A 288358-nucleotide genomic window follows, 5' to 3' on the forward strand; every position below is an offset into this window, starting at 1 on the left:
CGAGTGGTTCTAGATCTCTATTGTATCCCTTATTGTAACTCGTGTTGTAATCTTTCATAATAATGGAGAGCCAACGCCAAATGTCTGGATATCCTCTTTTCTTTGGAGAGCCTGGCGGAGAGGATGCAGAATTATTTTTAGCAAATTTCAAGATGTCTTGCCGTATCAAGAGGATAGTAACCGATCAAGAACGTGTAGAAATGTTTGAGGTGGTCCTTAGGAAAGATGCTAGTACTTGGTTTGACTCTTTGCCTGAGGAAGTTAAGGGGAATTACACAGAAGTTTAAATCGTTTTAAAGAGATACTTCTTTGATCCCCAAAACACTCAGAAACTATGGCAAGACATTGTTTCTCATAAGCAAAAAGACTTAGATGACTACTACTTGTACAAGCAAGAGTTTCTACGTCTTTGGCTCTATGGATACGAAATGTTGCTAACCCTGGTGATGGTGCAGAATTTTAAAGAAGGAGAGGTTCATAGCCGGACTCTTTCCTGACCTTAAGGTAAAAGTTGAGGCGGGAGCACCTGCTACTTTTGATGCAGCTGAAACTAGGGCTGATGAGAAGTATAGGAAACTCAAGTGCTTAAGGGGAGAGGTTCCAATAGAAGGTCTTAGACCCAAAGGTAAGTCACAAGCATCAACATCGAGGAGCTTCCTGAGGTAACGGCGGAAGTAATTGAGAAGTTAAACGAATCTTTAAGCAGCCTGTCAATTCACCTTGCACAAGCTGTAGGTCCAAAGGGACAAGCAAAGATGTCTGAAGAGCGAGATCCACGACCTAGGAGAGTCTTGCAATGTTGGAATTGCGGAGAGTCTGGACATGGGATGTATAATTGTCCTTGGCCCCGTGGGGAGCCAGGGAGGCCTAACTTGAATTACCCAGTGATGAATGCAGGTGAAGGAACTGGTCAACAACCAAGGCTTCTACAAAGGCCAAATGGACCAAGACCACCTCCACAAGGGGTAGAAGGAGTTCCACTTTGCCAGATCCAAATGTGCATGTGGTAGAGGTGACAAATTCAAATGAGGTTGACATGGAAGCCAATGGAATTAAGCGTGGCCGAGGAAAAGGTAAAGAGAAAGAAGGAGTCACATCACAGAGTGACCATGGACAAGGCAAGAAAGAAGGCAAGGGAACCAAGGAAACCAAGAGGACTCGACGTCGTATCAACCTCCAAGACTTCCCTCTTGGACATGGTATGGCTCCGTACAACTTGTTGGAAGACATGAGAGGTAAGGGTCCTGATATTTCATGGCCTCAATTTCTTGCATTATGTCCACAAGTTAGGAGGGATTTAACAAGGGCAGTTAGCACTAGGAGAAAGGTAAAAGAGAGTGTGCCTGTTGTAAAAATTGCACAAGCTGAAATGAATGAGGACATCACACCGGTGCTAGACTGTTACATCAAAGGGAGATTGGTTAGGAAAGGTCTAGTGGATGGGGGTGCACAAATTTGCATCATGACAGAGGGACTCATGCAAAAACTAGGCATGCACATCCATGAGACACCTGAAATTAGGGTTAAGATGGCAAACAATTAGCAAGGCTAGGTGCGTAGGCATTTGTAAAAATGTTTTTGTGGAGGCCTTTGGCATTAAGAAGGCAGTGGATTTCTATGTCATGTCTACCAAGGGAAATGGTTACCCATTTATCCTAGGAAGACCATGGCTAATGAAAATGCGAGCTTTGCAGGATTGGGAGAGTGGAAAGCTAATTTGCAGGAATGACAATCACAAGAAGGTTGTCTTTGACATGAAGGAGCAACGCCAAGAGGAGCTCCATGAAGAATCATCTCAAAGTGAGACGGAAGAAGGTTGGACCGATAGCACTTGAGAAGAAGAAAGTAGCGGCAGCATTACTGAAGAGGAGTCTTCCATCAAAGTCATGGGGGTAAGGTTTAAGCCAAGCAACCAAGAGACCTCTTGTCAAGGCTTGGAGGAGGTAGGTCCTCAAGAGAACAAAGGTGATCAAGATGAAGGGATGCTATCAACAACACTTACAAAGAATGAAAGAGAGGAGTTCAAATGTGTGCTAAGGAAGTTTCCTAGGCTTTTTGCTAAAGACTACACCGATGTGCGTGGAGTAGATGCTGTTCAACACAAAATTGAGTTGAAGCCAGAGGCCACACCTAAGGCTCAGAAGCTACGAAGGCTAGGAGTCATCAAGGAGCAGGCTTTACTCAAGGAGGTAAGAAAGCTTCTAGCAGCAGGGTTCATTTATCCAGTGGAGAATTCAGAGTGGGTCTCTCCTGTTGTTGTCACTCCTAAGAAGAACGGCAAGTGGAGGGTGTGTATGGATTACCGTCCCCTCAATGAGGCAACAAAGAGAGATCACTTTCCCCTCCCATTCCAGGATGAGATACTAAATGAGGTAGCTGGTCATGAGAAGTACACTGTGTGCGATGGTTACTCAGGTTACTTTCAAATAGGGATTGCACTGGAGGATCAATTGAAAACAACTTTTATCACTCCTTGGGGTTTATGCTTTTAGAGTCATGCCATTTGGTCTGACAAATGCTCCTGCAACATTCCAACGTTTCATGAATATGGTGTTTCAAGCATTCTTTGGAAAGTCAATTAGGGTGTTCATTGATGATTTCTGTATTTATAGCTCAAAATCATTGCATCTACAAAGGGTAGAAGAAGGTTTAAAGAAGCTCTACGACATGGGAGGTCAACTCAACTCAACCGACAAGTGCCATATAGGTGAGGATGAAGTAATCTTGCTTGGTCATAAAGTTTCTTACAAAGGCATTGAAGTGGATCCTTCGAAGGCAAAGGCTCTTATTGAGCTACCATCACCCAAGAGTCTTAAGGAGGTCATCTCATTCATTCAAAAGGTGAAGTATATGTCACGCTTCATTCACTTAGCCTCGGAGTTACTTCACCCTTTGCAAAAGTTGACACAACAAGTAGAATTTGCATGGTCTGATGAGCTTGAAGAGTACTTTTGTAACATTAAAGTCATTTTCAGAGCTACCAACACTCATGCCTCCTTTTTGGGAGTACACATTCTTTGTTAGCTCTAGTGCTGGGAAAGAAACAATTGGTGCTGTGTTGCTACAACAAGATCCCCACAGTACAAGGATGCGACCCATCTACTTTGCTAGTAGGGTCATGAATGCTTTGGAGAGAGACTACACAGAAGCAGAACTCATGATGCTTTCTCTCATGTTTGCGGTGAGAAAGTTTAGATCCTACCTGCTACCAAAACCTTTTGTAATTCTCACTGCAGAAAATTTGTTCCCTTGGGTGTCATCTCAAATGAATCTTAGTACTAGGATCTCAAAGTGGATTATGGAGTTGCAAGAGTTTCAATACTCTTTCAAGGTAGAAGATAGTGTGCGTGCACAATTGGCAGGGATTCTCACTTATAGGGTGCACGAAAAGGAGATTAAGGTGCCTGAAGTAAAGACCCTACCATTGCCACCACCAAAAAGTATTCCTAATGCTTTTACTTTGTTCTTTGATGGAGCTTTTCGTCGAGCCACAGGAAAAGCAGGGGGAGGGCTAGTGTTGCTCAACCCAAGTGGAGAGGTGGTCATGAAAGAGAAGTTCAATCTACCAAGTTCAGCTAGCAACAATGAAGCAGAATATGACACTCTACTTCATGGTTTGAAGATGTGCATTGGCCAAGGGATACAACGCCTCATGGTAAAGGGAGATGCACTTCTCATTGTTAAACAGATTTTAGGCATTTGGGCATGCAAGAATGAGAGCTTACGGACAAAAGTTCATGCCATTCGTAGATTGTTTAATCAATTTGAAGAAGTGCAACTATATCATATTCCTAGGAAACAGAATGAAGATGCTGATTTACTTGCACAACAAGCCGTTGCATGTGTAAAGAAAGAAGTGCAGGTCATCATGGTGGCGGCTGCTGTGAAGCAACCGAGGTACCAGGGATTGGAGTCATTGGCTCCCATCATTGGCTACATTTTGGAGGGTGAGTTTCCACCAGACTTCACAAAAGCTCAGAAGAGGAGACTGATGAAGAAGGCAAGCGTATATCTCTTCCTAGAAGGCTCCCTCTATCAAAGAGTGAAGGATCAAGTGTGCAGACGAGTACCAACTATTAAGGAAATTCCAGCCATTCTAAAGGTTTGCATGAAGAGGCATGTGGTGGTCATTTTGCCCAAGAATTAACTGTGAAGAAGATTTTGCTTTCGGGGTATGTTTGGCCAAGTTTGCATGTGGATGTTCAACATTGGTGTAAAAGCTGTCACACTTGTCAGATAAATGGAAATAGAAGGTTGGTGCATGGCCCGAGGCAAATAGTGCTTGCAAATGGACCCTTTGAAAAGTGGGGCATTGATGCTATGGGTCCTCTGCCTAGGACAAAAAATGGTAAACTCTACATTCTAGTGGCTGTAGACTATATGACTAGGTGGGTGGAAGCACAAAGTGTGGCAAAGGTAAATGAGAAGACAGTAAGCAAATTCGTCTACACTCACATTTGTTGTAGATTTGGCACACCTTTGGAGATTGTTTCTGATAATGGTCCAGGGTTTAGAAAAGGATTGCTCACAGAAGTTTGTGAAGAGCTTCACATTCTACATCGTCATAGCACACCATACTACCCACAGTCAAATGGTTTGGTGGAGAAGGCTAATGGTGTCATTGCAGGAATCATTAGAAAGATGGTGCAAAACAAGACAAAATTATGGGAGGACTTCTTGGATGGTGCCTTGTGGGCGTATCGAACCACATATAGAGAAGCCACAGAGTTCACACCATTTCACTTGGTCTATGGTCAAGAGGCTTTACAGCCAATTGAGCTAAACATTCCAACAATGCGACTTCATGGCAAATCAGCACAAGATGATCAAGAGGTATGGATGTATCGACTTCTTACGTTAGTGGAGCTTGAGTGGAAAAGAGAAGCAGCATACGAGTGCTACAAGAGGAAAGCCACACAAGCGAAAGAAACGCACGACAAGAAACTGAAGGACAAAGGCATCAAGGAAGGAGAGCTTGTGCTAAGGTATGACAATCGACTTGACAATCGTTTGGATGCCAAGTTTGAAACTAGATGGCAAGGGCCATACATAGTCAAGAAGGCTTTCAATTCTAGCTACTATCAGCTTATGGACTTGAATGGTAAAGAGCTCTCCAGGAAGGTAAACGGGTATCGCTTGAAGCCCTATTTGAGTCGCCTTCTACCAAAGGATCTACCAAAGATCTGTCCAAAGGCCGCTGTCTCATGTAAGTATTGTTACATGAAGCATGAGTGTAACTCCAGCCAAAATTCTGAGGGGCCAAACAATGAAGATCTCGTCAAGGACTCTGAAGCACTCTCTTTGGAAAAGATGCTCTATGATGGTACATGAATATACCATCATCCAGGGGGAGGGCTAATGATAGCCGTTTTTTCAGCTCTTTGTAATTGCCACAGTGAGTTACCTCACCCTACAAAAATCACCCAAACACTGTGGCTATCCCTACCATTTCACTGTACATAGGCGTGCGTGAGTCACGGGACTTTTCCCATATCTTCTTAAAAAACCCTCAGCTAGCTAGTCACTGGGCTAGGTGAGCCAAAAAAAAAAAAAAAAAGTATATTATGGCCTCTTTGTGTGTAAATATTTCATTGTATATATGGCCTAAATATAGGGATTTTTAATAATTATTTTGGTATTTTATTTAAATATTTCTACTTAGGTGTGTGTTTTATTAAACCTATGTACACCTTCTTTCATCCTCTTACACCATAATTATATATATATATATATATTTTTGCCAATATGTACATACTCTAACCTCATATTTTTCCTTTATACAAATCACTCCCACATTTTCACCCTCACCCTCGTGAAAACAAAAAATTGATTTCTACTCATTGGTTACTTTTATTATATTATTTACTTGCATACCTTTTCCTCTTTCACCCAAAATAATTCAAGGAGGGACCATATCATATGATTCCAATATCTTTCCATATCCATAACTCCTCCATATTTTTATTATTATTTTTACTCATTATTCTAACACCATGTGCTCATTGAGCTAAAGTCCATGAATAGTCCATACACTAGTCCCACCATGTATATATTTCTTATTTCACCAATAATCCTCCTCCATGCATGGGTCAAGGGCAACTTGAATGCTTTGTATTATAATATGACAAAGGAGGGGCTCACTCTTGGATGCATTGTACAAATTCAACAAAGGAGGGGACCACTAAAAGACTTTTGCAGGCATAAAAAACAGGCTTTTTGGTGAGAATTTTGGCACCTATCTCCACTCCGAATTTGGAGCGGTAGTCAAAAGAGAAAATGTAGCCCACGCTTTGAATAATCACCCCAAATGTTTTCATGATTTTTGGAGCTACCAGCTGTGAGCTATGGTTTTTTTAGTGGACCCCAGTTTTCCCATGCTATGCAGCCACACTCTCTCTTCCACTTTATCATTTTCCTCTTTCACACACACTTCTCCACTCATCATCCCCATCTCTCTCACCACTCCTCTCTGCACACTACTCACCTTCTCCTCAACCTTGAAGAATAAGAGAAACCATGGTGAACTCATACCTCCCACACACAATTCCATTCCAAAATTGACCACCTAGTCTCATTTTTCCTCCTCCAAATTACCCATATCTATCAAAAAACCACAAAATTCAGCCTCTTCTCTTAAAAGATAGCATCATGGTGGTTGATTACTCAGCTTCAATTACCTTGTCTCTCAAGGAAGGTCAAGAGTGGAGAAGAAATGTACCGTCAAAGCTAGTAGAACGTCAACAAGCGTCAAAATTGGCCCTACTCAAGACACTTGGAGCATCAACCTTGTAAGAAATCCACCTTTTCTTACCTCTTAAGAGTTTTTCTTCCTTATTTGTATCCTACATGGATACTCCCATTGTAAATATTCAATTCCATTTGTAAATTAATACTAACTCTACTAACACTAACCCACTATGAAAAGTCCTATCACCTCCATTTCTCTCCTCTCTCTTTCCCCACTAACTTCTTGATAATTCCAAGCAAAAGAAATTAGATAAATTGCTGAAAATCTTACTCAACCATGGTTAGAGGAGTAACCCTAGCCTTCAAAATTTCTATAAAAGGAGGGTGTAGCTAGCATAAAAGGGGGAAGCCATAAGCAAGAGCACTATGCTATAGCTTGAGAAGCCAAGCTCAACCTCTCTAGAAGGAGCTCTTGAGTGGAAGCTCATTGTCTTATGCATGTGCATGTGTTGTAATAGGGGATTAGCAAGGGAAATCTATGCCATTGTAAGAGAGAGAGTGATCATTCAATTGAGAGTAGGAAATCTATCATTTCTCCTACTAGTGTAAGCCCAACATTTGCTGAATCAAGGAGGGTGGATTTGGACTAAGCTTGGATATTTTGTCTCCCTTCCAACGTGAAGTGATGGAAAACAATGATGCGTAAGTGTCTTGGTGTTTTTTGTTAAGTTCTTGATAGCTTGTTCTCTGGTGTTGTCATCAACCTAGCCATAAATCCCACATACTGTAAGAGGGCGACAGGGTGGAGAGGACTCCCCTGGCTTTAAGACAATGATTGGGGTGGCTTTTCTTGTGATGTGTTGTGGTGAAATTTATGCAAGCTATGTTGAACAAGTACTAATCTCACTTTGATTTGTCATGACAGATTTGTAAGAAGGTATTAATGCAACAAGCACCCCCTCCCCCTTTCTCTCTCTTTCTTAAATATATAGTTGTGTTTGCTTGATCATTGCCGATACGTTTCAAAGCAGCCCGAGCACTATCTCTCTCTCTCTCTCTCTCGTGTTTTAGTGTGTGAGAGTATTCCATTGGTGTTAGGGTTAGTGTAAATTCCTTGCTTGTTTGTGGGTTGCTCTAACGATTCTCCTCTTTTGCGTCCTAGTTCGCTCTTAAACTAGGTGGTGCCCCTTGTGTAGTTGGGATTTGGCGGTGGGTTTGTTGTTTTGGTTTGTGTTGTGTTGTGCCCCAGCCCCATTGAGCAGCACGGGAGCCTTGAAGGGTGTCTAGAGGCCACTCTTCTTGTTGCCCGCCCCGGACCGCCTCACTATATAAGAGGTTCTTTTGCACATGGATTTTAATCTGATAATTTCAAGCACTCTTCTCATAAAATGAATGGTTTTCTTGTCTATCCTTTGTAGACTTACAAGTGGGAGCGGAGAGTTGTTGTGAGACTTATCATCACCGTCATTACTAGTATTGTCATATTTTTTTCTTTTCGTTTTCTTTTGGGATTTTGCAAGATTTTTGCATTGAATAACTCACAAATAAGCTGCTAGCTACAAAATAAGATCACTTAACAAAAAGAGTGACAAGTGGAGAAAAGACTTAAAATCATTTCCCGGCGGAGGACACATAAAAGTGAAGACAAAGTGCATAACTGGAGCCCAACAACTCATGCCCTTTTTCACGCTTAAGGCATGCACATACCAATCCTACCACAATGCACCATTCTAAATCATGTGCAATCAGCTCATCGATCATCCCAGTCCTACCACAACTCCCCATTCTAAAGCCTATGCAATCAGCTCATCAAGCATCCCAATCCTACCACAGCTCGCCTGCGCAATCAGCTCATTAGTTCAAAAATTTCACCATTAGCTTGCATCTCGTGGATATTGCTCTCATAAGCACTCACAAATAGCTTTTCATTAGCTTGCAGCTTTTCCCCGCATGCGCTATCACCTACAACCCTTTTTGGCCTTGCAAAAGATACCCTACAATAAGGTTGTTGCCATAACTCACATGAGGTAGCCGATATAGTTGTTGCGCACTCTAAGTCCCTAGCAACAAGTTCATACTCACATAGTCTCACAAGTTGCACCATCAGCTCAAGAGATTTTGAAGAGTCTTTCCCCATGGATAGTCTCCTCAGTCATAGACACTCAAGAATGCTAGACAATTTGGGTCTCTACTACACAATCATGCAGGTTTTGGATCTCCAAAAATAGCAACAGTAACCACACATTGAAGTGTATGATTTTCCTTTCTTTTAATACTCCTCTTTGTTCACACACACACTTAACCTTGTGTTCCCAGGTTGACAATATAACCTATTTTAACCACTCTACTAGCTTGCTCACAATGTTCCATTCTTGCACCACCACAAAAGAGTGATGAAATTTCACTTATGGATAGCAGTTACAACTCAACAAATCAAACTATCTATTTGAGTTCTAACACACCAAGGATTACTAGAAAGAGATTATCAGGATTTTTGGTGAGACAAAAGATAGATTCACAACGGGGTGCATCACAAGTAGAAGAGGTTGCGGAAAATAACATCAAGAAGGCATACCAAATTTATTCTCAAAAATTGGTAAACAAGGTCCTTACCTTTTGAATCTCTTGTAATTTGGAGGTTGGAAACTACTTGAAATAGTCTTTCAAGTAAGACCACTCTGTCATCATGAGCCACAAAAACATAGACAGATTTAATGTCCAAAATTTTCATACATGGCAAGTGAAGGTTAAGGGGTATCTCATGAAGAAGAACCTATGGGATGTTCTAAAGCCAGTTGGGGAAGGAGAGAGAGTTATAGCACGAGGATCAAAAGCACAATTTGCATCAAAATATGAGCAAGGCCTAGGCATTATAATAAGTGCGCTAGATGATAACTACATTCATTACATAGACGATTGTAACACTTCACTACAAGCATGGGAAAATTTGTCACAAATGTTTGGTGCAAAGGCTAAACACTCCAAGGTCAGCCTAAAAATACACCTTTATGGACTCATGATGGATGCCACTAAAGATTTAGCAATCCTCAATAATAGGCTTCAACCCATTTGCACTCAATTAGCATCTCTATATGCTAAAGTAGATAATGAGAACAAAATTACAATTTTACTCAAAGTTTTTCCACTCGACTATGATCACATAGTCACGGTAATAAAAGAAAAATAACTTATACCTAAGCTCAAATATGCCTGCTCCCAGCATTAGATATAGCCAGATAGTTCACTTGGGGCTCGGCAGCATGGTCTACCCTCACGTGCCCAACACTCCAGTACGAGACAAAGTCAGCCATCATGGTAATTGAGATCCAACATGGTCAATTTTGACTACGCCCAGCCTTGGAGGTGACCCCCAGGCAGAAGGAAGGCAGCCAATGGGCCCACAGTAGTAGCTTGACACTATGGGTCATATGGTGGATATGTTGCTTTTTCATTTTTGAGCTTAGATCAATTACACCTGCAAAGATAGTATAAGACATTTGGCTGGAGCTCATACACACCTTGAGAGGCCACTTTGACCAGCTTCAGGGTGGTTTTAATAGCATGAGGGAGCGTCGACAGGCCTTCCTACAATATGGAGTTTGGGTTCCTTCTTAGGGTCCCCTCGTTGGCATTACCACCCACCAGCATGGCTATTCCCACCCCCTATCTCCTAATTTATCCTACATTTGTACATACTTTTTCCAATTTGGAGAGTCTCCCCTCATGTATCTTTCCCTTTGGGGGTGTTGTAGCCCAATGGGCAATTTTTAACTAATAGAAGGATCTCGTTTTTGCAAGAAAAAAAAAACTCCCTTGCACTATGAATGCCGGATTGTCTCATAGTCCTTTCTCTGGGAAGGGTACTCCTGAGAGTTGCACTTCTAAAGGAAGAACATGGGTACCTTGCAATTTTTAGCCTTGCACCCAAGTGTGCCTACTAGTAACTATATTGCTACTCATCTCCACAAGGGATCTATGGTTCATATTAGGTATCCTGAAGTGGCCAAAGATCTTGGACGTCCATCTAATTGTGAACTATATTGTTAGCTCGCTGTGAGCTTTAATGTGAACTGTGTAGGCTGAGAACATAAAAATACACATTATGAACTATAGACTTGTAATACCCATCAAACGATTGGACTAGCATGATGGAACAACCATGCTCTTGGAACTAGGGGGTGGTGAGTTTGAACTCTCAAGTATCCATGTTTTTTCTCCCCAAGGAATCGAACAGCTGACATTTGTTGGCAATCTTGAACCATCGATCCCTCATGGAGGTGGGGATGCCATTTAGTCACAAAGCTAGCATGCAACAATTTCTATTGACTATTGGAGGCGGAGCCTTGGATCATAACTTAAATGAGTTTTTTCTGCCGTAGAACAACATGGAACTAGTATTTTAAGAGGGGCATCAACTAAGTATCCTTTTATCCGTATGTACGCCACTCTGAGAGAGAATTGATATTTTTTTCCCCTATTTCTATAAAGAGGAGCATTGAGTAGTTGGCCACCCACTCTTTCTCATCCTCTTGTGTAGGCCATTGTGAATTCTTATCTTGTTTTTTCAAGGGCTCACCTCTTGGGTTCCCATAGGAATTTTGTTTGCATTATAAATGTCCATTCAAAACTCGAGCACCACCTTTGTAGATACCTCATTCTTGTAACTTGTTCATAGACTTCTCCCAAAGGCTATTGGAAACCTTGAACAACCCACTTGTGTTTGCATTGACAATAATATCCTACGATTGATGGAGGACAAGGTGTTATATGTATTCCATCTAAATAGATATTACAAATAATGGGACTAACTACATGCTTGGTCATTTGCCCAACAACCAGCTTCAAATAGGATGACAAAAGAGTTAATGTGATCGTGGATTAAGTTTGGTTATATGCCTTGGATGTGATGACAGTATAATAAAATCCGTATCAGAATCATCTCATGGCTAGCTTCAAGTTCCTTTGAGAATTATGGGATCTCATGCTTCCTTAGTGTCTAGACCATGTTTTTGGAAACGGGCATTGCCTTTAAACAATCTCCACAATCTATACTGTACATGGAAATATGTGGAGCATGAACAACTTGCTTTTTGTGTTCACCTTAAAATGGTAGCTTAAACCAAGATGTAGACAAGTCACTCGGGGTGTTTAGGTGCGTGCATAAAGAGCATGCCTTGATTCAAAGTTGTGCTCAAAATCAATGCACAAACTTATCTCTTTTGATAGTACTCGACCTAAATAAACACCAACGACCTGGACCCCTCATACCACCACACACTTCACACATGATCTCTCTGACATGTACTCATAGCATGTATATCGAGGGGTATGTTAGCTAGACCAAGAATCCATGCTTGATACACTCGGTTCTCTTCCAAACTACACATCTTATTCGCTTTCCACACCCCCCCAACACACATGCACTACTCTACACTTTGGAACTACGCTTTAGAAAATACTCTACACACAAACCACATAAGCATGTAGAGTGAGCACCTCATCTGTGTTCCAGACACCCTAAATCCCTTCAGCGGGAAGCTCTTTAATAGAGAAATAGTCAAGGGACTACCAACAAAGTGGACTATGCACTATACTATGCTTATTCCCAAGGTACTACATGTCCTCGATCAAGGAAACTACACAAATATGGTGGAAAGCCATCTATCATATGTAGCATGGATGCTCCGCAAACCACACATGGATGCAGAGTGAGCACCTCATCTATGCTACAAACACACTATCGAGAACTTTTGTTGATGATTGTCTACTTGCAAAATTCAAAACAAAGATGCAATTGTTGTATTAAGAATCTAATACAATGGTCACATGCAAACTACAAAAATGTTGAAGTATTTTTAAATTGTGGGTGTTTGATACCCAAGTGTGAGTTCTTCATGGCGACGAGAGAAAATGCATAATTCTTTCTGATTGCTTTGATGAATCATGATAAAATGTATAGCCTAAGCATTCCATTTATAGGAATCAAAGTCTTTTGCTCAACCTGATTTGGGTAAATTCAAGCAAAACAACTTGAATAAGGTTTTAGCTTAAAAATTGAATATGGTTGAACTTGCTCGTCCGAACTCAAAATTGAGTTCCAAAACTTGTGTCTCATTGTTATTGATGATACATAGCTTAATTAGAGACTGTGCAGAGCTTGATCTCAATGAGATGCTTGAGAGACCGTGGTTCCTAGGTACTTCTTGGAGAGCATCATTTGCATGCAATTAGGTTGCCTAGTCATTCCGCGATGTCAGGGGATATGTTTTCACTACGTGAGCCGGGCAGGCGCCGAGCCTCTTGCTGTGGGAGGTGTGAAAGAGAGAGAACAAGAGCAGCTGATAACTGTGGCAATCACCCTAATCATCAATTAATTGGTTAATATGTTTGAGTACAACTTAATCTTTAGCTAAGGCGGGCTGTTAATAGCACCGTCACTTGGATCACCTGCTTACTAGGAGTTTAGGCTCCCTTTTACAGGATCAATCGGGCCGTTAACGACACCGGGGCTTAAGAAGTATTTAATCAATCTCTAGTCGATGACGATGATGGTAATTTCCTCATGTCGCTTCATCTGCTTTGATTGTCCGTGGATTCCGCAGTCTTCAATTTAGTACACTGCCTCGATCATCAAGTCTCAATTATTATCAATTATCCTGCAATTTCTTGCTTTGTGCGCTTTGCACTGCCTTATCTGTCATTCACGACCTCAACTTCTCCTTTAATCAACTTGATTTTTTATTGCCTTAAAGCTCCAACTCCCTTTCCAAGCCGCTTCAATCTTCCTTTCTTGATTACCTTCTTCTGCTCAAATCCTTTCACTCGTTAGATTTTCTCTTCTTAGTTGAATGTCGAGAGCAAGAGAGAAAGAGTCTTCTTGCTTGTGCACAAGAACAAGTCCTTTTGCTTATCCAAGAGAGAGAGAGAGAGAGAGAGAGAGAGAGAAACCTCGCCTTGGCTCCCTTTACCTCCTCGCTTCTCCTCTTCTTGCTTCGTTGATAGCCTCCTTCCTTCCTTGCCGAGCATGAGAGCGAGAGAGAGGGAGCTTGCTCCTTGCTCCGAGCCCCCCCCCCCCCGTCTTGCTTTTCAGCCTTTGCTATTCCTCCTTGCTTGATTCCGAGATATCCGAGAGAGAGAGCGGGAAAGAGCCCTCGCTTTGCTTCTCCAACACAAGAGCGAGAGAGAGCGGGAGAAGCCCTTCATTAGCTAACTTCTTCCTCCCTCCTCTCTCCCTTGCTTGCAATCCCCTCCTCCCCTCGTCTGCTTTTCTCCTCTTCTTCACTCGTTGAAACCTCCAATAATAGCTCTCTGTTAGTTTTTTGCCCCACCACGCAGTCACGGCGTCATGACTGCCGTGGCGTGGAAGAAATCTTGATGACGTGGTAGGCCAAGATTTCAGAGGCGTGAAAACTTGAGGGAGCAGGGATGAAAACCATCGCCAGGAGATCCTGAGGAAAACTCGTTTCTGCAGGAGGTCGGCCGAGCTCCACACAGCCCGGCACGAGTGCTTCTTCTCCTTCTCGCTGCCTACGCCCCTGGCTGCACCCCATACGTTTTCTTCACTTCACACTTACCTTAGGTTTTTTTTTATAAAAAAAAACCTTCTTGTTTTACCCATTGGGCGGCCATATTCTGGGCGGCCATTGTCTTAGATCCTTGGTCGGCCGACCTTCCTTTATAAGGGTACAACACTTTGTTTACGTCTTGAGCCCCGACCATTGCATACACATTAGGCATACATGTCAGCCACAACATTCCCAAGCTCGGCAACTTCCTCCAGCAGTCTTTGTTGCAATCGGAAAAAAAACTAGCTCCTTGCTGCAGCCATGTCAGCATTCCTTGCAATCATTGCATTCCAAAAGAGGACATTTCGGACATGATACTCCTCAAGCACTTACTGCACCTACATCAGCCCACATTTGGCATACACATCGGCACCGCACTGCATTAAGCCAGATAAATGTATTTGAACAGGGCGACCAAGTGCAGTTCAGACCCGCCCCCTGTGATACTTTAACGACCAATAACTTGGCAACCATAAATCCGATCACCGATCTGAAAAGACCCACGGGCTCTAGGAATTGAGCACTTCAGGCCCGTGCATTCATTTCAATTATGTCATCTGAGCTGTTGTTACCGAATCCGGTATGGATCTGCAATCGACTTAAACTTCAAACTGCCATAACTTCTACATCGTAGCTCCAATCGACGAGCCGTAATGACAGGCCGCTAGAGCACTTTAAGCACTACAGCTCTAGATCATAATAACCCATTTGTGTTCACTCCAAGCACAATCATTTTTGGCATCATTGAGGCATCTGTTGGCTCTTTTAAGCCGTATCTGGCATACATTAATCATTAAACTTGGCATGTTATCAAGCCTTGATCACTACTCACTAAAGGTGTAGGCTTTAAAGAAGATTATCTTGCATTTCTCTACTCTTTTTCTCATCATGGCAGCGGAGCTGCACGACATCTACCCCCTTTGAACCTGCACAGCCTCCTGTCTGTGCCAATTGCACTTCAATCCGCATCTGCTACTACAGGTACCTTAAGCTCCTTGCATCATCAGACTCACGCACTAGTAATCACATGAAAGAAAAATGAAAGAAGTCTTATACACTATCATCAATTGTCTAGCTTAATCATTAGGTAGCTATCCATCAAAATTCTATGAACTGTATCTGCCGTATCTTCAAAGCATTGAATTATGGATAACATGTTTAGTGAACCCCGCCAGAGTCAAGTGCTCCAGTTAATGATGCACACGGCTTGACCATTAAGCTCTCTCTTAAGGAACCCTGTCAAGCCCAAGTATGCCTTAGTCTGTCTGCACAAGGAATGGTCGTCAAGTCCTTTACTTCAAGTTCTGTTAGCAGAACCAACTCAAAAAATGTGAAGATACTTCATCAATTGTCCAAAGAAGTCCACTGGAAGCCATCCATGTAATCTTATTGAACTCATAACCAAAAACTTTGACTCAACGTAAATCTAGAAAACAAAACTTTGTACCATGAAACCTGCTACAACAGATAACTGGTACTCTTCAAATTGGCAACTTTGGACTTTAGTAGTCCCCCAGGATCAAATGGGAAACTAATCATTTGCCCAATTGTGAGCAGTCCTTTAAAAAAATTGCACCATCCTCCAGGATCATAGGGAAAATACAAGAACTTCCAATCATTACAACATAAACATACATTAACCCACAAATCTTCATACAAACCGCTTGGATCATATGGCATATAAAGTAACTGACAGCAATCATAGCTGGCATGAAACCTCCTGGGTCATAAGGTAGTGGATGATCATATTTCAAGTATATTGCATCTCCACAAAATTTCTCATAGCATAGGAACAAAAAGTCCCAAATTCCCATCATAGCAGAACCTAGAGGCAAAATGAATGCAATCACTATGGTTTCCAAAATATCAATCTGCATTTGTGAGTCATTGAATGCCATCACTTCATTTGATAACACAAATGCTGCATGGCTGCCTTCCCTAGTAGGCACAAACTCCTCTAGAGCCTCATCCAGAAGAAACATAACCTCTTCATCATATGTTGCAGGATGTTCTTCACTACTCTTTTCACAAGGAACCCGAAATTCCTCTAGCGCATCATCAAGCAGATACATAAGCTCCATATCTTCCTCCTTGGAAGAACCACCTAGTTTGTGAGAATTATCATAGGAAACCTCATCGCTTGTTTCACACATAGGCACGAATTGTTCTGGCAGCTCCACACTTCCATTCAAATATCTTTCTACTTCAATAGCACAAGTCTCAGCATGCATTACAAAGATAGCATTAATTTCTTTTTCCATAGCATCATCATAGCAAACCCTGTAACTTGTAGCAGTCATAGACTGATCATCATCCATCACCCCCTCTGAATATGCATCTCCATAATCATAATCTTTGTCTTGGTTCACATCAAATACATATGGTTGAGCATCAAATACATCTACATCATCACCAGTGTCCTGAAATGCAGCCATAGACATGAAACTCTCTTGTATAGCATCATCCAAAACAATTGCTTTTGCATGTAATGCTGCATAAGCATTCTCTTCATGTTCTACACCCAAAGAGCACTCCAAAAGGGCATCCACATCACATATTGACTCTAACAAACATGTTTCTTGATCACTGCTAGCAACTATGCTTGTATGCAAACCATGTACTGGATCTGAGAAACCTGCTTCCTTATTTATGTCACTTTGAGAGGATATGATTGCATGCTTAGTATCCATAGAGTCACATCTGCTTTGGAATAAAGAAGACAATCCCAATCGAGCATAAACATTATCTACTATGAAATCATCATCTGCATGCAATAATGTCTGGTCTTCCAGAAGACATGCATCGATAACAGCTTCTAGCTTAGCATTTTCTTTGGCTTTAATTCTTGCAGAAATATGCTCCCAGAATTCATCATAGTTGAGGATCTGCATCTGATACCCTTCACCTTTACAGAAGACAACCTTACTTCCTTCAGTAGTTTCCTTTATTTCTTGATCTAGAATCCTTGATCACTTTCGTAAATAAATTCCTGTGCAAAATACTCCCAATGTGTGGGATATTCTTTTGCCAGTTCTTGAACCTGCGTTTTAAAATCCAAGTTTACAACCTCCTCAAAAGCTGCAATCATCCGATCTTCCGGAACATTTTGGCTCTTCATCTCAGCTTCGTAACATGCAATAAAAACTTCTGGATCATATCCCTAAAAATTATAATACTGCTCCCGAACAGCATCAAGTGCTAGCTCTATAGCATCATCAGTCTCCTTTTTTATCTGCATGGCTTTTGCTTCCTGTAGATACCCCCGAACCAATTCCATCATTTTTGGCAAATCTGTAACTGTCAGATTTGTATCAAATCCATTTGCACTGAAATCTTCAATAAACTACTTTAACTGTTTTGGCATCTCCATCTTTACCTCCCACCCCAGCTCGTTTCGCGTCGGGTTCACCAAAGTTGTCACGGGCTCTGTTTTCGCTACGTGAGTCGGGCAGGCGCCAGACCCCTAGTTGTGGGAGGTGTGAAAGACACAGAACAAGAACAACTGATAACTCTGGCAATCACCGTAATCATCAATTAATTGATTAATATGTTTGAGTACAACTTAATCTTTAGCCAAGGTGGGTTGTTAACAGCACCGTCACTTGGATCATCTGCTTACTAGGAGTTTACGCTCCCGTTTACAGGATTAACCGGGCCGTTAACGACAATGGAGCTTAACATTTATTTAATCAATCTCTAGTCAATGATGATGATGGTAATTTCCTCATGTCGCTTCATCTGCTTTGATTGTCTGTGGATTCCGCAGTCTTCAATTCAGTTCACTGCCTCGATCATCAAGTCTCAATTATTTTTAATTATCCTACAGTTTCCTGCTTTGTGCGCTTTGCACTGCCTTATCTGTCGTTCACGACCTCAACTTCTCCTTTAATCAACTTGATTTTTTATTGCCTAGCTTCAAGCTCCAACTCCCTTTCCAAGCTGCTTCAATCTTCCTTTCTTGATTACCTTCTTCTGCTCGAATCCTTTCACTCGTTAGATTCTCTTCTTAGTTGAATGTCGAGAGCAAGAGAGAAAGAATCTTCTTGCTTGTGCACGAGAACAAGTCCTTTTGCTTATCCAAGAGAGAGAGAGAGAGAGAGAGAGAGAGAAACCTCTCCTCGCTTCTCCTCTTCTTGCTTCGTTGATAGCCTCCTTCCTTCCTTGCCGAGCATGAGAGTGAGAGAGAGGGAGCTTGCTCCTTGCTCCGAGCCCCCCCCCCGGTCTTGCTTTTCAGCCTTCGTTATTCCTCCATGCTTGATTCCTAGATATCCGAGAGAGAGAGAGCAAGAAAGACCCCTCTCTTTGCTTCTCCAACACAAGAGCGAGAGAGAGCGGGAGAAGCCCTTCCTTAGCTAACTTCTTCCTCCCTCCTCTCTCCCTTGCTTGCAATCCCCTCCTCCCCTCGTCTGCTTTTCTTCTCTTCTTCACTCGTTGAAACCTCCAATAATAGCTCTCTCTTAGTTTTTTGCCCCACCACGCAGTCACAGCGCCGTGACTGACGTGGCGTGGGAGCAATCTTGATGACGTGGTAGGCCGAGATTTTAGAGGTGCGAAAACTTGCGGGAGCACAGCCGAAAACCATCGCCAGGAGATCCTGAGGAAAATTCGTTTCTGCAGCAAGGTCGGCCGAGCTCCACACAGCCCGGCGCGAGTGCTTCTTCTACTTCTCGCTGCCTGCGCCCCTGCGTGCACGCCATAAGTTTTCTTCACTTCACACTTACCTTAGTTTTTGTTTTATAAAGAAAATCCTTTTTGTTTTACCCATTGGGCAGCCATATTCTGGGTGGCCATTGACTTAGATCCTTGGGCGGCCGACCTTCCTTCATAAGGGTACCACACTTTGTTTACGTCTCGAGCCCCGGCCATTGCATACACATTAGGCATACATGTCAGCCACAACATTCCCAAGCTCGACAACTTCCTCCAGCAGTGTTTGTTGCAATCGGAAAAAAAAACTAGCTCCTTGCTGCAGCCGTGTCAGCATTCCCTGCAATCATTGCATTCCAAAAGACGACATTTCGGACATGATACTCCTCAAGCACTTACTGCACCTACATCGGCCCACATTTGGCATACACATCCGCACCGCATTGCATTAAGCTAGATAAATGTGATTGAACAGGGCGACCAGGGCAGTTCAAACCCGACCCCCAGTGATACTTTAACGGCCAATAACTTGGCAATCGTAAACCCGATCACCGATCTGAAAAGACCCATGGGCTCCAGGAATTGACCACTTCAAGCCCGTGCATTCATCTTAATTATTTCATCTCAGCTGCAGTTGCCAAATCCGATACGGATCTGCAATGGACTTAAACTTCAAGCTGCCATAACTTCTTCATCGTAGCTCCAATCCACGAGCCCTAATGACAGGCCGCTAGATCATTTTAAGCGCTGTAGTTCTAGATCATAATATCCCATTTTTGTTCACTCCAAGCACAATCATTTTTGGCATCATTGAGGCATCTGTTGGCTCTTTTAAGCCGCATCTAGCATACATTAATCATTAAACTTTGCCTGTTATCAAGCCCTGATCACTACTCACTAAAGGTGTAGGCTTTAAAGAACCTTATCTTGCATTTCTCTGCGCTTTTTCTCATCATGGCAGCGGAGCTACATGACAACGAGGAGCTAGATCCTACATTGTTTACCCAGTTCACGTTTTTCAAGTACAAGATGATATAGTCTCAGTTGTGACACTAACATATGATGAGCAAGAGATGAGACATGTCTCCTTCGTAGATGAGCTCTAGTATGCTCAAGTGACAGATTATTTACCTATATAGTACATCTTAGTGCACTTTGCAAAGGTAGAGGTAGCAAAGGATTGCTCCAGGGTGTTGTCAGAGTCTTGGCAGATAGAGGTAGAGGATGTCTGCTCCCTAGAGACATAGGCAGAGATGAGTTATATGGAGTTCTTTGTATTATCATGCTAGGTGATGATTAGGTGTGATGCTAAGACACATGGTTCATCTATGGATGATAGGGACATAGCCATCCAAATTTCTAAACTAGTGGTAGTACAAAGTATAGGGGATGTCAAACATACGAATCACATCTTGGCTAGGTGGCATAAAATTGTGCAATTATGGGTAGATAAGGCTCATATTTTGGAAAGCATTTGAAGTTAGCAGAAGACGCTTTGTTGATGTGGATTACAAATTTCGTTTTGCATAAGGTTATATTAATTTTAGTGTAGCACCTTCTATCAAAGAAATTATTTCAAAGGAGGGGACAGAATGTACTCTTAATATGATTGGAGCAAAAGTTGCAGTTGCACATGAGCTTTTTGAATTTAGTCGCAAGGTTGCAATTGTTGAGGGGAGGAATAAGCCTGGCAAATGCGCCTACACAAGGAAAGGAAGGAGGGGAATCTCCTTGAGTCAAACATTGGAAACTTTGAGAGAATATTTTGTTTCTTTGTTCTTTTTTGCCAAAAGCATATTGAAGAGTAGAAATTAAGAATAGGGAGCCAAAGCTAAATAACTATCACAACCATTTCATAAACATGGAGCAAGACTAGAGCCATTGTGCAACACCAAAAAAGAATATGAGGAGCTAAGGCTGAGAATGTTGAGGGCTGAACATGAAGACAAAGGGCATGCTAGATGCAACAAAGAGGCTCATTGGCTCAATTAGAAAACAAAAAATGCTCCATATACATGCTCACCTACAACAACACTTTCCACTATGAGTTAGTGGAAAAAAGACGGAATGTGCCTAAAAGATTCAACGCAAAGGTCAACCTACCGTAGAGCATGCAAAAGATAGTAGAATGTGAGAAGGAGTTGAAAACAAAGGAGGCATATGGCACCAAGGTGTAGGGCTTGTGGCAATTCTAAATGATTTCACGGATGTCAACCCACATAGATGTCAATCACAAGAAAAGTTGAAGGCCAACATTTATACAACATGTCATTTATGGCTATAAGAAGCTTGCTAGGCTACATACCACTAAGGGTATATAGCTCTTTCTTGTGCACTTTGAATATTTTGTGAATAAGTCCCTCCAGCACTAGAGGAGAAGAATGTCCTAACCCTCTAACAATAAAGGATATACCAAGTGTACATGGGAAGGGCACGTTCCCTACAATGATATATCATGGTGAAGATGGTGCCACCACACTATCATACTATATGTATGTTTTTTCCTTTCTTTGAGGGCACAAGCATGTGTGCACATAATGCATATTTGGCACCTTACACACTTGCAGTGGGAATGGTCTTTTCCTTAATGCACCTGCTAAATCCAAATTAACTAATGTGATGAGGTTTGGGATGTTTGGGGACAATGCTACAAAGCCTTGGCACAATTCTATGGCAACATGCAAAAGCTACACTCTCATTTACCTAATCTTGACATCCATGCCATGCCATACTAATGCTTGAACTTTGAGAATGTAAGTAAAGGTGACTTTGATGAGGGTTGGACCCTCTTCTTGATTTTTTTTGTAGCAACTCAGGGTCTCATCATTAAGTCTGTGTTGTACATATTTAGCTATAAATGCATTCCACACATCTAGGTGCATAAGTATGGGGCCATCCCATCTTCTCCATTTCAATCAGTATGTGTATTGTACCAACCATGGCCTCGCTTTTCAAATTTTCTAGTCTCAATTAATATGGCTAGAAGTCGCATTCTAATGAAAGGTGTTGCTATAGCCAAGTATTAGTGGAATGGAGTTTGGGATCTTGGCCTCCAAAAAAGGAATTATGTGATTATAATTGGAAAGATATTTTTGCAAGAAAGCATAGAAAATTCCTAGAGTACTAATGGCCACTAGATTCCCCTAGAGTATCAATGGCCTGCATTGGACCATGTTCAAGGCTGTCATTTATATGCTACCGCACTCACTTATAGGCCTTCACTTAGTAGCTACAAAAAACAGCCCTAAGCTTCTTGGCCCTGCCCTTGTTCTCAATATCAATGCACTCCAAGGGAAAACAAATTGGACAAAATGCTCCTCAAGAACTTCTTGTGCTTTTTGAAATACATCATATTTTTCATACATGTTGATAGCCGTTTTTTGGCTCTCTGTAATTGCCATAGTGAGTTACCTCACCCTACCAAAATCACCCAAACACTGTGGCTATCCCTACCATTTCACTATATATAGGCGTGTGTGAGTTAGGGAACTTTCCCCATATTTTCTTAAAAACCCTCAGCTAGCTAGTCACTGGGCTAGGTGAGCCAAAAAAAAATAAAAATAAAAAATAAAAAAATAAAAGTATATTATGGCCTCTTTGTGTGTAAATATTTCATTGTATATATGGCCTAAATATAGGGATTTTTTATAATTATTTTGGTATTTTATTTAAATATTTCTACTTAGGTGTGTGTTTTATTAAACCTATGTACACCTTCTTTCATCCTCTTACACCATAATTATATTTTTTGCCAATATGTACATACTCTAACCTCATATTTTTCTTTTATACAAATCACTCCCACATTTTCACCCTCACCCTCGTGAAAACAAAAAATTGATTTCTACTCATTGGTTACTTTTATTATATTATTTACTTGCATACCTTTTCCTCTTTCACCCAAAATAATTCAAGGAGGGACCATATCATATGATTCCAATATCTTTCCATATCCATAACTCCTCCATATTTTTATTATTATTTTTACTCATTATTCTAACACCATGTGCTCCTTGAGCTAAAGTCCATGAATAGTCCATACACTAGTCCCACCATGTATATATTTCTTATTTCACCAATAATCCTCCTCCATGCATGGGTCAAGGGTAACTTGAATGCTTTGTTTTATAATATGACAAAGGAGGGGCTCACTCTTGGATGCATTGTACAAATTCAACAAAGGAGGGGGCCACTAAAAGACTTTTGCAGGCATAAAAAACAGGCTTTTTGGTGAGAATTTTGGCACCTATCGCCACTCCGAATTTGGAGCGGTGGTCAAAAGAGAAAATGTAGCCCACGCTCTGAATAATCACCTCAAATTTTTTCATGATTTTTGGAGCTACCAGCGGTGAGCTATGATTTTTTGAGTGGACCCCAGTCTGCCCACTTTTCTCACAAGTAGCCCTTAGTCTTCTCTCACCCTTCCACACACCTACTCACTCTTACACATCCCTCCCTCTCCTTCCCTCACTCAAACCTGCAATTTCCATGGCTTCTCCCACCCTCTTCACCATTACCCTTCTCTCTCATCCCTATAGTTCTTTTATGAACCTCTACATACATACACCCTCTCCATGTCTCTCTCTATTACTTCTATGTTACAATTTCATTTACCTCTCCTAAAATATCTAAAATTTAGCATCTTAACCATGATAACTTCTGCAAATTGAGGATTTTTCATCAACAAATCCTCTTTTCATCGTGGTGGTCAACCGTGGCGGCGGCGTAAAGAAGCGAAGAAGAAGAAGATTCAGACCAGCGGTCATTTTTTCCACAATCTACACAAGGGTGAGTTCAAGCTTCTTCAAAGCTTCACCATCTCAATGATTCTCTTTTAATTCACCCCTCTTCCTTCATCAAATCAACTCACTCTACCCATTGTAAATGTAACATTAACTTTCTAGTGATTACTAACGACTTACATACTAACACAAAATAGCATTGACCTAACCATAAAAGACACCTCACCTCAAGACATGTATAGTAACTCTCTCTCTCTCTCTCTCTCTCTCTCTCTCTCTCTCTCTCTCTCCCCTTCTTTAAAACTTACTTTCACCTTATCTACCATCAATAATGCTTTCTTTTGAGCCCACACCCATGACTCAAGCAGACAAAGAAGGCCCGCAATGTTTTGATATTCAAAAAAATCATAATCCTGATTTGTTAGCTTGTAAATTAGGATTTCCAATAATCTTAATGAGGGGTCTCCAACCTATAAATAGGCCCCTCTCCTTCTTGTAAAACAACCTCCAACATCTCACACAGCACCCCAACACTCTATGCGTGAGGAGAGACTTAGGTGTAGCAACCACTTGTGAGCTTCACTCTTGGTGTGAGAGAAGCCTTCGAGATACACATTGCAAGTGAGAGAGCGTGAGTTCCACAAATCTCAAAACCACTATTGTACATGCTCTTTCATCATCAATAAATTGAGGTTTGGTGCATCAAAGGCGTGATTCGACGTTTAAATCTTCGTCCTTCCATTTGTGCAATACGGTTTGGTGAATTCAAGGTGACTTGTGTATTTTGAGTTTTATCGGTTGATCTTGATTTTAGAAAGTGTTTTAGTGTGTTTTTCATTGCCAGTTTTGTGTCCATTGTAAGAGGGTATTGTGGTGAGAGGTCTCCCACACCCTAAGACAGTGTGTGTGTGTTTTGGAAATGATTAGCAATCACTAAGCATTGCGTGATTTTTGTACAAGTTCTACGATAGCATCATAACGAACCATCTCCATTTGCAAGTCACAAATAAGGTATTACGCAAGATCCTTTCCTCTCTCTCTTCCCTTTGCTCTAGCTCTCTCTAGTCCATTTCATGTGTGTCTTGGTGTGAGGTTGCTTGTGTGTGTTGTGTGGTGCATCTTCTTGGTTGTGCCAAAATCTCACTTGCGTCCTAGTTCGCATACCATAACTAGGTGGTGCCCCTATCTTGTTTGGGTTTGGCTGTGGGTTTGTTGTTGTGTTGTGCTTGTGGTTGCCCCAGCCCCAATTGAGCAGCACGGGAGCCTTGAGGGGTGTTTAGAGGTCGCCTCTCTTGTTGCCCGCCCCGGACCGCCTCCAATTTTGGTGCCCCCACGGAGGAACAGGCTTGTGTATGTTTTGTGTATGCTCAACCTTTAGCATAATCAAGTAGCTTGCATGAATCACGAGAATTTGTATGATCCCTTCATTACCATTGCAAGGCAAAAGGTACACATAATTGTTAGTACTAAGTTGCAATTTCAACGTGTAATTCGTAGAATTTTAGGTCCTCTTAGGTTGGCAGAGATAAACGCATCAGTAAATCCTTTTATTTTGCCTCTCATTAGGTACGACCTTAGTTTGGACGTCTATATTTTTGTTTTGTTTTAAGCATAAGGTCATGCATAGACAATGGATAATGGCCCAAGAATAGAGGTTTTCCCTTTTCATTTCACTCCACACATTAGAATAAACATTGCAATTAGTAGAAAAATCCATTTTCAACAACGTATGGTGTTCATGTTTGGTGCCCAAAGAGTAGGAGAAATTCTCGCATCACCAAATCCTGTCATCCTACCTCTCATTGATTATCATAGGTCATTTGATGTGAATATTTTTATTTTGTTGTAGAATAGATTGCAATTTAGAGAATATTATTGTGTAGATCTTTTAAAGAAAGAAAAAACAAAACGCGTCACTTTGAAATCAATTCAATGGAGAACCAACGCCAAATGTCTGGATATCCTCTTTTCTCTGGAGAGCCTGGAGAGGATGCAGAATTATTTTTGGCAAATTTCAAGATGTCTTGTCGTATCGAGAGGATAGTAACTGATCAAGAACGTGTAGAAATGTTTGAGGTAGTCCTTAGGAAAGATGCTAGCACTTGGTTTGACTCTTTGCCTGAGGAAGTTAAAGAAAATTACATGGAAGTTGTCAATCATTTCAAGAGATACTTCTTTGATCCCCAAAACACTCAAAAGCTATGGCAAGACATTGTTTCTCATAAGCAAAAAGACTTAGATGACTACTACTTGTACAAGCAAGAGTTCCTACGTCTTTGGGCTCTATGGATACGAAATGTTGCTAACCCTGGTGATGGTGCAGAATTTCTAAAGAAGGAGAGGTTCATAGCCGGACTCTTTCCTGACCTTAAGGTAAAAGTTGAGGCGGGTGCACCTGCTACCTTTGATGCAGCTGAAACTAGGGCTGCTGAGAAATATAGGAAACTCAAGTGCTTAAGGGGGGAGGTTCCAATAGAAGGTCTTAGACCCAAAGGTAAGTCACAAGCATCAACATCTAAGGAGCTTCCTGAGGTAACGGTTGAAGTGATTGAGAAGTTAAATGAATCCTTAAGCAGCCTGTCAATTCACCTTGCACAAGCCGTAGGTCCAAAGGGACAAGCAAAGAAGTCTGAAGAGCGAGACCCACGACCTAGGAGAGTCTTGCAATGTTGGAATTGCGGAGAGTCTGGACATGGGATGTATAATTGTCCTTGGCCCCGTGGAGAGCCAGGGAGACCTAACTTGAATTACCCAGTGATGAATGCAGGAGAAGGAGTTGGTCAACAACCAAGGCTTCTACAAAGGCCAAATGGACCAAGAGCACCTCCACAAGGGGTAGAAGGAGTTCCACCTTTGCCAGATCCAAATGTGCATGTGGTAGAGGTGACAAATTCAAATGAGGTTGACATGGAAGCCAATGGCATTAAGCGTGGCCGACGAAAAGGTAAAGAGAAAGGAGTCACATCACAGAGTGACCATGGACAAGGCAAGAAGGCAAAGGAAACCAAGGAAACCAAGAGCACTCGACGTCGTATCAACCTCCAAGACTTCCCTCTTGGACATGGTATGGCTCCGTACAACTTGTTGGAAGACATGAGAGGTAAGGGTCCTGATATTTCATGGCCTCAATTTCTTGCATTATGTCCACAAGTTAGGAGGGATTTAACAAGGGCAGTTAGCACTAGGAGAAAGGTAAAAGAGAGTGTGCCTGTTGTAAAAATTGCACAAGCTGAAATGAATGAGGACATTACACCGGTGCTAGACTGTTACATCAAAGGGAGATTGGTTAGGAAAGGTCTAGTGGATGGGGGTGCACAAATTTGCATCATGACAGAGGGACTCATGCAAAGACTAGGCATGCACATCCATGAGACACCTGAAATCAAAGTGAAAATGGCAAACAATAGCAAGGCTAGGTGTATAGGAATTTGTAAAAATGTTTTTGTGGAGGCCTTTGGCATTAAGAAGGCAGTGGATTTTTATGTTATGTCGACCAAGGGAAGTGGTTATCCATTTATCCTAGGAAGACCATGGCTAATGAAAATGCGAGCTTTGCAGGATTGGGAGAGTGGGAAATTAATTTGCAGAAATGACAATCATAAGAAGGTTGTCTTTGACATGAAGGAGCAACGCCAAGAGGAGCTCCATGAAGAATCATCTCAAAGTGAGACGGAAGAAGGTTGGACCGATAGCACTTCAGAAGAAGAAAGTAGCAGCAGCATTACTGAAGAGGAGTCTTCCATCGAAGTCATGGGGGTAAGGTTTAAGCCAAGCAACCAAGAGACCTCTTGTCAAGGCTTGGAGGAGGTAGGTCCTCAAGAGAACGAAGGTGTTCAAGATGAAGGGATGCTGGAAGGTATGCTATCAACAACACTTACAAAGGATGAAAGAGAGGAGTTCAAATGTGTGCTAAGGAAGTTTCCTAGGCTTTTCGCTAAAGACTACACCGATGTGCGTGGAGTAGATGCTGTTCAACACAAGATTGAGTTAAAGCCTAAGGCCACACCTAAAGCTCAGAAGCTACGAAGGCTAGGAGTTATAAAGGAGCAGGCTCTACTCAAGGAGGTAAGAAAGCTTCTAGCAGCAGGTTTCATTTATCCAGTGGAGAATTCAGAGTGGTTCTCTCCTGTTGTTGTCACTCCTAAGAAAAACGGAAAGTGGAGGGTGTGTGTGGATTACCGTCCACTCAATGAGGCAACAAAAAGAGATCACTTTCCCCTCCCATTTCAGGATGAGATACTAAATGAGGTAGCTGGTCATGAGAAGTACACTGTGTGTGATGGCTACTCAGGCTACTTTCAAATAGGTATCGCATTGGAAGATCAATTGAAAACCACCTTTATCACTCCTTGGGGTTGTTATGGTTTTAGAGTCATGCCATTTGGTCTGACAAATGCTCCTGCAACATTCCAACGTTTCATGAACATGGTGTTTCAAGCATTCTTTGGAAAATCAATTAGGGTGTTCATTGATGATTTCTGCATTTATAGCTCAAAATCATTGCATCTACAAAGGGTAGAAGAAGGTTTAAAGAAGCTCTACGACATGGGAGGTCAGCTCAACCCCGACAAGTGCCACATAGGTGAGGATGAAGTGCTCTTGCTCGGTCACAAGGTTTCCTATAAAGGCATTGAGGTGGATCCTTCAAAGGCAAAGGCTCTTATTGAGCTACCATCACCCAAGAGTCTTAAGGAGGTCATCTCTTTCATTCAGAAGGTGAAGTATATGTCACGCTTCATTCACTTAGCCTCGGAGTTGCTTCATCCTTTGCAAAAGTTGACACAACAAGTAGAATTTGCATGGTCTGATGAGCTTGAAGAGTATTTTTGTAACATTAAAGTCATTTTGTCAGAGCTACCAACACTCATGCCTCCTTGTTGGGAGTACACATTCTTTGTTAGCTCTAGTGTTGGAAGGGAAACAATTGGTGTTGTGTTGCTACAACAAGATCCCCACAGTACAAGGATGCGACCCATCTACTTTGCTAGTAGGGTCATGAATGCTTTGGAGAGGGACTACACAGAAGCAGAACTCATGATGCTTTCTCTCATGTTTGCGGTGAGAAATTTAGATCCTACCTACTACCAAAACCTTTTGTAATTCTCACTGCAGAAAATTTGTTCCCTTGGGTGTCATCTCAAATGAATCTTAGTACTAGGATCTCAAAGTGGATTATGGAGTTGCAAGAGTTCCAATACTCTTTCAAGGTAGAAGATAGTGTGCCTGCACAATTGGCAGGGATTCTCACTTATAGGGTACATGAGAAGGAAATTAAGGTGCCTCAAGTAAAGACCCTACCATTGCCACCACCAAAAAGTATTCCCAATGCTTTTACCTTGTTCTTTGATGGAGCTTTTCGTCGAGACACAGGGAAAGCAGGGGGAGGGCTAGTGTTGCTCAACCCAAGTGGAGAGGTGGTCATGAAAGAGAAGGTCAATCTACCAGGTTCAACTAGCAACAATGAAGCAGAATACGACACACTACTTCATGGTTTGAAGATGTGCATTGGCCAAGGGATAAAACGTCTCATGGTAAAAGGAGATGCACTTCTCATTGTTAAACAGATTTTAGGCATTTGGGCATGCAAGAATGAAAGCTTAAGGACAAAAGTTCATGCCATTCGTAGGATGTTTAATCAGTTTGAAGAAGTGCAACTATATCATATTCCGAGGAAACAAAATGAAGATGCCGATTTACTTGCACAACAAGCAGTTACATGTGTTGAGAGAGAAGTGCAGGTCATCATGGTGGCAGAAGCTGTCAAGCAACCGAGATACCAGGGATTGGAGTCATTGGCTCCCATTATCGGCTACATTTTGGAGGGTGAGTTTCCACAAGACTTCACGAAGGCTCAGAAGAGGAGACTCATGAAGAAGGCAAGCATGTATCTCTTCCTAGAAGGCTCCCTCTATCAAAAAGGGAAGGATCAAGTATGCAGAAGAGTACCAACTATTGAGGAAATTCCAGCCATTCTAAAAGGTTTGCATGAAGAGGCATGTGGTGGTCATTTTGCCCAAGAATCAACTGTGAAGAAGATTTTGCTTGCGGGGTATGTTTGGCCAAGTCTGCATGTGGATGTCCAACATTGGTGTAAAAGTTGTCACAATTGTGAGGTAAATGGGAATAGAAGATTGGTTTATGGTCCAAGGCAAATCGTGCTTGCAAATGGACCGTTTGAAAAGTGGGGCATTGATGCTATGGGTCCTCTGCCTAGGACAAAAAATGGTAAACTCTACATTCTAGTGGCTGTAGACTATATGACTAGGTGGGTGGAAGCACAAAGTGTGGCAAAGGTGAATGAGAGGACAGTGAGCAAATTCGTCTACACTCACATTTGTTGTAGATTTGGCACACCTTTGGAGATTGTTTCTGATAATGGTCCAGGGTTTAGAAAGGGATTGCTCACAAAAGTCTGTGAAGAACTTCACATTCTACATCGTCACAGTACACCCTACTATCCCCAATCAAATGGTTTGGTAGAAAAAGCTAATGGTGTCATTGCAGGCATCATTAGAAAGATGGTGAAAAACAAGACAAAGTTGTGGGATGACTTCTTGGATGGTTCCTTGTGGGCGTATCGAACCACATATAGGGAAGCCACGGAGTTCACACCATTTCACTTGGTCTATGGTCAAGAGGCTTTGCAGCCTATCGAGCTCAACATTCCAACAATGCGACTTCATGGCAAAGGAGCACAAGATGATCAAGAGGTATGGATGGATCGACTTCTTACGTTAGTGGAGCTTGAGTGGAAAAGAGAAGCAGCATACGAGTGCTACAAGAGGAAAGCCACACAAGCGAAAGAAACGCACGACAAGAAACTGAAGGACAAAGGCATCAATGAAGGAGATCTTGTGCTAAGGTATGACAATCGACTTGACAATCGTTTTGATGCCAAATTTGAAACTAGATGGCAAGGGCCATACATAGTTAAGAAGGCTTTCAATTCTAGTTACTATCAGCTTATGGACTTGAATGGTAAAGAGCACTCCAGGAAGGTAAACGGGTATCGCTTGAAGCCCTATTTGAGTCGCCTTCTACCAAAGGATCTACCAAAGATCTGTCCAAAGGCCGCTGTCTCATGTAAGTATTGTTACATGAAGCATGAGTGTAACTCTAGCCAAAATTCTAAGGGGCCAATCAATGAAAATCTCGTCAAGGACTCTGAAGCACTCTCTTTGGAAAAGATGCTCTATGATGGTACATGAATATACCATCATCCTGGGGGAGGGCTAATGATAGCCGTTTTTTGGCTCTCTGTAATTGCCATAGTGAGTTACCTCACCCTACCAAAATCACCCAAACACTGTGGCTATCCCTACCATTTCACTATATATAGGCGTGTGTGAGTTAGGGAACTTTCCCCATATTTTCTTAAAAACCCTCAGCTAGCTAGTCACTGGGCTAGGTGAGCCAAAAAAAAATAAAAATAAAAAATAAAAAAATAAAAGTATATTATGGCCTCTTTGTGTGTAAATATTTCATTGTATATATGGCCTAAATATAGGGATTTTTTATAATTATTTTGGTATTTTATTTAAATATTTCTACTTAGGTGTGTGTTTTATTAAACCTATGTACACCTTCTTTCATCCTCTTACACCATAATTATATTTTTTGCCAATATGTACATACTCTAACCTCATATTTTTCTTTTATACAAATCACTCCCACATTTTCACCCTCACCCTCGTGAAAACAAAAAATTGATTTCTACTCATTGGTTACTTTTATTATATTATTTACTTGCATACCTTTTCCTCTTTCACCCAAAATAATTCAAGGAGGGACCATATCATATGATTCCAATATCTTTCCATATCCATAACTCCTCCATATTTTTATTATTATTTTTACTCATTATTCTAACACCATGTGCTCATTGAGCTAAAGTCCATGAATAGTCCATACACTAGTCCCACCATGTATATATTTCTTATTTCACCAATAATCCTCCTCCATGCATGGGTCAAGGGCAACTTGAATGCTTTGTATTATAATATGACAAAGGAGGGGCTCACTCTTGGATGCATTGTACAAATTCAACAAAGGAGGGGGCCACTAAAAGACTTTTGCAGGCATAAAAAACAGGCTTTTTGGTGAGAATTTTGGCACCTATCTCCACTCCGAATTTGGAGCGGTGGTCAAAAGAGAAAATGTAGCCCACGCTCTGAATAATCACCTCAAATGTTTTCATGATTTTTGGAGCTACCAGCGGTGAGCTATGATTTTTTGAGTGGACCCCAGTCTGCCCACTTTTCTCACAAGTAGCCCTTAGTCTTCTCTCACCCTTCCACACACCTACTCACTCTTACACATCCCTCCCTCTCCTTCCCTCACTCAAACCTGCAATTTCCATGGCTTCTCCCACCCTCTTCACCATTACCCTTCTCTCTCATCCCTATAGTTCTTTTATGAACCTCTACATACATACACCCTCTCCATGTCTCTCTCTATTACTTCTATGTTACAATTTCATTTACCTCTCCTAAAATATCTAAAATTCAGCATCTTAACCATGATAACTTCTGCAAATTGAGGATTTTTCATCAACAAATCCTCTTTTCATCGTGGTGGTCAACCGTGGCGGCGGCGTAAAGAAGCGAAGAAGAAGAAGAAGACCAGCGGTCATTTTTTCCACAATCTACACAAGGGTGAGTTCAAGCTTCTTCAAAGCTTCACCATCTCAATGATTCTCTTTTAATTCACCCCTCTTCCTTCATCAAATCAACTCACTTTACCCATTGTAAATGTAACATTAACTTTCTAGTGATTACTAACGACTTACATACTAACACAAAATAGCATTGACCTAACCATAAAAGACACCTCACCTCAAGACATGTATAGTAACTCTCTCTCTCTCTCTCTCTCTCTCTCTCTCTCTCTCTCTCTCTCTCTCTCTCTCCCTTCTTTAAAACTTACTTTCACCTTATCTACCATCAATAATGCTTTCTTTTGAGCCCACACCCATGACTCAAGCACACAAAGAAGGCCCGCAATGTTTTGATATTCAAAAAAATCATAATCCTGATTTGTTAGCTTGTAGATTAGGATTTCCAATAATATTAATGAGGGGTCTCCAACCTATAAATAGGCCCCTCTCCTTCTTGTAAAACAACCTCCAACATCTCACACAGCACCCCAACACTCTATGCGTGAGGAGAGACTTAGGTGTAGCAACCACTTGTGAGCTTCACTCTTGGTGTGAGAGAAGCCTTCGAGCTACACATTGCAAGTGAGAGAGCGTGAGTTGCACAAATCTCAAAACCACTATTGTACATGCTCCTTCATCATCAATAAATTGAGGTTTGGTGCATCAAAGGCGTGATTCGACGTTTAAATCTTCGTCCTTCCATTTGTGCAATACGGTTTGGTGAATTCAAGGTGACTTGTGTATTTTGAGTTTTATCGGTTGATCTTGATTTTAGAAAGTGTTTTAGTGTGTTTTTCATTGCCAGTTTTGTGTCCATTGTAAGAGGGTATTGTGGTGAGAGGTCTCCCACACCCTAAGACAGTGTGTGTGTGTTTTGGAAATGATTAGCAATCACTAAGCATTGCGTGATTTTTGTACAAGTTCTACGATAGCATCATAACGAACCATCTCCATTTGCAAGTCACAAATAAGGTATTACGCAAGATCCTTTCCTCTCTCTCTTCCCTTTGCTCTAGCTCTCTCTAGTCCATTTCATGTGTGTCTTGGTGTGAGGTTGCTTGTGTGTGTTGTGTGGTGCATCTTCTTGGTTGTGCCAAAATCTCACTTGCGTCCTAGTTCGCATACCATAACTAGGTGGTGCCCCTATCTTGTTTGGGTTTGGCTGTGGGTTTGTTGTTGTGTTGTGCTTGTGGTTGCCCCAGCCCCAATTGAGCAGCACGGGAGCCTTGAGGGGTGTTTAGAGGTCGCCTCTCTTGTTGCCCGCCCCGGACCGCCTCCAATGTCAATCAAGGCATTGCCATGCCCAACATTTTCTTTCAAGAGCCCTTGACTAGCAATATCATGATGAATTCTTTTGACTATATAAGTGTCTTACGTAGTGCCACATTCCTTCTAGATTCACGTATAGGTGATTGCATCTAGAGAGACACTCTTTCTTTGCACCCCCTAAAAATAACACTAAGCTTCTTGGCACTACCCCTATTAGGCATATGTTGCAATCAATGCATTCCAAGAGTAAACACTTAGGACAAGAATCTCCTTAAGAACTTTTTGTGCTTTCTTAAATACACCCCATTTGGCATACATGTTGACCAAGTCAATTCCAATAATAACTTATTTTTTCAACGTGATATTATTTTCCTATATCAGCATCTTAAGTAGTGCCACATGCTTTCAAGGTGCAAGCATAGGTGATTAGTGATGTCATCGCGAAAGAAACGTAGAGCTTCATTTGCATTTTTCTCTACATTTTCTCTACTATTAAATCCCCACAAGAATCACAACAAAGCCATTTTAAAGAAGAAGAGGCTAGCTAGCCTACAAAGGGCTTTTCACTAGTTAGTTTGAGGGTGAGGACATCAATATGCATAGCATGAACAAGCTCTATAGCAACAAAGATATTGTCATGGTTGTAAATCAAGACTCTAATGAGTACCATCTCAAAAATGCAAATGATAGTTTTGAGAAGGAAACCTTGGATAACTTCATGGGCCCTAAACACTGGATAAGGCTCAGATCTTGGAATGCATACGAAGTCAACACAAGGCTCTTTTTGATGCACATTATATATTTCTTTTTGCATATGGTTATATCAGTTTTAGTGTAGCACATTCTATCAAAGCAATTATCATAGAGGAGGTAAAAAATATAAAGTTATTAGTAATGGAGTAGGAGTTGCAACTACACATCAAATTTTGGCTTTTTTTCACAAGGTTGCAATTGTAGAGGCACAACCTTAGTAGCATCTGATTGGCACAAAATTGATGTTTCATGTACACAAAAACACATAGAGGCTTACTACCACTTCATTAGATCTTGGAGAGGGTCTTAGATGGTGACATTGATCTTCTCTATGTCCACAAAGAGGATCAGGTGGACAACCTTTTCACCAAGGCCTTGGGTATGAAGAAGCTATTTTGATTTCGAGGGATTCTCAAAGTATGATATATGGAATTGAGCTTGAGGGGGAGTGTTGAGATATCAATCTATATTCCCGCTTCACCACTATTGACTATCATTCATCACTAGAACATGTGAGCTATTACAAGGATCTTTGCTAGTGGTACAACAACTAGACTATATTGACTTTGTCTATAAATCAAGAGTGATGACATACCTATCTACCACTCACTTGCTAGTGGCTCTACAGTCTACTACTATGACCACTTGTACATAGTCTATTTCTCATGTTATTTTCACTTATGTTTTGTAGACCTTATCTTTGATTGTGAAGAAGAAGAAGAATCTTGATAGCCTCCATCTCTTTGTGTCCTCTCTTGTCTTAGTGTTTGTGTGCTTGCAAGAGCTCGAGCTCTCTTCTCTCATGTTTCTCTTCAATAGTCACATGCACCACACCATCCTAATCAACAAGGTAGGACACCCTCACCAATTCTAACTTGCAAAATCATCATCCTCCTTTGCTATATAAGGAGGCACTTGGTAGAGTGTTTCTACATACACTCACTCATAGGGAGACACATTGAAGACTCACAAGCAACACTAGCAAGTGCCATGTACTAGAGTAGAAATATCACCACCACATCCTCTTGATGAGGATATTTTCATTGTTATCCACATACAGGCCCACCATATCATTGCACCATGACTACCATCAAGTCAAGCACCTTAGAGTTATGTTAGTAGCAAGCTAGATCATGAGCTAGTAGGCCTCAATTTTTCCATTTCTTACCCAACCATCAATCAAAGAGATCTTGTTACCTCCAATATATTCTTTGTAATGATTATTATTTTGGAATTTGTAAAGCTGAAGAATGGGGCCAAGGGCTTCAAAATTGTAATTATCGTTGATTAAGCCACAGCCTTAGCCTCATACCATCATTTTAAGTGAGTTAGGGCTACATTTCAAAACCTTTGGCTAAGGTATAAAAGCCAAATTTTGTACGAGTGACCTAAGTTTTGGATAATGAAAGTAAGTATACGACTGTTCTCTCTACAAATTGCTCGTATGTTCTCTTCGTTCTCCCTTGTGTGACATGGCATTGCAATTCCGTGAAGTGCTTTGGACTTGCATGTGAAAGCTCTTCGATTCAATGTAAGTTTCTCGCATTATATATTTGTTCTTAGATGTGTTTTTCTACGAGCTCGTTTGGCTTATATTGCACGAATCATCATTCTAAATCAATTTCAAGCGTAGGAGTAGAACAAGTACAGTCTAAAGATGATATGGGGTGAATAGGAGATCAAAATTGTCACTCTATTTTTTGCTATATATAATCGATTCGATTTTGGCCAGGTGTTGAAACCAACATTTTTGAGCTTGACCACATGTGTTATTACCTATTGTATCAATTTTGAGCCCATTTGGACACTCCTAGCTATCCCAAAGAGATGCAATAGACTTGTGGGTGCATTGGTTAGTTTTCAGTGTTTGACACACACTTGAGAAGGATAAGACAGAAAACACACAGGATAGGGATATTTGAGGGATTGGCAAACTCTGAAAGCCTCCATGCACTAGTTGGGTTAGCTATGTCCCACGGATTGACAAATTAGTGTCTATGGTTCTCATTTTTCTACCAATGATATGGTGAGGCTTGGTACTGACCGACATTTTGGCACCATTGTCGGGGAGGAGGCAGCCTAGACTAGAGAAAAACCCAAAGCTATTTACTAAAAAAAAATCAATCACTTCCTCTAGGTTACCTAGAGTACTTGACCTTCTAAATTCTACATTATTGAAAGGTACCGAGAGTGGCAAAACTCAATGAGGACCTTGGTAGCACAACAATTAGTGAGATTTAGTTGGCAAGGTACCCTTGAGACTGGAAACACAAGTGCTTAGTCAGGAAGGAGTGTACCAAGGAAAGAAAGGGGGGATTTTAGAGTAGAGTGGTGGTCCTTACGACAATAACTACCCTCCCCCCCTTTCTTTTGTCACATCATCAACAAGGGCATCCATATCCTCAACCAAAAAAAAACACTTAAAAAAAAAAACAAACAAAAAAACCTCACTTTTACTCAAAACTTCTCCCTAACCTATGTTGAGATGTAGAGAGAAAGAGAGAGAGACGAGACAAGAGACACACCATATACGCTCCCAAAGACTGATTCATATTGAGGACAAGAAACAAATATATAGGTGAGACCAAGTTGAGTAGACTGAGCCATATATAGCTCCAACACCCCCACTCAAACAAAGGTCTCTAGCTTTGGATGAAAAAACCCTTGGGGAGTTCAAGGGAAAAACCCAAGCCCCTATACAATGTGAAAATATGAACCAGTGATGATGATGTGAAAGTGAATTGTGCATCTATGTACAAATATTCAAGTGACTTAGAGATCACAATGTGAAAATGTGGACTGTGCATAGTGCATGGTACCTCAAAGATTACAATGTCATATGTACAAAGCTATTACAATAGCAAAGAAGCTAATCTAGAAAGAGTGAGGTTGAAGCAACTCCAAGCTTCGAGCGCAAAAGGATGAAACGTGACTCGTTGAGGCCTTTGGTCAAAATGTCTGCAATCATCTGGTCACTTGGACAGTGTTCAACCATAATGGTTCCTTTGCGTACATCATACCTGACATAATGATAATGGACAGCAATGTGCTTTGACTTATTATGTTGAACATAGTCTTTTGCAAGACTAATAGCACTTTGGTTGTCACACCGCAAGGGTGTGCTAGAAAGAGGAGAGTGACCAATATCAACCAGCATTTGTCGAAGCCAAATCAACTCACGAGCTGCAAGTGATGCCGCAACATATTCTGACTCAGTTGTAGAAATTGCAACACAACGTTGTTTCTTGCTAGTCCAAGGAACAAGACAACCATTTATAAAGAAGAAATTTCCACTAGTAGATCGCATAAATAAATGTGAGCTTGCCCAGTCTGCATCTGTGTAACCCAAAAGAGAAAGAGATTGCATAGAATCCGATGTGAGTTGTCGTCGATAGACTAAACCAAAATCTGTAGTGCCTTTCAAGTATTTCAACACACGCTTTGCAGCAGACCAATGCTTAAGAGAAGGACATGCAAGATGTTGTCAAAGATAATTAGCAGCAAACAGAATATCAGGACGAGTGTTTATGCCAACAAACTGAAGACATCCAATCAAGTTAGCATAAGGTTGATTTGTGACAAGTTGACCGCCATTGTCAGAAGTGTTCTTCGTAGAGCTCGCAAGACAAGGTGTGTTGGCTGAATGTGCAGATTCCATACCAAATTTTTGAATAGTATCTGCAATAAACTTTGACTGTCGAAGGAATAAAATACCTTTTGTACGGTTCCGTTGGATTTGAATGCCAAGACACGAGTGAATCTCTCCAAGATCGACCATATCAAATGCAGAAGACAATAACTTTTTCACTTGCTGAAGAAATCCCAAATCATTGGAAACAAGGATGGTATTATCCACATAAAGAGCAAGAATCACAAAACTGTTACCTTGGCGTTTTATGTATAAGTTGGGGTCTAACGAGCAAGAGATGAATCCTTTAGAGGTGAGAGAAAGATCAAATTTTGTATACCAGGCTCGCGAAGCTTGTTTGAGACCATATAGTGCCTTATGGAGTTGAGCAACAAGGTCTTCTTTACCTGGAATAACAAACCCTTCTGGTTGTTCCATATAAATTTCCTCTTCCAAGTCACCATTAAGAAAAGCAGTTCGCACATCCATTTGATGAGCTTCTAAATCAAATTGAACAGCAAATGCCAATAAAACTCGAACACTTGTAATGCGAACAACTGGTGAAAAAGTCTCTTGATAATCAACACCAGCTACTTGGGAGTAACCTTTTGCAACTAAACGCGCCTTGAACTTGTCAAAAGATCCATCTGCTTTTACTTTTGTCTTATACACCCACTTACATGTAATAGCTGTACGACCAGGAGGTAATTCAGTTAGTATCCATGTACCTTTAGAGATAAGAGAATCGTACTCTGCTTCCATAGCCTCTTGCCATTGATCCTTTTGTGGTTAAGAGATAGCTTCATCATAAGTAATGGGATCTTCGAAAGTAGAAAAAGCATTATCAGCAATATCGTCATCATAAACATGACATGAGCCATGTTGAAAATCAATAGGCAGATCAACAAAAATATCAATATCATCATTGGCAACATTCGGAATGGATGGTTTTGAAGAGGAAAGTTGCTCTATAGGAAGAGTTTCATCTTTTGAAAGAAATGGAAAAGCTTGAAGCAATGATTTAGTATCATCAGAATCATCCATGGACCATGAGCCTCCCATAAGCTGTTCATTAAAAGTAGCATCACGATTCACAATTACTTTCTTGGAGGAAGGGTCATAAAATTTGTAACCTTTGGAAGTGTTAGAATATTCAATAAAAATAACTTTAAGACCAGGAGCATCAAGCTTTGTTCGTGTTTCTTTGGGAACATGAATATAAGCAATACATGCAAAGGTTCGAAAATGAGATACAGAAGGAATGTCACCTGTCCATGCTGTGATGGGTATCTTACCAGAGGGTGCAGTAGTAGGAAGATGATTCTGAATAAATACTGCTGTCAAAGTAGCTTCAGCCCAAAAAAACACGAGATAAGCCAGAATGAATCAGCATACATCTTACAACATTGAGAATAGTGCGATTCTTTCGTTTAGCAACACCGTTCTGTTGAGGCGAATATGGAATAGTGTGTTCATGATGAATTCCAGTCAGCACAGTCACTACAAGAGGTTGTGTGCTCTTGTGACGCTGTTAGCGACGGAAATACACTGGGTTTTTATAACCCCCGGCGTCGCTAAAACCGTCGCTAAAACCGTCGCTACGAGCGTCGCTACGAGAGTGTCGCTATATGCGTCGCTATAAGCGTCGCAATATAGAGACACTCATAGCGACGGTTATAGCGACGTTTACATAGAAGAATATAGCGACGCTTATAGCAACGCTACAGAGCCATAAATAGCGACGGTTATAGCGACGCCCGAGAGAATTTTTTTTTGGTGACAGGGCATTGAATGCCCTGCCACCCATCAACCATATTGTACTTGATTCACTTTTTTAAAAAAGTGCAAGGGTAGATAATAGACCCAAAATAGTCACCCACAAGACGCATTGTTTGCAAAATTGACAATTGTACACATCATAGGCAAAATGAATTGATTGACAAATGTAATAATGACAATTGTACAACATCATAGGCATAAAGAATTGATTGGAAAAAGGAATTGCGGTGACAAATGTAATAATATACATGGTTCAAAAAGACGTATAAAATCCGTCTCATGATACATAAGCTATGAGAAACCCTAAACTAATGCTATCTAGCTACGGCTAAACTGACGTCGTCTAGTCAGACGTCTCATTGCGTCCAAGCGGCGTATCTGTCGGATTCTACAAAAAAAGATAATAAGACAACTTTCAGTAAGTATAAACATATAACGACATTTATAAAACAATAGAAAAAATAGAAAAGAGTAAACCCTAATACTAACCATGCCGCCGCGAGAACTAAGAATGTCCATCAGAGCGTTTAAGCCCTTCCTTCCTGCGTACTCGCGCTCGTATGGTGTGGGATTGTTGAGATGTAGAGAGAAAGAGAGAGAGACGAGACAAGAGACACACCATATACGCTCCCAAAGACTGATTCATATTGAGGACAAGATACAAATATATAGGTGATACCAAGTTCAGTAGAGTGAGCCATATATAGCTCCAACACCCCCACTCAAACAAAGGTCTCTAGCTTTGGATGAAAAAACCCTTGGGGAGTTCAAGGGAAAAACCCAAGCCCCTATACAATGTGAAATATGAACCAGTGGTGATGATGTGAAAGTGAATTGTGCATCTATGTACAAATATTCAAGTGACTTAGATATCACAAGGTGCAAATGTGGGGTGTGCATAGTGCATGGTACCTAAAAGATTACAATGTCATATGTACAAAGCTATTACAATAGAAAAGAAGCTAATCTAGAAAGAGTGAGGCCGAAGCAACTCCAAGCTCCGAGCGCAAGAGGATGAAACGTGACTCATTGAGGCCTTTGGTCAAAATGTCTGCAATCATCTGGTCACTTGGACAGTGTTCAACCATAATGGTTCCCTTGCGTACTTCATACCTGACATAATGATAATGGACAGCAATGTGCTTTGACTTATTATGTTGAACATAGTCTTTTGCAAGACTAATAGCACTTTGGTTGTCACACCGCAAGGGTGTGCTAGAAAGAGGAGAGTGACCAATATCAACCAGCATTTGTCGAAGCCAAATCAACTCACGAGCTGCAAGTGATGCCACAACATATTCTGACTCAGTCATAGAAACTGCAACACAACGTTGTTTCTTGCTGGTCCAAGAAACAAGACAACCATTTATAAAGAAGCAATTTCCACTAGTAGATCGCATAGATAAATGTGAGCTTTCCCAGTCTGCATCTGTGTAACCCAAAAGAGAAAGAGATTGCATAGAATCCGATGTGAGTTGTTGTCGATAGACTAAACCAAAATCTGTAGTGCCTTTCAAGTATTTCAATACACGCTTTGCAGCAGACCAATGCTTAAGAGAAGGACATGCAAGATGTTGTCCAAGATAGTTAGCAGCGAACAGAATATCAAGACGAGTGTTCATGCCAACAAACTGAAGACATCCAATCAAGTTAGCATAAGGTTGATTTGTGACAAGTTGACCGCCATTGTCAGAAGTATGCTTCGTAGAGCTCGCAAGACAAGGTGTGTTGGCTGAATGTGCAGATTCCATACCAAATTTTTGAATAGTATCTGCAATAAACTTTGACTGTCGAAGGAATAAAATGCCTTTTGTACGGTTCCGTTGGATTTGAATGCCAAGACAAGAGTGAATCTCTCCAAGATCCACCATATCGAATGCAGAAGACAATAACTTTTTCACTTGCTGAAGAAATCCCAAATCATTGGAAACAAGGATGGTATCACCCACATAAAGAGCAAGAATCACAAAACTGCTACCTTGGCGTTTTATGTATAAGTTGGGGTCTGACGAGCAAGAGATGAATCCTTTAGAGGTGAGAAAAAGATCAAATTTTGTATACCAGGATCGCGAAGCTTGTTTGAGACCATATAGTGCCTTATGGAGTTGAGCAACAAGGTCTTCTTTACCTGGAATAACAAACCCTTCTGGTTGTTCCATATAAATTTCCTCTTCCAAGTCACCATTAAGAAAAGCAGTTCGCACATCCATTTGATGAGCTTCTAAATCAAATTGAACAGCAAATGCCAATAAAACTCGAACACTTGTAATGCGAACAACTGGTGAAAAAGTCTCTTGATAATCAACACCAGCTACTTGGGAGTAACCTTTTGCAACTAAACGCGCCTTGAGCTTGTCAAAAGATCCATCTGCTTTTACTTTTGTTTTATACACCCACTTACATTTAATAGCTGTACGACCAGGAGGTAATTCAGTTAGTGTCCATGTACCTATAGAGATAAGAGAATCGTACTCTGCTTCCATAGCCTCTTGCCATTGATCCTTTTGTGGTGAAGAGATAGCTTCATCATAAGTAATGGGATCTTCAGAAGTAGAAAAAGCATTATCAGCAATATCGTCATCATAAACATGACATGAGCCATGTTCAAAATCAATAGGCAGATCAACAAAAATATCAATATCATCATTGGCAACATTTGGAATGGATGGTTGTGAGAAGGAAAGTTGCTCTATAGGAAGTGTTTCATCTTCTGAAAGAAATGGAAAAGCCTGAAGCAATGATTTAGTATCATCAGAATCATCCATGGACCATGAGCCTCCCATAAGCTGTTCGTTAAAAGTAGCATCACGATTCACAGTTACTTTCTTGGAGGAAGGGTCATAGAATTTGTAGCCTTTGGAAGTGTCAGAATATCCAATAAAAATAACTTTAAGACCAGGAGCATCAAGCTTTGTTCGTGTTTCTTTGGGAACATGAATATAAGCAATACATCCAAAGGTTCGAAAATGAGATACAGAAGGAATGTCACCTGTCCATGCTGTGATGGGTATCTTACCAGAGGGTGCAGTAGTAGGAAGATGATTCTGAATAAATGTTGCTGTCAAAGTAGCTTCAGCCCAGAAAACACGAGATAAGCCAGAATGAATCAGCATACATCTTACAGCATTGAGAATAGTGCGATTCTTTCGTTCAGCAACACCATTCTATTGAGGCGAATATGGAATAGTGTGTTCATGATGAATTCCAGTGTCAGCACAGTAACTCACAAACTCTCGAGAAACATATTCGCCTCCATTGTCACTACGAAGCTTCTTAAGGCGACGACCAGTTTGAAGTTCCCCAGCCTTGTGGAATTGTTTGAAAACAGATAAGGCTTCAGATTTTTGTCTAAGTAGAAATACAGTCGTATACCTTGAGAAATCATCAATGAAAGTAATGAAGTAGCGATATTGTGATCTCGAAGAAGGTAGAGGTCCACATATATCAGTATGAACAAGATCCAAGATGTCATGAGAATGAGTTGTATTTGAAAGAGGAAAGGGTTTACGATTGTGTTTCCCAAGAGAAAAAAATTCACAAATTCCCATATGGGGATGGGCTTTAAGATCCATGCCATGAACAAGATCACGACGTTGAAGATCAAGGAGTTTTGAGAAATCAGCATGAACAAAACGGTGATGCCATACTTTGCAATCATGATCACCTGGAGCAGTGACAATATTTGCTACAACATCGTTGAGAGAGAGTTCAAATAAATTACCGTTTCGAGGAGTAGTGGCTATAGTCTGTCCATCTTTCTCAATTCGGCATTTGGTATAATCAAATCCAACAAACAAACCATGATCAACAAGTCTAGCAACTGAAAGAAGATTATGTTGAAGATCTGGTACATGTAATACTCCTCGCAAAATTCGAGTGGAAGAAGATAAGGTACCAAGATATAAGTCTCCAATACCTTTTACTTGACATGTAGTATCATCAGCAAGATAAACAACACGTTGAACTGGCAGTGGATGATAGTTATGGAGCCACTGAGACTCATATGTCATATTTCCTGTATCACCAGAATCGACAATAAAAAGTGATCCATCATGTACATGAAGTATTCTGTCTGGAGCAACTGAACATAGGACGCAGCTTGTTTCTGGTACAATGTTGTTTTGATGTTCAGTAGCATATGCTCTATTCCGATCTGTGTCGAATCGACGCTTATAGCACATATGAGTGGGATGATTAGATCGTCCGCAATATTCACAAGAAGAAGAAGAAGAGTCTCTAGATAAACGTGGTTTTTTTGTGGTAATATTGTGTTCTTCATCATATTTACGTGCCCAACAATCATCTTCAGTATGGCCATTTCTGTTGCAGTAAGAACATTGCTTATTAGGAAATTTGAGACGAGAGAAAATATTACCGCGACGGTCACCTCTGCGGTTTCCTCGTTGAAATGGACGCCTTCGAGCATAAAAAGCCCGTTCCATCTGTTGTGACTCAGTCTCCTCTTGTGAAATCATAGCTGTATCGTGACCAACATTCCGACGTTCTTGACGTTGAGAGTATTCAATTAGAGACATGCAAGCTTGGTCGAAATCAAGACCATCTTTATTAGAGAGAATAGTAACAATGTTATCATAAGAAGAGTCCTTCACCGTATCAAGGAGAAGTGTAATCAGTTGCTTTTGTGGAACAGGATCACCGGGAGCAGCAAGTTGATTAATAATAGATTTGAAAGATTCAATATGTCCCATCATGGCAGTACCAACTTCATATTGTAACTTGTTAAGCAACCCTCTCAATCAAGTATTTCTGTAATAGATTTCTTCTTAAAGTTTGCAATAAGGTACTTCCATACGTCGTGGGAAGTAGGTAGTTCATACATATCAACCAAAAGGGAATCAGTAAGAGCAGAAAGAATATACTGACGAGCTGCTTTATCACGTCGTTGCCGATCCGTGTAGGCAACATTCCAATCTTCAAATATAGGTCCTTCAGTGATAAGCACGTTATCATTATCCGTATCAACAGGCTAAGGCGGACAAACACGATTTCCAAGAACAACATCGGAGAGTTCATCGCCTTCAAGAATTAAAAACATCTTTGCTTTCCAGATTGGAAATCCTTGACCTTGGAAAGGAGGAACAGAACGCTGGCTAGAAGGAAAGCCGTAGACGAGAATATTCATAGCCATATCTTGTTGCGAGAAGACGTATTAGATAAGATCGCAGAATTTGCACACCATATATGGTGATGGCCGCAATTGAGAATGAGAGAGATATGAGTATTGCGTTCTGTCAACGATAAACGTAAGAAGGATGCTCAAGGAACGTCCCAAGATGTGAGAGACGTCACCCAAAAAAGGCAGGGTAAAGGAGACGTTAATAATAAAAGAGTCCTCAAAATAGAGTGGCGTGAGACGCAAGATTGACGGCCACAATATGAATAGAAAAAAGCTAAATCTTCTTGAAAAAGTTAACGCCAAAATAAAAAAAACGATCGCGGACGCTTCACGAAGAAGTAGGACGAAGAAAGCTGCGTCAAGCTCTATTACAGTAAAAACAGCATAACTTTCTGTTGCGAACTCCGATTGACGCAAACCTAGAACTCAAATCGAAGAGCTCGAGGAGACGAACAAGTTTTGGATGAAAAGTGCCACTTCATTGCGCTTTTTCCGTTTCTCCAAATTTTGAGCAGAACAGCAAGAAAAATTGAGATGAAGTTCAGGGTGTCATTAACAAGAAAACGTAATCAACAATTAGATTGATTATAATTAAATGCCACATAAAACACTAATCATATTCTTCTTAACACAAAACAACCACAGTTAAAAAGAATCAACGCTCAAAAATAAAATTTGTAACAATTTTGAATCTTACATGCGAATCGCATACACATACTGTTGTCACCATGAATTGAATCGGCGCGTGATCATTACCGCTCTCATACCATGTTGAGATGTAGAGAGAAAGAGAGAGAGACGAGACAAGAGACACACCATATACGCTCCCAAAGACTGATTCATATTGAGGACAAGATACAAATATATAGGTGAGACCAAGTTCAGTAGAGTGAGCCATATATAGCTCCAACAAGGATCATGTCCTGTCATCGACCACTGTCAAAACATACAAAGATTTCATTATGTTAGAATTAAAAAACTCATAAACCCTAAACTATCAAACATAAAGAGCAATGCGAAAACAGTTACAAAATCGGCCTCAAATGATGCCCATCCACCGCTCCCCAAGTGGTGCGAGCTCCCTGCCTCCACTCGCGCTCTGGTTGCATCCTTTTGTTGCTTCCACTTGTCGGGATTCTCGCGCGCTGCTTTCTTCGTATTCTTCCAATCTTCTTTGGCCAGCCAATCTGGCATGTTCACGCATTCGAATCTTCATCAGGTCTTCATTGAAGCGCTGATCCCGTGTTGGAACGGGAAACTCATCATGAAGTATGCTGATGACTCTGTTTTTTAAATCACTTGGTACTTCACTCCATTTGTTTAGTATGTAGTGTCTGAACAGCTGAGAGCAAAGACCACGCATGCGCGAGATCACCTTCTTGTCGTCATCATCCATGATGATGCCGCCGCTGAAGTCGACGGAGTAAGACAAACCCTCTGGCCGGTGACGCGTGAACCTGGGTGTCCCGGCACGGGTCTCTAGCGGCCTGTCGATGGGGGTATGGACGTCAGGTGTCTCCACCGGCGTCTGGGCCCCGAAGCGAGGAGTGTCGAGTGGGGTGGCTCCTGGCGAAGTAGGTAGAGGTGTGTAGCTTCTACGAACAGTCAGCCCTGCAAAACCTGGCATAGATGGCGATGCTGTGGCTGGTGTGGGGGCGGGCAAAGAAGGGGAGGATAAAGAGCCTCGTGGAACACGAGGCGGTGTGGAGGCATCGGTGGAGGAATCCCCACAACAACCGCCACCGCCACCACTAGAGCGCCGGTGTCTAGACGAGTGTGAAGCTCGTCTCGTCGACACCGAAGCTTCGGAGCGCGCCAAATGATCCGAAAGAGAGGGAGATGCGGATGGAGTAGGAACACGCGATGATGCGCCAGAGCGATGACACTCCACGTACCACTGTCTCTGTTGCGGTGACAAAGAAGAAAGAAACTCCTCATCATCCATACGTGCATTAAACACACCAATATTTAAACTTAATATTGAATGAATAGAGTAGACAATGACGCAAAGACCATTAAATACAATGACGTAATGACGCATATAAATACAATGACGCAATGAATTGAGTGATAGAAGAGGCAAGTCGAAAACTCAGAATTTTCAATCAAAAGATGTGACCGCGAGTAGAAAAGAGCGTTATACACCATGGAAGGTACTTAGAGAGCCAGAGCTTTTACAACACGGAGCAAAATTGTTCAAATACAATATTTGTGGCTTTAAGAGATCTCTCTCTCATCCTCGCATAACTCAGCATAACTTCCTATATCTATATAGAGCTCTCCGTTTAAACACATATCCTCTGTTTCATTTTGTAGCTCCTCTGCATGCACCCCATATAGAGTAGTAGCATCTTGATGCTCGTCTGGCACCACCGCAGTGGCTTCTGATTGAGCATCTTCTCTGATCTCCTCCATTGATGCCGTTGTGATTGGCACATGATAGCCTTCATACGTCCTTGCACTACGAGGGGCTACCTCTATGACGTACCACTAGTTTGATGTAGACTTTGTAGGATGAAATATTACCTGCCAGAGCCACATAACTTACATGAGAGCTTTCAAGCACATAACTTGTAAAAGGGGGATGTTAACTATTTACATACTTACTTGTTCACAATGCTCGGGTAGTACGAAAGTGTCTCTTAGGTCAGTCCATTTCTTAGTAGAATCCACCTCAAGAAAGCCAGACTCTCCTCTACGCACAGTAGCGTTGCGACCCTCCATGATTATCTTGAACCATTGCACGTCGAACAAGTCGACAAAAAATCCTCTGTAATCGATCCTCAAAATCTCTTGCAGCGTGCCGAAGTAAGTGAGTTCCGCCACCACAGGATCTGCATCAGAGGAACGTCGTCCACTAGACTGTTCAAATTTTGCCATGATTCCACAATCTTGAGTAAAACGCTTTTTGTCGATTCGTTCCACCCTAAAATGTCGACCTTTACACCATGCTGCTGTGTATGACTTATACTACAACGAACAAAGATTATGAGTGGCCGTTCAAACGTTTATAAATAAAGTCACTTGCTAGTCGTACATTGCAAACTTACCTTGGTCGTGCAACCCCGAGAGTACTCCCACTCTTCCTCAGTCACTTCGTCACCGCATTGTTGTGCGCTTTTCAATTGGTTGTGCAACCATCTTAAGCTCACGAAGGTTGGTAGGATCTCCAGAACCGTCGGATAGTGCATCGGTGGTCGTCTTCCCCGTCTCCACTCGATTCGTGCCCTTTGTCGCTCTTGCTTTGCATCCTCATATTGTGAAATCCACTTTTGCATCACTGGATTATGAAGCATGCAAAATCGGTTGATTTTAGCCTCTAGATCTTCCGTCATCTTCTTCTCAACACCGAGATTGCACATGACAATCCCAGATATGCGCTCATCATCTATGGTTTGCCATAGCGTGTCCCGGGCTTTATCAAATCCGTCTAGCCACTCTCCAATGTACACTAGGGACTCTGATACCAACCAACCTTCTGCCATGCTACCCTCCAGACGTGCCTTTTGACGCACATATCCCTTAAGCGTTTTCATGAAATGTTCTAAGAAGAACATCCATCTGGAATGAACTGTGCCAGCTATTTCCACCTCATCAACTATGTGAACAAGAAGATGCACCTGAATGGTTAGCATGGTAGTAGGAAAATGTTTCTCAAGCATGCACACAAGCTCCGCAGCATTTAGTTTGGCGAATGGTATGGAGTCTACGTTGATCTCCTTTTGTGAGATCCATTGCACCAGCTTTGCAAGCTTGTAGATTGTGTTACGGATGTCGAGAGACAAACATCCCTCAATGGCAACCGGTAAAATAAACTGTAAAGTATGTGCAGCAATGATATTAAATTCCACATTTTATGCAATGATATTAAAGTCCACTATGAACGTACCTGACACATTTTATGCCAATCGTGTGACTTCAAACCGGTAAGCTTTCCTTCTTTAGTAAAACACGTTCGGAGCGAGTGCATTACGCCAGTGGGGGTCCACAAAGATCGAATGGTCTCTTTTACTTTGCGTTCTTGGGCTCCTGTGAAAATCCATGGTGCTTTAGGGAGTTTTATCGATCCATCAAACGCTGTTTGCGGCCAATATTGCTCCATACGATCCACATTTCTAAGGTCAACTCTGGCTCCCAAAGTATATTTCTTGCCGGTCAGATGGTCCCATAGTAGATTACCCACATTCTTGAATATGTGCATTGGATCGAGCAAGTGATTGATCATGAGTCGGGGCCAGTATGGTAACTTGTACCATAGAGATAGTCTCTTCATCCCTGGAGGCAATCCGTCATCGCACATCTCCTTCTGCTCTAACCATGCTTGTGCAGACATCCTTGGTGGCTCTCTTCCCAAAAAGTCGTTGCGTAACACATGATTCTCTGGAAGATACACTTGATGACCTTCGCAGATTTGCTTCTTCAGTGAGGGTGCCCTACGTGCATTCAGTCTAGGTCCACATGTGACACATGCTCTGTATCCGCTTGTTTGAAGCCCTGCATGTATACACATGATTATAGATCAACTATGGGAAAAAACAAGATTTACAGTGTCTGAGTGAGGAGTGTCAATAGATCACCTGAGCATTCTGTTAGCCCGGGATAGTCATGCATGGTCCACATTAGAATGCCTCTAATCAAAGCATTCCGTCGTCCCGTGTGTTGGCTCATATCCACCACCTCTATGCCAATCCACAATTGTTGTAGCTCTTCCAATAGTGGACGGAGATACACATCCATATTCCCCACTTTATATCGCCCTGGCACAATCAAGCTTAGCCATAGGTGCCCCTTCTTCGTAGTCAACCATCTTTGAATGTTGTAGTTGACGATGACAACGGGCCATACACTGTAAGATGTTGATCTTTGACCAAATGGATTTACGCCATCCATAGCCAGGCCTAAGCGCAAATTTCGAGCTTCCCTGGCAAAATCCGACCATGTTCCATCTATATGTTTCCAGGCTGCGCAATCTGCAGGAATTGGTAGCACACCATCCGAAGATTTATTCTCTTCATGCCATGATGCTAGGGCGGCCATGGACTTACATTCGAAGAAAGGCTTGATGCGAGGAAGCAGAGGAAAATGTCGCAAAACCTTTTGTGGAATTTTTGTCCCGTGGAGATCTACTCGATATCTTTCGGAATCACATTTCGGACACTTCTCCATGTCTATGTATTCCCCTCTGAAAAGAATGCAGTCATTAGGACAAGCGTGGATAGAATTGTAATCCATCCCCAAGTTTCGCAAAATCTTTCTTGCTTCATCTCGGGAATCTGGCATCACATTGTCAGCTGGTAGTATGTGCTCTTTAAGCAATCTACACAACATAAAAATACGATACAGTCGTGTAAAAATCTATCAGATCATAATACATTTAGAGTTTTATTAAAGTAAACTAATTGTAATAGATCACCTGAAAAGCGCTGTGACTCTAGTGTCACTCCATCCAAACTTTTCCTGCATGTTGAGAAGAACCAGGAGTGCTTTCAATCTAGACATACGTGCTCCATTATACAATGGCGTATCGGCTTCACTTTTCATATCATCATAGATAAGCCTTTCTGAATCCATGATCGTCTCGATCATTTCATCAATCTCGGGCTCAAACATTGCCTCGTTGGGAATGTGCTCTGCATGATCATCCCCCGAGCTGTCAGAGGCTACATCTTGTGGCCTCACATATGCTGCTTGACCAAAGCGCCTGCAAACACGTCTATTGGATTGCAAGATTGCTGCTTGTTGGCCAGCGTCAGAGTCCGACGAGTTATAATTAGCAACAACTTGATCTATAATAGATGGATCGAACTCGCCAAATTTGCGAACGTGCTGCAAAGAAACACGTCTTGTCCGTCGCACAGCATGCTTGCATTGATTACAAGGACATAAGACCCTCGTTGAGAGATAGGTGTTTCGGTTGGACGGTCCCACATCCTTGTCACTACTCATAATGAGGATAAAATTCTTATAACCTGGACAACAAATTTAATATTCTATTGGCATTCTTCATCTTATCTCTCTCTCTCTCTCTCTCTCTCTCTCTCTCTCTCTCTCTCTCTCTCTCTCTCTCTCTCTCTCTCTCTCTTTACCTCACATTCTCTAGTCATGTACAATCCCCGCACACCTCGGTCTAGAGGTGCACGGAGATCAGAACCACCGGGTTATAATCTCGTCTTTATTGGTCAATACCTATATTTGTGGGTACAAGAAATCTACACACCCACGTCTACATGATACTGCATGTAGTGGACAAAACCCCTTTGCCTCTTCTCTAGCTGTAGCACTTCACAGCATCTTAACATCTTTTCACTGTTCGTCTAACTCGAAACCCTAAACCGTAAGTAATTCTTGCGTGGACTCGATCTAACGTAAATAAGCGTAAATCTAAATAAACGTAAATCTAACTAAAAATAAACCTAAATCTAATTTAACGTAAGTCTACATCTAACCTAATCTTTAACGTCTTTTGGAATAGTTTCCTACGACGTTAAAACTCTCTTCTTCTTGTGTGTGTGTGTGTGTGTGTGTGTGTGTGTGTGTGTGGGTAAACCTAAATAAACCTAAGTCTAATCTAATATAACATAAATCTAAATCTAACGTAAATTATGTTATATTAAAAACAAAGAACTAAACTAACAGGGATTATAAGAACCTTAAAACTGATTTAACACATAATTTTTCACATAACTCGGCAAGAGTTGGCATTCTCATCACTAAAGATGTGAGAGTTACCTTCCGGTGGTGACGCTGCCTCATCTCCATCCACATCTGATGACAGCAATTGGCCCTTTAGACCGTTCTTGCTCTTGTTACTAACTTTGAAGTTGCTGTTGAATGACTAGAGGTTGTCTAGATGGTCATTGTGTCGAAGATGTAGTGACTCTTGCCGCCCTGAAGATCCACCTTCTTCCCTATCTTCTGAAGACATTTCACCAGTACTTTTGGATCGACGGATCCCACCATGAGTTAAGGCAGCAATACCCTATATTCCATTGAGGGCTTTCTTCACCCGCTTCATGTAGGCATCGCAGTCTATGGAGACCTAAATCTAATCTAATATAACGTAAATCTAAATCTAGCGTAAATAAACGTAAATCTAGTTAAAAATAAACCTAAATCTAATCTAATTTAACTTAAATAAACCTAAATCTAATTTAACGTAAGTCTACATCTAACCTAATCTTTAACGTCTTTTAGGATAGTTTCCTACGACGTTATAACTCTCTTCTTCTTGTGTGTGTGCGCGTGTGTGGATGTGTGTGCCAATAAAAAGAGATAAATGGTATAACCTTTCTATCACCCATGCCAAGTATGATAGATTGATTATGCCATTTCCCTCTTGAATAATAGGTCTTGAGTTCAACTCCTCGTCGGCGTTGAATTAGTTTCTCTCTCTTTCTCTCTCAATGTGTGTGCGTTTTTTTGGATCGTATGCATGTTTTCTCTCTCTTTTCCTCTCTCAATGTGTGCGTTTTTTGTTTATGCATGTTCTCTCTCTCTTTTCCTCTCTCAATGCGTGCGTTTTTTGTTTATGCATGCTCTCTCTCTCTTTTCCTCTCTCAATGTGTGTGCATTCTTTGTTTATGTATGTGTGTGTGCGTTTTTGTTTATGTTTGTACTCTCTCTCTCTCTCTCTCTCTCTCTCTCTCTCTCTCTCTCTCAAAAACACTATGTGTGTGTGTGTATGTGTGTGTGTGAGAGAGAGAGAGATAGGGAGAGAGAAAGAGGGGAAGGGAACATGAGAATGAGGAGAGGGAAGGAGCATACCTGGCTCTCCTTCCTCTCCTCGTGTGTGTGTGTGTGTGTGTGTGGAGAAGAAAAAGAGAGAGAGAGAGAGAGAGAGAGAGAGAGAGAGAGGGAGAGCGTTACCTGCTCCTTGCTTGAGGACGCCGAAAAACTTAGATCTGAGATATGAGTTTTTGGGCACGCTCGGTTATGTTTTTAGCCCAGCCGGCGTCTCTATGAGCATCGCAAATTACAAAGAAATTTGGGACGCTCATAGCGACGCCGGGAATTTTTTTTTTGAGCATCGCTGTGTGAGCGTCGCTAATATGAATAGCCTCTTGTAGTGAGTAACTCACAAAATCTCGAGAAACATATTCGCCTCCATTGTCACTACGAAGCTTCTTAAGGCGACGACAAATTTGAAGTTCCGCAGCCTTGTGGAATTGTTTGAAAATAGATAAGGCTTCAGATTTTTGTCTAAGTAGAAATACAGTCGTATACCTTGAGAAATCATCAATAAAAGTAATGAAGTAGCGATATTGTGATCTCGAAGAAGGTAGAGGTCCACATATATCAGTATGAACAAGATCCAATATGTCATGAGCATGAGTTGTATTTGAAAGAGGAAAGGGTTTGCGATTGTGTTTCCCAAGAGCACAAAATTCACAAATTCCCATATGAGGATGGGCTTTAAGATCCATGCCATGAACAAGATCACGACGTTGAAGATCAAGGAGTTTGGAGAAATCAGCATGAACAAAACGGTGATGCCATACTTTGCAATCATGATCACCTGGAGCAGTGACAACATTTTCTACAGCATCGTTGAGAGAGAGTTCAAACAAATTACCATTTCGAGGAGCAGTGGCTATAGTCTGTCCATCTTTCTCAATTCGGTATTTGGTATGATCAAATCCAACAAACAGACCAAGATCAACAAGTTTAGCAACTGAAAGAAGATTACGTTGAAGATCTGGTACATGTAATACTCCTCGCAAAATTCGAGTGGAAGAAGATAAGGTACCAAGATATAAGTCTCCAATACCTTTTACTTGACATGTAGTATCATCAGCAAGATAAACAACACGTTGAACTGGCAGTGGATGATAGTTATGGAGCCACTTAGACTCATATGTCATATTTCCTGTATCACCAGAATCGACAATAAAAAGTGATCCATCATGTACATGAAGTATTCTGTCTGGAGCAACTGAACATAGGACGCAACTTGTTTCTGGTACAATGTTGTTTTGATGTTCAGTAGCATATGCTCTATTCCGATCTGTGTCGAATCGACGCTTATAGCACATATGAGTGGGATGATTAGATCGTCCGCAATATTCACAAGAAGAAGAAGAAGAGTCTCTAGATAAACGTGGTTTTTTTGTGGTAATATTGTGTTCTTCATCATATTTACGTGCCCAACAATCATCTTCAGTATGGCCATTTCTGTTGCAGTAAGAACATTGCTTATTAGGAAATTTGAGACGAGAGAAAATATTACCGCGACGGTCACCTCTGCGGTTTCCTCGTTGAAATGGACGCCTTCGAGCATAAAAAGCCCGTTCCATCTGTTGTGACTCAGTCTCCTCTTGTGAAATCATAGCTGTATCGTGACCAGCATTCCGACGTTCTTGACGTTGAGAGTATTCAATTAGAGACATGCAAGCTTGGTCGAAATCAAGACCATCTTTATTAGAGAGAATAGTAACAATGTTATCATAAGAAGAGTCCTTCACCGTATCAAGGAGAATTGTAATCAGTTGCTTTTGTGGAACAGGATCACCGGCAGTAGCAAGTTGATTAATAATAGATTTGAAAGATTCAATATGTCCCGTCATGGCAGTACCAACTTCATATTGTAACTTGTTAAGCAACCCTCTCAAATAAAGTATTTCTGTGATAGATTTCTTCTGAAAGTTTGCAATAAGGTACTTCCATACGTCGTGGGAAGTAGGCAGTTCGTACATATCAAGCAAAAGGGAATCAGTAAGAGTAGAAATAATATACCGACGAGCTGCTTTATCACGTCGTTGCCAATCCGTATAGGCAACATTCCAATCTTCAAATATAGGTCCTTCAGTGATAAGCACGTTATCATTATCCGTATCAACAGGCTGAGGCGGACAAACACGATTTCCAAGAACAACATCGGAGAGTTCATCGCCTTCAATAATTAACAACATCTTTGCTTTCCAACCTAGAACACCTTGACCTTGGGAAGGAGGAACAGAACGTTGGCCAGAAGGAAAGCCGTTGATGAGAATATTCATAGCCATATCTTGTTGCGAGAAGACGTTGAGGCGGTCCGGGGCAGGCAACAAGAAGAGTGGCCTCTAGACACCCTTCAAGGCTCCCGTGCTGCTCAATGGTGCTGGGGCACAACACAACACAAACCAAAACAACAAACCCACAGCCAAATCCCAACTACACAAGGGCCACCACCTAGTTTAAGAGTGAACTAGGACACAAAAGAGGAGAATCGTTAGAGCAACCCACAAACAAGCAAGGAATTTACACTAACCCTAACACCAATGGAACACTCTTACACACTAAAACACGATAGAGAGAGAGAGAGAGAGAGAGAGAGAGAGAGCTAGTGCTCGGGCTGCTTTGAAACGTATTGGCAATGATCAAGCAAACACAACTATATATTTAAGAAAGAGAGAGAAAGGGGGAGGGGGTGCTTGTTGCATTAATACCTTCTTACGAATCTGTCATGACAAATCAAAGTGAGATTAGTATTTGTTCAACATAGCTTGCGTAAATTTCACCACAACACATCACAAGAAAAGCCACCCCAATCACTATCTTAAGGCCAGGGGAGTCCTCTCCACCCTGTCGCCCTCTTACAGTATGTGGGATTTATGGCTAGATTGATGACAACACCAGAGACAAGCTATCAAGAACTTAACAAAAAACACCAAGACACTTACGCATCATTGTTGTCCATTACTTCACGTTGGAAGGGAGACAAAATATCCAAGCTTAGTCCAAATCCACCCTCCTTGATTCAGCAAATGTTGGGCTTACACTAGTAGGAGAAATGATAGATTTCCTACTCTCAATTGAATGATCACTCTCTCTCTTACAATGGCATAGAGTTCCCTTGCTAATCCCCTATTACAACACATGCACATGCATAAGACAATGAGCTTCCACTCAAGAGCTTCTTCTAGAGAGGTTGAGCTTGGCTTCTCAAGCTATAGCATAGTGCTCTTGCTTATGGCTCCCCCCTTTTGTGCTAGCCACACCCTCCTTTTATAGCAATTTTGAAGGCTAGGGTTACTCCTCTAACCATGGTTGGGTTAGATTTTCAGCCATTTATCTAATTTCTTTTGCTTGGAATTATCAAGAAGTTGGTGGGGAAAGAGAGAGGAGAGAAATGGAGGTGATAGGACTTTTCATAGTGGGTTAGTGTTAGTAGAGTTAGTATTAATTTACAAATGGAATTGGATATTTACAATGGGAGTATCCATGTAGGATACAAATAAGGAAGAAAAACTCTTAAGAGGTAAGAAAAGGTGGATTTCTTACAAGGTTGAGGCTCCAAGTGTCTTGAGTAGGGCCAATTTTGGCGCTTGTTGACGGTCCACTAGCTTTGACGGTACATTTTTTCTCCACTCTTGACCTTCCTTGAGAGACAAGGTAATTGAAGCTGAGTAATCAACCACCATGATGCTGTCTTTTAAGAGAAGAGGCTGAATTTTGTGGTTTTTTTTTATAGATATGGGTAAATTGGAGGAGGAAAAATGAGACTAGGTGGTCAATTTTGGAACGGAATTGTGTGTGGGAGGTATGAGTTCACCATGGTTTCTCTTATTCTTCAAGGTTGAGGAGAAGGTGAGTAGGGTGCAGAGAGGAGTGGTGAGAGAGGTGGGGATGATGAGTGGAGAAGTGTGTGTGAAAGAGGAAAATGATAAAGTGGAAGAGAGAGTGTGGCTGCATAGCATGGGAAAACTGGGGTCCACTAATAAAATCATAGCTCACAGCTCGTAGCTCAAAAAAATATGAAAAAATTTGAGGCAAAAGTTCAGCCCACGAGCTACAACTTTTGTTTGTATCACCTTTTCAAATTCGGAGAGCAAGTGAACTTTAAAAATTCAGTAAAACCGACCGTGTTTTTTCACTGCACAAGGTCCTTGTGGGGTCCTTCTTTGGATGATTCTTTTGAATACCTCCAAGAGTGAGCCCTCCATAGTGCATGTATGCATGCCACCTACCCTTGACCTTATTTGGTAGGTCTATAATTGAAGATATTGTTGAGATCATGATATAAGTGAATAGTACAACTAAGAAAATCAACTATTGAGGGGTCTAAAAAATATGTACATGTCAAATATAAATAATATAGGTGGAAAAATATAAAGGGGTCAAAATAAATCTCTCTCATTATAAGTTTACCATAAAAAGATGAATATTTTTGGTGGTCTAATTTATGAGAGTAATAGAGAATATATGTAGGAAGGGAAAAATCACAATAGTGAAAAAATATACACATAAATAGAACTAGTTTTTTTGGATTTTTGTTGGGATGGAGTTACACCAAAAATAAGAGAAGCTTGCATGAAATTATTTTTATACGGAATAAAGAGTATGAAAAATGATAAGAAAAAATATGGTAATGGTGAGTCAATGTACATAGCATAAATAACACACCATAGGTAGAAATATTTAAATAAATACCATAATAATTATGAAAAAATCTTTTATTTAGGCCCTATATACAATGAAATATTTACACACAAATGGGCCATAATATACTTATAATTTTTATTTTTTTTATTTTTTTTGGCTCAACTAGCTCAGTGACTAGCTAGCTGAGGGTTTTAAAGAAGATATGGGGAAAGTTCCCTAACTCACATACGCCTATATATAGTGAAATGGTAGGGATAGCCATAGTGTTTGAGTGATTTGATAGGGTGAGGTAGCTTACTATGGCCACTATGGAAAGCCAAAAAACGGCTATCATTAGCCCTCCCCCAGGATGATGGTATATTCATGTACCATCATAGAGCATCTTTTCCAAAGAGAGTGCTTCAGAGTCCTTTTACGAGATTTTCATTGTTTGGCCCCTCAGAATTTTGGCTGGAGTTACACTCATGCTTCATGTAACAATACTTACATGAGACAGTGGCCTTTTGACAGATCTTTGGTAGATCCTTTGGTAGAAGGCGACTCAAATAGGGCTTCAAGCGATACCCGTGTACTTTCCTGGAGTGCTCTTTATCATTCAAGTCCATAAGTTGATAGTAACTTGAATTGAAAGCCTTCTTGACTATGTATGGCCCTTGCCATCTTGTTTCAAATTTGGCATCAAAACGATTATCGAGTCGATTGTCATACCTTAGCACAAGATCTCCTTCATTGATGCCTTTGTCCTTCAGTTTCTTGTCAAGCTTCTCCTTTGTCTGTGTGGCTTTCCTCTTATAGCACTCGTATGCTGCTTCTCTTTTCCGCTCAAGCTCAGCTAAGGTAAGAAGTCGATCCATCCATGCTTCTTGATCATCTTGTGCTAATTTGCCATGAAGTCGCATTGTTGGAATGTTTAGCTCAATTGGCTGTAAAGCCTCTTGACCATAGACCAAGTGAAATGGTGTGAAATCCGTGGCTTCCCTATATGTGGTTCGATACGCCCACAAGGCACCATCCAAGAAGTCATCCCACAACTTTGTCTTGTTTTTCACCATCTTTCTAATGATGCCTGCAATGACACCATTAGCTTTTTCTACCAAACCATTTGATTGGGGATAGTAGGGTGTACTGTGACGATGAAGAATGTGAAGTTCTTCACAGACTTCTGTGAGCAATCCCTTTCTAAACCCTGGACCATTATCAGAAACAATCTCCAAAGGTGTGCCAAATCTACAACAAATGTGAGTGTAGACAAATTTGCTCACTGTCCTCTCATTTACCTTTGCCACACTTTGTGCTTCCACCCACCTAGTCATATAGTCTACAGCCACTAGAATGTAGAGTTTACCTTTTTTTGTCCTAGGCAGAGGACCCATAGCATCAATGCCCCACTTTTCAAAGGGTCCATTTGCACAAGAGACACACCATATACGCTCCCAAAGACTGATTCATATTGAGGACAAGAAACAAATATATAGGTGAGACCAAGTTGAGTAGAGTGAGCCATATATAGCTCCAACAACCTATATATATACTCAAAAATCAATTTTCTCTCTCAAAATCTCACAGCTAGACCTGCAAAATATGAAACTTTCCACGTTTTTTTATTTCCCTCCAAAATCACTCCTCTCTCTCTCACTCCTCTTTGTCTCTTCTCTCTCCTACTTTTCAGCACACACTCTACCTCCTTCCCTCTCTCACTCCTCTCCCTCTCTCTTCTCTCTCCTACTTTTTAGCACGCACACTTCCTCCTTCCCTCTCTTTGTTGTAGGTCCACTCCATTGCTCTGCTGCCTTTCTCCCCCCCATGGCTCTGCATTCCATAGCTTCCTCCTTCCCTCTCTTGGTTGCAGGTCCACTCCATAGCTTTGCTGCAGCTCTCTCCCCCATGGATCTCCACTCCATAGCCCTCCTCTCCACTCCGTAGCTCTCCTGCAGCACTCCACTCCATAGCCCTCCTATCCACTCCATAGCTCTCCTGTAGCACTCCACTCCATAGATCTATTCTCCACTCCGTAGTGCTCGTGAAGCTCTCCATCCCATAGATCTTCACTCTCTGCCTCTACTGCAACTCTCTACTCTTTCTTGAGACCAGCTTTATTCCCCTTTCCATGGATCTAGGCGACATTACAAACCTCCCGTCCACAGCAAGATTGTCAAGTTTGGAAATGGTTTTTCTACATGTTCGGTTGCCAAAGGACTTCGCACCCTCAAAGCGTCATTACTTGAAAACTGTACAACAACGTCATGTTGCAGGTCACACCAATATGGACCTTTGTGTGCATGGTTGCATGTACCCTAATGATCCAGCCATCAATGTGTACCCAACATTCAATAACCTTGCTTCATTCTTACAATATGTAGGTAGAGGGGAGCAGGATCTTCTTGGATACTGCAAGCGATTGTCGACTATTGGAGCTTATAGTGCACACTGGCATTTTGCATCAATGTCAACTTCTTTCCCATACCACTAGTAGATTGCACGAAATTATTTTTCATGTTGAGGAGGAAGTGGAAACTCTTAAGCTAAAGGTGGAAGAGAAGGATGCTAAGATTATGAAGCTTGAAGATAAGATCCTGCATCTTAAAAAGATGCCCTTAGGTGAAAGGGAACGTAAGAGGAGCTTCAATGCCATAGAGACTTTAGCCCCCGAAGGTGGTGCTAGAAAAAGAAGGGTTATAGCTACAAGGTACATTTTGCTACGCTGCAAAATGTGTTTCTGTGGTAATGTTTTTGTCCATTCTTGTAGGAATTTTGTAATAATGTTTTTATTCAATCTTGTAGGAATTTTATCCAAGAGCTGTGTGGTGGCCATAGTCAGGAGGATTGCATCCATTTTTTAAGTTTATACCTCAAGAAATTGGATGTTGTAGCCCTTTTACAAGCATCAAATGCAGAACATTTAAACAATGCTGTCACAAAGGAGGTGATGCGAAAGTTTTCAAATCTTGTGAGCAATGTTGATGTACAGAAGACTGACTTGTGATGAAGTTGGAATTAGTACTAAGGGATACATTGCTTTATATGGTCTCCTTAAGGATGCTTTAAGGGAAAGATGAATTACAAAGAATGTTTTTCCTATACCACTTAAGGTCTATCTTGCTAAGAAGGCCTCGAACGAAGACGTGTTCCTTCGAATAGGAGGCTATTTGCACATAGAGGAGATAATTCCTTCATTTATATTTACCAAGTGGTCCAAAGGACTTAAGAAACGTACCAATGCAAGCGTAGGTATAGACAAGGTGGACAAGGGATTTCCTTAATGTCAAATAATATTTTTGTTGATTTGAGAAGGCTTCAAATGGTAATGATACATTTTCGTGGTGTACCACCTAATGGTGAGGCTACAGTAATGCAATCTTTTTTTTTCAATTATGGTGTTCCTTATGTTATTTTGGACATTTTTTAGTGCTAGGCTCAAAGTTGGTGTTTGTGCTCAAGCTAGACGAGTGTCAAATTGTGAAGAAACGAAGATTAGAAAGGATAAGTATTACTCTCATGAACGAGGCATTATTTCATGCAAAACATATAGCTATGAACGAGGATTGTGCACCATCTTTCAGTGTGTAGTCAGAGAAAGAAATTTGGTGGCTTGGTGCTATTGAGGTTCCCAAGGAGACCCATGGAGTGCTTGCTTGGATTTTTGAACACATTCCGTGGATAACAAATGTCATTAAGGCACAACTAGCTGGGGAAAAACTCCAAGTAGATGGCATAGGGGAGTTTGAAGTGGACTGGCACTTAGGTGGCGATTTGAAAACAATCAAGTGCATTCTAGGGTGCAAACAAGGGGCAGGAGCTCTGTATCCTTGTCCATTTTTCATTAAGGGCTATAAGAGGAATGCATGCAAGATTGCAATGGTCGACAGAACAGAGGAAGATGACAATTCACAAACTACACGTATGTGGGAGCATTCCGTTCTACGATGTCCTATGCTAGAGGAGCCCAATCGTGCCGCAAAAGACAGTGAATGGAACCCTATAATTAACTTCCCTCTCAAAAATGTGCATTTTTTCACACTTCATGATTTTATTTGCATCTTTGAACATTTGTTAAAGCTTCATATTGATTATGCCTTTACAATGAATCTTGCGGAGAGGTTGTTTGACGCTATCTAAAAAGTGGAAGGGCTCTTAAATTCAATAGGTTGTCATGAGACCAACACCTCCATTGTTGCACAGAAGAACAATGCAAGCGCTCAGGAAGTGGCCCAACCAGTGTCCATAAGTGCACTAAAGGCAAGGCATTTTTTGAAGAGGGTTCAGTCCAAGGAAAGGGGTGTTCATGTTGCCGGAACATCAACATCTGAAGGTGGATGGGATTCGTGGAAGGATCTCTGCAAGTATACAACGGACAATGATAGCAATGCAAGTGTTGTGCTTAGCCGAAAACGTGTTTGGGTTGTATTTGACAAGATGATGAAGATACTACGACTTGTAAGCACAACTAGTGAGCAACGACAAGAATTCCAAAATTTGGTGGTGGAGTTCACAAAGGCAGTCATCATTGCATGGGGTGAATCGAACATTGCACACTATATGGTGAGTGCTTGCTATTCCTACTTGGTCTGTACTATGCTTTAGTTTTTATCATCGATGTGTTGTGGCTTTTTGGGTAGCACATCCTCTATGATCGTGGTGCATAATTTATGAACATGTACGGTTCATTGGATCTTTGGAGAATGCAAGGTATGGAGAAGTCACACTATCGTGCCAGGGGTGTCTACTTCAAGAATACAAGACATGAAGAAGGTTAGTGTGCTCATGCTATCTCCGGGAAATGTTCAACTGGTTTTATCTCACCACCTTTGAAAGCAAAGTGTCAATTGAACGTGCAAGGTCATCACGCTTGGCAAAAGAAACCCTTCGATTGGCCCATGTTCATTCCTCAGAACGCTAGATATCCTCATAAGGTCTAGCACAACATGTAGTGTGGCGAGCATCAAGGACTAGGGTTGGAAAAGTTTGGGTCAGGAGGTAGTAGATGTATTTAGAATCTCATGAAAATGGAAAATCTACTACATTTGGATGCTCTCTTATTTTGGATCCAACGTTTGCATAGTTTGATTGTTTACGCAATTTTACAAGTGTATGTTTCGGTTTGTGTGTTTGAATAGTTCTCCAATTTCATGTGGTTTTAAAATTCAAAATATTATCTTCTCGTGGTTTTAGCGGCTCTTTTCCACCATGTGAACCCGCCCTTATATGGCCACCCTATATAAAGAGGTACCCCCCCCCCCCCCCCCCCCCCCCCCCCCCATCCCCCCCCCCCCCCCCCTTCTCAAACACATAACACTCCTTCCCTCACCAAACACCACAAGCTCTAAGAAGGCACCCAAACTCACTTTCAGGATGGCAAGGACAAAACAGACTGCAAAGAAGAATCCAAAGCCCATTGAGGCATGTAGAAAGCAGAAGATGAGTGCAAATCGACAACCTAAAGATCTAGCTGATCCAGATCGAATAGAGATGGACACGTCCAATGAACGTCCGTCATGGGAAGGGGAAGACATCTGAGTGAACCATAGGGAGGGCGAGAAGACGTTTCCAAGCCAAATGGGCTCGATGCCATTTGGCCCAGGTCGCCACACCGTGGCCGGTAAGTCACTGCCCAAAGGAATGGATGCCATGCCTTCTGATCAACCCAACAATGATGAGCGTAGCAATGAAGATGAGGATTATGATCCGGATGAAGATGCCCCCCAGCCACCTCCCAAGCGACATCAAAAGTCAAAATTCTACAGGAATCCGCAGAGAGCAAAGCCACAAGGAGCTCAAAGGTCCTCACAACGGCGACCTCAAAGAACACAATGGTTTTGTCAATCGTTTGCTAAAATTTGACATTACCAGAAGACAACAGACCTGCTTATTAGGAAAGCACCTTTTTCATGGACATGTAAGGAAGTTCTACAAAGCTACAACACAGAGCTTTGGATGTCTGCAATTGCCCTCAAATCAATTCAGGAGGCTGCAAAGGCTTCTTTGGTCAGTCTCTTTGAAGACACATGCTTATGTGCTGTCCATGCCAAGCGTGTAACAGTCATGGCCAAGGACATGCAGCTTGCACCTTTCCTAAGGCCGGACTGATACTCTCTGACGTCAAAACCTTTTTTTGTAGCTAACTTCTGTATTGGAATCAATTTACTTTGGAACCCTTGTACTAGATTCAAGTTTTCTTGAGAACTCAATGTATTCTCACTTTGCGACAAATACAATCCATCTCTTTTTGTCTCTCTATGTTAACTTAATGTCCAATTTTAATGTCTATTTGTCTATATTTATTTTTTTAAATGGTTGAAGGTGAGATGCTAATCAGTTGTAAAAAAGGTTAATCAACTAGCAACCAAAGCTAAATAAATTTTTTGGTTGGCTTGAAATTGTCCATTAGGTAAAATGTTTGCTTTGTATTTGCCAGAAACTTGCAAAACTTGTCAAATTGGTGTTGTCCACAATGCAGTGAGATTTGGCCAGAAAGCAAGCTTGCAGGGCTAAATCTTGATGTCTTGTGGACACATAGAGAATTGCATGAAATGTCAATGATAGGGCACAAATAGCACCAAAAACGCTATTATATGCTATTTTTTGGACAACTTTTTTTCAATGTAAAAAATCAACTTTCAAACAATTTGCCTTGTCATTGAACATGAACAAAACAGTAAATTGAACTTTGCAAAAGATCATGGAGAAGAGAAATAATTTTCATTTAAAGTCTTGTTCATCTGGCTTAACGATCTTTTGACAGGAGGCGCTTTGCGACCTCTCTACGACATTCTATAGTGCTAAGTAGAATGGATGTAAGTACAGAAGCATCTATAGTTTGGGCACTGTCAACCCCCAAAGCTTAACAAAGAGCTATGCATGTCATGACCTTGCCGTGGAAGCCAGTGCCAAAAGTGGCAATTGCAAGTGATTTTTTCACGAGAATAATTACATGGGTTGTTTGAGGGATGGTGGCTAAGCATAGGATTTTACTTGCGGCCTTAAGCACCCACAAAACAAAATGGCTATTCGGGGAGAAATCCTTGTGTATGATGCACACATCCTGCATTGGTAGTTTTCCAATGTAGTGTGATAGGGCTGCTTGAGGCCCAAACATCGTGAGCTCTCCCCCCTTCTAGCTAGCCCAGAGGTCCATGTCCAAAACATCCTACAAAATTGTAATTAACAAAAAGCAAAGAAGAAAGGTTGAATTATCAACGTAGAAGATGCTTAGTATTACCTCTTGTTGCTTATCCTCATCATCCACAGTTGGTGTGGCTTCAAGGTTGATAGAGGACTTGCTCTCAGCAACTTTGCAGGGGGTTGGCAAACTAGGAAAATCGGTGCGGATAGGAGTTTGGTTCGCAACAACCGTAGCTTGTGTGGCAACGAACTCCTCGTCCGTGACTTTACTCTGCTCTGCAGTGAGAATATCTATTGTCACTAGTGCAATTGTGTCAGCAATAGAGTCCCCCAATGGAAGCAGCTTGTCATTTGTATCTTCTGGTGCAGGATCAAGGGGGAACTCCATCTTGGTGCATATGAGGCTAAGACACTCATCTAGTCAGACACCAAAATCCTTTTCAAGATCCTGTAAGAATAAATACTCTTCATCTTCTATAATTATACTGCTGAGACGGCTAATCTCCACTTCGGGAATTGAAGCAAGGTCATGGCACTCGGGGTCGGGCACCTCGGAGGTGCCAGCAATCTACTCTCTCATTGCAACTGCTTCTTCCAAGCCGTGGGGATTTTCAGCTGCTTGCAGTCTTCGCTCACTTTGGACATCTATAGGCATGTCCTTGGGATCCTTACAATCCGCCACCACCCCACCCACTGCCAAGTGCGGGATCTGCATTTCCTCCAAGGAGGGCTCCTCATTGACGATGAAGAAGAGAGTGGCAATGCTGGACAAGAAAGATTTCCCAATTTTGCGCTTCTTGAAGGAGTCTGCAACTTCCTTTGTCACTTGACAGAAATGGTTCGCCTCTTTTGCAATCGCCTCAAAGCGAGCTAATCTCTTTGAAAATGCAGTGGCACCCTTGTGGATGTAGAAAACCAGATCACATGGCAACCACAGCATGGAGTTTTCTTCAAAGTTCACAGCATACTTGAGTATATGCGCATGCATATACTCTATGATGTCGTGAAAAGTGTCATTGTGGAGTTGCATGGTTTTTTTGTAAATCCACTGTGCGGGCAAATAAGCCATGAAGATCACTACATCCAACATGTTCGTTGTCCTCTAAGAAAAGAAGAAACCACGAAAGGGGGGTGTGTGGCTCTTCGGACACTGCTGCTACGTGGGAGGAGGATGCACTAGCATGTGCTGCCATGGATCTCTCTCTCTCTCTCTCTCTCTCTCTCTCTCTCTCTTCTTTCTGTCCCTCTCAAGTGTTGACATAAAAATAAGAAGCCCCCTCCCCTTTATATACACCCCCCCCCCCCTTTCCCCCCACCGTCGCGGCCCGCTGCAGAAAAAAACACCATCCCAAAGCTCTTTGATATACATACAAACACACATGGGTGCACACACAAACACCCAAAGAAAATCTAAAAAACTTAACCAACGAAGGTGATACTATAATGACAAAAAAGTTTTGATTTTCCATTAAATAGAAGGCTTTACAACGTGGTATCAGAGCTGGTTACATTTATCTATCAAATCAACTTGAAGACATTGCGCCACCAACCCTCCACTCCTCTTGCACTTTCATGGATGCCTCCATCTACCTACCAATGTGAAACAGCAAAAATGCTTTTAATAAGACTAACAATTGGCACGTTGTCAGGAGTTTTTTGGAGCAAGGGATTGCGCATATGTACATACCCATGCATGGTGCATCGAATAAAGGATTGCCCATTTTCCAGAGCCAAGTGGTTACGTGGGGCCCACATGTGTACAGGTAGGACAGCATGTACATAGTGCAGCGATTTTACTATTATCAATACTAGTGTGTTTTTTCTACAATAAGGAGGAGGTGGTAGCGCGTAAAACTTCTCGAGGAAGCTATCCGCGGGCCGACGACGTGAGGTCAGCAGGTGCGTCAGATGGTATCTAGTGGCGTCAGGAGGGCGAACGAGGTCAATATTTGCACGCGGATGAGGACGGACACAACGTGGGTGTTTTCTGGTGAGAGTTATGCAGAAAGGTCATCATTAGGATCACTTTTTGGGGCCACTTCACGTGGTGGCGAGATGCATTATTGGAAAAAAGCTGAGTGCCAGGTGTGCGAATGATGCAAAAAGGTGACAACTATGCACTGCGAGGTCAGTTTTTGGCCTGTTCGGGGTCCGTTTGAGGTCATCTAAAAGGCCAAGGGTGCCCAACTAAAAAAGCTAAGTGTGGGAACTGAAAAAACTGAGAGAAGACCAGAAAAAACGTGGAGAAGAGAGGAGGAACAGCTGCAGCTGTTTTTTTTGCTCATTTTGGAGCTTATTTTGGCCGTAAACTGCTCATCCGAGGTCGGATTTGAGCACTTTGACATTGTAGACTGGGGTTTTGGGCCGTTCCGGACGCGATGGCGCTGTCCATTTTGCCAAATTCCTCACTCTTTTCCTGCTGTTTTTCTGTGTAAGTATCTCCTATGAGCGAAGTTTCTGCTCTAGTTTGTGATTGTATCTGGTATCTTTTACCCATATTGTGTGAGCTGTTTGCCCCATTGGTGTTGGCCCAAGCTCATTTGTATCTAAACATCAGAAATTCTTCTCTTTTGAGCTGAGTTTTTTGGGGGTGTGTGTGTGTGTGTGTGGAGTGGGCAAGTGGATAGTCTCTTTCCTCTCACTCCAGAGGTGTGTTCCCTGTCTCGGCCAGGTGTGTTGTGTAAGCCGAGTGGTGCCCCCTAGTGTGTGTGTGTATCTTCCCAAGAGTGTGTGTCGGGTCGTTATAGAGGTGCTGTGTGTGTTTTCATCCCGCTCACAACGTGTAGATAGCATATAAACTAAACTGATCTTTTTCCGATTGAGACGAAAGTAAGCATCTTTGATTTCTTCGTAGCCCAAGATAATCAAGTGTTCCCGTATGTTGGTGAGTGTCTAGTGCTCACTAACTTGCACAATCTCAGAAACACCATTTGACAAAGTAACGGGCATGTCAAATGTCACAAAATTAGCAACACTAGATTGTAAGTGTATCCACTTTCCACTCTTACACATCCAACGCTCATAGTGAAAATGTAAGTACAAAGTAGTGCGCACTTTCAAATATTGTATCCCTATACCTGAAGCGCCCATCTTACACTTGTATTTATGTCCTTGGTGCACTCCCTCAACCATTTCCCAATTATCTCCAAGTACCAGTTTTAGTGCTTCATACATGACATTCTTGCTACAAAACATAGTAGGTGTGACACATAATGGCAATGTCTTGAACAGGTGTACAAAAACATGCACAGGGCAGCACCAACTGAGCCCTACTAATCTGGAAGCCTTCGCAAATTTTAATGAGGAGCAAATATCGGAAAGCATCTTCTCCTTCACTGAGAAAAGTGACCACGTATTGGGTTGTGGCCATTTCGGACTTAGTAATGAAGGTTTGTCAACAATAATGATCTTACGAGATCCATCCTTCGAAAGCGGCACTACATACGTGTGTGAGTAGAAGAAGATTCTCCATTGCAACAGAATCGAAGGTGGCGAGTCGGGAAGCATCATAACACAAATGTCTGCATGAAGAGTGTTGAAGGTTCCTCAACAAGGTCTGATGGAAATATATCTATGAAAACACCAAAAACTATTAAGTCAAAAACAAATAACAAGAATTTACAATCAACAACCACCAATGTTTTACGACTTACAATGTATTGGGAAATCTCTTGAGCGTCCATTCCTTAAGCGCATGGAACGCCAAGAGTATACGTTGTGAGCGGGATGAAAACACACACATCGCCTCTATAACGACCCGACACACACTCTTGGGAAGATACACACACACACTAGGGGGCACCACTCGGCTTACACAACACACCTGGCCGAGACAGGGAACACACCTCTGGAGTGAGAGGAAAGAGACTATCCACTTGCCCACTCCACACAGACACACACACACACACACACACACACACCCAAAAAACTCAGCTCAAAAGAGGATAAATTCTGATGTTTAGATACAAATGAGCTTGGGCCAACACCAATGGGGCAAATAGCTCACACAAAATGGGTAAAATATACCAGATACAATCACAAATTGGAGCAGAAGCTTCGCTCATAGGAGAAACTTACACAGCAAAAACAACAGAAAAAGAGTGAGGATTTTGGAAAAATGGACAGCGCCATCGCGTCCGGAACGGCCCAAAACCCCAGTCTAAAATGTCAAAGTGCTCAAATCCGACCTCGGATGAGCAGTTTACGGCTAAAACAGGCTCCAAAAACCCCAAAAACACACCTGCCGTTGTTCCTCCTCTCTTCTCCACGTTTTTTCTGGTCTTCTCTCCTTTTTTTCAGTTCCCACACTTATCTTTATTAGTTGGGCACCCTTGGAATTTTAAATGACCTCAAACGGACCCCGAACAGGTCAAAAACTGACCTCGTAGTGCATAGTTGTCACCTTTTTGCATCATCCGCACACCTGGCACTCAATTTTTCCAAATAATGCATCCCGCAACCACATGAAGTGGCCCCAAAAAGTGGTCCTCATGATGACCTTTCTGCATAATTATCACAAGAAAACACCCACGTCGTGTCCATACTTCTCCGCATGCAAGTATTGACCCCGTTCGACCTCCTGACGCCACTCGATGCCATCTGACGCACCTGCTTACCTCATGTCATCGGCCCGTGGATAGATTCCTCGAGAATTTTTACGCACTACCAACTCCTTGTTATTGTAGAAAAAACACACTGGTACTGATAATAGTGAAAATCGTTGCACTATGTACACCTTGTCCTACCTGTACACACGTGGGCCCCATGTAACCACCTGGCTATGGAAATTGGGCAATCCTTTATTCGGGGCACCATGCATGTGTATGTACATATGTGCAATCCCTTGCTCCAAAAAACTCATGACAACGTGTTGAAAAATTTCCATTGTGCCATTGAATCTATGGTTCTTGAAACCAAGAATTCTCCCCTTCCAATGTTCGTCAAGGTTGCCACGGTTTCGAACTCGATGAGGCCCGATAGTTTCTGGTTGCATGAAGATCCAATATCCTTTAGAAAACACATGTGGCATGCATTTCTCATCAGAATCCCTAGTGTTATGCAAGCAAACTACTTCTATCTCATCCTTTGGCTTCCTTGAAGTGGAGGGGGTTGACATGGTAGCACCAGAAGAAGAAGAGTTGTGGTGTTAGAGAGAGAGGCATGTTGCTATAGGAATGAAATGAGAAGGAATGGTTGAATGGGAAACAAAGGGGAGAAGAAGTAGTTCAAATGGATGGTGTCGATGAAAGGGGGACATAGGTCATGCAACTATGGAAAGATTCCATTTGTGATGCAGTTATGAAAAGCTTGGCGGGAGGGGGAGAAGTGGCTAATGGGGAGCAAGGGGAGAAGAAGTAGCTCAAAGGGATGGTGTGGATGAAAGGGGGAGACAAGTGGTACAACTATGGAAAGCTTCCTCATGTGCTACACCTATGGAAATCTTGGAGGCAGAAGGAGAAAGAGAAGAGAGAAGAGGTAGAATAGAGGGTATTGCTGAGAAATGCAGATTTTGGTCAAAGAAAATAGTTTTTTGACCATGTATTTGGTTAGAAGAGCTTTTGGAGAGTTAAAAGTGAGATTTAGAGATTTTTTTATAAAAATGAAATTTTAGGGTTACTTTATGGGCGCCCATGAAAATGGAGGGAACCCCTAAACCCCCCCCCCCCCCCCAACCCTTTTCCCCCTTCTCTCTCTTTCTAGGGGAACAAATAGGCCCCCATGCCCCCTACTACCCTACCTTTTGAGAGGGTATAGTTGTGGCCACCACGCTCTTCCTATTGGTCCATGCTTAATCACCCTTTAAGCTAAAGGGCCCTTTTGGGGTTCATATTTTTCCTAATGTTTTTGCACTTTGATCACATGGGAAACCTTGCATAAACTTGGAAAAACATTTGGGAGCTAGAAATTCTAAAGTAGACACACAAAAGTGTCTATAATATATTCAACATGCCGAAGATAGTAGACCCATATTGGCAAAATTTGATGTGTGAATTTCTCAGTGAGCACTAACTGGCAAGATAAAGCACATTTTTACTTTAAAAATGATAATTGTGGAATCACATACGGCTTGAAGTGTTGATGTACAAGAATTGCAATTTAATGTTGGGAAAGAACAAAGGACATCTTAGAAGGAAATTGATAAGCTGAGGAACCTCGTACCAAGTTTGATGTATTTATCATTTGATTCTAAAGATTTATTACCTTAGATCTAGTAGTGTGCTAGGGAACCTTGGCAACCTAGGAGATAAGTTACACATAGCATCAACTAAAGAGAGTGTAAATTAGGGAGATAGATTACTGCCCATAGTAGAAGAAGTGAAAGACACTTACTTTGGCACTAGTTCTAAAATGTCTTTTGTCATAAAAACTAATATCTAACTATCCCAAATGATTTTCTCATGTTAAACTGATCATATTATATGGGAGGATAAAAGGGAACAAGAGCTAGTATGTTAAAATGTGTTGCTAGATTTATCTGACCCGAGGACATTTATCTCACCCGGGGACCAATAAGAGAGATGACTACATATTTATAAGGGTCCAAAAGGAGACGGTCTACTAAAGAGCAATGTGCAACTAATGAATCTTAAAAGTCCTTAGGGCTAGCTTCATTGAAGACCTCAAAAGGTTAGTGTTAAAAGCCCTTAGACCTAGCACCATTAGGTGAGACTATGGTTACCCTTAGGTTCTTGAGGTGTTCGAGGTGCTTGTAAGGTGATTGAGGAGCTTGAGGTGCTTAATGACTAAGGTGCTTGAGGTGCTTGAGGAGAATATTGACTAAGGTGATTGAGGTGATTCATGTCAAAATGATCCCTAGAAAAGAGGAGGCGAGCTTTGTCTCTAGGGAGATGAGAGAGAACACACACACTCACCAAGAGTCACCCAAGCCATAAGGGGTATAAAGGACACATGTCAAGGCCCTAGTTATGTTGCCCTCACAGTGTGCCTAAATCCTATTGGATGGCCTAAAAGGATGTCCAATGAGAACTTATATTCAATTAATAAATTAATTAAGCCCTCTCCCAAAGGAGGAAAGAAGGACACTTGTCCAAATGCTACACACCTTTTGCTTGTTTTTCATGAGGCCTTCATTGGCTATGGTTAGGGTTGTGACCAATCGGCTTCAAGCTAGAGTAACTAAGCATGCAAATATATATATATATCTCTCTCTCTCTCTCTCTCTCTCTCTCTCTCTCTCTCACACACACACACACACACACACACACACACACACTTGTAGCTCACCAGCCCAACACTCACACACTCACTTGTGTGAAGCAAGGAAGCCATCTCCTTCTTGTTTACTGCAAGTAGACTAATTGTTTTTTTAACCACAAGTTTGGTGCATGAAGCTTTCCATCTTCATATCACCAAAGAGGTCTTAAAGAACACAAAGATTGTATTGTACCAAGTCTCTCTTTATGGGAGAAACTATAATACAAATGCCTTTTGGAGGGGAGACCGGCTCCAAGTAGATCCAATCCTCAACTATTGTCAATTTCTCTCTTTTACAAGTTATTGCTCATGCCATGTTGATTAGGAATTTGTAAATTATTGGTATCTCCAAACAAGCACTCTCTCTATCTTCACTAGCTAATTCTCTTAATGAAATACTCATTATGTTCAATTCTCATCCACTTCAATCAAAGTTAATAGCTAAATATTTTTACATTTTTATTAGAGGTATGGGTTTCTCTTTTCTTGCTTAAGAAGGGACATCCTTAAGTTACCTATGAAAGGTTGGAGTTGTTCATTGCAAGAGGGTAAGTGGGACACGGATCTTTTATCTTTGATGGCATGCCTGTTTCAAAATAGGGTGAGCAGGGTGCGGGGTACATCGTTGGGAACTATGGACTTAATAATGGAGTATTTTGGGTCTTTTCTTTGGCTTAACCATTATTGAGCTATTAGCAAGCTCGACAAGAACCGGTGCCAACTTAGCAATGTTATGCCCCTCACCTCTACTCTTTGCAATAAACAATATTCTAAACCATGGGTGTGGATGCTTGAGTGCTAAATTTCAAGAGTAAGAAGAGTAGCAACTAGAGCTTTGAAGGAACCAAAGAATAAGTTAATATATACATAAATTTTGTTAGCATGGCTGACAATAATAAAGAGAGTAGAATGAATATTGATAACTTTGATTTTGCACATGAAGGTAGTACAGATGATGCCCCTATGCTTGTAATTTTTATTTTCACTAGGCTTCAACAAGCCATGTGAAATCCCTCTCTACAAGGTGAATTTTATCAACAACTTCATGCTCATGGGACTCTCCAAACTCCCCAAGAAGAGAGAGCACCTGTGAAGTCTCTTGGAGAGACTTCCAGAAGAGGGCTCTCTACGATAAGAGAACATGAGGACCTAGATACCAAGGGCTCCAATTTACCTCCATCCAAAAGGAGAGGCCAGCTTTGGAGCCTCCAACGATGGAAAGATAACGAAGTGAGTATCCCAACAATTCAAAAGATGTGGCTCTAAGAAGAAGGCGGTCTCAACGGTCTCCAACTCCTCCTAAGAGGGAAAGATCACCGCAAAGTCCTCCTTCTCGTAATCTAATAAGGGAAGAGAGGAATCAAAGGAATAAAAAGGAGAGAAAGAGGTCACCCTCTTCTCCATCTTCATCATCTTCCTCTTCCTATGATGAAAGTAGTGGCTTTTCTCCCGAAGAGCCCAAGAGGAGAGGTCATCGCAAATTCTATGCTGCATGGAGAAGGTCCAAGAAGGTTAAAAAGGTAGAGGGAGGAAAGAACATCTATTTCCTCACCTATGATGGCACCTTTGGTGCTATGGATAAAAATTTGGCCTTCATCCAACAATTTGATGCGGCCTTTGGAGATGAGGGCTTCAAGTATCGTCCTCCAACCTATGTCATGTGGCTATGCACTTTTAGAATTCTACCAACAATGGTGGACTAGCCTACAAGCCAATGGTGAAGCCCCAAAGACATGAAAGGATTTAAGAGCCTCCATAATAAAGAAATTCCTTGCAAGGGACGCCGCCAAATACAAAGTCCTTATGGAATGGTGAAGGTTGAAGCTCTCTCCCTATGAGTCTATCCAAAAATATGTAGACAAGTTCTGGGATCTACATCTCAAAGTCACTGTCTACAGAAAGATATACTTTGGAGATCAAAGGCAACATTGTTTTGTGGTCTCTTGGAAGAAATAGCCGAGTATGTTAACTCATAAAGGCCTAGGACCATTTGAGCGGTCATACACCATACTATGGTCGCTTCTCAATCAATTTCCAACAAGGGGCTAAGAGAAATTCTAAGCCCATGGAAATTAAAGATTGAAATGATCCTAGAGGGAAGAACAATACTCAAAATTCTTTCAAAGGAAACTCTAGCAACAACAACAACAAAGGCAAGGAGAAAGGAGTCAAAAAAGGCAATAATCGACTCTCTCCGGAAGGGCTAGAGCGTTATCGTAAAGATAATCAATGTTTCAAGTGTGGGGATCAATGAAATGCATACCATGCTTTCCCCAAAAGGAATGCACGCAATGAGCATCCTGGAGATTCTATGGTAGAAGATCCTAAAGAGGATGCTCATTGCGAAGGATCTCCCCTTCCCTATGCTTGGGGAAAGGTGCGAGAGCATGATGCCTTTATCTTGTTTTGACCTTGGCTCAACTCAAAGATTCATATCCATGGAGTTGGCCACCAAGTTATGCATACAAGCCCATGAGATGGGAGATGCACTGAAATCTGATGGAGCTTTCAAGGGGCAAGACGTCTCAGTGACTCCCTTAATTGCGAAATTGAGGATTCATGTCCAAAGCATGTGGACAAGGAAGATTTCTTCACCCCCACACTCAAGCATGAGGATGTCATCTATCATAAAAACTAATATCTAACTATCCCAAATGATTTTCTCATATTTAGGTGATCATTTAATGTGGGAAGATAATCAGGAACAAGAGTTAGTATGCTAGTTTGTGTTGCTAGACTTATCTCACCCGGGGACCAAGAAGAGAGATGCCTACATCTCTATAAGGGTCCAAAAGGAGATGGTCTACAAAAGAGAAATGTGCAACTAATGGAGCTTAAAAAACCTTAGGGTTAGCTTCATTAAAGACCTCTAAAGGTTATTGTTAAAAGCCCTTAGACCTAGGCAAGCTAGGGCTAAGCTTAGACCTTAGGAAAGCTACGGATGAGCTTAAACCTTAGGCAAGCTAGGGTTGTGCTTGAGGTGCTTGATGACTAAGGTGCTTAATGACTAAGCTGCTAACTAAGATGCTTGATGACTAAGCTGCTGACTAAGGTGCTTGAGGTGCTTCCAAGGTCATCAAGACCCCTACAAAGGAGGGGGAAAGCCCTATCTCTAGGGATATGAGAGAGAACACACACACACCAAGGGTCACCCAAGCCATAACAGGCAAAGGGGACACATGTCCAGCCCCTAGCTATGTTTCCCTCATAGTGTGTCAAAATCCTTTTGGATCACCTAGGGGGTGGTTATGGAGCGAGCTTTTTTTTTTTTTTCACCACCTCTACCTTTCATTGCCGCCCCTTACCACCCATGACAACCAACACCCTAGTCCACCACCGGTGGTTGGTGGTGTTAGCTCACTACCATCATCTGCCACTCCTCCTCCTACCACCACCACCCATTGCCACTGGTTCTCCTCCCACTGTTCCTTCTAGTGGGCTACTCAAGGACCTCCTCTCTCTCTCTCTCTCTCTCTCTCTCTCTCTCTCTCTCTCTCTCTCTTTGTCTCTCTCTCTTGCCCTCTCACCCTCCCTCCCTCTCTCTTTCTCTCTCTCTACTGAAGGACCTCTCTCTCTCTCTCTCTCTCTCTCTCTCTCTCTCTCTCTCTCTCTCTCTCTCTCGCCCTCTCTCCCTCCCTCCCTCTCTCGCTACTCAAGGATCTCCTCTCTTTCTTTCTCTCATCTTGTTTCTCTCTTTATTTTGCTGATTTTGTCTCTCCTTCTCTCTCACTTGTCTATCTCTACATCTCTCTCTCTCTCTCTCTCTCTCTCTCTCTCTCTCTCATCACACATTTACTAGTTGCATATCAAAAGACAACAATGATAGAATTCACTCTCTCTCTCTCTCTCTATCAATCTGTCTCTCTCTTTATTTTCTTGATTTAGTCTCTCTTTCTCTCTCACTTGTCTATCTCTACCCCCCCCCCTTCTCTCTCTCTCTCTCTCTCTCTCTCTCTCACACACACACACACACACACACACACACACACATCGCACATTCACTAATTGGATATCAAAAGACAACAATGATAGAATTCCATTTGTTGAAAACTCAAAACAAGTATCATCGTTTGCACAACTCAAGGTAAATGTGATAGCACAACAAATGCTACATTATTACAACAATCTTTTTGCACTCAGTAAAGTTTTGAGCTCGTTATCAGCCAGACTAGACTGATGAATGAACATGTTGTTGTTTATATCCATTCCAAACACTCTCAGGTAGATATAATACAAGTGTTTGCAAGCCAGATAGATCATTCCTTCCCCTGACCTCCTTTCGAAGTCTCTGCAAGTACAACTAGGATTCCTAGCTATTGTGACTCGATATTTCTCACCACGTAACTTTGAGTTTGGTGTTACTGCGATGAAGACTTCATGCTTACCGATATTTACCATTTCCACTTGTTCGATGACCATTTCTAGTCCTAAAGCACTATCGATCCTTTTCAATGCCTCTTCAAAAACACCTGTCCTATACCTGCCCGCACGTCTTTGCCCTTGCACTTCCATAGTTTCAATTGCGATATGAAACCCCACGAGCTGCAAAGACTTTACTTCTAGTGTTGTTAAGTTCGCACCCTGTGCCACTAGCCACTCAAGTGGAGGTCTTGGAGGTCGCATCACAATATATGGACATACATCCCACACATGTTTGACATCATCACTACAAAACCATACCCATGTCTCATTGTAATGCCCCTCCCAGTTGCGTTCCCCCCAAAAACTTGGTGCCGATGTTCCCTCTCTGCATAAATTCACCTTTTTCTTGCACTTTCCTCCTTTGATTTTTCCTTGGCAAGTGAACTTAGACCTCGGTTTTCACCTGCGGATTGCCCACATGGTGTCATTTATGTCAACCTCGATGGCCCTAATTGTCACCCCGTCATTCTCCTCGTCCATAGAGTGATCTTGGATTACCTGTGATGCATCTCCAAATGACAACTTTCGAGCCTTTCTTTGTCGAGCAACATTTTGAGTGACATACTCTGGCCTACGTCACCTTGTCATTGTAATCTGGTCTCCAAAAAACTCTGGCACCTTTGGAAGATCAGTTCCTCCAATTGCATCGTTCACAACACGGCTACTCTGTGATGGAGTAGGTGTGTGAAATTGTCGTGAAGCTGCCTTGTCTCTCATCTTGCTTATGCTTGGTCCGCTTCCTATATACTTACCCTCTATATATGCCATTCTTTTGGATTGTTGAAGAAGAGTGTTCCCAATATCCGAAATTGTTGCATCGTACAAAGAAATTTTAGTCTTGTGATGTTCACCTGCTAGCCATGAAGCGTGACGTGACTCTGAGAGATTTTTTCGAGGGACGACCTCGATGCAATAGTTATCTAAAGCCTACAAAAAAATAAATTAATATATTTCATTGATATCATGAAGGGTCTAATTAAATGGACATCCTACAACCTATTCTAGAATAAATTTGAAAACTTACACCAACAATTTCCTTCCTCCAATGAGGGTACCTCACATGCCACCAGCTCAACCAACACTCCATTGGGCCTAGATTCCCATATGCCACCTTTCCTGTTTCCCACCAAGCTCGAATGAACCGATATTGGGCCTCTGCATCTTCATTGCTATGCGCGCACCGCCACATTCGACACAGTCACTTGTGCTCGTCTTGAAATGCATTGAGAACATATTTTGTGGTGTGGATCCCTAGACTTTGTCCCCAATGGAAAAGGCATGATCTCTCCCTACCTTTCATCACCATATCCGAACCTCCATTGAAGATTGTGTGCACTACATTCCAATTTGCTTGGGCTTCAATTTCCATAAAGCCAGCAAAATCTGGTGGGGGCACCCCATTTCGCTCTAGCGCGTTGATCATTTGTTGCCAAAATATCATCTGTGCTATAGTGTCCTCTTCTTTCATCACACATATGGCAATTGTCATGAATTCTTGGACATTGAGCATAAACACAAAGCCACATTAACATTGAATTATGTGTCAATATGTGTTTAGTATTCTAGAATAGGTTGTAGGATGTATTGAACATAAAATTAAAAGAATTAAATTAAAACTTACCCTGGATCGTAAACATGGGCTGCCATGTATTGAACATAAAAGTAAAAGAATTAAATTAAAACTTGCCTTGTATCGTAAACATGGGTTGCCATGGTTGTCCATCCTTCTACCCGTCGAACGTGATCAAAGAAAACCCACACTCTTTTTAGATCTCCATTTCCATTTCTTCGCATTCTATTGACAAGATCTATGCCTGAGCCAGGACCTGTTGTTGACATCCTGAATACAAAACATCCATCATCCTCTCTATTAGATTGACCTGGAAAAAGCATTGCATGGACAAACACAAATGTCAAGCGTCTCTTTAAGTCAATTATCAATGACTCCTCTCCACGAGCACTCGACTCCCCACGAAATTTATGCACCCAATTCTTAATTCTATGAAGAACATCATGAAAGTTTAGAAATATATAAGACTTTAAGTTTATAAAGTATATTAAAATGCATTTCCCATACCTTTGGCTTTTAACAAGAGGAAATATTTCTTCAAGTAGCACTGACAACTCTACTTGTCCAAGCGAAGAGTGGCTCAATGTGAAGCACACTGCATGCATGTATACGGAAGAACAATGTGCAACATTGCGGCCCAAAAAAGTTTATGTTGAGTGTCCTCTTTTCATTGACTTTTGCGAAGGACACATTCCCCCCCAACAAGCGGGAGCAGTTCAAGGAGGCAGAGACCGGCAGAGTTAAAAGACAGCAAGAAGAGGTAAAAGCATACAAAACCATAGTTAAACTATTTTCAAGCACGTGAAATTAATTTTTCCAGGGTAAGAACCTACGTTCCCTAAAAGGAAAAGATGTTGTGACTGAGGAGACAGATAACGAAGAAGAGGTGGAGGAGGATCGTGAACCAAGGCGGAGCTATGACGGTGAATGTCCTTCGGAGTTTGAGGATGATGAAGACGAAAGTGATGTGCCGCCTTCTCCAATTGCTAAACCTACAAGAGCCCCACAAACTACCCAAGCAAGTTTTCACACACCCTTGTTGTTGCTTGAATGGAAAGGTTGAACTAATAGTACTCGTGTAATTTATATGCTCTCCACAAGGGAGTAGCGCGAAGAAGGGTAGTGGTCAAGTAACGAACAGAGATACTCGAATGCCTCTAAACAAGGTTAGTACATCAAGTCTGAAAGCAGGTCAAGAGGGAGACACACAATCAATGGGAGAGAACCTATTAACACCGAGAAGCCTAAAGAACCAAGGCACATTAATCAAGTCACCTCATCTTCAAACCCATGTACCCATGGAATCTGCGGGTATACATGGGATAACTGAAGCTCCTAATAGTTCCACAACACATCCAAAATCTGAACCATCCAAATACTCATCAATACCTCCCCAACAACAGCAAGAACCATTGCCATCACAAGCTCATAGTCATTTCCTAGAGCCTGAACAAGCTCCACCAGCATCTCATACCATTTCAAAGCCTTATGTTCTTCCTTCGCATGACCAGGCACAACGATAGTGCACAGAGATTGGAATTAATATAGGGCCTACTCATTTACATCGCCAGGCGACCACTGAAAGTGAAGGATTGCAGCATGCCATACACTCTAAGGAAATGACAACAATTATCGGTCTACCTCGTAAGTATAAAATGATTGATTGTGGTATGTGTTGTGCAGTAAGCAATGTATTTATTGTAGTGGGTGGATGCAGATGATGCAAATGGCACAATAACAAAAGTTTCAAAAGGATTGTCTATTGTAGTAGAGACTGGTCACCACGGATAGCCTGCTCTTGTTGTTGGAGGTGAGCAAGTGTGTAGCAACAAAGAGAAGATATATTTTAGTATTTAAAATACACTTACTTACCTGTTTGTTATATCCAGATGTCATGGTGCAATGCAACACTCCACCTCATGATGAAGTGCAGAATTCAATGGCACATAGCTCTGGTATTCTAACAAATTGAGGTACTCCTGGTATTATTGTCTCACCTTCCTAACTGGATATTCATTTCTTTAAAATCAAATTTTGTGGTTTTAGCTATTGATCCTATGGGAGCAGATGACGAGACGGGCAAGAGAGATATAGGTGCCCTACTCACAAAAATTGCTATAGTAGCTAGGCGAAGCTTTCGGGTGCGAGGCGGGACAACAAATGTAGGTTGCAATGCAATATTTTGTCATCTACCAACCAACACAAGAATCGTTGGGATAACATTACCCAATATCCCCAAATGGAACCATTTCGAAATCAATCAAATCCAAAATGTTTTTGGTATTGCCAGAAAGTATCTTGATGAGAAGGGAAATCTAGTGTTGATATGTCGTCGAGAACATGCGTGGGCATTATCGAGCCTAGCAAATCGAAATGGGTACTATCTTTACCATACAACTATCGTTAGTGTGCTACTCCATTTAGCCTCCATGGTGGTGTTACGGTAGGTAAAACTACTTGCTTGCTTTGGAAAATTAGTGTGTGATAGATTGTGTCCTCATTATGAATCTTAAGTCCCACAGATGCGATGCTTGGAAATCGTTGTATTCCGCAAAATTGGTGCCTACAGATTGAATAGAAAGCCTGATTTGGATGTTATCTTTGATAACTACAACGCCAGTCATCATTGGCAACTCAAAACGGATGGTTGTCCTTGGCGAGGTATGCCGTGAGTTTTCAAAAAGTTCACCTCCATTGTATTTTCTTATCTAAATTTCCATACATACATTTAGAATGATGATATCTCTTCAGGGGGCATGGAGAGAAGTCCAACTTTACACGAGAAGCTACTCTCTTTCTATACAGAGGAGGGTAATGTAGTATTACAAATGTATGTTGGTTGCGGTCTTCTGGCACGTCCGCCGGCTGCGAATGGGTCGACATGTACTATTGCTAGATCGACAAGAGTCAATGGAAGAATTGCAACATCTATGTAATGGTAATTGTCTTTCTTCCTTGAGTAGTGTGACAGACTGAATTATGTATCCCTCCTAATATGATGCTAAGTAAGATCCATATGGTAGTTGATCGTCGTGAAGGCACAGGCACACTTCCTTCTTGCCATGCGAAAAGGAAACTCACAGTGTTCAATGTTAACGGTGTCCTGTTGAAACGGTGGCGATGGGAAAGTGCTCCTTCCCACGCTGCAAATATTCTAAATGTAGGGCAAATAGGTGTGCCATTGCGATAAGGGATATTGCTATTACTGAGAGTGGTGTTTGAGAAATTCGATGTAGGGATTTGGAGCTCCATGCAAGAGAAAAATTTGACCCCATTATTGATGTAATTAAGAGTAAATAAAAAGAGGCTGGGTATGGTGAGACATTTTTCAAGTTTTTTCTACATCAAGGACACTGTGAAGAGAGGCACTACGAAGGCAAAAATGTGGAAAAAGAGAAGAGAGAAGGTCTAAGGGGAAGGGGAGAGAGAGAGAGAGAGAGAGAGAGAGAGAGAGAGAGAGAGAGAATGTGAATATTGTAGCCTAAATGATTTTAGCATGCGATAGCGTGAACATGCACCCAAGTCAAAGTAATTGTTTTCTTTTTGGTTCAATTAGATAGAAAACATATTGCAATGTGGGGGGCGGTATGCGGAATAGTGTGGAAAAGGAGAAGAGTGAAGGTCTGAGGAGGAAGGAGAGCTAAGGAGGGTGGGGAAAAAAAAAGAAAAAGCTCGCTCCTAAGCTCGCTCCATTGAGCTCGCTCAAAGACCTAACTCGCCTAAAGGGAGGTCCAATGAGAATTTAGATTAATTAATTAATTAATCAAGCCCTCTCTAAACGGGGAAAAGGAGGACACTTGTCACAAGACTACACACCTTGCTTGTTATTTATGAGGCCTCTCATTGTCTAGGGTTAGGGGTGGACCAATCAGCCTCATCCTAGAGTAATCTAGCATGAAAAAACTATTTCTCTCTCATTATAGGCAACTCACAAGCTACACTCTGAAACACACTCTTGTGTGAAGCAAGGAATTCATCTCCTTCTCCAAGCTTGAGAAGTTGAGAGCCTACTCCAACACCTCTTCTCTATGGAGTGCAAATCCAACCAAGATCTATGCTCAAAGCAATGCTTATCATTCTCTCCATCTTGATTATCACTTATTACTAATCTATGCTCTAAAAGAGTGATTATGTGAGGAGAATATTTCTTTCTCGTAAGAATACTTCTTCTTCCCTCATCTTCCTCACTCCTTGCCAGCTCTCTCCACCTTCAAAGGTGTTGGAGGTCTTGGGCTTGAGGGTTCTACCAATTTCTTGTTTATTGCAAGTAGGTGAGAGGCGGAAGTGAAAAAAATAGACCCGGTGGCCTCTACACCAAGACTATGCACAATGGCCTCATCATGGGGAATACACAATAGGGGCACCACCTAGCAAGATATGCGGCTAGGACGCATACATATACACAATGAAGCATGCATGGAAAACAATTTCAAGATCCACGCCCAAATGTGGAATGGGGTGGTCGGAGAATAAGGTGAGAGGAGTGGTGAGTGAGTGAGAATGGGCTCGCTACGTGTGCATGTAGTAAGGAAGATAACGAGGTCAGGGATACATGCAAGTATGCTCACTTCTCATACAAAAGGTGGCAAATCCGCACACCTTAAGATGGAAGTAGCAAGATGATAGGAATATGAGAGGGAGAGAGAGTGTGTGTGTGTGGTGTCGAATCCGCACACCTTAACATAAGCCAAAAAAAAATGGCAAGGAACAAGAATATACCATACTCACAATGAGATGTATCCAAAGCGACACAAAGTATGGCACCAAGATGGAGTGTGTTGATTGCTTGCAAAAGATGAATACAATAGGTAGCATATGGCAGGAAAATGAGAAGGGAACAAGATCGTAGGAGGCATAATGGAGAGATGGGAGTTGATGGCGAGGAATATCATGAGTGCGTCCACCCTTCTTCTTCTTGAAATTGTGCCTTCAACCCTTAATTACAAGTGGTGTGGAGGTGTGGTGCTCATCTTTTGTGCATGGTGATGGTGATGATGATGGTGTTGTGATTATGTGATTAGGGTTCATGCTACAAGCATGTAGCACAAGAGTGTGTATGGATAGGTGTGTGTGTGTGTGTGTGTGTTCCCCTTCAAGTGAGCTCTCATGGCCTCCTTATATAGGGAAGGAGGGAAGGATTTAGCAATATTTCTATTTGAAGTGGGTGTCCCACTTTGGTGACTAGGAAAATGGGGTGCATGTGACTGTGGCTCCCATCTTGTCTCCTCATTATTTAAAATACCAGAGTCAATAGAGAGAGAAGAAGAGAGAATGTGGGTAGGATGTAGAGGATAGGAAATATTTACAATATTCTAGCTTTGGATAGACATAAGCTTATTAGGGAGAGAAGAGAGAGGTAAGAAAATTATAAGAGAGGTTGTCGAAGGTGGATATTTGTTGATGAGGATGGATCCTCCAAAAATGGTGATAGAATTACTCTAGACTAGCCAAGACCTCATTAAAAGAGCCTTGTCTCTTGTAATCATGCTTGAAGACTTGTAGAACCATAGCCATTCTAGAAGGAAGAAAAGTGGGGATGGCCTGTGTCACCATTACACGAGAAAACTGGGGTCCACTACAAAAATCATATCTCCGTGTTCATAACTTCAAAAATTCTGAAAAAAATTGAGCTAAAAGTTGAGATCACGAGCTACATCTTTCATGTTGAACGCTCCTTCAGATTCGGGGTTCTTCTTTACTTAAAAAATTCAGCCAAATAATGTATTGTTTGTGGCTGCAAAAGTCTTTTGGTGGTCCCCTTTGAGTGGACTTCTCTCTTGCCTTCAAGTGTAAGCTCCTTCATGTGTATGAAAACATGACCTAGAGTGTTGAAAAGATTGGCAATCATCTAGATGGAGGTATTATTGAAATTTGAAAGTGGGGTTGAGGTTTGAAAATGAAAACTAGTGAATAAAATATTTGGTAGAGTGGAATAATATATATGCATGAAAAAAATATATTAGAAAATACTATAATATATATATATTTAATATTTAAGGTCAAAAGAGAGAGATCAACAAAGAAAGCTTACTTATTATGCTACATCGTGATTGATTAGCATAAGTATTATTTATTTAATAAAGGCTAAAACGTTAGTGAAAAAGGGAAGAAAAAATCAAAAGTAACTTATATAATAGGAAATATTTTTTGTAAAAGAGAAAAAAATATGGGGGGGTTCCCATGCATGGAAAAGCATGCCTCATAGGTTAAGTGTTGCTATCAATCCTAAGTTGGTACATGAAGCTTTCCATATTCATGCCACCAAAGAGGTCTCAAGGAACACAAAGACTGTATTGTACCAAGCCTCTCTTGATGGGAGAATCTAAAATACAAATTCCTTTTGGAGGGGGAACCGGTGTTGGGAAACAAGCAAATTGAAACACCTCTATAGCGATGTCACCCAAGAGCATTGAAAACACAAGATCCACACCACAAACTGTATAAAAAGAACCTCAACAAAACCACAACTCAAAGACAAGTGATCTCTTGGAAATTTACCAACACACGCCCACCCAAAAGAACACGATGAAAACTAGGAAGCACTTACCTTGGCATGGATTTACAGCACACGCCGACCAATGCACTTGAGAGAAACAAATTTCACCTTCACCAAATAACTCTTCAAAAACACAATTTTGAAGTGTACACACATCTCCAAACAAGAGAGCTTCCACAATCTACCATACACCAAACTGCCTGCAAGATGCCATATCCTGTGTGGTGTGGGACATAGACTGTATCTCCCAAACCACAACTCCAAAAGGGATTCTTTTAAGCCTCAAAAATTATCTGCATTATCTACAACAAAATCTTTGAAGACCACAAATTTCAATTCTATGTACCTCTATGTGTAAAATTGGAGCGAACAGCAACCTGCCATGGCCCGGACTACACGTAGGAAGGCTAGTCCAGGGCAAAAAACTGCATCCAAAAGCATCAAGAAGCCACAATGACCCAAAACCTGAAAATTTATGATATTTTACTGAAATGTTTTAAGTTTGTACATGAGTTTTAGTTATATACAAGTCTCACTTCAAAAAACTCAGTCACGGGCACTTACAGTAGCCCGACAGCTGTCACTAGACTAGCGACTTGCAGTGCATGTGCATGTGCTTGCTAAAGCAAGATAAAAACCCCACAAAAAGAAATCCCACACACAATTTTGACATCGGGTGTCATGTCCATATGTAAAAATTTACAAAAAACGGGGCTCTCAAAATGTGCGCAACACCGGCGCCAAAGACAACCTGATTGCAACAGGTTTGGACATCATCGGTAGGTGCTCCAATCGCCCTGCCACCCGCTCAGGTAGGATCTTCTCCCAAGCAGTGGATATAGAGAGAGTCGGAGACAAATGGTAATAAGCATGGGCTGCAACCCATGGAGAATTGGCATCAAGCCTCTGCAATATCTATTTGTGCTAGCTGTCTAAATGTGTGCAGAGTTGGAGAGTTGGGGCGAGCTTTGTTCAACTTTTTCTAAGTTGGGCATGATCACATTTGACTCATATGTGGTACCATCAAGGATTGCTGAATGAAGACAATGTTCTCAGCAATGCTTTGGGTGACAACCCAGTAGGCTCAGTATATTTTGATGCCTTATCTTACCCAATGTCTAAATTTTTGCTAAAAACTCATGATCATGGGAACTACCTGCATCCGCGTCCTCTTTGTTGTATGTCCCTAGTAGTCACTTCATAGCAACATAATACCAATGGTGTCACACATTTGTACACAGTCCCTAAACAAACCCATGATCATGGGAGCCGCCTGCACCCACATCCACTTTGTTGTATGTCCCTGGTAGCCACTTCATGGCAACATAACCCAATGGTTTCACACATTTGTACACAGTCCTTGACCCCCCTTTCCCTATAACATTTTCATTTGTTAGACATGAGAGCACATGGCTTTCTATTTTTATTCAAGCTTTTGAAATGTTGTTAGCTTCCATGGAGTGTCTGACATGTCCCTATTAAATTAATGCACAAAAGGCATGCCTATTATAGAAATCCCCCACAACAAAGTTGCACCAAAGAGGGCCATAGCCTTAAGCACAAGCACTTCACCCTCCATATTTAGGCATCAATCATGAGCTTGCTTGACATTGAAGAAAACCCAAGAGACCCTTTTCTACTCTTCAGCAACATAATCAATTAATCAGCACCAAACAACCAAACTTTCACCCTGGATGAGCAAACTCGGTTCTTGAAAGAAGAGCAGTTTGTATCCACAAAGTAGATCAGATGCCCTTGATATGCAAAGATGGTTCCACGAATGAAACGGTCAAATTTGGTGCTTTTCAGCTTGTGGCAGTAGCCACACTTGCAACACTATGAAGCCCAAAATGAGAGAGTAGAAGACAAAGTCAAGATGGATGATGGGTAACTTAGAAAACAGGCCTAGAAAGGAAAACATTGGTCACATATGGGAACGCATGGAACTCTTGATGCAGAGATGAAAAGGGAAAGAAGTAAAAAAGGTTAAGAGGGGGAGATTTCTCCTATTCAAACTCCTTTTGAGATGTGTGTGTCTGTGTGTGTGTGTGTGTGTTATAGGTAATGGGAAGGAGGGGTTATAAAAGAAAGTACTCCTGGTTCTCCACACTTTTGGTGCGTTGATTTAGTTGGCCTCTCCTTCGTACACGTTGTTGAAAAGTGTGTGGTCTAGTTGGGAAGGTGCCGAACCTATGGCTGTGAGAGTTCGTGATCAAATTCACAAACACTTTGTGAAAAAGTGTTTATGGAGAATCACCAACCCCCTTTATAATGATGGTGTAGAGTCTAATAGTGTTCGTGACAAAACAGCCACCAACCCTCTCACCTATTATTCTTGGAGGTTGCTTGTTGTTGGAAGCGAGTTTATGATAAAAAGGATCACCAATTCACAACCAATTTGACTTAAAAAGAGAAATTAAGAACTCTAAACTCTCAGCCATGAAACTGCAACTCTCATACAAGCACAAATCTCAATCAAAACCCAAACCTCTTTGATGGAATCATGTAGCCTCGCCCCCAATTACATAGTCATAACTTCAAACAATTGAAAGGAATGGACGATCTTCCACCTTCAAGAGACCATTTTCTGATTTTGTAGAGATTAAGGAGCATCTAAATTGAAACCCACACACCATTTGGATGTTATTATCAAATTTACATGTAGAGATTGAAGAAGCTTAAAAAAATACAAGTACACAATTCATGCTTCCATAGATAAAGAGTTGAGCAACTATACATAGAAATAAATGAGCCAAGAAAAAAGGACCATCCTAAGAGAAATGAATCATCTAAACTTTAATCCAAAGATGGAGATGCTCTTGGGGGTCTGTGAAATACATGGTTTACTTATAGTTCATCACTCACGGACATGCAATTATCTAATGGCATTGATAATAATATATCTTGGAACATATCTATTCATGTATCCTAGTTTGTGACCATTTTCACATTCCTTTAATGTGCAATTGGTTCTTGCACTTCTTCCTCAACTACTATTAATTAGACCTACTATGTTTCCTTGTGTATATGGTCTCCCATCTACATAAAGTCTCTGTCCATGAGCACAATTAATACCTCTATCTGAAAGAGAGCCTGCATTGAGGCACATACCATAAGTGCTCATGCTCAAAGTATAGCACACTAGTCGGTGCCATGCACTCATCCATATATGGCACCACAGACGCACATACGAGTCACCTCTTAATCATTTGAAACTTGTAGGTCTTGTGCAATGAAGAGGTCACGACCTCTATCCAGAATGCTAGAAGGAGCTATCATGTAGCGAGTAACCCAAAAGATAAAAATTTCTCTAACTTCTTATCCTCTATAGTTCCTACAATCATGCGCCTATACAATAGATTATAGATGATTAGGAAATACATAATGTGTTGTAAATTTGTACAATAGATTATAGACAATTAGATAATACATAATCACAAGACATCTTGATCTCATGGCCAAGTGATAGGGATTGTTGTAAGATATCAATTTGCAATTGGTAGATTGTTTGACCATGCCATGTATAAGAATGATGAGCATGTCAACCATAGATGTCATCTTCATCATCAAATGAAGTTGCATATTACTACATGTATTAGGTGATATACATTATTTATATGTTCCTTCAACCAAAATGAAAACAATTTAGACACGATGTAAAGAAAACTAACCATAGGCTGATATCATTGTGATGGCGCTCGTGCATGGACAAAAACACCATATTCTGACCCATGGGAATGCCATTGGCATTATGTCAGGACACGGTGTGAGCGGGATGGAAACACACACAACGCCTCTATAATGACCCGACACACACTCTTGGGATGATACACACACACATTATGGAGCACCACTCGGCTTACACAACCAGCCTGGCCGAGACAGGAAACACACAGACGGAGTGAGAAGAGAGAGATTTCCCACTTGCCCACTCAACACTCACACATACACACTCACACACACACTCTCAATTCAGATCAAAGGAGGAAAATTTTTGTTGTTTAGCCTCAATGAAGCTCAGCCCAACACCAATGGGGCAAATAGTTTACACAATATTGAGGAAATACACCAGATACAACCACAAAGTTAAGCAGAGGCTTCACTCAGTGGAGAAGATTACACAAAAAAACCAACAGAAAATATGTGAGGAATTTGTCAAATGAATAGCGCCATTGCATCCGGAATGCCCAAAAACCCCAGTCTACAATGTCAAAGTGCTCAAATCGGACCTCGGATGAGCAATTTAGGGCCAAAAAATGCTCCAAAAACAGCAAAAACACACTTGCGTCTGTTCCTCCTCTCTTCTCCACGTTTTTTCTGGTCTTCTCTCTTTTTTTTCAGTTCCCACACTTAGCTTTATTAGTTGGGCACCCGTGGCCTTTTAGATGACCTCCAACGGACCCCGAACAGGCCAAAAACTGACCTCGCAGTGCATAGTTGTCACCTTTTTGCATCATCCGCACACCTGGCACTCAATTTTTCCAAATAATGCATCCCGCAACCACATGAAGTGGCCCCAAAAAGTGATCCTCATGATGAACTTTCTGCATAAGTATCACAAGAAAACACCCACGTCGTGTCCATACTTCTCCGCATGCAAGTATTGACCCCATTCGACCTCTTGACGCCACTCGATGCCATCTGACGCACCTGCTTACCTCATGTCGTCGGCCCACTGATAGCTTCCTCGATAAGTTTTACGCGCTACCAACTCCTCCATATTGTATAAAAAACACAGTGGTACTGGTTAAAGTGAATATGGATGCACTATATACACCCTGTCCTACCTATACACATGTGGGCCCCACGTAACCACCTGGCTCTTAAAAATGGGTAATCCTTTATTTGATGCACGATGCATGTATATGTACATATGCGCAATCCCTTTCTCCAAAAAACTCTTGACATAATTTGCCCATCCCCTAGCCTACTAGATCATTCATGATCAGCAACAACAAAGAGAGATATGAGACTCGCCGAAGTACGGTAAGCCCATAATGCACTAGGAAATTCCAAATCCCAATTCTTTCCTTGGTGCTCTGTCACTTTAGAAAGAATTTGTACCAACTCACCATTGAATCTTCCATTTAAGCCATTACACTACGGGTAATAAGGAGTGGTATGCTGGTGCCTAATCTTCATCTTTGTGCATAAGAAGTCTAGCAGTTTAGCTCTAAATCCTGGCCCCTTATCTGAAAGTAGATCTAATGGCACCCCAAACTTGCAACATATTTCATCATACACAAATTTTTCCACATCCTTTGCAGTGATCTGTTTTAGTGCTATAGCCTCTGCCCATCTAGAGAGATAGTCCACTGCCGTCAAGATATAGCTTTTTCCCCTGCTTGTGATAAGTAACGGGCCTATTGCATCAATCCCCTACTTTTCAAACACATCAAATGCCATAATGGTTTTTCGTAGCTCTGGCTTCAACACTCTCTTCCCAAATGCTTGACACCTATTTCAAGACCTACACCAATGGTGAACATCCTTGTGTAAACTGGGCCATACATACCCCTCTTGCAAAATCTTATGCAAGGTGATCTTTAGAGCAAAATGTCCACCACATGCGCCTTCGTGATTCTCTTCCAACACTCTGTAAAGCTCCTCCCACCAAGGTACACGTCTCAACACGAGATCAGCCCCTTCCATGTATAAGACATCACCAATCAATTTGTACCTGTATGCTCTATGCACAAAGCCATACTTCTTAGACTTATGAATCTCCTTTGGAATGATTCCTGTTAGCAAAAACTCCTCTTCTTGAGCCAAACTTTCCCGGCCATGATAAAGAGGTAAAGTGGTCCTCAACACAAATAGCTCCCCAATCATGCCTTGAGCTGCTTCATGTGCCTCTCCATTTAGAGCACATTCAATGTGTCTGATGATCCATGATTCGAACTTTTTTAACAGGCCTTTAATTCTGAAGCACATTTCCTTCAATGGGGTGTTCTTGCTCTTCCACACACCCAGCAATTGCTTCACCACTAACAAGGCATCACCTTTTATGCTCAACCTTCGAACCCCATGCTTCAAACAAATGTGTAATCCGGCTTCCAGAGTAGCATATTCAGCCTCATTGCTACTATGAGCATCCAATTTGAACCCTCTCTTGCATACTAGCTTCCACTCTGGACCATAAAGTGCTATACCCCCTGAAGCTGCATCATGGCTCTTTCTGTATGAACCATCAAAGAACAACACATGTGCATTGCTGATCTGTGGCACTTCTTCAACTACCTTTCTCACCACCTCTTCCTTAACAATAAGGGGATTCTCCTTGTAGGTCAACAAATCAGCTAGGGTAGCCCTTGTACTATCTTCCACTAGAAAAGAGAACTCAAACTCTTGCAGCTCAATTACCCATTTCTTCACCACATTTGACATGTTAGTACCATTAATTAACTGTGGCAAAAAGGCATAACTCATCAAGAAAACAAAAAGCCGTGGTAGCAAGTAATGACGAAATCGTCGACAAGCAAATATTACACTGGCCATCACTAGCTCTACTTCCGAGAACTTTCTCTCCGCTACCAACTTCACTTGGCTTGCACAATACACTGCCTCATATAATGGCTGCCCTTCCCCTTTTGCAATAGCATGGCTCCAATGGCATCATCCCCTACTGACGGATTTACATAAAATACTTTCTCCCAATCAAGAGCCTGCATGGCTGACAACGCCCCTAACACCTCTTTCACCTCTTGAAACACTTCTTCACACTTGTCATCCCATTGCAATGGATCATGCTTTGCCACTTGCTGTAATGGATAAAGAAGCTATGAAGACAATGGAATAAACCGTGCCATGTACTTCACTTTGTGTATAAAAGTTTCCAATTGCTTCGTACTTGTAGGTGATGGAAGAAGAATAATAGACTTAACCTTATCTGGATCAGCCTCAATGCCATTTTCTGACACCATATGGCCCAATAACTTCACCCTTGGCTGTGCTAGATAACATTTCTTTGGATTTAGTTGTCCTCCACATTCATCATATCGAGCCAATACCATCTGCAGCTTCTCATGGTGTTCAGCCCTACTGCTATAAACACAGAAGTCATCCATAAAAGCTTTAACACAACTACCAATGAATGATTCCAACACCCAATTTGCTCTCTCTTGATAGAAGGAAGGTCCATTTGACAACCCAAATGGCAATACTGTGTAGCAATAGTAGCCCCATGGTGTAATAAAAGTGGTCTTTGTGCGGTCTTTGAGAGCAATCTTCAATTAAAAATAGCCTGAAAAACCATCACACACACTGTACCTCTCATAACCTGCCATTGAATCCAAGATCTGATCAATGAATGGAAGAGGATATGGGTTCTTCTTAGTAGCTGAGTTTAAGGGTTTAAAATCTACACAAATTCTCCACTTCCCATCCTTCTTTGGACTGACTACAACTAGACTCACCCATTATGTGGTCTCCACAGGGACTATGAACCCTGCCTTCAACAACTTGTCCACCTCTTCTCGCAAGGCTTCCATTTGCTCTTGACCCAACCTTCTTAGCCTTTGCATCACTAGCTTAGCACCTTCTTTCAGCTCTATATGCAACTCTTCTCCCTTGAACCCTCTGATATCTTCATATGAAGTAATGAACGAATCAGGAAAACTAGCCAGAACGTGTAAATATATACCCTTCTCCATAGCTGAGAGGTCTCCACTGATCATTTGTGTCATCAATTCCTGCTTCTTTGACAACTCAACCTTGGTTTGCATCAGCCCTTCAATCACTTCATAAGGCCCTTCACTTTCATCCTCGACTTCATCTACAAATGCGATTAAACTAGACTCTTGGATTTCTTTATCCATCAAAAGAAATGCAACATCAGCATCCTCATCACTGCTGGTAGTGCTATCACTGTCCTCATCCGTCACCGTGGAAGAGTCTTCATCACTAGACTCATCCTCATCTTCATAAAGCTCCTCTAATCGTTTCCTTGTGCCCATATCATAAAGCTTCTTGGTACCTGTCTTTCCATAGAGGCTAATCGTACCATGTCGCCAATCGTGAACAGCTCCCACTGCACGTAACCATGGTCAAACCACTATAATAGGATATGCTCCCAACCCTGCTGGCATCACAGGAAAATCAACCACTGCCTTTGCATCATATGCCTCCACTTCTAAGCTCTTTACAACACCCAAGAATTTTACTTTTTGATGGTTTGCCAATCTGATCCGAAAACTTGACACCCCAGCCACTATGAGACCCATCTTCTCAACGCACGAGTGTGTTATGATGCATATTTGGGCTCCGCCATCCACATAACCTTGTCCCAAATTTTTTCTTTTATGCCACACATCTACTATTGGATAAATGTTTGGTAGCTCATCCATTGCCAACACCTTTACTGAACCTCTCTCTGGCTCTTTCTCCATTGGGTTAACCATCCTCTTCCACTGTCGCTTTAGCTTAGGCACCATCTCTATAAGCTGCCCAAAAGTAACATCTGCCTTCCTGCTCGTCAGATCCTCCTTCAAGTCATAGATTAATTGCCCATCCCCTAGTGGAAAATCCAAAACATGAAGCTTAGGACCTAGGGCACTTCTTCCTTCCTTATCCTCTGTGGTCCTCTTCCCAATAGGCATCACTAATGTATCCTCTAGCTTTGATGCCTTCTCCAAGGTGACTACACTTAGCACTTTTGTCTTTCCCTTTTCCTCCTAGGTCAGGCCACTGGTTCCTTCGTCTCCCTTAATTTCGATGCCATAATCATTTGACCTAGTTAGTACCTGTCTTGGCAATGGATACATGTCTCCCCCCATCCTTGGTGGCTTATCACATTGCAGGCTGATATGACCCAACTCTCCACAATTATAACATGTGGGCGTCTGCCTCCAGTACCTACCATTGCTTTGTCCAACACCATTCCTAGGCCTTTCTTCACCTCTTGGCTGATTTTCAAACCTCCCTCGACCTTGATTATTGCCCACTTGACCTAGCATGTTTAGGCTGAGATTCTTCATCAAATCTACCACTTGCCTCATGTCTTGCCTTAGCCCATCATCTTGCACCGATGTAGTGACTACTGCTAGAATAACCTGAGTAGTAACAGGAACCACTGGTTCATGATGAACCCCTGACATGCGACCTTGTCAAGACTCTATAGGCTGAAATTCAGACCTCATGGGCAAAGACTCCACCCTTAACTGGCTCATTTTCCTCAGCTTCCACTCTTTGTTCCTTGCTACCTCTAGTGCATCTTCATATGTCCTAGGCTTCTTTAACTCCACTCTCCAACGTATATTATCCCAAAGACCAGCCAAGCACCTGTCCTTCTTCATCATGTCAGGCGGGGGTACCTGTGGTGCTAAGGCCTTGCACATCCGCTCCCATGCCAATGAGAGCTTACGTATGTACGCATCTACTGGCTCACCTTCCTTTTGCACCAAACCTTGTACTTCTTGCCACACTTTGTCACGATATTCTATCTTCACAAACTCCACTTCCAACCCATGTCGTAGATTGTCCCAGCTCAATATTATAGGTGGATCCGCCACACGCAACTCCTCTTCAAATGCTTTGGACCAAACTCGTGCATCACTCTTCAAACAAATTTGGAGAACACATAACATCTACACACGGTCATGAATCTGGTTGCTAATGCAGGCAACCTCCATCTTTTCCATATATTCTTCCACATCTTCATCCCTTCTTCCATGAAACTCCGGATAAGAGAAAGCCATGGCTACCCAAGTTTCAATGCTTTGAGAACCCCTTTGAACACACGTGCAAGAACCCAAAACTTTTACTGATTCAATTCCCTGAAACTTCAATGGAGCTCAACTTTAGATAATGAGTTTTCATAGTTGATCATCGGAATTACAACAGCCAAAGGACATTCCAAGATCTCTCTTAATCTTCTTGGCCTGAACATAAAGACAATGCGCTGCTGGAAAAAAATCTTCTTGGACACATGAACATTTACATGGATTCTTTGAGTTAAATGAAATGGAGTGAATTGAGGGCCATTTTGATCATCCATTAAAGCCAACCATGAAGCTCCCAAGAAGGCACACCTGACTTAACCTTTGATTTTGCCAAAATTTCAGCAGCATAACAGCATAAATGGCTCAAAAGACCAAAAAACCGGCCATCATAACTTGGAAAAATTTTGGCAGAGTTTCCCTAGAAATAGAGCAGTAGGAACCCAAAATATAGACTATATATATATGCATAAATTGTCAACAATAGAACCCGAGCATCAAGTAGGACTCACTAGTACATAGCCTATGGAGAGGTCACAAAAAGGGTGCTCCCGCTACCTGTTTCACCGAAAGGATCTCCACATTTGAGAATCCCCCAGCTCAATAAAAACCTCACGCTATCGACCCTCACACGAAGGGTAATGCAAATCGCGTATAGTCAAGTCTCAGAAATGACTATCTTCAAGACCAAGTCTCAGAAATGACTGGAACTGCCAAATACAACCAAGTATGGCTCCACAAATGCGTACAATGGCAGTTTCCACAAGTAACGTACAATCCAGCAGATAATGCGCTCAAATAGGCGCCAAGTGATGCATACCCACAACAACTGCAAGTGACATTAGTGCTAGTATATCACTGTACTCTAGCTACCTACACCTGTGTGAATCACCTATACCTGTACCTGTACCTGTCCCTATAACCTGTAACCTGTAGCCCTGAATCTCGAAGCTTGAAGCTCGAAGCAGAAGGTACTCGAAGAAGATCCTCTGTGGGGGCGCCAAAAGAATGTGAGCGGGATGGAAACACACACAACGCCTCTATAATGATCCGACACACACTCTTGGGATGATACACACACACATTATGGGGCACCACTTGGCTTACACAACCAGCCTGGCCGAGACAGGGAACACAGAGACAGAGTGAGAAGAGAGAGATTTCCCACTTGCCCACTCAACACTCACACATACACACTTACACACAAACTCTCAATTCAGCCCAAAGGAGGCAAATTTCTGTTGTGTAGACTCAATGAAGCTCAGCCCAACACCAATGGGGCAAATAGTTTACACAATATTGAGGAAATACACCAGATACAATCACAAAGTTAAGTAGAGGCTTCACTATCGGAGAAGATTACACAGAAAAAAAAAGCAGAAAATCTATGAGGAATTTGGCAAAATGAACAGCGCCATTGCATCCGGAACGCCCAAAAACCCCAGTCTACAATGTCGAAGTGCTCAAATCCGACCTCGGATGAGCAGTTTAGGGCCAAAAAATGCTCCAAAAACAGCAAAAACACACTTGTGGTTGTTCCTCCTCTCTTCTCCACGTTTTTTCTGGTCTTCTCTCTGTTTTTTCAGTTTCCACACTTAGCTTTATTAGTTGGGCACCCGTGGCCTTTTAGATGACCTCAAACGGACCCCGAACAGGCCAAAAACTGACCTCGCAGTGCATAGTTGTCACCTTTTTGCATCATCCGCACACCTGGCACGCAGTTTTTCCAAATAATGCATCCTGCAACCACGTGAAGTGTCCCCAAAAAGTGGTCCTCATGATGACCTTTCTGCATAAGTATCACAAGAAAACACCGACGTCGTGTCCATACTTCTCCGCGTGCAAGTATCGACCCCGTTCAACCTCATGATGCCACTCAATGCCATCTGACGCACCTGCTTACCTCATGTCGTCGGCCCGCGGATAGCTTCGTCGAGAAGTTTTATGCGCTACCAACTCCTCCTTATTGTAGAAAAAACACGGGGGTACTGGTAATAGTGAAAATCGATGCACTATGTACACCGTGTCCTACCTATACACATGTGGGCCCCACGTAACCACCTGGCTCTGAAAAATGGGCAATTCTTTTTTTGATGCACCATGCATGTATATGTACATATGCGCAATCCCTTTCTCCAAAAAAACTCCTGACAACGGGTCCTGCACCCTAAGCACTAGGCTAGGCAAGGACTATGGCCATAGGCCGGGCTAGGCACAAGGACTACGACCACGGGGCGGGTTAGGCAGTGTGGACAGGGGATCTATTTAGGGCAAGGGGCTAGGATCCCACCTATAAAGGGAGGTTGGGAGGAGGATCCAAGCAGCCTAGTGGCCTAGTGTCTTACACTGGTATCAGAGCCACTCATTTTTTAGGACACATTCGTGGAGAGCCAATCGTTTTTGGCTTTGCATGTGCATGCAACCTACAATTGGAGAAGAAAGAAGAAGCCGAGGCCGAGCGTGTGCAGCAACCCGTAGTCGAGGACGAGGGCGTTTTTTGATCTACTTCAAATCCTTAGAGATTGGGCTCAATTGGAGCGCAAGGGAAAACTACATACTTTTCGTCACTTGAACGCCCTCAGATTCGGGCCGAGTTGCAAGCTCCCGACGATTTCATCTTCGTGCAGTTGCCAATTCTCTGTTGCAGAAGAGCGCGTTAAAATATATTTTTTTAAAAAGCTTTAGGGTTGGCCATCCACATTTGGACAAACCCTATTGGACATTATAAGGGATCAGGCCCGCCTTTGCCCTGATCGACAGGCCTTCCTTTCATCAAGTGTTTTCCTCTCCGATTCGGTGGGCATCATCAACACAAATTGTTGTTGATTGCGACATTTTCAGCAGTCCGAACTTGTTGCACATAGTTTTTGGAATTTTCAAAAAGACACTAATTGGCTAATTTTTCATCGTTTTGATGATTGCATACGATGCAAACCGCATCGGGCGAGCCTGCAGCTTGATTCATACATTTCAGATTCTCGTCGGCTGAAACCTTCGTTGAGAAGTTTCCAAAATTAACTGGTGTATTGCATACAACACAAACCACATTATTGGCAACTCGACTTTGCTACGTGCTTTTGAGTGAATCATCGACTATCGATTTGCTCATTATTTTCGAGCTGCTCTTGGTTGGATATCAAGGCGGAGTTAGTACGACAATTCACTGCTATGACTTGGAGTAGCTCTACTTTGCAAGGGCGACCGACATCAGGTTTTTTTTTTGAGTACTTCTTACACTGCACTGTGTAGCCATGGATTCGGATATCAACATGACATTCGATTTTGAGCAAAGTCTCTCCAACCCTGCCAATGACGGCTCACGGTCGAATACTCTCAAGGAAAGTACCCGCGACGCTACGGCAGGAGAAGATACTTATGAATTGCTCGATATTCAAGCATTTTGTGCACTTTAGATACGCATGACAATTATGGCCAAAAATTTTAGGGCCTTAAATGAAAATGTTACCAAACCTTTTACTTTTGTCATTCAATTTTTGCAACATCAGACCAAGGGTCCGACTGACACTCACAAGCATGAGCACGTTGGAACACAAGGGCAAGGCCCACCTCATGAAACACTGCATACTCTCACTGCCAAAGAGGTAGATGATTTGTTGAAGAATTTCAAACCACCAGTTTTCAAAGGTGAAGACCGGCAACGCAATAAGGATGCAGTGAACATCTTTCTCAGTAAATGGGATGGAATGCACGCCTTAGGGCGCACTCCGGATGTACTAAGAGCTCTGCAAACGAGCTTAACTCTGGAAGGCCAGGCCTACAAATAGTGGATGTCTCTCAAGGAGAAGAACATCATACCACAGAGCTAGAAAGCCTTTCAATCAATGTTTTTGCCTACAAATGAGGCATATCGGAATTGGACCGACTGGGACACATGTTCCATGCGCCAATGTCCATCACTCCTTGAATATATCTCTCACTATCGGGACGTTATCCTCAAGTTGGAAGGATTGGATACCTTTCAGCAAGTACGAGGATTCATACAAGGTCTAACTCTAGAACTTAAGAAGTATGTCAAGACCCAGGACCCTAAAACACTTGAGGAAGCCATAGTGAAAGCACATATTCATGATGACCCTGATGATAAGAAAACACATCACAGTCACATGCCTTCTAGTACACATAATCATACATGCACTTAGTACGAGCACAATAAAAGAAAATTTATCGTTGCTAATTCAGGCATCTAAAAAACTCAAGGGGTCCAGGGGTCCTCTCTCTCCTAAGGATTTTGATAAGGACAAGAAGGAGAAGCTATGTTTTCAATGCTTAGGAAGAGGCCATGGAAAAAAGGATTGTCCCAAGGGGAAATCAGCTGCCCCCGGGAAGAAGAAAGTAGTGCACATGGTGCAACTACTGTCTCTTGAGTCTTCCTCAAAGTTCTCTATAGTAGAAGTAACACACAGTGAGGTGGTGCATGAATGCTGTCTCACAGCTTCCATGTGGCAACAGACCTTTGGACCACATGAGTTAGTACGTATGCACGGATATCTGCAGGGGCACAAGGTGCGCATCTTGGTAGATGATGGTGCTATGCACAATTTCATCAACTATGGATCGGTGAAAAAGCTCAAATTTCCTCAAAATCCGAGTACCCACCGCTACAAGGTAGCAATGATGAATGGACATGATAGTGAAATATGGGATACTCAATGCCGAGCTGTTCCATTGGAGGTACAAGGGTACTCTATTTGTTTGGATTTTCAAGTTATGAACATGGAAAGGGCTGATGTGGTTCTTGGTAGGGAGTGGTTGCATAGCCTAGGACCATCACTGAAGCGTAGCTACGATCACAATAGTTTGATGTTTGATTTCCATGGTGCACATGTGTTGTTGTTAGGAGAAAAGGATATACCATCATCACCACTAATTTGTACTGCTGAGCTGATGCAGCTCGTTTCTGATAATGAAATAGATCAGGTTTTCTTGTGTTACTCACTGTCTCATTTTCTTTCCAATCTTGAGTCTGTTGAACATTCCTCAACGCCACATGCTTCTCTCTCCTCTATTCCACCAATTTCTAATTCTACACAAGCAAAAGTTGCTAATCAGTTACAAAAATTGTTAAAGGAATCTCAAGATGTTTTTCCAAATGATTTGACATCAGGTTTACCGCCGACATGTTCAGTGCAACATGGCATTGACGTGGCTGCAGGCTGTAAGCCTGTTAGTAAACCACCATACCGTATGAGTTACTCAGAGGCTGCTAAAGTGGAACGTCAGCTTGATGACTACCATAACAGAGGGTTTATACAACCCTGTTCTTTACCATGGGCTTCGCCTATACTTTTGGTGAAGGAAAAGGATGGGAGTATGCGCATGTGCGTAGACTACCGAAGCTTAAATGCACTAACAATTAAGAACAAAGACCCATTGCCAAGGGTCGATGAGTTATTTGACAAGTTAACGCATAAACAATTTTTTTCAAAAATTGATTTGAGGTCAGGATATCACCAAGTCCGTATTCGGCTTGCTGATATCCCTAAGACTGCATTCCAAACACGGTTTGGACATTATGAGTTTTTGGTGATGCCCTTTGGGTTAACCAATGCGCCCGCAACATTCATGACACTTATGGACAGTGTCTTGAAACCACATCTGGACAAATTTGTCATTGTGTTCCTTGATGACATCCTAGTTTATAGTGCTTTTGAAGAAGAGCACTTGCAACATCTCAGACAGGTGTTTGAGTTGTTATGTACAAACAAGTTATATGCCAAGGAATCTAAATGTGATTTTCTCAAGGAAGAAATTCATTATTTAGGGCATGTTATTTTAGCTAATTTCCTATACATGGAGCAATCCAAGGTGGATACCATCCGGAAATGGCCACCTCCTAAAAATCTAGAAGAATTACAGATCTTTTTGGGCTTTGCAGGTTTTTATCGAAGGTTCGTTAAAACTATGCTCACATTGTTGTACCTATGATGGACCAACTAAAAGGCAAAGGTAGGTCTTTTCAGTGGGGTGCCGCTCAACAGCAGAGATTTGAAACACTTAAGGATTCATTAGCTCAGCTCCTATACTAGCTATTGTCAATCCTTTGAAACCATTCGTTTTGGAAACGGATGCCAGTGACCGTGCTATTGGAGTAGTCCTCTTACAAGACGGACGGCCAATTGCATTTGAAAATAAGAAGCTGGATGTTGCTCAACAAAATTACTCTACTTACGAACATGAACTCTATGAAATAGTGTCTGCCTTAAAGACATGGCGTCACTATTTGTATGGTGCTCAGTTCGAGATTGTGTTTGATTATGAAAGCATCAAATGGTTTGCACAACAAACAGATTTAAAGAATAATAAAGCCAGATGGGAGAAGATCCTTCAGGAATATGACGCCAAGTTAAGGTATCGCAAAGGCCGATACAGTATAGTGGCAGACGCTCTCAGTCAAATGCCCGAGATCAATTCGCTATTGTTCACGGAACTTCGTAGTGAATTTTTAGACTCTCTCAAGGGCAAATATGAGAAAGATGAAACATATTCCAAAGTGTGCAGCCATGTTCAAAAGAGGGATCCTTCTCACTCCAACATAGGTAGTGCGCAATTAACCTCCACACCTAGTTCTCCTTTATCAAGTGATGAACTACAGCGATGGAAGCATTTTACCAGTGACAATGGGTACCTACTCCACAAGGGGAGAGTTTGTGTACCGACGGACACAGACATTCGACGCCAAATTCTTTATGAATTTCATGATAGTCCAAGTGCAGGGCACCCGAGGATTAGAAAAACTCACTCTCTCGTACAAGGACAATTTTACTCGCCAGGTCTCTGTGGATTTGTTCAAGCTTATGTCTTGCATTGCCAAAAATGTCAAGTTAACAAAGCAGAGCACCCGAAATCAGGAGGAATCTTACATCCCTTGGAAATTCCCAATGGAAAATGGGAAAGTATCTCCATGGATTTCATAGTAGGTTTACCAACCACTATACGAGGTCATGACTCAGTATGGATGGTCGTAGACAGGTTGACTAAACTATGTAAGTTTATTCAGACCAAATCAACGGTTAAGACACCAGAGCTAGCAAAATTATTTGTGGACAATCTGTACAAATTGTATGGGTTACCAAGTAATATTGTTAGTGACCGTGACCCAAAGTTTAACAGTCACTTCTGGCGAGCTGTATTTAAATGATTGGGTACACAACTCAACCTCAGTACAGCAGACCATCGAGAAACAGATGGTCAAACGGAACAGGTTAACCAGGTGCTAGAGGATATGCTTCGAGCATACGTTAGCAAAAAACAGACAGACTGGAAAGAATACTTACCTATTCTCGAGTTTGACTACAACAGTTCTAAGCATGTCACAACGAGCTTCAGTCCTTTCGTGCTCATGTACGGGTTTCAACCTAGGTCACCAGTTACGGTGGGGTTGGCAACCAAAAAACTTCAACAGGTTAAGGATATTCTCCAAGACCACATGGATATGCTAAAACTTGCTCGTCAGAATGTTCGACAAGCACAGGATCGGTATAAGAAATACGCTGATGAGAAACGTCGGCAACTTACCTTCGAAGAAGGGGAAGAAGTATTTTTATGTGTGCCGGAACATTCAGAAAGTCTGAAAATTGGACCGACACCTAAATTATCTCCCCGCTATTGTGGGCCTTTCAAAATACTCTTGATGATCGTGCCTACAAGCTACTACTACCATCATGCTCTCGTATTCATTCGGTGTTTCATGTAAGCCGTTTACAAAAGCGGTTACATGGGGACGACAACGTCATTGACCAACAGATTTTGGTTGATTACATTGAACCTCCTATGTTACCGCATGAAACTGAACGTGTTATGGATTATCATGAGTTGCGTACATGCCATCATGTACGACAACAAGCTTTAATCAAGTGGAAAGACCGACCTGAAGAAGGTGCCACTTGGGAAAACATTAGTGTTCTTAAGAAGAAGTTTCCCACTTTTGTTTTCAAGGACGAAAACTCTTCTTTAAGGGGGGAGTAATGTCAGGACACGGGTCCTGTACCCTAAGCACTAGGCTAGGCAAGGACTACGGCCACAGGCCGGGTTAGGCAGTGTGGACAAGGGATCCGTTTAGGGCAAGGGGCTAGGAGCCCACCCATAAAGGGAGGTTGGGATGAGGATCCAAGCAGCCTAGTGGCCTAGTGTCTTACACATTGCAACCTCTCTGATACAAGACTCGACATCTATCACACCAACATAGAATTTGCTCCTCCTCATAATAAGATAAAGACTTTGATTCATGTGAAAGAGCACTCTCTAGAACATTAGGGAAAATATGAACCCCAAAAGGGCCCTTTAGGGTCAAGGATGCTTTTGGAATATACTCTTTACACCAATAAGAATGGGCCTGTGGCCACATGATCCCACCAATTTTTATTTTTATTTTGAATGAACATACCTTGAGCATTTTAACTTCAAATTTGTTGGACTATAGTGCATTTGAATGGCATTGTGGAGCTCTTTCCATAGATATGTTACATGATATAGTTTTGAGGTATGTCGATATGGGCTATCCATGCCCCCCCTTTTATGTCTTATTGTTGACTGAAATATGATTGGTTGCTCTTACAAGGCTCTCTTGGGGTTCATATTTTTCCTAATGATTCAGAATGCCACATTACCACTTTGACTGTAATATGAAGGTGATGGTGTACAAGGGGAATCTAAATCTACATGAATAGCGATAAAAGAGGTTATGTGGCCTGAATTTCATGTTATATGCTTTTGTGTTAGCTTATGGTACTTGTCAAATGCTTTCTTTCTAGAACGTTCATGATATGCCTTTATCAGGGACAACAAAGCTTAGGAGGGGGGGAATGTTAGTAGTAGCCAACACAAGGAAGACAAGGACCAAGGATGCACCAAGCATAGGAGTTCATGTTACAATATTTCCTATTAGTTTGTATAGGTTTAGGCTTACAATATTCTATGGGGGTAAGCATAATTTAACTGTAATTTATAGTGTCTTGGAGTCCATGCCTATAAAAGAAGCCCTTGTGTAGAGAGAAGGCATTCTTGGGTGAGCTCTCCTCTTTGTAGAGTTGATGGTCATTAGGCTTATGGGCTTTTCATGCCCATATAGCTTGTGATTTCTAATAATCAAGTGTACATTATTTCTTATTAGTCTTATTTGCTTTTGATTATTTGTAAGTGAGATTATATTAGTGTAGATTGTAGATTATTTCTTATTAGTCTTATTTGCTTTTGATTATTTGTAAGTGAGATTGTATTAGTGTGATTGTAGATCTCTAATCCCTTTTTACTTAATCTCTACTAGCCATACCTTTGGCCATGGTGTGTGAGGGCTATACCTTCCTTCTCTTTCTCTCTCTCTACGAAGTGTGTGACTAGTGTTAGTGCATTTGTAGTAGCATTGAGGGGTGGACAAGAATAGCCACACTAATGTGAAGTAGGCATGTTAATCATGTTACTGGTGTATGTGTGTGATTAAGAGTTGTGAATAGAGTGATTAATGTGAAGGTTAATTTCAATCGCATAATGTGTGCAAGATGATTAGTGAGTAGTTTTTGTATTTGATTAGAAAAAGCCCCTTCCATGGCTTCTCTCTACGATGGGTAGAAGGATCCCTTGAATCGTCTATTTCAATGCATCCGATGATACTCAAGCCACACGGCCCCATAAAGGAAAAAAAAAACTCAAAAAGGGTTGTGTAACTAGTTGAGAAGTTGGCATTTTGACAGAGGTTTGACTGATCAAAATGGTTCCATATTTAGCCATTGAGCATGTCTTTCCCATATCTAGAGCATTTAAGACGTCTCTAGAAATAAATCTTTATAATTAAGAAACGTCACTTTCATAATTGGTATCCCTTGATTTTTGTGCGCTATTAAAAGCTTTGGCGGGTGAAGAACGTCTCTTTTTAAATTTCAAATGATAAGAAAAATACATTTTCCTCACCTTTGTAGTATTTTGCGACATATCCTTCTTCACCTTTGTAGTCTTTTGCGACATAGCCTTCTTCACCATAAGAAGTACCATCACCATTTCCATTTTTACATGAAATGGAGGATTCAAACACCGCTAATCGCAAATTTCACTTGAATATCAAAGCACACCAAGAATATGAAACTACTCAAAGTGTCAATTAGAGGCCTTTCAGAGATGTCCAAGAAGCAAACCAACTACAAAGAGAAGAGAAGAAGCATATTGATTTATGGATAGATGGCAACATATATCCACCAGACCCACGAACAGGAAGGTACCCCTCATTTCATTTGGCTCATGACTTAATGAGATTTGTTGGAGATGGAGATGATGGTTTGTTTGGCTACTTGCTCTTTCAATCACATAATTAATTTGTCCACTATATTTCTTATCTCCAAAACTTGATTTGTCTAAGAGAAACACAAATAAAAGAGCTAGAAGGTAAAGTTAAAAATTTGACAGATAGGAATGATGACCTTATTTCCCTCAAAGAAACGCCAATTGGATTGAGAGCAAGAGTAAAACCAATTAGAACCTTAAGCAATCTGATAGAAGGCTCTAGTCAAAGAAAGAAAAGAATGAAACTTGCTAGGAGAACATGTTACAAATATTTTGGGATTGGATATGTCCAATCCAGTAGAGAGAGTAACATTTTTAAATGAGATTATGAATAAATCAGTTGTTTTAAGTCCTCACAGTTTTCCAAAAAATGAAGATATTAAAAAACTAGTGCTTACGCAATTGCTAAAACATAAACATTTGCTAGTTAATCCTTCCCAAATCCAAGAGGTATGTGATACAGTGGGGGTGAGCGAAAAGGGATATAGAGCTATTTCCAAGAGTTGGTTTTAGGTTTTAAGACGCCATAGGATTAAAACATTTAGACTTCCTAGGCCTTTCTATGTTGGTAAGGTAGGGCTCATGCTAAATGCAACAATGCTTTTAATACTATATGGATGGATATATAAAAGGTTCAAATTGTTATGGTAAAATACTACTATAGCCAAGGCAATCTTGACTCTCCACTAGCCTACAAAGTACATTTAGAAATGGAGTTATGGTGGATAGGGTTAGCCCAAGTTGCAATGGAGAACCATGCCACTTTAAATTGGCTCTTCTCTCAAACTGACATTCAAATGTTTTGCAAAGCCAAAATGCAGGTGAGAAACTACAGGTTGATCAAGTTGGGACTTTCAAAGTTGAGTGGCATTTAAGTGCAAACTTGAAAGCCTTGAAGGATATTTTTGGCATCTGTGGAGGAGCCAATTCAAAATACCCTTGTCTATATTGTATGGCAAGAATAGGGACAAAAAAAAAGGATTGCAGAAATCGAAGTTGGTAAGCCTCCCTCTAGACATACAGTTAGTGTTAGATATTATCTATCTTCCATCATGATCTTGGATCCAATACTCCCTATAGACTTGCAAAATGTACATATATGTACATTGCACGCAAAAATTAGAATATTGGACAAATTACTTTGTTTGCATCTAGATTATGCATACTCCCTCAAACCACCAAAGCTTGCAGATGAATGCATTGAAAAATGTGAAGCTTTGCTATCCCAGATGGGCTTTCACAATGGGCAGGTTCATCTTAGAAAGGATCCAAAACTTTCAAAATCAACAGATGATGTGCTCCAAGATTTATCAATGGGAGGTGCCAAGGCTATAATATTTCTTAACAATCACGACGGCAAGTAGGTCAATGCTATGTGGAGCTGGTGGAAAGAGCTTTGCCTCATAACTACATCTGTAAAGAGTCAACCAAATGTGTCCAATAAGAGAATGGACGTTTGGAAGAGATTGAATCAATTTCTTAAGATCTTAAGAGTCCAAGTGTCCACTGCCAGCTATGCAGAGGAATATGCAACCGCAATAAAAACTTTGATAAACTCAATTGTAGAACCTTGAGGTCAAAAGGATATCACTTATTACTTTTGGTGAGATTACTCATTCACAATTGATATGTTAGTTTTGTTATTTTTTCTTATACCTATTTTTTCAGCATATTTGTTACTTACATGGTCCATATTTTACAAAGAAAGGACCGCTTGCTACATGGAATACACATGGGATGGAAAAATCACACTACCAAGAACGCACTTCATTTTTTAGATGTACAAGAAAATGAGGTGGTCACAGAAGGAGTGATGCTCTTATAGAACTTCTCACTTGGTTTTACAGAAGAAAACTTTAGAGGATATAGAAGGAGGTGGTCAGAGAAGGAGTGATGCTCTTATAGAACTGTTCAATTGGTTTTATAGAAGACAACTTTAGAGGATGCAGTACAAAAAATAGTTAAGAAATCAAGACAATTGAAATCCTCTTTACTTTGACTTATGTTTCAAGAAAAGACTATTTGTATTAATTGAGAAACAATACATCAAGATTTTAGTCTTTTTGTATCACTTGACTCTGGCAACTCTCCTAAGAAATTTTCTTCTTTTGTAACCACCAAGGTGTTCCACATCTTTAGGCTTAGAGGCCAAGGCATAGCTAGAGTAACACAAAAAGTATTCTGCTCAAAACCATGGAATCCAGGAGCATAGCCATAAATCCTAAAAGTAGTTCTCCTCTCTATAAGAAGGATCTTATTGGCATTCATGGGGATGTGATCAAATCCCATGAAACTTGACAAGGTATTTATGGCAAAAAGTGGGAGCTCAGGATGGTCACAAAATTGGGCATGGATAGCACAAAACACATCCTTTTCTATCTTTGGTAAGTAGTGAATGAGAGCATGGGCTGTGTGTATAGAAGTGTCCCTTGAACCTCGAGCTCTTCCCAAGAAGTTGTTCTCATCCAAGAGTTAAATCTGCAAAATCCAAATAAAACCAATAAGTCAAAAAAAATGCAAGTATAAGGTGCATCCTAGTGAACATAACCTGCATATACCTTCTGGAACTCATCTAATTCAACTTTCTTGGCATGCTCTAAGTTGACAGATCCACCTTTTTCAGTATTGATATTGTCTAGTGCAACAATATTCCTTCCAAATTTCTCAACTCCAATATCAACAAGCCTGGCTTCAAAATCTTCATCCTTAAGTGTAGGTTTCTCCTCAGCAGCTCTATTTAAACAGAGGGCAAATGCATCTGGATCCTCAAGGAATTTTATATTAGATGTGTCCAAATCAAGTTTTAGGAACTCCTCCTTGGTCTCTCCTTCTATATCAACAAAGTCCATTGTTACATGTGAAGCTTCTGCAATGGCTGCAAGACAAAAGTCCTCCCTCAAGCTTGAAAGAACTTGAATTGAGTGAAGGGGTATGTAATCCTTGCCATTAAAGGGGAGACTTGGTAAGGTAAGAGAGGGCTCAAATAGGGAAACCTCATTGGTAGGCTCATCAATCATACTCTGAGATCAAAATAGAGCAACATCAAGATTAGTACTCTTCCTCTCCTCTGTAGCATCAAGATCAATGGGCTCCTCCATTATAGTTTCCTCCTCTACTTTCTCTAGCTTTTCAAGTGTGGAGATACTTTCATTGAAAGACATGGAGGTATCAGTAGAAACACTTGATGCCTCCTCAGGATGTGATTCCAACAACATATTAAGAAAGAACAAAAAGTAAGCTTGCTTAGGGAAAATACTACATCCTCCCTAGAGATTCTTTTCATAGACTACATTGAGGGGACAAATAGGTGAAGAGTTATCCTTGCAATTTTTGAACTTCCTAGTTACCTTGCCCTTATTTATTGGATCTGATGTGAAGTCTATAATATGGTCATACTCCCTACCATCATAGACAAGACAAAGATCTTGAACATGACTGTCAAAGTCTTTCCACTCTTCCACCATGAAGTCCTTCACATTGTCCATCAAGAGAGAGATATCCACTTGTGGGTTACACATAATGATGGCATCTGATAAGGAACTCACATCACCACCATCTTTGATAAAAGAATCAAGTAACTTCTCTGATGGAGACTCATCCAAAAGCTCAGTGAGTCCTTCTGGAAGCTCAAACAGGATGCAAAAGAGATGACCAAATGAATCAAAGAGTGCAATTGGATGATTGGCTGAAGCACCTACTCGCACTATATGGTTGTTAGCGCCAAGAGGATATAGGTGAAAGGGATAACTAGAAAATGAGGCCGTAAAAGAGGACAAGATCAGTAGGATAATGTCGAAAATTGCTCTAAGTGGCACATTCACCAAGGGAAGTGCAAACGTCAGATAAGAAAAAGATACTCAAAGAGGCCAATTTGCAGGTGCGCACGTGTCTCACTTGATCGGGAAAATTTTTGAAAAAGTGATCTTCCATCATTATATATATGTCAAAGATAATGTGATCGTTGGGGACACGTGTTGCCTTGCATGGTTTCCATGTGGCACCAATGGTCATATTGACCTATATATATAGAAAAGTGTGTGTGTCAGACACACTTTTTGTCAAACTTTCCACGTGTTGCCACCAACCATACATTGTGAATATTTATCCCTCCTTTTATACCAAGTTCCCACAAAGATCTTTTTAGTCCAACCATATGGAGAAAATAAGACATTCGGAAGCCTCTCCCAAGAGATCTATCGCTCCATTCGATCATACTTCCTTCCGACCATACGGAGTGATATAAGCACATTTGAGGCCTTCCAGAATAGCTCATTCCCTTGATACGATCATCATTGCTTCTCAACAATATGCACCTTCCCAACCATACGGAGCGAATAAGAACATCCAATACCACCCCACTTGTACCCAACAAGGAAAGCAAAGGACTCAAAATAAAGGAAGAAGGAAGAGCAAGATAAGGTGAAAAAGGAGGAGCACCTTACAGAAGAGTCCATTCTCTCCCAAGAAATCAAATCTTTGATAGCTTCCAACTCTTTGGCCTACCATGAAATCACAGGACAAATCATAGTGAATTTGTTTATGTCTTGGGAAAAAGAGCACTACCTCAGTATTATGCCTACAGACACAGAAATGTTGGTTAAGCATGAAATTGAGATAGGAGATACTATAGTCTTGCATTCATTGAGGTATGTTTAATATACTTGTTCTATTTTCTTGCAAGCCCTTTTGTCATGTCTATTTTTTGTGCACTCATTTTGTAGATTATTGGTGGAGGAACTCCTTGAACATATTGTGAGAAAAAACTTCATTCTTGATCCTCTTGTGACACAGTGCCTCTTCAACAAGTAGGTCACACTTGGGTCTTTCTTCAAGGATTTTGACCCACAATGCACTCTTGTCATTTACCCATATATTGAAGTTAGGCTGAGTATTTTCAAGCATAAAACTCCATTCATTTTCTATTATCATTTGTATTTGTCATTTGTATTTATTTTAGTGTTGTAAATCTTATTTTCAATCACTTGAGCAAGATCTATAGTGCACTGAAGCTTGAAGATGAAGGTAGGCCTTTCAAGTTTTTCAATCAAACTATTCCACTATAGCTGACTGCACATCAGAACATTGCAAATGCATGGAGATACATTGAGTCAAAATTTAGAATAAAATCTCCTAGTGTAAGCAACTTTACTTCTATTCTTTCCACTTAGATTTTTTTGCACATATGTTTGATTGCAACCTTTTTTTAGTTTAATGACTATACTGATACCTGGGTGCAATGGGTGAGAGAGAAGTCAATATGCCTTATTTTTTCAAGATCTATCCATGTAAATGATCTTGACTCTCCAATGAAGCCCAGGGGCATCAAGAGAAACGAAGAAGGCACCTCATCAGAAGCTCGACAGAACGCTAGTGAATAAGCTCAAGAGAAAGAGAATCCAACCAGTGGGCCCAAGGTAGAATACACAAGAAGAGACAAAATAAGGGAGACAAGACGGGAGATCCATTTCACTCTCCTTTGAAGTTCAAACCACAAGGACAAAAGCCCAAAGGGCCAAAGGCCAAAATTCAATCACCACTGAAACTCCCATTCTAGCCTAAACAAAAGAGAGAAAAAGTTAAAAGGGCCATGGATTTTTCTTGATACATATGTACATGCCTTTTGTACAAGCCATATTGTAACTTTTGAGAAATCAATGAGTACATGCTGTTTGTACAAGCTATATTGTACTTTTTGAGAAATCAATCAATGTAAATCATATACTTATGAAAAAGCATTTTAGAGTCTTTTCAAAGTTATTTAATCTTTGTTACATGTTTAAATTATTTGAACTCAAGTACATTTACCTTAAATGAAGCCAAACAAAGATGCTCAAAACAAGGTTACTTATTAGTAGGCATTGGAAATTACATAAGTGAAGATTCTAGAGTGGTGTTGCCTACTGATCTTCTTACTAGCTCAGTAACAATTTTTGGAGGGAGAAATGTTGTACTTGATGTTGTATTATATGCTCTTGAATTGACTACAACACCGTCTATCTTAAATCTATACTCAGGAGATGTCTCATCAAGAAACTCAAGTGAATCTCTTATATCCTGTAATTTCCAATTACTAGTAACAATTAGCGTCCTAGGTCCAAGTAAAGGGTGGACTATGATCTACAATTCAAACTCTAGACATTGCTCCTCTGAATTCAGGAGGATCCAATTGCCTAGCTTTCTCCTCCATCTCCTATAATCATAGCCTAGTACTAAAGACTCACAAGCTATCTGATAGGAGATGGACAACGAGTTTGAACTTACCCTACAACTGATAGTGTCTCCAATATGAAAAGTTTCTTTGGACTTCCAGTTCTCTCCAAGTTTAGAGTCCACCTCAGTTGTAGGTAATCTTTTGTTCAACAACATGGTACGTGTTTTGTGAAAATCCATAGAATTGAAACATGCCACAAGGACATGTATAGGTAAGAACCACTGTATTTTGATCCTCCTCGATATACTTCTTGGTGTCATTGCTTTTAGTATATCATTTTTGAACCTGGATTAATAACTTTCCATTGTACACTGATCAAGAATTGTCCACTCCAATGAACTTATGGTAGGTTCTAGAAGCTCTTGCAACACTCCATATCCACCCTCGGGGGGTGGCACCCTGTACTCTACAAAATAGACAAACATTTTTATTATTTTGTAAAAAGGCGGTGGCTTCTCTGTGTACATAACATCTGCAATTGCTTTATGGATGGATTTGAAAGTGCCATTGAAACTTTGTTTTGCCACTCCACTCTGCTGTTGATGGAAAAACATATATCCATAAAATTAAGATTCATTGTGAGATACCATAACTTACAAAAAAGACTGCACATTGCAAAATTACATACGTGCACTTACTATATGAAGGTAGATTTTGACCATGCTTGAGCACCCTTGGCTAAGTAGACATGTTGAACTCTTGCAAACCAGCCATTGTCTGATACTTTGAAGACAAGAATCCGGCCCTTCCAATGATTCTTCACTTCATCCTGCTTGGCCTTCTTGACTCTGTGTGCACCTTAACACTAGGTTGGTAATGGGACACTTTTATGTCCTGGGACACTTTTATGTCCTGTTAAGTGACCATTTTCCTTGAATTATGTCAAGAGTTTCAAAACGGATTTTGAGGTGCTATCTGTCTAGAAATTTGTCTCATGAGCTGAAAAAAACTCGACATTTTTTTGGAATATCAATTCCATCTTTACCCTTGTCCTTGCACAACATTTCACAAACTGAACTGTGTGAAAAAAGGGTCCTGTTTTTGGCTTTTTTCATCTTTTCGCAACTATACCACTCTAGAATTCATGTTTGTGAGGTCTATAATTCTAGAGAACTATCTTTAGTAGTCCTCAACATGTCCTGATGCTTCTAGGGAGAAATAAATGTTAAAGTTGTAAGTTATGACCAAATTACAAAAATTGTCAAATCCTGTTTTTTAGCCAATTTTAGCTCTTCTATGATTTTTTTGGTGGCTTTCATGATATCCAAATGCAGTGTTGATTTTCAATGTCGCATATTGTGACATAAAGCTAATATTCCTTGAGTTTTGGGGCACCTAATACCCTATTTTTCATAGTAGACAACGATGGTTGATTTTTTCAATTATAGAAGAAAACTAAACATTCTAGTATATCAAGTATAGCTTTTTCAATATTGTTAGTTTCTTGTGACAACTACATGCATTTTGTAGGTAGTACGTAACCATATCTAGTCATAAGGATCAAATTTGGCTAGATATTGAATAGTTTCTATGGGATTCTACAACTCATAATGTTGAACCCAGTTTTTTCATGTTTGTTGTATTTAGTACCTCATCTTTGTCCCCAAGATTCCCCTTGGTAAGAGATGTATTATTCTTTTGACATGCTCCATGGCTCCTTATGAACCTAAAGGACAATAGGGAACTAAGAAAAAATTCATATATTATTTGTATTGAGCGTGGCTATAGAAGCTTTGATGATAGGTTTGCAGAATGGTAAAAATTCAACTTTTTTGTACCTATTTCTTTTGGCAAAACAAAAAATATTGAGTGAGAATCAATCATATGTTCTGATCACCAACCCATTGAAGTTAACTACAGAATTTATCTCAAGTCCTACAAAAATCCCTAATCTTATTTTTATGGAACAAAACATAAGAAATGGCTATTTTGATGAAAATGTACTGGTCCATCAACTTTGGAGGCTTGGTGTGACCAAAAGATGAGAAATTTTACAAGTTTCTTATTTTTTCCATGTGTAGTAGGCCTTGAACTATAATCTCATGAAAGGATTTTACAAAATGAGTGGATCTACTATGGTTTTGGAGGTTTTTTTCAAAACCCTGAAAGGACACTTTATGTCCTGCTAGGTTACCAACCTAGTGTTAACAAGATGGCAGCATGGTCACCCAATCATTTACATGGTAGCACATTGGTTTCCAAAGGTCATCAACTTTCATATTGTAAAGGTTGCAAGAGGTTACTTCATTCGCTGAGAGAGAGAGAGAGAGACAGAGAGAGAGAGAGAGAATTTTGCAATGAGAACAAAACCGCTTTCAAAATGAGAGAAAAACTAAAAGTGTGGCGAAATCAAAAGTGCCAATATTTCAAACCGTCTCTTTTTGGTCATTAACGTCCTTGATTTCAATGTCTAAACATCAATTTCTAATCTTTTGACATTCAGATTCTCAAGAAGAACACATCCTAGAGAATGTAAGAAGGACCATTGTATTTTGCGCCAAAACTTTACAATTTGGCGGTTCTTAGCTAAAAAATTCTTAACAATTCCGAGTTAGAGGAGACATGGATGCCATACTTTTTTTTAAGTGTCATCTTCCTATTCGCTAGAAGAAAGTAGCAAAAACTCCATTTTTGCCCGTTTTTGGCCCTAATGCTAGCCGGGTTGCCAATCCATGGATTGATAGTTATTGTTGGTCATTAGAGCTATGCTACGATGGAACCCCCAACAATTGGCACCATTTCCGGGGATCGAAGCAACCTAAACCCGGAAAAAACCCAAAGGGACAATTTAAAATCCCTTACTTCCTCCAGATTCTATCTAGAGCAACAGACCTTCTAACTTAAACACCATTGAAAGGTACTTGAAAGTAGGGATACTTGGTAGGGACCTTGGGAGCATTGGGATAGTTGGACTGGGCTTTGGAAAGTACCCTTAAGATTAGAGAGTAATTTGTAAGGATACCATCGTAGAGTTCAAGGGCTTTAAGGGGGGGAGTACAATCTTTCAATTTTTGTACCTTTTCATGATCATTGTAGGAGTAGATTGAGTAAATATCGTCAGGATAGCTGCTGATGAAAAACTAATCCAAAAAAAGGACAAAATAGTCAAAAGCTATCTTTGGTGCGCCAAAGATAGACATGTGGAATTTTGAGGTAAGCTGGTGATACAAAAGTCTGTGAAGCAAGTACAATCCCTGAACATGAAATCTGTGACCATAAAGGGGAGAATCCACCTCAAACTTAATTGCTAGATTTGTGAGAATTGGAGAAAAGGGCACTCCAATTGGTCAAGAAATCAAACCATCAGTTGTACACCTATAAAAATAAATGGGAACCCATTGAAAAGGGAAAAGGGGATAGCAACGTCAAATCTAGAACATTATATCTTTGGCGTGCCAAAGATAGACAAGTCTCCAAAAAGGTAATTTTTGCCAAAACCACTTAGGAAAAGATATAAGGTGCCAATTAAAGACCACTGAACAAAAATTGAGCAAGAATTGAAATTAAAAAACAACAAAACCTGGTGAAGATATTACTAGTGGGCAAAAAACTTGATAGAGGTTTTGATATTAGTCCAAACTAAGTGAAATCCATAAGGAAGGCTTGCGACCACTAGTAAAGACCTTGGAAAGAGTCCATAGTCCAAAATTGGGCAAATTAAGGAGAATTTATCTTTGGCGTGCTAAAGATAAAACTCCTGAGATAAGTTGATTTTTTAAGCTTTCTCACTTGGGATATCATTTGTCAAAGGCTATAACCAAAACCAAGGGTTGATATTGTGAATTGAGCTTGAAACAGAGCAAATGTATCTTTGGCGCGCTAAAGATAAACAGTACCCAAAAAGTGAAAATTTCTTTTGAGCTTGTGTTGTTTCGTAAATTTCCCCTTGGTCCTATAATAATTCCCTAGGCTCTTGTGGACTCCCGGATTCCATCTTGGCCCTGCTGCACTTTGAAACCGTGATTCCAACCTCTTTGAAGCTTTCGTCACATTAACTTTTTGATGGTCAAATATTACTAGACTGATCAATTCTATGAATATTTGGCCTTGGTAAAACTAAAAACTATATCAAAATACAATTTTGATGACATTTCCCTTGTCTTAAAATCATAGTTGTCCTCAACTATGCATCTATTTAAGATAGTGAGAGCCCATTTGTGCTAATTGGATCCTCATCGTAGCATTGTCCTTTCCTTTATTAGGTGGCGAAGCTAGTAAGTGTTTATAGGAGACATTGTCTGCACTAATTTGACCTTAGACACTTTTCCATTTTCCATCTTTCTAAACTCTTAATATCACGTCGTTTCTTATGTGGTGACAAACCCATAAGTGCTTAGACGATAACATCGTTACTAAGACTGACCATTTGTCCATTACTATCTTTTTAATCATTTAATAGCATGTCCTTTCCTATGAGATGACAAACCCATAGGGACTTAAGAGATAAAGGCTCTAAAAGCAGACCATTTTATAGTGTACACCAAAACAAAACATATGCAACATAAATCATAAAACATCAATGAATAAAATCATTACTATTTTATTCCTGAACATTGTGCAAATCATACAAAGCTTTATACTCTTGAAGAAGAGCTAAATATTCCTTAAGTTGGAGCTCTTGCATCCAGCGGGAATCTTCATCAAGATAATCGGTAAGTTTAACCAAGTATCACCTTAGTATTTTGCATGTCCTTAAGCCCTTGTCGTCATGCTTAAGGATCCTTTCATGCCATACAATCTCTTCCATTTCCTCGAATTTTGGCGGATCTTCCTCGATTGGAGATTGGGGTGGAGGTCCCTTATATGGCTTAAGTAAGCTGACATGAAAAGCATTGTGTAAATGCCAATGCTCTGGTAATCGCAACCGATAGGAAGTTGGATTGATATTTTGCAAGATTTGAAAGGGTCCATAGTATCGTTTGGCCAACTTTGCATAAAACTTTTGGTAGCCTGTAGGATTACCCTTACGATTCTTGCATGTGGTATTTTTCAACCTCGCTTTGGGAAACTTAAGCAAAACCCAATCTTCTTTTAAATTAAGATGACGACGATGCTTGTTGGCACCTTGATTTTGTTTCATTTGTTCCCTTTGGATTGCTTTCTTTACCTTAGCAAAGTCTTCTCGCACATCCCTCACATACTCATTAGCAACAAAAATCTTCTCTTTGATCCGCAGAATAGGTGGTACCTTTGGACAGCCCTCAACTATTTCAAAGGGGGTTTTACTAGTAGAAGTATGGACAGTGTTATTGTACGCATACTCTACTAATGGTAAGTACTTTTCCCATTGATTACTTTGACCTAATTCATTGACATAACTTTTAAGTAGATCTAGAATAGTGGAATTTGCAATTTCACTCTGGCCATCCGTTTCAGGGTGATAGGCAAAGGAGAAATTAATCTTCATTCCTACTCTGCTAGCCCTCGCCAAAAGAGGCTGGTCATCCTTGGATCCCTATCAGACATGATACTTTTGGGAAACGCATGATACTTGAATATGTGAATCATAAAAAGATTAGCCATGTGTGGCGCCTTAACACTAGGTTGGTAACCTAACAAGACATAAAAGTGTCCTTTTAGGGTTTTGAAAAAAACCTCCAAAACCATAGTAGATCCACTCATTTTGTAAAATCCTTTCATGAGGTTATAGTTCAAGGCCTACTACACATGGAAAAAATAAGGAACTTGTAAAATTTCTCATCGTTTGGTCACACCAAGCTTCCAAAGTTGATGGACCAGTATATTTTCATCAAAACAGTCATTTCTTACGTTTTGTTGCATAAAAATAAGATTAGGGATTTCTGTAGGACTTGAGATAAATTCCCTAGTTAACTTCAATGGGTTGGTGATCAGAACATATGACTGCTTCTCACTCACTATTTTTTGTTTTTCCAAAAGAAATAGGTACAAAAAAGTTGAATTTTTACCATTCTGCAAACCTATCATCAAAGTTTCTATAGCCATGCTCAATACAAATAATATATGCATGTTTTCTTAGTTCCCTATTGTCCTTTAGGTTCATAAGGAGCCATGGATCATGTCAAAAGAATAACACATCTCTTACCAAGGGGAATCTTGGGGACAAAGATGAGGTTCTAAATACAGCAAACATGAAAAAACTGGGTTCAACATTATGAGTTGTAGAATCCCATAGAAACTATTCAATATCTAGCCAAATTTGATCCTTATGACTAGATATGGTTACTACCTACAAAATGCATGTAGTTGTCACAAGAAACTAACAATATTGAAAAAGATATACTTGATATACTAGAATGTTTCGTTTTCTTCTATAATTGAAAAATCAACCATCATTGTCTACTATGCAAAATAGGGTATTAGGTGCCCCAAAACTCAAGGAACATTAGCTTTATGTTACAATATGTGACATAGAAAATCAAAACTACATTTGGATATCATGAAAGCCACCAAAAAAATCATAGAAGAGCTAAAATTGGCTATAAAACAGGATTTGACAATTTTTGTAATTTGGTCATAACTTACAACTTTAACATTTATTTCTCCCTAGAAGCATCAGGACATGTTGAGGACTACTAAAGATAGTTCTCTAGCATTATAGACCTCACAAACATGAATTCTAGAGTGGTATAGTTGCAAAAAGTCAAAAACAGGACCCGTTTTTTCACACAGTTTAGGTTGTGAAATGTTGTGCAAGGACAAGGTTAAAGATGAAATTGATATTCCAAAAAAATGTCGAGTTTTTTTCAGCTCATGAGACAACTTTCTAGATAGATAGCACCTCAAAATCCGTTTTGAAACTCTTGACATAGTTCAAGGAAAATGGTCACTTAACAGGACATAAAAGTGTCCCATTACCAACCTAGTGTTAATAGTCTTTTCAACACAGATGAAGGGAGCTTGCTTGCTAAACCTCTCAACTATTGTCCATATTCCATTGTTTCCTTGCAATGACTTAGGTAATCCAAAGACAAAATCCATGGCTATACTCTCCCAAGGCATATCGAGAATTGGTAGAGACTGTAATAGACCAAAAGACTTGTGTCTATCATACTTTACCTTTTGACATGTTATACATTTGGAGATCTGGTCATTTACATCTTGCTGCATTGTCAGTCTCTAGAAATATAACTCCATAGCTTGAATTGTCGATTGAGCACTCCTATGACCCGCATAAGGAGGCTCATGACATTCTTGCATCACCTTATCCCTGAGAGTTTTGGTAATGCATAGAGGTTGGCCAAAGAAAAAAAACCCTTCCTTGATGGAATAAGGAGAGACCATAGTTCCTTGCTCAACTTGTTCATAGATAGATGCAAAGTTAGTATCACTCTTGTAATCATCAATCATTGACATAAAGTCCTTATGATAAGCGATACTAACATCATTCACCCTGGGCCTTCTTGACATAAAGTCCTTATGATAAGCGATACTAACATCATTCACCCTGGGCCTTCTTGCCACAGGATTTTGCTTTCCTGCTACATGTGCAATATGAAAATGGAATTGTGAGAGGAAATTATCCCATCTCATTTGCTTCTCGCTCAATTTGTTTTGCGTCATAAAGTATCTAAGACTTTGATGATCTATTCACAAAACAAAGGATGTGCCAAGCAAGTAATGCTTCCATGAATCTAGAGCATGTATAGCGGCTAATAACTCCTTTTCATAAATTCCAAGTACCTCTTCTTGCGCATCAAGCCTTCTACTTTCATATGCTATTGGATGTCCTTCTTGTAAGAGAACGTCTCCTAAACTATCTCCACATGCATCACAATGTACTTTGAAAGGCTTACTTAAATCAGGCAACTTCAAAAGAGGCTCACTTAGCAGCTTACACTTGAGCATTTGAAATGCCATCACTTCCTTGTTCGTCCATTGAAACTTAACCTTCTTTCCAGTTAAGTCGTGGAGAGGACCTGTGATCACTGAAAACTTCTCTATGAATCTATGGTAATAGGCACACATACCTATAAAACTTCATAACTCATGTAGATTCTTAGGTTGAGGCCATTCCTCAATGACTTTTAGCTTCTCAGGATCCATTTTGATACCATCCTTGGAAATTACATGACCAAGATAGAGTATCTCTTGTAAAAAGAACTCACTCTTTTTACCATTGATGAAGAGTTTGTTGCGATGCAACTCTCCAAAAACCTTTCTTAAATGTTCCTTGCATTCCTCAAGAGTCTTGGAGAAGACAATAATATCATCAAAGAACACTCCTGTGAAATTACGATATGGTTTAAATATCCTATCCATCATTCTATTGATTGTGGTAGGAGCATTTGTTAGACCAAATGGCATAACAAGGAACTCCTATAATCAAAAAGTGGTGCAAAAGGCCGTCTTATGGATATCTTCATGGACTATCCTGATCTGATGATAGCCACTCTTTAAATGAATCCTATTGTAGTAGGATGATCCTTAAACCCTATCAAAAATATCTTCAATTGTTGGAACCGGAAATATGCTCTTTATAGTGCTCTTTTTTAGTGCATGATAGTCCACACACATATGGTATGAACCATCCTTCTTTTTCACTAATAGCACAGGGGAACAAATTGGTAGAAAGCTAGGTTGGATCATGCCTTTTTCTAGGAGTTCATTAACTTGAGCCATTATCTCTTCTTATTGAGCTAGAGAGATCCTATATGGTGGTCTATTAGGTGGAGACGTGCTTGGTACCAAGTCTATCATATGGTCATCTATCCCTCTTGTAGGTGGTGAGAGGCGAAAGTGCAAAACAGACCTGGTGGCCTCTACACCAAGACTATGCACGATGGCCCATTAGGAAGAAAGTGGGGTCTAGGAGGGCCTCTTTATTTGGTAAATTAAGGAAGTCAAACCTTTAGTATTAAAAAAGTAATCAAAGGACAGCTTTTGAATTCAAACAAGCAAAACGGCTACTTTATTTGAATTCAAAGTTTCCACTCAAAATGGAATTTAAAATTGAGCAGGTAAAACCATATCATGTAGCATATCTATGGAAAGAGATCAACCTGTAGATTGCAGATCTATGATCTCCGCTCAAATTGGAGATCATATGTGGGAGTTATGAAAGACCGAAAATCATAAAATTGTTCACCTCCCTTTTGAGATAGAAAGTGCATCCTTTCACCACTCTTACACATCTCTTACACACCAACCATTCTTACACACATGGCGTACACCTATTCGTCAACATGTTAATCACCTCCATAAGCTCATGGAAAATAAAGAGGCCCTCCTACACCCCATCCTCTTCCTAATGCTCACCAAGGGAAGTACACAATAGGGGCACCACCTAGCAAGATATGCGGCTAGGACGCATACATATACACAATCAAACATGCCATGGAAAACAATGTCAAGATCCACGCCCAAGTGTGGGATGGGGTGGTCCTAAAACAAGATGAGAGGAATGGTGAGTGAGTGAGAATGGGTTTGCTACTCATAAGGAAGATAATGAGGTAAGGCAGACATGCAAGTTTGTTCACTTCTCATACCAGAGGTGGCGAAACCGCACACCTTAAGATGCAAGTCACAAGATAATATGAATATGAGAGGGAGAGAGAGTGTGTGTGTATATGGTGGCGAATCCGCACACCTTAACATAAGCAAAATGGAAAGAACAAGCATAAACCATACTCACAATGAAGTGTGTCCCAAATGACACAAGGTATGGCACCAACATGGAGTGTGTTGATTGCTTGCAAAAGATGAATACAATAGGTAGCATAGGGAAAGAAGATGAGAAGGGGACAAGATAGTATGAAGCATAATAGAGGGATGGGAGTTGATGGCGAGGAATATCATGAGTATAGCCATCATTCTTCTTCTTGAAATAGTGCCTTCAACCCTTCAATACAAGTGTGTGGAGATATGGTGCTCATTTTATGCATGGTGATGGTGATGGTGTTGTGATTATGTGATTAGAGTTCATGCTACTAGCATGTAGCACAAGGGTGTGTATGTGGGTATGGGATATTGTGCATATGGGTTAGTGTGTGTGTGTGTGTAGTGTGTCTGACGTTTACAAAAGAGAAGGCTTCTTTTTATAGGCCAAGAGAGTAATTAGGAAAGATTTTATAAGCAAGAGGAGTTATTACAGAGTAACCTCAGTTAGAGGCATTCCCCAAATGAGAGAGCTCCGTGTTCCCTGCTTATTGACCAATTTCCTCATAATCGCCTTCATCATGGCAAGCTTTGTCTCCATGCCACCTTCCATAGCTTGAGTCCAAGAGCTTCCTTATAATATTTGAGATAATCTTGATAAAATAAGAGAAAATAGAGAAATAATGGTGAGAAACCTATAAGAAATTGTGTGTGTGGAGTTGGATAATCATGTCTTCTTTCCATGTGGACAGATAGGCTCCACCATTTTGGCCATACCTCCCAAACCATAGCTCCAAAAATTATTAGTAAAATATGGACCAAAAAATCATCTCAACGTCTACAACTTTTGTCTTCAAAACTTTTCCCAATTCAGAATGGAAAAAATAGAGAAAAATCCCACAAAAATATGTGCTCGTCTTTTCCCTTTCAAAAGTCTTCCAGGTGGTCCCCTCTTGACTTCATGTGCAAGCCTTGTGTCCACAAGTGAATTATGCTTGAATTTGATAATATTTTGTTGACTCCAACTCCATAATGCATAAGATTCTCCTCCCTTTCACTATTGACTTTTACTCTTCACGTGTAGTGACCATCAGGTAGTGATCATCGGGTAGAATCAACATCCAATGATTTTTCTTTTCATAGGGTTTGTTCCTACCTCTCCTTATTCCGAGATCCAAATGTGTCAAAACCATAGCTATGTACAAAAGAAATACATAGGTTTTTTTTTTATTTTCATGCATCAAGTGCATACCAAGAGAGAGGGAGGTGGAGAAAAATTTCAAAACGGCCCTCATTAGCCCTCCCCCTCAAGCTAGAGGCATTTATGTCTCTAGCTCTGTACTTGATTCTTCCTTAGTTGAGGTGGAGGAGTCTCCCTCCTCAGGGATTTCCATTATAGGTGCTTGATCAAACCTCAAAAAGTATTGCTTCAACCTCCATACGGTGACACGTTGGAAAGGGGAAAGGGGGAACAAATCCAGCACACTACAAACTTGCCTCTCTATTTCCCAAGGATTAACCTGCACCCCTAACCACACAAAATCATACACACACATGGACAATCTAACAATCTCCAATGCATCAACTCGCCTACGAGCAGCACCGACTGTACACGCTCACCTAGAAACAGCTAAGCACAACAAGCCCATCAAAACACCATCATATCCCGACACCAATTGATGCACATAGCTCCCCAATCTGTAAACGCACTCACACAGGGAGGCAACACACACCTCAACCACATATACATTTTTCCCACACAATATCTCTCCCTCCCTCTCTTCTCACACACACACAATCCCGGAGCCAACACTACCACGGGCATACGGCAAAAGACAAGACACAGATGAGATTGATGACAAACTTGACAAAAAACACAAACCAACTATGTATCACATAAACACAATCCAATACAATGTGGCGAACTCAATATTTTTCGGCTTCATGACATGATGCTTCGTACAGCTTGATCCTCCTTGCACTTGATCCTCGATGGCTTCTCTTGCTTGGCCAAACCTCTGTCTACTTGGCGGCTCTCTCCTTCTCGACTTGTAGCCCCCATATAACCCTCCTTTTGCTATGTAGCCATCCCTTAATGGCCACTACTTCAGTGCAAAGCCTGCAACTAGGTACCTTCCTTAATTGCTCTTATGCAACCTCCCCTTGTCGGACTCTCTTGACGACTCTCTGTCCCTGCTATCCACTCACCTGGAGGCAATCTTTTCTGCTCACAGCAATGGCCCTCCGACCTCTCCTCCTACTGCCACCCCTTGGTATCACATTCTCTACATATAGCTCATCACTTGCCCTTCTATTCGTGGCGACAAAAAGCCTTGCGAGTGCTTGTTCAAACCAAGAGTTGCATGGCCTTAAAAAGTAAGACTTATTACTAAAACAACAATTTCCCTTTTGTGGGGCATTCCCACCGCATTGGACTCGAGCATAGAATAACCCTCCACTCTATGTATTGCTTCCCATCTTCATGCCTCCTTGCCATAGGTTCGAACTAGTAGCATCCACCACCTTTGACCATAATCATAAAGATTACCGGTTTCAAGCAAAAAGCATCAGCCAAGCACCACTTCGACCATGTCATTTCCATCATTCAATATTCAGCCACAAGGTCTGAGCACGTCTTATTCAAGTATAAAAAGAGCCTTCAATAACCTCGAACCACTAGCCATTTCAAGAAAATGTCTCACACATTGTCAAATAGAGTGCCCTGCAAAAATATCGCTCAAAATCCCATATCATAAACCTTATAGAACCTGTATCAAGCACCGCTTATCCCGTTCCCAGCCTTATGATATAAACACTTGCTCCTGTCACCTGTGATAGCAAGAAACAATTGTAGTTTCTAGCGAGTGCTCCGTCTCGGTGTACCTGTCTCCTAATTGCATTAAATAGTTGTTCCATGCCCCTGTCATTTGCCTACAAACTACCATGCCTGGGCTTCTTGCACTTCCATAGGCTGACCATCTTCAGTTGTACCATCATTTCCCAACCCCTCGTTGAGCACTCATGCTCAACCATAGCATTATTTAATAAGAGATGATTGCATATTAGAAAATTGATACTTTGTACATAAGCAGTAGATAGATAGAGAGAGAGGGATTTTATCAGCTGTAGAATCCCCCGGATCAAATGGAAAGCCTCGAGCTTTCCCAACTGTGATGCAAAACCCGCCAGGATCAAATACATGGCATTGAGTACAGTCATCCGTCTGTAGCACATGCATAATAAACCATTTTTTTGCACTTGTAAACCCAAAAACAAACCTCTCGTGCAGCTTGACATAGCATCTATCTTCAACAACCTGTATCCATATGTCGGCTTCATACACAAAACAAGCCTGTGAAGCATTTGCACCATACATCATTATCCTCTCACCTGCTAGAGAGCTCTCCATAGCATAATCCTCTTCAAAAAAACCTAGAAACCGATGCAAAGATACCTGTAGAGCAACCTTCAACACCATATGCATCCATAGTATAGCATAAAATAGCAATACCCTGCAATTTTCCTCCATCTGCTGCATAGCCAAGCCTACATGTTTATCAAGCATACCCTCTGTTTGTAGGTCCTTCAAATGGCATACACTCTATACCTGACTCACCATGCCAATCTTCGTCCACCATAGCCTTTGATGCTTCATCTTCAACCACTTCATGCGACAACAAATTTGATTGCTCGACCTCCTTTGCCTGCTCTTCAAGGACTTCTACTACGACCATATCATCTGCTAAGAGAGAAAGAGAGCCATGATCTATTACCTCATTTTCTGGTAGGTCGACATCACCAACACCTTCTGGAATGCACTGTCGCTCTTCCACATAATTGGTAGGGCAAAGTTGCCCATCCCTCTGGCTAGTTTCTTCCTGCACAACTTCGACCATCGCTTTGCCAACAACTTCAAGCTTGTTCTGTGAGCTTTTCACATCTTCATTCTCTTCTTCATGCATACACACTTTGTCTAGGACCGCATCCTTGCTAACCAGGCTAGCAGACTCTTGTACAGGAGCACACCAAATTGGAGGTAAAAATTGAAACGAATGACCAGAATGGCTTACCAACGGCAAAGCAGCTACCTCTTTGACGCTTGAATGTTCTTTTGGCACATGAAGAAGCTTCGTTGTTGAGCTATACCCATAAACTGCAGGCTTCAACAAGCCCATTTCCAACTTCCTCTTTGCTTTCCTGCTCTTTACCTTCACCAAGCAGACCATCTGAGCATAGTTCTCTACACCACCATACTCAACCTTCTCCTTGATTTGCGGATGCAAGCAGGCTAGAAACTGATCTCGCTTGAAATGATCTCCATTTTGCACACATGTAACAACAGCTAGTCTCTCTCAAATAGACTCAAATTTATCCAAAAACAGAGCAAAATCTTCACTTACATCTTGCTTCATCTTGCTCAATTGCTCACCCAAGTCCGATGGATAAACCCGCTTCCGAAAAGCCTTAACAAGCTGCTTGCAAATCTTGCGCAGCAACGACTGCCAATCTACAACCTTTAATCCTTCAAACCAGGCTTTGGCTCATCCTTGTAGAACCAATGGTAGTGCCTTCAATTTGGCTTCATCTCCACAAATTCTCATCTGCAGTAGGTATAGCTCTAGATCAAAAAACCAATCTACAGACTCTTCTTCTCCAGCAAGCACCAATTTGATATCATGCATCAACTTAAGGCTTAAAATCTTCACTGAGGAGCAATCAGTAGGTCCTCTGTGGGGGCACCACTCATGGAAAGGGGGAAGGGGGAACAAACCCAACACACTACAAACTTGCCTCTCTATAGCCCAGGGATTAACCCGCACCCCTAACCACACAGAATCACACACACACACATGGAATATCTGCCAATCTCTGATGCACCGACTCGTCTACGAGCAACATCGATTGTACAGGCTCACCCAGAAACAGCTCAGCACAACAAGCCCATCAAAACACCATCATATCCCAACACCAGTTGATGCATACAACTCCCCAATCTGTAAACGCACTCACACAGGGAGGCGACACATGCCTCGACCACATATAAAATTTTCCCACGCAATCTCTCTCCCTCCCTCTCTGCTCACACACACACACAGTCCCAGAGCCAACAAAAAAGATGAGACGCAGATGAGATTGATGGAAAACTCGACAAAAAACACAAACCAACTATGTATCACATAAACATAATCCAATACAATGATGGCGAACTCGATATTTGTCGGCTTCATGACATGATGCTTCGTGCAACTTGATCCTCCTTGCACTTGATCCTCGATGGCTTCTCTTGCTTGGCCAAACCTTTGTCTACTTGGCTGCTCTATCCTTCTCGACTTGTAGCCCCCACATAACCCTCCTTTTGCTTTCTAGCCAGTCCTTAATGGCCACTACTTCAATGCAAAGCCTGCAACCCGGTACCTTCCTTAATTTCTCTTATGCAACCTCCCCGGGCTCTCTGGCCGACTCTCTGTCCATGCCATCCACTCACCTGGTAGCAATCTTTTTTGCTCATGGCAATGGCCCTCCGGCCCCTCCTCCTACTGCCACCCTTTGGCGCCGCATTCTCTGCATATACTTGCTAGTGTTCATTCAAACTAGGAGTTGCATGGCCTTGAAAAGTAAGACTTATTACTAAAACAACAATTCCCCTTTTGTGGGGCACTCCCACCGCATTGGACTCGATAACCCTCCACTCTATGTATTTCTTCCCATCTTCATGCCTACTTGCCATAGGTTCGAACTAGTCGTATCCACCACCTTCGACCATAATCATAAAGATTATCAGTTTTGAGCAAAAAGAATCAGCCAAGCACCACTTCGACCATGTCATTTCCATCATTCAATATTCGGCCACAAGGTCTGAGTACGTCTTCTTCAAGTATAAAAAGAGCCTTCAATAACCTCGAACCACTAGCCATTTCAAGAAAATGTCTCGCACACTATCAAATAGAGTGTCATGCAAACATCTCTCTCAAAATCCCATATCATAAATCTTTTAGCACCTGTATCCAGCACCGCTCGTCCTATTCCCAACCTTATGATATAAACACTTGCTCCTGTCACCTGTGATAGCAAGAAACAGTTGTAGTTTCTATTAGCGAGTGCTCCGTCTCGGTGTACGTGTCTCCTAATTGCATTAAATAGCTGCTCCATGCCCCTGTCATTTGCTTGCAAACTACCATGACTGGGCTTCTTGCACTTCCATAGGCCGACCATCTCCAGTTGTACAAATGTGTTTTGTGGAGCCTACCATCTGCATCCATTAATCAATAACTGTCATTTTTGTAGCACTTTCTAATGACAAATGGCCCCTCCCATCTGAGTGAAAATTGTTTATCCTTCCGAGTGTCAAACCTTTTATCATACCTTAGGACCAACATACCTTTCTTGAGACCTTTTGCCCTAAGTCGCTTATTGAAGGTAAGTTCACGTTGGTGCAACTAAAGTTGGTCAAAGCTAAGAGGTGGTCTATGCCAGGCAAGGGCTGCAGACGAGTGCAGTGCAGAAGGCTAGGGCAGGTGCCAAGGCCCTAGGCAGCCAAAGGGTATCAGGAATGTATGTTTAAAGCGGATTTTTAGGCCAAAAGTGCTATGCAATGGTCCACATGGGATGGCAGGTCAAGGTGTACAAAATGCCAAATTAGTGTCTTGAAATGTAGTGTTCAGTGTGCTCTAGAAGCCGGTCCAGACAGCTCGCCAAACGGAGCCCGGGTGCTCAAGATATTGCAGTTTAAAGAAAGAGTGTTGTGAGGACTAGGGACTGGACCATGCTCATCACCACCCAGCCATGCCCTATATAGGCCCTTGGCCTTCTAAGTATAGGGACCCCCCTTGGCTGCATATCCGTCTTAGCCCTTGGCCGTGCCAGGTCCTACCATTGTCCTGACATTACTCCCCCCTTGGAGAAGCGTTTTTGTCTGCGAAAACACAAGTGATGGTATCTTCATAAGAACACTAATGTTTTCTACCGTAACATCCCTCATGGATCCAATGGTTCATTTGAGCGGACCCGGTTCAGTAGGAGGTTCAATGAAACCAAGAGTACATCTTGATTTTCTACATTGTTTTCCATTTATAACCATCTGATGGTGTCGGTTCCTATCCAATCATAGTGTGTAGACTCCATTTAGAAGTCTAGCTCATATCAACAGCCATGCTGTCTTAACTGTTTGCTATCTCTAGACTCCATGGTATAGATCAACTGATGTGAGTTCAAGAGTATCAAAAACTCAACTTGAGCGTCACACTAGAAACACGTAGTTCAAAAATGACACCCTAATAATCCGAAATGACAAGACTCTTGCTCGTCCATTAATGTCGATGTATTCGATGTGTACTCCACTTGGCAGATGTGTTTGATCATAAGAACAATCACCCAAGGAATTCCAATAGTTGGGTCCTACCCAAAATGTGACAATGGCTCTTAGCCAGCTTGTGTGTGGCTCCTAGCTCTTACGGTAATTAGTGTTCAATCGATAAACCGATGAAAACTAATGTGAATGGCATCTTGGCCAATTTCTAGCTAAGAGTTAGAGCACCTTGGCTCACGTTGACTCTCAAACAAAACATGTATCAAAAGCTTCCTAGAAGATTTTCATTATTCCCTTGAAGAGAGAGAGAAAGAGAACAAGAGCATGCTGGGCTGAGGTTTTAGAGTGTGTACTCTATGTGCTCTTATGCATCTTATGCCTAAATTGCATCTTATCGTATAAGCATTCCACAGTGTGCCGGTATGACGCTCTCATCGAGAGAGGTAACAGAAAAACAGAAACTCATTCCGACCCCCCCTACCCTGCAGGGGTCGTGATTGTATGAGGACAACTTAGCCTTGGCACCTTGCCCGTAAAAGAAGTCCTAAATTTAGGTTCCTTTTAGTGTTGGTGTGTGTTGATAACAACCAACAATCATAGTAAACAATCCATTACTTAGTCTGTCCTTGACAAAGTTGCGTGTGATATAGCGGAAATGTAATTCATGAGGTGGTAGAATTGAATCCACCTAACTAGCATGCCTTGCATGCAGAATTGTAAGCCCTCGACGAGAGTGATGCCCGCAAACGTGAGAACCAAAACCATCAGTGCCTTGCACAATCTAAACTAGTAGGGATTCTATGACGTGATATTCCCTATTTTGCCAGTTTTTTCAAACTTGTGTGCCACTGCCCTTATGCCAAGTCATTGGGCAATACCTTGGCACAAGGGAGAAGCCTTGCTTCATGTAAAAGTGTCAAAGAATTTTGCTTTGCACAAAAGCAATAGTTTCCAATCAAAGATGTAAACATGAAAAAATAAAAAGAATGTAAAATTGGCTAACCTAGTCGTTGTTGTAACTAGTTGGCACGAGAATCCATGGAAGAAAATTCACTTAAAAATGGCTCATAGCCATATCTGTTGCACAAGTGGGAGCTGTCATATGTACATATACGTTCCTTGTATCATAGATGCTCGTCTGTCACGTAATGAAATAATCTGCAAGCATATTGCCAAGTCCGTCCCAAGTTTGTATGCTCATAGCATAGGCCAAACGTGGGAAGTGGCAATGCAAGATGATGAGTCAAGAATGTAACCTGAGAGCTCATAGCTAACAGATGCTCTTGGTGACACATGTATGTCTGAGCAAAAAAAGGTTGACCTTGTCAAAATTTCATAGGGAAACAACCTTGCCAAATTTTGCTATTGATTGAGAATCATAACATTTCTCGAGAGTGAGAAAGATATCATCTATAACTGAGCTATCAAATGTCAGTGATTGTCCAATACTGCTTGTTCAAAGCAACCTTTTCTTGACAAGTTGGCATTGTGAAAATTCATGAGGTGGTCGACATTGCATTCAGTTCCTAGTTGTGGATGTCAATGTTTTTTCCACGATGCTTCATGTACCTATATTGCTTGCTCCCTATCAAGCTGCAATGGCTTGGAAATGAGTATGCATCCAATGCATGGAGCCGTGCTCCCAGAAATATTGCTTTTCTCCGCCTCGAGATAGCACAACGAGGAGAGATTAAAAAAAAAAACAACCGACATAAGACACAAATCGGTTTATTGGAGTGTCACTCTATAGGGAGCCTTGCTCCTGAAATGTTTTTGATGGTAGACAGTTACTTGAAATTATACTAACCGGTCGGCCTTGCCGAATACCGTAATCGGATATGTCACAGGCTCTGGCTGAGTTGCCTTTGTATCAACCTTCAACCTTCGACGAACGTGAGTTGTCGAAGTATTGTGTGATTTATATTGATCCCTCAACCAAACAGTGGTTCTTTGCAAACAAAGTAGTCAACAAAAGTTGAATGCATACGGAATTGTCACAAGTCGTGCTTGTGCCTAGGTAATCATGCGATTTGACCTGTCAATTAATGTGTCCATGGACCTCAAACACCTTGCCAGAATGGTCCTTTGTCGAGATTCTTCATCGAGGTTCATGCCTTGGCTATTGTACCTTGATGGCATACATGCTTGGAGTAGATGCTGGTGCCGAAACTCCTCATCATAAACCTTGAATCGCCTTGCATGCGGGTGATGAAGTCCCTATTTCCTCTTGCATGTGTCCATGTGCAACAGAATTTTCAATATTTTTTAGCAGTCCGTGGCCATTGGCTCGGCCCTCAACTATCTTGCATGGTGCAACTTGGCCGTCATGTGCGCATCACCACACCAGTGAGCTTTGCCATGGGTACGACCCCTATGGGGTAGGGTGTTCCAAACTAGGGCCGTCCCATATGAAAAAAAAACCACCAAACCCTGGCTATGGTGGCACGTTGCAGGCTACGCAGGGATTATGGCCGAGAGAACACGTGCTGCAGACTAAACCGGGCCATGCTCTTGTGACGAAATCCATTTCTTGAGCCGGGGAGAACTTGGCAAGGTTCACAAAACCCATTTTCATGCAGGGCGAAACCGCCCGCTCCCTCGTGCAAGCACCCATTCGCGCATCTTCTGTTGGGGTATAAAGCCCAATGTGGTCGCCCAGGTAAGTGGGCGGGCCGCCAGGTATGTACACATATTCTTTTGTAAAAACCTAATAAGAACTCACTATGCTCTACACATTATAGTAGAGCGAGTTCACCATATTGTCGTGCTCTTCTTCTCGCACTCTCTCTCGCGTCGCACTTCCGCTCGTACTCCTTCAACTGGTATCAGAGCTCAGATCGAGGCTCGGGGCAGCACTACAGGAGGCTAGAGTCACCAACTCAGATTGCAGTGAAATTCGAGGTCATCTCGGCCACCGTTCGGCTTCGACAAAGGTCTGCGCAGGTCATTTTTGACTACGTGGTCTCGACGGGTGCAGATCCGACTCTGCAAATTTGGGATTTTCGGCCTACGACTGCAGGTGCTGAGGATATTGACACTCCCAGAGTGTTGATTTGTGGCTGTATACACATCGAAGGATGGCTCACAGTTCTTGGAGGCGTGTCACATACGACACGGGCGCATCTACACACAGACTATAGGCAACATCCACTAGTTCATCAGGTAGCTTGTGTTTGCTGCTTGATATTCCAGATTTCATCCTGACATTGCAGGTACTTCCACATGGGATGTATTGTCAGAGATGATGTATGTCTGTTGAGGGTTTGCTGGTTGTGAGTCACGCAGCAAACAACCGCCGCAGCGGTTACAGCATACAGTGGGAAATTTGTGGATGTATGACTTTGTGGGAAGTCTATGTACTATCAGATTTACTGCAGCCTTTGTTGAGGGTCGAGTGAGGTTTTATTGAGCTAGGGGATTCTCGAATGTTGAGATCCTTTTGGTGATACAGGTCTTGGAGCGATCCCTCGAGCACCCTTAGATAGGCAGCTAGGATGTATTGACTGTGAGTTAGACAGTTGGGATTGCATCTTTGCTTTACTGCCGTTGAGGCATTGTCGTAGTCTATGCTTATAGGACAGTGACAGGACAGTTAGAGACAGTACAGGTGCAGGACAGGTTTACCCACAGCTTACAGTGTCAGAGAGACAATGTTTTTTGAGCTGTTTTTTGGTCTGTTTTTAGTACACCAGATCCATTTTACAAAGGAGACTCTGCCAAAATTTCTGCAGAATCTGAAGCTTTCTTGGTTCATTTGACAGGTTCATATTGGTTCAGAGGTAAGTTTACAGGGGAAACTCTGCCGAATTTTTCCCAGAAAAGTAAACTACTGTGAAGCGTAGCTATGGCTGGATCACAGGACACTGCTCTTTACAATATCAAGAAGTTGGATGGAACAAATTTCCCATTGTGGAAGAAGCAGATTTGGCATGGGTTGGTACAAAAGAAGCAGATAAAACCTATAAAGCTCAAGGGGATAAAACCAGAAGATATGGACGAAGGTGAATGGAGCGAAATGGATGAATTGGAACTTTCTACCATTATGCTGACTTTGGTAGAAAGCATTTACTTCAATGTAGCAGACGAGATGTCGACTTATCAAGCATGGTTAAAGCTGAGTGATCTTTATGAGAAGCAGAGTGCAGCTTCACAGGTATACTGTCTTAAGAAGCTTGTTGACTTGAAGATGAAATAAGGGACACCTATGTCCAATCATCTGAATGAATTCAACACAATCTATAGTCAGTTGTCAGCTCAAGGTGTCAAGTTTGATGAACCTCTTAGAGCTATGTTCCTGTTGATCACATTGCCGGAAAGTTGGGACACTTTTCGCACAGCTTTGAGTAATTCTGCACCTCCAGATGGTTTGAACATAGCAGGTGTAGAAGGAAGTCTGCTTACTGAAGAAACCAATAGAAAGACAATGGACAAAGGCAAAGGAACAGCCTTAGTTGTCAGGGGAAGGACCAAAGAAAAGTACAAAGGTGGAAAGAGGAATCAGTCTCGTAGCAAGTCCCGCAGTGCTAAAGGCAAGAGTGACATAGAATGCTACCATTGTGGCAAGAAGGGTCACATGAAAAGAGACTACAGAGAATGGAAAGCAGAAAAAGGCAAAGAGAAAGCTGAAGACCATGGTGAGAAGAACAAGTCCTCAGTGAAGATTCAAGAAATAAATGTGACAAACACTATTGCAGAGGATGACAGTCTAGTGTCAGGAGACATCTACTTCTTGAAGAATACAATGGACTCAACTCTTCTTACAACATCTGATGGAAATGCACTGAGTGACCACTAAAGATCATGTTCGGCTAGGCAATGGGAAGACATGTGAGATCTTAGGTGTTAGAGATGTTCAATTGAAGTTTCAGAATGGCTCTTCTTTCACGCTGAAGAATGTGAGACATGTTCCCGCAATTACAAAGAGCTTGATCAGCACAGGTTTACTTGATGATGCTGGCTACGTCAGCATTTTTGGACAGAACATGTGGAAGATATCCAAGGGTTCTATGACAGTAGCACATGGAGTAAAGTCTGGAGGACTTTACATGATTTATGTATCAAATGTCTCTAAAAATGTAATCAATGTAACCAAGCAGCCGAACGTTTCTTTGTGGCATAGCCGGTTAGGACATATGTCCAAGAAGGGGATGGAAATCTTGTCTCGTTCTGGTTATTTGCCTGGCTTTTCATTTAATGATTTTGAATTCTGTGAACATTGTTTGTATGGTAAGCAAACACAGCAGCCACATAAGCATAGAAGCAGTAGAAGAGATACACAGTTGGCACTTGTTCATAGTGATTTGTGTGGAACTATGCCTAACCTATCTCTAGGGGGAGCTTCTTACTTTATGACATTTATAGATTATTACTCGAGGAAAGTATGGGTTTACTTTCTCAAGCACAAGGATGAAGTGTTTAGTGTTTTCAAAACGTTTGTGACACTTGTGGAGAATCAGAGTGGCAAGAATCTTAAATGTTTACGCACTGACAATGGTGGAGAGTATGTTTCAATGGCCTTTCAGGACTTTTGTGAGTCAAAAGGTATAAAACGTGAAATTACTATACAGCTGAAGCTGTATCAACGCCAGAGATGGTATGGTCAGGTAAAATTCCCTCATACAAGCATCTCAGAGTCTTTGGCTGTGAGGCATATACTCACGTTCCAAAGGAATTTAGGAACAAACTTGAGCCAAATAGTAGAAAGTGCATCTTTCTAGGCTATGGTAATTCTGGTGAGATGGGGTACAGACTTTGGGATCTCGAATCCAGAAAGGTTGTCCGCAGCAATGATGTTCACTTTAATGAATCCAAATATCATTCTAAACCAGAGAGGGTTGAGGAGATTAGAAGAGTTGTCTTCCAAGAAGATGGACCTGCACGTGCAAGACAAAATGTCAGGGCTCGAGAGGAGCAAGGACAGGATAGAGTGGAACCACAGGTTGTGGCTGAGCTTGATCCACCTATTGTGCGTAGATCTGGATGTGTCAGGCGACCTCCTGATAGGTTTTTTCCATCTATGAGCTATGTCATGTTGATTGATTGCAATGAGCCTTCATGTTACAAGGAAGCAGTGCAAATGAAGGACTCCGGGAATTGGAAATTGGCCATGCAGTCAGAGATGACAGCTCTGCATAAAAACAAGACATGGAAGCTAGTTAAATTACCACAGGGCAAAAAGGCTCTACCTTGTAAATGGTTTTACAGGTATAAGATCACCGCTCATGATAGTCAGCCAAAGTACAAAGCAAGGCTTGTTGCCAAGGGCTTTAAGCAAGAACAAGGCATTGAATTTGATGAAGTCTTCTCTCTGGTGGTCAAGATGACTACATTGAGATGCTTTCTTGCATTGGTTGCCATATTAGATTTGGTGTTGCACCAAATGGATGTCAAGACAGCGTTCTTGCATGGTGATATAGATGTGGAAATTTACATGCAGCAGCCATAAGGGTTTGTTGAGAAAGGCAAGGAAGATTGGGTATGTCAGTTGTTAAAGAGTCTTTATGGATTAAAACAATCACCGAGGGCATGGTACCATAAATTCCACAAGTTTATGCTTTCTCAAGGCTACAACGTAGTGAGTTCGATCACTGTCTATGTACAAAGAAGGCTAAGGATGGTAGTTGGATGATCCTTATTTTGTATGTGGATGACATGTTGATTGCTAGCAAGCACTTGGAAGAAATTTCAGCTTTGAAGTCAAAGATGGCAAAATCGTTTGACATGAAAGACATGGGTGAGGCAAGTCATATACTTGGTATGCGTATTGAGAGAGACAGATCAAAGAAGTTGATTTGGTTATCTCAAACAGAGTATATTGACAAGGTTTTGCAACGTTTCAATATGGAGAAGGGAAAGGCACTGAGTGTTCCATTGCCACCATATGTGAAACTTAGCAAGCAAGATTGTCCTGTGTCTGAGGAAGAACAGGCTGAAATGGATAAGATTACATATGCACCTGCAGTGGGTAGTTTGATGTATGCAATGATTGCTACTCGCCCAGACAATGCATTTGCAGTGGGAGTAGTAAGTCGATACATGTCAAACCCAGGCAAGAAACATTGGGAGGCAGTGAAAGGAATATTGAAATACCTGAAAGCTGCAAAGAGTATGTGTATATGCTATGGGAGTCTGGAGCTAAGTGTAAAGGGTTTTACAGACTCAGATTATGCAGGTGACTTAGACAACCGAAGGTCTATGTCAGGGTATGTCTTTACATTGGCTGGTGGAGCAGTATCATGGCGTTCTAGATTACAAGATTGTGTTACTCAGTCTACTACAGAGGCTGAATATGTTGCAGCATCAGAGGCATGCAAAGAATCAATTTGGCTTAATCGACTAGTAACAGATTTGGGAATCAAAGAAGAGATGCCTGTGTTATATTGTGATAGTCAAAGTGCTATACAATTGGCTCGCAATCCAGTTTATCACTCAAAGACAAAGCATGTGGATGTGAAGTATCATTTCATCAGGGAAATGCTCAAGGATAAGCAACTTCAGCTTGTCAAAGTTCACACCACAGAAAATCCTGCTGATCTACTTACAAAAGGACTTCCCTCGGAGAGCTTTGCGCATTTTCGCAAGCAGTTAGGTGTAGGGTAGTACATCACTTCTCTACATCTCTTGTATATTAGCTTGTATAGTAGCTTCTCTCACACTTAAAGTACCACATTGGACTTTAAGTGGGAGGTTGTTGGGGTATAAAGCCCAATGTGGTCGCCCAGGTAAGTGGGCGGGCCGCCAGGTATGTACACATATTCTTTTGTAAAAACCTAATAAGAACTCACTATGCTCTACACATTACAGTAGAGCGAGTTCACGATATCGTCGTGCTCTTCTTCTCGCACTCTCTCTCGCGTCGCACTTCCGCTCGTACTCCTTCATCTTCTTGGCCATGAAAAACCCGCCTAGCAAGCGTTCCTACACACGCAGTGTGCCTTGACCCCGTCCTCTTGCTCAGCCGCCTTGCACACCACATGCAAGACCATGCACGTTCCACTGCTAAATACGATGGAGAGGGAGAAGACTCCGAAGTGAGAGAGAGGCCATGTCTCATAATGAATTCCAGAGAGAGACCTAAAGAGAGAGAGAGAGTCCTTTCCCCCCATCCATAGTTCTCCCTTCCCCTGAGCTCTGATACCAATGTGAGGATTGGGGACTGGACCATGCTCATCACCACCCATCCATGCCCTATATAGGCCCTTGTCCTTCTAAATATAGGGACACCCCATGACTGCATGTCCGTCCTAGCCCTTGGCCCTGCTAGGTCCTACCATTGTCTTGACAAGGGTGCAGCAGATCCTCGACGGATAGGGCAACTGGGGACAGGTGGCCCGGGTTGATGTCAGTGTATACATGTGTAGAGCTCGAGTTACGGAGCATGCCTATATTCTTCGATTGTGAAACGGAGCTTTGGATAGCAAGTTATGGCCGTTAGAAGATTTTCTGGGGGCCAGGTCTGAGCCCACTTGACCGCATTGGAGAATGCACCATTTGGCCTCGTTTTGGTCTAGCCAAAGTTCTCGGTGACAGAGGGAGCCATGTGAAGCTAGCACGAATTGAGGGTGCATCAATTGAATGCTTAGTCGGTAAGATGAAGTCGGGAGCATTTGATAGTGAGAGGTTTGCAGATGCTTTTTGGTTATTTTGTTGCCTCGAATGACGGCATTGAAGATCCCAAAATGGGGTAGGAGGCAGAGGGTTTGAAAATGGACATGGTAGGTTGGTTTTAGGCTCCAAGGCTGGTGCATAGGCCAACCGGGCAAGGTACCCAATGCAAGTAAAAGATGAGGTTTTTTTAGTTTAGAGGGTGGGTTTTGTGAGGGCTTAGAAGTCACTAATGCCAGTAAATGCCACGTAGCGGGCGGGGAAGAACCCATATGCGCTGCCAAGGGACTAGGGAGGACGCTATATATGTGATTCTGTGACCTCTATCAGGTATGCAAGTGAGGAGTGGAGAGCTCGGAGCTCGTGGCTATGGCGCGAGCTCTCACGGCGCTGCGTTGGCAGAACGCGGCCCTATGGGGCACTGCTACGGTGGAGTCGGCGTGGTGCGAGGTAGCCAATGGGCGCGACAACGGCAGTTTTGGTTGGACAGGGGCGGCGCAATGGCGCCCGCGTGAAGGTGAGGTGGCAGTCGCCAGTGATGACATGGCCGCCAGATGGGAAGCCCATTCACGTGGCCTTGGAAGGCCCCATTTTGGAAAGCCAAGGGTGAAGGGCATTAGCGACATTGCTAATGCCCCCCGGCTTGAGATAGAGAGCGGTCCCCCCAAGAAAGAGAGGGAGAGTATAGCCAGCTGAGTCAGTGCTTATTAAGTGGAGGATCCCGCGGAGGCGCTGAAGCATAGAGAGAGAGAGAGAGAGGAGAGCCTGGAGGCCGTCAAGTGAGCAAAGCCAAGCAGGGCCAAGTGACCGGACAAAGGGGATCCCAAAGCCATAGGGTCCAAGAGGAGTCAGATAAAGAGAGAGAGAGAGAGAGAGAGAGAGAGAGAGAGAGAGAGAGAGAGAGAGAGAGAGAGAGAGAGAGAGAGAGAGAGAGAGAGAGAGAGAGAGAGTGTGCAGTGCAAAGTGGAGCCCCAAGAGGGTAAAAGTGAAAGATAAAAAAATAAAAAATGGAAAAATGCCCAGAGGAAATAGCGACATCGCTATTCCCCCCCCCTTCCAAGTGCAAAGAGTGAAGAAGAGAGAGATAGAGCAAGGCGGTGCCCCCCTTCCCAAAGAGATACCAATTCAAGATGCCAAGTGGACCTATTACCTATAAAAGTCAAAAGTTAGTCAAGTTTGGGGCTTTTTTTTTGGCCTTTTGGAGCCCGTTTGAAGCCTGCAAAGTGGAGTTCTCTAGCAAGCTAGCGCCTTTGTAACTTTTGCTTGAAAATGGCCATGATGATGGCAGTGCAAGCCGACAATTATGTCTTTTGAAGTGCAATCAAGCCACAATTGCCTCCTGTGCTGTTATTTCCCCTTCCCCCTTTCTCTTTCTCCTGCTTTCATGGTTCTCCTCGGTGCCGGCTGTGTGGATGTGTGTGCCCCTCGGGACGGGTGGTGTGTTGTGTGAGAGAGCAAGATTGAGTGGTTGTGAGTGTGTGTAAGGGTGGAGACAGGCAGTGGCAATAGGTGTGTGTCGAGTGGTGGTTTTGTGGAGTCTGTGAGCAATGCTAATCGAGTGGTCTGCTGGTGTGAGTTGTGTGTTCGAAGGTGTTTTCCGAGAGGATAGGGGTGTTGTGGATGCCCTGAGCTATAGAGAGGACATTGTGTTTGTGCCGCACGTGTTCTCCCATTCCCCCTCTCCATCTTTTGGTGCTGGAGGAGCACATTGATTGCTCCCAGCTAATCGAAAAGAAGAGGTTTTTCACGTTGGAAGTCATGGCAGCTAGAAGCTACAGACCGATTTTCACAGGAGAAGACGGTGAGGGCATTGGTGTTGATGGAGCTGCCATCAGATGCTCAAGGTTTGGCTTTGTTTCTTTATAAACTAAAGTATTTATCACGTTTCTTTTGGATGTTGTCGCAATATGTGCATCCTCTTTAAAAGAGGGCTCAGCAAGTGCATGGTTATGAATGGGATGGGGAAGCTCAGGAGGCTTTTGATAGGGTCAAAGATATTTTATGTCAGTTGCCAGGATGATGTCCTCCCAATCAAGAGGATGACTTCTATGTGTCTATGACGGTGGGCACAGTCGCTATTGGTGCAGTTCTGCTGCAAATGGTAGGGAGAAGCTACAAGCCGATATACTTTGAGAGCAGAGTAATTAGCCCAGGAGAAGCTACCTACACCGAAGCAGAACAGTGGGTGATGGCTCTAGTCTTCACGTGCAGGAAGTTCAAAGTCCATTTGATTGTGAATAAGGTTTTTTTGTTGCGGCTAATAATCTATTGCCAGAGGTAGTACTACATTTGAAGCCAAGGAGGAGGATTATGAAGTGGGTGTTGGAGCTACACGAGTGTAAGTTCAAGTTTAAGGTAGATCACATGAGTCGGTCTCACCTGGAAAATATTCTTGTTAGCAAGGCCATCGATTTGCTAGCCTATCCAAGAGTAGTACGAGATGAAGCTAAGGAGGAACCCGACTTGGAGGATGCTTTTACTATGTGGTTGAATGGAGCATATCGAAGGGTAGTGCAGAAAGCAGGAGGAGGTGTGGTGATACACGACCCACACGGCAAAACTATATTTTCAAAGGCATATGATCTAGAGGATGTCCACACCAATAATGAGGCGGAGCATCTCACTCTCCATTTGGGTAGCTTGGAGGCTTTGCAAATGGACAAAGATGCAGCGGGAGACAACTATGTGAAGCAGAGGGAGAAGCGGGTTGCCAAGTTCAATCAAAATCTACCGGACAAGAAGATAGAGGAAGGAGACCTAGTCATGAAGTAGGAGAGCTACTCGATTTCACATTCCAGAAGAAGTGGACGGGTCCGCATAAAGTGAGAAAGGCTTTTCCGAATGGGACCTATCAACTCGTAAGAGAAAATGGAAAGCTTCTCAGAAGCAGAGTACATGGTGTGCGGCTCAAACTGTATTTCGAGAGGATTCTAGTGCCTGAAGTGCAACAAATTATAGTCAAGGGGGGTGGGAAACCCACCTAAAGCATGCAGTGTGTGAAAAGAAAAAAGATGAAGCTTTGTACATAGCCTGTACATATAGTTATGGTTTTGTGAGTGCTTTTAATCATTAGTTTAGTGTGCCAGTTTCAAAGTTTTGTACATATGTTTTTGGTCAAATATAAATGTTCGACGAGGGGGCTGGGAAATTATGGTGCAGCTAAACTTAGCCAAAGCTAAGAGGTGGTCTATGCCAGGCAACGGCCACAGTCGAGTGCAGTGCAGAAGGCTAGGGCAGGTGCCAAGGTCCTAGGTAGCCAAAGGGTAGCAGGAATGTATGTTTAAAGCGTCTTTTTAGGCCAAAAGTGCTATGCAATGGTCCATATGGGATGGTAGGTCAAGGTGTCCAAAATGCCAAATTAGTGTCCTGAAATTTAGTGTTTAGTGTGCTCTAGAAGCCGTTCCAGACGGCTCGCCAAACGGAGCCCAGGTGCTCAAGATATTGCAGTTTAAAGAAACAGTGTGCACCAGATCCTCGAGGGACAGGGCAGCTGGGGACAGGTGGCTCGGGTTTATGTTAGTGTATACATGTGTAGAGCTCGAGTTACGGAGCATGCCTATCTTCTCGGATTGTGAAACGGAGCTCTGGATAGCAAGTTATGGCCGTTAGAATATTTTCCGGGGGCCGGGTCTTAGCCCACTTGACCGCATTGGAGAATGCACCATCTGGCCTCGTTTTGGTCTTTCCACAGTTCTCGGAGATAGAGGGAGTCATGTGAAGCTAGCACGAATTGACGGCGCGTCAATCGGATGCCTAGTCGGCAAGATACGGCAAGATGAAGTCGGGAGCATTTGATAGTGTGGGATGATGACCAATTAGCAGAGGATATGCCGGTGAACCAAATATTTTGAGATGTAGTATGTTGGGCGGGTGATGGTACCATAAATGGTAAGGGGTTTTGTGTGGATTTGTTGATGAGAGGACTCGATTCTAAATGTATGTTGCAGTAGCTATGGCTTCTTTCCAATAATTGAGTGGTAGTCGAGCGAGGGCTAGCATTGAGCGGGCAGCTTCAACCAATGTGCGATTCTTACACTCGGCGAATCCATTCTATTGAGTGTGATATGGAATTGTAGATTCCCACCGAATACCGTATGATACACAATATTGTTGAAAATCGTTGCTTTTGTACTCCCCACCATTGTCTGTTCTCAATGCCTTTATTTTTCGATCCAATTGTGTCTCCACCGTAGCTTTGAAAGCCTGAAATTTGATGAAAGTAGAACTTTTATCTGCCAAGAAATAGGCATAAGTGTACCTTGTATAGTCGTCGATGAAGATTAGGAAGTATTTATTGCCTGTGAGTGATTGTGTCTGCATTGGGCCGCACAAATCCGAGTGGTCTAGATCAAGAGGTTGAGTTGTATGGGACGTTTACCTTGGAAACTTGAAATGCTTAGCTTTGCCCAATACGCATGCTTCACAAAATGTGATTGGGGTAATTGTGGTTGGTAGACCCACCACTAGCTCCTTCTGTTGCATATCCTTGAGCACTTGTTGCGAGACATGACCTAGCCTATAGTGCTAAGTAAGTGTCTCCTCTTGCTTAGAAGAATTGATGACTGATGAAAGTGCTTTGTCTTGTACTTTGCTAGAGCTAAGAGGATACAAGCGTCCTTCCTTGGGGCAAGATATAGAGAAAGGCTTTTGATTTGTATCAATTGTTTGCAGGATGCACTTATCATGCGTGAAAGAAACTATAATTCCCTTGGAGGTGTGCTCTCCTACGGAGATGAGATTCTGCTTTAGACCAGGTACATAGTATACCTTGTCTAAGTGAGCTATAGTGCCATTTGGTAGGGTAATGGCAACAATGCCATATCCTCGAGCATGTTGAATGTTGCTATCCCCCATAAGGACTTCAAGTGGGTGTTGAAGAGGAGTGTAGTGTGCAAGCCAATCAAAATGATATGTCATGTGATGTGTAGCTCCAGTGTCTAGATACCAGATAGAAGAGTTGTGATGTGGCTTAGACGAGTTGAAGCTTGCAACAAAATGTGTATAGAAGAAGGGTGTATATCACCATCATAGCTTGAACTATTAGTGAAATGAGCATGAGCTTTGTGATGATAGCCTCCATTTGCTTTATTTCCATTGAATCCTCCTTGATTACTACCATGATTCTTGGTTTTGGACCTGCAGCCCTTGGCAATGTGTCCGAATTTCTTGCAGTTGTGGCATTGAACTTGACCATAAGGTGCATTTCTGGGGTGGTTAGAACCACCTTTATGCAGTTGCCTTGTATTGTTGTAATGGTGGTTAGGACCACCTTTTCTGAAATTGATATGAGTGGCTAGAGCCACTGGAGTAGAGCCATTTGATTGGTCTCTTAAATCTTCCTCCTAATGGATTTTGGATACAAGGCCTTACAATTGCATTTGGGACATAGATTGAGTAGTAACAAAGGCTCTTCAGCTTGCGGGTAAAGCCGCCAATAGAAGCATACATTGAAATATATTTCTCTAAAATCTCCATTCCAGAGATGAGAACTTCATCTAACAGTGGTTGCCAATTGTCAAGGAACTTGACTGCAGAGGCATTCTTGCATAGTATTGTTTACAAGACTCTTGATTAGGGAGACTTGATAAACAAGATCAGTATCCCAAATAGCCTTAGAGGTGGATAGAGTCCGCACCATTTGGACTTGCCTATCCTCACAATGGAGTATAATCTCCATTTGAGCCATAATGTCCCTTGAATCCCATGCCGAGTGTAGCTCCGTGTCGGAGGCGTACTCGTCTTCACTTGGTCTTATTTCATCTCCAGAAAAAATCTTCCAGAGGCCATGTTGCTTCAAATATAGCTCCATTCTCAGCTTCCACACATTGTAATTGTTCCCATTGAGCTTATCAATGGTGAAGTACCTTGACTTGGTGGTTGCAACCATAGGTGACAAGGCGCTAGTCATGCTAGCCGAGTAAACCTTGGAAGTGAGCGATGGGCAAAAAAAATGGGCCGTTGCTTTGAGAGAAGGCTCTTAGAGTACTTAGGAACTCAAGTTCTTGAGCTCTGATACCATGTGAACTTGAGTACTATAGAGAAGATACAGTGAGAGAGGAGAGGAAGAGAGAGTAGACAAAGAGATGGAGATCATATAGAAGGGAGAGAAGTGTATGAGAGAAGGGAAGGGGAACTGATACCAAGTACAGGGGGAAATTCGAATTTGAACTGCACACTCAATTGCGCTTGTACAATACAATGGGGACTTCCTTTTATAAGCATGGATAAGGCATATAGCCGTTGTAGGGATAAGATATCAGTGATGAGGTTTGAACTCCAGTGCTTAGGTGTAAAGTGCAATGCACTTTCCATAGTTCAGAACCTCGGTGAGCGGTAGAACGCATGCTGAAAGAGCGGTGGAGCGCCTGCTGTACAGCAGGCATATACAACTCTCTCTCTCTCACTCCTCCAGTTTGAGAAGGCGACCTTTGTCTTTCCCTCCGCCTCAGCTCGTGCAAGGGTGACGGAGTGTGTCCACCTCTTTTGCCTAGACGATTGGAACAAACTGTCGGAGGCACTGGAAACTTGCCCCAGCTTTTTCTTATGCCTGCGTTTAGCTTGGACGTCTGACGAGGGCACCATGTCCTGGTTTTTCAGTATCACACTACACAGCTGCAGGTCGGCTTGCGGTAAGTGCAAACTTCCGGAGGCTTGCCTTCCGGTGACTCTGCCCGGATGTTACCACGTCTATTACTGGCCCTGCATATTCATTTCCCTACTTCCCAAGCCTTGCCGTCGTTTGCAGCAGGTTCTGCAACTGCCTCCGTCCGTTTTACGAGTCGGGACCTAGGGCTTGGGCACCCCTTAGGCCATGGCTCCCACAATGGTGAGAATCGGGGGCGGGGGGAGTCTCTGTGTGTCTGTGTGTGTGTGTGTGTGTGTGTGTGTGTGTGTGTGTGTGTGCGAGAGAGAGAGAGAGAGAGAGAGAGAGAGAGAAAGATCAGAGAGCACTCACACTACTCCATGCAAATTGACTAGGTCTGCAAGTTGCCGTGCGCCGTGAATAGGCTAGGTACACTAGAAGTTTTAGACATTTTCGCTCTTAGGTCCTTTTTCCACCCTCTTTTGCACCCTTATGTGTGAAAAACCTTGGAAGTGTGAATTTTTTTTCTCAATGGTTTTTTTTTTTTACAATGCATCAAAATTTCTTATCCTGAAAGTGGGAATATATCTCTTACAAAATAAAGTACTGACGTGAAAAATAATCGAGTTCATAATTATTGTTATCTTTCTGCTATTCATAAGAGAAAAAAACGTTAACGCATAATATTTGTTGGTCCTACAGAATGTAAAAACCAAAACACAATATGAAAATAATTTGCACTCAAGACCTTGCATGTTCATGGTGTGAACTTTTCCCAATCGAAGCTCTCAAAGATTGTATTGCAAAGTAGGTAAAAATTAGCACCTTAGAAAAAAATTCATTCTACATTTTATAGTTCTAATGAAAATATTTTTCACTTATCCATCTTATAATGATAACTATTTCCACTCTCAACCGAGAGAATTATCAATCTTGAGTGTAAATTATTTCCACTTTTGACATCGAAAAATTTTCATTCTTAAGTTGCAATTTTTTACAAGCTATTTAAATTGGATAGGTAGAAAACTAGTGGAAAACATTTCTAGTTGGAACCTTGCCTTGTTTATCTATGCAAAAGAGAGACATTTACCGTCACCGTCATTGCAAAAAACTTGAATAGGGTAAAACTTTTTCACTTCGCAATGACAATAGGATCTTATTCTCACATATAATCTTTTTGTAGTGATATTATTCACACTTAAAAAGTTTACATGTTAAAAACATTCAACACCTCTAATGTAGTTTCATAGCTATGAATTTATCACATATTGAAAGGAATCTCTATCTTGTACGCATAATAGTATCCAAGTTATGAGATAACCTCAAATCAAACATCTTTTATGGATAGTGGTTTAGTATGAAAACTGTTAATAGCAGCCAATCAACTATCATACATCAAACATTCAAGACAGCAACAAGAGCAATAATGCTTTGAGATCATATCGATTATAACTTGTCCCATAAAATCTTTTAGCTTTATAATTCGGATATGCGCTTACGCATTACATGCCAAACTGCCCAATTTTTTTGTCAAAATAGAGACAGCGTATATAACCACAGTTCCATAGTGAACTTGATTTAAACAAGTTCAACTTCATCCTGACCCATATCCTTAGCATTAGTGTCTTTGAGCTTAATCTTGTTTTGCCCAATGGCCCAAGACACTAAAACATCCAATGCCTCTGAGTCTTGGCATTCTTTCTTGAAATCGATTGATTCCTTCGGAGTAGTCTGTTGCAGCTCTTTTAAAACGTTATCTAGTCGCCTATACATGAGGTCTATGTTGTGCTCTCCCATCAGTTTCAAAGCTATCGCTTCTTTTGTTGTCTTCTTAAGTGCCTTATTCTACAAAAGGTATGTTACACTCATGTAAGGACCTTCATAAAAAATCTATTGAATTTGCAATGCAACCTGCTCATTTATAAGACCAAAGATGTTAGTAGCAATACATGAGGCAATAATGTGATTTTGTTATGAGAAGGATTCAAATTCCTCTTTTTAGAAACAATTCACAACCCTCAAAATGCTTGATTAGATCAGTATACCAAGAAAAGGGCTTGTACCATGGTAGAGGTGTTCTTTTTGTATCTAGCAGGAACTTTGGTAACTCTTTTAGCTTTTCCACTTTCTCTTGCTTCAAGTTGCAAAGACCATTCCATCTCAAAATCATTACAAAATAGAGATTTAAAGTCTCGACCAAAGAGTTGACAATGAGCAGACCCTTGAAATGATGGCGTCATTGCTAGATGACTTCTTGTTTGTGAGATCCTTCAAAGCCAGCAAAAACAAGATTTTCTCGATTCTTTTCAAGGGACCGGAGACGTCCTTTAATGACATCAAATCACCAATCTCAAACCTTTTTCTTTCAAGCTTTTGAAAGATCACTTTCTCCGACATGTACTCGCCATCTTTGTCTCCAGTGCCTCCAAAAGATATCAATGTCTTCCTTTTGCGCCGTATAAAGTCTTCAATCTGTTCTCTCATCTCCTTGTCTTTACTTAGGTCAGCATTTATGAACTTTTCTATAGTGAAGAGACCCAGACCATTCTCAACCCATTTTCAGATATTCTCTAGATTTTTGTTATATCTGCTGTGTTCCCAACTATAATTCTTTCTAAGAAAGGAGTTCTCATGAGCATTCTTTGGGATCAAAATTGGTGGGGGAGGCTGAGACAGAGGCACTTGTTGCTTGGTTGGTGGCTTGCTTTGGATAAGAGCCTGTTCATCCTGCAAATTTAATATTGAAGAGGACACCTCGTCATTATCATGGACATGCTTCTCTTGCGGTAAGGAAACCTTCGAGGCTGACAATTTCTCTTGTGCCCAACTATACAATGCAACTCGGTGTACGGGTATGTCCACTCCCAAAGCTTCCCATGTAGGCACATACATATAGAGAAGACTGCTTCCGTTGATGTTACTCTTGAGTATGGTGCGTGTGTATTGATCAAAACCTAAGTAGCCTTTAACAAATTGAGTAACATCCCTTGCATTCCAGCGAGTGATGCCTTCTAAGAACTCCTTCTCCATGTTTTGATGAAAGAGCACGAGATCTGTAAGAGAAAATTACCAGTTAAATAGCAGAATTGACCTCTATTGGAGGCATGTGAACAATTATAATAACTATGGCTTAACTATGGCTTCTCTCTCTCTCTCTCTCTCTCTCTCTCTCTCTCTCTCTCTCTCTCTCTCTCTCTCTCTCTCTCTTACCCAAGTGCGGTAGATTGGTGTTTCATTTCTATGATCACACATACCCCACACAGTTCATGCTAGTAGCACTTCTAGATTCATCTTAGTATCTCCTTTTTGTACCCAAGCATGATATCAAATTCACTAGTTTGTAACGGATTGTTCTGATAGGTCATTTTGTATTCCTAAAGACGTTAACACTAGGTTGGTAATGGGACACTTTTATGTCCTGGGACACTTTTATGTCCTTTTAAGTGACCATTTTCCTTGAATTATGTCAAGAGTTTCAAAATGGATTTTCAGGTGCTATCTGTCTAGAAAGTTATCTCATGAGCTGAAAAAAACTCGACATTTTTTTGGAATATAAATCCATCTTTAACCTTGTCCTTGCACAACATTTCACAACCTAATCTGCGTGAAAAAACGGGTCCTGTTTTTGGCTTTTTTCAACTTTTTGCAACTATACCACTCTAGAATTCATGTTTGTAAGGTCTATAATGCTAGAGAACTATCTTTAGTAGTCCTCAACATGTCCTGATGCTTCTAGGAAGAAATAAATGTTAAAGTTGTAAGTTATGACCAAATGACAAAAATTGTCAAATCCTGTTTTTTAGTCAATTTTAGCTCTTCTATGATTTTTTTGGTGGCTTTCATGATATCCAGATGTAGTTTTGATTTTCCATGTCGCATATTGTAACATAAAGCTAATATTCCTTGAGTTTTGGGGCACCTAATATCCTATTTTGCATAGTAGACAACGATGGTTGATTTTTTTAATTATAGAAGAAAACGAAATATTCTAGTATATCAAGTATATCATTTTCAATATTGTTATTTTCTTGTGACAACTACATGCATTTTGTAGGTAGTAACCATATCTAGTCATAAGGATCAAATTTGGCTAGATATTGAATAGTTTCAATGGGATTCTACAACTCATAATGTTGAACCCAGTTTTTTCATGTTTGCTGTATTTAGCACTTCATCTTTGTCCCCAAGATTCCCCTTGGTAAGAGATGTATTATTCTTTTGACATGCTCCATGGCTCCTTATGAACCTAAAGGACAATAGGGAACTAAGAAAACATGCATATATTATTTTTATTGAGTGTGGCTATAGAAACTTTGATGATAGGTTTGCAGAAAAGTAAAAATCCAACCTTTTTGTACCTATTTCTTTTGGCAAAACAAAAAATAGTGAGTGAGAAGCAATCATATGTTCTGATCACCAACCCATTGAAGTTAACTAGGGAATTTATCTCAAGTCCTACAAAAATCCCTAATCTTATTTTTATGCAACAAAACGTAAGAAATGACTGTTTTGATGAAAATGTACTGTTCCATCAACTTTGGAGGCTTGGTGTAACCAAAAGATGAGAAATTTTACAAGTTTCTTATTTTTTCCATGTGTAGTAGGCCTTGAACTATAACCTCATGAAAGGATTTTACAAAATGAGTGTATCTACTATGGTTTTGGAGGTTTTTTTCAAAACCCTGAAAGGACACTTTTATGTCCTGTTAGGTTACCAACCTAGTGTTAATATATCATTTTCACTATGTCATTTCATTTCTCTCTCTCTCTCTCTCTCTCTCTCTCTCTATATATATATATATATATATATATATATATATATATATATATATATATATATATATATATATATATGTGCATATATATATGCATATGTATATATATATATATATCCCTCTTTCACTAGTTTGTAGTGGATTGGTCTCATAGGTCATTTTGGCCTTTTGAAGGTATGAATATATCATTTTATTTCATCCCCCCCCCTGAAGTGTCCATCCTTGTTTATATATCTCAACTATGTTTAGTAGAGTCAACTCGTATGGCCTATTGAAGATGTTAATATATCATTTCATTTCTCTCTCTCTCTCTCTCTCTCTCTCTCTCTCTCTCTCTCTCTCTCTCTCTCTCTCTCTCTCTCTCTCTCTCTTTATCTCTATCTATCTCTCTCTCTCTCTCACCTTGGGGTTGTCTTCATTGGGCCGAGGTTTTCTTTCGGGAGAGCAGCAGAGACTAGACTGACTAGAGCTTATGCGGCCTTGGGAGGCTTGGACAGGACGTGTTCATAGGTTTAGTTTCAGGAACCTCAGACAAAGTTATGGCTCTTTGATACTTTAGTAGCCTCAGCTATGTTGTATGCGGTGCATATATGGGGGCCTTCTGTAGGCCATGATGGTTGAAGACGTATGGAGAGTCCCTCAGTATCTATGATCTCTCGATTGATCAGAGCCAAGGCCTCCGTACCCCACTCTATCATTCGAACAGAGCTAGCTGCCCCTCTTATGGAGATTGAGGTGCTGACCAAATCAATCTCCTTTGTGCACAGCTTGTGGGGTACTACTAGAGATAGATATGCTAGTCTGGCTCTTGAGTTTTCCAGATAGTTAGCTCTTCAGGGGGATACTTCATGCTGGTATGCATAGATGACATCATGGTTTGAAATGCATGGCTTCACCATGGATAGACTGCCCCCTTCCCAATACTCTCTTCAGACACCCTCCATGTCTCTTACACGGGTGGAGATTACTAGACTCATTCCTTAGGACCTGATCCAGCTAGATACCATGAGGACATGGATAGAGTCGCCACAAGAGTTGGGCACGAAGATGGCTTTCTATAGAGAGCATCTTCTCCACCTCCCACAGAAGATGGGTTTGTGATTCGACCCAGCTACATGCATACACATGTGTCTCATGTTTTGCGGTGTGCCATTGGTCAGATATGCACATCCTCACATCAGCTGGAGAATAAGACTGGTAGATTCAAAGGGATATTAGCAACAACAGGATATGCCGTTTATGCCAGCTAGAGCTAGAGGCAGAGCTACATAACATATGTCATTGCACAGTGTACTATGAGATTCGAGGCCGTTTCCACTACTTATTCAGAGAGGATTTTGGTCCTTTCTCTAGGGTCATGAGCTATGAGCCCTACAAAGGAGAGCCACCAAGTAAACCAATTATTGAAGACCCTCCCGAAATCGAAGACCAAGAAGAGGTGCTACAACCCGAAGCTATCCTTTGGCATGAAGACAAGGTACTACGCCAAGGTAAGATTATCCGACGGTTTCTTATTAAGTTCAAAAATTATCCTTTTGAAGATGCTAGATGGATGCAAGGAATACAACTTAAGGATAGTATGAACCAGCTTAAGTAGGCACACATGAAAAGCAATGTGTATGAGCCAATGGTTGGGCAGCTTGAGTTGATATGCCATCTCATTGATTGGCTTCAAAATTTGAAAAGGACCATAGTATCTTTTTGCTAGTTTAGCATAACACTTTTGATGGCCCGTAGGATTTTTTCCTGTCGTTTGCCTCGATCGAGCCTTGGGAAACTTAAGTAAGACCCATTCATTTTATTTAAACGTTAAGGTCCTTATGTGCTTGTCACCAGTAGATTTTTGCCTTTGTTGAGAGATGGATATAGCCTCCTTAATCTTTTGGAAAGATTCTTGCAGGTATGGCTATACTCATCGGCAAACGAAGATCTTCCCATGTACTTTAAGTAGCAAGGGACTTTTAGGTCTTCCCTCTTTGATTTCAAAAGGTGCTTTTCCCATAGAAGTATGGACAATATTATTGTATGCATACTCTACAAGGGGTAAGTACTTTTCCCATCGTGTGCGTTGATCTACTTCTATAACCTAAGTCTTTAGTAGATCGAGTATCGTAAGATCTGCTATCTCACTTTGGCCATCCATTTGTGGGTGATAGGCTGAAGGGAAAATCAATCTTGTACCTATATTTTCAAAGAGACCTTTCCATAAATTACTAGCCATTCTAGGATCTCTATTTGACAGAATGGATGTTGGCATTCCATGGTGTTTGAAAATCTGAGATATGAAGAGAGTTGCCATTTGGTGTGCCTTAATAGTCTTTTTGACAGGAATAAAGTGTGCTTCTTGCTAAAAGTGTCGCCTTTTGTCCATATTCCCATGGATAGAATTGGGTAATACAAAGATAAGATCCATGGATATACTCTACCATGATGAATTAGGGATTGGCAATGGCACGATTAATCCAGGTTGCTTCCCTCTAGCATACTAAGTGTTTTGGCGTACCACACATTTTGAAACATACTCTTGTATGTCCACTTTGATGGTAGGCCAATAGAAGTACGTCTCTACTCATCAAAGAGTAGGTTGAATGCCTCTATGCTCCACATAGAGAGGAGCATGGGATTCATACATGAATTTATCAATAAGGGAGTGGGTAACACATAGCCTATTGCCATGGAGAATATAACCATCCTACAAAGTGAATCGTTCTTCTTTCGTCCCCAATGCAAGGACTGACATTATGTCTTTAAATTCAGGGTCACTAGCATACTAATTTATCATAGAAGATAGATCATTGTGAGTTGCTATAGACACTGCATTAACTTTTGGTCATCGTGAAAGTGCATCGGCCACTTGATTGTGCTTACCAACAATGTGAGCAATATGAAAATAAAATAGCGAAAGAAAATGTTTCCATCCATTTGTTTGTCGGAAATCTTGGTTTGCATCATGAAGTACTTAAGACTTTGGTAATTGGTTCATTAGGAAATTTCGGAGGTCATTTGGAGGGCCTTCTAAGAAAATGTATTTTTTGCACTCTCTCTCTAGAAAAAATGGCAAATAAAAGAGCTGGGTCTTTCATAGTAAAACTTCAAAAAGTGTACTTTAAGTAGATTCCTTACTCTTCTGAACATTCGTTCGTAGTGATTGAGGGATAATCCTCTTTTCAGTTGCATTGAATGAACCTCGTCAATATGGAGGGAATGAGGCTAACATGGAGGGACGAATCCGCAGCCGCTATTCACTTTCCATTAAACCTGCACATTTGGCTAATGGCGCACTCCTCAAATGGCACAAATGTTACCCAGAAACGAGCCAAATATCACCTTCACATTGATTTGGACAATGAGTACCAACCATTGATTAAGCGCAGTAAAACAAACACACATATACCTCCCGCTTCCATAGACACGCTCAGAGCTCAAGGAGCTAAACACATAGATATCTGGACGAGAGGCTCTCTCTACCCTAAGAATCCAATAACTAATGAGTCTCCACCGTTTGTCAATCCTACAAGCTTATTGACCTTTGCTGGTGATGGAGAAAAGGGCCTTCTGGGTTATTGTAAATCACTTACAAGAGAAGCTGAAACTTACAAGAGCATTCTCCAAGCTCAACAATGTGAGATTGTTCGCCTTTCAGATTTACATTCTACAGATCAGGTTACCATTTTGCAACATAAAACAGAGGTACAAGAACTGAAAGGAAAGGTGCGAAGTTGTCAAATGAAGGACACCATCTTGGGTGGTCGTATCCGAAAGAAGAAATTGCGCAATCTTGAAACATTGCAGGTTGCATCAGGAGGTCTCAAGAAAAGAATCCGAGCATTAAGGTGATGCTTCCTGGTTGGCTACATTGTCTTAGTTAAGTAATCTTTTTTTTTTTTCTTGTTATGCATTGTTTTCATGTGCCTAAATAGTGTTAGTGAAGCAAATTTTCTGTTATTTACTTATGCATTGTCTTCATGTAGAGATTCAATCTATCCTGACAAGGAAAACATTGACCCCAAAGCCAATATAGGAAAGAGATTGAAGCCACTTATAAGTAGAAGCCTGGCAGCAGATATAGTACATGACAAGAAGTTTAAGGTCCTACAACGAAATGTAGTGGACCGCTTTATTTCAGAGAACTCAGTGCCTGCAAAAGAGATACAAGGCACACTTGATTCACTTGGTGTAAGCAAAAGAGGATATTCGGCTATTCAAAAGTCTGTCTCATCCATCTTTGTTAGGAAGGGTATAAAATCCAAACTTCTACCATCAGCCTCAAGTGTTTGGAAAGAGAGGCTTCAGCTTAACGAGGCACAGGGAGACTATCTTGGACAGCCCTTTCATATTAAAGCAACTTACAGTGGCCATGGAGCAAACATGGCATATGATAAGTTCAACAATATTTTTATGGACCTGCGGATACTACAGAAGAGAATGGTGGAGTTTTACAACATCACATTTGAAGAGTCACGTGGGCTATTACATTTTGTGTTAAAACTGGATGAGTGTGAGCTTGTTAAAGAGAAAAATCTAGAGCGTGTTACTATTACTTTAATGAATAGAGCCCTCTCAAAGTGTCCCAGTGATGATCCTTTATATTTTAGTGTTCAATCAAAATCTAACATATGGTGGCTTGGTGCGTTTGAGGTAAGCGAGATTCTCAAGTAAGCTCAAATGTTCAGATCTACTTAAGTCTCATTTATTTTGTGTTGCAGGTAAAGAAAGAAGATCATGAGATTCTATATTGGTGTTGAGAGAGAAGGAGAGAGCACAGAAGTATAACCCCAAAGTGTGTAGAATACACACATGAGATGATGTATATATAGAGGGGACCAGGGTGCCATATATAGAGAAGCCATATATTGAGTAGCTTCACATATAAGCTCAACACCCCCGCTCAAATAAGGGTCCCTAACTGTGGATGAAAAAACCCTTGGGGGATCAAGGAAAAAACCCACAGCTCTATATACACCCACCGTTATATTATAAAAATCATTGAATATACAAATGTTTACGAGGAGCTACATCACTCCTTTTACAATGAATGTTTTATGAGGAGTTACATTACTCCTATCCTATCAATACAATAATGAATACAAAGGTTCAATAAAGAGGTGTAAAAGCTATCGATTAGCTTGTAATCAAAAGTGTCTCCGTGAATTTGCTGTGTAGCTTGTCATCAATATCGCATCACCAAACATGTCTTCATGTTGTCATCAATATGGCATCACCAAACATATCTTCATAAATCTTTTATTGTCACCAAGTTTGTCTTCATAAAATCAATTCTTTGATCAATCCTACATAGATCATAGACTCCAAAAAAAACATGTCATGAAAATTATTAGCATCGTTAATGAAATAATTACGTTCACAATGCCATAAGAGATGGTTCGCGACGCCACTCTTTTGACGACATATATACGCACGACAACATATGGTACATAAAGTATAAACGTAAAAGTACAAAATGTGTGATTACGTGATACAAATGATATGTGTATATACTACATAAAACAACATTTATCAATGTAGTGATCAATGAATACCATCAAAGTATTAACAAAATATCATCATTATATCAATAAAAATGAATAAATGATCATGGTATCAACGAAAAGCATCATGATATCACCAAGAATAATCATTGTATCAACGAAACAACATCATGGCATCACCGAGAATAACCATGGTATCAACGAAACATCATCATGGCATCACCGAGAATAACCATGGTATCAACGAAACATCATCATGGCATCACCGAGAATAACCATGGTATCAACGAAACAATATCATGGTATCACCGAGAATAACCATGGTATCAACAAAACATCATCATGGTATCAACAAAAATCACCATGGAATCAACGAAATATCATCATGGAATCACCGAGAATAACCATGGTATCAACGAAATATCATCATGGCACCACCGAGAATAACCATGGTATCAATGACATATCATCATGGTATCAACGAAAATCACCATGACCAAAGTATTAACAAAACATCATCATGGTACCATCAAAATCACTATGGTATCAATGAGAAATTATCAATAAAACGACGTAAACTATATCTCTAAAAGAATAATTATACGAGAATCAATGAACGAGTATATAATATAACAAAAGATCATGTACCAACAGTAGCTCGATAGAATTTGGACGATCATCAACGGCTCGACTGAATCGGAACGATGTGTAACTGGCTTCTGCAGCAAAGTTACATCAGTAACAAATATATGATTGATGAAGAAAAATATAATTGAGAAGTTTTCAATTATGAGAAAAATCAAAAGCAAAAAGTAAAATTTTGATTTTCAAACATATTCGCAGTCCGAGACGATAACCCAAAATCGGTGCAGAATTTAGAGAAACTTTCTTCTGCAAAGTTATAGACCACATCGATTCCAATCCCCATCACGGATAGTTTCTTCTGCAAAGTTGTAGAGCACATCGATTCCGGTCTCTCTCGCGGGTAGTTTCTGCAAAATCGTTTTCAATAAGCAGAAAAATAAAAAACAAAAAACGGAAATTGCTTTTTAGGTATGTACGCAGTCCGCGAACGATAACTCAAAATTGGTGCAGAATTTGAAAACACTTTCTTCTGCAAAGTTGTAGACCACATCAATTCCAGTCTCTTGCTTGGCTAGTTTCTGCAAAATCGTTTTCAACAAGCAGAAAAATCAAAAACAGAAAACAAAAATTGCTTTTCAGGTATGTACGCAGTCCGCGAACAATAACTCAAAATCGGTGCAGAATTTGAAAGTACTTCCTTCTGCAAAGTTGTAGACCACATCGATTCCGGTCTCTTGCTGGACTAGTTTCTGCAAAATCGTTTCCAATTAGCACAAAAATCAAAAACAAAACGCGAAATCTGTTTTTCAGGTATGTACGCAGTCCGTGAACGATAACTCAAAATCGGTGCAGAATTTGAAAAAACGTCCTTCTGCAAAGTTGTAGACCACATCGATTCCAATCCCTTCAGCGATTAGTTTCTGCAAAATCGATTTATATCAGGAGAAAAATCGAAAACAAACACGTACTGCTGTGATACCATGTTGAGAGAGAAGGAGAGAGCACAGAAGTAGAACCCCAAAGTGTGTAGAATACACACATGAGATGATGTATATATAGAGGGGACCTGGGTGCCATATATAGAGAAGCCATGTATTGAGTAGCTTCACATATAAGCTCAACAATTGGGTGTTCCATCGAACTAATATTCCGGAGGTGATTGATCGACAGACTAACCAGGGAGAGGTACTACGTCTAGATGGAAGGGGAGACTTTCAAGTTCAGTGGCATATTGCAGGTGACCTTAAAACATTAAAGTGCATGTATAATTGTGGAATGGGTGCAATGGCAAAGTCACCGTGTTTGTTCTGCATGGAGCCTGCAAAGGTCATGGACCCAAAGTGGTGGAGAAAAGCTCCAACACGTCACATTGAGGATCCTGCTTTTCGACCGGTTTTGAAAATACCACTTGTGAATGTCCACATTTGTACAATGCATGCCCTTTGTAGAAATGTGGAGAAATTGGTCTACTTATACATCAGGTTTGCTTGGAAGATTAAGAACTCCGCACAACGACGAGTAGCCCTGCAGTGCTTAGAAATGGTACTGTCGGATATGGGGCTTCATGGTGGCAATGTGAAAATCCAGCGGGATGAAAAGAGATCAACTGCTGAGAAGGATGTCCCATGCAAACCATCCATCGGTGGGGTGAAGGCACGGAGGTTTTTATCTAAGCCCCAAGGTACAAGAGATCCAAGGCTAACAAAACATGGAAAAATATATAACACATCTTATGTTAGCAAGGTAGAGTATCAGAGCTGGAAAAAGCTACATATTGCAGTCAAAGACCACGAACCAACTACTCGTAACGCGAAGGCTGAGGTTTGGCGATCAATAGACATCCTATTTTTGATGTGCGACAAAGATGACTGGTCACAAGGTGATATGAACAAGTTCAAGGAAAATCTCAACCTTCTAAAAAAATCATTCAAGACAGCATGGACAGACACCCAGATTACTCACTACATGGTATTATCATGTATTTCTTTCTCTCTTATGTGCAAATATGTGACTGTAAAACATTCTAACTAATCTGTTTTCATATCCAGCACATCATCTTCAATCATTTGCCATATTTTATACAGAATTATGGGAGCCCGGCAATATGGAATACCCAAGGGATGGAAAAGTCTCATTACATGGCAAGAAATGCTTATTTCAGGCACACACGACATGGTGGCTCTCGAATCAAGGCTAACAGTTTGAGAGAACTATTTGAATGGTTCTATCGTAGAATCATTCATCGAATGCAGGCAAAAGAAGTCTTGGCAAATTCAGCAACAGCACAAGCCATCAGACATTTACAACAACAAAAAGCTAAAAGATCAATGGCATACAACAACTCCGGAGCTCGTGAAAGTCAACGAAGGTGGAGAGAGACAATGGTGTATGTGAATCACAAGTAGAGAAAGATACTCTGAGTGGATGACATTGTACAAAATTTATGTAATACATGATCTTATACAATTGCTACTTGAAGTGTATCAAGATTTTGCAGGTTCAATTTTGTTTTTTGGCATGTCACCCTTGTAACGAATCATGAGATGTTTGCCATACTCTAAAAGTTCATCTGGGTTTTGTCTACCAAGAGCTAGTGCCATTGCTGTGTAGGTGTAGTAATACGCTGCCCGACCACCTGTATAGCCTGGGCAGTAACCAAAACAATCTCTAGCAAACACTTTGTCCACAAGAATGACTTTATCTGCACTTTTGGGCAGCACCGGTCCACCCAAGAACCGTGATAGTGTCTTGAATGTGTAAGTTGCTATTGAACCCTCTTGTGACATGGAATTGTGAAAAACTACTATCGGCGACTCGCAAAGCTTTGAAAGGTACTGTGCTAGGGCCGCATCCCTTCCTCGATACTCTCTTGTCCGACACCGAAGGAAGTCATCCTTGTCAGCAATCCAAGACTGCACATACAATGTCAGAAATGACACACACACACACACACACAGAGAGAGAGAGAGAGAGAGAGAGAGAGAGAGAGAGAGTTACCATGAATCTCTCATCCTGCAGAAAGAGGTTTTCTTGCCACAGGTCTACAGATGTAGTTGACCCCTGACCTGAATGGTTAAACCAATCCTCCACTTCTTTGTTACTTTTCGATGGTCTTAGGCTTTGTATTATTGCTTGGAAGGTGGCTTCATCAGGTAGTGTCTCCTTGTATTTTTCAGCTTTCTCAAAGCATCTTCGAAGGCATTCCATTGGATTGCTCGATGTTTCCATTGCCTCATCATCACTACTATCCTCTGAAACAAATCCACTCCTCTCCTCTTGGACTCTGGAAATAATAGCCAGGGAGAAATTCTCCCTTAAATAAAACACACTTTGCACATCATGTAAGAAGATATAGGTCCTGTCTCCAATCCTGAAGTCAGGCACATCAAGCAACATCATCTGAGCATGCTTCTCAGTGAAGTTACTGACATCCAATGGAAGTTTGATTTCTGTGGTTTTCACAGAGAGCATCTTACTTCTTTGTACTTCAATTGCCTCAACCTCAAGGTCGAGTGTGTCTTCAACCTCCTCGACTTCTTGCATATAAGTTGTCTCCTCGCATTCTTCATCTGGTGCTGCATCCTACTCCTCTAACACCTCATCAGGATTCTGCATGAGGAATCCAAACAGGCTGTTCAGGTAAATCATAAAGCCAAAGGCTTCCTGAATGAGTTTGCATTCTTTTTGATGCAAAGGGCAGGCTGAATGTCGGCAAGAGGGTGGTAATTCCCTATACTTCTTCAGTCCCTGTCCCTTTCCACCACAGTCATTTAAATGCACAAGAGTCATAGTAGGCAGAACAACCCTTCCTACCTGCACCATCACTTCAAACTTATCTCTGTAGGACTGCAAGAAATTATTGTGCTGAGCTAACAGGTTTTCAATGTCAAACTTTGGATTAAACATAGAATGAACTAGATCAAACTTGTCCCCAGCACCACAAGATGTTGCAAAATCAAACAGCCTCTCATCAGTTGCAGCTGGGTCTTCCAGAGAAGACAAATCCTCTTTGTCTTTACATTTAGTTGCATAGGGACTTCCTTCTAGCACATCTGTATCATCTGAGAAGTCTATATTCCTCTTTCTTGTATTTCTCTTCAGAAGTACTGTAGAGGGTGAGGGATCCTCTTGCCCTGGTGACCTACCTGATTGATCTTCACCAATTGACTTTTCTTCAGATATGTCCTGACAAAAGTCAACAGTTCTTTTGGCAGATACATTAAGCAACTGAGCCTGCAAGGGTTGAAATCCTGGCACAAGCTCTGGATCAGGTTTCAGCCTGTTCTGCCTACTAGACTTTAATCCTATTCATCAGGAAACATGACAAGTCAAAACCATCAGGAAACATGACAATTCTGCCAAAACCAAACCATCATGATCTCTCTCTCTCTCTCTCTCTCTCTCTCTCTCTCTCTCTCTCTCTCCTGATAGATATAAATATATATATATATATATATATATATATATATATATATATCTGTCTCTCACCAAAGCACAAACAAAAACACACATAGTCTCTCTCTCTCTCTCTCTCTCTCTCTCTCTCTCTCTCTCTCTCTCTCTCTCTCTCTCTCTCTCTCTCTTTGTACTTTTCTATTTGACTAAAGGCGCGCAAGGACGAAAAAGTGCTTTTTGGAACTCTCTCCGTGCGCCTTAAGTACAATTGAGGGAGAATCATAACCATACTATAGGCGCGCGGAGAGAGCTGGAGCCAATATTTGGTTGGCTATGCGCGCCGTTAGTAACGTGTATAGAGAGGGGAGGGAGAGAGATAATGTGTATATATCTGTGTGTGTGTCTGTGTGTATGTGTGTCTGTGTCTCTGTCGTGTGTTGAACAATAGTCTGGGTTTTTCTTTGTTTAGACACACACACACACACACACACACACACAATTTGTACCAACTGTTGGAAATACAGAGAGAAAGAGTGAGAGATCACCTTTTGTTGGTGGGGTTTGCAGGAACTCCAAGGGAGGTGTCTCCTCCATTGCTTTTTTGTGTGTCAAACTGACTCTGTCTCTCTCCCTCCCTCTCTCTCTCTCTCTCTCTCTCTCTGAGAGTAAGGAGTCCCTCTCTCTATCTCTCTCTCAATCTGTGTCTCTCCCTCTATCCCTCTCTCTATCTCTCTCCCAATTTGTTCTCTCTTTCTCTCTCTCTGTCTCTCTAAGACTCTCTCTCTCTCTCTCTCTCTCTCTCTCTCTCTCTCTTTATCACTCTCTCTCTTTCTCTGGCTCTCTCTCTCTCTCTCTCTCTCTCTCTCTCTCTCTCTCTCTCTCTCTCTCTCTCTCTCTCTCTCTATTGTTCACTCTCTTTCTCTCTCTCAAAATCACACTTATAACGGATACACACGGCGGCGCCCCACGTGTCACTATAAATTAGAGTTTATTTGCATGCTGTCACACGTGTGGTTATTATTGAGACCGTATACTTTTGTACGTCATATAAAGAGGTCAAGAAAGAGAAAAACCACACCTCATGAAAGAGAGTGAGTGAAAGAGAGAGAGAGAGAGAGAGAGAGAGAGAGAGAGAGAGAGAGAGTGCAAGAGCCGTCGTCTGCGTCTCCGACAGCAAGCCGACCCATCGACATAACGAAGGTCTGCCTTTGCCTCTATCTCTCTATCTCTGTTTCTGTCACAGTACCAAGCACAGTCTTAGCAAACAACCCACACAAATAGTCTCACACACACACACACACACATACACTCACACACATACACACCCACACACACACACTCACAAACACACAGACACACATCTTTAAAATACAAACACACACACACACACACACACTCACAAACACACACACACACACACACACACAAATATAACTTACACACACACACACACAGACACACACACACACACACATACTCTCTCTCTCTCTCTCTGTCTCTCTCTCTCTCTCTCTCTCTCTCTCTCTCTCTCTCTATACCAAAGGCGCGCGTAGAGAGGCATACCCGTAGTGCATGTCTCTATGCGCGCCGTTAGTACTGTGCATTGACCAGAGAGAGAGAGAGAGAGAGAGAGAGAGAGAGAGAGAGAGAGAGAGAGTATGTGTGTATTTATTTTACCCTATACTAACGGCGCGCGGAGGTGTTTGTTGGGGTAAAAACGTGCTCCGCGCGCGCCTTTAGTATTGGGCACTCTCACTCTCACTCTCTCTCTCTCTCTCTCTCTCTCTCTCTCTATTTAAATATGCTAAGCTATAGAAAGGAGAGAGAGAGAGAGAGAGAGAGAGAGAGAGAGAGAGAGAGTCATAGAAAGAGAGAAGGGGATTGAGACTCTTCTTTTGGTGTACAGTGAGATGGCTAGAACAAAAGCCACTGCAAGGAAGGCAGGCAAGGGACCAGGATTAGCATCTAAAGCAAGTAGCAGATCTGCAACCCCAAAGAAAAGACCTGGAAAACCAAATAAAATTCTGAAAGGGCCAAGGATGAAGAAGCTACAAACCTGCATGGGACTTTTCAGAGAAATCAGAAAGGCACAGAAATGTGTGGATTTATGCATACCAAAGCTGCCCTTCCAGAGGATAGTGAGGTCCATATGTGATGAAGCTACCTGGGGCACCAAAAGGTGGAAGGTGGTGGCATTAATGGCTCTACAGGAAGCAATAGAGGACTTCCTACTGGAGTACTTCAGTGACATGACCATTGTTGCAGCCCATGCCCACAGGGTTACTATAATGGACAAAGATAGTGAGACACTGAAAAGAATAAGGTGGAGGTATGACAAACTACTGGTCCCCAATGTCTGCAAGGATAAGAAAATGAGGGAAATTTTGTTATACCCCCCGGAGCTAGTACCACAACTCACAGTTGTAGATGTCACACATGATGTGAATACAAGGGCAAGGGCAGAGACTATTGCTCGCCAAACAGAGGACATGAGGGAAGCAGAGCTTAAGGAGAAAGCAAAAGTAGCAGTGGAGTCCCAGAGGCAAACAGAGTACAATGTGACCCTGTCCATAGAGGCAAGCAATCAAGAAACTCTACTTTCAATGAAGGATGGTTTGCTTGCAGAGATACCATTTGTAGATGGAGCCAGAAAGCTAGCTCTGGAAAAAGTGGACATTAATTTATTGCAGAATCCAGATGCTCAGATTTCAGACACAATTATCTATGCTTGTCTTAAGTAAGTGTTACTATCTTGCTAGCTTTGAAAACTCAGATAATAGTTTTGCTAACTCAGGTAGAGTTTCTGCAGCCTGATCAAAAGTCAACTCCCATTGCACACTCACACAGAGGTGTTTCTTCTTGATCCACAAATGTCAGTGATTATTAGACAAAAGAACAGTCCATCAGGGACCTTTGAGAGTTGGTTTCTCCACTGTGCTATGCTGGAAGTTACTGTGATCATCTTTCATATGAGAACAACCATCACTGGAGTCTCATATGCCTTGATGTTGACCAACCAGCAGTGTGGGTGTTCAATTCAATAAAAGGAACCCACCCTGAAATTAGGCTGTAAGTGTTTTGTATCAGAAAGTGTTTCTTATAGATATCCATGTAAATTTGAAGCCTCATGCTAACATCTTGACATTGCTTTGTGCAGTTGTATAAAGAGGTTGTTGCTTGCCTATGGCAAGCTATGTGGAAGGTATGAACTATACAAGGCCCCAATCAAAGAAGTACTTGTCCCAAATCAAACCGATGGAAATGAAGTACCTGTCCCAAATCAAACCGATGGAAATTCTTGCGGCTGGAGATGTCTTCTCCATGCAGAATATGTCCTGCAAAGCTACTTTGCATTAAAACCTTTCATGACTAAGGTACCCATTTGGCAATGCATTCAGTTAGTTTTGGTTTAGTCTATAGAAGAATTCTCACCATGTGGTCTATCAATTTTGCAGAGTGCTTTAAAAAACTACACATATGATTATTTGCAAAGATACCGGGTAAGTTTAATACAACACCTGTTTACTATGTCTAGCCCTAGAGAGCTTGAAGATAGCGGCTTGGATGAGCGCACTATTGATCTTACAAAACATGACGTGCCACCACGACAAACCCCTACATCCGATCCAGTGGAATCACAACGGGCTGAGGGGGTCATATCAGCAGAAGATGAAAGAGCTGAGGATGAGGAAAGGTCAAATGAGCATATGGAAGGTGCTAAGGTACAACCGGAGGAGACAATGAAAGAGCCAAGTCAGCCAGTGGAGGAGCCAAAAGAGCCTATGGCTGAAACCCAAGATGAGGAAAGCAGGCCTATAGATGAGCAAAAGGATATGGATGAGGAAAGCAGGCCTAGGGATGAGCAAAATGATATGGATCAGGCAAGGATGTATGAGGCAAGCCGATCAACCGAGGGAGAGGAAAAGACCTTGGAGGAAACCTTGAATGAGGCAAAAAGAGCCATGGGGGAGACCCCTGATGAAGATGTGAATGATGACTATGAAGATAAAGCGGAGGAGAGCAACATAGGCATGAACACTACAGAGACCCAGTATGGACCCTTGCTACCTGTAGATACGGTTGTTCCGGTAATGTCTATTCAAGTATGGAAAAATATGTTCAGCTTCTAGCTACTTATATGTACTTGTCAACTTTTACAGAGGTTGATTATCTTGGACGTCAATGGATTGCTGCTGATGCGGGTGCCTCTCTGTGACAGAGGAACCTTTGAGGATTTGCAAACTTTTCGGATGGGAACTTGTCGAGTCGTGGTTCGTCCAGGAACCAAGGAATTTATTCAGTTTCTTCTTCCGCGCTTCAGAGTTGCCATATGGTCTTCAATGCAAAGGCAAAACTTGTCGCCACTAGTTGCAATAGTTTGCAGTGTATGCCACGCTCATACGTCAGATTTTGCCTTTTTGTATGATCAAAGAAAATGCGTTACCGTTGAGGGCCACTACCACCCTAAAAAACCACACTTACCTCTTTTGTACAAACCGTTTAGCCAAATCGGTGTACCCTTTGATGCAACTAATACACTACTAATTGATGATACTCCTGAAAAGGGAGAACTAAATCCGCCGGGAACAACTGTCTCACCACCTTCTTTCGAGGGGCATTCCTTCGATTTTTACCTTGAAGACATTCTGATTCCATACTTACAGAAATTGTATCTCAGTCCATTGTTCACGGACGAGTTTGTACTTTCTAATGAATTAAGATGATTCTTCTATCATGTCTTTGTCTTGTCTAACACACACACACACACACACACACACACACACACATATATATATATATATATATATATATATATATATATATATATATATATATATATATATATATAGAGAGAGAGAGAGAGAGAGAGAGAGAGAGAGAGATTTGACGTGGTAAAGAAATGTATTTCAAGCACACTTTTTCACATGGCACAATTGAAAAATGAGCTCAATAAACTTCATGTCTTGAAAGTCATTTGTATACACTTGGGTTCACAAGAATATCTGTTACATTGACACTACTTCAACCCGACCATCCAACTCTTTGCACAAAATATCTTTTTCCCTTCGCCGCATCACCTTACGGCCAGCTAGGAAAAAAGAAAAATCTGATAGATCCTTGTCCATTGACTCTTCAATGATGTCATTTCGCAAATGCTGAAGACTGCATAGCTCCCTTATTGTAACCACCAATAGTAGGCCATGCTCTTTATCAATCACTTCCACATCCACAGTAGGATTATCTTCCAAACCTGCAGAAACCTGGTCCATAGGAATGTACTTACCGTTTAGCATTTGTGATCGCATATACCAAAATGAGAGTAACAGTGATTGGCTTGCAATCATGTACTTGACAACTAGAGTATCAAGCGCGACCTCGCACCGTAAACCAATCTCTTCCTTTGCATACCATCCTTTGTCAAGAAGTTTGTCACAGGATGACTGCTGAAATGACTTGCACATGAACATAGTTTTTGTAACTCGGATGTTGTAGCTATGAAACAGCTCTATGAAGAGTGCAATAGGACAGAAGTTTGCAATTCTAACCAGTTTGGTAGGAATAGAGCTACGTAGAGACCTTTGTATATCCTTGTAGAGCTTACTTCGCATTGCCTCCACCATTGTTTCCTCGGGAACTGGCCAGTCCACAGTGTTCCAATCGGTTGGTAGAGGCACTTTCACCAACATGCCATTCTTATTCCCTGAGCTGAGTTGGTAAAAGTGGTCATAAAAAAATATTCCCTCATCAACCAGTCTTTTGCTGCTCCTCTCTGAGTACTGTAGAGAACCAATGTGGGCATGAACAACATGGAAGAGGCCTATTATGCACTCCACAGGCTCCCATTGCTCATAAGAAGAGGGATAAACATCTGCAATATATATAAGAAGAGTTAAACTAAGAGTATCAATAAGTACAAATGACAAATCTAATGTAATTGAGCTGTGAAGAATGGAGACATTACTCATAACAAGCGGGAGAAACATTGCAAAATATATAAGAAAAGTTATAATGAGAGTATCAGTAAGTTCACATGTCAAGAGTACTTACAATTGCAACGTGGTTGATGTATAGCTGATACATTTCCTCCGTTTGCTATCACCTCAGGATGGGTAAACACATGCTGAACAAGAACTTCCTTTACAGATCTTTTGCCGATTTCAACTTTGAAATCCAACACTCTGGCCTTCCATGCTGAGCGGTAAACATTGATACCACTAGACCTCTTGGGTCTTCTTGGTTGCATGAGGATCCATGAACCTTTGTTTATCCTTTGTCCAACCCATTGGTTCTCCGCACTTATTGAAGCTGGTATTGTAATTGAGGATATGCTACTACTTGGCCTTCTAGGCAAAGTGCAGTTGTTGGTTGTTGGTGTGAGAGACAGTAAACACCTGGAGCCTCTTGGGCGAGAAGACGTGGACGCCATAGCTCTCATAGAAAAGCTTTAGTGGAGGGAGATTCACTTTGAAAGCATTCTAATGGAGGGAAAGTGTTTTAGAATTCCAATATCTTGTGCGGGCTTAATGGTCACCCTCCAGTACGTTAATGACCATAAGAGAATATCAGAAGTGGGACCACATGCAAGCACCTAAAAGCTCTGTAAAAGGAAGGAAATTACTATGCTACAATCCTAGTTTCGTGAAAGTTTTATGCTATTTTCCTATTTTTTGAGTCTTTCCACGTACTTTCCTACGTAACGTAGCCTTCATGCTCATTGGACGCGCTCTATTTTTCTCTCTCTTCATATGGCCCTCCAAATGACCTCTGAAATTTCCTAATGAGTAAAATAATTGGAGTTCTCAATAGATAGTGCTTCCATGTGTCTAGGTCATGTATCAACTAAAAGATATTTCTCGTATATACCCAAGACTCGTTCATTAGCATTGAGCCTTTGGCTCTCATATGCTATGGCATGCCCTTCTTGAAGCAAGACTGCTTCACCAAGGCAATCACCACAAGAATCACATTGGACATCGAATGGCTTTGAGAGATTTGGAAGCATAAGGACTGGTGAGGAAGTAAGCTTCTCTTTGAGGTTGTCAAAAGAATTTATCTCCTTAGCAGTCCATGAGTACTTAACGTTCTTTTTTTTAAATTCATGTGATGATCCTGCTATTTAAGACAATTTTGCTATGAAGCGTCTACAATATGCACACATACCAATAATAAAGCATGTAGATTCCTTGGGTTATAGCTATGCTTTCATTACCTTAAGCTTTGATGGATCCATATGGATACCACCTTGAGAGATACTATGACCTAAGTATTGAATCTCTTGAAAAAAAAATTCACTTTTTTTTTTATTGATCAAAAGATTCTTCTCCCTCAATGCTTGAAAAATCACTTGGAGATGTTGCTTGTGTTCTTCGAAAGACTTGTAGCAGATGAGGATATCATCAAAGAACACTCCATTGAATTTGTGCCAAGGTCTAAATATTTTCTCCATTAAATGATTGAACGTGGCTTGTGCATTAATCAAGCTAAAAGGCATGACTAGATATTCATAAAGACCAAACGTTGTACAAAACGCGGTCTTTAGATATCTTTATTCACTATCCTTATTTGATGATAGCCACTTTTAAGTTCAATCCTACTGAAGTAGGTAGATCCTTGTAGCTTTCCAGAAAGATCTTCTACCCGAGGTAAGGCAAATTTGTTTGTGATAGTGATATGGTTTAGAGATCGGTAGTCCACAAATGTGGTATGTACCATCTCTTTTTGGCACTAAAAGGATTGGAGAACAAAAGGGAGAGGAGCTAGGACTCACATCCCTTTGTCTACCAATAATTGTACTTCCCTCATGATCTCCTCTTGTTAAGATTTGGAAACTCGATAAGGAGGCTTGTCAGGCGGTGAGCTTCCTGGTAGGAGCTCAATTCGATGGGTCATCATCCCCTCATTTTGGAGGTAAGTCCATAGGGATATCATCGATGAGAACATCTTGGAATCCTTTTAGAAAATTGCACAAGTCTAACTCTTCTTGATTCCTTGACCATTTACATTTGATGAAACATTAGGACCTTTTAAGGACTCTTTGATAAAAATCATGTGTGCAAAAACTGATCTCTTCATTGATTTATCAAAAGCAGGAGGATTTACAAGTAGTATAGTACAACCAGACTCACTAGCATCTATAAACATGATTTTGTCCCTATAGGTGGAGTATATTATCCTTTCAGGGAACTTCGTGTTGACAGTCATGCGGTTGAACCATGGGGCCCCTAGGATAACATCCTCATGTTGGAGAGGAGAGATGAAAATGTATTCTTTGTCCATGTAGATTTGGACATGAAGCCTCAACTTCGCAATCAAGGGATTAACAGAGACTTTTTGTCCCTTGAAAGCTGTATCGGCAACTACAATATCTCTTATCTCAAAAACTTGAATGCCCAACTTGGTGGCCAACTCTATTGATATGCAGTTGTGAGTAGAGATTGGGTCAAACAAGGCGAAGGAATCATGTTCCCTTAACTTTCCACAAGCATAGGAGAGAGGTGATCCTTTGCAATGAGCATCCTCTTTTAGAGCTTCGATAGTGGAAGCTCTAGGAGTCTCATTGCAGGCATTTCTCTTGGGGCAAGAATGATAGCCATGTCCTTGCTTCCCACACTTAAAACATTTGCGGTCCTTGCAAAAAACATCAAGCTCTTCAGGATGTTGGAGCTATATATGGCTCACTCTACTGAACCTGGTCTCACCTATATATTTGTATCTTGTCCTCAATATGAATCAGTCTTTGGGAGCGTATATGGTGTGTCTCTTGTCTTGTCTCTCTCTCTTTCTATCTACATCTCAACATGGTATCAGAGCAGTAACGATCACGCACCGATTCAATTCATGGTGACACAACAGTATGTGTATGCGATTCGCATGTAAGATTCAAAATTGCTACAAATTTTATTTTAAAGCGTTGATTCTTATTAACTGTGGTTGTTTTGTGTTAAGAAGAATATGATTAGTGTTTTATGTGGCGTTTATTTCTAATCAATCTAATCGTTGATTACGTTTTCTTGTTGATGACACCCTGAACTTCATCTCAATTTTTCTTACTGTTCTGCTCAAAATTTGGAGAAACGGGAAAAGCGCAATGGATCATATTGCAATGTAACTTTACATCCAAAACTTGTTCGTCTCCTCGAGCTCTTCGATTGGAGTTCTAGGTTTGCGCCAATCGGAGTTCGCAGCAGAAAGTTATGCTATTTTTACTACAATTGAGCTTAACGCAGCTTTCTTCGTCCTACTTCTTCGTGAAGCGTCCGCGATCGTTTTTCTTATTTTGGCGTTAAATTTTTCAAGAAGATTTAGCTTTTTGCTATTCGTATTGTGGCCGTCAATCTTGCGTCTCACGCCACTCTATTTTGAGGACTCGTTTATTATTAACATCTCCTTTACCCTGCCTTTTTTGGGTGACGTCTCTCACATCCTTGGACGTTCCTTCAGCATCCTTCTTACGTTTATCATTGACAGAACGCACTACTCATATCTCTCTCATTCTCAATTGCCACCTTCATCATATATGGTGTGCAGATTCTGCAATCTTATCTTATACGTCTTCTCGCAACAAGATATGGCTATGAATATTCTCGTCAACAGCTTTCCTTCTAGCTAGTGTTCTATTCCTCCTTTCCAAGGTCAAGGATCTCTAGGCTGGAAAGCAAAGATGTTGTTAATTCTTGAAGGCGATGAACTCTCCGATGTTGTTCTTGGAAATCGTGTTTGTCCGCCTCAGCCTGTTGATACGGATAATGATAACGTGCTTATCGCTAAAGGACCTATATTTGAAGATTGGAATGTTGCCTATACGGATTGTCAACGACGTGATAAAGAAGCTCGTCAGTATATTCTTTCTGCTCTTACTGATTCCCTTTTGGTTGATATGTATGAACTGCCTACTTACCACGACGTATGGAAGTACCTTATTGCAAACTTTAAGAAGAAATCTATTACAGAAATACTTTATTTGAGAGGGTTGCTTAACAAGTTACAATATGAAGTTGGTACTGCCATGACGGGACATATTGAATCTTTCAAATCTATTATTAATCAACTTGCTGCTGCCGGTGATCCTGTTCCACAAAAGCAACTGATTACACTTCTCCTTGATACGGTGAAGGACTCTTCTTATGATAACATTGTTACTATTCTCTCTAATAAAGATGGTATTGATTTCGACCAAGCCTACATGTCTTTAATTGAATACTCTCAACGTCAAGAACGTCGGAATGCTGGTCACGATACAGCTATGATTTCACAAGAGGAGACTGAGTCACAACAGATAGAACGTGCTTTTTATGCTCGAAGGCGTCCATTTCAAGGAGGAAACCGCAGAGCTGGGCGTCGCGGTAATATTTTCTCTCGTCTAAAATTTCATAATAAGCAATGTTCTTCCTGCAACAGAAATGGCCATACTGAAGATGATTGTTGGGCACGTCAATATGATGAAGAACACAATATTACCACAAAACAACCACGTTTATCTAGAGACTCTTCTTCTTCTTCTTGTGAATATTGTGGATGATCTCATCATCCCACGCATATGTGCTATAAGCGTCCGTTCGACACAGATCGGAATAGAGCATATGCTACTGAACATCAAAACAACATTGTACCAAAAACAAGCTGCGTCCTATGTTCAGTTGCTCTAGACAGAATACTTCATGTACCTGATGGATCACTTTTTATTGTCGATTCTGTTGGAGCTATATATGGCTCACTCTACTGAACTTGGTCTCACCTATATATTTGTATCTTGTCCTCAATATGAATCAGTCTTTGGGAGCGTATATGGTGTGTCTCTTGTCTCGTCTCTCTCTCTTTCTCTCTACATGTCAACATGGTATCACAGTAGTAACGATCACGTGCTGATTCAATTCATGGTGACACAACAGTATGTGTATGCGATTCGCATGTAAGATTCAAAGTTGCTACAAATTTTATTTTGGAGCGTTGATTCTTGTTAATTGTGGTTGTTTTGTGTTAAGAAGAATATGATTAGTGTTTTATGTGGCGTTTATTTCTAATCAATCTAATCGTTGATTACGTTTTCTTGTTGATGACACCCTGAACTTCATCTCAATTTTTCTTGTTGTTCTGCTCAAAAATTGGAGAAACGGGAAAAGATCAATGGAGCATAGCGCAATGGAACTTTTCATCCAAAACTTGTTCGTCTCCTCGAGGTCTTCGATTTGAGTTCTAGGTTTGCGCCAATCGGAGTTCGCAGCAGAAAGTTATGCTATTTTTACTACAATTGAGCTTAACGCAGCTTTCTTCGTCCTACTTCTTCGTGAAGCGTCCGCAATCGTTTTTCTTATTTTGGCGTTAAATTTTTCGAGAAGATTTAGCTTTTTGCTATTCGTATTGTGGCCGTCAATCTTGCGTCTCACGCCACTCTATTTTGAGGACTCGTTTATTATTAACGTCTCCTTTACCCTGCCTTTTTTGGGTGACGTCTCTCACATCTTGGGACGTTCCTTGAGCATCCTTCTTACGTTTATCATTGACAGAACGCATACTCATATCTCTCTCATTCTCAATTGCGGCCTTCACCATATATGGTGTGCAAATTCTGCGATCTTATCTAATACGTCTTCTCGCAACAAGATATGGCTATGAATATTCTCGTCTACGGCTTTCCTTCTAGCCAGCGTTCTGTTCCTCCTTTCCAAGGTCAAGGATTTCCAATCTGGAAAGCAAAGATGTTGTTAATTCTTGAAGGCGATGAACTCTCCGATGTTTTTCTTGGAAATTGTGTTTGTCCGCCTTAGCCTGTTGATACGGATAATGATAACGTGCTTATCACTGAAGGACCTATATTTGAAGATTGGAATGTTGCCTACACGGATCGGCAACGACGTGATAAAGCAGCTCGTCAGTATATTCTTTCTGCTCTTACTGATTCCCTTTTGGTTGATATGTATGAACTACCTACTTCCCACGACGTATGGAAGTACCTTATTGGAAACTTTAAGAAGAAATCTATTACAGAAATACTTGATTGAGAGGGTTGCTTAACAAGTTACAATATGAAGTTGGTACTGCCATGACGGGACATATTAAATCTAGCAAATCTATTATTAATCAACTTGCTGCTGCCGGTGATCCTGTTCCACAAAAGCAACTGATTACACTTCTCCTTGATACGGTGAAGGACTCTTCTTATGATAACATTGTTACTATTCTCTCTAATAAAGATGGTCTTGATTTCGACCAAGCCTGCATGTCTTTAATTGAATACTCTCAACGTCAAGAACGTCGGAATGCTGGTCACGATACAGCTATGATTTCACAAGAGGAGACTGAGTCACAACAGATGGAACGTGCTTTTTATGCTCGAAGGCGTCCATTTCAACGAGGAAACTGCAGAGGTGGCCGTCGCGGTAATATTTTCTCTCGTCTCAAATTTCCTAATAAGCAATGTTCTTACTGCAACAGAAATGGCCATACTGAAGATGATTGTTGGGCACGTCAATATGATGAAGAACACAATATTACCACAAAACAACCACGTTTATCTAGAGACTCTTCTTCTTGTTCTTGTGAATATTGTGGACGATCTCATCATCCCACGCATATGTGCTATAAGCTTCGATTTGACACAGATCGGAATAGAGCATATGCTGTTGAACATCAAAACAACATTGTACGAAGAACAAGCTGCGTCCTATGTTCAGTTGCTCTAGACAGAATACTTCATGTACGTGATGGATCACTTTTTATTGTTGATTCTGGTGCTACAGGAAATATGACATATCAATCTAAGTGGCTCCATAACTATCATCCACTGCCAGTTCAACGTGTTGTTTATCTTGCTGATGATACTACTTGTCAAGTAAAGGGTATTGGAGACTTATATCTTGGTACCTTATCTTCTTCCACTCAAATTTTGCGAGGAGTATTACATGTACCAGAACTTCAACGTAATCTTCGTTCAATTTCTAGACTTGTTGATCTTGGTCTATTTGTTGGATTTGATCATACCAAATGCCGAATTGAGAAACATGGACAGACTATAGCCACTGCTCCTCGAAACGGTAATTTGTTTGAACTCTCTCTCAACGATGCTATAGCAAATATGGTCACCGCTCTAGGTGATCATGATTGCAAAGTATGGCATCACCGTTTTGTTCATGGTGATTTCTTAAAACTCCTTGATCTTCAACGTCGTGATCTTGTTCATGGCATGAATCTTAAAGCCCATCCCCATATGGGAATTTGTGAATTTTTTGCTCTTGGGAAACACAATCGTAAACCCTTTCCTCTTTCAAATACAACTCATTCTCATGACATATTGGATCTTGTTCATACTGATATATGTGGACCTCTACCTTCTTCGAGATCACAATATCACTACTTCATTACTTTCATTGATGATTTCTCAAGGTATACGACTGTATTTCTACTTAGACAAAAATCTAAAGCCTTATCTGTTTTCAAAAAATTTCACGAGGCTGCGGAACTTCAAACTGGTCGTCGCCTTAAGAAGCTTCGTAGTGACAATGGAGGCAAATATGTTTCTCAAGAGTTTCTGAGTTACTGTGCTGTGCATGGATGATTCTGATGATACTAAATCATTGCTTCTGGCTTCTCCATTTCTTTCAAAAGATGAAACTCTTCCTATAGAGCAACTTTCCTCTTCACAACCATCCATTCCAAATGCTGCCAATTATGATATTGATATTTTTGTTGATCTGCCTATTGATTTTGAGCATGGCTCATGTCATGTTTATGATGACGATATTGCTGATAATGCTTTTTCTACTTCTGAAGATCCCGTTACTTATGATGAAGCTATCTCTTCACCACAAAAGGATCAATGGCAAGAGGCTATGGAAGCAGAGTACGATTCTCTTATCTCTAAAGGTACATGGATACTAACTGAATTACCTCCTGGTCGTACAGCTATTAAATGTAAGTGGGTGTATAAGAAAAAAGTAAAAGCAGATGGATCTTTTGACAAGTTCAAGGCGCGTTTTGTTGCAAAAGGTTACTCTTAAGTAGCTGGTGTTGATTATCAAGAGACTTTTTCACCAGTTGTTCGCATTACAAGTGTTCGAGTTTTATTGGCATGTGCTGTTCAATTTGATTTAGAAGCTCATGAAATGGATCTGCGAAGTACTTTTCTTAATGGTGACTTGGAAGAGGAAATTTATATGGAATAACCAGAAGGGTTTGTTATTCCAGGTAAAGAAGACCTTGTTGCTCAACTCCATAAGGCACTATATGGTCTCAAACAAGCTTCGCGAGCCTGGTATAAAAAATTTGATCTTTTTCTCACCTCTAAAGGATTCATCTCTTGCTCGTCAGACCCCAACTTATACATAAAACGCCAAGGTATCAGTTTTGTGATTCTTGCTCTTTATGTGGATGATACGATCGTTGTTTCCAATGATTTGGGATTTCTTCAGCAAGTGCAAAAGTTATTCTCTTTTGCATTTGATATGGTGGATCTTGGAGAGATTCACTCTTGTCTTGGCATTCAAATCCAACGGAACCCTACAAAAGGTATTTTATTCCTCCGACAGTCAAATTTTATTGCAGATACTATTCAAAAATTTGATATGGAATCTGCACATTCAGCCAACACACCTTGTCTTAGGAGCTCTACGAAGAACACTTCTGACAATGGCGGTCAACTTGTCACAAATCAACCTTATGCTAACTTGATTGGATGTCTTCAGTTTGTTGGCATGAACACTCGTCTTGATATTCTGTTTGCTGCTAATTATCTTTGGACAACATCTTGCATGTCCTTCTCTTAAGCATTGGTCTGCTGCAAAGCGTGTATTGAAATACTTGAAAGGCACTACAGATTTTGGTTTAGTCTATCAACGACCACTCACATCAGATTCTATGCAATCTCTTTCTCTTTTGGGTTACACAGATGCAGACTGGGCAAGCTCACATTTATCTATGCGCTCTACTAGTGGAAATTGCTTCTTTATAAATGGTTGTCTTGTTTCTTGGACCAGCAAGAAACAACGTTGTGTTGCAGTTTCTACGACTGAGTCAGAATATGTTGCAGCATCACTTGCAGCTCGTGAGTTGATTTGGCTTCGACAAATGTTGATTGATATTGGTCACCCTCCTCTTTCTAGCACACCCTTGCGGTGTGACAACCAAAGTGCTATTAGTCTTGCAAAAGATTATGTTCAACATAATAAGTCAAAGCACATTGTTGTCCATTATCATTATGTCAGGTATGAAGTACGCAAAGGAACCATTATGGTTGAACACTGTCCAAGTGACCAGATGAGTGCAAAATTTTTGACCAAAGGCCTCAATGAGTCACGTTTTATCCTCTTGCGCTCGGAGCTTGGAGTTGCTTCGGCCTCACTCTTTCTAGATTAGCTTCTTTGCTATTGTAATAGCTTTGTACATATGCCATTGTAATGTTTTAGGTACCATGCACTATGCACACTCCACATTTGCACATTGTGATATCTAAGATGCACAATTCAGTTTCACATCATCACCGCTGGTTCATATTTTCACATTGTATAGGGGCTTGGGTTTTTCCCTTAAACTCCCCAAGGGTTTTTTCATCCAAAGCTAGAGACCTTAGTTTGAGTGGGGGTGTTGGAGCTATATATGGCTCACTCTACTGAACTTGGTCTCACCTATATATTTGTTTCTTGTACTCAATATGAATGAGTCTTTGGGAGCGTATATGGTGTGTCTCTTTTCTCATCTCTCTCTCTTTCTCTCTACATCTCAACATGGGAGAGAGTTTATTTTTACCTTTGTAAACTCCCTTCTCCTTGGACCAATTGGTGTTGTTGTTGTTGGAATTGAATTGGGAAGAATTTTAAGCATTGGTTTTTCCCTTTGCATCACCTTTTTCTTTGCTTTCCATGGGCTTGACATTTGTTCTAACCTCTTGTTGGAAATTGATGCGTGAAGCACCCATGTTGTGGTGGATTACTTCGGTGATAGAACCAAGCCATTGGGAGTTGACGTACTCGGCCATCTCTTCAAGTAATCCCACACAGAATTGTTGCTTTTGCTTGGGGAAGTCTATCTCTTGAAAGACAATAGCTTTGAGATATAAGTCCCAAAACATGTCCACATATTTGTGGAAAGACTCATGGGAGAGAAGCTTCAAACTCCGCCATTTGGTAAGCACATTGTCCTTTGCATCGCTTGCAAGAAATTTCTTCATGATGGAAACTCGTAGAGTTTTCCATGTCTTTGGGGCTTTGCCGTTGCCAGGAAGGCTAGCCCGCCATTGGCAAGCAGTATTTTGGAAGTGCATAGCTACATGGCGTAGCTTGGAGGACTCCGTGAAGCCCTCATCTCCAAAGGCCGCACCAAATTGTTGGATGAAGGCCAATACTTTGTCGGTAGAACCAAAGGTGCCATCATAGGTGAGAAAAGAGATACTCTTTCTTTCCTCTTTGAACTTCTTGAGCTTTTGGGACATTTTCCATGTAGGATAAGATTTTCAATGTCCTCCCCTCTTGTATTCTTTAAGAGAATAGTTATTTCTTAGAAGGAATATGGAGAAGATGGCAAGCTTAAGCATTCAAGCATGGCTCTTGATTGGATTTTCATTCCATAGCCAAGAGTGTTGGTGTAGGCTCTCAACTTCTCTCCAAGCTTGGAGAAGGAGATGGCTCTTGCACTTTGCAACTCACACAATGTGTGTGTGTGTGTGTGTGGGTGGCTGAGCTAGCCCCATCCTTTCTTTGGTCAACCCCCTCTTCTAGCACTAGCTTGCACTTGATTGGACCTCCTCAAGCTTGTGGCCAATCACATGCTTAGTGCATATCAAGCAACAAGGGTAGCCTTGGGACAAGTGTCCCCCTTTCCCCTGTGAGAGAGAGGACTTGATAAATGCATAACAATTAATTAAATAAAGTAAATTATTATTGGACCCCTTGGGAGGCCAACCAATAGGCTTTAGGTACACTATGAGGGCAACATGAAGAGGAGCTTGACAAGTGTCCTATTTGATTTCTTTGTACCAAGATTGCCTTGTGTGATGGCGTATGTCCTCTCTCTCTCTCTCTTTCTCTGTCTCTCTCTATCTCTACAAACCAACCCCCCATCCCCACGCTCGTTCGGTTGTTTCTCTCTCCCCCCTGGACGACTGCTTACAGAGGTGTACATTGACGAAGCTCAGTAGCGCCCGCTGCAATACTTTCTCAAACGGCGTCAGAGCATTGATGATACTGCTGATGATTTTTTTTTACTTTGGTTCATTTTAATTTGTACACAGACATTGTATTAGATCCATAAGGATTGTATGAGTGAGGTCCCATATACCTTTGGAAGATGGTTAATATACCATTTCATTTCATTCCTCTCTCTCCCTCTCTCTCTCTTAACGCTGACGATGCATAACCAATCACTCTCTCTCTCACCCACACACACAGTCTTTGTACAAGATCCAATATACTCGTGTAGGTTTACGATCAATGCAATTTGACCATTGAAAGGCTCTCTTGTCAATCATGCACATATGTTGCTAACAAAAGGTAGACAAAATCTCCGGTACATTGCCCCCATAAGGCAGGAAATCATGTTTTATTTGATATCACTTTGTAGATTATAATGAAACTTATATTTACTTATTTATCTATTTTAATCATGTCCTTTCATGACTCATATGGAGGGACACTTGACTTGTTTATTCGGCTATGGTGGGGAAATTGAAGTTCAATACGAGAGCTACATGGCATGCATCCTTATCACGCCGTCTCCCTTCTTTCCAACTCGCCCAAATCACGAGCCCCATGCAATGACATCCTCACACACACACACACACACAACCTTGTAAGTTGGCAAAGGCAACCAATGTTAACTCACATACTTTCTCTAATCTCCCCTCATCATATCCACCTAAAGAAATCCCTTAACTTGCATCACTGCAGTAGCTACATCGTGGTCGCTTCGGAGCATCCTCATGTACACCTATTGCCATCTGATATGCTCTACGGGTTTCTCCACAAGCGTGGGACATTTAATTTTCCAAGTAAGTTGCAAGCTGCCATGGAGGAAGTGGATAATTTCAACGTGCCACCAAAGATAGTATGGACCAGCTCCGGAATGATGCAATAAAAGATAAGAGGCACATCTAACGAAAAATACAATCTTATTAGTCTTGAGGTTGTTGTGGTTTTGTTTTGGCTTTGAATACACTTTAGGTGTAATATTCAAGTTTTTTTGAAGGCCGTAGTGAAAGTAGTCACAGATGAACACAATTTTCTAGTCCTTGGTATGTCCTTATTGTTTGTGCTATTGAGTCTATGATATATCACCGCATATGTGCTTGACCTTCAACCAAAAAGTTAGAATGAAATTACAATTGAATGTGACCATGATAGTCTTTAATAAATCTTTTCAACATTCAATTATTCTCTTTGATGGTCACAAATAGTGGTTTTCTATTAAATTTTGTTACAACTGATATTCAAAAACTTCTTAACACTGTTATGTTTTTAACTTTCTATGGTTTGCTTTGATAGAGCTCTCCAAAGTCTACAAAATTGTCATTAGTTATTTCACGATTCAAAAGCTACAAGTAGTGACACTGCTAACCTTTTCAACCTCAATCCTTGCCCAGTACCATAGACCACCCTCTCAAGCACGATAAGTCCTTTCCTACTCATGAACTTAGGAGGTACTATATAACCTAATCTCTTACTAAGCGCTTCATTTGTTAAGTATGCTAACTCTTTTGTCTACAATTGCAAAAACCTCTCGATGTGTCTACTAGTATGTACCTCTAGTACATCAAACATTTTTTATCTGCATTGTCTTATCAATTGAATACTCCAACCCTGCTACTACGGTCAGGGATTACTACTTGCACTGCATGATTTTTTTATTTTATTGACAAGATTATTCATAAGCTATACAACCACTCATGTGAGCTAAGGTGCTCTCGTATAGTGAACAACAATTTGTAAGTACCCTCCTACTCGAACATGCTACAAATTGGTCTCACACATGTGATAAATGTTATATTTTTATGCCTAGCCTAGTCCATTGGTCACGGACACACAGATTCACTGATTTAGGCAGTGTGTAGATACTCATTCTGGTGCAGATCCGCTGATTTAGGCAGTACATTGATAAATTACAGATTCATGATATGTGATAGTTTCAATACAGATTTCTAATCATTGTTTTTGACAAGTATTGTTTGTAGATTTTTTATCTTCGTAACTAAGGACAGTTGCTTTCCAATGAAGAGGTATGTTATGGAATTGATATTTTACTATTCTTGCAGATGACATGTGGAAAAGGCTGGACAGAGCTAGGCCTATGCAAATGGAAATATATATATATTGTACATTTTATTATTCAAGTCCTCTTTCATGAGGTTTGGCCATTTATGACTGGCCGGCCAGTTTATACTCAATTTGACCATTTAAGAAATCTATAAATGAAATACATGCAAGAGGGAAATGGTCACTCTTGCACGGGGGGAGATTGCACCCAATGTTTGTGTCTTCTTCTCTCCTCTCCTTTCTCCTTTCTCGCCGTGCCGGCATAGCACTCCGCTCTAGGAGGTGCCCCTACACGTTCTCGCTTACTCTCTCTCGCTCTCTATCTCTCTATGTTTGCGTAAAACTTCTATTTGGTGCTCGTGGATGTGCCAGGTATGCGTAGTTATTGTTTTATGGCTTGTAGTGTACTATTATCGGTATTTGTAGGGCTCTCCACGCTCCCGTTTGTGGCATACTATATATAGGTTGAGATCCCCACTATATATATACACTCAATGTGTAGAGTCTGCACACTATGAGGTTTGCAGATGTGGAATCCTCTCGCTTTCCCTCTCCCTCTCTTATCTGTCGTCTTCGTCTACCTCTCTTGTTAATAGGAAGTAGGGATGGTGATGTCTCAAGCTTCTTGGTGAGGAGGAGCCTTCGATGTAGTAGGGATATGAGAGATCGTATTGGTGCTTTTGAACGTTGGAACGCACGAGACATTGTTGCTTTACAACGTTAGAATGTAGGCGATCACAAAACATTGGATTAAGTCCTAATCGAGGATTATGATTGAGCCAAGTGGCTTAACGCTCAGGCCTCCTTTGGGAAAAGTGCGTTAGGCTCACCAAGTAAATATCATCGTGAATTAGGTTTCCTATATTGGCGTTCTATGTATAAGTACCACATGCCTTCAATATGCAAGCATAGGTGATTGCATCTAAATAATTGCCCTCGCTCGGTATTTTCTGAAAACAACCTAGAGATTTTTGGCCTTTTCGCAATCCAAGAGACGACATTCCAAATAGAAAGCTCAAGCACACCGCATTTGGCATACATGTTGATCAAGGTAGTGTTAAGGACGCAGTTCTTGTCGAAATATATTATCGTTGCTCATATAAGAGTCCTACGTAGTGTGAGTAGTGCCCTTGCTTTGCATCCTAAAAGCAACTAAACGTAGCTTCATGGCCTAGTCCTTGTTCCGAATATCCCACAATCAATGCATTTCAAGCGACGAAATTTCCGACATAAATGTCGATCGAGGTAGTGCCAAGCATAATGCCACATGCCTTCAAGATGCAAGCATATGTGATCGCATTTAAAGAGATGCGGATACTTCGCATCAGCCAAAATAAGGCTATAAGTTTAGTTTGTAGGTAATCGTTAAACAAGTTGATGTGCCATGGACACACACAGAGTTGGCAAAGAATTAAATCCCTCTCAGCCTCGTGTAGCTGGCCCTGCATTGAATCTCTTCGTCGTGAACCAAAGCTATGTAGAGTTACGATGTGCCCCGGCATCTGTGGAACAGACTCCATTCCATGCGGTGAAGCAAGAAATGGAGAACGCCTCCACAGCTTATGCTACACCTTCTCAAGAGGGGGGGGGGAGGGGAGAGAGAGAGAGAGAGAGAGAGAGAGAGAGAGAGAGAGAGAGAGAGAGAGAGAGAGAGAGAGAGAGAGAGAGAGAGAGAGAGAGAGAGAGAGAGAGAAGGAGCTGTCTTTTCATGCATAGCTTTGTGATGCGCATCAAATATTGTAGGGAAGTGAAGGAGTAGAAATATGTGACAGATGGGAGGGCGTTTAAACCCTTTGGTGCTCAACCCCAACTTCAATTTGGGTAGTGTCCAAGCTGTAGCTTCCACCATAGTACCAAGATGGATTTTCTAGGGAGAGAAATGCACCAATGTTGATACTATATATGTATCCAGTTTGGTACTTTGAAGGCACCGAATCTGTTTCCAAGCCCAGTTTGTTATTATAATACCAAGTGAGAGTGATGCCCAAAAGAACCAAATTGAGACTGTTATATGCAAACAAACTCAAAGCACCCTGCATAGTACCAACTTAGGTACATTTCCTTACACTTCATAGTACCAAACTAAATTCATAGCACCAAACAAAAACGTTTTTGCATACTTCATAGTGCCAATGTAATTCAGTAGTAGCAAATGGGGTACATTTTATTTTCCAAGAAGCAACAATATTGGTGTTATGCATCTTGTTTGGTACTTTGAAGGCAACATTGAAAGCACCATACCAATTTGGTACTACACATTTGAGTGTAAGAAGCTCTCAAAAGTATCAAATTGGTATTGTGGATCCCTTTAGGTAGTATGCAGACACACCTAAAGTAACCTTCATAGTACCAAATTGGGTACTTTCCTTTATATTGCATATTAAAAATTGGACCCAGAGTACCCAATTGGGAACGTTTCTAGATACAAAAAAGAGCCAAAATTGGTACAATCTCTAGTTTGGCTGAAGGCACCAAATTTGTTTTCAAAACTTGATTTGGTATTACACTACTAAGTTTGGGTGGAAATCAAAAGTACCAAATTTGAGAATGTGCATCCGCATTGTAACCAAAAAATTGTATTCTGCATTCTCTTGGGAACAATGCAAAATCCAAAGAGGCACCAAATCAGTACTGTGGAGGTGAGAAATGGTATGTACAATGACTGTTGCCCAAAAAGTACCAAAATGGTACTCTTTGGCCAAGAGTGATTGTTGGCAAAAAAACGACTAATTTGGTATTGTACAATGAAACTTGAATGTTGCCTAAAGATTACAAATTTTGTGAGCACCAATTCTATAGAAACCAAGGCCACCCAAATTGCATTGTAAGAAAAACATATTACCTGAGAGTTATCTAGAAATTGTATGGGATGTCTGATGACACATTTTGCCTGAATCTATGCTTGCAAATATCCTTTGTGTAAGGTGAGTCTCCCCTCTCAATTTCCAGAAAGCGATCACCAAATCTCTAGTTTCACTTGTGATACTTGTATACAGAGGCAATTGTCTGTGACAAACAGTAAGTGACAACACTTCATCCTCATCTTTCATTCCAATTGATTGCTTGTTGCCGCTATGTTTCATTGATGGACACCAAGAAAGCAACAATTTTGGACTTGTTCACTCATGTTGTCATCTGATTGCCATTGTTCAGTATCATCGTCAAAGACATTCTCTTCACAAAAATCTCACTTGAAGAGTGGGGTACTTTCAGCTGAGTCAATGTGTTGTGAACACCAGAAAGAAGACTCGATTGCACATTCGGACTCCTCAACTTGGAAAATGGTTGATGATGCATGAGCTAGTCTAGAATTTCTTATTGTTGTACTATTGTTAGTCCTTGGGTTTGCTGACACCAACATCTAGCAATGGATTTGCATATATTGTTGCTTGATTTGGTTGTAGAAAGTTCAATTGTCTTAGTAGGGCTGCACTCCTTGCATCATTGCTCATGCTTCTTTTGCACCCAATAGCCCCGCAAAAACTATTTGTTGCTGACAGGTTCATGAATGCTCATGGTTCCCATTACAGTACCCTCTATAAATGCAAGTATCCCTAACTTGAAATTTCTAAAGGGATTGCAACTGGCTTCCAATATCGTTTCTGTAGATATGGTATTGGCCTCAACAACTGCCATGGAGGTAGAGAGGTAGACAGAGAGAGAGAGTTAGAGAGAGAGAGAGAGAGAGCAGGAGAGCGGAAAAATATGAATCCCACCTAGGTCTTGCCCCCCATCCACGTCGATTTGTTATGGGATATTTCAAAAAGAACACTAAAGTAATAAACCTTCGAGATTTTTCCATTTAAGTTTTGCACTTTATTTCCCTTTTGCCCTCTTTTAATTTATTCTTATTCTACTCAGGAACCCGTCAAGCCTTTGTGGTGTCAAGGACAACCAATTTTGTACCACCATCCCTATGGTCAAAAACAATTCATGATGATATTGTTAGTTAGGGGTTGTCGAAAGAAAACTTCGTGCTTGGCACTCCCTTGGTCGACATGTATGCCAAATGAGGTGCACTTCATAAAGCACAAAAAGTGCTTGAGGAGCTTCGTGTCTGGCATGTCATCTCTTGGAATGCATTGGTTGTAGAATGAACCCAACTTAGTTCAAGGAGCTATGAGCGCTTTTCAGCGGATGCAAAGCAAGGGTGTCTCTCCAAATGCAATCACATACGCTCTGGGTTGTTTTTAGCTGATGCAAAGCGAGGGTGTCTCTCCAGATAAAATGTTGGCTCAAGGAGTGAATTGATTGCAGGATATGTCCAACAGGGTTAGGTTAGGTCAGGAAGAGAGAGAGTTCTTTTCAACAGATATAGAGAGAGGGGATTTCTCCAAATGTAATCACTTACACTTGCACCTTGAGGGCACGTGGAAACATCATGCTTGGCACTGCATTGGTTGACATGTATGCCAAATGTGGTACACTTTATAAAGCAGAAAAGTGCTTGAGGAGCTTGATGTCCACGATGTCATCTCTTGGAATGCATTGATTGCAAAATATGTACAACTTGGGCAGGGCCAGCGAGCTCTGGATATTTTTCAACGGATGCAAAGTGAGGGTGTCACTCTAGATGCAATCAAAGACGCTTAGGACTTTTACTAGTTGATGCAAAGCAAGGGTGTCTCTCCAGATGCAATGTTGGCTTAAAGAGTGCATTGATTGCAAGATATGTCCAACACGGTCAAGTCACGAAGAGAGAATTGTTTTGAGTAGATGCAAAGAGAGGGCATCTTTCCAGATGCAGTCACATACAGTTGCACTTTGAAGGCATGTGGCATTATAGAAGATGTTGATACGGGAAAAAAATTCCATGATGATATTGTAAGTCAGAGGTTGTTGAAATAAAACATTGTGCTTGACACTGCCTTGGTCGACATGTATGCCAAATGTGTTGCACTTCATAAAGCATAGAAAGTGCTTGAGGAGCTTCATGTCTGGCATGTCATCTCTTGGGATGCATTGATTGTAGAATATGCCCAACTTGGGCAGGGCCAAGGAGCTATGAGTGTTTTTCAATAGATGCGAAGTGAAGGTATCTCTCCAGATGCAATCACATACACTCTAGTCCGTTTTAAATTGATTCCAAGCGAGGGTGTCTTTCTAGATGCAATGTTGTTTAAAGTAGTGCATTGATTGCAAGATATGTCCAAAAGGGTCAGGTCAAGCAGAGAGAGAGAGAGAGATTTTTTTTCAACAAGAAGAGAGAGATAAGAAGGGATGTCGTGTCTTGGAATTCACTGACTCCAAGATATGCTCAACTTGGGTAGGGCCAAGGACCTCTGGGTGTTTTTCTAACAAGTAATGCCTGAATCGTCTGCAAGCATAAACCATATTGGTCATCTCACCAATTCAAATTTTTAGTAATCTCTTTCATGAGGAGTCTTCAATTTGCTAGCATAATGAACATGCTTCATATACTAAGATTCCTTCCTCCGTTGCAACAACAAGGCCGCAATGGCATTATCTCCCACTGATGGATTAACATAAAACTCATTTTCTCAGTCAGGAGCTTGCATAATAGGTAGTGTACTCAAAACCTCTTTGACCCTGTCAAAGACATCTTCACAATCATGTGTCCACTCCAATGGATCATTCTTAACCACTTGTTGCAATGGATAAAATAATTGTGATGCCAAAGGTATGAATCAAGACCGATATTTAACCTTTTGTATGAAATTGGCCAACTGTCTTGTATCTTTGGAGATTGCAGCAATAACAAGGCTTCTACTTTCTTTGGATCTACTTCAATCCCATTTTTTTAAATTACATGTCCAAGAAGCTTCTTGACTGCGCCAAACCACACTTCTTAGGGCTCAACTGACCCCCGCATTCATCATACCTTGTTGCAGATTCTGAACATGCTCTTTCCTTGAACTGTATACACAGAAATCATCTATGAACCCTTTGACAAACATTCCAAGGAATGGGGTAAGGACCCAATCCACTTTTCTTTCAAAATCTCTAGGCCCATTTGTTAACCCAAAAGGAAGGCATCAAAAGGAGAAACAACCCCATGGAGTGATAAAAGTAGTCTTTTTCCGGTCTTCAAGAGCGAGGATAAGTTGAAAATACCCTGAATAACCATTATAGACATTGTATCTTTCAAAGCCAGCCACAGTAGCCAAAAGTCTATCAATGAAAGTAAGGGATAAGGATAGTTCTTGGTCACTGCATTTAATGGATTATAATCAACACAAACTCTCCAACATCCATCTTTCTTTGGAGTGACCACTAGAGGGCTCACCCATTCAGCATTTTCAACTGGCACAATGAACCCTGCATCCAAATGTTTATCCACTTCTTCCTTTAAAGAATTCATTTGCTCCTTACCCATCCTTCTTAATTTCCATCTTGTTGGCTTTGCCCCTTCAACTAGTTCAATCTTCACAGGATTTTCAACAAAACCCCTTATTTCTTGATATGAAGTGATAAAAAGATTTAAAAACCTGTCCAACATTGTTAAGTACTCCCTTCTTTCTCCTTGTGTCAAATCAGTACTCAACATATTTGGAATCAAACCCTTCTTCGCTGGCAATTTCTGTTTAGGCTGCATCAACTTCTCAAGTTCTCCAAATGGCTCAAAGCATTTATATATATCTCCTCACACTTGCAATATTTCACCAATTTTTCTCTTTGCCTTGTCCAACAACAAGAATGACACTTCACCCTCATCACTGGAACTAGAAGTAGTGCTACTTCCTAAATCTTCAAAACTCTCTTCAGTGGTGACTTCGGATTCATCATTTTCACTCACATCTTCTAGTGCCAAAGGTTGCTTGGTAGTCATATCAAACACCCTCTTTTCACCCTTCTTGCCATACACACAGATTGTGCCCTTGCCCCAATCTTGCACAGCACCAACAGCTCTCAACAAAGGTTGTCCCAAAATGAGAGGAAAAGCTCCGAGGCCAGCTGGCATAACATGAAAGTTTACTATAACCTTCATGTCGAAGACTTCAACTTACAAATTCTTAATCAGATCCAAGCACTTCACTTGGACATGGTTTTCTAGTTGAATCCTGAACCTAGAGCTTCCGCATGTAACGAGACCCAGTCTCTCGACACATGGCTGTGTGATCACACAAACTTGAGAACCTCCATCAATGAAGGCATCTCCCATGCCCACACCTTTGTGCCAAGCGTTCACCACATGACAAATGTCGGGTAACTCTCCCACAATCACCACTTTGACTTATCCATGCTTCGACTCTTTCTCTCAATTCACTAATGACTTCCACTACCTCTTAAGTTTAGGCACCATATTCATAAGCTGTCCAAAAGTACAATCTACTTTCCTCCCAATCAGGTCTTCCTTTAAACTGTAAACTGTTTGGACTTCTCCCAAACGTAAATCTGCTACTTCAAACCGTCTACAAGGTCTTCTCTTCCTCTTTACTTTCCCATCTTCACCCTCTTTCTCTTTCCCTTTCTTATTACTGGGGCCTGTAGATAGCAACATAGCCTTCCCTCTCTCTTTTGCCTATATACTACGGGCATCATATTTGCTTCTTTCTTTTCAATCTGCACCATACCCACATGACCACCAAAGGTTGAGGCCTGGTTTTCCTGTTCAATACCGTGATCTCCCTGTCTATCCACTGCATAATCATTAGCCCTGTTAGGAATATGATGAGGAAGTGGAAACATATCATCTTCCATCCTTGTTGGCCTTGGACAATGTGTGATGATGTGACCAAGTTCACCACAATCATAGCTGGTAGGGATGAACCCTCTTTATAGCTCAAAGACACCTTGTCCATGACCCACATTTTCATTAGGTTGAGATTCATATGGCTCGGCCATTCCTCTACCACGATCACGACCATGACCACCTCCAAGAACACTGAGCCGCATTTCCTACATCATGGTCATCATGTCTTGCATATTTTGCTATAACTGTTTAGTGTTTGCAACCCTTTGAGAAGGTTGGGTTTCATACTCTGCTTGATTTCCCTCATTTTGGCCACCATTACCTTGCACATGGACCGCTTTCCCATACTCATTGAGTCTTTGAGGTTTCCATTCTTTTTCCCTGGGAATAGATACTGCTTCCTCAAAGGTAGCGGGCCTTTTTAGCTCAACTTTAAACTTTAGAATTTCCTTTAAGTTTGCCACAAAATGGTCCTTTTTTCAACATGGCTAGAGGGATTTCATTTCCCAAAGCTTGGGCCCATTTATCCCATAAACGGGTGAAATGTATATCAAAATCATCAACACTTTGATTAGCCTTCTAATTGTACCCCAAAATTTCATGCCAAACTTCATCAGGTACTTCAATGGATCTGTACTGCGCCAAAAAATCTTGCTTCACACGATTGTAGTCCAAAACCACCCCTAGAGTTTGTGTATGTACCACCTCTTCATAATTTTGTAACAAAACTTTTGCCGCATCCTGTAAACTGTATTGCAACAACCGCAATAATATAGCTTGATCTAGTATATTTTTCAGTAAGAAATTAATCTCCAATTTCTCAATAAAAGTCCGTGTATTCTCATTAGGAAACCCATGAAACTGTGGAAACTCGCCACAAAAACAAACACTTACATGTTACGTCATAAGTTCAAGGGATGTCGATGGATCGCTCTAGTACCTAATCCACCTCACACTAGGTAACTTGGTCGCCATTGCTTGGCTTCAGAAAACCTCACAATCCTTCAAAGGTTGCAATCCAATTACATAACTACCTCAAGTGTTGTCCACAATTTGCACATACATGGGCGGCTGTCCACAAGGACCCACATCCCCTTTACATTCTTTGCCTGTAGAATAGACATATTTCACAAGAATTTGAGCACATGAGCACTTGCTCCTCAATGGGGGCACCAATATGATGTTATCATGCAAAAGACAATTAGGAATAAAAACTCCTCTATAGCCTTGCATGAGTCACACCGTTAGAAGGAAGAACTATTGCACGGCCGAAACCACCTGTAAAATTTTATGAAGACCAAGGACATAAAGATGTAGTTCATCTCAAGTAGATGTTCGTAGAGCATCCATAGGCTAAAAACAGATAAAAGATGAGAGAGTTATGGGCACTCGAAGTTGAGGGTGTACTCCCTCTTGCTCGAAAATGAGCTCTCTAGAAAGTTTTGTAGGTGTTGCAGAGAATTGAAGTTATAAAATGGGGCCTCTTTTTATCTCTTATCCCCAAAAACTTTCTCTCTATTCTCAGCTGACAAGACTCTCCTTGTAGGCTCCTTTTAGTTGGTCGAGTTTTGGCCTTTTTTGGGTAGGAAATGAGGTGTCGGTGACTTTTGACCCAAGGGAGGGGGGTGTGGCAAGTGTCCATGTTATGGAATTGGTATTTTATTATTTATTGCAGCTGACAGGTGGAACAGCTTGACCGAGCTAGACTATTACAAAAGGGATATTACATTTTAAGTATATATTTTTATTCAAGTGCTCTTTTATGAGCTTTGGCCATTTATGACCGGCCGGCCAGTTTGTACTCAATTTGACCATTAAAGAAATCTATAAATGAAATACGTGCAAGAGGGAAATGGTCACTCTTGCACGGGGGGAGATTGCACCCAGTGTCTGCATTGCTCTTCTCTCCTCTCCTCTCTCATCTCTCGAGGTGCTGGCATAGCACTCCACTCTAGGAGGTGTGCCTGCATGTGTTCTTTCGCTCTCTCCCGCTCTCTATCTCTCTCTGTTCATGTTTATCGTCGATTATGTGCTCGTGGATGCGTCAGGTACGCAGATCTATCGCTTTATTTTCTGTAGTGTGTTATTTTATGTATTTTGTAGGCCTTCCGTGCTCCCGTCTATAGCAGTCCAGGGGACCAAAAAAAGAGCTAGGCTCCTGGGTAGGCAGTGGGAACACAAAACGGCACCTCCTTCTCCCCCAAGTGTCCACGAGCCGCCATAGCCAAGCTCCTCTCTCCTTGATACACCCCAAATGGGCACCCATTCCCCCTCTTATACCCCTTGCCTTGAGCCCAATTTCCCCTATGTGGGATTATTTCCTTGCCCCATGACACATTCCTCCCACACTTCTCCAACTCCCTCCTTCCCACAGAAAATTTATAGCTTGACCCCTTCTCAGGACCAACTTCCCAGGATCATAGTGCACCGCTCCGGCCACCAAATGGGACGCCGTAAATCACGGATCCGAGCCCATTAACTCGGCTATCTCAAAAAAATTAAAATCTTAGCATTTAAAAATTTAGATCATCAAGTTGGCCCAGTTTCCTTTGTCGCATGTATTTGCAACCACTTTCGAAGTCGAGATCGCCCACTTCGGACGCACATAGCTCATGATGTACAAGTATGATTCACAAGCTATAAAGCACGACTAAAAACACTTATTGAAAACCATGTTTTAGGGACTCGAACAACCCAAAACCTGAGTACAAAATCGGGAAAACCAAACCTTTGTACATAAATTTTACATGGCCACTCTCAAGACTTGAAGCACTGTGTACACATATATACATGAGGCTAGTTAGCAAGCTTTTTGGCATGATCTAATGACCTTGCGCTCATCCAAAAACGTTTTGATAGCTATAACCTTGCTGCTATAAATTTAGAAACTCTAACACTTTTACCACATCATTATGAGATTCCCATCAAATTTTCATCACACTTGGATATCATTGGACCTCTAATTACCCAAAAGGCAGCAATCTAGAGGCACAAACCCCTTTCATAGATTTTGACAACCATTCTCAAAGTCAAATTCAAATCTAAGGCTATGGACACATCACACAACTTATCCAATGAGTTTCAAGTAGTTATGCATCAACATACATCATTCACTATGGGACGGGTGTCTAACCTCATTCCTATCTTATTGCAGACATAACGAGAACCACGAATATAATTGTCTATCCATGGGACGAAACTGACTCGACTAGTACATAGAGGCTACAAGAGGTTTTCAATCTCTTGAAAAACAACAAAAAACTCGTATCTAGCTCAAGCTACACTCAAATGACTGAAATCACCAAAAGCTAATCGCTCATCAACAAACAAATCACATCCGTTACAACATCAAACGACGTTCAAACATTACGAAACTTCTAGGATATGTTTATAAGACCTAATCACACATGCTTATGGTCTCCAATCTCACTTTAGTTCAATTGCAAAAATCACGATTATTAACAGCAGTGAGTTTTTGACCTAGTTGTTTCTGACCCAGAATGCATCTAAATGCTTAGCAATGATGCCCCAATACCCCGCCTATACTTAGTTTATGATTTTAAAGCTTAAATTCCTACTTATGATGAAATTAGGCCGCGGGTCACCGACGCCAAAAGCTACGGATTACCATGAAATGCTTACGTCAATACGTAGAGCTCTTACCTGCGGTTGCAAGAAGGCAACAGACAACACTGCAATGTAGGAAGCACGAGAAGGAGAGAAGTGAGCGCCATTAGCTCATGCTGTGTTTCTATTATCCAAAACTTATAAAAATACTTACAAAAATGAGCTTTTATACCTTAGCCAAGGTTTTTGTGGTCAAAACTAATAATCTGGGAGCTCTAACTAAAGGCAAGTTGATACAATCTAGAAGCTTGTAGCCCCGGCTCATCAATTACATTGTTTATCTAGAAAGTAGAAGTTACAACATTCCAGATTCATCAAAATAATAAGTGTTTACAATAAAAGCTCCGAAAAATGATATCCAAGTTAGCTTGCTGCTAAGATTCCCCCCCTCCTCGACCTTGTCGTCCCTTGACACAGCTTCATGGGTTGAAGTAGTCTTCAGGTTGACGGCTGTCAAGGCGGTCTTTAAGCGTATGTAATGATTTCTCATATCCGAATCTTCTTTCTTTGTCAGGAACTTGCAAGAATGGCATGGTGACTCTGTTTTTAAGCTCAATGGTTGAATAGCCAACAAATCTGGATGTAAGGTTACTAATCATTGGCCCAAATATCTTCATTCGCCAAGTGAAGAAACCTGTATAGAATGCTTCCTCAAACACCAACATATTGCTAGAGGGCAAAAACATGCATCGTACGTAGAAGCCGTAAAGGACTTCTTCCGAAGGCTAGTCACTTAAGTCGTAACACAGATCCTTATTGCCTTCAAGGAAAGACATCCATGGTGATCCGGCTTGCTCGGGCTCATGAAAAGATTGAATACATGTGGGAAACATTCTGCAAATCTTATACAACATGGCACATGAGAGGTCAAGAAGGCTCTTGAAGAAAGTCATGGTGCCCGTTAAGGTTTTCACCATGTATTGCCGGTACCTGCTCTGGAGCTGGTAGACGTGGATAGTTCAGCCATGTCGGCCTCTTCTTTTTCAGTGCTTCGTATGCTTGCCATGTCCTTACCCTTGGTACAAGACAGAATCTTAAGTCTTTCTGGAGGGTTGCAGGTGTTCTTGTGAACAAAATCAGATATCTTGAATTCTTGTTCAACCAGCTCTTTCTCCACTTCGGGTGGATATTCTCTGAGCCTTCTGTCTGCATATCCTTGTATAGTCTTTCTTTTACCTGCAGTACCTCTACTTTGATCAAAGGGTATGGCAATGATTGCTGATGTCACTGTGCATTGATTTGGTTGGGAGTTAGTTGAGTTACATTGACTGAAGGAAGAATTCTCAACTCCTAATCCATCGCTGCTTTCCATTCAACATCCGTTTCTTGGGCAATCATTTCCTTTAGTGCATCTTCCTCAGCTTTAGAAAGTTGGACCATGGGCACTTGCTCTGCTTCAGTCAGTGGTACTTGAAAGTCTGCTTCTCCTTCTAGCCCTTTTGGCGGCTGTGTTTCCATCTCAGCACAAGAGACTAAGGGAATATCAACAGTTGGTTGCTCAGAGGTACCTACTTCTTTCTGATATTCAAGTTGTCCCTCTCGCAGCAGCTGATTGACTCTCTTTAATTCAGCTATCTCCTTGAGCAGTTGCTCTTCTCTTTGAACCTGCATCAAGGAAAGGTCTCGTCTTTGTGATTACTCTAGCTTCAGCTCTAGATCGAGATCCTTGTTTCTCTTTTCCAAAGTCTTATAGACTTCCTCTGTGCCTTTGATCAAAGTGACATCAGGGTTCTCTCTTATCTCTCCTCAAAAAGGCTTCCTGATCATTGATCCTTTGCTCTGAGTACTGCATAGAAGCATTTGCTACATCGAGCTGCACTTGGATCTTTTGTATGACAGAGTAGTGGTTAGAAGTTCATTTGTTACTTCTGTTAGTTGTTGATCTTTGGTCTTGTTGCTGCTTCTCCTTGGCGAGCTGGTGTTGTTCTGCTTCATCTTTCAGCTCTTTGATCTATCTTTGTAGATCTAAAATTATGTTCATCCGATCATCTAGCTCTCCCTGTAGAGCATCGATGACTCGCTCAAGATCTCTAGCCTTAGCACTGTGGCGGCTAAGTGTTGTTGTTCGTATTTTTTCTCTCATCTGTTGCATATGCTTGTCATATTCATTTACTTGCATGATGACTTCATCATTTGTTTCCCAATCTTTAGGCTCTACCTGAGTTTGTCTAGAGGTTTCAACTATTTCAGTGTGTGGTGCTCTGGGTTGTGTTGTGGTGGCTGCTTGTGGTTGCGGCGGGGGTCTTAGCCGTTTCTGGTTGGGTAGTCGTAGAAGGTTGGGATTTAGTTTGTTCAATTTTTTTGGTTGTTCAAAACTTGTTGCTGCCTATTCCTCAGGCTCTTTTGCCTTGACCTCCTCACCTTCATTGGTTTTAGAGAGCTTGGGCTTGGCATGGGATGGTTTGCCTACTCCGTAGTGGGTGAAGTGGGCTTCGGAGACACATCCCCTTGGTCGGGATGTGTTTCACGATGTTCAGTAGCCTCTGATTGTCTTTGTTGCTCGGATGCGTCTTCCTTTGCTTTCTTTTGATTTTCTTGAGCTTCTTTCAACTTTAGGGCTTTTGCCTCTGCATACATGCACTCAAGAAAGTCCGTGGGATCCTCTGCTCCTTTCCTTGAAGGGTTTTTGGTTTTGGGTCCCATTATACCTCTTAGTGCCCATCTTTCAGGGTCCTCACATATAGCTTGGCGGCTCCTTTCATAAGTCTGATTTTCTCTTTCAAACCTTGCCTTCTTTTACTGAGGTTCTTCTTGGTGTGCGGCTACATCTTTCTTCTTCATTTCTTCAATTCTGGCCCTTCTTTCCTCATTGTCTAAGCTCTCACTGCTATGAGCTTCATGGGATCTTGTGGCAGATTCTTCATATGACTTATACACCCTTTTTTATGAACGCATGGTTCTTAGAGAAGGTTGCGCAGATACAATCCATGTGTTCTGATCTGGGGCTCATGGCAAATTGTCAGCCATGCCAATAGCATGATATGCTATTCTCGTCAGCACTTTAGGGACACCCAGATATGTGATTTTACCTTCTTTCTTTGTGCCTTTCAGCGTTGTCAGCACATTCTACGCATGATCAATTGGCTGCCTGGTTGTCGACTTTAACACTTGAGTGAAGGTGGTCGCAACCGCATGGTTTGGGGTGGTGTACCTTGGCGGTCTCTTTGACAAGAAATGGAATTGTTGATGGTATAGATGAGCTGATTCTTCCACTTGTCTTTGGATGAGGTCGAAAAAAGTGGCAGCAACAGTATCTTTGGTAAAAGTGCCCGTTGTCTTTTTGTCTTTGGCCCGCATCGTCATACAGTTGGCAGCTTCAGTGCCTCGACCACAATCTCTTTTGTGATTACTACTTCTACTTTCTGCCCTTGTTGGTCGGTGATTTGGGCTAACCTATCCTGTTTGATTGTAGATAGTAGTTCATATGCTTTTTGGAAATCTATGTCACATGGTTCTTGGTCATAGAAGTCTCTAAGGCCCAGCCTTCTGTTGGCTTCTTTGGCTTTGCAGCTACATCATATATCTCTTTTGGTAGCATTTGCAGCTCTACTTGGTGTCCTTCTTCCTTCTTGAACCTTCCAGTGAAAACCATGGTGTTGTTTTCTTCAAGATGTTACCTTGACAAGTACGTTGCCTTTGCCGTCTTCATTGAACTTGGTTCTAGTTGGTAGGGTGGCAGCTCTTGCAACTTCTCTTTCTAGGAGCAGATGGGTCTCTTTTTGACACAGTTCACACCAGAACAGATCGCGATGGCACAAAAACTTTAAGCAATAGGTTCCTTTAGACCTACTACCATCGACCCTACGCTTAGGACTAATGTGGTCCCTACACCGATCGGGCCCACACCTCAGTCGAGTGTGCCCCCTATTCCTAGGACTAGTGTGTCCCATACACCGACGGGTGGTTCATCCTCGAGACAAGGTAGGCGTCATTCTTGAGGCGGTGGTTGCTATGGTAGCGGTTCTACCGATGCGTCCACACCACAATCATCCCTGGTAGTCAACCACCACACCGTGCACCATATCATCAAAGTACCATGCACCAACATGAGATCCAATGTCAAGTCTCTAACCTCCTAGAAAAAGGACCTATTAGACCTATTGGCGCTCTCGTCCTACTTGTCCATAAAAAAGATAAATCATTTAGGACGTGCATTGATTATAGGGTTCTCAACAAGGTCATTGTGAGGAACCGCTACCCTATTCCCCATGTCGATGACCTCCCAGATAAGTTAAAAGGTGCCTTTGTGTTTAGCTAGATAGACCTCAAATCTGGGTATTATCAAATTCGTATGCACCCAGATGATATTTTTAAAACTGCATTTCGCACACAGTTCGAGCACTATGAATTTATTGTACTTTCCTTTGGTCTCACCAATGCGCCAACAACATTCTATCGCATGATGAGCAAAATATTTTTGGACCACCAGCATTTTGTTATTTTCTTTTTCGATGATATTTTGATTTTCAGTAAATCACAAAAAGAACATGAACAACATTTTCACAGTGTCTCTCTAGTGATGGTATTCACCCAGATCCCAAGAAGATTGAGACCATCCAGAATTGGCCAACCCCCAAGACCATACACGAGGTTACATCATTTCTAGGTCTCTCTAGCTTTTATTGTAAACTTGTAAAGAATTACTCTCGTATTGCACTCCCTCTTACCTTTCTCACACGTAAGCATACGACTTTCTGTTGGGGCAAAATTCAACAAAAATCATTCTCCACACTCAAGTATTTTCTCATACATGCACTTGTTTTGCAATTGCCTGATTTCACATGTAATGGAAATGGCCTATGAACTTTGAGAATAGCGGAATTATGAGAATTAGAGTGAGCATTTTGGTGAGACTACTTTGAGAACATAGAGGGTGAACTTAATTAACAGTAGAAACATAACCATAGTACTTAATAACTTGGCATGAACAATACTTTTGCAAGAGAGAGATTTTAGAGAACTTGACAACGGTTGGCGACCGGATTTATGTGGAGCCGGTCCCCCGTCCAATAGGCTTTTGTATTATAGATTCTCCCATCAAGTGAGACTTGGTATGATACAATCTTTGTGTTTCTTGTGACCTAGGTGATGCAATGAATATGGAAAGCTTCATGCATCAGGAGCACAACGTAGACTTTGTAAAAAGCATTAACCATCCTCGGCCTCAAACACCTTCAAAGGTGGAGAGAGCTAGCGGGTAATGAGGATAGGCAAGAGGAACAAGAAACATTCATAGGAGAAAGAAATAGTTCCTCCACTTATCATCACTCTTCTTGGTTAGCATACATAATAGCATAGTAATGAAGATGGAGAAGGTGGAAAGCTTAAGCGTTGGAGCATGTCTCTTGGTTGTATTTGTATTCCATAGCCAAGAGTGTTGGTGTAGGCTCTCAACTTCTCTACAAGCTGGGAGAAGGAGACGGAGCTCTTACACTTTGCAACTCACACAATGAGAGTGTGTGTGTGTGTTGGGGGGGGGGGGGGGGGGGAGTAAACTTCCCAAACTATCCTCCTCCCTCCTTGCTTTGGTCGACCCACTCTTCTAGCACTAGCTTGCACTTTATTGGACCTCCTCAACCTTCACCAATCACATGCTTAGTGCATATCAAGCAACAAGGGTAGGATTTGAACAAGTGTCCCCCTTTCCCCTTTGAGAGAGAGGACTTGATAAATGCACAAACAATTGATTAAATCAATTAATTGACAAGTGTACTATTTGCTTTCTTTGTACCAAGAGTTTCTTGTGTGAGGGTGTGTCTGTTCTCTCTCTAGCTCCTACAAAGAGGGCTCGCTTCCTCATGAGTAGGGATGTGCTTTCCCTTTTGAACACATTAACCCCTCAAGAAAATTAGTCATGGAGCACCTTGGCACCTTAGTCATTAAGCACCTCATGCATCGTAGTCAACAAGCACGACAAGCACCTCAAGCACCTTAGTCACAGTAAGCATGACAAGCACCTCAAGCTTGGTCCAGGTTCCCACCTCAAGCACAACCATAGCTTGCCGAAGGTCAAAAGATTTTAAACACTAACCTTTGGAGGTCTTTAGTGAAGCTAACCCTAAGGTCTTTAAGCTCCATTATCTAGCCTTACTCTTTGACATACCATCTTTCATTTGGACCCCTTTACCCGGCATTGGCCGAATGTTGAGATAGATCCGTAAGCATATGTATATATTCTAGCCCTTGTTCTCATTTATTTTCCCACATTAAATGATCAATTTAATATGAGAAAATAATTTGGGTTGGTTAGATATTAGATTTTATGACATTACCTCTCTCTTGAAATCATAGTCATCCTCCACTATGGGGTAGAAGGGTAGAAGAGATAAAGCCTTAGTCATTAGTCAATGTTTATTAGCGAGTAGAGGATCCCTTTTTACCCTATGAAATCATTCCAAGATGGATGAATAATACATTTGGTGCTTGGGAGACATAGCTGTGGCAATCATGTCTGCTCTTTAGTCCATTTCATTCTCCCAAAGTAGTGTGACAAATTCTACTCGGTGTTTGAGAGACGTCACCATCATAAACATGATTGAAAGCATGCATACTATTTAAATTTGAGTACAATAAAAAGAGAATTAGTATTATAAGACAAAAAAATTCTTCATTTAAAAGAAATATGTACATTTTCTTACTCTAATGTAGCATTGTAAGCATTGACAAGGTTCATACTATCCTTAAGTTGTATTCCTTGCATCCATCTAGCATCTTCAAAAGGATAATTTTTGAACGTAATAAGAAACCGTCGGATAATCTTACCTTGGCGTAGTACCTTGTCTTCATGCCAAAGGATAGCTTCGGGTTGTAGCACCTCTTCTTGGTCTTCGATTTCGGGAGGGTCTTCAATAATTGGTTTACTTGGTGGCTCTCCTTTGTAGGGCTTAAGTAGGCACACATGAAAAGCAATGTGTATGAGCCAATGGTTGGGCAGCTTGAGTTGATATGCCATCTCATTGATTGGCTTCAAAATTTGAAAAGAACCATAGTATCTTTTTGCTAGTTTAGCATAACACTTTTGATGGCCCGTAGGATTTTTTCCCGTCGTTTGCCTCGATCGAGCCTTGGGAAACTTCAGTAAGACCCATTCATTTTATTTAAACGTTAAGGTCCTTATGTGCTTGTCACCAGTAGATTTTTGCCTTTGTTGAGAGATGGATATAGCCTCCTTAATCTTTTGGAAAGATTCTTGCAGGTCATGGCTATACTCATCGGCAAACAAAGATCTTCCCATGTACTTTAAGTAGCAAGGGACTTTTAGGTCTTCCCTCTTTTATTTCAAAAGGTGCTTTTCCCATAGAAGTATGGCCAATATTATTGTATGCATACTCTACAAGGGGTAAGTACTTTTTCCATTGTGTGCGTTGATCTACTTCTATAACCTAAGTCTTTAGTAAATCGAGTATCGTAAGATCTGCTATCTCACTTTGGCCATCCGTTTGTGGGTGATAGGCCAAAGGGAAAATCAATCTTGTACCTATATTTTCAAAGAGACCTTTCCATAAATTATTAGCCATTCTAGGATCTCTATTTGACACAATGGATGTTGGCATTCCATGGTGTTTGAAAATCTGAGATATGAAGAGAGTTTCCATTTGGTGTGCCTTAATAGTCTTTTTGACAGGAATAAAGTGTGCTTGCTTGCTAAACTTGTCGCCTATTGTCCATATTCCCATGGATAGAATTGGGTAATACAAAGATAAGATCCATGGATATACTCTACCATGGTGAATTAGGGATTGGAAATGGCACGATTAATCAAGGTTGCTTCCCTCTAGCATACTAAGTGTTTTGGCATACCACACATTTTGAAACATACTCTTGTATGTCCACTTTGATGGTAGGCCAATAAAAGTACGTCACTACTCATCAAAGAGTAGGTTGAATGCCTCTATGCCACACATAGAGAGGAGCATGGGATTCATACATGACTTTATCAATAAGGGAGTGGGTAACACATAGCCTATTGCCATGGAGAATATAACCATCCTACAAAGTGAATCGTTCTTCTTTCGTCCCCAATGCAAGGGCTGACATTATGCCTTTAAAGTCAGGGTCACTAGCATACTCATTTATCATAGAAGATATATCATTGTGAGTTGCTATAGACACTGCATTAACTTTTGGTCGTCATGAAAGTGCATCGGCCACTTGATTGTGCTTACCAGCAATGTGAGAAATATGAAAATAAAATAGCAAAAGAAAATGTTTCCATCCATTTGTTTGTCGGAAAGCTTGGTTTGCATCATGAAGTACTAAAGACTTTGGTGATGGGTTAGTAAAATAAGTGGAGTTCTCAATAGATAGTGCTTCCATGTGTCTAGGTCATGTATCAACTAAAAGATATTTGTCATATATACCCAAGACTCGTTCATCAGCATTGAGCCTTTGGCTCTCATATGCTATGGCATGCCCTTCTTGAAGCAAGACTGCTTCACCAAGGCAATGACCACAAGCATCACATTGGACATCGAATGGCTTTCAGAGATTTGGAAGCATAAGGACTGGTCAGGAAGAAAGCTTCTCTTTGAGGTATGCACACATACCAATAAATCATGTAGATTCCTTGGGTTATAGCTATGCTTTTATTACCTTAAGCTTTGATGGATGCATATGGATACCACCTTGAGAGATACTATGACCTAAGTATTGAATCTTGTGGAAAACAAATTCACTTTTATTTTTATTGATCAAAAGATTCTTCTCCCTCAATGCTTGAAAAATCACTTGGAGATGTTGCTTGTGTTCTTCCAAAGACTTGTAGTAGATGAGGATATCATCAAAGAACACTCCAGTGAATTTGCGCCAGGGTCTAAATATTTTCTCCATTAAACGATTAAACGTGGCTTGTGCATTAATCAAGCCAAAAGGCATGACTAGATATTCATAAAGACCAAACGTTGTACAAAACGCGGTCTTTAGATATCTTTATTCACTATCCTTATTTGATGATAGCCACTTTTAAGGTCAATCCTACTGAAGTAGGTAGAGCCTTGTAGCTTTCCAGAAAGATCTTCTACCCGAGGTAAGGAAAATTTGTTTGTGATAGTGATATGGTTTAGAGCTCGGTAGTCCACACATGTGGTATGTACCATCTTTCTTTTGCACTAAAAGGATTGGAGAGGAGCTAGGACTCACCATCCCTTTGTCTACCAATTATTGTACTTGCCTCATGATCTCCTCTTGTTAAGATTTGAAAAATCGATAAGGAGGCTTGTTAGGCAGTGAGCTTCCTGGTAAGAGCTCAATTCGATGGGTCATCATCCCCTCATTTTGGAGGTAAGTCCATAGGGATATCATCGATGAGCACATCTTAGAATCCTTTTAGAAAATTGGACAAGTCTAACTCTTCTTGATTCCTTGACCATTTACATTTGATGAAACATTAGGACCTTTTAAGGACTCTTTGACAAAAATCATGTATGCAGAAACTGATCTCTTCATTGATTTATCAAAAGCAGGAGGATTTACAAGTAGTATAGTACAACCAGACTCACTAGCATCTATATACATGCTTTTGTCCCTATAGGTGGAGTAGATTATCCTTTCAGGGAACTTCGTGTTGACAGTCATGCGGTTGAACCATGGGGTCCCTAGGATAACATCCTCATGTTGGAGAGGAGAGATGAAAATGTCTTCTTTGTCAACGTAGATTTGGACATGAAGCCTCAACTTCGCAATCAAGGGAGTAACAGAGACTTTTTGTCCCTTGAAAGCTGTATTGGCAACTACAATATCTCTTATCTGAAAAACTTGAATGCCCAACTTGGTGGCCAACTCTATTGATATGCAGTTGTGAGTAGAGATTGGGTCAAACAAGGCGAAGGAATCATGTTCCCTTAACTTTCCACAAGCATAGGAGAGAGGTGATCCTTTGCAATGAGCATCCTCTTTTAGAGCTTCGATAGTGGAATCTCTAGGAGTCTCATTGCAGGCATTTCTCTTGGGGCAAGAATGATAGCCATGTCCTTGCTTCCCACACTTAAAACATTTGCGGTCCTTGCAAAAAGCTTCAAGCTCTTCAGGATGTTGGAGCTATATATGGCTCACTCTACTGAACCTGGTCTCACCTATATATTTGTATCTTGTCCTCAATATGAATCAGTCTTTGGGAGCGTATATGGTGTGTCTCTTGTCTCGTCTCTCTCTCTTTCTATCTACATCTCAACATGGTATCAGAGTAGTAACGATCATGCACCGATTCAATTCATGGTGACCCAACAGTATGTGTATGCGATTTGCATGTAAGATTCATAATTGCTACAAATTTTATTTTTGAGCGTTGATTCTTGTTAACTATGGTTTTTTTGTGTTAAGAAGAATATGATTAGTGTTTTATGTGGCGTTTATTTCTAATCAATCTAATCGTTGATTACGTTTTCTTGTTGATGACACCCTGAACTTGATCTCAATTTTTCTTGCTGTTCTGATCAAAATTTGGAGAAACGGGAGCATAGCGCAATGGCACTTTTCATCCAAAACTTGTTCTTCTCCTCGAGCTCTTCGATTTGAGTTCTAGGTTTGCGCCAATCGAAGTTCGCAGCAGAAAGTTATGTTATTTTTACTGCAATTGAGCTTGACGCAGCTTTCTTCGTCCTACTTCTTCGTGAAGCGTCTGCGATCGTTTTTCTTATTTTGGCTTTTTTCTATTCGTATTGTGGCCGTCTTTGGGAGCGTATATGGTGTGTCTCTTGTCTCATCTCTCTCTCTTTCTCTCTACATCTCAACACAGGAGAGAGTTTATTTTTACCTTTGTAAACTCCCATCTCTTCAGGTAATCCCACACAGAATTGCTACTTTTTCATGGGGCAGTCTATCTCTTGAAAGATAGTAGCTTTGAGATATAAGTCCCAAAACATGTCCACATATTTGTGGATAGACTCATGGGAGAGAAGCTTCAAACTCCGCCATTTGGTAAGCACATTGTCCTTTGCATCGCTTGCAAGATATTTCTTCATGATGGAAACTCGTAGAGTTTTCCATGTCTTTGGGACTTTGTTGTTGCCACGAAGGCTAGCCCACCATTGGCAAGCAGTATTTTGGAAGTGCATAGCTACATGGCGTAGCTTGGAGGACTCCGTGAAGCTCTCATCTCCAAAGGCCACACCAAATTGCTGGATGAAGGCCAATACTTTGTCGGTAGCACCAAAGGTGGCATCATAGGTGAGAAAAGAGAAACTCTTTCTTTCCTCTTTGAACTTCTTGAGCTTTTGGGACCTTTTCCATGTAGGATAAGATTTGCGATGTCCTCCCCTCTTGTATTGTTTAAGAGAATAGTTATTGCTTAGAAGGAATATGGAGAAGATGGAAAGCTTAATCATTCAAGCATGGCTCTTGATTGGATTTTCATTCCATAGACAAGAGTGTTGGTGTAGGCTCTCAACTTCTCTACAAGCTTGGCGAAAGAGATGGCTCTTGCACTTTACAACTCACACAATGTGTGTGTGTGTGTGCGTGTGGGTGGCTAAGCTAGCCCCATCCTTTCTTTGGTCAACCTCCTCTTCTAGCACTAGCTTGCACTTGATTGGACCTCCTCAAGATTGTGGCCAATCACATGCTTAGTGCATATCAAGCAACAAGGGTAGCCTTGGGACAAGTGTCCCCCTTTCCCCTTTGAGAGAGAGGACTTGATAAATGCATAACAATTAATTAAATAAAGTAAATTATTATTGGACCCCTTGGGAGGCCAACCAATAGGCTTTAGGTACACTATGAGGGCAACATGAAGAGGAGCTTGACAAGTGTCCTATTTGATTTCTTTGTACCAAGCTCGCCTTGTGTGAGGGCGTATGTCTTCTCTCTCTAGCTCCTACAAAGAGGGCTCGCTTCCTCATGAGTAGGGATGTGCTTTGACTTTTGAACACATTAACCCCTCAAGCACCTTGGCACCTAAACACCTCAAGCATAGCCCTAGCTTGCCTAAGGTCAAAGGATTCTTAACTGTAACCTTTGGAGGTCTTTAATGAAGCTAGCCCTAAGTTCTTTAAGCTCCATTAGCTAGCCTTGCTCTTTGAAAGACCATCTCTCATTTGGACGTCTTTACCATTGGTCCCGTGTTGAGATAGCTCTGTAAGAACATGTCTATATTCTAACCCTTGTTCCTGTTTATTCTACTACATTAAACGATTAGTTTAATATGAGAAAATCATTTGGGTTGGTTAGATATTAGATTTTATGACTTCACACAAACTTTATTTGTTGGAATCACTGATGCTAGTGGCTTTGGAATAGGTGATATACCAATGCAAAATGACCACCCCATTGCATATGAAAGTAGGAAGCTTAAGACTAGTGAATCCAACTACACTTTCTATGATAAGGAGCTCCTCGCAGTTGTTCATGCATTAGATATCTAGAAAAATTATCTTATGGGATCTGGCCTTCTCATTAAGACTCACCAACAGGCTATCAAGCACCTTCTCTCTCAATCTACTATCTCCGATATGCACATTAAGTGGGCCGGATTTACTCAAAACTTTCACCCAATGATACAATACCAACCTGAAAAATTCAATATCATAGCTGATGCCCTTAGTCGTAGGCCATTGGATGATGTGCCACCCTCTCACCTTCACTCTTACACGTTTGCTCACATTCAAGTGGTGTATCTTAATCATCTTTCTGTTGCTAAAATTCAATCTTTTGATGCTATGGTTGCTGCTTATGAAACAAATACGGATTTTTCACATGCTTGGTCTAATTTGGTTGCCAACAACTATTTGCCTATCGGTGAGTCTTCTTTTGCAAATGGTTTTGTCTTTGATCGTCAAAAGCTTTGTGTCACTGCACACTTTAAGGAACTTGCTATTCACAAAATGCATGCACCAAAGTATATGGGTCACCATGGTATTCAAAGCACTCTCTCTGCTTGCACTGACTATTTATTTTTTCCTGAAATGAAGCACGATGTTGCACAATTTGTCTTACACTGCATTGTTTGTCAACATGTCAAGAGACACCATGGTTAAACTCATGGACTTCTTATGCCCCTGGCTATTCCAAAGGGCCCTTGGGAAGAGATTTCCATGGATTTTATCATAGGTTTTCCACCCACCTCTTCACACAATGATATGATATGGACTGTCGTAGATAGGTTTAGCAAACAAGCATATTTATTCCTTGTAAAAAGACTCTAACTGCACCTCAAGCTACAAAAATGTTTTTGACTATCATTTTTTCTCACCATGGTTTTCCTAAAGTATTATTTTTTTATCGTGATGGTCAATTTTGCAATCATTTTTTGTTTGCATTGTGCACTAATCTAAGCTCCAAAATGGATTTCACATCGGCTTTCCACCCTGAAAGTAAAGGCCATAACAAATTAGCTACCAATAATACTATCGTTGATCTCCTTAGGGCCTACACAATAGAAAACAAGGAAAATTGGGGCCAACACCTTCCTCTTCTCCAATTTTCTTACAACAACATTCCCCACTCTGTCACAAACAAACCTCCCTTTGAGATTGTCTATGGTAAGAAGTTGCATGTCCCGATGACCACCATCACTAGTAATGTTCTTGCGGCCAACACCCTTGCACAAGATTACCTTCGTATTTTGAAATAAGTCACCACAGCTATCCAAAAATCTCAAGCACGCTACACTGTACAAGAAACAAAAAGTGTCACTTCGTCGAGTTCACTTTAAATGATTATGTTTGGTTGCATATTGAAAAGCATCGTTTAAAGAACATTGAAAAGAACCCCAAGGTCAAGTTAGCCCCTAGATTTTATGGCCCCTTCAAGATCACCAAAATCATTAACCCCAATGCATGCAGGCCTGGCATTCCACATCACTAGCACATACAAAACTCCTTCCATATTAGTTTGCTACAAAAATTTAAAGGTAACCCACCTATTGCACCTGTTTTTGAAGACCCACCCTTACTCCAAGACAATGAAGAATTATTACTTCCAGAATCACTTATTGGTCGTGATTTCACAACTACACACACCAGTACACAATATCAAAGATACCTTGTTAAATATAAAAATCACTTTGTTGAAGAATTTCAATGGCTTCCTTAAGTCCCATGTACGAACACTTGATTTTTTCATATCACAATCACAGTAACGCATTTAAGCCTGATGAGGCACCATAAGGCAATGCATAGCATCAAAATTTGGTGGAATGGTTTGATTGTTAATAAAGGGAATGGAATACAATGACTGGACTTGATTGATACATTGGTTGGTTTTTATGGAATGGAGTCAAACACATGTTAGAGATCATACGCCTTTGATAGGCAGGTCTCTCCATTATGCAAGTGATATGGAAATTATTGTTGCTACCTACATGTGTATTAGTGTTCCTACGCCTAGTGAGGCAGGACTCTCCGTGATCTTGTGGAACTAGCCCACCACATGTTAGAGATCGTATGCCTTTGATAGGCAGGTCTCTCCATTATGCAAGTGATTTGGAAAATATTGTTGTTACCTACATGTGTATTAGAGTTCCTACGCCTAGTGAGGCGGGACTCTCCGTGATCTTTACAATTGGAACTAGCCCACCACATATTACTTTGCTATTGTTATGAACAAATGAGGTCAGTTGCTTTTTCTACCCCAGAATATGTTATGGAATGGATTCTGAGAAGGTGGACACTAACATTTATGGTCATGTGTGCGTGATGTAGCAAGTGAAGGTACCTAAGTCGTGGGCAAGTGACTAACAACAAATAACAGGACATGGAACAATCCAATAAGACTTAGTGTGTGTGTATGTGATTGTGTGTGTGTGTGATCGTGTGCAATCTTGATTACATGCCATGGGTTTGTATGCATATTTAATGTTTTATGGTTTGTATTGTGTTACATTGAATATTTCATGGGGCTCTCTACGCCTTCGTTTGTAGCATCTGTGTCCTCTCTACAATGGTGTCACGAATCGTCTCTAATGACAATGTGATGTGGTCATTCCTAGCCTTCACATCTCGATATGTTTCTTGAGTTGCTGATGTTTAGAAGATTAAAATCACATCAAGTAGCATATGTAATGAGGGATCAACAATACTGAAGTTGCTCTACCAAAGCATCTACAGTAGTGCAATTGTATAGGGTAGCTCCTGCAAAAGCTACTCTAATGAAGCATTTACAATAGCTCAATTGTATAGGGTAGCTCTTGTAATTAGCACTTTAACTTTATGCCAATTATATTTTTTATGAGCCGTCATGGCCATTTTTGTATATTATGGAGTGATGTAGTTCCTATGGAACATATTTTGTAAATTTGATAATTTATTAATAGAACAGTGTATCCATATAGTGGTATGGGTTTTTCCCTTGTGCCCCCACGGATTTTTTTATCCATAGTTACGGACCTCGATTTGAGTGGGGGTGTTGGAGCTATGTATAGAGCTCACCCTCATACTATGTTATGGAATTGATATTTTACTATTCTTGCAGCTGACAGGTGAAAAAGGCTGGACCGAGCTAGGCCTATGCAAATGGATATATATATATATATATTGTACATTTTATTATTCAAGTCCTCTTTTATGAGCTTTGGCCATTTATGACCGGCTGGCCAGTTTGTACTCAATTTAACCATTTAAGAAATCTATAAATGAGATCGTGCAAAAGGGAAATGGTCACTTTTGCACGGGGGGAGATTGCACCCAGTGTTTGTGTCTTCTTCTCTCCTCTCCTCCCTCCTTTCTCGCCGTGCTGGCGTAGCACTCTGCTCTAGGAAGTGCGTGTACATGTTCTCACTCTCTCTCTATCTCTCTATGTTCGCGTACAACTTCTATTCCGTGCTCGTGGATGTGCCAGGTATGCGTATTTATTGTTTTATGGTTTGTAGTGTACTATTATCGGTATTTGCAGGGCTCTCCTCTCTCCCGTTTGTAGCAGTGGTATCAAAAGAGCACTGGAAACTATCTTGGAATTGCAATTATTGCTAAGGAAGCACGGATACCAAGAGTACAAGAGCTATGATGAATACAGTTAAGTTATTCGAACTCTTTCTTTCAATATATAGGGATGCATGTGTTTATTTTGTTGGAAAAGATGCTTGGAATGCGAATCTATTAAATTACAAGTCAAATGAATCCATACAAGATGCATTTTATTATTAGCAAGCTTTGTAACATGGTCGTATAAAATAATTGTTAATCATGTATAATATGCTTGCTTATAGAGTACAGAGCATGGGAGGTAATAGGAGGATGAAATACGGTTCAAATTTTTTTTCTAATAAACCTCGATGATCTCTATTGCCGGTAGGGAGGGGAAGAAGACATCAAATAGTGGCAGATGAATATGAACTTTCGAGAGAGATAATGCTTGCGTCATTGCATTAGAGGAGCTTTAAATATTCATTAAAATAAAATAAAATAAACACGAGGAAAGAGCACCTCCCGCAATTACCTTAATCAAGATCGATTGCTCCTTAAGCCTTGAAGATATATAACCTGCGAAGACTCGTGATCTTTTCCTAACGGAGCTGCCGACATCGGCTGTCGGTAGTGGTGAGAACCAACACCAATACAAGAGACTATTACACCAAACTAATGTTCCATTATTATTTGCTGTGACCAACACGCGAGCAGGAAGCATCAAACCTATGGCAGCCATTGAGACCTTGCCCTTCCTAGAACGCACGATTCCTCCTCGGCTGGACTCCTTCCCCAGATCGCCACACTTGCTTACACACGTGACAGACATACCTCAACTCTGAACGTGCGGCACCTACTAGCAAGCAATTACCATCCAATGTCGACACAATCAGTGTTGTGGGCGCTAAGTGGACAAACCGCTGCCCAAAACTCTCTCTTTCCCTCACATGCAACCGACATGTTGCTGCATTCGAGTCTTGCTCCCCTTATTTTGCGGTATGCATGGCCTCGGTTGGTCGACTGGCTGACGTGTATACAGAGAGATTGTGAGGAATCACTCATCATCTGGTGAACACTCCTACACTGTCACTTGCTGTCACTTTCCAACCATGCCAATCCTCTCAGAACCACCCAAAACACTCTCTCTCTCTCCACTTCACCAACCGCCGCCAGCTATAGATCGTTCTCGATAGTGGGCGGCCTGGCACCCTTGTGCATGTCACACACACCTAATGGCTTTTTTTTTGGAAGCGCCGCTATTCTTGGCCCGCTACCGTCCGTCCTACAACCAGCTCCACACACACACACAGTGCGTTTCGGTTGTTCACAGTGCTTGTAGCACATTCTTTACCTACCACTCCCCTCTACCTCATTCTCGACCTCTAAGCCCATCGACCTGCGGCAGTGGCCACGATATAAGTTACCTCACACTTCCCTCACTCTTGCATTCTCCCTACCAAGGGCTACTTGCACCCTGATGCATGCAAGCGAAGCCGTTCCAGGCCCGCTATACAGTACCTTTTGAAGCAGTAATTGACAAGGGTTTCCAACCTGTCCTTACCTGCGTGTGAGCCGGCAGCTGAAAAGCAAGCAGTGCAGCAGTCGATGATGCACACGATTGTGCTATTAGAGATGCATGCCACGACACTACATGCATTATTTTCAGTCTCGAACACCCCTACAGTTCCATGCCACCATCGCTTCCCTATTGTCGGCAACTCTGCAGCGTGAAGAAGCTACTTGCTACTCATTAACTTCCACAAACGCATTTCCTAGCGTCCTCTTTGCATAATCGTACGCCAGTGCAGGTGTCAGGTAAGGCAGTAATTTTTTTTAATTTTTCATTTAAAAAAACAACGCTGCCACGCTACAAAAAGCCCGGCTATATTGAGCAGTCCACATCACTGCAAGATACGAGTCTGGAGATCCACATATGCAAACCACCTGGGGGCGACACTGGTTATAGGCGGGCGGTGTTGGTTTCCCTCTCCTACGACCTGAAGCTCACTTACAAAGCTCTTTGCAGGCTGCCGCTCAATGGTTGCTTTGTGATATGGATATTAAAGTTTTGTATTACCTAACCGTAGCTCACGCCAACCCTTACTCACATGGAGGCCTTCGTTCTGAGCTGTAGCGCACACCTGCAACTACACACACACCTCAGCCTTTTGGCGATGAAGACAAGTCCTCCTTGCAACATAAAACTGCTTTCATTCCAAGTTGTCACCAGGCATGCATGGCGAAGAGTTGAACGGCCATTAGTGCATGGGTTCCGGGCTTGCAGAGACGGCCAACCCTCGAGTGTAGTGTTTTCCTTAAGGACGCTGATGAGGATATTAGTGATAATGAAGGTCACGCTGATGACAAGGATAATGCAAACAATCAACTCTCAAATCTTTCTCTCTCTCTCTCTCTCTCTCTCTCTCTCTCTCCCCAAACCAACCCTCCGTCCCCACGCAGCTTCGGTTGTTTCTCTCTCCCTCGGTTGTTTCTCTCTCCCGTACCATATCATCAAAGTACCATGCACCAACATGAGATCCAATGGCAAGTCTCTAACCTCCTAGAAAAAGGACCTATTAGAACTATTGGCGCTCCCGTCCTACTTGTCCATAAAAAAGATAAATCATTTAGGACGTGCATTGATTATAGGGTTCTCAACACGGTCCTTGTGAGGAACCGCTACCCTATTCCCCGTGTCGATGACCTCCTAGATAAGTTAAAAGGTGCCTTTGTGTTTAGCTAGATAGACCTCAAATCTGGGTATTATCAAATTCGTATGCACCCAGATGATATTTTTAAAACTGCATTTCGCACACAGTTCGAGCACTATCAATTTATTGTACTTTCCTTTGGTCTCACCAATGCACCAACAACATTCTATCGCATGATGAGCAAAATATTTTTGGACCACCAGCATTTTGTTATTTTCTTTTTCGATGATATTTTGATTTTCAGTAAATCACAAAAAGAACATGAACAACATTTTCACACTATCTCTCTAGTGACGGTATTCACCCAGATCCCAAGAAGATTGAGACCATCCAGAATTGGCCAACCCCCAAGACCATACACGAGGTTACATCATTTCTAGGTCTCTCTAGCTTTTATCGTAAACTTGTAAAGAATTACTCTCGCATTGCACTCCCTCTTACCTTTCTCACACATAAGCATACGACTTTCTGTTGGGGCGAAAGTCAACAAAAATCATTCTCCACACTCAAGTATTTTCTTATACATACACTTGTTTTGCAATTGCCTGATTTCACATGTAATGAAAATGGCCTATGAACTTTGAGAATAGCGGAATTATGAGAATTAGAGTGAGCATTTTGGTGAGACTACTTTGAGAACATAGAGGGTGAACTTAATTAACAGTAGAAACATAACCATAGTACATAATAACTTGGCATGAACAAGACTTTTGCAAGAGAGATTTTAGAGAACTTGACAATAGTTGGCGACCAGATTTATGTGGAGCCGGTCCCCCGTCCAATAGGCTTTTGTATTATAGATTCTCCCATCAAGTGAGACTTGGTATGATACAATCTTTATGTTCCTTGTGACCTAGGTGATGCAATGAATATGGAAAGCTTCATGCATCAGGAGCACAACGTAGACTTTGTAAAAAGCATTAACCATCCTCGGCCTCAAACACCTTCAAAGGTGGAGAGAGCTAGCAGGTAATGAGGATAGGCAAGAGGAACAAGAAACATTCATAGGAGAAAGAAATAGTTCCTCCACTTATCATCACTCTTCTTGGTTAGCATACATAATAGCATAGTAATGAAGATGGAGAAGGTGGAAAGCTTAAGCGTTGGAGCATGTCTCTTGGTTTTATTTGCATTCCATAGCCAAGAGTGTTGGTGTAGGCTCTCAACTTCTCTACAAGCTGGGAGAAGGAGACGGAGCTCTTACACTTTGCAACTCACACAATGAGAGTGTGTGTGTGTGTTGGGGGGGGGGGGAGTAAACTCCCCAAACTATCCTCCTCCCTCCTTGCTTTGGTCGACCCCCTCTTCTAGCACTAGCTTGTACTTTATTGGACCTCCTCAAGCTTCACCAATCACATGCTTAGTGCATATCAAGCAACAAGGGTAGGCTTTGAACAAGTGTCCCCCTTTCCCCTTTGAGAGAGAGGACTTGATAAATGCACAAACAATTAATTAAATCAACTAAACTACCATTGGACCCATTGGGAGGCCAACCAATAAGCTTTAGCAACACTATGAGGGAAACAATAAGAGGATCTTGACAAGTGTACTATTTTCTTTCTTTGTACCAAGAGTTTCTTGTCTGAGGGTGTGCGTGTTCTCTCTCTAGCTTCTACAAAGAGGGCTCGCTTCCTCATGAGTAGGGATGTGCTTTTCCTTTTGAACACATTAACCCCTCAAGAACATTAGTCATGGAGCACCTTGGCACCTTAGTCATTAAGCACCTCAAGCACCGTAGTCAACAAGCACGACAAGCACCTCAAGCACCTTAGTCACAATAAGCATGACAAGCACCTCAAGCTTGGTCCAGGTTCCCACCTCAAGCACAACCATAGCTTTCCTAAGGTCAAAAGATTTTAAACACTAAACTTTGGAGGTCTTTAGTGATGCTAACCCTAAGGTCTTTAAGCTCCATTATCTAGCCTTACTCTTTGACATACCATCTCTCATTTGGACCCCTTTACCCGGCATTGGCCGCATTTTGAGATAGATCGGTAAGCACATGTATATGTTCTAGCCCTTGTTCTCATTTATTTTCCCACATTAAATGATCAATTTAATATGAGAAAATAATTTGGGTTGGTTAGATATTAGATTTTATGACATTACCTCTCTCTTGAAATCATAGTCATCCTCCACTATGGGGTAGAAGGGTAGAAGAGATAAAGCCTTAGTCATTAGTCAATGTTTATTAGCGAGTAGAGGATCCCTTTTTACCCTATGAAATCATTCCAAGATGGATGAATAATACATTTGGTGCTTGGGAGACATAGCTGTGGCAATCATGTCTGCTCTTTAGTCCATTTCATTCTCCCAAAGTAGTGTGACAAATTCTACTCGGTGTTTGAGAGACGTCACCATCATAAACATGATTGAAAGCATGCGTACTATTTAAATTTGAGTACAATAAAAAGAGAATTAGTATTATAAGACAAAAAAATTGTTCATTTAAAAGAAATATGTACATTTTCTTACTCTAATGTAGCATTGTAAGCATTGACAAGGTTCATACTATCCTTAAGTTGTATTCCTTGCATCCATCTAGCATCTTCAAAAGGATAATTTTTGAACTTAATAAGAAACCGTCGGATAATCTTACCTTGGCGTAGTACCTTGTCTTCATGCCAAAGGATAGCTTCGGGTTGTAGCACCTCTTCTTGGTCTTCGATTTCGGGAGGGTCTTCAATAATTGGTTTACTTGGTGGCTCTCCTTTGTAGGGCTTAAGTAGGCACACATGAAAAGCAATGTGTATGAGCCAATGGTTGGGCAGCTTGAGTTGATATGCCATCTCATTGATTGGCTTCAAAATTTGAAAAGAACCATAGTATCTTTTTGCTAGTTTAGCATAACACTTTTGATGGCCGTAGGATTTTTTCCCGTCGTTTGCCTCGATCGAGCCTTGGGAAACTTCAGTAAGACCCATTCATTTTATTTAAACGTTAAGGTCCTTATGTGCTTGTCACCAGTAGATTTTTGCCTTTGTTGAGAGATGGATATAGCCTCCTTAATCTTTTGGAAAGATTCTTGCAGGTCATGGCTATACTCATCGGCAAACGAAGATCGTCCCATGTACTTTAAGTAGCAAGGGACTTTTAGGTCTTCCCTCTTTGATTTCATGAGGTGCTTTTCCCATAGAAGTATGGACAGTATTATTGTATGCATACTCTACAAGGGGTAAGTACTTTTCCCATTTTGTGCGTTGATCTACTTCTATAACCTAAGTCTTTAGTAGATCGAGTATCGTAAGATATGCTATCTCACTTTGGCCATCCGTTTGTGGGTGATAGGCCGAAGGGAAAATCAATCTTGTATCTATATTTTCAAAGAGACCTTTCCATAAATTACTAGCCATTCTAGGATCTCTATTTGACACAATGGATGTTGGCATTCCATGGTGTTTGAAAATGTGAGATATGAAGAGAGTTGCCATTTGGTGTGCCTTAAGAGTCTTTTTGATAGGAATAAAGTGTGCTTGCTTGCTAAAAGTGTCTCCTTTTGTCCATATTCCCATGGATAGAATTGGGTAATACAAAGATAATATCCATGGATATACTCTACCATGATGAATTAGGGATTGGCAATGGCACGATTAATCCAGGTTGCTTCCCTCTAGCATACTAAGTGTTTTGGCATACCACACATTTTGAAACATACTCTTGTATGTCCACTTTGATGGTAGGCCAATAGAAGTACGTCTCTACTCATCAAAGAGTAGGTTGAATGCCTCTATGCCCCACATAGAGAGGAGCATGGGATTCATACATGAATTTATCAATAAGGGAGTGGGTAACACATAGCCTATTGCCATGGAGAATATAACCATCCTACAAAGTGAATCCTTCTTCTTTCGTCCCCAATGCAAGGGCTGACATTATGTCTTTAAAGTCAGAGTCACTAGCATACTCATTTATCATAGAAGATAGATCATTGTGAGTTACTATAGACACTGCATTAACTTTTGGTCATCGTGAAAGTGCATCGGCCACTTGATTGTGTTTACCAACAATGTGAGCAATATGAAAATAAAATAGCGAAAGAAAATGTTTCCATCCATTTGTTTGTCGGAAAGCTTGGTTTGCATCATGAAGTACTTAAGACTTTGGTGATTGGTTAGTAAAATAAGTGGAGTTCTGAATAGATAGTGCTTCCATGTGTCTAGGTCATGTATTAACTAAAAGATATTTCTCGTATATACCCAAGACTCGTTCATCAGCATTGAGCCTTTGGCTCTCATATGCTATGGCATGCCCTTCTTTAAGCAAGACTGCTTCACCAAGGCAATCACCACAAGAGTCACATTGGACATCGAATGGCTTTAAGAGATTTGGAAGCATAAGGACTGGTTAGGAAGTAAGCTTCTCTTTGAGGTTGTCAAAAGAATTTATCTCCTTAGCAGTCCATGAGTACTTAACGTTCTTTTTTTTCAATTCATGTGATGATCCTGCTATTTGAGACAATTTTGCTATGAAGCGGCTACAGTATGCACACATACCAATAATAAAGCATGTAGATTCCTTGGATTATAGCTATGCTTTTATTACCTTAAGCTTTGATGGATCCATATGGATCCCACCTTGAGAGATACTATGACCTAAGTATTGAATCTCTTGAAAAAAAAAATCACTTTTTTTTATTGATCAAAAGTTTCTTCTCCCTCAATGCTTGAAAAATCACTTGGAGATGTTGCTTGTGTTCTTCCAAAGACTTGTAGTAGATGAGGATATCATCAAAGAACACTCCAGTGAATTTGTGGCAGGGTCTAAATATTTTCTCCATTAAACGATTAAACGTGGCTTGTGCATTATTCGAGCCAAAAGGCATGACTAGATATTCATAAAGACCAAACGTTGTACAAAACGCGGTCTTTAGATATCTTTATTCACTATCCTTATTTGATGATAGCCACTTTTAAGGTCAATCCTACTGAAGTAGGTAGAGCCTTGTAGCTTTCCAGAAAGATCTTCTACCTGAGGTAAGGAAAATTTGTTTGTGATAGTGATATGGTTTAGAGCTCGGTAGTCCACACATGTGGTATTTACCATCTTTCTTTTGCACTAAAAGGATTGCAGAACAAAAGGGAGAGGAGCTAGGACTCACCATCCCTTTGTCTACCAATTATTGTACTTGCCTCATGATCTCCTCTTGTTAAGATTTGGAAACTCGATAAGGAGGCTCGTTAGGCAGTGAGCTTCCTGGTAGGAGCTCAATTCGATGGGTCATCATCCCCTCATTTTGGAGGTAAGTCCATAGGGATATCATCGATGAGCACATCTTAGAATCCTTTTAGAAAATTGGACAAGTCTAACTCTTCTTGATTCCTTGACCATTTACATTTGATGAAACATTAGGACCTTTTAAGGACTCTTTGACAAAAATCATGTATGCAGAAACTGATCTCTTCATTGATTTATCAAAAGCAGGAGGATTTACAAGTAGTATAGTACAACCAGACTCACTAGCATCTATATACATGATTTTGTCCCTATAGGTGGAGTAGATTATCCTTTCAGGGAACTTCGTGTTGACAGTCATGCGGTTGAACCATGGGGCCCCTAGGATAACATCCTCATGTTGGAGAGGAGAGATGAAAATGTCTTCTTTGTCAACGTAGATTTGGACATGAAGCCTCAACTTCGCAATCAAGGGAGTAACAGAGACTTTTTGTCCCTTGAAAGCTGTATCGGCAACTACAATATCTCTTATCTGAAAAACTTGAATGCCCAACTTGGTGGCCAACTCTATTGATATGCAGTTGTTAGTAGAGCTTGGGTCAAACAAGGCGAAGGAATCATGTTCCCTTAACTTTCCACAAGCATAGGAGAGAGGCGATCCATTGCAATGAGCATCCTCTTTTAGAGCTTCGATTGTGGACGCTCTAGGAGTCTCATTGCAGGCATTTCTCTTGGGGAAAGAATGATAGCCATGTCCTTGCTTCCCACACTTAAAACATTTGTGGTCCTTGCAAAAAGCTTCAAGCTCTTCAGGATGTTGGAGCTATATATGGCTCACTCTACTGAACCTGGCCTCACCTATATATTTGTATCTTGTCCTCAATATGAATCAGTCTTTGGGAGCGTATATGGTGTGTCTCTTGTCTCGTCTCTCTCTCTTTCTGTCTACATCTCAACATGGTATCAGAGTAGTAACGATCACGCACCGATTCAATTAATGGTGACACAACAGTATGTGTATGCGATTCGCATGTAAGATTCAAAATTGCTACAAATTTTATTTTTGAGCGTTGATTCTTGTTAGCTGTGGTTGTTTTGTGTTAAGAAGAATATGATTAGTGTTTTATGTGGCGTTTATTTCTAATCAATCTAATCGTTGATTACGTTTTCTTGTTGATGACACCCTGAACTTCATCTCAATTTTTCTTACTGTTCTGCTCAAAATTTGGAGAAACGGAAAAAGCGCAATGGAGCGTAGTGCAATGGAACTTTACATCCAAAACTTGTTCGTCTCCTCGAGCTCTTCGATTTGAGTTCTAGGTTTGCGCCAATCAGAGTTCGCAGCAGAAAGTTATGTTATTTTTACTGCAATTGAGCTTGACGCAGCTTTCTTCATCCTACTTCTTCGTGAAGCGTCCGCGATCGTTTTTCTTATTTTGGCATTAAATTTTTCAAGAAGATTTAGCTTTTTTCTATTCGTATTGTGGCCGTCAATCTTGCGTCTCACGCCACTCTATTTTGAGGACTCAATTATTATTAACATCTCCTTTACCCTACCTTTTTTGGGTGACGTCTCTCACATCTTTGGACGTTCCTTGAGCATCCTTCTTACGTTTATCATTGACAGAACGCAGTACTCATATCTCTCTCATTCTCAATTGCCACCTTCACCATATATGGTGTGCAGATTCTGCGATCTTATCTTATACGTTTTCTCGCAACAAGATATGGCTATGAATATTCTCGTCAACGGCTTTCCTTCTAGCCAGTGTTCTATTCCTCCTTTCCAAGGTCAAGGATTTCCAATCTGGAAAGCAAAGATGTTGTTAATGCTTGAAGGCGATGAGCTCTCCGATGTTGTTCTTGGAAATCGTGTTTGTCCGTCTCAGCCTGTTGATACGGATAATGATAACGTGCTTATCGCTAAAGGACCTATATTTGAAGATTGGAATGTTGCCTATACGGATTGGCAACGACGTGATAAAGAAGCTCGTCAGTATATTCTTTCTGCTCTTACTGATTACCTTTTGCTTGATATGTATGAACTGCCTACTTACCACGACGTATGGACGTACCTTATTGCAAACTTTAAGAAGAAATCTATTACAGAAATACTTTATTTGAGAGGGTTGCTTAACAAGTTACAATATGAAGTTGGTACTGCCATGACGGGACATATTGAATCTTTCAAATCTATTATTAATCAACTTGCTGGTGCCCGTGATCCTGTTCCACAAAAGCAACTGATTACACTTCTCCTTGATATGGTGAAGGACTCTTCTTATGATAACATTGTTACTATTCTCTTTAATAAAGATGGTCTTGATTTCGACCAAGCCTGCATGTCTTTAATTGAATACTCTCAACGTCAAGAACGTCGGAATGCTGGTCACGATACAGCTATGATTTCACAAGAGGAGACTGAGTCACAACAGATGGAACGTGCTTTTTATGCTCGAAGGCGTCCATTTCAATGAGGAACCTGCAGAGGTGGCCATCACGGTAATATTTTCTCTCGTCTCAAATTTCCTAATAAGCAATGTTCTTACTGCAACAGAAATGGACATACTGAAGATGATTGTTGGGCACGTCAATATGATGAAGAACACAATATTACCACAAAACAACCACATTTATCTAGAGACTCTTCTTCTTCTTCTTCTTGTGAATATTGTGGACGATCTCATCATCCCACTCATATGTGCTATAAGCGTCGATTCGACACAGATCGGCATAGAGCATATGCTACTGAACATCAAAACAACATTGTACCAAAAACAAGCTACGTCCTATGTTCAGTTGCTCTAGACAAAATACTTCATGTACGTGATGGATCACTTTTTATTGTCGATTCTGTTGGAGCTATATATGGCTCACTCTACTGAACTTGGTCTCACCTATATATTTGTATCTTGTCCTCAATATGAATCAGTCTTTGGGAGTGTATATGGTGTGTCTCTTCTCTCTCTTTCTCTCTACATCTCAACATGGTATCAGAGTAGTAACGATCACGCACCGATTCAATTCATGGTGACACAACAGTATGTGTATGCGATTCGCATGTAAGATTCAAAATTGCTACAAATTTTATTTTTGAGCGTTGATTTTTGTTAATTGTGGTTGTTTTGTGTTAAGAAGAGTATGATTAGTGTTTTATATGGCGTTTATTTCTAATCAATCTAATCGTTGATTACGTTTTCTTGTTGATGACACCCTGAACTTCATCTCAATTTTTCTTGTTGTCCTGCTCAAAATTTGGAGAAACGGGAAAAGCGCAATGGAGCGTAGCGCAATGGAACTTTTCATCCAAATCTTGTTTGACTCCTTGGAGCCCTTCGATTTGAGTTCTAGGTTTGCGCCAATCGAAGTTCGTAGCAGAAAGTTATGTTATTTTTACTGCAATTGAGCTTGACGCAGCTTTCTTCGTCCTACTTCTTTGTGAAGCGTCCGCAATCGTTTTTCTTATTATGGCGTTAAATTTTTCGAGATGATTTAGCTTTTTTCTATTCGTATTGTGGCCGTCAATCTTGCGTCTCACGCCACTCTATTTTGAGGACTCGTTTATTATTAACATCTCCTTTACCCTACCTTTTTTGGGTGACGTCTCTCACATCTTTGGACGTTCCTTGAGCATCCTTCTTACGTTTATCGTTGACAGAACGTAGTACTCATATCTCTCTCATTCTCAATAGTGTCCAGATTTTGCGATCTTATCTTATACGTCTTCTCGCAACAAGATATAGCTATGAATATTCTCGTCAACGGCTTTCCTTCTAGCCAGCGTTCTGTTCCTCCTTTTTAAGGTCAAGGATTTCCAATCTGGAAAGCACAGATGTTGTTAATTCTTGAAGGCGATGAACTCTCCGATGTTGTTCTTGGAAATCGTGTTTGTCCGCCTTAGCCTGTTGATACGGATAATGATAACGTTCTTATCACTGAAAGAACCTATATATATTTGAAGATTGGAATGTTGCCTATACGGCTTGGCAACGACGTGATAAAGCAACTCGTCAGTATATTCTTTCTGCTCTTCTTGACTCCCTTTTGCTTGATATGTATGAACTGCCTACTTCCCACTACGTATGGAAGTACCTCATTGCAAACTTTCAGAAGAAATCTATTACAGAAATACTTTATTTGAGAGGGTTTCTTAACAAGTTACAATATGAAGTTGGTACTGCCATGACGGGACATATTGAATCTTTCAAATCTATTATTAATCAACTTGCTCTTGTCGGTGATCCTTTCCACAAAAGCAACTGATTACACTTCTCCTTGATACGGTGAAGGACTCTTCTTATGATAACATTGTTACTATTCTCTTTAATAAAGATGGTCTTGATTTCGATCAAGCCTGCATGTCTTTAATTGAATACTCTCAACGTCAAGAACGTCGAAATGCTGGTCATGATACAGCTATGATTTCACAAGAGGAGACTGAGTCACAATAGATGGAACGTGCTTTTTATGCTCGAAGGCGTCCATTTCAACGCGAAAACCGCAGAGGTGGGCGTCGCGGTAATATTTTCTGTCGTCTCAAATTTCATAATAAGCAATGTTCTTACTGCAACAGAAATGGCCATACTCAAAATGATTGTTGGGCACGTCAATATGATGAAGAACACAATATTACCACAAAACAACCACGTTTATCTAGAGACTCTTCTTCTTCTTCTTGTGAATATTGTGCATGATCTGATCATCCCCTCATATGTGCTATAAGCGTCAGTTCGACACAGATCGGAATAGAGCATATGCTACTGAACATCGAAACAGCATTGTACCAGAAACAAGCTGCGTCCTATGTTCAGTTGCTCTAGACAGAATACTTCATGTACGTGATGGATCACTTTTTATTGTCGATTCTGTTGGAGCTATATATGGCTCACTCTACTGAACTTGGTCTCACCTATATATTTGTATCTTGTCCTCAATATGAATCAGTCTTTGGGAGCGTATATGGTGTGTCTCTTGTTTTCTCTCTCTCTCTCTCTTTCTCTCTACATGTCAACATGGTATCAAAGTGGTAACGATCACGTGTTGATTTAATTCATGGTGACACAACAGTATGTGTATGTGATTCGCATGTAAGATTCAAAATTGCTACAAATTTTATTTTGGAGCGTTGATTCTTGTTAATTGTGGTTGTTTTGTGTTAAGAAGAATATGATTAGTGTTTTATGTGGCGTTTATTTCTAATCAATCTAATCGTTGATTACGTTTTCTTGTTGATGACACCCTGAACTTCATCTCAATTTTTCTTACTGTTCTGCTCAAAATTTGGAGAAACGGAAAAAGCGCAATGGAGTGTAGTGCAATGGAACTTTACATCCAAAACTTGTTCGTCTCCTCGAGCTTTTCGATTTGAGTTCTAGGTTTGCGCCAATCGGAGTTCGCAGCAGAAAGTTATGTTATTTTTACTGCAATTGAGCTTGACGCAGCTTTCTTCGTCCTACTTCTTCGTGAAGCGTCCGCGATCGTTTTTCTTATTTTGGCATTAAATTTTTCCAGAAGATTTAGCTTTTTTCTATTCGTATTGTGGCCGTCAATCTTGCGTCTCACGCCACTCTATTTTGAGGACTCGTTTATTATTAACATCTCCTTTATCCTGCCTTTTTTGGGTGACGTCTATCACATCTTGGGACGTTCCTTGAGCATACTTCTTACGTTTATCGTTGACAGAACGCAATACTCATATCTCTCTCATTCTCAATTGCGGCCTTCACCATATATGGTGCGCAAATTCTGCGATCTAATACATCTTCTCGGAATAAGATATGGCTATGAATATTCTCGTCTACGGCTTTCCTTCTAGCCAGCGTTCTGTTCCTCCTTTTCAAGGTCAAGGATTTCCAATCTGGAAAGCAAAGATGTTGTTAATTCTTGAAGGCGATGAACTCTCCGATGTTGTTCTTGGAAATCGTGTTTGTCCGCCTTAGCCTGTTGATACGGATAATGATAACGTGCTTATCACTGAAGGACCTATATTTGAAGATTGGAATGTTGCCTATACGGATCGGCAACGGCGTGATAAAGCAGCTCGTCAGTATATTCTTTCTGCTCTTACTGATTACCTTTTGCTTGATATGTATGAACTGCCTACTTACCACGACGTATGGAAGTACCTTATTGCAAACTTTAAGAAGAAATCTATTACAGAAATACTTTATTTGAGAGGGTTGCTTAACAAGTTACAATATGAAGTTGGTACTGCCATGACGGGACATATTAAATCTTTCAAATCTATTATTAATCAACTTGCTGCTGCCTGTGATCCTGTTCCACAAAAGCAACTGATTACACTTCTCCTTGATACGGTGAAGGACTCTTCTTATGATAACATTGTTACTATTCTATCTAATAAAGATGGTCTTGATTTCGACCAAGCCTGCATGTCTTTAATTGAATACTCTCAACGTCAAGAACGTCGGAATGCTGGTCACGATACAGCTATGATTTCACAAGAGGAGACTGAGTCACAACAGATGGAACGTGCTTTTTATGCTCGAAGGCGTCCATTTCAACGAGGAAACTGCAGAGGTGGCCGTCGCGGTAATATTTTCTCTCGTCTCAAATTTCCTAATAAGCAATGTTCTTACTGCAACAGAAATGGACATACTGAAGATGATTGTTGGGCACGTCAATATGATGAAGAACACAATATTACCACAAAACAACCACATTTATCTAGAGACTCTTCTTCTCCTTCTTGTGAATATTGTGGACGATCTCATCATCCCACTCATATGTGCTATAAGCGTCGATTTGACACAGATCGGAATAGAGCATATGCTACTGAACATCAAAACAACATTGTACCAAAAACAAGCTGCGTCCTATGTTCAATTGCTCTAGACAGAATACTTCATGTACGTGATGGATCACTTTTTATTGTCGATTCTGGTGCTACAGGAAATATGAGATATCAGTCTAAGTGGCTCCATAACTATCATCCACTGCCAGTTCAACGTGTTGTTTATCGTGATGATGATACTACTTGTCAAGTAAAGGGTATTGGAGACTCATATCTTGGTACCTTATCTTCTTCCACTTGAATTTTGCGAGGAGTATTACATGTACCAGATCTTCAACGTAATCTTCGTTCAGTTGCTAGACTTGTTGATCTTGGTCTATTTGTTGGATTTGATCATACCAAATGCCGAATTGAGAAACATGGATAGACTATAGCCACTACTCCTCAAAACGGTAATTTGTTTGAACTCTCTCTCAACGATGCTATAGCAAATATTTTCACCGCTCCAGGTGATCATGATTGCAAAGTATGGCATCACCGTTTTGTTCATGGTGATTTCTTAAAACTCCTTGATCTTCAACGTGGTGATCTTGTTCATGGCATGGATCTTAAAGCCCATCCCCATATGGGAATTTGTGAATTTTGTGCTCTTGGGAAACACAATCGTAAACCCTTTCCTCTTTCAAATACAACTCATTCTCATGACATATTGGATCTTGTTCATACTGATATATGTGGACCTCTACCTTCTTCAAGATCACAATATCGCTACTTCATTACTTTCATTGATGATTTCTCAAGGTATACGACTGTATTTCTACTTAGACAAAAATCTAAAGCCTTATCTGTTTTAGAACAATTTCACAAGGCTGCGGAACTTCAAACTGGTCGTCGCCTTAAGAAGCTTCGTAGTGACAATGGAGGTGAATATGTTTCTTGAGAGTTTGTGAGTTACTGTGCTGACAGTGGAATTCATCATGAACACTCTATTCCATATTCGCCTCAACAGAATGGTGTTGCTGAACGAAAGAATCGCACTATTCTCAATGCTGTAAGATGTATGCTGATTCATTCTGGCTTATCTCGTGTTTTCTAGGCTGAAGCTACTTTGACAACAACATTTATTCAGAATCATCTTCCTACTACTGCACCCTCTGGTAAGATACCCATCACAGCATGGACAGGTGACATTCCTTCTGTATCTCATTTTCGAACCTTTGGATGTATTGCTTATATTCATGTTCCCAAAGAAACACGAACAAAGCTTGATGCTCCTAGTCTTAAAGTTATTTTTATTGGATATTCTGACACTTCCAAAGGCTACAAATTCTATGACCCTTCTTCCAAGAAACTAATTGTGAATCGTGATGCTACTTTTCACACTAGGTTGGTAATGGGACACTTTTATGTCCTGAGACACTTTTATGTCCTGTTAAGTGACCATTTTCCTTGAAATATATCAAGAGTTTCAAAATGGATTTTGAGGTGCTATCTATGTAGAAATTTGTCTCATGAGCTGAAAAAAACTCGACATTTTTTTGGAATATCAATTTCATCTTTAACCTTGTCCTTGCACAACATTTCACAACCTAAACTGTGTGAAAAAACGGGTCTTGTTTTTGGCTTTTTTCAACTTTTTGCAACTATACCACTCTAGAATTCATGTTTGTGAAGTCTATTATGCTAGAGAACTATCTTTAGTAGTCCTCAACATGTCCTGATGCTTCTAGGGAGAAATAAATGTTAAAGTTGTAAGTTATGACCAAATTACAAAAATTGTCAAATCCTGTTTTTTAGCCAATTTTAGCTCTTCTATGATTTTTTTGGTGGCTTTCATAATATCCAAATGCAGTTTTGATTTTCTATGTTGCATATTGTAACATAAAGCTAATATTCCTTAAGTTTTAGGGCACCTAATACCCTATTTTGCATAGTAGACAACGATGGTTGATTTTTTCAATTATAGAAGAAAACGAAACATTCTACTATATCAAGTATAGCTTTTTCAATATTGTTAGTTTCTTGTGACAACTACATGCATTTTGTAGGTAGTAACCATATCTAGTCATGAGTATCAAATTTGGCTTGATATTGAATAGTTTCCATGAGATTCCACAACTCATTATGTTGAACCCAGTTTTTTCATGTTTGCTGTATTTAGCACTTCATATTTGTCCCCAAGGTTCCCCTTGGTAAGAGATGTATTATTCTTTTGACATGATCCATGGCTCCTTATGAACCTAAAGGACAATATGGAACTAAGAAAACATGCATATATTATTTGTATTGAGCGTGGCTATAGAAACTTTGATGATAGGTTTGCAGAATGTTAAAAATTCAACTTTTTTGTGCCTGTTTCTTTTGGCAAAACAAAAAATAGTGAGTGAGAAGCAATCATATGCTCTGATCACCAACCCATTGAAGTTAACTAGGGAATTTATCTCAAGTCCTACAAAAATCCCTAATCTCATTTTTATACAACAAAACGTAAGAAATGACTGTTTTCATGAAAATGTACTGGTCCATCAACTTTGGAGGCTTGGTGTGACCAAAAGATGAGAAATTTTACAAGTTTCTTATTTTTTCCACATGTAGTATGTTGAGAGAGAAGGAGAGAGCACAGAAGTAGAACCCCAAAGTGTGTAGAATACACACATGAGATGATGTATATATAGAGGGGACTTGGGTGCCAGATATAGAGAAGCCATATATTGAGTAGCTTCACATATAAGCTCAACACCCCCGCTCAAATAAGGGTCCCTAACTGTGGATGAAAAAACCCTTGGGGGATCAAGGGAAAAACCCACAGCTCTATATACACCCACCGTTATATTATAAAAATCATTAAATATACAAATGTTTACGAGGAGCTACATCACTCCTTTTACAATGAATGTTTTATGAGGAGTTACATTACTCCTATCCTATCAAATACAATAATGAATACAAAGGTTCAATAAAGAGGTATAGAAGCTATCGATTAGCTTGTAATCAAAAGTGTCTCCGTGAATCTGCTGTGTAGCTTGTCATCAATATCGCATCACCAAACATGTCTTCATGTTGTCATCAATATGGCATCACCAAACATATCTTCATAAATCTTTTATTGTCACCAAGTTTGTCTTCATAAAATCAATTCTTTGATCAATCCTACATAGATCATAGACTCCAAAAAGAACATGTCATGAAAATTATTAGCATCGTTAATGAAATAATTACGTTCACAATGCCATAAGAGATGGTTCGCGACGCCACTCTTTTGACGACATATATACGCACGACAACATATGGTACATAAAGTATAAACGTAAAAGTACAAAATGTGTGATTACGTGATACAAATGATATGTGTATATACTACATAAAACAACATTTATCAATGTAGTGATCAATGAATACCATCAAAGTATTAACAAAATATCATCATTATATCAATAAAAATGAATAAATGACCATGGTATCAACGAAAAGCATCATGATATCACCGAGAATAATCATTGTATCAACGAAACAACATCATGGCATCACCAAGAATAACCATGGTATCAACGAAACATCATCATGGCATCACCGAGAATAACCATGGTATCAACGAAACAACATCATGGTATCACCGAGAATAACCATGGTATCAACAAAACATCATCATGGTATCAACAAAAATCACCATGGAATCAACGAAACAACATCATGGCATCACCGAGAATAACCATGGTATCAACGAAACATCATCATCGCATCACCGAGAATAACCATGGTATCAATGAAATATCATCATGGCACCACCGAGAATAACCATGGTATCAATGACATATCATCATGGTATCAACGAAAATCACCATGACCAAAGTATTAACAAAACATCATCATGGTACCATCAAAATCACTATGGTATCAATGAGAAATTATCAATAAAACGACGTAAACTATATCTCTAAAAGAATAATTATACGAGAATCAATGAACGAGTATATCATATAACAAAAGATCATGTACCAACAGTAGCTCGATAGAATCTGGACGATCATCAATGGCTCGACTGAATCGGAACGATGTGTAACTGGCTTCTGCAGCAAAGTTACGTCAGTAACAAATATATGATTGATGAAGAAAAATATAATTGAGAAGTTTTCAATTATGAGAAAAATCAAAAGCAAAAAGTAAAATTTTGATTTTCAAACATATTCGCAGTCCGAGACGATAACCCAAAATCGGTGCAGAATTTAGAGAAACTTCCTTCTGCAAAGTTATAGACCACATCGATTCCGGTCTCCCATAGCGGGTAGTTTCTTCTGCAAAGTTGTAGAACACATCGATTCCGGTTTGTCACGCGGGTAGTTTCTGCAAAATCGTTTTCAATTAGCAAAAAAATCAAAAACAAAAAGCGGAAGTTGCTTTTCATGTATGTACGCAGTCCGCGAACGATAACTCAAAATCGGTGCAGAATTTAAAAACACTTTCTTCTGCAAAGTTGTAGACCACATCGATTCCGGTCTCTCTAGCGGGTAGTTTCTGCAAAATCGTTTCCAATTAGCAGAAAAATCAAAAACAAAAAGCGGAAGTTGCTTTTTAGGTATGTACGCAGTCCGCGAACGATAACTCAAAATCGGTGCAGAATTTGAAAAAACTTCCTTCTGCAAAGTTGTAGACCACATCGATTCCGGTCTTTATAGCGAGTAGTTTTTGCAAAATCGTTTCCAATTAGCAGAAAAATCAAAAACAAAACGCGGAAGCTGTTTTTCAGGTATGTACGCAGTCCGTGAATGATAACTCAAAATTAGTGTAGAATTTGAAGAAACTTCCTTCTGCAAAGTTGTAGACCACATCAATTCCGATCCCTTACGCGAGTAGTTTCTGCAAAATCGATTTTGATCAGGAGAAAAATTGAAAACAAAAACGTACTGCTCCGATACCATGTTGAGAGAGAAGGAGAGAGCACAGAAGTAGAACCCCAAAGTGTATAGAATACACACATGAGATGATGTATATATAGAGGGGACCTGGGTGCCATATATAGAGAAGCCATATATTGAGTAGCTTCACATATAAGCTCAACATAGTAGGCCTTGAACTATAACCTCATGAAAGGATTTTACAAAATGAGTGGATCTACTATGGTTTTGGAGGTTTTTTTCAAAACCCTGAAAGGACACTTTTATGTCCTGTTAGGTTACCAACTTAGTGTTAACGAACAGCTTATGGGAGGCTCATGATCCATGGATGATTCTGATGATACTAAATCATTGCTTCTGGCTTTTCCATTTCTTTCAGAAGATGAAACTCTTCCTATAGAGCAACTTTCCTCTTCACAACCATCCATTCCAAATGCTGCCAATGATGATATTGATATTTTTGTTGATCTGCCTATTGATTTTGAGCATGGCTCATGTCATGTTTATGATGACGATATTGCTGATAATGCTTTTTCTACTTCTGAAGATCCCGTTACTTATGATGAATCTATCTCTTCACCACAAAAGGATCAATGGCAAGAGGCTATGGAAGCAGAGTACGATTCTCTTATCTCTAAAGATACATGGATACTAACTGAATTACCTTCTGGTCGTACAGCTATTAAATGTAAGTGGGTATATAAGAAAAAAGTAAAAGCAGATGGAGCTTTTGACAAGTTCAAGGCGCATTTAGTTGCAAAAGGTTACTCCCAAGTAGATGGTGTTGATTATCAAGAGACTTTTTCACCAGTTGTTCGCATTACAAGTGTTCGAAGTTTATTGGCACGTGCTGTTCAATTTGATTTAGAAGCTCATTAAATGGATGTGCGAACTGCTTTTCTTAATGGTGACTTGGAAGAGGAAATTTATATGGAACAACCAGAAGGGTTTGTTATTCCAGGTAAAGAAGACCTTATTGCTCAACTCCATAAGGCACTATATGGTCTCAAACAAGCTTTGCGAGCCTGGTATACAAAATTTGATCTTTTTCTGACCTCTAAAGGATTCATCTCTTGCTCGTCAAACCCCAACTTATACATAAAACGCCAAGGTAGCAGTTTTGTGATTCTTGCTCTTTATGTGGATGATACGATCCATATTTCCAATGATTTGGGATTTCTTCAGCAAGTGAAAAAGTTATTGTCTTCTGCATTTGATATGGTGGATCTTGGAGAGATTCACTCTTGTCTTGGCATTCAAATCCATCGGAACCGTACAAAAGGTATTTTATTCCTTCGGCGTCAAAGTTTATTGCAGATACTATTCAAAAATTGGTATGGAATCTGCACATTCATCCAACACACCTTGTCTTGCGAGCTCTATGAAGAACACTTCTCACAATGGCGGTCTACTTATCACAAATCAACTTTATGCTAACTTGATTGGATGTCTTCAGTTTGTTGGCATGAACACTCGTCCTGATATTCTGTTTGCTGCTAATTATCTTGGACAACATCTTGCATGTCCTTCTCTTAAGCACTGGTCTACTGCAAAGCGTGTATTGAAATACTTAAAAGGCACTACAGATTTTGGTTTAGTCTATCGACGACAACTCACATCGGATTCTATGCAATCTCTTTATCTTTTGGGTTACACAAATGCCGTCTGGGCAAGCTCACATTTATCTATGCGTTCTACTAGTGGAAATTGCTTCTTTATAAATGGTTGTCTTGTTTCTTGGACCAGCAAGAAACAACGTTGTGTTGCAGTTTCTACGACTGAGTCAGAATATGTTGCGGCATCACTTGCAGCTCGTGAGTTGATTTGGCTTCGACAAATGCTGGTTGATATTGGTCACTCTCCTCTTTATAGCACACCCTTGCGGTGTGACAACCAAAGTGCTATTAGTCTTGCAAAAGACTATGTTCAACATAATAAGTCAAAGCACATTGCTGTCCATTATCATTATGTCAGGTATGGAGTACGCAAAGGAACCATTATGGTTGAACACTGTCCAAGTGACCAGATGATTGCAGACATTGTGACCAAAGGCCTCAATGAGTCACGTTTCATACTCTTGCGCTCAAAGCTTGGAGTTGCTTCGGCCTCACTCTTTCTAGATTAGCTTCTTTGCTATGGTAATAGCTTTGTACATATGACATTGTAATATTTTAGATATCATGCACTATGCACACTCCACATTTGCACATTGTGATATCTAAGTCACTTAAATATTTTTACATAGATCCACAATTCACTTTCACATCATCACCGCTGGTTCATATTTTCACATTGTATAGGGGCTTGGGTTTTTTCCCTTGAACTCCCGAAGGGTTTTTTCATCCAAAGCAAGAGAACTTTGTTTGAGTGGGGGTGTTGGAGCTATATATGGCTCACTCTACTGAACTTGGTCTCATCTATATATTTGTATCTTTTCCTCGATATGAATTAGTCTTTGGGAGCGTATATGGTGTGTCTCTTGTCTCGTCTCTCTCTCTTTCTCTCTACATCTCAACAGATTCTGGTGCTACAGGAAATATGACATATCAGTCTAAGTGGCTCCATAACTATCATCCACTGCCAGTTCAACGTGTTGTTGATCTTGGTGATCATACTACTTGTCAAGTAAAGGGTATTGGAGACTTGTATCTTGGTACCTTATCTTCTTCCACTCAAATTTTGCGAGGAGTATTACATGTCCCAGATCTTCAACGTAATATTCTTTTAGTTGCTAGACTTGTTGATCTTGGTCTGTTTGTTGGATTTGATCATACCAAATGACGAATTGAGAAAGATGGACAGACCATAGCCACTGCTCCTCGAAACGGTAATTTGTTTGAACTCTCTCTCAACAATGGGATAACAAATATTGTCACTGCAACGTCGTCATCTTGTTCATGGCATGGATCTTAAAGCCCATCCCCATATGGGAATTTGTGAATTTTGTGCTCTTGGGAAACACAATCGTAAACCCTTTCCTCTTTCAAATACAACTCATTCTCATTACATATTGGATCTTGTTCATACTGATATATGTGGACCTCTACCTTCTTCGAGATCACAATATCGCTACTTCATTACTTTCATTGATCATTTCTCAAGGTATACGACTGTATTTCTACTTAGACAAAAATCTGAAGCCTTATCTGTTTTCAAACAATTCCACAAGGCTGCGGAACTTCAAACTGGTCGTCGCCTTAAGAAACTTCGTAGTGACAATGGAGGCAAATATGTTTCTCGAGACTTTGTGAGTTATTGTGCTGACAGTGGAATTCATCATGAAGACACTATTCCATATTCGCCTCAACAGAACGGTGTTGCTGAACGAAAGAATCGCACTATTCTCAATGTTGTAAGATGTATGCTGATTCATTCTGGCTTATCTCGTGTTTTCTGGGCTGAAGCTACTTTGACAGCAACATTTATTCAAAATCATCTTCCTACTACTGCACCCTGTGGTAAGATACCCATCACAACATGGACAGGTGACATTCCTTCTGTATCTCATTTTCGAACCTTTGGATGTATTGCTTATATTCATGTCGCCAAAGAAACACGAGCAAAGCTTGATGCTCCTGGTCCTAAAGTTATTTTTATTGGATATTCTAACACTTCCAAAGGCTACAAATTCTATGACCCTTCCTCCAAGAAAGTAATTGTGAATTGTGATGCTACTTTTAACGAACAGCTTATGGGAGGCTCATGGTCCATGGATGATTCTGATGATACTAAATCATTGCTTCAGGCTTTTCCATTCCTTTCAAAGGATGAAACTCTTCCTATAGAGCAACTTTCCTCTTCACAACCATCCATTCCAAATGTTGCATGAGATATTTGATATTTCCTGTTGATCTGCTATTGATTTTGAACATGGCTCATGTCATGTTATGATGGACGATATTGCTGATAATGCTTTTTCTACTTCTGAAGATCCCCGCAACTTATGATGAAGCTATCTCTTGCACTCACAAAAGGATCAATGCAAGAGTCTAAGGATGTAGAGTACAATTCTCTTATCTCTAAAGATACATCGATACTAACTGAATTACCGTCCATGTCGTACAGCTATCAAATGTAAGGGGTGTATAAGAAAAAAAGTAAAGCAGATGATCTTTTGACAGTTCAAGCGCGTTTAGTTGCAAAGGTTTACTTACATGGCTCATGTCATGTTTATGATGACGATATTGCTGATAATGCTTTTTCTACTTCTGAAGATCCCGCAACTTATGATGAAGCTATCTCTTCACCACAAAAGGATCAATGGCAAGAGGCTATGGATGTAGAGTACAATTCTCTTATCTCTAAAGATACATCGATACTAACTGAATTACCTCCTGGTCGTACAGCTATCAAATGTAAGTGGGTGTATAAGAAAAAAGTAAAAGCAGATGGATCTTTTGACAAGTTCAAGGCGCGTTTAGTTGCAAAAGGTTACTCCCAAGTAGATGGTGTTGATTATCAAGAGACTTTTTCACCAGTTGTTCGCATTAGAAGTGTTCGATTTTCATTGGCATGTGCTGTTCAATTTGATTTAGAAGCTCATTAAATGGATGTGCGAACTGCTTTTCTTAATGGTGACTTGGAAGAGGAAATTTATATGGAACAACCAGAAGGGTTTGTTGTTCCAGGTAAAGAAGACCTTGTTGCTCAACTCCATAAGGCACTATATGGTATAAAACAAGCTTTGCGAGCCTGGTATACAAAATTTGATCTTTTTCTCACCTCTAAAGGATTCATCTCTTGCTCGTCAAACCCCAACTTATACATAAAACGCCAAGGTAGCAGTTTTGTGATTCTTGCTCTTTATGTGGATGATACGATCCTTGTTTCCAATGATTTGGGATTTCTTCAGCAAGTGAAAAAGTTATTGTCTTCTGCATTTGATATGGTGGATCTTGGAGAGATTCACTCTTGTCTTGGCATTCAAATCCATCGGAACCGTACAAAAGGTATTTTATTCCTTCGACGTCAAAGTTTATTGCAGATACTATTCAAAAATTTGGTATGGAATCTACACATTCAACCAACACACATTGTCTTGCGAGCTCTATGAAGAACACTTCTCACAATGGCGGTCTACTTATCACAACTCAACCTTATGCTAACTTGATTGGATGTCTTCAGTTTGTTGGCATGAACACTCGTTCTGATATTCTGTTTGCTGCTAATTATCTTGGACAACATCTTGCATGTCCTTCTCTTAAGCACTGGTCTGCTGCAAAGCGTGTATTGAAATACTTGAAAGGCACTACAGATTTTGGTTTAGTCTATCGACGACAACTCACATCGGATTCTATGCAATCTCTTTATCTTTTGGGTTACACAGATGCCGTCTGGGAAAGCTCACATTTATCTATGCGATCTACTAGTGGAAATTGATTCTTTATAAATGGTTGTCTTGTTTCTTGGACCAGCAAGAAACAACGTTGTGTTGCAGTTTCAACGACTGAGTCAGAATATGTTGCGGCATCACTTGCAGCTAGTGAGTGGATTTGGCTTCGACAAATGCTGGTTGATATTGGTCACTCTCCTCTTTATAGCACACCCTTGCGGTGTGACAACCAAAGTGCTATTAGTCTTGCAAAAGACTATGTTCAACATAATAAGTCAAAGCACATTGCTGTCCATTATCATTATGTCAGGTATGAAGTACGCAAAGGAACCATTATCGTTGAACACTGTCCAAGTGACCAGATGATTGCAGACATTGTGACCAAAGGCCTCAATGAGTCACGTTTCATGCTCTTGCGCTCGGAGCTTGGAGTTGCTTTGGCCTCACTCTTTCTAGATTAGCTTCTTTACTATGGTAATAGCTTTGTACATATGACATTGTAATATTTTAGATATCATGCACTATGCACACTCCACATTTGCACATTGTGATATCTAAGTCACTTAAATATTTGTACATAGATCCACAATTCACTTTCACATCATCACCGCTGGTTCATATTTTCACATTGTATAAGGGCTTGGGTTTTTCCCTTGAACTCCCGAAGGGTTTTTTCATCCAAAGCAAGAGAACTTTGTTTGAGTGGGGGTGTTGGAGCTATATATGGCTCACTCTACTGAACTTGGTCTCACCTATATATTTGTATCTTGTCCTCGATATCAATCAGTCTTTGGGAGCGTATATGGTGTGTCTCTTGTCTCGTCTCTCTCTCTTTCTCTCTACATCTCAACAGATTCTGGTGCTACAGGAAATATGACATATCAGTCTAAGTGGCTCCATAACTATCATCCACTGCCAGTTCAACGTGTTGTTGATCTTGCTGATGATCATACTACTTGTCAAGTAAAGGGTATTGGAGACTTATATCTTGGTACCCTATCATCTTCCACTCAAATTTTGCGAGGAGTATAACATGTACCATATCTTCAACGTAATATTCTTTCAGTTGCTAGACTTGTTGATCTTGGTCTGTTTGTTGGATTTGATCATACCTAATGCCGAATTGAGAAAGATGGAGAGACTATAGCCACTGCTCCTCGAAACTGTAATTTGTTTGAACTCTCTCTCAACAATGGGATAACAAATATTGTCACTACAACGTCGTGATCTTGTTCATGGCATGGATCTTAAAGCCCATCGCCATATGGGAATTTGTGAATTTTGTGCTCTTGGGAAACACAATCGTAAACCCTTTCCTCTTTCAAATACAACTCATTCTCATTCCATATTGGATCTTGTTCATACTGATATATGTGGACCTCTACCTTCTTCGAGATCACAATATCGCTACTTCATTACTTTCATTGATCATTTCTCAAGGTATACGACTGTATTTCTACTTAGACAAAAATCTGAAGCCTTAGCTGATTTCAATAATTCCACAAGGATGTGGAACTTTCAAACTGTTGCGTCGCCTTAAGAACTTCGTAGTGACAATGGAGGCAAATATGTTTCTCGAGACTTTGTGAGTTATTTGGAGGCAAATATGTTTCTCGAGACTTTGTGAGTTATTGTGCTGATAGTGGAATTCGTCATGAAGACACTATTCCATATTCGCCTCAACAGAACGGTGTTGCTGAACGAAAGAATCGCACTATTCTCAATGCTGTAAGATGTATGCTGATTCATTCTGGCTTATCTCGTGTTTTCTGGACTGAAGCTACTTTGACAACAGCATTTATTCAAAATCATCTTCCTACTACTGCACCCTGTGGTAAGATACCCATCACAACATGGACAGGTGACATTCCTTCTGTATCTCAATTTCGAACCTTTGGATGTATTGCTTATATTCATGTCCCCAAAGAAACACGAGCAAAGCTTGATGCTCCTGGTCCTAAAGTTATTTTTATTGGATATTCTAACACTTCCAAAGGCTACAAATTCTATGACCCTTCCTCCAAGAAAGTAATTGTGAATCGTGATGCTACTTTTAACGAACAGCTTATGGAAGGCTCATGGTCCATGGATGATTCTGATGATACTAAATCATTGCTTCAGGCTTTTCCATTCCTTTCAAAAGATGAAACTCTTCCTATAGAGCAACTTTCCTCTTCACACCATCCATCCAAATGTTGCCAATGATGATATTGATATTTCTATTGATCTGCCTATTGATTTTGAACATGGCTCATGTCATGTTTATGATGACGATATTGCTGATAGTGGTTTTTTTTCTACTTCTGAAGATCCCGTTACTTATGATGAAGCAATCTTCTTCCACAAAAGGATCAATGGCAGAGGCTATGGAAGCAGAGTACGATTCTCTTATCTCTAAAGATACATGGATACTAACTGAATTACCTCCTGGTCGTACAGCTATCAAATGTAAGTGGGTGTATAGATATAAGAAAAAGTAGAAACCAGATGGATCTTTCTTTGACAAGTTCAAGGCACGTTTAGTTGCAAAGGTTACTCCCAAGTCGATGGTGTTGATTATCAAGAGACTTTTTCACCAGTTGTTCGCATTACAAGTGTTCGAGTTTTATTGGCATGTGCTGTTCAATTTGATTTAGAAGCTCATTAAATGGGATGTGCGAACTGCTTTTCTTGATGGTGACTTGGAAGAGGAAATGTATATAGAACAACCAGAAGGGTTTGTTTTTCCAGGGTAAGAAGACCTTGTTGTCAACTCCATAAGGCACTAAATGGTCTCAAACAAGCTTTGCGAGCCTGGTATACAAAATTTGATCTTTTTCTCACCTCTTAAAGATTCATCTCTTGCTCGTCAACCCCAACTATATCATAAAACGCCAAGGTAGCAGTTTTGTGATTCTTGCTCTTTATGTGGATGATACGATCCTTGTTTCCAATGATTTGGGATTTCTTCAGCAAGTGAAAAAGTTATTGTCTTCTGCATTTGATAGGTGGATCTTGGAGAGATTCACTCTTGTCTTGCATCTTCAAATCCATCGGAACCGTACAAAAGGTATTTTATTCCTTCGACATCAAAGTTTATTGCAGATACTATTCAAAAATTTGGTATGGAATCTGCACATGCAACCAACACACATTGTCTTGCGAGCTCTATGAAGAACACTTTTCACAATGGCGGTGTTTATTATCACAAATCAACCTTATGCTAACTTGATTGGGATGTCTTCAGTTTGTTTGCAATGACACATCGTCCTGATATTCTGTTTGCTGCTAATTATCGTTGGACAACATCTTGCATGTACTTCTCTTAAGCACTGGTCTGCTGCAAAGCGTGTATTGAAATACTTGAAAGGCACTACAGATTTCTGTTTAGTCTATCGACGAAACTCACATCGGATTCTATGCAATCTCTTTATCTTTTGGGTTACAAGATGCGTCTGGGAAAGCTCACATATATCTATGCGATCTACTAGTGGAAATTGATTCTTTATAAATGGTTGTCTTGTTTCTGGACAGCAAGAAAAAGGCCTCAATGAGTCACGTTTCATGCTCTTGCGCTCGGAGCTTGGAGTTGCTTTGGCCTCACTCTTTCTAGATTAGCTTCTTTGCTATGGTAATAGCTTTGTACATATGACATTGTAATATTTTAGATATCATGCACTATGCACACTCCACATTTGCACATTGTGATATCTAAGTCACTTAAATATTTTTACATAGATCCACAATTCACTTTCACATCATCACCGCTGGTTCATATTTTCACATTGTATAGGGGCTTGGGTTTTTTCCCTTGAACTCCCGAAGGGTTTTTTCATCCAAAGCAAGAGAACTTTGTTTGAGTGGGGGTGTTGGAGCTATATATGGCTCACTCTACTGAACTTGGTCTCACCAATATATTTGTATCTTGTCCTCAATATCAATCAGTCTTTGGGAGCGTATATGGTGTGTCTCTTGTCTCGTCTCTCTCTCTTTCTCTCTACATCTCAACAGATTCTGGTGCTACAGGAAATATGACATATCAGTCTAAGTGGCTCCATAACTATCATCCACTGCCAGTTCAACGTGTTGTTGATCTTGCTGATCATACTACTTGTCAAGTAAAGGGTATTGGAGACTTATATCTTGGTACCTTATCTTCTTCCACTCAAATTTTGCGAGGAGTATTACATGTACCAGATCTTCAACGTAATATTCTTTCAGTTGCTAGACTTGTTGATCTTGGTCTGTTTGTTGGATTTGATCATACCAAATGCCGAATTGAGAAAGATGGATAGACTATAGCCACTGCTCCTCGAAACGGTAATTTGTTTGAACTCTCTCTCAACAATGGGATAACAAATATTGTCACTGCAACGTCGTCATCTTGTTCATGGCATGGATCTTAAAGCCCATCCCCATATGGGAATTTGTGAATTTTGTGCTCTTGGGAAACACAATCGTAAACCCTTTCTTCTTTCAAATACAACTCATTCTCATTACATATTGGATCTTGTTCATACTGATATATGTGGACCTCTACCTTCTTCGAGATCACAATATCGCTACTTCATTACTTTCATTGATCATTTCTCAAGGTATACGACTGTATTTCTACTTAGACAAAAATCTGAAGCCTTATCTGTTTTCAAACAATTCCACAAGGCTGCGGAACTTCAAACTGGTCGTCGCCTTAAGAAGCTTCGTAGTGACAATGGAGGCAAATATGTTTCTCGAGACTTTGTGAGTTATTGTGCTGACAGTGGAATTCATCATGAAGACACTATTCCATATTCGCCTCAACAGAACGGTGTTGCTGAACGAAAAAATCGCACTATTCTCAATGCTGTAAGATGTATGCTGATTCATTCTGGCTTATTCGTGTTTTCTGGGCTGAAGCTACTTTGACAACAGCATTTATTCAAAATCATCTTCCTACTACTGCACCCTGTGGTAAGATACCCATCACAGCATGGACAGGTGACATTCCTTCTGTATCTCATTCTCGAACCTTTGGATGTATTGCTTATATTCATGTCCCCAAAGAAACACGAACAAAGCTTGATGCTCCTGGTGCTAAAGTTATTTTTATTGTATATTCTAACACTTCCAAAGGCTAAAAATTCTATGACCCTTCCTCCAAGAAAGTAATTGTGAATCGTGATGCTACTTTTAACGAACAGCTTATGGGAGGCTCATGGTCCATGGATGATTCTGATGATACTAAATCATTGCTTCAGGCTTTTCCATTCCTTTCAAAAGATGAAACTCTTCCTATAGAGCAACTTTCCTCTTCACAACCATCCATTCCAAATGTTGCCAATGATGATATTGATATTTCTGTTGATCTGCCTATTGATTTTGAACATGGCTCATGTCATGTTTATGATGACGATATTGCTGATAATGCTTTTTCTACTTCTAAAGATCCCGTTACTTATGATGAAGCTATCTCTTCACCACAAAAGGATCAATGGCAAGAGGCTATGGAAGCAGAGTACGATTCTCTTATCTCTAAAGATACATGGATACTAACTGAATTACCTCCTGGTCATACAGCTATCAACTGTAAGTGGGTGTATAAGAAAAAATTAAAAGTAGATGGATCTTTTGACAAGTTCAATTAGGCACGTTTAGTTGCAAAAGGTTACTCCCAAGTAGCTGGTGTTTATTATCAAGAGACTTTTTTACCAGTTGTTCGCATTACAAGTGTTCGAGTTTTATTGGCATTTGCTGTTCAATTTGATTTAGAAGCTCATCAAATGGATGTGCGAACTGCTTTTATTAATAGTGACTTGGAAGAGAAAATTTATATGGAACAACCAGAAGGGTTTGTTATTCCAGGTAAAGAAGACCTTGTTGCTCAACTCCATAAGGCACTATATGGTCTCAAACAAGCTTCACGAGCCTGGTATAAAAAAATTGATCTTTTTCTCACCTCTAAAGGATTCATCTCTTGGTCGTCAGACCCCAACTTATACATAAAATGCCAAGGTATCAGTTTTGTGATTCTTGCTCTTTATGTGGATGATACGATCCTTGTTTCCAATGATTTGGGATTTCTTCAGCAAGTGAAAAAGTTATTGTCTTTTGCATTTGATATGGTGGATCTTGGAGAGATTCACTCTTGTCTTGGCATTCAAATCCAACGGAACCCTACAAAAGGTATTTTATTCCTCCGACAGTCAAAGTTTATTGCAGGTACTATTCAAAAATTTGATATGGAATCTGCACATTCAGCCAATACACCTTGTCTTACGAGCTCTACGAAGAACACTTCTGACAATGGCGGTCAACTTGTCACAAATCAACCTTATGTCTTCCTGGTCAACGGAGAAACTTGATTGGATGTCTGTCTTCGTTGTTGGCATGAACACTCGTCCTGATATTCTGTTTGCTGCTAATTATCTTTGGACAACATCTTGCATGTCCTTCTCTTAAGCATTGGTCTGCTGCAAAGCGTGTATTGAAATACTTGAAAGGACACTACAGATTTTGGTTTAGTCTATCAACGACAACTCACATCAGATTCTATGCAATCTCTTTCTCTTTTGGGTTACACAGATGCAGACTGGGCAAGCTCACCTTTTATCTATGCGATCTACTAGTGGAAATTGCTTCTTTATAAATGGTTGTTCTTGTTTCTTGGACCAGTAAGAAACAAGGTTGTGTGTTGCAGTTTCTACGACTGAGTCAATATGTTGCAGCATCACTTGCAGCTCGTGAGTTTTGATTTGGCTTCGACAAATGTTGATTGATATTGGTCACTCTCCTTCTTTCTAGCACACCCTTGCGGTGTGACAACCAAAGTGCTATTAGTCTTGCAAAAAGATAATGTTCAACATAATAAGTCAAAGCACATTGCTGTCCATTATCATTATGTCAGGTATGAAGTACGCAAAGGAACCATTATGGTTGAACACTGTCCAAGTGACCAGATGAGTGCAAAAATTTTGACCAAAGGCCTCAATGAGTCACGTTTTATCCTCTTGCGCTCGGAGCTTGGAGTTGCTTTGGCCTCACTCTTTCTAGATTAGCTTCTTTGCTATTGTAATAGCTTTGTACGTATGACATTGTAATGTTTTAGGTACCATGCACTATGCACACTACACATTTGCACATTGTGATATCTATGTCACTTGAATATTTGTACATAGATGCACAATTCAGTTTCACATCATCACCGCTGGTTCATATTTTCACATTGTATAGGGGCTTGGGTTTTTCCCTTAAACTCCCCAAGGGTTTTTTCATCCGAAGCTAGAGACCTTAGTTTGAGTGGGCGTGTTGGAGCTATATATGGCTCACTCTACTGAACTTGGTATCACCTATATATTTGTTTCTTATACTCAATATGAATCAGTCTTTGGGAGCATATATGGTGTGTCACTTTTCTCATCTCTATCTCTTTCTCTCTACATCTCAACACAGGAGAGAGTTTATTTTTACCTTTGTAAACTCCCTTCTCCTTGGACCAATTGGTGTTGTTGTTGTTGGAATTGAATTGGGAAGAATTTTAAGCATTGGTTTTTCCCTTTGCATCACCTTTTTCTTTGCTTTCCATGGTCTTGACATTTGTTCTATCCCCTTGTTGGAAATTGATGCGTGAAGCAACCATGTTGTGGTGGATTACTTCGGTGATAGAACCAAGCCATTGGGAGTTGACGTACTCGGCCATCTCTTCAGGTAATCCCACACAGAATTGTTGCTTTTACTTGGGGAAGTCTATCTCTTGAAAGACAGTAGCTTTGAGATATAAGTCCCAAAACATGTCCACATATTTGTGGATAGACTCATGGGAGAGAAGCTTCAAACTCCGCCATTTGGTAAGCACATTGTCCTTTGCATCGCTTGCAAGAAATTTCTTCATGATGGAAACTCGTACAGTTTTCCATGTCTTTGGGGCTTTGCCGCTACCACGAAGGCTAGCCCGCCATTGGCAAGCAGTATTTTGGAAGTGCATAGCTACATGGCGTAGCTTGGAGGACTCTGTGAAGCCCTCATCTCCAAAGGCCGCACCAAATTTTTGGATGAAGGCCAATACTTTGTCGGTAGCAGCAAAGGTGCCATCATAGGTGAGAAAAGAGATACTCTTTCTTTCCTCTTTGAACTTCTTGAGCTTTTGGGACCTTTTCCATGTAGGATAAGATTTACGATGTCCTCCCCTCTTGTATTCTTTAAGAGAATAGTTATTGCTTAGAAGGAATATGGAGAAGATGGCAAGCTTAAGCATTCAAGCATGGCTCTTGATTGGATTTTCATTCCATAGCCAAGAGTGTTGGTGTAGGCTCTGAACTTCTCTACAACCTTGGAGAAGGAGATGGCTCTTGCACTTTGCAACTCACACAATGTGTGTGTGTGGGTGGCTGAGCTAGCCCCATCCTTTCTTTGGTCAACCCCCTCTTCTAGCACTAGCTTCCACTTGATTGGACCTCCTCAAGCTTGTGGCCAATCACATGCTTAGTGCATATCAAGCAACAAGGGTAGCCTTGGGACAAGTGTCCCCCTTTCCCCTTTGAGAGAGAGGACTTGATAAATGCATAACAATTAATTAAATAAAGTAAATTATTATTGGACCCCTTGGGAGGCCAACCAATAGGCTTTAGGTACACTATGAGGGCAACATGAAGAGGAGCTTGACAAGTGTCCTATTTGATTTCTTTGTACCAAGCTTGCCTTGTGTGAGGGCGTATGTCTTCTCTCTCTAGCTCCTACAAAGAGGGCTCGCTTCCTCATGAGTAGGGATGTGCTTTGAATTTTGAACACATTAACCCCTCGAGAACCTTGGCACCTAAACACCTCAAGAACCTTAGTTAGAAAGCACCTCAAGCACCTTAGTCAGCAAGCACAACAAGCACCTCGAGCTTGGGCCAAGTTCCCACCTCAAGCACAGCCCTAGCTTGCCTAAGGTCAAAGGATTTTTAACAGTAACCTTTGGAGGTCTTTGATGAAGCTAGCCCTAAGTTCTTTAAGCTCCATTAGCTAGCCTCTCTCTTTGAAAGACCATCTCTCATTTGGAAGCCTTTACCATTGGTCCCGTGTTGAGATAGATCTGTAAGAACATGTCATATTCTAACCCTTGTTCGTGTTTATTCTCCTACACTAAACGATTAGTTTAATATGAGAAAATCATTTGGGTTGGTTAGATATTAGATTTTACGACTTCACACAACCTTTATTTGTTGGAATTACTGATGCTAGTGGCTTTGGAATAGGTGATATACCAATGCAAAATGACCACCCCATTGCATATGAAAGTAGGAATCTTAAGACTAGTGAATCCAACTACACTTTCTATGATAAGGAGCTCCTCGCATTTGTTCATGCATTGTATATCTAGAAAAATTATCTTATGGGATCTGGCGTTCTTATTAAGACTCACCAATAGGCTATCAAGCACCTTCTCTCTCAATCTACTATCTCCGATATGCACATTAAGTGGGCCGGATTTATTCAAAACTTTCACCCAATGATACAATACCAACCTAAAAATTTCAATATCATAGCTGATGCCCTTAGTCGTAGGCCATTGGATGATGTGCCACCCTCTCACCTTCACTCTTACACGTTTGCTCACATTCAAGTGGTGTATCTTAATCATCTTTCTGTTGCCAAAATTCAATCTTTTGATGCTATGATTGCTGCTTATGAAACAAATACGGATTTTTCACATGCTTGGTCTAATTTGGTTGCCAACAACTATTTGCCTATCAGTGAGTCTTCTTTTGCAAATGGTTTTGTCTTTTATCGTCAAAAGCTTTGTGTCACTGCACACTTTAAGGAACTTGCTATTCACGAAATACATGCACCAAAGTATATGGGTCACCATGGTATTCAAAGCACTCTCTCTGCTTGCTCTGGCTATTTATATTTGCCTGACATGAAGCACGATGTTGCACAATTTGTCTCACACTACATTGTTTGTCAACATGTCAAGAGACACCATGGTAAAACTCATGGACTTCTTATGCCCCTGGCTATTCCAAAGGGCCCTTGGGAAAAGATTTCCATGGAAGGTTTTCCACCCACCTCTTCACACAATGATATGATATGGACTGTCATAGATAGGTTTAGCAAACAAGCATATTTATTCCCTGTAAAAAGACTCTAACTGCACCTCAAGCTACAAAAATGTTTTTGATTGTCATTTTTTATCACCATGGTTTTCCTAAAGTATTATTTTTTGATCATGATGGTCAATTTTGCAATCATTTTTGGTTTGCATTGTGCACTAATCTAGGCTCCAAAATGGATTTCACACCGGCTTTCCACCCTGAAAGTAAAGGCCAGAACAAATTAGCTACCAATAGTACTATCCTTGACCTCCTTAGGGCCTACACAATAGAAAACACGGAAAATTGGGGCCAACACCTTACTCTTCTCCAATTTTTACAACAACACTCCCCACTCTATCACAAACAAACCTCCCTTTGAGATTGTCTATGGTAAGAAGTTGCATGTCCCGATGACCACCATCACTAGTAATGTTCTTGCGGCCAATACCCTTGCACAAGATTACCTTCGTATTTTGAAATAAGTCACCACAGCTATCCAAAAATCTCAAGCACGCTACACTATACAAGCAAACAAAAAGCGTTAGTTCATCGAGTTTACTTTAAATGATTATGTTTGGTTGCGTATTGAAAAGCATCGTTTGAAGAACATTGAAAAGAACCCCAGATTTTATGGCCCCTTCAAGATCACCAAAATCATTAACCCCAATGCATGCACGCCTGGCATTCCACATCACTAGCACATACAAAACTCCTTCCATATTAGTTTGCTGCAAAAATTTAAAGGTAACCCACCTATTGCACCTGTTTTTGAAGACCCACCCTTACTCGAAGACAATGAAGAATTATTACTTCCAGTATCACTTATTGGTCATGATTTCACTACTACACACACCAGTACACAATATCAAAGATACCTTGTTAAATATAAGAATCACTCTGTTGAAGAATTTCAATGGCTTCCTTAAGTTCCATGTACGAACACTTGATTTTTGCATATCACAATCACAGTAACGCATTTAAGCCTGATGAGGCACCATTAGGCAATGCATAGCATCAAAATTTGGTGGAATGGTTTGATTGTTAATAAAGGGAATGGAATATAATGACTGGACTTGATTGATACATTGGTTGGTTTTTATGGAATGGAGTCAAACACATGTTAGAGATCATACGCCTTTGATAGGCAGATCCCTCCATTATGCATGTGATCTGGAAATTATTGTTGTTACCTACATGTGTATTAGAGTTCCTACGCCTAGTGAGGCAGGACTCTCTGTGATCTTGTGGAACTAGCCCACCACATGTTAGAGATCGTATGCCTTTGATAGGCAGGTCTCTCCATTATGCAAGTGTTTTGGAAATTATTGTTGTTACCTACATGTGTATTAGAGTTCCTACGCCTAGTGAGGCGGGACTCTTCGTGATCTTTACAAGTGGAACTAGCCCACCACATATTACTTTTCTATTGTTATGAACAACTGAGGTCAGTTGCTTTTTCTACCCCAGAATATGTTATGGAATGGATTCTGAGAAGGTGGACACTAACATTTATGGTCATGTGTGCGTGATGTAGCAAGTGAAGGTACCTAAGTCGTGGGCAAGTGACTAACTACAAATAACAGGACATGGAACAATCCAATAAGACCTAGTGTGTGTGTATGTGTGTGTGTGTGATCGTGTGCAATCTTGATTACATGCCATGGGTTTGTATGCATATTTAATGTTTTATGGTTTGTATTGTGTTACATTGAATATTTCGTGGGGCTCTCTACGCCTTCGTTTGTAGCATCTGTGTCCTCTCTAGAATGGTGTCACGAATCATCTCTAATGACAATGTGATGTGGTCATTCCTAGCCTTCACATCTCGATATGTTTCTTGAGTTGCTACTGTTTAGAAGATTAAAATCACATCAAGTAGCATATGTAATGAGGGATCAACAATATTGAAGCTGCTCTACCAAAGCATCTATAGTAGTGCAATTGTATAGGGTAGCTCCTGCAAAAGCTACTCTAATGAAGCATTTACAATAGCTCAATTGTATAGGGTAGCTCTTGTAATTATCACTTTAACTTTATGCCAATTATATTTTTTATGAGCCGTGATGGCCATTTTTGTATATTATGGAGTGATGTAGCTCCTCGGGAACATATTTTGTAAATTTTATAATTTATTAATACAACAATGTATCCATATAGTGCTATGGGTTTTTCCCTTGTACCCCCACGGGTTTTTTCATCCATAGTTAGGGACCTCGATTTGAGTGGGGGTGTTGGAGCTATGTATAGAGCTCACCCTCATACTATGTTATGGAATTGATATTTTACTATTCTTGCAGCTGACATGTGAAAAAGGCTGGAACGAGCTACGCCTATACATACATACATACATATATATATATATATATATATATATATATATATATTGTACATTTTGTTATTCAAGTCCTCTTTTATGAGCTTTGGCCATTTATGACCGGCCGACCAGTTTGTACTCAATTTGACAATTTAAGAAATCTATAAATGAAATCGTGCAACAGGGAAATGGTCACTCTTGCACGGGGGGAGATTGCACCCAGTGTTTGTGTCTTCTTCTCTCCTCTCCTCCCTCCTTTCTCGCCGTGCTTGCGTAGCACTCCGCTCTAGGAAGTGCGCCTACATGTTCTCTCGCACTCTCTTTCTCTCTCTATCTCTCTATGTTCGCGTACAACTTCTATTCCGTGCTCGTGGATGTGCCAGGTATGCGTATTTATTGTTTTATGGTTTGTAGTGTAGTATTATCGGTATTTGCAGGGCTCTCCGCTCCCGTTTGTAGCAGTGGTATTAAAAGAGCACTGGAAGCTATCTTGGAATTGCAATTATTGCTAAGGAAGCATGGATACCAAGAGTACAAGAGCTATGATGAATACAGTTAAGTTATTCGAACTCTTTCTTTCAATATATAGGGATGCATGTGTTTATTTTGTTGGAAAAGATGCTTGGTATGCGAATCTATTAAATTACAAGTCAAATGAATCCATACAAGTTGCATTTTTTTATTATTAGCAAGCTTTGTAACATGGTCGTATAAAATAATTGTTAACCATGTATAATATGCTTGGTTATAGAGTACAGAGCATGGGAGGTAATAGGAGGATGAAATACGGAACAAATTGAGTACAGAGCATGGGAGGTAATAGGAGGATGTTTTTTTTCTAATAAACCTCGATGATCTTTATTGCCGGTAGGAAGGGGAAGAAGACATCAAGTAGCGGCAGATGAATGTGAACTCCCAAGAGAGATAATGCTTGCGTTATTGCATTCGAGGAGCTTTAAATATTCATTAAAATAAAATAAAATAAACACGAGGAAAGAGCACCTCCCGCAATTACCTTAATCAAGATCGATTGCTCCTTAAGCCTTGAAGATATATAACCTGCGAAGGCTACGCAAAGCTATTTGTGTGCAATGGACTCGTGATCTTTTCCTAACGGAGCGGCCGACATCGGCTGTCGGTTGTGGTGAGAACCAACACCAATACAAGAGACTATTACACCAAACTAATTTTCCATTATTATTTGCTGTGACCAACACGCGAGCAGGAAGCATCAAACCTATGGCAGCCATGGTGACCTTGCCCTTCCTAGAACGCACGATTCCTCCTCGGCTGGACTCCTTCCCCAGATCGCCACACTTGCTTACACACGTGACAGACATACCTCAACTCTGCACGTGCGGCACCTACTAGCAAGCAATTACCATCCAATGTCGACACAATCAGTGTCGTGGGCAAACCGCTGAACAACACTCTCTCTTTCCCTCACATGCAACCGACATGTTGCTGCATTCGAGTCTTGCTCCCCTTATTTTGCGGTATGCATGGCCTCGGTTGGTCGACTGGCTGACGTGTATACAGAGAGATTGTGAGGAATCACTCATCATCTGGTGAACACTCCTACACTGTCACTTGCCGTCACTTGCCAACCATGCCAATCCTCTCAGAACCACCCAAAACACTCTCTCTCTCTCTACTTCACCAACCGCCGCCAGCTATAGATCGTTCTCGATAGTGGGCGGCCTGGCACCCTTGTGCATGTCACACACACCTAATGGCTTTTTTTTTTGAAGCGCCGCTATTCTTGGCCCGCTACCGTCCGTCCTACAACCAGCTCCACACACACACACAGTGCGTTTCGGTTGTTCACAGTGCTTGTAGCACATTCTTTACCTACCACTCCCCTCTACCTCATTCTCGACCTCTAAGCCCATCGACCTGCAGCAGTGGCCACGATATAAGTTACCTCACACTTCTCTCACTCTTGCATGCTCCCTACCAAGGGCTACTTGCACCCTGATGCATGCAAGCGAAGCCGTTCCAGGCCCGCTATACAGTACCTTTTGAAGCAGTAATTGACAAGGGTTTCCAACCTGTCCTTACCTGCGTGTGAGCCGGCAGCTGAAAAGCAAGCAGTGCAGCAGTCGATGATGCACACGATTGTGCTATTAGAGATGCATGCCACGACACTACATGCATTATTTTCAGTCTCGAACACCCCTGCAGTTCCATGCCACCATCGCTTCCCTATTTTCTGCAACTCTGCAGCGTGAAGAAGCTACTTGCTACTCATTAACTTCCACAAACGCATTTCCTAGCGTCCTCTTTGCACAATCGTACGCCAGTGCAGGTGTCAGGTAAGGCAGTAAATTTTTTTATTTTTTATTTAAAAAAACAACGCTGCCACGCTACAAAAAGCCCGGCTATATTGAGCAGTCCACATCACTGCAAGACACGAGTCTGGAGATCCACATATGCAAACCACCTGGCGGCGACACTGGTTATAGGCGGGTGGTGTTGGTTTCCCTCTACTACGACCTGAAGCTCACTTACAAAGCTCTTTGCAGGCTGCCGCTCAATGGTTGCTTTGTGATATGGATATTAAAGTTATGTATTACCTAACCGTAGCTCACGCCAACCCTTACTCACATGGAGGCCTTCGTTCTGAGCTGTAGCGCACACCTGCAACTACACACACACCTCAGCCTTTTGGCGATGAAGACAAGTCCGCCTTGCAACATAAAACTGCTTTCATTCCAAGTTGTCACCAGGCATGCATGGCGAAGAGTTGAACGGCCATTAGTGCATGGGTTCCGGGCTTCCAGAGACGGCCAACCCTCGAGTGTAGTGTTTTCCTTAAGGACGCTGATGAGGGTCACGCTGATGACAAGGATAATGTAGACAATCAACTCTCAATCTCTCTCTCTCTCTCTCTCTCTTTCTCTGTCTCTCTCTATCTCTACAAACCAACCCCCCATCCCCACGCTCCTTCGGTTGTTACTCTCTCCCCCCTGGACGACTGCTTACAGAGGTGTACATTGACGAAGCTCAGTAGCGCCCGCTGCAATACTTTCTCAAACGGCATCAGAGCATTGATGATACTGCTGATGATTTTTTTTTACTTTGGTTCATTTTAATTTGTACACAGACATTGTATTAGATCCATAAGGATTGTATGAGTGAGGTCCCATATACCTTTGGAAGATGGTTAATATACCATTTCATTTCATTCCTCTCTCTCCCTCTCTCTCTCTTAACGCCGACGATGCATAACCAATCACTCTCTCTCTCACCCACACACACAGTCTTTGTACAAGATCCAATATACTCGTGTAGGTTTACGATCAATGCAATTTGACCATTGAAAGGCTCTCTTGTCAATCATGCACATATGTTGCTAACAAAAGGTAGACAAAATCTCCGGTACATTGCCCCCATAAGGCAGGAAATCATGTTTTATTTGATATCGCTTTGTAGATTATAATGAAACTTATATTTACTTATTTATCTATTTTAATCATGTCCTTTCACGACTCGTATGGAGGGACACTCGACTTGTTTATTCGGCTATGGTGGGAAAATTGAAGTTCAATACGAGAGCTACATGGCATGCATCCTTATCACGCCGTCTCCCTTCTTTCCAACTCGCCCAAATCACGAGCCCCATGCAATGACATCCTCACACACACACACACAACCTTGTAAGTTGGCAAAGGCAACCAATGTCAACTCACATACTTTCTCTAATCTCCCCTCATCATATCCACCTAAAGAAATCCCTTAACTTGCATCACTGTAGTAGCTACATCCTGGTCGCTTCGGAGCATCCTCATGTACACCTATTGCCATCTGATATGTTCTACGGGTTTCTCCACAAGCGTGGGACATTTAATTTTCCAAGTAAGTTGCAAGCTACCATGGAGGAAGTGGATAATTTCAACGTGCCACCAAAAATAGTATGGACCAGCTCCGGAATGATGCAATAAAAGATAAGAGGCACATCTAACGAAAAATACAATCTTATTAGTCTTGAGGTTGTTGTGGTTTTGTTTTGGCTTTGAATACACTCTAGGTGTAATATTCAAGTTTTTTTGAAGGCCGTAGTGAAAGTAGTCACAGATGAACACAATTTTCTAGTCCTTGGTATGTCCCCATTGTTTGTGCTACTGAGTCTATGATATATCACCGCATATGTGCTTGACCTTCAACCAAAAAGTTAGAATGAAATTACGATCGAATGTGACCATGATAGTCTTTAATAAATCTTTTAAACATTCAATTATTCTCTTTGATGGTCACAAATAGTGGTTTTCTATTAAATTTTGTTACAACTGATATTCAAAAACTTCTTAACACTGTTATATTTTTAACTTTCTATGGTTTGCTTTGATAGAGATCTCCAAAGTCTACAAAATTGTCATTAGTTATTTCACGATTCAAAAGCTACAAGTAGTGACACTGCTAACCTTTTCAACCTCAACCCTTGCCCAATACCATAGACCACCCTCTCAAGCACGATAAGTCCTTTCCTACTCATGAACTTAGGAGGTACTATCTAACCTAATCTCTTACTAAGCACTTCATTTGTTAAGTATGCTAACTCTCTTGTCTACAATTGCATAAACCTCTCGATGTGTCTACTAGTATGTACCTCTAGTACATCAAACATTTTTTATCTGCACTGTCTTATCAATTGAATACTCCAACCCTGCTACTACGGTCAGGGATTACTACTTGCACTGCATGATTTTTTTATTTTATTGACAAGATTATTCATAAGCTATACAACCACTCATGTGAGCTAAGGTGCTCTCGTATAGTGAACAACAATTTGTAAGTACCCTCCTACTCGAACATGCTCCAAATTGGTCTCACACATGTGATAAATGTTATATTTTTATGCCTAGCCTAGTCCATTGGTCACGGACACACAGATTCACTAATTTAGGCAGTGTGTAGATACTCATTCTGGTGCAGATCCGCTGATTTAGGCAACACATTGATAAATTACAGATTCATGATATGTGATAGTTTCAATACAGATTTCTAATCATTGTTTTTGACAAGTATTGTTTGTAGATTTTTTATCTTCGCAACTAAGGACAGTTGCTTTCCAACGAAGAGGTATGTTATGGAATTGATGTTTTACTATTCTTGCAGCTGACATGTGGAAAAGGCTGGACAGAGCTAGGCCTATGCAAATGGAAATATATACATATTGTACATTTTATTATTCAAGTCCTCTTTCATGAGCTTTGGCCATTTATGACCGGCCGGCCAGTTTATACTCAATTTGACCATTTAAGAAATCTATAAATGAAATACATGCAAGAGGGAAATGGTCACTCTTGCATGGGGGGAGATTGCACCCAATGTTTGTGTCTTCTTCTCTCCTCTCCTTTCTCCTTTCTCGCCGTGCCGGCGTAGCACTCCGCTCTAGGAGGTGCCCCTACACGTTCTCGCTTACTCTCTCTCGCTCTCTATCTCTCTATGTTCGCGTACAACTTCTATTTGGTGCTCGTGGATGTGCCAGGTATGCGTATTTATTGTTTTATGATTTGTAGTGTACTATTATCGGTATTTGGAAGGCTCTCCACACTCCCGTTTGTGGCATACTATATATAGGTTGAGATCCCCGCTATATATGTACACTCAATGTGTAGAGTCTGCACACTATGAGGTTTGCAGATGTGGAGTCCTCTCGCTTTCCCTCTCCCTCTCTCATCTGTCGTCTTCGTCTACCTCTCTTGTTAATAGGAAGTAGGGATGGTGATGTCTCAAGCTTCTTGGTGAGGAGGAGCCTTCGATGTAGTAGGGATATGAGAGATCGTATTGGTGCTTTTGAACGTTGGAACGCACGAGACGTTGTTTCTTTACAACGTTAGAATGTAGGCGATCACAAAACATTGGATTAAGTCCTGATCGAGGGTTACGATTGAGCCAAGTGGCTTAAGGCTCAGGCCTCCTTTGGGAAAAGTGCGTTAGGCTCACCAAGTAAATATCATCGTGAATTAGGTTTCCTATATTGGCGTTCTATGTATAAGTACCACATACCTTCAATATGCAAGCATAGGTGATTGCATCTAAAGAATTTCCCTCTCTCGGTATTTTCTGAAAATAACCTAGAGATTTTTGGCCTTTCCGCAATCCAAGAGACGACATTCCAAATAGAAAGCTCAAGCACACCGCATTTGACATACATGTTGATCAGGGTAGTGTTAAGGACGCAGTTCTTGTCGAAATATATTATCGTTGCTCATATTAGAGTCCTACGCAGTGTGAGTAGTGCCCTTGCTTTGCATCCTAAAAGCAACTAAACGTAGCTTCGTGGCCTAGTCCTTGTTCCGAATATCCCACAATCAATGCATTTCATGTTGGAGCTATATATGGCTCACTCTACTGAACTTGGTCTCACCTATATATTTGTATCTTGTCCTCAATATGAATCAGTCTTTGGGAGCGTATATGGTGTGTCTCTTGTCTCGTCTCTCTCTCTTTCTCTCTACATCTCAACATGGTATCAGAGCGGTAACGATCACGCGCCGATTCAATTCATGGTGACAACAGTATGTGTATGCGATTCGCACGTAAGATTCAAAATTGTTACAAATTTTATTTTTGAGTGTTGATTCTTGTTAATTGTGGTTGTTTTGTGTTAAGAAGAATATGATTAGTGTTTTATGTGGCATTTATTTATAATCAATCTAATCGTTCATTACGTTTTCTTGTTAATGACAACCTGAACTTCATCTCAATTTTTTTTGCTGTTCTGCTCAAAATTTGGAGAAACGGGAAAAGCGCAATGGAGTGTAGCGCAATGACACTTTTCATCCAAAACTTGTTCGTCTCCTTGAGCTCTTCGATTTGAGTTCTAGGTTTGCGTCAATCGGAGTTCGCAGCAGAAAGTTATGCTGTTTTTACTGCAATAGAGCTTGACGCAGCTTTCTTCGTCCTACTTCTTCGTGAAGCGTCCACGATCGTTTTTCTTATTTTGGCGTTAACTTTTTCGAGAAGATTTAGCTTTTTGCTATTCGTATTGTGGCCGTCAATCTTGCGTCTCAAGTCACTCTATTTTGAGGACTCGTTTATTATTAACGTCTCCTTTACCTTGTCTTTTTGGGTGACGTCTCTCACATCTTTGGACGTTCCTTGAGCATCCTTCTTACGTTTATCGTTGACAGAACGCAGTACTCATATCTCTCTCATTCTCAATTGCGGCCTTCACCATATATGGTGTGCAGATTCTGCGATCTTATCTTATACGTCTTCTCGCAACAAGATATGGCTATGAATATTCTCGTCAACGGCTTTCCTTCTGGCCAACGTTCTGTTCCTCCTTTCCAAGGTCAAGGATTTCCAGGCTGGAAAGCAAAGATGTTGTTAAATCTTGAAGGCGATGAACTCTCCGATGCTGTTCTTGGAAATCGTGTTTGTCCACCTCAGCCTGTTGATACGGATAATGATAACGTGCTTATCACTGAAGGACCTATATTTGAAGATTGGAATGTTGCCTATACGGATTGGCAACGACGTGATAAAGTAGCTCGTCGGTATATTCTTTCTGCTCTTACTGATTCCCTTTTGCTTGATATGTATGAACTGCCTACTTCCCATGACGTATGGAAGTACCTTATTGCAAACTTTCAGAAGAAATCTGTTACAGAAATACTTTATTTGAGAGGGTTGCTTAACAAGTTACAATATGAAGTTGGTACTGCCATGCCGGTGATCCTGTTCCACAAAAGCAACTGATTACACTTCTCCTTGATACGGTGAAGGACTCTTCTTATGATAACATTGTTACTATTCTCTCTAATAAAGATGGTCTTGATTTCAACCAAGCTTGCATGTCTTTAATTGAATACTCTCAACGTCAAGAACGTCGGAATGCTGGTCACGATACAACTATGATTTCACAAGAGGAGACTGAGTCACAACAGATGGAACGTGCTTTTTATGCTCGAAGGCGTCCATTTCAACGAGGAAACCGCAGAGGTGGCCGTCGCGGTAATATTTTCTCTCGTCTCAAATTTCCTAATAAGCAATGTTCTTACTGCAACAGAAATGGCCATACTGAAGATGATTGTTGGGCACGTCAATATGATGAAGAACACAATATTACCACAAAACAACCACGTTTATCTAGAGACTCTTCTTCTTCTTCTTCTTGTGAATATTGTGGACGATCTGATCATCCCACTCATATGTGCTATAAGCGTCGATTCGACACAGATCGGAATAGAGCATATGCTACCGAACATCGAAACAACATTGTACCAGAAACAAGCTGCGTCCTATGTTCAGTTGCTCCAGATAGAATACTTCATGTACGTGATGGATCACTTTTTATTGTCGATTCTGGTGCTACAGGAAATATGACATATCAGTCTAAGTGGCTCCATAACTATCATCCACTGCCAGTTCAACGTGTTGTTTATCTTGCTGATGATACTACTTGTCAAGTAAAGGGTATTGGAGACTTATATCTTGGTACCTTATCTTCTTCCACTCGAATTTTGCGAGGAGTATTATATGTACCAGATCTTCAACGTAATCTTCTTTCAGTTGCTAGACTTGTTGATCTTGGTCTGTTTATTGGATTTGATTATACCAAATGCCGAATTGAGAAAGATGGACAGACTATAGCCACTCCTCCTCGAAACGGTAATTTATTTGAACTCTCTCTCAACGATGCTGTAGCAAATATTGTCACTGCTCCAGGTGACCATGATTGCAAAGTATGGCATCACCGTTTTGTTCATGCTGATTTCTCAAAACTCCTTGATCTTCAACGTCGTGATCTTGTTCATGGCATGGATCTTAAAGCCCATCCCCATATGGGAATTTGTGAATTTTGTGCTCTTGGGAAACACAATCGTAAACCCTTTCCTCTTTCAAATACAACTCATTCTCAGGACATCTTGGATCTTGTTCATACTGATATATGTGGACCTCTACCTTCTTCGAGATCACAATATCGCTACTTCAATATTTTCATTGATGATTTCTCAAGGTATACGACTGTATTTCTACTTAGACAAAAATCTAAAGCCTTATCTGTTTTCAAACAATTCCACAAGGCTGCGGAACTTCAAACTGGTCGTCGCCTTAAGAAGCTTCGTAGTGACAATGGAGGCGAATATGTTTCTCGAGAGTTTGTGAGTTATTGTGCTGACAGTATAATTCATCATGAACACACTATTCCATATTTGCCTCAACAGAATGGTGTTGCTGAACGAAAGAATCGCACTATTCTCAATGCTGTAAGATGTATGCTGATTCATTCTGGCTTATCTCGTGTTTTCTGGGCTGAAGCTACTTTGACAGCAACATTTATTCAGAATCATCTTCCTACTACTGCACCCTGTGGTAAGATACCCATCACAGCATGGACACGTGACATTCCTTCTATATCTCATTTTCGAACCTTTGGATGTATCGCTTATATTCATGTTCCCAAAGAAACACGAACAAAGCTTGATGCTCCTGGTCTTAGAGTTATTTTTATTGGATATTGTGACACTTCCAAAGGCTACAAATTCTATGACCCTTCCTCCAAGAAAGTAATTGTGAATCGTGATGCTACTTTTAACGAACAGCTTATGGGAGGCTCATGGTCCATGGATGATTCTGATGATACTAAATCATTGCTTCAGGCTTTTCCATTTCTTTCAGAAGATGAAACTCTTCCTATAGAGAAACTTTCCTCCTCACAACCATCCATTCCAAATGTTGCCAATGATGATATTGATATTTTTGTTGATCTGCCTATTGATTTTGAACATGGCTCATATCATGTTTATGATGACGATATTGCTGATAATGCTTTTTCTACTTCTGAAGATCCCGTTACTTATGATGAAGCTATCTCTTCACCACAAAAGGATCAATGGAAAGAGGCTATGGAAGCAGAGTACGATTCTCTTATCTCTAAAGGTACATGGATACTAACTGAATTACCTCCTGGTCGTACAGCTATTAAATGTAAGTGGGTGTATAAAACAAAAGTAAAAGTAGATGGATCTTTTGACAAGTTCAAGGCGCGTTTAGTTGCAAAAGGTTACTCCCAAGTAGCTGGTGTTGATTATCAAGAGACTTTTTCACCAGCTGTTCGCACTACAAGTGTTCGAGTTTTATTGGCATTTGCTGTTCAATTTGATTTAGAAGCTCATCAAATGGATGTGCGAACTGCTTTTCTTAATGGTGACTTGGAAGAGGAAATTTATATGGAACAACCAGAAGGGTTTGTTATTCCAGGTAAAGAAGACCTTGTTGCTCAACTCCATAAGGCACTATATGGTCTCAAACAAGCTTCGCGAGCCTGGTATAAAAAATTTGATCTTTTTCTCACCTCTAAAGGATTCATCTCTTGCTCTTCAGACCCCAACTTATACATAAAACGCCAAGGTAGAAGTTTTGTGATTCTTGCTCTTTATGTGGATGATACCATCCTTGTTTCCAATGATATGGGATTTCTTCAGCAAGTGAAAAAGTTATTGTCTTCTGCATTCGATATGGTGGATCTTGGAGAGATTCACTCTTGTCTTGGCATTCAAATCCAACGGAACCGTACAAAAGGTATTTTATTCCTTCGACAGTCAAAGTTCATTGCAGATACTATTCAAAAATTTGGTATGGAATCTGCACATTCAGCCAACACACCTTGTCTTGCGAGCTCTACGAAGAATACTTCTGACAATGGCGGTCAACTTGTCACAAATCAACCTTATGCTAACTTGATTGGATGTCTTCAGTTTGTTGGCATGAACACTCGTCCTGATATTTTGTTTGCTGCTAACTATCCTAGACAACATCTTGCATGTCCTTCTCTTAAGCATTGGTCTGCTGCAAACCGTGTATTGAAATACTTGAAAGGCACTACAGATTTTGGTTTAGTCTATCGACGACAACTCACATCGGATTCTATGCAATCTCTTTCTCTTTTGGGTTACACAAATGCCGTCTGGGCAAGCTCACATTTATCTATGCGATCTACTAGTGAAAATTGCTTCTTTATAAATGGTTGTCTTATTTCTTGGACCAGCAAGAAACAACGTTGTGTTGCAGTTTCTACGACTGAGTCAGAATATGTTGCGGCATCACTTGCAGCTCGTGAGTTGATTTGGCTTCGACAAATGCTGGTTGATATTGGTCACTCTCCTCTTTCTAGCACACCCTTGCGGTGTGACAACCAAAGTGCTATTAGTCTTGCAAAAGACTATGTTCAACATAATAAGTCAAAGCACATTGCTGTCCATTATCATTATGTCAGGTATGAAGTACGCAAGGGAACCATTATGGTTGAACACTGTCCAAGTGACCAGATGATTGCAGACATTTTGACCAAAGGCCTCAATGAGTCACGTTTCATCCTCTTGTGCTCGGATCTTGGAGTTGCTTTGGCCTCACTCTTTCTAGATTAGCTTCTTTTCTATTGTAATAGCTTTGTACATATGACATTGTAATCTTTTAGTTACCATGCACTATGCACACTCCACATTTGCACCTTGTGATATCTGAGTCACTTGAATATTTGTACATAGATGCACAATTCACTTTCACATCATCACCGCTGGTTCATATTTCACATTGTATAGGGGCTTGGGTTTTTCCCTTGAACTCCCCAAGGGTTTTTTCATCCAAAGCTAGAGACCTTTGTTTGAGTGGGGGTGTTGGAGCTATATATGGCTCACTCTACTGAACTTGGTCTCACCTATATATTCGTATCTTGTCCTCAATATGAATCAGTCTTTGGGAGCGTATATGGTGTGTCTTTTGTCTCGTCTCTCTCTCTTTCTCTCTACATCTCAACATTTCAAGCGACGAAATTTCCGACATAAATGTCGATCGAGGTAGTGCCAAGCATAATGTTTTTTTTTTTACAGCCATTGACTATGAAATCTTTCAACGTTTTCGAAATTGCCACATGCCTTCAAGATGCAAGCATATGTGATCACATTTAAAGAGATGCGGATACTTTGCATCAACCGAAATAAGGCTATAAGTTTAGTTTGTAGGTAATCGTTAAACAAGTTGATGGGCCACGGACACACACACAGAGTTGGCAAAGAATTAAATCCCTCCGAGCCTCGTGCAGCTAGCCCTACATTGAATCTCTTCGTCGTGAACCAAAGCTGTGTATAGTTACGATGTGCCCCGGCATCTGTGGAACAGACTCCATTCCATGCGGTGAAGCAAGAAATGGAGAACGCCTCCACAGCTTATGCTACACCTTCTCAAGAGGGGGGGGGGGAGGGGAGGGGGGGCGAGAGAGAGAGAGAGAGAGAGAGAGAGAGAGAGAGAGAGAGAGAGAGAGAGAGAGAGAGAGAGAGAGAAGGAGCTGTCTTTTCATGCATAGCTTTGTGATGCACATCAAATATTGTAGGGAAGTGAAGGAGCAGAAATATGTGACAGATGGGAGGGCGTTTAAACCCTTTGGAGCTCAACCCCAACTTCAATTTGGGTAGTGTCCAAGCTGCAGCTTCCACCATATAGTACCAAGATGGATTTTGTAGGGAGAGAAATGCACCAATGTTGATACTATGTATCCAGTTTGGTACTTTGAAGGCACCAAATCTGTTTCCAAGCCCAGTTTGTTATTATAATACCAAGTGAGAGTGATGCCCAAAAGAACCAAATTGAGACTGTTATATGCAAACAAACTCAAAGCACCCTGCATAGTACCAACTTAGGTACATTTCCTTACACTTCATAGTACCAAACTAAATTCATAGATCCAAACAAAAACGTTTTTGCATACTTCATAGTGTCAATGTAATTCAGTAGTAGCAAATGGGGTACATTTTATTTTCCAAGAAGCAGCAATATTGGTGTTATGCATCTTGTTTGGTACTTTGAAGGCAACATTGAAAGCACCATACCAATTTGGTACTATACATTTGAGTGTAAGAAGCTCTCAAAAGTATCAAATTGGTATTGTGGATCCCTTTAGGTAGTATGCAGACACACCTAAAGTAACCTTCATAGTACCAAATTGGGTACTTTCCTTTATATTGCATATTAAAAATTGGACCCAGAGTACCCAATTGGGAACGTTTCTAGATACAAAAAAGAGCCAAAATTGGTACAATCTCTAGTTTGGCTGAAGGCACCAAATTTGTTTTCAAAACTTGATTTGGTATTACACTACTAAGTTTGGGTGGAAATCAAAAGTACCAAATTTGAGAATGTGCATCCGCATTGTAACCAAAAAATTGTATTCTGCATTCTCTTGGGAACAATGGAAAATCCAAAGAGGCACCAAATCAGTACTATGGAGGTGAGAAATGGTATGTACAATGATTGTTGCCCAAAAAGTACCAAAATGGTACTCTTTGGCCAAGTATGATTGTTGGCAAAAAAACGACTAATTTGGTATTGTACAATGAAACTTGAATGTTGCCTAAAGACTACAAATTTTGTGAGCACCAATTCTATAGGAACTAAGGCCACCCAAATTGCATTGTAAGAAAAACATATTACATGAGAGTTATCTAGAAATTGTATGGGATGTTTGATGACACATTTTGCCTGAATCTATGCTTGCAAATATGCTTTGTGTAAGGTGAGTCTCCCGTCTCAATTTCCAGAAAGCGATCACCAAATCTCTAGTTTCACTTGTGATACTTGTATGCAGAGGCAATTGTCTGTGACAAACAGTAAGTGGCAACACTTCATCCTCATCTTTCTTTCCAATTGATTGCTTGTTGCCGCTATTGTTGAGAGAAGGAGAGAACACAGAAGTAGAACCCCAAAGCGTGTAGAATACACACATGAGATGATGTATATATAGAGGGGACCTGGGTGCCATATATAGAGAAGCCATATATTGAGTAGCTTCACGTACATATAAGCTCAACACCCCCGCTCAAATAAGGGTCCCTAACTGTTACGAGGAGCTACATCACTCCTTTTACAATGAATGTTTTATGAGGAGTTACATTACTCCTATCAAATACAATAATGAATACAAAGGTTCAATAAAGAGGTGTAAAAGCTATCGATTAGCTTGTAATCAAAAGTGTCTCCGTGAATCTGCTGTGTAGCTTGTCATCAATATCGCATCACCAAACATGTCTTCATGGTGTCATCAATATGGCATCACCAAACATATCTTCATAAATCTTTTATTGTCACCAAGTTTGTCTTCATAAAATCAATTCTTTGATCAATCCTACATAGATCATAGACTCCAAAAAAAAACATGTCATGAAAATTATTAGCATCGTTAATGAAATAATTACGTTCACAATGCCATAAGAGATGGTTCGCGACGCCACTCTTTTGACGACATATATACGCACGACAACATATGGTACATAAAGTATAAACGTAAAAGTACAAAATGTGTGATTACGTGATACAAATGATATGTGTATATACTACATAAAACAACATTTATCAATGTAGTGATCAATGAATACCATCAAAGTATTAACAAAATATCATCATTATGTCAATAAAAATGAATAAATGATCATGGTATCAACGAAAAGCATCATGATATCATCGAGAATAATCATTGTATCAACGAAACAACATCATGGCATCACCGAGAATAACCATGGTATCAACGAAATATCATCATGGTATCACCGAGAATAACCATGGTATCAACGAAACAACATCATGGTATCACCGAGAATAACCATGGTATCAACAAAACATCATCATGGTATCAATAAAAATCACCATGGAATCAATGAAATATCATCATGGAATCACCGAGAATAACCATGGTATCAACGAAATATCATCATGGCACCACCGAGAATAACCATGGTATCAATGACATATCATCATGGTATCAACGAAAATCACCATGACCAAAGTATTAACAAAACATTATCATGGTACCATCAAAATCACTATGGTATCAAGGAGAAATTATCAATAAAACGACGTAAACTATATCTCTAAAAGAATAATTATACGAGAATCAATGAACGAGTATATCATATAACAAAAGATCATGTACCAACAGTAGCTCGATAGAATTTGGACGATCATCAACAGCTAGACTGAATCGGAACGATGTGTAACTGGCTTCTGCAGGAAAGTTACGTCAATAACAAATATATGATTGATGAAGAAAAATATAATTGAGAAGTTTTCAATTATGAGAAAAATCAAAAGCAAAAATTAAAATTTTGATTTTCAAACATATTCGCAGTTTGAGACGATAACCCAAAATTGGTGCAGAATTTAGAGAAACTTTCTTCTGCAAAGTTATCGATTCCAATCCCCATCGCGGGTAGTTTCTTCTGCAAAGTTGTAGAACACATCCATTCCGGTCTCTCACGCGGGTAGTTTCTGCAAAATCGTTTTCAATTAGCAAAAAAAATCAAAAACAAAAAACGGAAATTGCTTTTTATGTATGTATGCAGTCCGTGAACGATAACTCAAAATCGGTGCAGAATTTGAGAACACTTCCTTCTGCAAAGTTGTAGACCAAATCGATTCCGGTCACATAAACGGGTAGTTTCTGCAAAATCGTTTCCAATTAGCAGAAAAATCAAAAATCAAACGCGGAAGCTGTTTTTCAGGTATGTACGCAGTCCGTGAGCGATAACTCAAAATCGGTGCTGAATTTGAAGAAACTTCCTTCTGCAAAGTTGTAGACCACATCGATTCCGATCCCATGTGGCGGGTAGTTTCTGCAAAATCGATTTTGATCAGGAGAAAAATCGAAAACAAAAACGTACTGCTCTGATACTATGTTGAGAGAAGGAGAGAACACAGAAGTAGAACCCCAAAGTGTGTAGAATACACACATGAGATGATGTATATATAGAGGGGACCTGGGTGCCATATATAGAGAAGCCATATATTGAGTAGATTCACATATAAGCTCAACATGTTGAGAGAAGGAGAGAACACAGAAGTAGAACCCCAAAGTGTGTAGAATACACACATGAGATGATGTATATATAGAGGGGACCTGGGTGCCATATATAGAGAAGCCATATATTGAGTAGCTTCACATATAAGCTCAACAGCTATGTTTCGTTGATGGACACCAAGAAAGAAACAATTTTGGACTGGTTCACTCATGTTGTCATCTGATTGCCATTGTTCAGTATCATCGTCAAAGACGTTCTCTTCACAAAAATCTCACTTGAAGAGTGGGGTACTTTCAGCTGAGTCAATGTGTTGCGAACACCAGAAAGAGGACTCGATCGCACATTCGGACTCCTCAACTTGGAAAATGGCTGCTGATGCATGAGCTGGTCTAGAATTTCTTATTGTTGTACTATTGCTAGTCCTTGGGTTTGCTGACACCAACATCTAGAAATGGATTTGCATATATTGTTCCTTGATTTGGTTGTAGAAAGTTCAATTGTCTTAGTAGGGTTGCACTCCTTGCATCATTGCTCACGCTTCTTTTGCACCCAATAGCCCCGCAAAAACTGTTTGTTGCTGACAGGTTCATGAATGCTCATGGTTCCCATTACAGTACCATCTATAAATGCAAGTATCCCTAAATTGAAATTTCTAAAGGGATTGCAACTGGCTTCCAATATCGTCTCTGTAGACATGGTATTGGCCTCAACAACTGCCATGGAGGTAGAGAGGTAGACAGAGAGAGAGAGAGAGAGAGAGAGAGAGAGCAAGAGAGCGGAAAAATATGAATCCCACCTAGGTCTTGCTCCCCATCCACGTCGATTTGTTATGGGATATTTCAAAAAGAACACTAAAGTAATAAACCTTCGAGAATTTTGCATTTGACTCTTGCCCTTTATTTCCCTTTTTCCCTCTTTTACTTTAGTCTTATTCTACTCAGGAACCCGTCAAGCCTGGGTGGTGTCAAGGACAGCCAATTTTGTACCACCATCCCTTGCTTTCACCCAGAGAGGGAATCTCTCCAAATGCAATCACGCACACTTGCAGCTTGAAGATATGTGGCATTACAGAATATGTTGATATGGTAAAAAACAATTCATGATGATATTGTTAGTTAGGGGTTGTCAAAAGAAAACTTCGTGCTTGGCACTCCCTTGGTCGACATGTATGCCAAACGAGGTGCACTTCATAAAGTACAAAAAGTGCTTGAGGAGATTCGTGTCTGGCATGTCATCTCTTGGAATGCATTGATTGTAGAATGAAACCCAACTTGGGTCAAGGAGCTATGAGCGCTTTTCAGCGGATGCAAAGCAAGGGTGTCTCTCCAAATGCAATCACATACGCTCTGGGTTGTTTTTAGCTGATGCAAAGCGAGGGTGTCTCTCTAGATAAAATGTTGGCTCAAGGAGTGCATTGATTGCAGGATATGTCCAACAGGGTTAGCTTAGGTCAGGAAGAGAGAGAGTTGTTTTGAACAGATATAGAGAGAGGGGATTTCTCCAAATGTAATCACTTACACTTTCACCTTGAAGGCACGTGGAAACATCATGCTTGGCACTGCATTGGTTGACATGTATGCCAAATGTGGTCCACTTTATAAAGCAGAAAAGTGCTTGAGGAGCTTGTTGTCCACGATGTCATCTCTTGGAATGCACTGATTGCAAGATATGTCCAACTTGGGCAAGGCCAACGAGCTCTGGACATTTTTCAATGGATGCAAAGTGAGGGTGTCACTCTAAATGCAATCAAAGACGCTTAGGACTTTTATTAGTTGATGCAAAGCAAGCGTGTCTCTCTAGATGCAATGTTGGCTTAAAGAGTGCATTGATTGCAAGATATGTCCAACACGGTCAAGTCACGAAGAGAGGGCATCTTTCCAGATGCAGTCACATACATTTGCACTTTGAAGGCATGTGGCATTATAGAAGATGTTGATACGGGAAAAAAATTCCATGATGATATTGTAAGTCAGAGGTTGTTGAAATAAAATGTTGTGCTTGACACTGCCTTGGTCGACATGTATGCCAAATGTGTTGCACTTCATAAAGCATAGAAAGTGCTTGAGGAACTTCATGTCTGGCATGTCATCTCTTGGGATGCATTGATTGTAGAATATGCCCAACTTGGGCAGGGCCACGGAGCTATGAGTGTTTTTCAATAGATGCGAAGTGAAGGTATCTCTCCAGATGCAATCACATACGCTCTAGGCCGTTTTAAACTGATTCCAAGTGAGGGTGTCTTTCTAGATGCAATGTTGTTTAAAGGAGTGCATTGATTGCAAGATATGTCCAAAAGGGTCAGGTCAAGCAGAGATAAAGAGAGAGAGAGATTTGTTTTCAACAAGAAGAGAGAGAGAAGAAGGGATGTCGTCTCTTGGAATGCACTGACTCCAAGATATGCTCAACTTGGGTAGGGCCAAGGACCTCTGGGTGTTTTTCTAACAAGTAATTCCTGAATCGTCAGCAAGCATAAACCATATTGGTCATCTCACCAATTCAAATTTTTAGTAATCTCTTTCATGAGGAGTCTTCAATTTGCTAGCATAATGAACATGCTTCATATACTAAGATTCCTTCCCCCGTTGCAACAACAAGGCCCCAATGGCATTATCTCCCACTGATGGATTAACATAAAACTCCTTTTCTCAGTCAGGAGCTTGCATAATAGGTAGTGTACTCAAAACCTCTTTGACCCTGTCAAAGACATCTTCACAATCATGTGTCCACTCCAATGGATCATTCTTAACCACTTGTTGCAATGGATACAATAATTGTGATGCCAAAGGTATGAATCAAGACCGATATTTAACCTTCTATATGAAATTGGCCAACTGTCTTGTATCTTTGGAGATTGCAGCAATAACAAGGCTTCTACTTTCTTTGGATCTGCTTCAATCCCATTTTTTTAAATTACATGTCCAAGAAGCTTCACCCTTGACTGCGCCAAACCACACTTCTTAGGGCTCAACTAACCCCCGCATTCATCATACCTTGTTGAAGATTCTGAACATGCTCTTTCCTTGAACTGTATACGCAGAAATCATCTATGAACCCTTTGACAAACATTCCAAGGAATAGGGTAAGGACCCAATCCACTTTTCTTTCAAAAGCTCTAGGACCATTTGTTAACCCAAAAGGAAGGCATCAAAAGGACAAACAACCCCATGGAGTGATAAAAGTAGTATTTTTCCGGTCTTCAAGAGCGAGGATAAGTTGAAAATTAAATACCCTGAATAACCATTATAGACATTGTATCTTTCAAAGCCAGCCACAATATCCAAAAGTCTATCAATGAAAGTAAGGGATAAGGATCGTTCTTGGTCACTGCATTTAATGGCTTATAATCAACACAAACTCTCCAACACCCATCTTTCTTTGGAGTGACTACTAGAGGGCTCACCCATTCAGTATTTTCAACTGGCACAATGAACCGTGCATCCAAACGTTTATCCACTTCTTCCTTTAAAGAATTCATTTGCTCCTTACCCATCCTTCTTAATTTCCATCTTATTGGCTTTGCCCCTTCAACTAGTTCAAGCTTCACAGGATTTCCAACAAAACCCCTTATTTCTTGATATGAAGTGATAAAAAGATTTAAAATCCTGTCCAACATTGTTAAGTACTCCCTTCTCAAGTTTACTATAACCTTCATGTTGAAGACTTCAACTTACAAATTCTTAATCAGATCCAGGCACTTCACTTGGGCATGGTTTGCTAGTTGAATCCTGAACCTAGAGCTTCCGCATGTAATGAGACCCTGTCTCTCGACACATGGCTGTGTGATCACACAAACTTGAGAACCTCCATCAATGAAGGCATCTCCCATGCCCACACCTTTGTGCCAAGCGTTCACCACATGAAAAATGTCGGGTAACTCTCCCACAACCAACACTTTGACTTGTCCATGCTTCAACTCTTTCTATCAATTCAATAATGACTTCCACTGCCTCTTAAGTTTGGGCACCATATTCATAAGCTGTCCAAACGTACGATCTACTTTCCTCCCAATCAGGTCTTCCTTTAAATTGTAAACTGTTTGGACTTCTCCCAAACGTAAATCTGCTACTTCAAACCATGTCTTCTCTTCCTCTTTACTTTCCCATCTTCACCCTCTTTCCCAGATTCTTTCTTTTCAACCTGCACCATACCCACATGACCACCAAAGGTTGAGGCCTGGTTCTCCTGTTCAATACCGTGATCTCCCCGTCTATCCATTGCATAATCATTAGCCCTGTTAGGAATATGATGAGGAAGTGGAAACATATCACCTCTCATCCCTGTTGGCCTTGGACAATGTGTGATGATGTGACCAAGCTAGCCACAATCATAGATGGTAGGGATGAACCCTCTTTATGGCTCAAAGACACCTTGTCCACGACCCACATTTTCATTAGGTTGAGATTCATATGGCTCGGCCATTCCTCTACCACGATCACGACCATGACCACCTCCAAGAACACTGAGCCGCATTTCCTACATCATGGTCATCATGTCTTGCATATTTCGCTATAACTGTTTAGTGTTTGCAACCCTTTGAGCAGGTTGGGTTTCATACTCTGCTTGATTTTCCTCATTTTGGCCACCATTACCTTGCACATGGACCGCTTTCCCATACTCATTGAGTCTTTGAGCTTTCCATTCTTTTTCCCTGGGAATAGATACTTCTTCCTCAAAGGTAGCGGGCCTTTTTCTAGGACATGTTTATAAGACCTAATCACACATGCTTATGGTCTCCAATCTCACTTTAGTTCAAGTGCAAAAATCGCGATTATTAACAGCAGTGAGTTTTTGACCTAGTTTTTTCTGACCCAGAATGCATTTAAATGCTTAGCAATGATGCCCCAATACCCCGCCTATACTTAGTTTATGATAAGGCAATAGAAAACACTACAATGTAGGAAGAACGAGAAGGAGAGAAGTGAGCGCCATTAGCTCATGCTGTGTTTCTATTATCCAAAACTTATAAAAATACTTACAAAAATGGGCTTTTATACCTTAGCCAAGGTTTTTGTGGTCAAAACTAATAATCTGGGAGCTCTTACTAAAGGCAAGTTGATACAATCTAGAAGCTTGTAGCCCCGGCTCATCAATTACATTGTTTATCTGGAAAGTAGAAGTTACAACATTCCAGATTCATCAAAATAATAAGTGTTTACAATAAAAGCTCCGAAAAATGATATCCAAGTTAGCTTGCTGCTAAGATTCCCCCCCTCCTCGACCTTGTCGTCCCTTGACACAGCTTCATGGGTTGAAGTAGTCTTCGGGTTGACGGATGTCGAGGCGGTCTTTAAGCGCATGTAATGCTTTCTCATATCTGAGTCTTCTTTCTTTGTCAGGAACTTGCAAGAATGGCATGGTGACTCTGTTTTTAAGCTCAATGGTTGAATAGCCAACAAATCTGGATGTAAGGTTACTAATCATTGGCCCAAATATCTTTATTCGCCAAGTGAAGAAACCTGTATAGAATTTTTCCTCAAACACCAACATATTGCTAGAGGGCAAAAACATGCATCATACGTAGAAGCCGTTAAGGACTTCTTCCGAAGGCTAGTCATTTAAGTCATAACACAGACCCTTATTGCCTTCAAGGAAAGACATCCATGGTGCTCTCGCTTGCTCGGGCTCATGAAAAGATTGAATACATGTGAGAAACATTCTGCAAATCTTATACAACATGGCACATGAGAGGTCAGGAAGGCTCTTGAAGAAAGTCATGGTGCCCGTTAAGGTTTTCACCATGTATTGCTGGTACCTGCTCTGGAGCTGGTAGACGTGGATAGTTCAGCCATGTCGGCCTCTTCTTTTTCAGTGCTTCATATGCTTGCCATGTCCTTACCCTTGGTACAAGACATAATCTTAAGTCTTTCTGGAGGGCTACAGGTGCTCTTGTGAACAAAATTAGATATCTTGAATTCTTGTTCAACCAGCTCTTTCTCCACTTTGGGTGGATATTCTCTGAACCTTCTATCTGCATATCCTTGTATAGTCTTTCTTTTACCTACAGTACCTCTACCTTGATCAAAGGGTATGGCAATGATTGTTGATGTCACTGTGCATTGATTTGGTTGGGAGTTAGTTGAGTTACATTGACTGAGTGAAGAATTCTCAACTCCTAATCCATCGCTGCTTTCCATTCAACATCCGTTTCTTGGGCAATCGTTTCCTTTAGTGCATCTTCCTCAGATTTAGAAACTTGGACCATGGGCACTTGCTCTGCTTTAGTCAGTGGTACTTGAAAGTCTGCTTCTCCTTCTAGCCCTTTTGGCGGCTGTGTTTCCATCTCAACAAAAGAGACTAAGGGAATATCAATAGTTGGTTGCTTAGAGGTACCTACTTCTTTCTGATATTCTAGTTGTCCCTCTCGCAGCAGCTGATTGACTCTCTTTAATTCAACTATCTCCTTGAGCAGTTGCTCTTCTCTTTGAACGTGCATCAAGGAAAGGTCTCGTCTTTGTGATTACTCTAGCTTCAGCTCTAGCTCGAGATCCTTGTTTCTCTTTTCCAAAGTCTTATAGACTTCCTCTGTGCCTTTGATCGAAGTGACATCAGGGTTCTCTCTTATCTCTCCTCAAAAAGGCTGCCTGATCATTGATCCTTTGCTTTGAGTACTGCATAGAAGCATTTGCTACATCGAGCTGCACTTGGATCTTTTGTCTGACAGAGTAGTGGTTCTTTGATCTATCTTTGTAGATCTAAAATTATGTTCATCCAGTCATCTAGCTCTCCCTGTAGAGCATCGATGACTAGCTCAGGATCTCTAGCCTTAGCACTGCGGCGGCTAAGTGCTGTTGTTCGTAATTTTTCTCTCGTCTATTGCATATGCTTGGCATATTCATTTACTTGCATGATGACTTTATCATTTGTTTCCCAATCTTTAGGCTCTACCTGAGCTTGTCTAGAGGTCTCAACTGTTTCAATGTGTGGCACTTTGGGTTGTGTTGTGGTGGCTGCTTGTGGTTGCGGCGGGGGTCTTAGCCGTTTTTGCCTTGAACTCCTCACCTTCATTGGTTTTAGAGAGCTTGGGCTTGGCATGGGATGGTCTGCCTGCTCCGTAGTGGGTGAAGTGGGATTCGGAGACACATCCCCTTGGTCGGGATGTGATTCACGATGTTCAGTAGCCTCTGCTTGTCTTTGTTGCTCGGATGCGTCTTCCTTTGCTTTCTTTTCAGTTTCTTGAGCTTCTTTCAACTTTAGGGCTTCTGCCTCTGCATACATGCGCTCAAGAAAGTCCGTGGGATCCTCTGCTCCTTTCCTTGAAGGGTTTTTGGTTTTGGGTCATGTTATACCTCTTGGTGCCCATCTTTCAGGGTCCTCACATACAGCTTGGCGGCTCCTTTCATAAGTCTATTTTTCTCTTTCAAACCTTGCCTTCTTTTACTGAGGTTCTTCTTGGTGTGCCGCTACATCTTTCTTCTTCATTTCTTCAATTCTGGCCCTTCTTTCCTCATTTTCTAAGCTCTCACTGCTATGAGCTTCGTGGGATCTTTTGGCAGATTCTTCATGTGACTTATACACCCTTTTTTATGAACGCGTGGTTCTTGGAGAAGGTTGCGCAGATACAATCCATGTGTTCTGATCTGGGCTCATGGCATATTGTCAGCCATGCCAATAGTATGATATGCTATTCTCTTCAGAACTTTAGGGACGCCCAGATATGTGATTTTACCTTCTTTCTCCGTGCCTTTCAGCGTTGTCAGCACATTCTACGCATGATCAATTGGCTGCCTGGTTGTCGACTTGAACACTTGGGTGAAGGTGGTCGCAACCGCATGGTTTGGGGTGGTGTACCGTGGCGGTCTCTTTGACAAGAAATGGAAGTGTTGATGGTATAGTTGAGCTGATTCTTCCACTTGTCTTTGGATGAGGTCGGAAAAAGTGGCAGCAGCAGTATCTTTGGTAAAAGTGCCCGTTGTCTTTTTGTCTCTGGCCCGCATCGTCATACAGTTGGCAGCTTCAGTGCCTCGAGCACAATCTCTTTTGTGATTACTACTTCTACTTTCTGCCCTTGTTGGTCGGTGATTTGGGCTGACCTATCCTGTTTGATTGTAGATAGTAGTTCATATGCTTTCTGAAAATCTATGTCGCATGGTTCTTGGTCATAGAAGTCTCTAAGGCCCAGTCTTTTCTGTTGGCTTCTTTGGTGTCTGGCTTTGCAGCTACATCATATATCTCTTTTGGTAGCATTTGCAGCTCAACTTGGTGTCCTTCTTCTCTCTTGAACCTTCCAGTGAAAACCATGGTGTTGTTTTCTTCAAGCTGTTACCTTGACAAGTACATTGCCTTTGCCGTCTTCATTGAACTTGGGTCTAGTTGGTAGGGTGGTAGCTCTTGCAACTTCTCTTTCTAGGAGCAGATGGGTCTCTTTTTGACACAGTTCACACCAGAATAGATCGCGATGGCACAAAAACTTTGGGCAATAGGTTCCTCTAGACCTACTACCATCGACCCTACGCTTAGGACTAATGTGGTCCCTACACCGATCGGGCTCACACCTCAGACGAGTGTGCCCCCTATGTCTAGGACTAGTGTGTCCCATACACCGACGGGTGCTTCATCCTCGAGACAAGGTAGGCGTCATTCTGGAGGCGGTGGTTGCTATGGTAGCGGTTCTACCGATGCGTCCACACCACCGAGAGAGTGTCCCCCACTCTCTTCAGTGGATAGTTCACCGATTGGAACTCCATGTACACCTTGGGGATCACATGAGCATGATCCTAGCAAGTGTACAAGAGCAAGGATGGGGCTGTTGTGGCGGATAGGGTCAGAAAGGTCATGTGACATAGGATTCGATATCTCTATATAGTTCAGTTTGGTCACTCTGTGATGGAGGTGTGGGATAACCTCGACGATGAAAGAAACCATTCATAGAGAGTACAGGCCGATGGAGGGGTACAATCAAGTCTTGAATGGCTGGATTCTAGGCGTGGCGAAGGCCACAATGTCACACCGTCGGTCAAAAGCGAGAGATAGGTACAATGCTGATAGTCCAAAGCCGGCATGGTTGGACACAGAGGAGTGGGTGGGGATTGCAGGAGAGACACAAGACAATCCAGACAGATTTCAGCAGCACAGAGATGCAGCCATAGCACGTTTGGAGTCTGCTAGAGCATCACATCTTGAGAGTGGAGGCTACGGCACACTTCGACATGAGTTTGTAAGTATTATATATATTCTTTGCATTGTTGAAAATATATATGAAGTTTAAAGATTTATTTCATTAAACCATAATTTTATAGGAAGTTGCCGTGAAGCACCTTCCGACACGCCGAGAGGAGAAGTATGGGTACAAGCATGGACTTGTGGCCCTTTTGACCCAGCTGCTGCTGCAGGAGGAAAGAGAGAACGTTGAGTGGGAGGCATTAACATGACTATCTTCTTTGTACAGTCTTACTCAGTCATCTTCATACAATCTTCTTTGTACTGTCTTTTTTGTAGCCGTGCTCTCCTTGATACAGTCTTACTCAGTGATTGTTTGCATGTACAATTTTTTAGTGCTTATGTTTATAGTTTTGCATTCAGTTTGTGATTATGATTTGTTTCACAATTATGGTATGGCACAAAGGTTTTGGTCATGGTTTGGCAATCAAGTTGTGGTTATGGTTTTGCACTGATGGTATGACAATCATGGTATGGTTAGGGTTTGACAATCAAGTTATGGTTATGGTTTTCAGTGATGGTATGGCAATCATGTGATAGCTATGGTTTGGCAATCAGATTATGATTATGGTTATGGTTATGCCGTTGTGCCTATGGTTTGGGAGTTGACGTTATGGTTATGCTTTTGAGAGCTTGTCATGATTAAGCTTTTGATTTTGTAATTGTTTTTACAATTTTGCTAATCTTCATACACCCACTCTTTAGCGTCAACTTGTAGGTGGAGTGCGGTTGCTTGTGCACTCTTCCTTTGGGTAGAGAGGGTTGTTTTCTATTGCTGCAGTACATGCAGCATCAGTTCCCAATCCTCTCTGCCCAATTTTTTTTTTTGCAGGTTTGGTCATCAGAACGGAGTTCGGTATATAGACCGATACATGCCTCGGAAAAACCATCGGTATTTATAAAATTTTTGGCACGTGTAACTGTGTGCATACAAGCGTATGTAACTGCGTGTATTCCAACGCTTATAACTTGGCATATTCCGACGGTGCTTTCCGGTACATATACCGATGGTACGATACCGGTGTTTATTACGATGCTTATTCCTGCGTATTTTACTTTTAAAAGAAAGCTTGTCTCACCGATATTTGTGCCGATTTTTACGCGACGTGTTGTAGTGAACCCAAAATTGCCCGGTGGCCTTGTATTATGTTGGTCTAACACTGTACAAGCTCAAAAGTCCAAAATGATGTCTTTGTGTATCAGAAGTAAATAATCGCGATTATTTACTTTTCTCAAGTTTTTGTACTTTTTAGCTTGTTTTGCCAAGTATTCAACTTGTTAAGGTCTCTTGAAAAGTTTCACTGAGTTTGAACAAAATTTGTTCAAGTTATCAACTATTTCGTGTCCGCAGACTCAGTTTTTGAGAATCTGGCTTATGTCTCACTTTTGTGATCCAAATTTCACCAAATTTGTGTGGTCTACTTGATATGCTTGACCTTGTGGTATACTCAAATGTGCAAAAATGTCCAATTTTGTAGCAAATTTAAATAATCGCGGTTATTTACTCTTTCTATTTTTATGCAATTTTTTGTCACAATCTTGACACAGATTGGTTAAGCAGCTCAACTTAACCTCTCTACCCAAGTTTCATCAAGTTTGGATTATCCCTGTTCAAATGGTCAACAATTTTGTGTATGTAGACTATTTTTATAAATTTGGCCACAATTTTCACTCCAATGATCCAAATCTTACCAGATTTGATTTGTGGGCTTAATATAACATGCTAAAACTAGTGGTATGCTGGGTTGGTCCAAAAAGTTGCAAAATGGGATAGAAGTAAATAATCAGGATGATTTACATATGCTAAACTTTTGCATCTTTTTGTTCAACTGAGCATCTACACTTGTTTAACACATCAATATAAGCCTATGAGTCAAGTTGCATTGAGTTTGAACAAAATTTTCTCAATTTACACTCAAGTTCTCGACAATCACTATAGATTTTAGTTTCTACCAAGTTTTTGGTCAGTTTGGTAATCCAAATTCTATGGTCCTTTACAAAAGATGTTTGTACACATGCATAGAGTCTCTGGTATCAATCTTGGCCACTTTTGAGGTGAAAGTAAATAATCACGATTATTTACATTAGGCCTAAAATGAGCACTTTTTTCAACTTTTTCATTGGACAGTCTCTTTATGATCTATTTCATGCCTCTAAGTCAAGTCAAAACTTAATTTGGCCTGGAATGTCAAGAAAAAGTAAATAATCTGAGTTTTTGCAAACTCTTGAAATTTTACCTCAAATGCGTCCTTAAGATTATCCACTAGTTTATACAACTTTTAAAGCATAATCCCCAGCCGGATTCAATGGTGGACAGTCTTCTGGTGCTATCTCTACCCGTAGACCTGAAATTCTAAAACTTCACATAAACAACTCACAATTGATTCTTTTGGATAGAGCAATGTTATGAGATCCCACCTCGGATTCTACTTACCCTACTCCTAGATTCTACTGCAATGGGGTTGTGGAAAGTGTCCACAAACACTCGTTTTCTTGTTTTTTATGGTTTTCTGAGCCTTGATCGTAAGACTTGTCTCGTCCATCAATCATTCTCAAAATCCTAATCTAATCCTCTAATCCTACAATCCTAAAAGGTACTTAGCAAGTACAACCTACTTCCAAGCTACCTCTACACAACAAAAGAAGACAATCTTAAGCTATGCGGTTTTAAAAAGAAAGTTTTGACTCTAGGTGTTCCTAGAGGAATTTAAAGGATAACTTCACAAGATGCTCGTATTTTTCCCTAGTTTAGGTCTCTTCGATCCCGGACAGCGGTACCAAATGTGGGACGGGTGTCTAACCTCACTCCTATCTTATTGCAGACATAACGAGAACCACAAATATAATTGTCAATCCATGGGACGAATCTGACTCGACTAGTACATAGAGGCTACAAGAGGTTGTCAATATCTTGGAAAACAACAAACAACTCGCATCTAACTCAAGCTACACTCAAATGACTGAAATCACCAAAAGCTGATCGCTCATCATCAAACAAATCACATCCATTACAACATCAAATGACATTCAAACATTACAAAACTTCTAGGACATGTTTATGAGACCTAAGCACACATGCTTATGGTCTCAAATCTCACTTTAGGTCAAGTGCAAAAATCACGATTATTAACAGTAGCGAGTTTTTAACCTAGTCGTTTTCGACCCTGAATGCATCTAAATGCTTAGCAATGATGCCCCAATACCCTACCTATACTTAGTTTATGATTTTAAAGCTTAAATTCCTACTTATGATGAAATTAGGCCGCGGGTCGACGATGCCAAAAGCTACGGATTACCATGAAATGCATACGTCAATGCATAGAGCTCTTACCTGCGGTTGCAACACAACATACGACATTGCAATGTGACAATCGGAAAGGGAGTAGGAAGCGCGAGAAGAAGAGAAGTGAGCACCATTAGCTCACGGTGTGTTTCTATTATCCAAAACTTATACAAATACTTACAAAAATGGGCTTTTATACCTTAGCCAAGGTTTTTGTGGTCAAAACTAATAATCTGGGAGCTCTAACGAAAGGCAGGTTGATAATACAATCTAGAAGCTTGTAACCCCGTCTCATCAATTACACTGTTTATCTGGAAAGTAGAAGTTACAACATTCCCGATTCATCAAAATAATAAGTGTTTTTACAATAAAAGCTCCGAAAAAATGATATCCGAGTTAGCTTGCTGCTAACATTCACATATGATGTTTATTTACTCATACATATGCCAAACTTCATATTTTTCATCATGAGCATGTGCATCACATAGTACAAAGGCCATGCATTCATTTTGGACAAATTTGATGCTAACATTCACGTATGATGTTTATTCACTCATACATATGCCAACTTCATATTTTTCACCATGAGCATGTGCATCACATAGTACAAAGGCCATGCATTCAATTTGGACAAATTTGATCAAGGTTGTGACCACTTGGAGCCCAAACACAAAAAATCTTGGCCTAGGACACAATCTATGGCCCCAACCACATGAATCATTTCCAAATCAAAATTTGAGATGATCAAAAGGTTAGCCATCACCTGGGAATACTACAGATCAAGTCTCGACCAAAAATCTCAACAAAGACATCATACGTGTATGATGTCTCCAGGGCCAAAATGACCAATTTGGGAAAATTTCTCACTTCCAATGCCATTATCCCATTATTGTTAGTCCACAACTCAAGTTTTAATTCTTTATATCCATCTAAACCCAAGTTTTGGAACTTTAAAGCTCTATACCTGATTTTTGGCTTCAATCACATGAGAACATTTCCAAATCAAATTCTGATACCAATAGGAGTCTATGCCATGCTAAAGACCAGCTCAAGTACAAGTTTGAGCCCTTTTGGACAAAGTAGACATCATTCACGTATGATGTCTCCCTAGCCAAGAAATGAACCTGGGAGCTAACTTGACCTATTCTCAACCTTCATCACATGATTGCAAGAGCATATACCAAGTTTCACCCCATTTGAACTTCAACCGCTCAAATCTAAGCCAGAATCCAATTTCAAAGCCTGAAATTAAGGAGTTCTAAAGATCACAACTTGCCCAAATGACATTCAAATTGAAATCCTGACATATATCCATGATGTACATGCTATGAGTTATGCACATATGAAAAATCAATTCATTTTGATAACTTAAACATCATACGCCTATGATGTCTCACAACATGCATCTTACCCAAAATGCACTTTTGACCACACCCTTAGGCCCTAATTAGCTTGTGTTTCAAATTTGAAGTCATTTGGATAACTAGAAACTGAGAAAATGCCAGCTTTTGTGAACAAGGAAAAGTTTTGCACTTGGAGTTCCCTCATGATCAATGGAAGCCAACAAAGAAGAAGAGGTTGTCCTTAAGAGAATCATTGCAGCCACCGAACCCTACACGACGCCCGAAGAGAGATTGAAGCCAACCAAGTCCTAGGTGGATGAAGTGAAATTAGAAAGAGAAGGACTAGTATTATACCAAGGTACATTCAGTGACCCACAAGGAAATACTGCAAGAAATCATGGAATACGCAAAAAATAAGAGACCCTCAACCAGTTGGAGATAGCAGATTTACATAATTTCTTCACAACACAACCGGCAAGTGTGGACACACAAAGAGTCTATGATCTAGCCAGCTCCATTCAAAAAGATGGCAAAGCAGTAAGTACTGCTTTGGATGGCCAAAAGACCAAGGTGGTAATTATCCCTCAAATCTTTGCAAACACTCTAGAACTCCACAATAAGGGTAGCTTTGATAGAGAAAGGAGAGATGATTTGAGGGTTTACTCTCACAAAAATACCAATTTCATATTTGAAGCCCTAGAGGATCCAAAGACTGCAAAAATCTGCAATCTTTACCAATACTTTCATGTTTGTAGCAAAGGGCCACAAAAGTACACAACATAACCACACGCAATAGCAACCAGAATCACATGGGCATTGAGAAGCAGTGTTCCCAAAGAGGTGAACTATGCTCAATATTTTCATGAGAAAGTGGTCGGAATGGGCATGGAAAAGCCAAAATACATCGAGGGTAGAGAGATTTTGACAAAGTTTGCATATGAGGCTATCAGAGCTAGAGGACAGTGGCCTACCCTGCCAACCTAGAATGAGTGGTTAAGACTCAAGGAAGACAAAGAGGATGAACCAACAGTGGCACCACTTGTTGCTACAAGGATCAGAAGGAAGTTGGAGACCGTACAAGAAGAATAAATGTCTGAGGAGCCATCAAGGCCCAAGAAGGGAAAACGGCGATGGCAAAGGAGCGGATTCCAAAAGAAACAACCAATCAAGGGGCAGCTCGAATAAAGAGATTGATCGAGCAATTAAAGGTTCAACGAGCTCTAAAAGGGGACTTCGAGGAGTACTAGGTGCCATATCCAAAAAATATTGGGGGCACATCCTCAAGGCTGTTAGAGGATCAGTTCAGCCACTACATTCAAGATTATGAAGAATCTTAGAAAGTGATTGAATAATAGGAACTAGAGCCCTTCATAGTCAAAGAGGTCCAAGATATCAAAAGGAAGTTGAATGAGATGCCAAAAACTCAAGCAAAGAAGGACAAAGAAAGTGAACAAGGAGGAAGTACCCCATCACAGGAACCTTCCCCGGGGCCAACCTCTCTACCTCCAAGCCCTAAACCCCTGGTATCTCAACAGAAGGATTTACCAAAGAGGAAAGCCAAGGATGAACTGAATTTGGAAGAGATAGAAAAGGCCAAGAGATGCACCTATGAAGACCTTCTCAAAGGTGGATATTCATCTGAGGATGCGTCCAAGGTTGTATATGGCACCTCTATCCCACCATAGACTTCAAGGGACAAAGATAAAGATTAAGAAAAGCTTCAGGACCAAGATACACAAAGAAGGCCACCAAAAATGCAATGACCACAACCTAGAGTACGAGGATTGGTACAGATTCCACCTATACCACAATGGATATCTTTATCCAACCCTTGGAGACCTCCTCCATTGGGGGTATTGTTAAGCATGGGACACCAAGTTCCATTTTTAGGTTCACTCCCTAGACCATCGGTAAGAAACATGGTAGCATCTAATGAAGAAGATTTGTGAGATGCTCATCGGATAATAGACATAATCAAAATGATATCTCTTACACTTGTATAGGTGAACATCATGCTACGCACTAGGGAGGAAAATATGCAATGAAGAGTATGAAGAACTCTCCAAATAACAAATCAAAGAGTTGAGATGGCAGAACAAGAGCTTGAGGCTCTCACTAAAACACTAAGGGATGTTGAGAGCGAACGAGACACACTTACATTGTAGATGATGGAAGAGGTCTCTGGTGAAATAAAGAGCTTGCATGAAGAGAAGGAAAAGATGGAGGATGAGTTGGAAGCAACTAAAGATGAGGTAGTGAAGCTAAAAGCCAAGTTAGAGCTCAAGGATTTGACGATAAAGCAACCCCAAGGGCTGCAAGAGCAAGTATACGAGCAGATAGCCAGACTATAAAAGCCTTGGAAGCCCAAGTCATTGCACTACATAAGGAATTACGAATGGAACAAAGACAAAGAATGCACATGGAAAAAGGTTTCCTAGCTACGGAAGAGAGATTGATAGCCGGCTAGCAAGAACTTCAAAAAGAGAATGAACAACTCAAACTCCAGCTAGAAAATCTGCAAGAGCTATTAGTAGATCAAGAAAAAGAGGTCACACAAAAGGACAGTCTAGTGCAGCAATAGTTGTTGAGGCTCCAACAAGAAGTAGAAAAAGCAAGATCACAAGAGACGGAGCCCGAGCCTAGTGACCTAGGCATCAATGCACAACATGAGTGCATGGAGGTCCCTGAAGGTGAAGACGATCTACAACACCTAGAGGAACACTTACACATTCAAGGAGAGGAAGAGAAACCGTTGATGGTAGAGGAAGAAGCACGCCTCGAAACTCTAAGTAAACATACCATGATGTAGCCTTGGCGTGGGAAAAGTGGATGATCCACTAAGTTGGAGTCCAAGGGCTGGCCACGGATGTGCTTATGGAAGAGTTGATGCAACCATCACTCCCCTACCCTCTCCTGAAGTATGAAGTTCTTACCATAAAGAAGAGAGTTGAAGCAAAAGGAACAAATCCAGTATACGAACGGATGTCAAGGACACTTATTTTAAGACTTTTTAGCTAATGTTTTGAAGAGAGCCGTGTATCCCATCCGCGAGATGCCACTCTCATCAAGTCTTGCTTGCACTTTCATTGTCTCCAGTTGATTCTCCTTAGTGAAGGAGATAAGGAGCCTCCCTTTCAATTTATTAAATTTTTTTTGAGTTATCATCTCTTCAACTGCATGTTTTTGGAACTAGACGACTGTAAGGCACACCGACATTCAAACCTACTCTAGCATTGGAACCTGCTCCGGCATTAGATCCTACTCTGTTTGAGTTTGGATGTAGCAAAGACCTTCAAATAAAGCACCATGCATCATGATCAATAATAAAAAAGTGTAAATCATATATATGATATAAAGAAGAACCAAACTTTGAGTTATCTTAAAGCTCGTATTTGGTTTCAAGCCACCACTACCAATTTTCATATTCTCTATGTTACATAGATCGCGTTTTCTTTTTCAACTCCCAAGCACGGTACATTGTCTTTTATACGTAAACTTGTGATTTTCTTCTCAAGACTTTGGATTGTCTCTCTATTTGATGAAATAGAGCATTCAATCCTTGCATTTTCAAATGTTTAGTGTATCCCAGTAGCCCATCCTTGCCATTGCCAGTGAAATGTAAAAGGTTAGGATATTAGCAAAGGGAGGTGATCCTTTGGGTAAATAGACCCATTGGCTTCACAAATCCAAATGATGTTCCTTTTTTTTCCTTCTAAGTTCTTTCTCCCGTTGGGATGAGAAAGACTCCTTCCTACGTTTCTGCAATGGTGCGTACTCTTGCAATACATCAATGTGAAGATGATGTGTGTTCTTTCTTCGTGTAAGTATTGAAGATGAAGGGGTTCAGGATTTCAAGTTAAAATTGATGTTTTCTTTAAAAAAAAAAAGTGTTGTCCATTCCTAGACTTGATAGAGAGATAGACAGACACTATGACTAACAAAGCAGCGAAGGCATGGAAGCTCATGTTTGAAATCACTGTAGTCTCATTTTTAGAGTTGATAGAGTTCCTGTAGCTTATGTTTTTGGAGGGATTGCTTCTAAATTGGTGTTTCAAACCATTAGTCATATGGTTATTTAGATTCCTAAAAAGAGAGCGAAGGACAAGAAAAGAAGGTGGCGGCTACCTAGCAATGGAGGTCATTTTGGTTGTTTGTTGGTGCCAGAAAAAAGAATCACCTAAAATGTACTATTTAACAATTCCATTTTCTCTCTCTAAGATGACATGGAACTTCTTACAAGGCCCAACAGTGAGTCGGAAGTTAATGGGGGAGAGAGAGAGAGAGAGAGAGAGAGAAAGAGAGAGAGAGAGAGAGAGAGAGAGAGAGAGAGAGAGAGAGAGAGAGAGAGAGAGAGAGAGAGAGAGAGAGAGAGAGAGAGAGAGAGAGAGCATGGTGAGATGATGGTGTGCAGATCAAGGAGGAAGAGAGATGACATAGAGCAAGGGGTGCAATATCCGAGAGGATCACTAGTAGTAATAGGGAGGCATCACCTGTGTGCAATAAAATTACCATATTTACCCCTATATATTGAGCCCTCCTTTGTAAAATATATATTTTTTGTTTAAAAAGGCTCCTATTGTACACTCATGTGGTGGCATACAATAGCCGTTAGTGAATACCTTGGGGTACAACTCCACCCATGCAATAGTGAGCATGTCCCTCTTGCGCACATTTGTTTGTGGTTAACTACTAATGCTAAAAGATGATTACAATTTGTTGCTTGAGTATATATTATTCCCTGCTCCTAGTGAACTCACAAACTAAACTCACAAACTAACCATAAATGAAAAGCATAAACTTCCAACTAAACTACTATAGAAACCATAAATGAGATGCCCTCACCAACAACGCCCAAAATGTGGTGGCGTTATTCCAACTAAACTACATTGCACTAATGTTTTGTATGTGACACTCATTAATCTACTAACATAACACCACTCAATTGAACTAATTCAACAATGGTTGCAATTCACAATGCAACCATCAATTGAATATATCAAATATACATCGAACAATTCTCAACTATGATTTCTTTTTCATACCCCAATGTTAATGGAAAACTATCCTCAATTGTTATCAAAACCAAAGTAACAGCAGTGGTGGCCATCCACTCCCAAAAAGCAACCGCTTTGTGTCCATACACACTCTGTAATCACAACAAAATTAAAACCACTAAGATATACAAGGTCAACAAAGATTGCCTCTTTGAAGCAATATTCTTTTATTCATCTGCATCAAAGATTCAAGATTGTAAAAAAAATTGTGAAGAGGCTGAATGACACGCCTACATATCCATGTGAAAAATGTGGTCAATTGTTTTTTCGCTTGCAAGTTACACAATTGGCTTCTCCACTGTGCTTGCATAATGAAGGTAGAAAGTGGCAAAGATGTTGCTCTTTATTTTTCTGCTATGCATGCAAGTGTAAAACAAACAGATCCAATCCCCAGGCTTGAGTCTTGGTTGGAATTAAACGCAAGATTGAGTATACACATTTCTACTTATCCGGGCTCGTGAGACCATTTTTGACATTGAAGGCCATACATTCTCTTCTTAACAGCTCTTTATATAAAAAGGAAAACATAACCATAAATGATAAATGGCTTGCACACTTCCAAGAAATCTCACAATCATCAGTTCCCCTAGACACAACCACACATGAGATGGAGGACGAGGAAAGTATTCACACTAATGTTAGGCTACACATCATCACTACCACTGAGCAGTATGACAATGAAAAAATTTTGCATGTCGCACCATCAGAGGGTGACACCCCACTTGGTTTATTTGCTGATGAGTTTTGTGAGGAGCTCAATTTTCCTACAATCTTCTATGGGGAGCCTGGAAATACCATCACCATGTATCAAACAATTACTAAACAATAGCAAAGTGCGAGCTAATGCACAAAGGTATACATTTTTCTCTAAATATTAAAAATTTCTTATTAACAACAGTAAAAATCATGACACAAAAATACTATCCTCCATTTGGATACGCCTCCACAAAGAAAAACTTGAGGGAACAACATTGTGCGTTGAAGAATTTTGTCAAGACACAAACAGAAAAAAAAAGTAATCTCATCACGACTCGGCTACAAAGATTTTGAAGCACTTTGTACATCCCCTAACTATAAAAAAAGTTTTTTTTTGTTTTTTTTTGTATGATTTGATACCTAGGGCCACCTACGTTTTTTGCTACATTCTCTTTAGCTAAAAAAGATTGGGAAAACCTTGTTAATGCATTGTAGCAAATAGTACCACTCAAACAAGATACCAATGAAAGCAATATATCCTTCCGTAAATGCTCGATCCGAGCAGATCCCATAACAATAACTCGCTTCTACCTTAATCGCTTCACAACAATGAAATGAATACTCCTTAATGATACGACAATATATGTGAAAAAAAATTTGATTACTTTTTCGCCACACAGTTCCAAAGTCCTGATAGTCAACATGATCATGGTCTTTTATGCGTTGAACAAGATTCTTTATTTGATCATGACACAGATGATACCATTATTGCATTTGGGACAAACACATAAGTACAGACAACGCCAAACTTCCATCAGACCTTCACGAAATACAAAGACAAAGAAAATCTTGTCGCTTTGGTTTTGCAAGTTTTTCCATGCTATTCATAGTCATTTTGAGACCCACTAACAATGACTACCAAAATTGAACTAAAAACAAGAAAACTTTAAGACGCATTAAAAATAGCCTTGATACAATTGGCACTAAAACCGCCATTTCTTTTCATTAGGAAGTGAATGGGGTATAGGAGGGCCTCTTTATTTGGCCGTTTAAGGGAATGGTCAAAGCTTAAGCCAAGTTTGACCAAGCCTAAAAGAGATGGCAAAAAGGCCTATGCTGAGATTTAAAAAAAAAGCCATTTGCATATTTTGTATTTGAAAATAGTCTATTCAGTAACCCAAAAGAGAGGTGGGTAAATGAATTTTAAAATGTTCTTTTCCCACCCCTTCTCTCTCTAACATATAAAACACTCTCGCTCACTTAGATCTCATTAAAAAGGAGGCACTTCTCTCTCTCTCTCTCTCTCTCTCTCTCTCTCTCTCTCACACACACACACACACACACACACACACACACACACACACACACACACACACACACACACACACACCCTCATGCTTCTCCCATTCTAGCTCTAACTGAGAGCAATCTGCGTGCAACAACATTTCTCTATCTACACTCATGATCAACAATTTCAATTTAAAGGAGATTGAGCTACAATCCCTCTCTTTCTTCCCTTTGAGGACCGCTTTTCAAATTTTTGGTCCACCTCTCTCTTGGTATGCACTTGATGGCAAGGCTTCAAGGCTTTGCGGAGGAGGAAAGACCTGATGCATGAAAATCACAAAAAATATATGTATATTTGTTTTTACATTGCTATTGGTTTCAACACATTTGGGACTTGGAAATAAGGAGAGGTAGGAAGAAACCCTATGAAAACAAAAAAAATAACTGGATGTTGATTCTACCTAACAGTCACTACAGGTGACAAATAAGAGTCAATACTGAAAGGAAAGAGAATCTTATGCATTATGGAGTTGGAGTCAACAAAATATTATCAAATTCAAGCATAACTCACTTGTGAACACAAGGATTGTACATGAAGTCAAGAGGGGACCACGAGGAAGACTTTTGGAAGGGAAAATATGGATACATATTTTTGTTTGATTTCTCTCTATTTTCTGCATTCCAAATTGGAAAAAGTTTTCAACATCAAAGTTGTAGGTGTTGAGCTGATCTTTTTGCTCCTATTTGTTTTATAATTTTGAAAGCTATGGTTTGGGAGATATAGAAGAAATGGTGGAGCCTATCTATTCACATGGGAAGAATTCATGGTTATCTAACTACACACACATAATTTCTTATAGGTTTCTCTCCATTATTACTTGATTTTCTCTTATTTCTCAAGATTCTCTCAAATATTATAAGGAACCTCTTGGACTCAAGCTATGGAAGGAGGCATGGAGACAAAGCTTGCCATGATGAAGGCGATTAGGGGGGCATTGGTCAATAAGTAGGGCACACCGAATTGTCTCATTGGGGGAATGCCCCTAATTGAGGTTACTTTGTAATAAACTCTCTTAACCTCTCTTGCTCATAATCTCTCCCCTAAAAACTCTCTTGGCCTATAAAAGGAGGCCTCCTCTTTTTGTAAACAGACACACACACACATACATACAAAATCAAGCTCTAGCACTCACTCTCTCATATGTGCATCCTTATGTATGCACCTCTACGCACACATAGTTTTACTATGGCATAATTGGCTATGATCCTTCGTTTTGTTTCTTAATGGACAAGAGGTTAGAGTTTCCATGCACACATGAGTTTGTGAGATGTTGATTATGTGAAATTCCCCTTGTGAATGTTTTTATAGTATTTATGAAGCCTATATTACTGAAGCTCTAATGATCTCTTCCTCTCCCTCTCTCTTCTTCTCTCACATCTTCCTTGTGATATGTCATTTATGAAGCCTATATCCTTGTGCTATGTTCCCACCCCCCTACCATGCGTCCTAGCCGCATTCCAAGCTAGGTGGTGCTCCTATTGTGTACCTCCCATGATGATGCTATTGTGCATAGTCTTGGTGTAGAGGCCACTGTGCTTTCGCCTCTCATTTGGTGCCCCAGGGAGGAGGGATTTGCAAAGAACTTTAGTCACCAAAGAGTAGTGATGCATGCCATCAATCATGGATGAGTGGCTACAAGAGTTTTCAAATTGGAGTACTGAAGAAGAGGAGACCGTAAAAGCACTAAAGGCCTTCATCAAAGTGCTATTGATAGGTTGTAGCATCATTGATATCCAACAGCACCAAGTGTTTTCTCTCCAGCGGTCAGAGAAGAGTTGTCAACTACATCAACCACAAAGTCCAAGCCACAAAGCCTAAATCATTTGGTGGAAGCAAGTGGGCCTACGCTCTTTCTAGGGAGGATTATGTGGAGTTCAACAAGAGGTAGAGGCCTGTGGTGAAGGTGTCACCCTATCCACACTTAAGGTATGCAGCTCTAGTGTTTAAAGCCTTTTTCTACACCCAAGTTACATGGATAATAATCTTTCCTTTTCGTTTCTTGCAACACATACATGTAAATGTGTACATTGATAGGAAGATATTCTACCAGCAAAAGATTGTTTTCCTGTTTGGAGCAGAGATGTTTGATGAAATCATTAGATTCCCACATCCCATCATCTTGCCCATTCTTGATTACTATCGCTCTTTTGATGTAAGCATATTTATTCTATTCTAGCCTTTTGTTCTCTTCTTAGATCCAGCTCCAAATTTCTAGCCCTTTATAAACCTCTATGAATCACAGAGTCTTTCTAAAAAAACAAAAAAAGAGTTTTTGATTTTTTGCTCATTGATTTACTACATGGCAAGTGTCTCTTTTCCCACATTCAATGGCAAGAAGGGAGAAGACATCACCACCAATTTTTTGGATAACCTTGACATCGCTTGTGTGGTTTCCAACAAGGACAACAATGCCTCACGACTACAAATCTTTCCTCTTGGTACAATGCTTTTCCCCAAGCTACCAAGGATGCATGGGACTTACTACATGATGCATTCATGAAGAGGTTTGGTGGAGGCACAACCTTAGCACCTTTATGCAGCTGTTGACATAGTTAAAGTAGGGAGATCTGCTAGAGTATGCCACTCACAAATAAAATTTTGTGGATTTGTGGGAGCAATGGGTTGTCTCATTGGTGGAGGAAGGTGTAGGAGAACCTAATTTCCTGAAGAAGGATCGTTTCATTGCTGGTCTATGGTCACCACTTAAGGAGAAGGTGAAGGGGAGATCCCCGAAAACCTATGAGTTGGCAGTGAAAGTAGCCCGCCTTAAAGACAAGAATCTGCACATGCAAGCTAGAGTCAACGAGTCAGAGGAATCAAGCTCCCAGAAACCTATGAGTTGGCAATGAAAGTAGCACGCCTTAAAGACAACGAGTTAGAGGAATCAAGCCTGCCTTAAAGTCAACGAGTCAGAGGAATCAAGCTCAGTCTGACTAATCGCAGTAACTGTAATAGCTACTCAGCGGAACCAACCACAAGAGGCATCAGAAGAGCAGTAAGACCTATTGAGCCGCATCACTACTCAGTTCGAGAATCTATCTGTGCATTTGGTACAACAAGGGCATGCACACAAAAAGGTAGAATCAAGAATATCACTCCTACAATTATGGGGAAGATGGCCATGCCATGTATTAGTGCCCACACTCAAGGAGTCAAAATTTCAATAGAGGAGCAAGACAAAATCAACTCTCACCACTAAGATCAAGAAAACCACCACCGGGGCCACCACAACAAGCATTGGATATGAAAATCCTACAATGACCTGTGCAACCACAACCACCACCACCACATACCCTTATTACACCCTTACCCCCACTGCCAATCAGGAACCAAGCAGTAAGTTTCATCAGTCTTGAAGATAAGGGAAAGATGAAAGTGCAGAAACACATCAAGGGAGAAGAGGAGGGTAAGATCGATACTAAAGAGGTAGACATCATGGGAGTTAAGCACACTATACATGAGGAAGCTTCAAAAAAGAAAGAAACGATGAAGATTAAAGGGGAGTCAAGAAAAAAGTCTAAGCCACGACGAAAAACTGACATTTCAGATTTCACAATTGGTGAGAAAACCCTATAATCTTTTGAATGATGTTTCTATGCAGGACTCAATGTCCCTAAGGGGGAGAGATACCAAATTATCTCAAAGAGGCCATGGCGAATGGCCATGAGAGCAAAGCAATATTTAGACATAGGAATTATCAAGATGCAAGGTAGAAAGGACAAGGACATGAGAGCAAAAAAATATTTAGACACAGGAATTCTCAAGATGCAAGGTAGAAAGGACAATGACATTCTATACAACACGAAGCCCAGTAAGCAACAAGGGATGGACCTAGAGACTAGTGTTCTCTCTAGCATTTCTACTAGAACATCAGAGGAAGAGGAATCTACTAGAATGAATGATAGTGACAACTCTCTTGAAATCATGGGTCTCATTCTCACTGATCTGAACAAGGTGGATCCACCGGATATACAGATGCAAGAAGGAAGCATGAAGTCTTTGGCACTACCCCAACTAGAGGAAGCTATTGGAGAGCAAATTGGGATGGTTGTTACCAAGGAATGGGAGTCTGAAGTTTTCTCTAAGGAGATTCTTAAGCAAGTGGACACAGTGGAACCTTATTGTCAATCTAGGTTTGGCAACCTAGATATAGAGATTATGTTGGATCGTACTATTTTAGATGCATTCAAGAAAAGCTTTAAAGAACCCTTAGCACAAAGGGTATTCATAAGAGTCACATAGAATGAATCCCAGTATGAGAAAGATTGGAGTACGATCTTGCATGCATATAGTCGAGATGAAGTGTTTTTGAACGAGTGGATTGCAACCTATCTTTTGTATATGATATGCACTTTGATACACATGTATTAAGCTTGTCTTTGAGCTTCAAGGTTGGTGGCTTATTACCAACTTCAAGAAAGTAAATGAACCTTTTTGATATCACCCAAGAGGATAGTTACTCTTTTTCTCGCTTAAGTAATAGCGGTAAGCTCGGTTCTAAAGAAAACTAGGACTTACCACATCAACAAGGAAGCCATAGATGGAGGACTCTTGGTACAATCTTGGCAATCATGATTCTAAGTATTGTCTTGTTAGGAGCTAATGTACTAATTATCCTTTCACTTATGGTGGTTAAAAATCCTATCCTTTTTGGCATGAAGAAAGAAGTTCTATTGTTAGGACATTGCAAGTGACTATCCTATTCTTTACCTGGGATCATGGAGGACATTGGCACAAATGTTTGGAAGCCGTAGGCTTCGCATCTACTCAAAGGAATTTTGATTTGTCAATCATTGATGCTCTAGCTAGAGAGCCTTGTGAGAACATATTGCTCTTCTTGCAAAGAAGTGAATTTCCCAGAGATCTCACTAATGGAAAAATGCAATGGCTAGTTCAAAAGGCAACTAGATATCAGCTCCTCTACTACTCAATCAACTCAATTATGGAACTAGAGGCAGAAATGCCTCTAGCTTTAGGGGGAGGACTAATGAGGGCTGCTTTTCAAATTTCTGGCCCACCTCTCTCTTGGTATGCACTTGATGGCAAGCCTTCAAGGCTTCGCGGAGGAGGAAGGACCTGATGCATGAAAATTAAAAAAAAATCTAGAAAATCACAAAAAATATAAGTATATATTTTTTTACATAGCTATGGTTTTGACACATTTGGGTCTTGGAAATAAGGAGACATAGGAAAAAACCCTATGAAAACAAAAAAGAATAACTGGATGTTGATTCTACCTAATGGTCACTACCTGACGGTGGATGGGCCGGGGGAAAGGGGAACACATCCGAAACCTAAACAGTTTGCCTCTCTATAGCCGAGGATAATCACAGTCTGCACCCCAATCCACTAGAGTTCACCTTCAAAAATTGCACAATCGAAAGAAATACACACCGATCCAACCCGTTTATAAATGTACCGCATCACACACCACTCTATCTTTCTCTCTCTCACACACAAAGGTCCAGGGAGGTACACACATCTCCAACATCGGCACCGGATTGTCGAAACACAGCAAAGAGAAGAAGGGGGAAAGGGGAAGAAACAACACAAGAAATCGATAGGATTTGCTTCAATTATGGCAAGAAAACGTCATCTACACAACCATGAAAATCTGCTACAACAGTTTGGCATGGAGACCTCGAGCAACAAAGAAAAACCTGCAATCTCTGGCTTCACCGCTCATGCGACTCTCCTTGCTGAGAGCACGGCAACAAGACACCTCTATGATGGCAGCTCCACTCTTCCCTTCTTCCTGCCTTGAGAGATCGGGAACATGCCTCCTCTAGGCCGAGAGATCCCCTTTCAGCCAAAAAAATCCCACTCTTCTTCTTTCTTTTATCCTTCTTGGCTCGCCTGCCAAAAACCCTTCTCCAAACTCTCGTCTCGAACTCTCCTCCCAAACTTCCAAAAAATGGGGCCCTATGGGCATGCGAGCCTCCTCCTTCTATTTTTGGACTCTTCACTTCCTATTTTTAGCCTCCTTTCTTGCATGTGAAGCATCCCCCCTGCACTTGCCTTGAGCCCCACACCTTGCATGTGTACTCCCTCTTCAAGTGGGGCACCGACGGTTTCGTCAGTGCACCCCGACCTTGCCTTCAAAAACATTTGGCCCAGTTGGGAGAGTGAACACACCCTAACGGGTGCCATGTCATCACCTCCAAGCACGCTAGCGGCACCTCCACAACCGCCTACAGGCGTCGGCCCATGGCCAACAAAACCACCCAACATCATCTCACTCAACCACGAGTAGCGCCACAGGCGCCACCCCGCAGCGCTCCATAGTCCACGAGCTCCCCAAGAGCTAGCTCACCCTTTGTGATGCTTAAGGGGATGTCATGTTGCATCACATATACCCCAACTACCTTGTTTTTGCATGCGCATGTGGGTTCACCCCTTGCCACATGGAGGCACCGCAGGGCTCCCCTCTTCTTAGTTTTCCAAGCCCCAAGTTGCACCCCATAAAAACTCAAACAATTCCAATTTTTCCCCGACTTCAGACACTTGCAAACACCTACTGGTTCCAGCTCCCATTCCCGAGCAATTGAATCCTTATGCAAGCCACCATCCTTGTCTTGAGTATGTGTTGACCTTGGCATCGTCCGACTTTCCTGGGCAGTCCAATGAAGCAGGCCAGAACTGGAAAAGGGCATCTGGTATCACTTCACTGCAATCCCACTCCAATTTCAAACTGCTGTAACTTGCAAACTTGGACTCCATTTGATGCAATGTAACTTCCTGTAGCCTTCACTTGCCACATGGAATGCAAAAAATCCCTGGTAGGGCTCCAAAAACATCACATGGCACATCTCTCGAGGTGGCCAACCTAGCACCAAACCCAACACCAACCTGGCCCTCGACAAAAATTCATTTGGCCGTATCTTGGTATCCGTAGCTCCAATGGATGATTTGAAAAGACCGACACGCTCCATAAATTAAGCACTGCACACCTATACACTGACATCCGCTTGGGACACCTATCCCCAACTGCCCTGCCCGACAAGGACCTGTAATGCACTGCACTTTCAAACTCAAATATATTGGGCTCCGCAACTCTGTTTGATGATCCGTCTTGACCTATTCCTTAATCACTTCAAGCTCTACACATCTAGGCCAAAATATAGAACTTTGATCACCCTTCATATTCCACCCTCGCGGGCCCTATTTGGAGCCTTTTCGGCCTATAACAACACATAAAGCATACATCCCCACTGCCACTTGACTACACAAGCTCTTTCCATCTACCCTAGCCATATACTATGCATTTGTAAGAATACCCATCACTGCATGTGCCCTTTGCTAGGGTCGACACACTTTGGATGCACCATCATTGCCCGAGTCCCTAGTTGAACTTTTATGTTCAACCAAAAAGCATTTTTATTCTTCTATCTACTGTGAAAACTTGAAAACACTATCCAAAACTGTGAGAAAACCACAAAAACCTACCCTATGTATAAGGCGCCACTCCTCCCAACTACTGCCAAACCTCAAGTGGGTTGCCCCACCCCCTGCATCACATGGCTTTTGCTTGGATCAAAAACCTGGCACAAACTCCTTCCATCCATCTGTAGCACCCTCCAATAGTGTTTCACCCATGTTCGCAACTAGCCATGTACACAATATGCCCAAATCACCTTAGCACTTCTGCTCACCTTTACCTGTTTCATCAACATACCTGGCCCTGTAAGCATACCACCTGTACCAACCAATGCACCTAGCACTTCAATCACACCATCTGCATTGACCAAGACTTCTAACCCTCCCCCTCAACCATGTAAAGCAGAGCTCATCTCCACGAAACTCCGTATCTGGTACATAACATGCACTTACAAGCATACACTTCAACCATGTTGCATACCTCTTTAGACAACTTTGACTCACCCTCGACATCTCCTTTCTTCTCCATAGAGCATGTCTGATGCATTGGACTCTTCACATGTAGATGGAGTAACCCTCGCATCACCTGCACCTTTGTCAAAGACTTAGTCACAAGCACTTTCATCTCTTCATCCATGGCATCCTCGGCATCATCAAATCCCCAATCATCTTCACTTCCACAACATACCTGATCCAAAAGGCTTGCATCCATAGTATAATCCTATGAATCCATAGGCACCTCCAGCTTCTTTTCTCTTTGATCAACATCCATCACTTCATGAGATTCAAAAATATGCCCAACTGAAGGAGTACGAGCGGAAGTGCGACGCGAGAGAGAGTGCGAGAAGAAGAGCACGACGATATGGTGAACTCGCTCTCCTGTAATGTGTAGAGCATAGTGAGTTCTTATTAGGTTTTTACAAAAGAATATGTGTACATACCTGGCGGCCCACCCACTTACTTGGGCGACCACATTGGGATTTATACCCCAACAACCTCCCACTTAAAGTCCAATGTGGTACTTTAAGTGTGAGAGAATCTACTATACAAGCTAATATACAAGAGATGTACTACCCTACACCTAACTGCTTGCGAAAATGCGCAAAGCTCTCTGAGGGAAGTCCTTTTGTAAGTAGATCAGCAGGATTTTCTGTGGTGTGAACTTTGACAAGCTGAAGTTGCTTATCCTCGAGAATTTCCCTGATGAAATGATACTTCACATCCACATGCTTTGTCTTTGAGTGATATACTGGATTGCGAGCCAATTGTATATCACTTTGACTATCACAATATAACACAGGCATCTCTTCTTTGATTCCCAAATCTGTTACTAGTTGATTAAGCCAAATTGATTCTTTGCATGCCTCTAATGCTGCAACATATTCACCCTCTGTAGTAGACTGAGTAACACAATCTTGTAATCTAGAACGCCATGATACTGCTCCACCAGCCAATGTAAAGACATACCCTGACGTAGACCTTCAGTTGTCTAAGTCACTTGCATAATCTGAGTCTGTAAAACCCTTTACACTTAGCTCCTGACTCCCATAGCATATACACATACTCTTTGTATCTTTCAGGTATCTCAATATTCCTTTCACTGCCTCCCAATGTTTCTTCCCTGGGTTTGACATGTATCGACTTATTACTCCCACTGCAAATGCAATGTCTGGGCGAATAGAAATCATTGCATACATCAAACTACCCACTACAGACGCATATGGAATCTTATCCATTTCAGCCTGTTCTTCCTTAGACATAGGACAATCTTGTTTGCTAAGTTTCACATATGGTGGCAATGGAACACTCAGTGCCTTTCCCTTCTCCATATTGAAACATTGCAAAACCTTGTCAATATACTCTGTTTGAGATAACCAAATCAACTTCTTTGATCTGTCTCTCTCAATGCGCATACCAAGTATATGACTTGCCTCACCCATGTCTTTCATGTCAAACGATTTTGCCATCTTTGACTTCAAAGCTGAAATTTCTTCCAAGTGCTTGCCAGCAATCAACATGTCATCCACATACAAAATAAGGATCAGCCAACTACCATCCTTAGCCTTCTTTGTATATAGACAGTGATCGAACTCACTACGTTTGTAGCCTTGAGAAATCATAAACTTGTGGAATTTATGGTACCATGCCCTCGGTGATTGTTTTAAGCCATAAAGACTCTTTAACAACTGGCATACCCAATCTTCCTTGCCTTTATCAAAAAACCCTTCTGGCTGCTGCATTTAAATTTCCACATCTAAATCACCATGCAAGAACGCTGTCTTGACATCCATTTGGTGCAACACCAAATCTAATATGGCAACCAATGCAAGAAAGCATATCAATGTAGTCATCTTGACCACCGAAGAGAAGACTTCATCAAAGTCAATGCCTTGTTCTTGCTTAAAGCCCTTGGCAACAAGCCTTGCTTTGTACTTTCGCTGACTATCATGAGCGGTGATCTTATACCTGTAAACCCATTTACAAGGTAGAGCCTTTTTTCCCTGTGGTAATTTAACTAGCTTCCATGTCTTGTTTTTATGCAGAGCTGTCATCTCTGACTACATGGCCAATTGCCAATTCTCAGAGTCCTTCATTTGCACTGCGTCCTTGTAACATGAAGGCTAACTGCAATCAGTCAACATGACATAGTTCATAGATGGAACAAACCTATCAGGAGGTCACGTGACACGTCCCGATCTACGCACAATAGGTGGCTCAGGCTCAGCCACAACCTTTGGTTCCACTCTATCCTGTCCTTGCTCCTCTTGAGCCCTGACATTTTGTCTTGCACGTGCAGCTCCATCTTCTTGGAAGACAACTCTTCTAATCTCCTCAACCCTCTCTAGTTTAGAATGATATTTGGATTCATTGAAGTGAACATCATTGCTGCGGACAACCTTTCTGGATTCGGGATCCCAAAGTCTGTACCCCATCTCACCAGAATTACCATAGCGTAGAAAGATGAACTTTGTACTCTTTGGCTCAAGTTTGTTTCTAAATTCCTTTGGAACGTGAGTATATGCCTCACAGCCAAAGACTCTGAGATGCTTGTATGAGGGCATTTTGCCTGACCATACCATCTCTGGCACTGAATCCTTCTGCAAAACCTTGCTAGGAGATCTATTTACAAGATGAACAGCTGTTGATACAGCTTCAGCCCAAAACCCATTT

At 40.9% G+C, this 288358-nt stretch overlaps 1 pseudogene; it reads left to right on the forward strand.

Annotated features, from left to right (window-relative positions):
- Positions 1 to 104761: 104761 nt before the first annotated feature.
- LOC147450468 (uncharacterized) lies at positions 104762 to 105415 on the forward strand (annotated as a pseudogene).
- The last annotated feature ends 182943 nt before the right edge of the window (positions 105416 to 288358 follow it).

Source organism: Adiantum capillus-veneris, chromosome 9 (genome assembly GCF_014529385.1).
Source record: "Adiantum capillus-veneris isolate H3 chromosome 9, ASM1452938v2, whole genome shotgun sequence".
NCBI classification, from domain to species: Eukaryota; Viridiplantae; Streptophyta; class Polypodiopsida; order Polypodiales; family Pteridaceae; genus Adiantum; species Adiantum capillus-veneris.